Source organism: Aulonocara sp. 'chitande type north' Nkhata Bay, linkage group LG20, assembly GCF_057382095.1.
Source record: "Aulonocara sp. 'chitande type north' Nkhata Bay isolate Kocher_YH1m ecotype deep benthic linkage group LG20, A_spYH_male_GT1.1, whole genome shotgun sequence".
In the NCBI taxonomy this organism is placed as follows: Eukaryota; Metazoa; Chordata; class Actinopteri; order Cichliformes; family Cichlidae; genus Aulonocara; species Aulonocara sp. 'chitande type north' Nkhata Bay.
This window is the reverse complement of record NC_141363.1, coordinates 1,385,941-1,641,418: the sequence shown is the minus strand read 5'-3', so window position 1 is coordinate 1,641,418 and position 255,478 is coordinate 1,385,941. Positions and strand designations below refer to the sequence as shown.

Below are 255,478 nucleotides of genomic sequence, written 5' to 3'. Positions count from 1 at the left end.
AAGTAGTCCCCACTGGCCCTCTAAAGTGTGACTGTGCATGTGTACAGTATGTGTGTGTCACAAAGTGTGCAGTTTCCCCTCTGGTGGCAGGAGAAACAGATAGACAGTAATAGGTATTAAGGACACAGAAATCAGGCGGCGGAGAAACCTGGTAGTAAAACTCTACACTCGCACAAACACTTAGTGAGACAAAGTACAACTGAAGTTCTGGTGGTGGTGTGTACTTTATATTGGAGTGAGCATACAAGTGTGTGCGAGATGTAATCGAGGTGATGATGTATGGCTGCACACATGGATGACAGGGTAATTGATCCATAGTGGGGGTGTGATTGTGCACGTGTGCACGTGGGGAGGCCTGCTGCCAGTCATATATCATTTCACCCAGTGAGCTAATCTGTTACGCTGACAAAGAGTTCAGATTACTGATCTGCTCTCCTTTCTGGTCACCCTCCTGAACCTTCAACACTCCTCTCCCCTCCTTTTATTTCCTCGCCTCTTTTTAACTTTTGTTTTTATCGCTCATTCTTTAATCCTCCCCTTGTATGCTAGCTTCTTAATTCTCATTCTCCCTCTGTCTCTTTGTTCCTCTCTCTTCTTCTCTCTTGCTCGCTAAAGTAACACGGGTGAATCACGGGGAACCTGGAAAGCCCAACCATGGGATTTGTCTTCTGTACTGCGTTCTGGCAGCATAGTTAAACTCAGCATGTGGTTGTTCACAGAATACTCGCTTTCCTTTACATATCACATGACAGCCTTGAAGTTGCATGTTGTGAGTGTACAAGGCATGAAACATGCGAGCACACACATACACAGTCACGTGGACATGATAATCGAGCAGCTCCAAACAGTCTAATCGTATTCATTTGTCATACTTTTCCTTCTATCAGCTCAGTGAAACAGCTGAAAAGAAGACAAATCCTGCAGGACCAGCAGATAATCCTCGCAGACATGAGGCGTTTGCCACATGGCTCTGTACTGCTCATAATCATCAGAGCAATAATTATAGTCGGCAGTGTCCCGTTTGGCACTTATCACTTGTAAGACCTCACAGTAAAGAAAATGTATTTTTTTTACGATGATTTTAAAGACGATTTTATTGTTCATAAGCTGTTTGTCTCTCTGCTTCTCAACGTCCTGCGTATGTCTGTGGCTTGCAGCCTTCAGCTAATTGGGTCCAGCAGAAGAAGTGGATCTTTAGAGTATTTATAATTCATAACAGTGTACAATTCAAAAAAGTATAGTTAAAAAATGGTCATTTAATGCGATAAACCTACAGAGAATTATTTCCTGAAGCCATAGGTTGCCTGTTTCCAACAGCTTTGACCGGCCTGCAGCTTTGGTTTCCTTTCACTGCAGCTCAGCACCAAACTGCAGATAAAAGAGCAACTGTCTGGTGAGCAAAGTGAAGCTTTTATTTGCCAAGGAACCAAATCATGAGAGCAACCTGAGTTATCTTTTTTTTTAATCGACATTTCTGCGTGTGCTCTGACCTTTGCTCTTCTTTAGATCTTTTTTCAGCCTCTGTGTGTTTAGCTACTCCACCCGTGTGTAGCTGTCCTCCCTTTGAGTGTTTTTAGTTTGTTTCCCCCTCTCTGCCACGTCGACTTGTATCATGGGTCATTACACTCGTCTATTACTGTAAGTCTTCCTGCGCACTGCCTGTTTTGCTGCTTTTATTTGTGTTTTATTTGTTTGTAGTTTCAAGTCTGTTTATTTTAAACTCTCTTCCTTTGTCCTCTGTGTCCACCTACAGATCATTACAGATGTTTCCTCTGGATTTGGTAAAGACCAGTATAAAAGTACGACATTTTCCACAATGATACAAACACAACTCCTAATGTGAATGATACTATCGCTCTTTAGTGGACAAACAAGCAATTAATGGTTGGCTCTGTCAAGTTAAAAGCATCTGATATGATGCTAGTTAATATAAAATGTGGCTAAAAGAAAGTTCAAAGGAATGATGGAACAGGTTACTCCATGCATGGCTGTAGCTTATTTAAGTTGACCAGTTTTAGGGCATCAGTGAAAGTTTGTGAAAGAAAAACACTACGGTGCATCGATCTATGTCAAGGAAGATGGTTTAACAGAATCAGATCAGACTGCTGACACCATCTGTTACATATATTCTGTCATCACAAAGTGGATTACATCTTATGCATCTATAAAGTTCACTTCTTTACAGTAAAATGAAGGTTAAAGCTTTATGTTTCTACTTCTGTGCAAGATTCAAAGCCCTGCCAGATGACTCTTACTACCACTACTGAGTGCTGAGTGCATCCTTCATATGGAATAAACACTCATGCACATACACAAAATTGTCTTCTGTGTTGCACTGGCAGGCAGTCATGCCAGCATTAGCATATGAAAGACAGCAGCTGGAAGGTGTCTCTGTCGCAGTTGTTCTTACTTGCTGTGGTATCTATTTTGATGGCTGTTTTTCTGTGTTCTTGCTGTCCCTCCTTAGGTCCATCACTCATACTCTTCCTTTCCTCCAAAGATGACTTTCCACAGTCCCACATGAGCGTAATCTCCATAGAGCATATTTGCATTATTTCTGGACACTCCAAATATGCCGTTTTGTCTGCACAAAAAAATCGAGTTATGCTGACTTTCAGGAATCTTCCTGTAATCCAGAAATCTGTGCATTCAAACTGAAAATGCTGAAGAATCTTTTTTCCACCCGTTTTTTTCTTACCCCTAGCAGCGCTTTTACATCTCAGAAAACTAAGAATTGTAGCGTAAAAAAGTTTCAGCAAATCACTTATCACAGACAGAGCTGCCCTCAGCAGAGGAGCCTTTATCTCAGAGAGCAGCGGGGCGCATCTTACTAACTCAACCCTTTCTCCTCTTGTCTGTTACGCTCGTTCACTCAAAGGTGTAAATGTTCAAACAGACTAATTCCTTCAAAGCTATGAAGAGCATGAAAGACCAGTCTCCACCCTCATTCCTAATTGATGGCCTCACATCGCAGCATGAACGCTGGATAAGTCTAGCTCATTAGCGGTAACTACACTACAGTTAGCTCCATTAAAATTACATTACAGACATTCTAGACACACCTTATTCTGATCCCCTTTCACTCTGCTTCATTCACTTAAAATGTCATTTACAGTAGATGTGCAATGTGAGTGAGCAGAATGAGCTTATTTCACTAAGAGCAGAAGAATAACCTCATTGTTATTCATAGGCTACAGCATCTTTCTGTAATAAATACAGTTAAAAACACCATAAATACAAACAAGAATGTTTTTTAATTCCATTCATTTGTCTTTATGAATATGCAATCCACTTATTAGAGTAATTGTCCTTAGAGGGTGTGGGGTTAGTGGGGTTAATTAAAAAAACAGCCACTAATGTGAAATCACCGTGTGATACTCACACTTTATTATCACCTCCAGCTCTCCTCCACACGGCTCTTTTTCCATCAGGCATTTTTTTCAACTCACGTTCGCTGACCATTCAGGCCATACAGTGCTGTTGCTCATATTGTGCTTTTCTCCTGGGAAAGCCAGTAAATGCTAGCATGTGACCTCAGGCAGTTTCTGAACCCCAGCCTTTAGATCAACATGACATGATGAATGACAACATTTCACTGATGTTATGGCAGCACCTGGAGATCCTCCCTGTAGAGCTGCAGGATGCTGCATCAGAAAAGGACACCTGTGATGCTGGCCTGTGCTCTTTCCACTGCATTTCTTGCTGCAGCGGGCAAAAATGTAAAGGAGACAAAAAGAAATGGACAGCTATCAGTGAACGAGAGCCTAATAGAGGCTGAATATGAATCACGGCTGAATTTTGCATTTACATGGAATTGAAACCTTGACTGAAGGTTAGAGAGATTTTAACAAGTTTATTCACATCCAAAAGCAAAGGATTGAAAAGAATGAAAAAAAATGAATTATTGAAATGACAAAGAAGCTGCTTTGCAAGATTTTAAATGCAGGAACCATGAAGTCTAGATGTTTTTTTAATCAAATCTTTTTTTCAATGGAAATATTAAACTAAAGTACATGTTCAGCTAAACTGAACAGATGGTTTTGTTTGAGGCGCTCAGATCTCTGAGAAGCTTTATCACACTGAAAGTCACAAGTGAAAAATGGTTGTGCACTTGGGAAGATTGAGAAGATTGTGTACTTTTTGATGTATAAATTTGCAAATCAAGAGCAGGCATGGTAGTTTATTGCTGGAGACCCAAGTGCAGGGCTAGATTGCAACACACAGAGTGGCTAATCTGCACAGCCAAGCTTTGAATAGGCACACGCTCTGAAGGGCTGAAAAGGCTGTAATGAAGTTTGGACCCAAAGGCAGATACAATGGACAACTGTTTCTTCTCAGGCGTCTCAGGAAAGGAATCTTAATGAACAAAGCTGTACTGATCCAAGAGCACAGATAGCTGGAGATATATGTAAGAACTGGATTAATATGAGGAGGGAAAAGAACATAAGCAACAACATGGAAGCCAGTTGACCACTATGAGGCAGAAGACAACCTGGCAAAGAGTAGAAGCTTGAGCTGGTCTTAAATACCGGTCGGTGTTTGCTCTCTGATGATCTGCAGGTGAGGCGAGACTAGAGTGAGAAACCTAGACCCAAGGGACAGGATGGAAAAATACACCACAACCTGACACTCAACCTGAACCATGACACAAATATACACACAGCAAGTGTGTCCTTATAACTGCGTCACTTCAAAACATTCAATTTATATGTGCCTGTATATTTGCTCCTATAAAAACATTAGTAACACACACATTATTAATTTTGAGCCTCATTTCCATTGCCTGTCGAACACACCTTCTCCTTTTAGCTCAGGTTTTGGTCTCCACCAAGTCTTGGAAAGCATCTATCTCTGAAATACAGGAAGTTCGGAAACTCATTAATCGTCTTGCTAAAATAGCTCTTTTATTTTTTCTGAAGGCCAGTAGAAGAATTATGAGAAAATAATGCACTTAAGATACAACAATGCAAATAAATCATTTGGACAATCTTTCTATGGTATCATCACTACAAATGGCATCTGGTTCATTACCTGTAGATTCAGCCACTCTTATATTTATTACAATTACTGATGCAGCTTTTCATACATGGATTTCATGGATAGACTCTTTCTGTTGTAGCCTGGAATCAGTGAAAGTGCTGATTTGGTTTGGTTTGCCTTCTGCTAGCTATCTACTCCTATTATCTCCAACTAGATGATGTCAAAGGACTAAGAAACCACAATCCATAATAAAATCCAGTTTTATACATATGCTGTAACCTTTCCATGTTCCAGACTTTGATAAGCACAACAAACAGATCATTGTATTTCTAGGGAGGGAATAAAGAGAGCTGTGGCATCACTTGATGTTGTTTTCTCTTCTGTTCTGGTGCTGGTAGCATGCAGGGACAGTTTGTCCTCTACAGAAGTAAAACAGCATTCATTTCTGTGTCCTTAAACAGAAGGCTCTTTGACGGATGAGCCAGATCTGGAGTAGTTTGATGTTTTCTAAGAATGAGCATAAAAAAGACGTTAGTCCACATTCTGTTTCCAACATGCAGTTTGCAATCATTCATTTTTAACCAATCTCCTTTTGCCTTAATCGGGTATTTTATTTTTTGGCCACATGCCATCAGGTAAGTAGTAACAATAATGAATACAACATGATATAACTGTACTTTTAAAGTTACAGTGTGTAAAATCTCACTGCTAGATTGCAGATTACAATCAGCTGAATTCAGTTTTTTTACCCCTCACAATTCAAGTCCATAATCCTTCAGTGGCCAATCATGTCTTAAACATGAACTCTAGACTGTACCTTGACTGGCCAGCATGTTCATTCTACTGTTTGTGTAAAAAACCCAAAAATAAACATAATAATTTATGCACACTATAAGAAAAAATTAACGTGTCAATTAAATATTTTGCATTATTTCATGTTTTTTATCGCTTAAACAACAAAAGGACTCACACTTCATCTGAGTTCATCCAGATACCAGACAGTTGCCTTTTGCTGTCTGGACAGTCTGTCAGTCCACTGTTTACGCCGTGCCCAGTGAGAAACTTGAACATCTATCGCCACATTTCTACGGCTCTGTAGCATTCAAACAGTCAAGTCGAGAAGACAATGCCTGGTCATTGCTCTGCATTAAGGCTTATTTAGTAAATCTCAAATACACAGCAGAGGCAGGACAGATCAAAAGTTTGACAGTTTCATAACTCATAACTCAACTTAAGTTGGTGTTAAATCCAGAGAAATCCAAGTTCATGTTATTCTCAAATGGCAAAGAGTTGTTAGCTACGTCTCCTAAGATTAAAACAATTCAAGGATCTGAAATTGAAATGGTCACATCTTACAAGTATCTAGGGATCATTATAGATCAGAATTTGTCATTTAGGACTCACATTCAAAGGCTTGTGTCGAAGTTAAAACTAAAACTAGGTTACTTTTTTAGAAACCAATCCTGTTTCTCCCTCCAAGTGAGAAAACATTTGATTCGTGCAACCTTTTTACCTTTATTGGATTATGGTGACCTGCTTTTTATGAATGCACCTGCCCACTACCTAAAGAGCTTGGATACTGTGTACCATTGTGCTTTACGTTTTATTACTGGCTATGGAAATCATGTACATCATTGTTCTTTGTATGCTGCTGCTAAATGTCCATCTTTGCATATTCGCAGACTCTCCCATTGGTTGATCTTTATCTATAAATCTCTCCTTGGGCTGGTTCCATCTTATTTATGTGTTTATATGTGTAAAAACCACAACCAATACAACCTTCGCTCGAACAAAATCATACAACTGATTGTCCCAAAAATCAGAACAGAATTGGGGAAAAGGGCTTTTATATACGCTGCCCCTGCTTCCTGGAATAATCTGCAGAAGGAACTGAAATGATCAGAATTGGTTACCTTGGGAGAGTTTAAGTCTGTTTTAAAGGAACGAGAGAATAACTCTTTTACTCAGTGTGATTGTTTTTAATGTACTCTTAATTTGATCTGTTATTGTATATTTTACACATGTTTGTATGGGATATTGTATTTGTTTTAAATGTTATATACCTATGTGGTATGTGACTTTTGTTGCCATGATGCCAGGTCTCTCTTGGAAATGAGATTTTTACCTGGATAAATAAGGGATAAAAAAAAAAAAAAAAAGTTTGACAGTTTCCTAAACTGTTTGCTGTCATCTTGGATTGTTTAGTCAGGGTTGGTGGGGCTGCTCCCACTTTCTGAGTTGTCGATCCTAATTAAAAGAAATTGAAAATTCTGAAATTCCAAAAATGCAAACTGGGAATTCAGAAAATCTGACTGCTGACTTAATCTGGAACAACCTAAATTTAGTTGGGGGAGAGCTGTAAAATCTTATGAAAGAGGTGCGATATGAATCAGTGAGTCAATGAAGTTCACTTTAGCTTGATGACAGCATACTGAGGTGAGTTGTTGAACTTTTCTGCTGTCAGCCTCTGTTAGTGAAACTTTCTTAGAAGATATTGTTGGACTTGGATACTTAGCAAATAAACTTTTATATGAAGTGAGGATGTCATCAAACTGTTTATCAGATGGAAAGCATGATTTTTTTGGACAATTGAGCTTAACATAGCGTTATCTTATAAATAACTAGTGTTGTTATTGTTTAGCTGGCATTTTGTTCGCTATTCCGACACAGGAGGGTCGTACGTCTGCGAGACTTGACACGAGGAAGAACCGGATAACGTTTTATTCAGAGGTTGTCTCTTTCCTGACGTTTTTGCTTCATTGTTGAAGGAGACTCAAACATAAAACATGTTTCCTCATACTTTATCTTGATTCTGCAGCTGCATAAATAAGTTACATTTTTGCCTCCACAACATGTGAACAAGTTCTCTCCTCCACCTTTGGCGTAGTATGTATGTGGCAGGGTGGTGGGACACCGTTACAGTCTCCACAAACCGGCGCCTGATCCTATGTATTTTTAATGGATTAATTCATAGTTTATGAGAATCCATCAGTTTAATGGAAGATGTAATTACATACAAATTAATGTATATTTATGACTACAGTATTTTTTTCCCATTAATCCAACTCCAAATGATTTACTGTACCTTTAAGTTAATTTGGTCAACCAGTAATCAACAAGTGTTTTCATTACAGTAAATACACTACTGAGAAACGTTCAGTAACATTGCAGTTGTGTTTCTGACTACCTGGTAAATCTAATGTATTCACCCTTTGGCTTTCTGTTTGACCTCAACTAATTCCCAACGATAATACTAAGCCCTTCTGTTGCTACAGCAAATGCTTTGATATCTTTATCACCTGGTTGTTATCTGTGTGTCTTCCATTTATATCTGGGCAAGTAGGTTGCAGCGGCTTTTAAGCCCCTTTTTTGTTGAGAATACCTAACTGATGTGTCTGAAAACAATATTATTAGAGCCATCAGAGTAAACAACTGGTTCAAACTCACTCTAAATCCCTGTAGGAGAACTGTGCAATTATTTAATAATTTTCTGTAGGTGCCTAATTGTCTCTGGATTGATGTTTTGATAGATTGCTAACATAAAACTGTGGATAATTGCTGCCTTACCTCTATCAACCATGATAAGGATGACACAAAACAATGACATGTTTGAGTTTAGGAATTAGGCGACACCATTTTTGGAAGCACCCCGGCTCCTCTAGAAAAAGGGTGTGACTCAGTGTGATGAGCCTTTAATTTATCGGATACCCATGTGTGGATGGGAGTCAGTTATCCCATACATGTGTGATGATATGCACACCAGCTGGAAAGCTCTCGCAGTGCAACAAGAGATGATGCAACGAGACTCGTTTCCATGACTTTTTAAAATATTCAGTGATCAAGGTGGAGATTATGTCACAACTTTATGAGCCATTCTGGCCCTCACAGTGCCTGTGAAATCCCAAACACACATACATTTGAAGAAAGGTTGCTTTTAAAACTACAGAGGATCAGTAATGTGGAAAACAGAAATTATGTCTGAGAGATGTCTTAGCTTCATTCTTGATAAATAAAAAAACCTTAGGAAAACTCCTCTCCTGTCATTTGCCTAGTTTACACTTGTATTCGGTCTCTCAGCTTCCCTCATCTGAGCAGCAGGCCGTGGGGTCATGTTTACACAATGACATACAGGCGATATAAAGCAACAGCCACTCATAATCCAAAAGCTTTCCAGCAAAAATAGTGCCCATAAAAATCTGGGATTATGTTGTTTTGCACTACCGGTTCAGGGACAGGAAATCTCGTGCTCCTTCTCTCAATCTTTTTTAATCCTCTCTAGTTCTCAGTTGTTTTTTTGTCTTTCTCTCTCACAGCCTTATTCTCCCTCTTTCCTCCTCTAAATCTCATAAACAGCTTTAGTTCTTATCAGGATGGGATCAGACAGAAAGGGCTCAATTTGGAGGTTGAAGAGAAAAGTTTTCTGCAGATGCATATATATATATATATATATATATATATATATATATACGTGTATTATTGTTCCAGAATGTTCTTCCACTTGAATTGAAAAGTATTAAAAGATATTGTGCCCATAACCCATCGTTGGATTTAACACCCTGGTACACTGTGGCCCTGTGTATATAAGCTGGATTAGAGGGTCTGACACAAACACAAGCAGGGACGCGCCCCTTTGGCTTTACATATTTGAGCAGCACAGCTGGATATCTGGCCCAAGTGAAATAGGATAAAACTTCTATTGTCTCCTCAATTCCTCGTTTTTATGTTGCGCTGCTCTCATCCCCGTAAATCCTTACAAGAGGGTGGCAATCTTTTTTAACCCCTCCCAACAAGGAGTTTGTCCGTCCTGGATGCACGTTCGCACAGGTTTAAATTGCCTGATAGTCACACAACATCCCATTCATACAGATGTGTTCTGCAGGGACATCACTGTGCAAAGCACGACCACTGAAACAATCTAGTCTGTTTGTGTACGCCGCCAGTGGGGCTACACTGAATTCATTCATCCATCTCAGCCCCCGCTCTTCCACCTGCTCACCCCTCTTCTCTCTGACCTCCTCATTTCCCCCTGATGACAAGATCTGCTAATGATTAATGATAAGCTGCGCAGACCATTGGTTGCAATTTGGGAGCATTTTATATGAGAGGCAGCAGGGGGAATTTTTACCCACTCTTTCTGGGTTCCCAGCAGTGTCTTTTACTCAACTGACTCCAGCTTACTGAGGAAAAGACACCAGAGGGAGCCAAGATAAAAGACACTTTAGAGAGGAAAGAACCAGCGAGCCCACATTCACTGCTACTAATAGCAGTATTTTGAAGAAAAGTCAGCTCTAAGCAGGAGTAGGAGGAGGCAGACGAGATCGGTGGTTAAAAATGTCATCTTACAGAGAAATACAATCCCTTTCTGTCGAATCTGGCCCAGTTTAAAAATCCTAAAGTTATCTTCTGAAGGCTTAACTGAACAGGAAAAGTAGGCAGTGGTGGTTCACAGGTTGTCAGTGCAGTTAAATGTAATTCTAATCTCCACATATACATATACATATACATATACATATACATATATATATATATATATATATATATATATATATATATGTATATGTATATGTATATGTGTGCGTGTGTGTGTGTGTGGCTATATATACACATATGTATATATATATATATATATATACACATATACATATGTGTGTGTGTGTGTGTGTGTGTGTGTGTGTGTGTGTGTGTGTGTGTGTGTGTGTGTGTGTGTGTGTGTAATGTTAAGCAATCATGAAGAGAAAAATCCATACCGAAGGGCTCAGTTTAATATCTAAATGTTGGAATTGAAGGCCCTCTGGTGGTCAGACCTGTATACACTATTCACTGTTGATGCCATATAGATTTAAAAAAAAGGATCAAATCATAGATGCATGATAAAGTTATTTCATGATAAAGTGTTTTGTTCCACTGAGAGTCTGATAAAGCACATAAAGGATAAAATGTCTTCATAAATATGCACCCAATATTTCCTTTTATTATTGATGTGTCACGTGTATATTCTGATTACTCTGATCAGGTTTTTGGTCTCAAACACTGTGAACAATGTTTGTTTAAATTCCATAGTGAGTCATTTTCACAAATCTGGTTTTGTCTGATCAGAATTGCGAAAAACGAAAATATTTGGTTTATTATCACAAGACACAGTTCAAGTTGTAATGTGCTGCCCCCCTCCCCTCACAGCATTTCTGATAAGCATAGACCAAGATGCGGGCTCACTTTTTCTTCTATCACCATGTCAGGTGGTTGTTTTATGAGATCAGTGGCAGCCAAGCAAAACCATAAAAAGTCGCATCAAACTAGAGCTGATGAAATTCCCGTCTGTCTTTTGTCATCGGTGTGCCTCACTGCTCCGTCTAACACACTGATATACATGCCTGTTGCGCCACGTCTCTAACACCACTGGGTGTCAGTGTGTCCTCACATTTCAGCAGCCATAGAGCCGAAAGGGTGAAGCGAGGACGTCTAGCTGAGCTCCACTCTCATGAGTAAACTTCCCCAGGGACATGTTGGGTGACTCAGTAGTTCACAGCAGCCTCAAGCTTGTTCCCTTGTTTTCTGTGTTCACTGATCCGTGCTGCCCCGCGTGGGAAAAAGATGAGAGATGCCAAGTTTTTGGCTTCACAGAGATTTTCATTGACTTTCAATGTCGTGTCCTGGGGTGAAGGTACTGTATAACCACGATACTGGATTATCTAAGCTTTGATAAATTGATAAAAGAGGCAGTTTAAACAATATCACACAAGCTAATCTCTTAAAATTGCTTTAATAAAAGAGACATGCAAGTAGAAACAAAAAGAAACAAAAAGATATAATCAGAAGCTCTAAAGGTTAAAAAAAAAACCCTCTTACACGCCTACATTTTTATCTGTTTTGTTGGTGCATCAACTTTGTTGATGGCGACTTATTCTTTCTATAATTTTGTATGTCACACACACAGGATACTGCACTGCTCCATGATTTAGTTTTTAGTTTCAAAATATGAGAAAAGTTATACTGCCCAGCATTTATTTGACAGAGCCAAGGACTCTGGAAACATTAGATCATCTTTAATTGCTTTCTTTTTAATAGCAACAAAGTATGAAAAATTATAGCGTGAGAATAATGTGAGCATTTGAAAAGTGGTAAAAGAATCTGCATTACATTTCAGCTCAGTGTTTGGCTATGTTCTCTTCCACTTTAATGTTTGGTTTCATAATTTTCTGTCGTGTCGGCAGCTTAAAACCCAATGAACACTATCTGCTTAGCACACAGATAGCTACAGATTTTCATAGCTTTTAATAAATATGGGATTATTATCACTTTGACCTTCAGCTCAGTCTATTGACCTTACAGGAGACATCAGAGGTCAAATGTGATGTAATTTTTTTAATCTTCAAATGATTCTATTTACATGTGGACATCACACACCACACTTGTAAGAATCATAGCTTCTAACTGTCAATTTTTGACCAATAAATCACTGAGCTGACCGTGAAGACCAGGGTGAATGCAAATTAAATTTGAACATGAGCCCGCTCTACACCCCTACACGGTTTTATCAGAATTCATTCAAAACCCTTTGAGCTCTATTTTGCTTGTAGAAATAATTATAATTATACCTCAGTTTTATATGTGATCATGGCCTTACTGTTAAAGTATTCAACAAGTTACTTTTGCAAATATACATATTTTTAATCATTTGTTCTGACAACTGTATTTATAACATACCTTTTACACTTAGTTCACTTTTCATTTCTCTTATTTCTAAAATCCACTGAATCCAGTCTGGAAGTACATTATGTTTGTGCTTTGTACATCACAGTGCAGTATTAGCATAAACTAAATCATAAAAATTGTACGCGCATAGTTTAATAAATAGCCTTTGGTTGGTTTATTTATTTTCCAGTAATTTATTTATAGTTCTTATAGTTTTCTCCTGCAGCATAAACATTGGATTAGTGTTTGTTTTCTATGCATTTCCCCAAACCTGCATACAGCAGGTAATGTATGGGGCTATTAGGGAACAATTTTACTTCATGGTTCTTTTGTTGCTGTGATTCCACTATAGTCACCATCTAATTAAAACTATGTTTCTTACTGTTTGTATTGACATCATATGAACATACAGGAAATGGAACATGAGGATTGTAAATATAAGGTTACTTTTGAACTATTACAAGTAAGGTCGAACTTGCATAAACACATTATAGTTTGGATCCAAATATCACAGCACATTTGACCTTTGATCTACATTTCACATCTACATTTCTTTCAAGTTGACCCCAGAATGCGTTACTTTTACTGTACTATAAACTTTTGCACATATGCAAAATACCATACTGTTCACATAAAAGTATACTGGTCAGAGAGTGAGCTGCCTTGGCGAACGTAAAGAGTGCTTCTTCTTGTTTTTAAAACATGTTTTGTCTTTTTTTTCTCGTTTTTCTTCAGTGTTTTCTGTTTTTCTGCAAAATCGTCGGCTACACTGCCAATCACCTGTGTCCTTTTCATTTAATTCAAATCTTTGCTGTCATATTTTGATTTTTATGGGCACATCGCTGTGAATTACGACTGAACAAAATCTCACAACGTCATAAAATTATTATCACAACCAGATGTTTCCCTCACGAGCTGCTAGAGAGCGAGAAGCAACAGCCACTGCATTTACATTCACCAGGTGGACACTAACATCGCCCCAAATGAATCCAAGCGAATAACAGCATGTCTGCTCATATCGCACCAGCAGATTTACCTTCATCTGATGATATTTCACTGTTATGTTTGAAGCACGGTCCAGCTGGTGGTTAACACAGACTATAAAACTGTATAACGGTGATGTGCTAGCACTGATTAATCTACTATCGGCACTGTTCTGTATGAGTTTACATCTTACAGTTTGCTTCTTCATGCAACATTACAAAGTGTAATTTCATTTAACATTCAAACAGTTCATGACTTGTGTAACTTAGTTCTTGCTGGTACAAGAAAGACTGAAATCTGCATGTAACCTATGGAAGCTGGCTCACGACCCAGAGGGTCAAGTAGACGGTGATGCAACTGTAATAACATAAGACGTGTAATTATCAGTGTCATGACAGCATTTTTGGCCAAATTAATGACCTTTAGTGACAATGTATGAGCTAACTATTAGTACTGTGGTTAGATTTTCCCCTCTGTGTCATTCAGACTGAGCAACAATCTATGCTGGTGATACTGGACACTGCAGATGAAGCTCAGCTCAGGCTTGTTGTTTTATTGTCTGACACAAGATGTGTGTCTTGACTGTTCATCACAAACACACACACAAAAGCAGAAGTTTTCCTTTGGCTTTTCTTTCACTCCCTTTCCAATCCAAATTTATTTAACGCACATTTAAAGACGACACGTTGGAATCACACACACACACACACACACACACACACACACACACACACACACCAGCCTAACATGTGGAGGTAACTCACATGTGGAGATTTACACCAGTGTAAAGGGCATTAAGATTACCATTAAGTGTCTGACACACTCTGGGATCATTGCTCAGAATGTCCTTTAATGTAATTGTTTTTACTTTTTTCTGTATTTTGGTCAGACTCAGCAGTGGCATTAAATCCTAGAAACACCAATTATAATCCATACCACTGAACAGTGATTATTTCGGGTCCATAACAACAACGAATACTCAATATTTATTTTATTGCAGCCAGCAGACCCTGCCGGTGTTTAGAGAACAGAGTTTTTATAGCCTTGTTGTTAATGTTGACATGTTTTATTTGAGTTGCTGCTAGTTCTTTTTTCTCTCTTTCTTTTCCTTTTTTTGTTTTTTTGCTGTCACATTTAAAAAATGAAGAAGTGCTTCTAGATGCAGATGTCAAAATTCTGTCACGCCTCTGAAGCTTGTCGATGTTGTGACTTTGGCTCTCAGTTGTTAAATGGAGGGTCAGCTATCACGATTAATCCAAAGAAATATGCCTCATGATCTACTGCAAACTATAAAGCTTCTTTCTGTTTTATGGAGCAGTTCATAGTCTGGCAGGGGTATAAAGGTATTTTAAATGTCCAAACTGAGCTCTGTCAAAGCGAATTAACAACACGAACTCACACTAAATAAAAGATCTGAGCAAATTTAGTCACCAGTCAAATGACTTGACTTTAAGTTTTAAAACTGCAAATCTTTGATTCCTTTAGATCCTACCAGACTTTGGGTGTGCCTATTCAAAAAAAAAAAAAAAAAAAAAAAAGGGGGGGGGGGGGGGGGTGCTCTCAGCACTAGACTGCTGCGTCCAAAGCACCATCATCTCAAAAGACATTACGCTACAAGATGAACCATTTAGCAAGGGTCATAATAGCAGTTTGTGGAGAAACAGCTGGAGGCAAACATGTAAATCTGTTTGCAGCTTTCCTTTTACAAACTGTGGCTCCATCTCAAATACTCATCTTCCTCATGTAATCACACATCAGCCAGCAGCAGCAACAACCTACAGAAATAGCATCAGTACTCTGTGGCACGGGGAGGTGCCAATGTGTACCGTTATATTTGAAACTACAGTATGTGGGTATTACCATGGAAACTGCAGAGAGCCGTCCAGATTACATACTGCATCTTGTTGAGGCTTGTGGTTCCAACGTTTCAACAACTAAGACTTTGTTTTTTACACTAATGCACCAGAAATTTGCTTCCAGCTATTTCTCTTTGGGTACCATTAAACTCCCTAATGTGACTTTTAAAGAACTGTTATGATATGATTGTGAGTGCTCATAATAGGCTATTGTGGCTTAATAATGCTCATACTGTAGGTGAAATGTTCACCCTACCCCGGAGCTCGTGCTGTGTTTTCACAGCGTACTGCACCCTGGGGTGAATGAACTTGCGAGGGAATGGCATGTTAAAAAGCTTAAATCCCTCTTGTGTGATTTCCTGTTGCACTGTGGGAGAAAATAACTTGGGTCAAAGTCCATTTTCTTAGACTGCACCAGAGGGGACAGAATAATAATGACAGCAGATTAAAATGAAGACTTAATATATCCATAAAAAACAAACGAGAAAACAAAATCTTTACATAAATGATGTCATTATTCTTTAACCGTAAAGGGGAGGGCCAATTTAACGGTTAAATCCGGTCAGCCAATAGCGTGCAGGCGGTGGCACCCGAAAACACTGTGCGATGTTTAAGTGCAGTTAGACTTTTTTAAGCTCAGCATTGGGAGAAGAATGCAGTGTCTCACTCTCTGCCGAAAGTGTCTTATTTTCGCCAAAGGGATGCAGGAGTTTTTGTTTTTGTTTTGTTTTTTGCAGTAAGGTAAAGTGATGAGAACCACTAATACAGCTTGCATCACTGCTTGTTCACATCTGAAAATAGGGGCAGCCACATTGAGTATTATGTTGCATGGAGTGACACATTGTATAAGATTTGGCTTTTGCCTGCATTGCCAAATGGTGTAGTTTGTAAATTTATAAGAATTTTATATTGCATCTTCATTCCAGTGCAAAAATTGCAAACATTTTAGAATCTCTGATGTGAGAATTTCATGCTGTTCTTTACCATCTACTAAATAAAAGAAGAAACAATGGAAATGGCATTTCTACTGTCTTACACACAGCACTGTGGAAAGCTGTTTCCACCAGAAGCGTTCCTGTTTGTTTGTTTGTTTGTTTGTTTGTTTGTTTGTTTGTCTGTCAATCAATCAATCAATCAATCAATCAGTCAATCAATCAAGGCTTTATTCGCCACGTGCAGGTTGCCCTGCAGTGAAATAGAATCCCCCCCGACTTTACACACACACAACACAGACATCACATGGGGATACAGGTCGGAGATCGGTAGCTTTACAGAAAAAACACTGAAATATACACTACAATGGGAAAGTTCAAGAGGAAAAAAAGAGACCTCTGCTTATGCTGGGCTCCTGGGAGGACAGGAAACATTCGCGCTACCATTCCAGCGCGGGCTCAGACCCGCCGAGTTCCCAGGAGGGAACAAGCATCGAAGGCGTTTGGAAAGGGAGGGGGGATGAGTGTGTGCATATCAGTGTATATGTATGTGTGTGCGTGTTTGTTTGTTTGTTTGTTTTGCCACCCATAAGTCAAAATTTCAAGTCATTAATTCAAAGTTTCTACCTTATAACTCCAAATTTCAATTTGCTCTTCCCATTCGTCTTATTTTCTCAGAACCTTGAGTTAGACAGTCGATTTTGTGACAAATTTGTGATAATTATACATAATTATGATAGTTATAGCTTGCTTTTGTTTTTCAAGTGGCGAAAACAAGCTTGTTGACAAAATAGCAGGTAGTCGAAACACTCCTGAACCTGAAACCAAAAGAACTTTGAGTCTCCGAGCGGTCTTTGAATGCACCTGAGAGGGAGGGTCTAGTCAGTTATCTGTAGGCTGCTTCTCGGCCGTTCACTCTGATTACGGCTCCTCAGGAAAAAGGGCGACCACAGGAGGGGAAACACGGAGCTCTTCGCTACTTTGAGAGGATACGTCTGAGAGAGGTAAGGAAATAAATGCTTCTATACTTACGCTTACTCGGCTGGAGCTCCGAGAGCCGTGTAGAGTGAATAAAGCGCTTGAGACTAAAAGGAAAAGTAGTTAAGAAGCACCGCTTCGAGTGGAGAGATAACCTTAGTCATTTAAGATTCCAGCAGCACCTCGGTGAGTTGAAACCTGTTACTTGTTTAGAAGTTTTCCAGCAGTCTTTAAGGTTATTATTGTTCGTTTATTCGTATTATTATGTTTAAAATGGGGCAAAGGAGAAGGACACACGGAGGGCACACCTGTTTGTTTTTCTCCAACCATATCCTAAAGAAGATGTTGTTGTTGCCTTTCTACCCACTCGATACTTGCGCAATTGAACTAAATGGACTTTAACTGTGGAGCCTTAGAGCCCGTCTTTAATTGCTGTGAGAAAGTTCTTTCTGTTTGAGAACCTGTTTGTCCAGTAAGCTGGAACAAAATGTTTTTTTGTTTTTTCTTTATTTCTTTTAGGCAGGAATACTCGGAAAGCTCAATTATTCGAATACATGATACCGACTGTGTGGCTTTTAAAAATGTAATTATTAATATTTGGTGACAGAAGTCTGTCCTTTTCACCTGAACTAAAATAAAAAAAACCCAAAAGACTACATTCGTCTGTCCCGAAGAAATTCCTCTCTGGCAGTCACCACACCCTTGTTGTGCTGCTCGGCTTCTGTAGCGCAGACCCTCACATCTCAACAGCGACTTGTTCCCTTGTCTTGGCATGTTCACCATAACAAAACTGCACTGCCGGTATTTGGGTCTGCGCCAGAGTCAAATCTGCAAAACTCTGCTATTCTTCAACTCAGCTGCTCCCATCTTTCGAGGCTGACGCGCACACTCAGGATGTTGCACGTGAAGAGTCCTCGAAAACGGGTCTTCTCGGTTTGTCCACTGCGCGCGCGTGTGTGATTGCAACGTCAATATTTTTGTGGAAGAATGATGTAATATATATATATGCATTTTTTTTGTAGCAGAACTGCTGACCCAGCAGGTAGTGGACAGAAGTGAAAGTGTTGCCCAGTGTAACAAGCAAAACAAAATCAGTGCAGGGAAATGTAAAGGAAATCCCCGATCTGAGGTATTAAAGGATGTGGCCGTGTGACGAGATGTAATCCACAGTGTTAGGGCTGAGAAAGTAGGGATATTGTTGTAGACCATGGAGTGGATATACTATTGAATGCACACGGGAAAGAGTACACACACACACACACACTCAGAATCCATACAGATATTATGAAGTTAAAACATAGCATTAATTAATGCATTGCAAGGTTTTCCGATAATGCGCTGGATAAACATGATAACCCAGATTACACATATTTCTTACTGTTTATATTGCATCATTAATCACAGCAAAGATTCCACAAAGAGTTTAAGCAGTGTAAATATAATAACCAGCTACAAAGGCAGTAAAGGCATCCTTAGCGGTATTTTCATTACTGATTAAGCTGAGAGTTATTTTCTTGATTAATCGTTTGGTCTGTAAAATGTTGCATGCAAAGAGCCATGTTGATGCTTATTGTTTTTGCTTGAATGAGGATGATAAATCAAACTTAGCTGCTAATTAATTTTCTGTCGATCGACTGGTTACCCAATCCACTTATTAATCAGAAGCATAGACAGTGTAAAAGAGGGATATCGCTTCTGGGTTTGAGAAGTGCCTTGAACTGTCTTTTTTTGGGGGGGGGGGGTTCATAGTGAGCAGGAGAGACTTTCGGTTGTATAGACATCTATGGGAAATAAGTCCTCGGCTCCCTTCACATGTGACCTCAGTTAGCACTTTTCTTATCTTTATGGTCTTGGTTGCTAGTTTCATTTTATACTGAATAAAAAAATGGGTTGGATAATATGGTCGTTATTAGAGTCGCAAGTGAGGATTAGTCGCAAATCATTAGCCAATGAGAAAATTTCCCATTTCCTCCAGTTGCTCATCAGTTTTGTTTACGGCAGAAAAGCTCGACTTGAGGGGGAGTAAAAAACAAATGGACAACTACACGTCCATTAGGCCTTAACTATTACTGGAACAGGCCTTGTTCTGTGTATAGGATTTAAGTTGTCCTAAAATACTCACAGAGGACTGTATTTCCTCTAAAAATAAGACGTTGTCTCCAACTGATGGAACTGCCAAAGATCCATTTATTATTTATTTTTTTTAGTATGTGACCTTTTCTCGTCTTTTTCCAGTATTGAGGCCAGACAGACAGCTGAATAGCTTTGTAGGTCATGAAAGCTTTCATGAAAGACTAATGTGGATCAAAAGCTGCATGTATGCCTTTATAGCCAGAGGTCCTTTCACCCTGGTGTTTGCACCTCGTTTTGTTCCTCTTGACATTTGACTGACCCGCTCTGCTGTATTTTTACTTTTCAACGATTGATTGCGGCCACCTAACCTTTAGGAAGCACACTACTAGCACTCGATAAAAACGTAAAACACAACGATTTAGGAAGTTGGTGCTAAAAAATGGGAGGGTTTGTTTAGATTTGAGTGCTGAGATTTGATCTTTTTTCCTTTCTATGGGGAGTTCGAAGGTTGTTAAAACCATAGGTGTTTATCAGCTGATGTGCTTATAGATCTTCAAAGTATTAGAATGGACCACCTTCCAATAGTAGCGATTTCCAAGAAAGCCAGTCTTCCTGGAAACGGATCAAACTGGAGCTTGTTTTACACGCTGATGAAGCACACATGTTTTTCAGTTTTCTAGTCATTTGTCTGCAATCGACAAGCATGGCTGCATGGAAGATTGCATCCGTTGGATGTGGGGTGTACCACACATGGGCAGCATGCAGACAAAAAAAGAGAAAAAAAAAGTCTGGGAGTGTTTCCTGTTTGGATCTTGGGGTTTGAGGTTTCAGGAAGCCTTAAAAGGATAATGTAAACATTTTTTTTCTCCTGACAGACTTCAGAAGTACTGCTCTCTCAGACTCTTGTAGCCTGTTCCATGTTGAGTCAAGATTCCCTTTGGGAAATTGCTTGGATCGACACTGTATTTGCTCCAGCAGAACGTTTGGCTGCTCTTTGGTAAATGCTTTCAGTTGGTGTCACCAGTTATCAGTTCTGATTTCTGCTGGTTTTTCCCCGTCTTTTGTAGTACTGACTGCATTAAAAAAGCCATTTTAAAGAAGTCCTCTTTACACTGCATTGCCAAAAAAATATAGACTAATCTTGAAAATCAATAATGAACATAATTGTTCTTTGCAACCCTCCGTTTATATTCTTTCAATCCTAATAGTTGTGCAATTGGCGCTTCAGTTTTTAGCCTAATTGGACTGCAGCTATTAACTGGATACATCTTTTCAGACAGTGTAAAAACATGTTTTTGATTATTCTTGTCAGCATCTAAAGATCATGCCTTTGTAGTTGGTTTGTAGTTCTTTTCGCCTTCAATTACTTCCAACTGTTGATGGCTAAACCTAATAAGATTTGATGAGCCATTTCAGAGGATTCAGTGCTACATTCGATAAAATGCACTCGCTTCACAGGCTGACAGGACAGATGAGAGACACAGTTGGAGGATTGACTCCATACAGGCTGTGCACATGTGTGTCAGCTTTCGTTTTCAGATTTCATTTGTGCTGCGTGTGTGAATCAGAAAGAAGCAGGGATGCGGCGCCCTAAGGATATGCAACATTAGCTCCCTGATGGTGACATCACACTGCAACACAGAGGGAGAACGCGAGGGATGAGATGAGGGCTGATTGAGAACAAGAGCCTGGAGGAGGATGGGTAGAAAAGAGGAGCTAAAAGAGCAAACAGAGTTAGGAACAGGGTGCAATCAAGTCGGCTCCTTCACCACGCCGAGCTGGTGCGTGTCTGTGCATATGCACACTTTATAATCTTGGAAAGCGAAAATGCATTCCTCATTTCTATCCAAGTCCTGATTAGCTATTTTCCCAAGACAGCCCATGACTAATTCAAAGATTTGTTTATTTTATACTCATGGAATATTAATCAAAGGCCTCGTTGCTGCACTTTAATGCTTTTAAGTTTCTCCATATCGTTTGCTGCTGCAGCAACTCGTGTTCTAGTTTTGACCACAGTGCTTCGCTTTCCTCCCTCCAGCTTTCTGACTTTTGTTTGTACTGCAACCAAGAGGCGGGTGAAGGGATGATTCTGTGTGAGATTTCTCTCTTTCGTCCTCTGCTCTCAGCCGAGTTGTGTGCACGGTGATAAATTGGGTTGGGTGAGTCTCAATGGCTCTGTCCTATTTTGGGCTCCAGCTAGGTTCTCTGACTTTAGCTCCTTCCCTGGCCTGGATCTTGAGCAGTCACTTCTGCTCTTAAGTTTGATTCAACCTTGAAAATGTTAGCTTGGCTGACCAGTATATTAGGATATACTCTAGAGATAAACATCTAAGTAGCTTGGAAGGAAAGTGACTCAACGTGAAGACATTTTACCTCTAATACAAGATGCTCCTTCAGTTCAGAACTGAGAGGGGAAAATGTCTTTACAAAACTTAAAGAAGTCCAGTCAGTTTCTTTCCTAGCTCTTACTACCATGACCTGGATGACTGACGAACTACATGGATTCGAGGGATAAAAGTTCTGGGGCTGCCTTCACATTTTACCAAGAGGAAGTACTCATCCTGGAAACCCGTGCCATAAAGTGGCACATGTTTTTGTGCTGATGTTAAGAATGGTTTAGATGGTCTGCCCCTTCACGGCTGAGTTGCTGTTGTTCCTTAACACTTCCACTTTGCAATAAAATCACTCGCAGTCGATCGTGGAATATCAAGGTGGGAAGAATTTTCACAATCTGAGTTGTTGAAACAGTGGCATCCTGTTAAACCACTCAAATTTAGTGAGCTCATTATAATGATGTGTTCTTGCAGATTGCATGGCTAGGTGCTTGGTGAATGTGAATGTTGGGTATTACAGGTGGGTTTGTTTTAACAAAGCAATTCATCAAAGCAGATTAATGAAAAAAGAAAATATCCAGTCTGAAATTGCCAGTTGTGATACTGAAAGTGCTTTTAAGACACAGTTCAAAATATCAGCTGTATTTAGACTACCAATAATTTAGACTTTGTTTGTTAGTGCTTTGGTTTATAATCAGTATTTGATTGATAGATTAGTTGATTGGCAAAAAATAATGTAAATGTTTTTTAATGACAATGTTTAAGGAAATTTAAGAAAAATGCTGATCAGCGTTATGCATGGCCCCACTTAGGGATTGGTAATTAATCGACTTTCATTTTCGAGTTGTTGTTTATGAGAACAGGTTAATTGACTTAATTATTATGGTAAATGGCCTGTATTTGTATAGCGCTTTACACAACCAGTCATCCACACATTCACACTGGTGATGGCAGCTACATTGTAGCCACAGCCACCCTGGGGCGCACTGACAGAGGCGAGGCTGCCGGACACTGGCGCCACCGGGCCCTCTGACCACCACCAGTAGGCAACGGGTGAAGTGTCTTTCCCTAGGACACAACGACCGAGACTGTCCGAGCCGGGACTCGAACCGGCAACCTTCCGATTACAAGACAAACTCCCAACTCTTGAGCCACGATCGCCTGGTTTTGGAATGTAGCTGTAGTTTTGTGATGTGCTTTGAATCCTGTTTGTACTTTTCCTTAATCTGTGATTTATAGTACCAAAAATGTTGTTTGTTTGCATATGGGTTTCCACAAAGACAGTGCACAGAAAGATGACTATGCAACTTCACCAGGAATGGGAGAAGCACAAAAACCCTATTAAAGATTAAAAATATATTTAAAAATGTAAAAAATAAAATGATGATAATAATAATAATAATAATAATAATAATAATAATAATAATACAGCTTGAAAAAATGTAGACAGTGGCTGCAGCAGACACTTCTGATTGTTTTTAACTCTTCGTAATGTTATAACGTCACACTTCTCGACAGCTAGTTGACAATCCAATGGCAGCATAAACAGGAGTAGCCACAGACTGGTTGTACCTAGAGCTGGGCGATAGAACGATAACGATATGTATCGCGATATAACTTTTACTCGATAGAGAAATTAAGCTATCGCGATAGACTTCGCCGCTCTTGTCCTCTTAAAAAAAAAAAAAAAAGGTCAGCCAATCCAAATTAAGTAGCGCAGAGCCGAACCAATCACAGCCGCAGCGTCACGTCGCGTGACTTGTTACGTACAGCACAAGTGCCAAGCCACACGTGTGTTTGTTTGGGAAGCAGCCAGCGGGTAATGGAGGAAATGAGTGTGCCGACTAGAAAAATCAACCGAGCGTGACCGAAGAGAAAACAGATGATGGTTCCAACGCCGGAGAGATTGTCGAACGGAAGAGCCATAGAAGCTCCGTAGTGTGAAGGTATTTCGGCTATTTCAAGTCTGACAAAAAACAGAGTAGCGTGCACTGTAAATTGTGCCGAAAACAAGTCTGGAAATACAATAAACTGGTGCATGCGTCACACTGCGCCACGTTATTGTTTCGGTGAAATGAATTTCTACAATACTGTTAATTCTGCTCTCTGCAGTGTTTAAATGCTTACATATACACACAGTTACTGTCCCTCCACACATACGACTCTGTTCTGCTTCTATGCCCCAGCTTTGTTTACTTTTTCCCACCGAGGCTTCTAGACTTCTGATTGGCCAACATTTCTGCACGGTTAGGAATCTAGCGCCACCTGCTGCTTTGGCATGTTCATAGCAGCGTTTTCCTTCATTTCTGCCTTTATGTGTGGACGGGATTATTTTTCAAAACGAAAACGGAAAATCTCCGTTTTCAAAAATACCCGTGTACGTGTGGACGTAGCCTCAGTCTCTGACTGGAAGCGCTAATTCGTCATTCGGCTTTTGTCAGACTAAAGTAACTGTTAAAACTGTTTGAAAAGCTCAGCTATACAACAAGGAGAGATTGAGAATTTCCTTTTAGTTCTCAGTTTATTTGATATTGACAAAAGTTAGTCAGTTTTGTCTGTTCTTCTGTAAAACAAACTAAGATTTATTTTTAGAATTAATATTTTGTTTCTAAGTGGAATTGACAGTTTAGTCTGTTTCATTTGTTCTATTTTGAAACTTAAACGCTTTAGCGGCTGCCTTTTGTGTAGTTTGTAATATTTGCCTTTATTTATCTGAAAAAGTCTCATGTTCCTTAAGTACATCTACCCTGTTGAACTTATTATGGGAAATAAATATTTAAATAAAAACAAGCTGCTTATTATTTCACATTTTACTTGTGAGCAACGGCACATTTAAATCTTACAAATATAGTTATTTGGCTTATATCGTGATAGATATCGTTATCGCCTGAAATGAAAAAAACATATCGTGATATGAAAAAATCTCATATCGCCCAGCTCTAGTTGTACCACATACTTTGTACACTGTCTCCATCGATGGCATACACTCCCTGCAGGTAGACGGATAGTCCCCGATCGCTTTCGCACTGAAACTTAGTTTTGCTGTCTCTGTCATTTTTTACTTCAGCTCACATTAATTTCATGTTTACATTTCAGACATCACACAATTAATTAATCAACCAATTAATCAAGAAAGTAATCCTCAGATTGACTTGAAAAACATCAATGATCCTAGAAAATGTGTTTGTTTGTTTTCTGGCAGACAGAAAGTCAGCGATGCTGTAGAGGGATGTTGTGTGTTCAGAAGAAAAGGGTGAGGGGTGTTGAAAGTAGGTGAGAGATTCCTCATGGCTTATGTATTCCCACATTTTTACACAGTCAGACAGGGCTGTGTGTGAGCGCTTAGTGACCCGACATTAATCATCGCATGGAATGCACTTTGCAGCTTTGGCCAACCACTGTGTCAGATTGTGAACTGCTAATACCCAGTTAATATTTTTCTTTAACAGCTGTTTGTTCATACATCACCTGGAAGTGTACAGTCAGTTTACAGCTAGCACGGGTGCGCTGTGCTGCTTCCCATGGAAAAGGAAAATATGGGAGATGAATCTGGTCACACGGAGGACTTGCTGACGAGTAAAATGATGATTTTATGATCAACTAATTCTATATTTTTTCCCACCTTTGGTCAGATGCTGGTAGTCTCTTTAAGTGAAGATGAGAGATTGAGTATCGTCTCCCTACCTCTGAACAACAGGAAGTTCAGACACTCAGATAATTTAAATTTTTCTGTTTGCACTCAGAACAAGTATGTTTCTGCCCTTTTCCTGCTTCTGCGTCAGACCTGATGGAAAATGGGATTGTTGGTACAGATCTTCAGTCATATTCTCAGATTTGTCCTGAATCACCCCGGTTTTGCCTGTTTGGGCCTGTGTACTCTCTGGGTCTTCAGTCTGAGTTGTGATCTAGTATTTTGGAAGACATCCGGCAGGCGACACGACTAACAGGAATGTACAAGGCACGATAATCCCTGTGGCATGTTTCTGAGGGGGAGGTGAACGTGTGCATTCCTCACGTCCTCTGCTTGAGGTATTGGTGACACATTAAATGTGATTAATGTATTTTATCTTCAACAGTTTAACTGTCAAGATAACTGCTGTATAGCTTAAACTGTGCAGCCCACATCTCTAAACTTCAGACCTAACGAAGCCTGAAATATAAAACTTATAAGAAGCAAAACTGCTGTCTCCGGGTGACTTTTTCCTCAGTATGTTGTCTATACGAACTTGCTGTTGTATTATTAAGTTAACATACATCTTCAAACTTGGAGATATTATTTTTCTGTTGCGCCCACACTGGGCATCTCCTCTAGAGATGCCCAGCAGAGGACGAGGATGGAGAGTGGGGGTGGGGTTGCATAAGTCGGAAGAGTTTATTGAAGTAGAGATGCAAACGCTGCCGCAGTTTTACAAAAGAAACTTTTATGTAATAGCACCAGTCTATGTCGATATAACTGATATTGTCTTAGACTTTACTCTTTCAAAAATCCATTGTAAGAATGCATGCTGACGTGTCATCCAGCACTAATCACTGTCCAGTAAAGTTAAAGCCCTTCGTTGTTTTTTGGCTACATTGGCAGAGTGAATGAATTTGCTCAAATGAATCAGAAGCTGCATATACACAGGTGATGAGCATTACATGGACGTTAAAGTGGTTTATGATGATTTTTGTAATGTGTTTTGTAGAACACAGAAATGTTCGTTGTGGCAAGAATAAAATATCGATGTTCAAATAGTCGTCATTTAAAAGTCGAAGCTCCTCTGGAAACAAAAGCTTTTTTTAAACCCATATCAGCTCTGATGGTGTTGAACTCCGCAGTACCAATTATGCAAAACAGCTGCCTGTTAACAAAAATCTAAATGCAGCTTCACAGTTGCTTCACCCACTCACAGCGCTGTGCTTTTCAACAGCACAGCAGGGTGTTATACAGCAGCTGGCACGCTCGAGACATCAAGAGAAGGAAATTGAAATCCACTGGGCCATCTATGCCTCTTTTCCACTTGCACCTACTCGGCTCTGCTCTACTGTACTCTGTCCTTTTCCATTGCAGTTGAGCACCACATCAATGTGGGTGGGATCATTACAGTAACACGGCCCAAAAAAATCCTGTGATGTCATTTGTATGCAACACAAAACAAACAATGGATGACATGGAGGTGATGGTAACGTCTGCACCTCATCATTGAAGCAGTGTTTGCCTAGTTCCAAAAATGGCAGGTTTGAGACTTGTGAAGGAGTGGTCAATCGGTGGCATGCGGTCTGCTGATGTCTCATTTTCAGCTCGACTCAGCTTAATTGAAACCTGGTCCCAGGTACTACCACCAAATGGAAAACCCCCAAAACAGTGACACTGAGCCAAGCCTGGTAGGTGTTATTGGAAGAGAAGCTGTTTAAAGGTTTGGGTGAGCTGGTCAGAAGATGATTACCATCTTTTGGTGCAGAATGATGAGCTAAATTAATTCCTTCTAAAAGGTTTTTTGCTTTCGCACTGAAAGCTGTGATCAGAAATATCTCTGCTGTCTTTCAGAATGCTTGTTTGCCCTCTTGTTTTGTTGGCTGCCACTGTCTTCAGTTCAATAACTTACAACTTTGCATTGCATTATATTTAGTGTTGTCCTCACTGTTTCACAACAAATAATCTAGCTTTGTAGATTTGGAGCCATTTGGAAGTTGTTGTAATAGATTTATTGATGAGATTCATGCAGTTCATTAAATAATTGAGATTGTGAGCCAAATAAAATAATATAAAACATTAAATCACCCTCCTCTGCTGTACATGATAGCAAATCAAATGAGGTACTATGTGTAGGGTTGTTTGAGTGCCTTGAGTTTGTGATTAGAGGTCAGTCCATACGTCACGAAGAGGAAGATTGTTTTAAATATATTTATTTTTTAGTCTTAGTCCTTCTCCTGGTGTTTCATGACAATTTTTGTGTTTTGTTTTTTTTACCCCCACCACCTGAAGTGAACAAGACTGGCTAATGTGTTACCCCTGCAGATATGAGTCACAACCTGCCAGCGAGGAGAAACGAGGGAGAAAACGGCATCTGTGCTGCTTGTGTGGGAAATGAGAACTTTGTCCTTTGCTACTCCACGCAGGGCAAATATTATGCAAGAACCGCTCGTTCATCCTAAGACACGTGCGAACACGCACGTTGATATGACCTGTTTGAGGCTCGTGTGCTTAGGCCGTCGCTGCATGTGCGCTATGGCTCATCACTCAGGATATGTTGTCATTCTTCTTCAGCTCGGCCTTCGGCTCTGTGCTTGTTCAGCAGTGATCGTAGTACCACAGAGCTTGCTACAGTGCAGTTATTCACAAGTGCATTTCAACATACACTGGTCACATGTTTTGTAAACGTGATATATGAAGAGCGCCTTGACTGGAATTTTCTCAAATATGACCGTAAAGTTTACTTGGACCCAAAGCTTAACAGTTGATGTTTGTGTTTAAGGTGCAAGGCCACTGTGACATCACATGGATCCCATTCTTGTAAATGTGACACACCCAAGGCACGCTTACTGATTTTTGAACATGGCCTAACATGTCACAATAAAACTGTAGGAGGTTGAGGGTGGGATTTCTTGCAATTGCTTTTTATGAGGTTAATGTTGTGGTTTTATATCATTGTAGTTTGTTAAGTGTTTTAAATGCAGCCACGTGTACATTCAAAGCTACAAGCAGCACAACAAGTAACCTAACATGCTTAACTATGGGAGGCCTTTGTGCAGTGATCAGCATGGACAATGTTACTACTGTAATACAAAATGGTTGTTTGCTCCGTTTCCAGTAAAGCTTATTGAAAATGACCCAGTGGAAGAAACTCGGTGAGGAAGAATGATGGTAAATAACAAAACTGGTGAAGTCCCACAAGCTTCACTTCTTCCTCTCCAGTTGCTCTCATGTTGTTCTTACCAGGAAGTCACTTAAAGGAGTCTAAAAGATAAACGAGAAAGATGATTGATAATAGCAGAGGCAATGCTTGGCGGTTATTTAAATGTGTAAGGATGACATAAATCACTTTTTAGGGTGAGATGAATTGATCAGAGTTCCTTTTCTTACCTCCTGAAAGAAGCCTCGGTTCACTACTTATCTCTGAGAAGACTCCCCCTGTGGTCAATCTGGTTATTAGTGTTTACTTACTGTTGTATTAGTTCATTGATTTGCTTTTGATCTTGCATAATACATGAGAAAAAATGCAGATCTTATATGTGTGAATATTTTATAACCGTGTATGGTATGAATATTGTATGAAGGTTTTAAGTGAATTGTTTCTATCCGCAATCTAAGGGTAATGGAACACACCGGTATGTAACTCTTATTTAGGGAACGAGCGCTCGTAGTGCCTGCTCCTGTCGTTGTCCTGGCACAGTATGCACACACAGACACATTAATGCAAAGTAAAGGGGCCATTATCCCCAGTAAGCACCATTTGCTGCCACTGTCACAGTGGGGAGCCTGCTCTGAGTGCCACGATCATCAATATGCCGCATTATTTTATCACAGCACAAACTCTGCAGGACTAGCCCCATTTTGTGAAGCTTTCTGGGGCTGCGCTGTAGCTCCAAGTCACGTGTGCATGTGTTTCTGGATGAGTTTGTGTGTCTTTCCTCTGGCAGTGACAGTATGATGTATGGGGGAGCAGCAGCCTGCTATCAGAGAGAACAGGTGGCTCTCTCAAGAGACAAACTGACAACACACTGTCCTGATTTAATGTGTAGAAGAAAAAAGAAGACGGAACGATCGTCTTTATTCTCGTGGTAAAAATTAGTAGCTGTTATTCCCACGAGGGGAGGAGAATGACTGAGGCCCACAACATGATGGAGGCTTGTTCAGGGTCAGTGGTTCATTGTAAGTAGGCTTTCAGAAGCTACTAGAAAATATTAGCTTCAGCTTTTATGAAGGTTTAGAGTCCACGGCGACACGGCGCTCCACCCACAGAACATTTTTAAGGAAACAACTTTTTTTATCTTTATTATTCTATTTTCAATGATATGAGTATTTGATAGGACTTTTGATTAGTGGTGATGAGTCACTGGCTTTTCCACTCAGGCTTTTCCTGGTGGCACTCATGTGAAAGATAATGAGAGGTGTGGCATTTAAGTCTGTGGAAACATCCTGCAACAGGAAGATGGCGGTAAAAGTAAAGAACTTCAACGGAAAGTAATTTGCAGAAATAATCAGCAGAGTATTAATTAACACTCCCAGACGCACACAAACACACACACTCTTGTCGTTAAGCTTTAAAAACCCAGAGGCATTTCAAGATGGCTGCCAAGCGCCCAGACCTGTTTCACAAAGGACTGGGGCGTCATGCCTCTGATACTGGGATGCTGGCATGCCATGTGAAAGCATGCACTGTAGTGGCGTTATGCTGTTTTTGTTTGGTATGAATGAGCAAAGGCAACATAAACGGGTCTTTTTAGCCACACAGACCACCATTTCTGTCTGAAAGAGGCTTAAACGTGTGCTCAGGTGTATTTGTGCTTATTAATCACCACGAGTTTTCATTTCTACCTGTGTGTGCCGTATCCCTCGTTTGGTCATTTGGGAGTAGAGGAAACGAGCCCAGAGATATTCTCACCTTTCAAGTAGCAAAACAGTTGTTTAACAAAACTTCCACCGAGTCCAAAGGTCATCCTGTCAGTTTGGCCTCCTGAGGGAAATGTCTGACTCGTTACTGCTAAACTGTGTTCACCAGGTACTATAAATTATATTTGGTGTCGACTAAGTCGAATTCATTCAATTTTTACCAGCAAAAAATAAATAAACAAATCGTGCTGCAGGTCATAAAACAGAAACAATCAGCAGATCTGGTTCTTTATTGGTTCATCATCTCAAGTGACTACTTTAAATAATTGGGAGATATTACTACATCTTTCATCAGTTATTACTTAAAGTGTGTGTGTGTGTGTGTGTGTGTGTGTGTGTGTGTGTGTGTGTGTGTGTGTGTGTGTGTGTGTGTGTGTGTGAGAGTGTGTGTGTGAGAGTGTGTGTGTGAGAGTGTGAGATTGCAGAGGTTTTGATCCTAATCTTGGTCCAGGTAGTTTGAGGCTGGTGGAAGCTGAAGCTGCTGGCAGGCAGCCAGTGTGTTGTCCCATCTCCGGCTGCCTTCCCTCCATTATTGTCAGCCCGTGGGAGATGGCTATTGATCTGTGTGTGTGTGTGTCCCCCTCTTGGTCTCTGACTAGCCACATTTCACTCAAATCTATGCCTTTCAGGGATATGAGAGAAGAGAAATGTGTGCAGCATCGAGGTGTCAGACCAAACCAGTGTGAGCTGTATATCACTTGGCCACAGGGATGTAGAAGTGACATGTTAAAGATCATTATGATTGTGGCACAGAGGTCATGAGTGTACAGCAGCATGTAGAGCGCAGGCGATGCAGGCAAGCTGGCGTCAGTATTTTGTGCTGTACTGTACTCTTTACAACTCTTTATATAAATCCATCTGAGATCACATCCCTGCACATCTGTTCTCCTTTACCTTTGTGTTTGGTGATTTGTGAGACAGTCTGTGGCTCCCTTCCCTGTTTGAAAGCACTTGATTCTCACCAGTTCACTAATCATCACAAACATGTTTACTAATCAAACTGTTGTGTTTTGTAGATGGCTGCAATCAGAAAGAAGCTGGTGATAGTTGGGGATGGTGCGTGTGGGAAAACCTGCCTGCTTATTGTCTTCAGTAAGGACCAGTTCCCAGAGGTCTACGTCCCCACTGTGTTTGAGAACTACATCGCTGACATTGAAGTTGATACCAAACAGGTACGTTGTAGAATATATATGTACTGGAAGTGCTGGATATACAAGTCTGGCCCAAGTCTTCAGTCAGAAAGACTGCTGCAGTCCAGGAGTCTAGTTCACCGTCTTTAATGAAGCTTCACAGAAGAACTGGTTACAGCAGGGCTTGCCAGGATAAATCCAACTGTGATGCAGCCAGATATGCACTTCTAATTGTGGCAGATGCAGTATAGGTGACTATAAGCATGGTTGTCTGGAAACAGAAACAGGTAATACTATAATTAGCAGGGTCAAAGATAACTAAGCAACAATCAGAACACATCATCTACTCAGACACAGCAATATTTTACAATGTCCACTAGGGGTCGCCGTAAGACCCGAAGTTAGCTAAATAGCGCAAATCTTCCCAGTTGCTAGTACTAAGGCACAAATGTGGCAAGCTAACAGCAGCTAAACTAAACAATAAACAACAGAAAAATCCTTTAACCGCGGGATGTAATCATTGGAGGAGATTCTGGCCACTGGTATTAACTTAGTGCAAATTAATTAAATAATTAAATAAACCTACTAACGTGATATCTGTGTACCGGGGCATAACTTTAGCTTTAACATGCACGAACAACTATAACTATTTTCATACCAGTTAACCTGTCAAAAGTATTAACACTTACAGTTTCATTGACGCACACGGAATCGCACAAACTGCGGGGAATTTGCACATACGTCGTATTTGAAATATCGGTTTTCAGTTTGAAGACTATGAATAATTTAAACTATTGAAATTGAAGTAATAGTTTGACCTTTGTGTATTTGTAACAACTTCACTTAAAGAGGTTCAAGTTTCCATTTGACATTTATTTTTTGTTTGGAAAAGTAATAAAAGCTTCTTCCTTTTTTGTTTTTTGACTCAGTGGCTCTCAGCCATTTATTTGTGATTCTTACAAAACATCAGCATCTATTTGGAGCTCCTTGTCACTGTTTAAGACATTTGTTAGGTTTTAGTATTTCCCCTCCAAGTTTCTCCTGTGGTGCCATTTAAACAGTAGTTAGGTTGTTTCTGAAAAGTAGAACAAATAAGAGTCCAAAAAAACGAGTTTGCAGATTGTTTATCGTGTGCTTTGGGTACTAATGTTCTCTGTGAACCTTCAGTTATTAAATGAAGAAAATGAAAGTATAAGGATATACTTTTGTAATAAAGGAGCAAAGACTGACTACACTGTGTATGTATTGATAATATTAATAGGAGACATTTTATATTAGAGGTATTACTCCTACTCTCACTACTTTTGCTTATATAATATTTACACAAGTGCAGAATCTAAGAGCAAATTTGAGCTGTTTCTTGGAACAGGCAGGTTTATGTGACACTCTTTGACTCTGTTGATTGTGGACCACATCCCATCAAGATTGATGGCAATAAGTGCCTGCTCTGAGAGAATATTTGTGCTATTTCATTGTTATAAAGCCGCAGATCTCCAGCTAGCAACAGGAAATGGATCAGTGCCACCTTCCTGTGCAAGGTCGGGACCCCTCTCCTAATACATCATGACTAATGTCCCGTTTCCTGTTCCTTTTTCCTGTGCTGTAAAATTGGGGATCAGCTGGTTTTTACTTCAGTAGGTTGAATGTGATGGAAGAATTTAAAATGTAACAACTTTATTTGATGCAGTGAAATATTTTATAACACACTGTTTGACCTTATATTACGTTACAGTTAACATTACTAAGAAAAAAAGATTTCTCTTGGGAACCTGACTCCTGAGAGACATCTACTGGTAATAGAAGCAAAGGGCAGCTGACTGAGGTTCTTCCTGGTGTGAAATAGCTTATTTTACAACAGTTTACGTGTTATATCTCATTAAATATTGAAAATACCCTTCCTGTGGTAGACTGTAAGTGCGGTGTCTGGGCAATCTTGGTAAGAAGCTTGTGAGCCAACAAGAAACATGTGAGATGTAAGAAAAGCCCAGAAGAATTGTTGAGGTACTGTTGCACTCTGGACTACAATCAAGATGTTCTCCAGCTGTGATTAGTAGTAAAAATACTGCAAATGAAATCAGCAGAAGAATAAAATGCATAAATAATGCAGTTTAATCCTCAGTTTAGTTTTGACTTTAAAAAAGCCATAATTTCCTCATGAAGTGACATTTCTAGGCTTGTGTGTACTAAACATTCCTATGTAGTTCCTTGTGGTTGCATTGTAACTAGAGCTACAGCTCATGCTGACCTCTCGCAAATGATTTTTGCAAGCGTTTTCTTTTATCTGGAGCAAGCGAGGCGCTGAGGGATTTCTAACAGCTTGATTAACAGCTGAGATCCTGTGGGAACCACCTCCACCTCTGCAGACTTGCTGTTTAGGCCCGATAGTGGAGGATTGAGTTGTTCTCAGTTATGTTCCTCCCTCTGTCCAATGGGATTTCTTTTGTCTGTAATCTGTTTTTGTATTTTAATGGTAGCAAGTGTGTGCTCTGTGTTGGAGCTGCTTGCTTCATATGTTTTGTTCTTTGTCTTCCTCTCTCTCAGGTGGAGTTGGCATTGTGGGATACAGCAGGTCAGGAAGACTATGACAGATTGAGGCCTCTCTCCTACCCTGACACAGACGTAATCCTCATGTGTTTCTCCATAGACAGTCCTGACAGTTTAGGTAAGGCGGCGGTGAAAGTGTGTTTTAGTTCATTGCTGTGCCCCAGTTAAGATATTTTTCTGAAATCAACAAGCAAAGTCTCCGAGTTCCTGAGACAGTGTTGTATTATTCTTTTGTAAGATTACTTCACAACAAAGGTCACCTGGCAGGGAAATGTTCCAGATTTTATCTGCTCATGGGGCTACATCTTCTTACAAAGGGTTTTCCCACATATTTCATTGGTATCGTAACCTGCTGTTGAAATTCCATCTTCCACTGTCATGGAAAAGTCATGACTTGACTGGTTGAACTGCATTACGATGCATTAATATGTAGGCACACACGAGATTACAGTCGCTCCTCCAATGAACTTTAGGAATGAAGTCTGGGCATCAGCTGACCTTTGTAGCTTTGATTGCTATGGTAGACATGACGGACTGGAGAGGGTTCACCAGGAACATGCAGTTACTATGGATGAGATGCAGGAAACTTTTTGGGCGCAGCTTTTAAATGCAGTTTCCTCTACCACCTCAGCATCTCCTCAAAATCTCAGCAGGGAACTTCTTTTATAGTCCTTAGGTGTTAAGCAAAGCTTAGCAGAGCGTCACGGTCTCTGGGCTTGGTTAGATATGTGGAGCAACCGGTAGTGTGGGATGCTTGTGTTTACTTTTGTTGTGTTGTCAGTCCTTTAACATTGCCATGGCCACAGAGAAGACAAAAGTCACGAAGTACTATAAATGTCTTTTAGAAGAGCGAAAATAAGGGTTGTAACTTAGCATTACAGCCATTCTTTGCTTTCCTCATCCATGCTTTAGGATATTCCTACTCTAACACAAAATGTAATCTCTGTTCAGAGAGAAATCGCTTGTTTTGTCGACTGTGTGTGACACTAGCTCTCAGTGACCTCTTGGTATTTTTTTTTGTGCACAGTCACAAGGGAAACTAGTGACTGTCCTTACAGGAGGAAAAAGGTCTGGTGCAAAACTAATGCTCTGATTTTCATATATGGAGTTTTTCTTTATTCTTTTAGAGAACATTCCTGAGAAATGGACACCTGAAGTGAAGCACTTTTGTCCCAATGTCCCAATCATCCTCGTGGGCAACAAGAAGGACCTTAGGAATGATGAACACACACGCAGAGAGCTCGCCAAGATGAAACAGGTCTTGTATTTGGGGGGGTTTTGGTTTTTGTGTTAAAGGAAACACATCCTCTCAGTAGATAAATGTCCACGCACAACCACTGAAATTTTAACTGGCTTTCTATATATGACACCCAGGAACCAGTAAAGCCTGAAGAGGGCAGAGACATGGCCAACCGCATCAGTGCCTTTGGCTACCTGGAGTGTTCAGCCAAGACCAAGGACGGAGTGCGGGACGTGTTTGAGATGGCGACCAGAGCGGCACTGCAGGTGCGCAAGCGTAAGAAGAGGGGTGGCTGCCAGATTCTGTGAACAGCCAGAGTGTTGGCCACAGCACCTGAGGGAGGACTAGCCCCTCCCCGACACACAGAGCAAACCTAGCGAAACCTTAAATCAATGGCTTCCATGGACTTCACAGACGCAGATGTGCCGCCGGCAAATATGAAAGACTGACACACCTGTTTAAAAGCAAAACAAATCAGCCGTCTTTTTTTAAAGCAGCCTCCTCTGCAGCTCACTCTGTTATTGCTTCTTTCCTGTTTGTTCTCTACCAGAACACAAGCTTGTTTGAAGGACCAACCCGCTTACTTTACTTTTATATGTATGTTTGTATTTATGTGCATATACTTTATAAATGTCATGCATTGGGCACTGTTATGTTTGTTTACAGAGAAGGGTTTTGTGGACTTTCTCTCACAGCTATGAGCTGCACACAGCTTTACTTCTGTTTTCCTCTGCTTCTCTTCAACCTGTGTGTGCCACTTAGTCTCCTTTTATACATCAGCTTCAGTCCTGATTCCTTTTTTGTCAGACAATTTATTTTAGACCCCGAAAGTTCTATTTCACCAAGTGCTGTGTCAGCAGAGTGCTGTTTTCCACAGCTTTCTCTTCTGACACAAAGGACTAAATTTACAGCCTGTTCACACTTCATTAATCCACTGAAACCTACATAAAGTAATGCAGGAGCGACTGTATGGAGAGGCTTCGGCCTGCACCTCGGTCTCTGTCTTTCTCCATGGCGATGGCTTAAACTGGCACTGCAGACAGTGGTCTATTGTCTTGGACACAATATGTGCAGTCGTGCTCACACTGGCTCTGGCAGACGTCATTACAGCTTCCCCCCGATGAGCCCTGCATCCTGCCTGTACTGTTTGAGGTCCAGTATACAGTCATCTCACAATACTGTGTACTGGACTCACTGTGGATGAATGCACACAATATACAGCCATATTAATATTATATAACATCAGCCTAGTCTGTGTGTAAAAGTAGCTGACAACTAGATTAGCAGCTCAAACATCATTGCGTGGTGTACAGGAGCCCTTAGTCACTGTATGGTCGTTCTTTGAGTTGTGAACAGGCAAAAACCAGAGTAACAGTGATGTCTTTTGGCCCTAAGCTAGAACCGTAAAGATGAAGAGATTTTACACCAATGTGACAAAACTGTAAAACAGAATTTGAATTAAAAAAAAAAAAACATATTGGGGAATGAAACGCCAGAGTTTACGCATGTGTCTCCTTCAGAGCCAAAATAAAGAAGTACAGGGCAAAGGCTGTATGCACTCCTGCTCAGAAAGAGCCCAGATCAAATTGTTTGTGTATTACATCGTACAAATATTCATCTTGCCACAATAACAAAAGCAAGACGTTCTTCCACTTGGAGTGGGTGTGGGCTAATGTCTGGCCAGTGGCTCTGTCTTAAATGTCACAACGAAATTTGAGAAAAGGTTGATTGAAGCTGCTTTACAAACAGGAGCAGGAAGTTTTGAATGTCTGAAACATGACAAACATGTTAATAAAGTATTTTTGAAATACTACTTTGGTTTGGTTTTGGAGATGGTTTTAATACATTTACATCTCAATAACTGTTTACTCTTATTTATTACAACTGACTTCTATAAGTAAATCAGCATTTAACTTTCTTTTGGCATCCCCTTGGTATAATATTTAAAATGAGAATTAAAGAGACCTCAGACTTACAAGTAAAAAAACAACAAAACAAAATTGGTAGGTTTGAACATTCAAGTGACCTCGTGTGTTGTCATCTTAGATTTATTTAAATAATTTGATTTAAAATGAACCTTACAATTACTCCATTGATAAGAAAATGAATAAAATTGCTGTTTGGTAACTGTAATTAAGAAATACATTGAAAGTCTCATACATGGGCAGGCAACACTATGTACACTATGACATGTACATTTCAGTTATTTAACAACCAGTTAATACTTAAGCACAGATTGATTTAAAACTGTAAATTCAAGTAATTTGCTCCTTCGCAAAGTCAGGCGTGGTCCCGAACTGCTCCTTTTGGATTCTATTGATGATCAGATGACACAGAAGAATCCTTGCATATAAAGTGCACGTTTATAAAGCACACTCGGTCCTATGCACAGACTGCTTCATCTGTTCTCCTAGTGCTGGAAAAGTGCACTTCTGAGCTGCTTGAGGAACTTTTCAGTCTCAAGATTTATTGTCACCATGTAATTGTGAGAAGTTGCTGGTGTTAGTGGTGCAGTTCCCTGAGACAACATAGTTGCTTTAAACACAAAACAGTTATGTCTATCATTGTCTTTGGTCAAGATTATCTAGTAAAATATACTTTGGTTATTCTCTCTTGTTTTGGACATTTGATATAGCAAAGTGTTCATTTAGGACAGTTTGATGGTGCTGAAATGAATTCCTCTGAACAGCTTTTGGGGCTCTCCTTTGGCTCACATGTCATTCCTCCACTCAGGGTCCAGCTGCTGCTGAATGACACTCTCTGCAGTCTCAACTGGTGAGAAAAGCAAAATTCAAGGTGGAGAATTTTAACATGTTCATATGAGGAAGGTTTTTATGAAAGAATTACCCTCAGTTTCATATGTTTTTACTCAGTGGCACAATTATTGTAATTAGCCTTTGTTTGCTACCTGTGGGCTCAATTGAGATGTAAAGTGCTTGAAGTCGAGCTACCACATATTCATCCTCCTCTGCCTGAGTGAATCCAGTGTAACCTCCTTCATCTCTGCAGTACTGGATGAAGCTGCAGGCGAACAGAGAAAGAGTGAACAAGAAAGTCAGCACAGATCACTCGTTCAAATTTAAAGCTGAGTTTAAAATTTAACGTTTGCTGAAAGCGGAAGTAGGAGTGTGTCACGTGCCGGGCCCAGGTGGAATCTGTTTCCAAAATTCTGGGGTTTCCCACCACAATCAGCAGGGCTTTAGCTCGAGTCACAGCCACATTAAATCTCTGGACAACAAAAGAACGTGTCACAATAATCTGTAAATGCAGGCTCTTCATTTTGTGTGTCTGTGTATGGGATTGCGTTATTTACCTTCTCGTTTTTGACAAAGCCCAGGTTGAACTTTTTGTCCATCTCTGTGTAATCGGGGCTGCTTCGAACTGTAGACACCAAAATCACTCTCCTCTCCTGGCCCTGGAACTCCTCCACTGAACCAACCTGACACACACACACAAATATGCATTTCTGACACACTTGCTACTCTGTGTTTTGAAGTCTTTTACTCTCCAACATTTAGTTACCTTAAGGTTTTCCATACTCATAAATTGAAATTCTTTTTCCAGACCAATTTTTTCCAGTGCCTTGCGGATTTTCTGCACCTGTGTGACACAAAGAAAAACATAACCACTAACCACACCTTTAAATCTGCATCTTATCCACGTGTGTTCATTTGTAGTTATAGCAAAGGTTTGTAACCACTACATAAAAAAAATGTAATCACACCTGCTTCCTGTAGGGGGCGATGATGCCTATGTCTCGGGGTGCAATCTTTGCCACGCCCTTCTTGCCTTGTGCCTGCAGCAGTTTCCGCACATAGTCCATCAGCACCTCCACTTCAGCTACATTGAAGAAAGAAGGACTGCTGGCCTCACGTTTGTCAATGCCAGTCACCCCATGGAAGATCACTGGGAAGTTCTGAAAGACATCAATTTTGAATTGGTGAAACTTTTAACTACCTCACTGCTCTGAGTAGTTGCAGCAAAGCTTTTGTTGCTTTGATTTCCAAAAGCAGTAGAAGAAGACTGGATGTGTAAATTAATTATGTGGAGATATCATCTGAATTTCAGGAGCGGGACCACTCCTCCTTCACGCCCCCTCCGGCCTCAGGCTATAAAAGCCCCCCTTCACCAATACCTGCTGTTCTCATTTTCATGCCCCCCCCCCCCCATTTTCTCTCTCTTCTCCTCTTTTCCTTTCATTCATTTCTCGTTAGTACCTGGGGATCTGCCCGGCCCGGGGCAAGTTACTTTGAAAAAGTAATTAATTATAGTTACTAGTTACTTCTTCAAAAAAAGTAACTGAGTTACAATATTCTAAAAGTAATTAATTACTTGAAAAGTAACTATTGCGTTACTTTAAAAAAAAAAGTTTAACCCTCTGGGGTCCAGGGTATAATTGTCCATTTTTAACTACTTTTGATGTTTCCTCCACATCTCACCTTTAAAAACTATTTACTTGTTTGGTCTCATCCTTTTCAGCACAACCTCACGTGTCTGAATCTACAGTCATGTTTTCATTTTTTACAGACTGTATTAACACAATTGATCTAAAATCAGACAAAAAAAACTAAATCCGAGGAGAAAAGGTTATATTTTTTACTGTAACAACCACAAACATGTTTAATGAATCATATTTCATAATGTTAAATGCAAATATAAATTGTCAATTTTAAAATCCTATGCACAAGTTTTGCAAACAACAAAGTTATTTGCATCCATTTACCTTTTACCTTGATTTTTTTAAATAACCATTTCAAACTATTTACAGAACAATCAGCTGTTCTTCAATAAGATGCCACAAATTATTTGTGCCACTGCAAAAACATCATTTCTGTCCACTATAAAGGAAACATCACAGCCTGATACCTGCAGCTCTGACAGCAGCAGGTGTATCACTGCTGTTTCTACCTGGAGACAGCAGTCGCCTCATTGTTCTGACACACAACACAAAACTATCCACAACACACTAACTACACAAGACAGCACATTAACTACACACTCCAAACACGCTAAACGTCACAAATCTCTCACGTCTCAAAACTCGCTCGCTCTCTTTTTCTACTCCTAAAACTTCCCCTGTTAGGGGGGGGCATAAGAAGAGAGTGCTTGCTAGCGCTGTCCTTACGTGACGACACTATTGAGGAATAAACAGGCATATATCTTGTTTATCATGACTCTGGTTTTAAGTGGCCTATCAACACAATTTAAAAACTGGTATATGTCACCTTGTTGCTTTGTCTTTAAGTGGTCATGTGATTGGCTTACCATGACTACTTTATTCTTGCTCAGTCAAACAGCAGCACTCAGGTGTTGTGATTATCGTCCGCGGGAGCGCGCAGCTGCTTAAAGCTGCAGCATCCAGATTACTTACAGCTGAATACAGCTTCAACCGTCTGTTTGTTGAAAAATAGTAACGGACCGCGTTTCCTTGTTAGTAACTGTAACGGCATTGTAACAATCCGGTTGTTCAGTCTGACGTCACTAGCCGTGTCTGGGTCTAAACTCCGCTGCAGGTCCATATATCAAACGATCACTATGGCATTACTGAGAGTTGAAAAACTGTCTAAAGTCTTTCATCTTTAATAAAATGATCAGCGTTCTGCTCTACCAGGTGTAACAATTGAGTTTAACATCCAGGCATCCGTGAAAACGGAATTTATGACATTTAACGGAGTTAGAAGTTAGCAGGGAGTTAGCTCGCTAGCTTCTATCTAAATACAATATAGCATGTCCTGACTGCGGGGTTTTGGAAACAAATTCAAACGTACAGCTCTGCTATTACTTCCAACATAAATGAAGACAGAAACTAAACAGCAGTGACGTTTGTAGGGTTACTGAAGTTGGGCTAGCTGGTATATAATGATGTGCTACGTGACCGCTAGCGACACAGCTATGTTAGCATAATATAAACAAGCTAACTTTTTTCCACTCGATAAAAGTTAACGTGAGTGTTCTCGGTGGTCAGGAACAAATGTAATCGCATGGCAGGATGCTGTAAAAGGACCAAACTTCAGCCAGGAGAACAACTGAGATAATCCATCCACAATACGAGGTTAGTCATTCATATACTGCTGCATGGGCTGGGCTGTAGTTACATCCTAAGGTTTTAAAAACTGAGCTTAAATAAATGATTAGCGGTAATAAAAGCCGAGGGAGGTCAACGGTGATCACTGACTGTTTTAGGAGCTTTTTGAGATTAAATAAAAGAAAATACAAAACATTAAACATGTTAACAACACAAAAGCCACATTAAACGCAGACTACTTTAGACCCGGAAGTAGGATTCGTCGCGTCATCACTGAACAACCGGATAGGAATAGTAATTAGTTAGATTACTTGTTACTGAAAAAAGTAACGCCGTTATTCCCATCACTGGTCGCCAGTCCCCTTCGAGGCCTTCCCCAAACCGCAGCACCAGTTCACACTTCCTCATCCCTCATCGCCCATCATTACAGAGGATGTGGTCCCAGCTAGTGAATTGTACATACACTGCACAGTGCACACTTGTTAAAAGAAGAATCACTACCTTTTTTGGTAGCTCTTCCCAGTTGCAGTAGAAGTTTCGTGCGTACTCATCTGCACAAGCCTGCAGCTCCCCGTCATAGAAAAGCTCATTGGGAATTTTGAGAATGGCAGGATGAGACCTGAAAGAAAAATGCACATTGTTGCAAATCAAGCAAATCAAGTTTTTGTCACCGAGCATCCTTAGACTCTCTTCTAGCACACCTGTAGTTACGCAGCAGCTTGGTAACAAAATGTTTGCTGAACACACCATCAGCGTTCTTCTGGTACAGAGAGAAGTTATTCATCAGCCGCTCCAAGAGGGACACTCCTGTAGACAGCACAGAGTTTTTAAAACCAAATGTCAGTTTGCTACACACAGGGAAACAGTTCCGGGCAGTATCCATCCATTCATTCATCTTTTTTTTTTTTAACCACTTGTCCAAGCCAGGGCTGAAGGCTATCCAGGGGTCGCCACAGTAGCTCATCTGCCTCCATCTCACTACATCCATGAATCTTCTTTGTGGCCTTCCTCTTTTCTTTTTGCCCGTTCAGTCCACATTCAACATCTTGTGTCCAGCATATCTACTTTCCCTCCTCTGCACATGTCCAAACCATCTCTGCTCAACCTAAGCTGTCCCTCTGATGTACTCATTTCTAATCCCGTTTATTCTGGTCACTCTCAAAGAAAATTTTAATATGTCAAGCTCAGCAAGCAAGAAGGAGATCAGAGCCAATCCTTGATGTAATCCCACACCCTTTACTCCACACCTCACCACTGTCTCGCTGTCCTCATGCACCACTCTCACATATTTCTCTGCCACTCTTGACTTCTTCATGCAGTACCACAGCTCCTTTGTTGGCACTCTATCATCTGCTTTCTTTAGATCCACAAAGACACAGTGCAACATCTTCTGACCTTTTCTGTACTTCTCCATCAACACACTCAAAACAAATGTTACATCTGGAATACTCTTTCTCAGCACCTTGTGGCCAATTCAGAATCCCCAAAAACACGCACGTCCTTGGACTGTGGGAGGAGGAAAAATACTATGTAGCCTTATTTCTCTGTATTACAGTAGATTTGTGCGCAAGGCAACATAAGTGTTCTTACGTCTGTACTTACCCATGCCGTATTTCAGAGCATAAGGAGATCTAAGAATGGGGCCAAGCTGCTTGGGGTCTCCAGCCAGAACAACCTGACCAGCCGTTGCATCAAGCAACCCTTTGGTCCCACAAAATAACAAAAATCAATCATCATATAAATCAAATTTAGTACAGCTCTAGAAAGGAAAACTCTTTGTTGTTTATACCTGCCAATGGTATTATACACTCAGTCTCCACAGCATGTCCAGCCTCATCAATAAACACATGAGTGAAATGTTCTGCTGGAATGTCACCTGAGACGAATCTGCACAGATCAACAAATCTTTACATGGCACAAAGTCATATTTGCCACGTTCATCTGTCATGTTTAATGTTGTGTTAATGTTATAGACAGTGTCATGCAGATATGACTGCAGTGTGAGTCATTCACTACCTTCCGGCAGTAAACAGGGTGGTGACCATGATCTTATACGTCATCAGCTCTTCTTTAGCAGGGAAAATGTAACACTCCCCAACCAGGTTAGAGCATTCCTGTAAAGTGCCATCGTATCATAAACCTCAGTGAGACTTAATACAATAGCATCAAGCACTAGAACGCACATCAACACTGTGGTTAAGAAATGAGTGAGTGAGTCCTCATTCAGTGTGTCATGCATGAACATTACAGTCATGAAGTGCATTTCACATATAGTAGATACTTAAATGTAAACTACTGAATGAAAGTTTGCTCTAATATCACAGGTGAATGAAAGGTAATGCAGAGTTAGTTTCTTGATAAACTGCATCTCCATTAAAAAAGAAAAACAAATCATTTTCATTAAATGAACTCCCAGCACTGACCATTAGTTCATCAGGAACAAGTTTTGGGTCCCAGCTGCTGGCATACATGCGATATACTTTACGCTTGTCCACATGCTCCAGAATCCTCTTGCAAAGCAGATCAGCAGCACTGTTGGTTGGAGTGCATGCCAGAATGTAGCAGTTAGCTTGTGTCTTCTCTATCTGCTTGATGGCCTCCACCACAGTCACTGTTTTTCCTGAATAGAACAGGAAACATAAAAACGGCATCAGCTGAGTTGCATTTTCAGACTTATGATAAGTTCCTTCTATAGCAGCTCAAAAGCAGAGGGGTAGCAATCTTTGGGACCCAGTACCAGTTCCAGGTGGACCAAAAATCAGGTAGGGGGCAGGTTTGGATGAGCCAGCTACAATGTGTTGTACTGCCTGATATTGCTCTGGATTTTTCTCCAGCTGCCTATCAAACAGCCTGTTGATGGAAAAATAAATGGAAAAAAAGGAATAATTTTAGAGCTGAATCACATGCCTGAATCACTCCTGTCATTTCAGGATGATTTATACATTTTAAGTGTATACAGAGAACCAAAATTTCAGCCTCGGCTGAGTAGTGCAGCACTGATGATCATCCATTATTTATTTACATGTAGGGAAAAAGGATAACACATGCACTGTGTATTAAAAAAAGTATGTGATCAGTCCACTAGAGTTTCTAACCTGAGATTGGGAAGGTCCTTTGGCTGAAAGGACATGTTGGGTTCAGCAGGAAACAACACGCTTTCCAGTCTATATGAAGAAGCCAGTTCTGCCGCTCTGTGCTGGAGACGCAGAGTCAGGCGGGTTATAGTGAACTCAACACTGAACTTCATACCTTCTACAAAGCGGCTGACCAACCTGTAAAGAAATTCACAAAACCTAAGATGCCACAAATATCACTTTACTAGAAATGTATTAATCTCCCTTGATTTGTACTTTTATAATGCTAAACAGTCATCATCTTACTGGGAGCTGAAACCCAGTTTAACACTGTCCAGGTGCACACTGTGGACGTAGCCACAGTACTTGACCCCTGGTTCTCCAACAGGATACACCAGCAGCTTATCTCCTCGGAGCACAGAGGGACGGTTCTCAGCCACACCAGGCACCTGGGAAAAGGGACAAGAGCTATCTGTCACAAGGATAACCGTGATGACACAAACATGAGCTGAATGTGTCCCACAAGCTGCCACAAGCAGTCAAGGTTGTGTAGAGGTCCTTGTCATTTTTAGGAACCGACATGAAAAACAAGCTTAACATATGAATGGGTCAGTGAAGAATGACCATATTTAGGTATGTAGTATGTTTTGTATGAGTTTGATATGGGTTTAAATGAATGACCTTCATAACTGAGGGGTATTTTTCAGTGTTAATTTTTATAACTCTTCATGAAATGAATGAAACCTTCAGTTATATGCTCACTAACAACTTGCTTATTTCTTTAATTTTTCAGGTGTTGTACTGTTCTTTCTCACCATATTACATATAGCACTAAGAGAGGCTGAGCTGTTAGTTGGTCTTATACATTTTTATAATTGAACTAATGGTAACAACTAAATGTGATCAGAATCATATGTCTGACATATCTGATACATTTACCTCCAGAACAAGAAGCTTCTTGTTCGTTTTGTCTTTAGTCATGGTAGCATGTCCTCTGTCAGTATTGGGGATGTTGTATCTCTTGATGTCCACCTCCATCTGAAGCTCCTCCAGATACAGCAGCACCTGGAACCTCTCTGTGTAGTTCTCCCAGTTCAAGGGACTCTCCAGTATGGCTCTTTGAGACACACCACATGAAAAACAGATGACATTGTATACTGCAAATCATATCACAGAAGCTGAGTTGAGATTAGAGGATCTCAGTAGATCACATCAATTTCTTAATTGCTGATCATTGCTGTTTGTCACCAAGATTACACAAAAACTACCAAGCTTGAATTTTATGAAAAATTGAGCCATATCACACACAAATTTAGGACAATCTCAGGAGAATGAGATGACGTGTTTTCCACAGTCGCCCTTTCTCACATATAGCAAACAGCAGTGTCTTTTAGAAGGATTGTCACTACTGGAAATACTGGATATGCAGGGCAAACTAGACGACATGCCCACTTTCTAGTGGTAAAAGCACCTGCTCCTTTCCCACAATGTGGAAGACCAACTAACATCCCATCCAGCTGGGAAGGACATCCACATACATTTACGATCGATAACACACAGAAAAGTTGTGTAAAACTGCTTTGGTGGAGAGGTGTTCAAAAAAAAAGAAGAAGACTAAATTAGTTTTAGTGCAGAATGGAATTGAAATAACATTGCCTTGGTGTATGTTCTTCCACTGCCCCTCTAGTTAATCTATGTTTTTGTCCTATTGTCTCAAAAGAGATCATTGTTAAATATCATAAAAGATGTCACCAGATTAGTGAAATCAGAAGACACTGACAACAAACTGATAACACTGCAATTTTTAAAACACTTTAACCTCATAAAAAACTAATGGAAAATAAACATGAGTGAGGCAAACTACCATTTAACATTTACCACAATCTCAAGGCTCTTTCTTACCTTTTAGCATTGAATGATGAGTACTTCAGTGATGTAAGGAGGTTACGGATGTATGATGGTACTCGATACTCTTTCAGCTTAACCACGTATTTTAGATGTATTAATGCCAGCCTTAAGGAGACAAATAAAGGTGTAGTATTATAAAAGAGACAGAAAATGTATTTTTGTACATTTACAGAGTACGTTTAACAGCTAAATAAAGCGTAGTACCCTTCAGGTGGCATCCCATCCACAGTCATGCAATCAACCTCAGGAGTCCAGGCGGGGATGGAGCGAGGTTTGTAGGGGGCTGTAGGTGCTAGCTCCAGTCCCAAGGAAGTTACACACTCAGCCTCAATAAAGCGCACAATGTAAAATGCAGCAGAGGATGGCTGCAGGTCTGGTTTGAATTCAAAGGCGAGTGTAGCTGGATAGAAACCAACCAAGCTGAAGCGGAAGACAGCCTGGATTTTATAGCTGTCACCTGAAACCCGGATGTTGAGTGCATTAATGGTCAAATTCAACCTGTAATCTGTGAGTCAAATGTGAGTCAAACGAGCTAGCTTATCTGTGATGCTCGCGTCACCTGGTTTTAGTGTCAGGGGGTTCTGTTTGGTCACTTTCTGCTCGTCAACCAGCGACAAGCACTTGAGCCAGTGTAGAGGTGTGTAGTAGGTGAAATACACAGTTTCTGTTCCAGTGTTCTTCACATGCAGGGTTATCTCACTCTGTTAGCAAAACACATCATTTTGTAAAGTTTTTCCTTTGTTTGTTTGTAAGCACATGTATATATCGGGGAACATTGCAATCTGATGGCTTAAATACCTCAAAGGTCTCTTCCACACGTAAGTGAAGTTTTCCATTCTCAAACGAACGTTCGGATGTGATGCTGATCCCATTTTTGTCAGATATGAAGTGGGTTCTGTAGGTGGGAGAAGATCAGAGGCATTGATTCACTGTTTTACTGCAGGGGTTCAGGCCACTTCTTTCACGTTTGCCTTTCTTTTCTAGCTGCATGCAGAAGTAATACAGGCAGCAGAGGCGGATGCTCTGAGTGAGTGACAGAGGTTAATGGACTGAAGTAGCCACACTCGCACCTCCATGTTCTGCATACATGCCTGGCCTGTTTGCCACAGCACATGAGTTGTGTTTTCCCATGTTTCACATTTCATTTACTCATTAAACAAAAACATTCCTAATGGTTTGCCTTAAAAATAAAAAGCATGTTCACACTGTGAGTTGCATTGTGCCAGGTTACCTCTCTGACTTGAGTTTGTTCATCAGGAGACTGGCCGTTTTCCTCCGGTATCTTACTCCTGTCTCTGCCTCATCTGCAGAGGCTGCTGTCTGTCCCATCCCCGGACTGGCTGCTCCATTCTGGGCAGGCGTCGGTTTACGGTCTCTCTGCCACTGCCACTGGTCCACGTAAAGAGCTTTGACCTGTGTGGATCATCACTTCATGTCAGTTTTATTTTAGGATTTAGAAAAAGAAAAACCACTGTCACGTTTCTGGCTTTATTTATCTGAGCTTATAAAGTTGCAACCAAGAAAGAGAATGAGCGTCGTCTTAAGAAACTCTGAAGTATTTTCTTCAGACAACAGGATGTATTTTTGAGGAAGTGACAGCATCCTGTCCTTACGTGAACTCTGATTCCTTAACTCACTTTGACTTCAAATTTTTAAACTGATTCCTGTGGACAGTTTAAGAATATTAAGTCCTATAAAATGTTGTCCTATAAAAAAAAAAAGCTATTTTATTTTAACCATTAATAACACAATTAATGATCCTCCTATTAACAAATACAAAAAAAGAAGAAGAAGAGCAAGCTGAACCAGTTTTGTTTTAGACAATAATAATACCTTAATGTCTTTTAGAACCTGTTTGGCTTTTTACTATGAGGTGAGGTCAAACATGCTGAAAACAAGGAAACAGTTGCCCTCTGTCAATAGCAAACTAGGGTAAGAATATTTACTGTAAATATGAACTTTGCTTCCACTTGCACCTCCTCTAACACTGAAGTTAGAATACATGAGGTGTACAGTAGATGGCACATCATGATTTAAAACTCACAATACCAATTTCAAAAGCCCATTTCAATAAATTTCTCTGATGTAACATTTATGTTGCTAAAAGAACAGATTGCAGCTCTACCTTTGTGCTGGGATAACCTTTATTAAGTACTCATGGCTCAAAGCACACTCCCTCCAAATAAATCATCACTTTGATTTCAACTGTTACACGTGTGTGAAGTTCATGATGGTCTCTTAGATGGTTTTAGTGCTATCCTGCTGATAAAATCCTTCCAAAGGCACGAAAACAGCTAAAAAGTGCTCAAAATGCTGAACGGATGGACGGACGGACAGACAGACACAATAATACACAGAAAACCCCAACAATCAGACGACCCCTTGTGAGCAAGCAAGAGCCAAGCAACGGGGAGGGATATGAGATAAGATATGAGATAAGATATGAACACTCATATATATCAACATATAACAGGTTGAGAATAGCTTTACTCTTTGACCTCCTCTGTGATAACCAAGAAGTTTGCCTTTTTACATAAAAAAAAATAAGCCTGCATAGCCCAGATTTAACTCTGTGGCATTCTCAGGTATGAAAATGGAAGGGCAGATAACTGTTTTATTGGTACGGTTATATTAAAATACAAAAGTTATTCTGGAAAAGTCACAGAAGGAAATTACCAAAATGATAAACACTGTCAGAGAAACTACGACTACTATCAATGACCTGTATTATATCTGTAAAAACATCACAATTTGGAAAAAATTGTTTCATTTATTCATTTTATTGTCAAATGTTGACAACATAAAACCTTGAAAACCAAATAAAAATATGTTCACTATTGTGCACTGGAGAAACAGGAAGTAACAGCTAACAATGAAGTCTTTGCTGATGCCTAAGTGGTATATATGCCTCACAGTCACTGTAAAAACATTTGCATAATGTCAGTGGATTAGCTGTATCCTGACGCTTGATGTAAACACAATTAAGGAATAGATATTCCAAATAAAGCCCTGTTCTTCTTTATACTGTATGTTAGGGAAAATGTTCTAAAACACTTCTTCAGTAAAGACTCAGAGAAGAGAAACACACAGAACTTCTTGCTAGCAAGGGCAGCCTCCACTCTAAGAGACTCCAGTGTGTGTGTGTGTGTGTGTGTGTGTGTGTGTGTGTGTGTGTGTGTGTGTGTGTGTGTGTGTGTGTTGATCAAAGGGTCATATAACATGAAAGCACAAAATGTACATCCTTGGTCATAAAGAGGGTAGTCTCCCCCACCCTAGATGGCACGGTGAGGAAGTCCAGCAGTTAAAGCACTTAGACTAAAACAGACATAGCTACGTTAAAACAATAAAACAAGGTACGACCTCTCCCACGCTCCCAGGATGTGGGGGTGAACCAAGCCTGCTAAAAATCACACATCCTGTCACTACCAAATAACTACAAACAGCATCCTACCATAAGCAAACTTATATCACTAAAAGATTATACTGACTACTAAATACAATTTTCCATTGACACTGTAGCACTGACTCTAAGGGAACATCAGTGTGGCACGTGATCACCAACTCAACACCAGCACCGCACCTACCTCAATCCACGAGCTGCCATCTGGACTTTACCCAACAATGACTAAAGGCTAAGATTCATTTCATTGGGCTATAATCAGCCTCCAGTATTTTGTTTTTGTTTTTGTTTCATCAGATAAACATTATTTACCTGTATGATTAACTGATTTTAAATTTAAATGTTTCACTTGAAGTTGTATCACTGAGAGATTCTAAAAAAATATCAGACATGCCTTGTTATCTCAACTACAAGACTGAGTGATGTGCTTAAATAAAATGTGAAAATGTAAGTTTTATGGTAAAAAATCAATCAATCAATCAATCAATCAATCAATCATTGAAATCAGTAATTGTTAAGAAACACATGTACCGTTAGAGATTCTGGTATAACAGATAATGAAAGAGGAGTAGTGCATACCTTGGAGTTGAAACGAATAGTGTCTCTTTGTCTTGTTATTTTGTTGGACACTTTCAGGGCATACAGGACTGACCCAAAGTTTGGATCTTTGGCCTCTGGATTCCTGAAGTGTTTACAAAGAATATCATTGGTAACAAAGTAAGTTCACTTTTCAAGTGGCAGAAAATATCAAATGCAACATTTCTATTAGCTCAACAAACATCAGCAAGAACACAAACTGTGCGCAGTCTGCCGCACAGTGTTGCTAACGAAAGGTCCAGCTGCTTTACTGCTGCTTTTTCAGGGAGAGAATTCTAACTTTAGTCAGAGATGGAGAAAATTGTAAGACAGACAGGAGACAAAAGGAAAAAGAGGGGTTATGTGTAAAGGGAAGGACTGCACAGTGATTTCTGATACAGATTTAAAGATTAATGTCGTCATTTTCAATCACATCTGTGTATGACCTGTAAAATTTATACCAATGCTGTTTGTTTAGGAAATGGAAAAAAGCCGAGATAGGTTGTGAAACATCTGCTGACATCTTGTTCAATTCATTTCTGTAAATCCACAAAGAGCAGCAGGTTAGCCGATCATAAAATTGTGAGTTATCATTCTTTTCCCCACTAAACGACAACAACTGATCTTAGGGCTTCCATACCAGCCGAATTCCACTTTAACCTCTGATTGTACTCAAGGCAAAGTCACCCTCCACAATGTAGACATCAGAAGAAAAATTTATATATATAAATTTGTTTGTTTTGCTGGTATCCTACATAACAGACTGATTTCAGTCTTATATTAATTTGGCACAAGGTTCAGTTGCACAAAAATTGGTGGTAGAATTCCCTCAAGGACCTACTTTTTTACGTTCTCACTTTGAGTACATTTCAGAGCCTGCACTTTTTGGCTTTTACTTCAAGAAGTCGATTCAGTACTTCAACTTTTACTGCAGTTTTTGGTTATGGATACTTTTATAAATAACAGTGATCAAGAACCCACCTCATCCGGAACTCATTGTTGTAAATGTCTCTCAGCTGAATCCTGTCTGTGATGGATACTCGATTAGTCTCCTTCAAAAACTCGAAGAACTCGAGTCCAATTTTGCAGCGGATAGATAACTTCACATTAACCATGATCAATAGTTGATATTATCAGAGTATATCCTAAATCGTCCGTGCCGATCGTCTAAATGCGGATGTAACGCATCAACGCACAGCTTGTGTTTATTTCATATAGCAATACCCTAAGACTGGGCTTTAGCTTTCCATTCCTTGACCGCCCGCATGGGCGGAGCACCTCTATGCTATCTGCTGCGTACTGAAACAGTCATGCTCGGAGACTAAAAGCAGGCACACCCAGAGAGTCAGTCAGGCCGGAGAAATGAAACTTAACGCGCTGAGATGCAAAATCACCTGAGAGCATCTGCAAACAAAACATAACAGCGCAATAAAGCGATGCCATAGGACGAGGCAGTCTCTGCCACGTCACTATTAATTGCGTGACTGTTATCTCGCTCTGATATCTGTTGAAACCACGTACTGGTTGTAATGGCACGAGACAAGCTGAGTTACCTTCCTTGAACTTCTTTCCTTGAATCAAAATGGGTCAACACAACGCCCATAATTAAATTTGTCTTAATTTGTTTTTGTTTTATTATTGACTCAAAAATAGAAAAAGAAACATAATGAATGGTATGGCTGTAGCATGCATTGAGCTTTATGACTTAAAACACGACTTATACTCTGGCCCATCATCCCACTCCTAAAGTGGGATCAAGGACAGAAAGGAAGACAGATATATATTCGCTTAAAATGATATGCAAAACATTGCCATTAGGTGGTAATAACAAGCCGCCTGTTTATCAAAGCCATGGAAATTCAATAACAGCGACGAACATGCTCGCAAACAGGCCTCGACCTGTAATCTGACATATCGGGCATTTGCCCTGTGGCCCGACCCACTTGTGGCTGCGCACCGGCCCTGCAAACACTGACAACACTGACAGCAGCCCATTGGGTTATTTTCTGTTCTGAAACGGGATTGTCCAATCAAGTCTCCTAACGCAACCGGCCCCTCCCCTGCGCGCTCGTGCACGTTGTAGAACAGATATAAGTGCGGAAGAAGCGGTCCCAGGAGATGAGAGACAAATAAAAACGACAAAATAAACGTGTTGTTATGTCTTTCGATGAAAACACAAATAAGCAGTTTGATGCCGTTAATGAGGTGTCTGAATGCATGTCAGTGCTAAAACAGGGCTCCTCTGCCTGAGTAAGAGTTCACTCTGAGTCTGACAAACTGAGTTGAAATGCTGAGCATGCGCCGAGTATTGTTTATAGTACGTTCAGTTAAGACTTTTTAAATTATACATGCATGACTTTTTTTTTAAGTAAGGCCCTAAGTCGTCAAGGTTTCCGCCAGAGAAACCATGATTTTTTAGCTTTGACACCACAGTCTGTATGAGTCACATCACACACAGAACAAGATGTTCAGTGTTGCTTTACACGAGTCTAAACAAAGAACCACATTCTGGTTGTATTCCTCAATCTCTGTTGTCAGCAGAAACCATTTGTCTTACAGAAAAAACAGGATACTTAGACTCTTCCTCATTTTTTGACATAGTTTAATTTTACACTACATACACTTCACACAGAGATACTTATCTGCAAAAAAGAAGGAAACAAGTTGTGTGATTCAGTACACAGTTGTGTGGAATAAAAACTCTCATCAAGCCACTTCCTGTGTTAAGAGGACTGTTCTATATTGATTTGATTGTTTATGCCTATTTAGCTTGATAAATAGTGTTTTTAAGTGTTCATTGAGCATTAACACCTGTTAGCTCAGCCAATTAATAATCATTATTAATCATTACTCTGAAAAATAAAAGGTAAACCCTTTTTTACATTACATAATGCGTTTGAGTGTTTGAAAAAACTGAACCAGGTACAAAGCGAGTACCAACAGCCCTGTAACTCTTCTACTTCTGGTAATAGGGCAAAGAGAGACTTCTTGAAAAACAAAAAGAGGACACAAAGAAAGAGATAGAGCCCCTTAAAGGCCAAAGTGCAGCCTTTACACACCAGTGGAAACTTTAATCGACTGCAAATGAAATTAAAAGGGGAAACCTTGAAAATGAAACCTTGGACAAGATAAAGATAAAACAGAATACACAACCCTACTGACTCTGTGCGCTCTTTCCCCTCTCTGGTGTTGTGTAGGAGGCAGGCAGGTGTGTGAGGCACAGAGACAGCTCACACCTGTTGGCATTCAGCTAACTGTTTAAAAAGACTTGGAAGCTAACATTTTCTCTCTAATCTCTCCAGCAGGCAGCGCGTTGTTTGTTTAGTTTTGAGTTTCTTTTTTTAGTTTTAATTAATTAATTAATTAAATGTTCTTCAAAGCTTCTTGGGATGTGTGAGCTTCTGTTGGCAAAATCTGATAGAAACTGAGGTTCACACAAACGGGTTGTCTTTATGAGTTTCAGTAATCTCTGCAAAAGGGTCAAACAACAATGCAAACTGTATGACAGGAATCTGCATGCTTTGTGACCTTGTCTTTATAGAGACAAGTTTTCCATCTTCCATGGTCACACGATACAGCCAAAACATTGCTTATCAGAAGCAATGTCCTTGTGCATGGACATGTGGCATATTTGAAAGATTACATGGACACAGAATATAACAACAGGGTCAGCTTGACAACTTGTCTTAAAACCTTCCTTTTGTTTTGTCTTGGCTTTGAGGTGGTTCATGAGACAAGGAATAAGAGTTTTATTAAGCCACAAAGAAAAGTTCAAACAACTGATGGGTTCTCAATCAGAACCTGTCCCCTTGGGGCATGTGTTGGGCAAGAGCAGAGGTTTGCAGACTCACACTTTACACAGTCCTGTTGGGAAATGTAGGGCCCAGATGTGCCCAGTGGGGTTGCCCATGATGTGGGTTGACTGTGGACTGCCCACACTAAGCAAAGCAGAGAGGGGGCCACAATGGGGGCTCATGTAGGCCTGCAGTAAACTAACAATATGCCAACACTGTAGGTTTCGGGCACTATTTGGGCCCCACCTAACAGCACAGGGCCAGATGTGCCCCACATATCCAGTAATGGGGCCTATAGTGGGCTGCCCACCTAAGCCCGATGGTGCTGGGTCCATATGTGCCCTATGGTACATTACCATAACCAACTGGTTTGCAGTTCATACAAAGAATCCAAAGAAAAGCTACTTTCAGCTGCTTCCTTCACATGGGGTCACCAGAGCAAGTAGCACCAAATCTTTGTTGTATCACATTTGATTCCTGCTAAAACAACCTCCAAAGGATTTGTGCATCCTCATAACCTCAAACTGGGAGTATTTTACGTATTAGATAAATATGTAAACCCTTTTTTATAAATACCCTTACCCCCAAAAAAAGAAACAAACTCAAGTCTTATCAAACAAGTCGGCATGTTTTAGAAAATGGAATAGGGCCTGATAACTTTAACTGAGGGTTTCAATCAGTCGCCTTTTCTGCGCCTTATATTTCTAAGAGTGTAAAAAAATATGTTCTATGTTATACGATTTTCACATTCCCCTGTGTGGTGCTTCCCTATTATATATACAAATATAATTTAAAAAAATGTAAAAAATACAACAAATTAAATAGAAACCGCAAACCCCAAAATGCACGAGATTAGGAATTAAAAAAATATTTCATATGAATTCAAATGCAGAGCTTAAAGTGTTCTGCTTCTACTTATTCTTCTTCTGACTGCTACCTTCAGGGTCGGTACAGCAGATGTCTCTGTCTCACCTTAGCATGTAACAGAACAGGCCTCTACTATTAGACCTTTACTACATCAAGTCTTTTCTCCGTCTTCTTCTTTTTTTCTCCTGCCTGTCAGCTCCATATTCACCATGTTTATTATATCCACTATCCCTCCTCTGCGCATGTCACAATCAGCCTTGGCTTTCTAACTTCATCTCCACACAGCTCAACCTGACTCTCTCTGATATATTTCTAACCCTGCCCACCCTGCTCACACCAAACAAGTCTTAGTATCTTCCACTCTGCCACCTTCAGCTTCACCTCCTGTCTTTGTTAGTGTCACTCTCTCCACACCATGCATCACAGCAGATCTTACTACCATCATGTGAATCTTCCCTTTCACTCTTGTTGCCATCCTTTTGTTACATATCAAGCCTGACACTAGTCTCCATCCTGCCTGCACTCTCTTCTTCACTCCCTTGTGCATTCTCCAGTGCTTTGAATAGTTGACCCCAGGTATTTAAACTCATCCATTCTTGATCTCTACACCTTGCGTCTTCACTGTGACAGTGTATGTGGTCTTGTTTCATCCCTCTTCTCTCCAAATCATTGCTCCACTTCTCCAGGCTCTTCTCCCTCCCCCTCCTGTTCTCAGTATAGCTCACAATGTTGTCAGCAAACATCAGTTTATTGAGACTTGCCTGACCTCAGGAGTCAACCCATCCATCACCATTGCAAACAAGAAGAGGCACTGATCGTTCATGTAATACCACCCTGTTAGGAAAATATATTTTATGTTTTATTTGCTGTGTATTTTGTCTTATGCATTTAATAACGAGGCCACCTTTCAGTTATAAACTGTGCCAGAGGTCATTAGGTTCTTTACCCAGACTGAAACTATGCAGAGCAGGAAGCTTTGTGCAGAGTTGCAGAGAACATTGCCTGTTGTTATGTATTGGTTGTTTATTCTCAGCACATCAAAACTGAATCAGGACAACCCCCACCTCAAAGCCATTTATCATTCCCACTGCACGTATCACTACTGTCTCACTGTCCTCATACTTGTCCTGCACCACCCTCACATACAGAACCACAGCTACTCTCTTGGCACCATCCTCTGTTTTCCATAGATCTTTAAAGACACACTGCAACTCCACACATTGCATCTGTGGTGTTTTCTGTTAGCATGAAGCCAAACTGCTGCTCACTGATTGTCACTTCTCTTCTTAACGTACCTTCATCAACTCATTCCTATAACTTCATGGTATGGCTCAGCAGCTTTGTCCCTCTGTAGCTACTACAGCTCTGCACTTAACCTTTGCTATTAAAATCAGCACCAGTGCACTTCTAGATTTTTCAGCATTTTCATTCATTTTTATTCAATTTACATATGAACTTTACACAATAACTTACAATAAAACAGTTAAATTAGGTGAGCTATTGTCTGGTAGATGTGTTTATGTGATGTGATTTAAAAAAAAAAAAAAAAAGCGATGACACCTAATTAGTCTTCAAAAAAAGACGACCAGTTAGCACTTTAGTTGTAGTGTTGCTGTGGGTTCACATGGTGGTGCAGTTTGCTCACCTAAAACAAAGCACATGTACTCAAGGGTCCCACAGAAACCCTGAGGTCAATGTGTGTCAGGCTTGAAGTGTGTTTGCTTTGGTCTTATACACACAGAAGTGCAGACCCACAATAAACTACTATTACCTTTTTGTTTTTTTTACTTTTTGCTGATTTAGGTTTAAAGTAATTAACTTAAGCAATTAAATAAGAATGACAATAGGATGCCCGCATGAGTGGTAGAAAATAGAAGAATACTTAGATTTCCATTTTTGACACCAAAACGTCAGATTTACATCAACATAAAATCCAAATAATCATAATAAATAAAGTAGATGTGTTAGAGGTGTTTGGCTGACACACGTGAACCTCGAAGGAGGGAGATGAGAACATTTGCACATTTGTGAAAAACAGCACAGAAAGTTCACAGAATACTCAGTGATATCATCTTTATTTAAGGCTCTTATCATGATTTAACCCATTAAATGCTGAAGCAACAGTTCAATAGTAACACCCCCCCCCCCCCTTTTTTTTTCTCTTGCTGTTTCTATAAATCAAATTTCCATTTGAACGTTTTTATTTTATTTTTAGTTTTAAAATTATTTTTTGTTGTTCACACAAATAATGAAATACATTTCTAATTTGTCTGTTTATCTAGATATTAATAGATTTAAGTCAAATTTATTTATAAAGAACATTTAAACAAAGCTTTCACTGACTACCTATACACAAATGTGCATGTAATTATGTAAAACATGGACACGGAATTAAGAGGCCATCGGCAATAAGCAAATGAATAACAACTACAACAACCACCAGAGGACAGCAGGAGACAGAGTTACAGAGGTAACAGCAAACAGGAGATAAGTGGGATAGAAAGGACAGAGAATAAAGATGAGTTTTGAGCCTATAGTCTCAAAAGCAGAGATGAAGGGCACTCCTTTTGTGTTAAGCTGTAGCCAATTTCACAAACGTGGTGCAGCAGCTGCAAAGGTCTGTCACCGTTTCGTTTGAGGCCTGACCTTAGGACATGTAAGAGATTTATGCCAGTAAATCTGAGAGACCTGGGAGCTGAACATAAACAAACGACACTAGTGATATAAACTGGGGTCTGTCCATTACGAGCCTTAAAAGCAATCAGTAAACTCTTAAGCTGAAAATGGACAGGAAGTTGGGCCAGGACTAGAGTGTAGTACACATGTGTTTCATATATGTGGATCCCTTGTATTAGATTCATGTTTCCGTTGAGAAAGAATACCATAAAAAGATAAAGGTGAGTGGTATATTTACAGTAGACGAGGCCTTATAAGTAATAGATTTCATTCAAGAAATGGATTTTTTTAAAATTGATCCTGTTTGCTGTGTGGACAAAGTGTGTTTGTGTTTTTTGTTTGTGACTCTATCCAAAATACAAAGGATTTGTTTAAACCTCTTCACTGGGGCACTAAGTCTCAGCAATAAGTCTGAGGTACACCTTGGCTCCAAAGGGTATGTGAAGTCTGTCGAAAGGAAAGCTGTACCCCGAGAGATCGCACACACCAAATGATCCAGTGCAGAGATTTCTGGTACAAAGGGACCAATTCTGACAAAGAAGAGTTTGAAAAGACAAACACAAAATGAAGAACTGCAGAATGAGCATAAAGACAGGGAATAAAAATACAATCAACCAGAGGAGAGTGTAGCAAAAATCTAATAAAGAAAATGAAATTTAATAAAGAAAAGAGAAACATTTGGTACAACTACAAATACCTGAAAGAAGAGAAGAAAAAAGAAACCATAAAAAAATTGGAGGGTGAGGAAGAGCAAAAAACAGAAAAAAGGGGGGAAAAGACTGATGAGAAATGTCTGAAAAGATATTTCATGACCTTCAGTGAGATATCATATGGTATATATCAGTATAGGCTGACTTGCTATTGGCTCTTCCTGTATAAATCAGCTGTTAAGTAAAAGACTTTTCTCTTTGTGCTTTGATATGAAAAACAAAACAAATATCAATGCTACTTGATGTTAGATAGTTGTGGAAGGCATTTTAGTACAGTAACCTGTCATGTTCAAGAAACCAGTTTGAAATGATTTGAGCTTTGTGACGTGGGTAGACTGTAATTATCAAAGGATAGACATCATCAGCAACAGTACTCAGGTAGCCTGTGACATTTTAACAATGCTCAGTTGACACAGGGAGGCTAAAGGTGTGCCAAGAACGTAGTTCTAATCTTATGTATCTATCCACTTCTGTTGTCCCGTTTTGGTGAGCCTGTGTGAACTATAGCCTTGATTTCCAGGAGTGGCAGCTGGTGTGGTCTTCTGCTGCTGTAGCTTCAAGATTCTACATGTTGCACATTCAGAGATGCTCTTCTGCATACCTTAGTTGTAAAGAGTGATTATTAAATTTACTGTTTCCATTCTATCACCTCGAAGCAGTCTGCCCGTTCTCTTCAGACCTCATTTTTACACAGAAAACTGCTGTTTATTGGATATATATTTTAGGACCATTATCTATAAACCCTAGAGATGGTTCTCTTGGGAAATCTCAATAGATCAGCAGTTTCTTAAATATTCTGACCAGACCTTCTGACATCAACAACCATGCCACAATCAAAGTCACTTAAAAATGACTTTTGTTCAGTTGATGCTCAGTTTAACTTCAGCAGGCTGTCCTGAGGATGTGTACTGGTCTTAAGCGACTTGGGGTCCTGCTTTGTGATTGGCTGATTAGGTTTTTCCATGATGAGTAGCTGAACATATGTACCTGATAAAGATGTAGGTGAGTGCATGCCAATATGATTGCACAAGTTAGCACTTAAGTTATTTGGCATTTCTATTTTATATGAATTTTCTAGCAATAATGCTATTATTAGCACCTTAGCTGTAACCTGGGTAAGCTATATAAATCTGACAATAGTTAGCTTGTACAGCTGGTAAAGTAACTAATAAAAACAGCTAGCTAAGCTACCACCTAGCTCAACCACAGGAGTTCAGATTATCAGTATTTTATATGTTGGTATTTTCTACAGCTGTGTAAAAAAAGCTAGCAATTAAACTGTGATACAAGACGAGCTAATGTTACAGAACATTAGCCAGGAGAAAAATGATTATAGAAAACACCTTTGGTGTAGTAGTCCACCATAAATTCCCACATAAAACACTATACCGGTGCATGTAATGCAGGCTACTGTGCACCCCAGCTGGTAGGAAATGACTTTGATAAGGCAGAGCTCATAAGTTTCATACATTCAAACTTTGGCCACTTTGCTCTGTATAAGGGACACACTGTTGACTTTCTCTAATATTCAGCATCCATATTTCTGATAAATGTAAGTATACAGTTAAAACAAACTGTAGATTATTTATGTGCAGGGCAACCTGCCTGTGACAAATAAAGCTTTGATTGATTGATGTGTTTTTGATGTTTTGAAGTGTTTAAAGTTGTTGTATTAAGCTTGCATGTACTTGCATGTAGAGTATTTCTGCAGTGCTCAGTGATCATAGAATGAGGGTCTTGTAAAATGTCAAATTTAAATGTTTTGTTGTGGTATATTTATTGTATTTTTTAAGTTCAACGATTTTTTTAAGCTATTAGATTTCTTGCAGTGCTGTGCAAAAGTCTCAAGCCACCCCTCATTCCTTTATACTTCTATAGGAAAATTGGAAACTGATCCTGTGATTTATTTTGAAAGTGAATATTTGGTGTGACCACCTTTATTCTTTAATACAGCTTGAAGTAGACTTCAGGTATAGTTTATAGGTTTTTTGGAGAAGGACATTCAAAGCTGTTCTTTGGATACTGGCTGACTTTTATCATGTCTTCTGTCACGATGTTCATACTTTGCTTCAATAATTGTTTTTTCCATGCTCTTGGAAGACCAATCCATGACTGGGTGCATCCCACTGTGTTTTTCTATCTATGTGTACTTTTACTTCATTGGCAACATGTTTGGGATCATCGCCAACCATCAGACACACTTTATAGTGTCTGATGGTTGATTCATGCAATACTTTGACCTGTGAAAATCGTCAGGTCTGAAATGTCCGAAGGAAACCTGGAGAACTACTGCTCGAGACCACTATGGCAAATGGACTGGTATTTATATGGCATTTTAAAAAATGGAATTCAAAGCACTTTTTACTACAAGTTTCATTCAGGATATCACCCATGTGTTTGGTAGAATGAGGTGCTTTTGTATTAAAATAAATTACATTGAAGGCACAGAAAATATCACATGAATTGGAAATTGTTAAACCTGTCAAATCCATTTAGATGTCTCTTAAGGTCGGATGTTAAAACACAAGCAGAAGGAGGATCTGATGATCAGTGATTACTATTCTAGATTTAGCTTGTGGTTCTGTTTTTCAGGATTTTGAGCCTAAGGTAGCAGAACAAGAAGGGCTATTGATGAACCCTCACCACACAGACTATAATGTTATTCCCTACCCCAAGACGGGCTAAGAACAACTAAACTAAGAGCAAAACTCTGAAAGTTGGTGCATTTAGAAAAAAGCAGAACAGAGATGAACTGAGTTCAATAAACCTGAGCTTTACAGTATGCTCATTAGGGTTAGGTAAGCTTTTCTGGAAGATGTCGAGTTTGGTGGTTTATAAGAATTATTTGGTGTGTGTGTTTGTAAGTGTGTGCAAGCGTAGGAGGTGTCTACTGATGACACCAAAGGATTAGTGGAACAGGGGGGTCGGCTTTGTTTGACACAATCTTCTGAGCATCCCGACGTGTTTGTTTACTCTGATCAGTGTTTGTGTTGTGCACGCATCTGTCGTGTGTTTCTGTCAGCCTCCTATCCATCTACTTGACTACGTCTGTGACTGTGTTTGAAGCCAAATTCTGTAACAATGGCTCCGCCTTCCAGGCTGTCTTACTGTACCGTCTGACATCCATGTTCACCATCTTCCTGCCCGGTCAGCCGTGACCCCACATGAGCCAGACGCCCAGACAGCAGGACCTGTACATGTTTCTGCTGTGCGTGTTGGAGGGAAACAGTGCCCCAGATAGCAGCGTGCATGTGTAAATGTTTATCAGTCGACATGTCAGCGCATTGTGTGTTTGTGTGCGTGTGTGTCAATGACCCAGAGAGACAGCAGGGCCAAGAAATGACTTAAATGGCCACAGCTGCATTTCCATGGCAACAGGGTGTTTTAATAGAGGAACATTATGGGCTAGAGCGCAGGGTAATGACCGCTTTGGCTGTCGGAATGCCTTGATCTTATCACCATGGCAAGAGGGGATGCTCCCACTTTCTGATGGTCTAATAGCCCCGGCTCTAATAGACAGGCAGACTGGGCCACTGGGGTCACCCGGAAACACAGACCTTCCCAAAACACTCACAAACCAGTAATGCTGCTTGACTTTGTCCGTCATTTGTTCTATATCTGGTTTAAGCGTCTACCTATTACAACGCTGTCTTCCTGAGAAATAGGCTGCATTTTGCAAGCGTATTTGTGATGGAAATGTAATCAAAAGGCGTTTCTTCCAGCAGACGAGAGGACGAAACAAGGGGATGGATGAGGAGAGAGCAGGAGATAAGAGCTTTGCTGAAAACCTGTTTGTAGAAGAATGTCCTGTCACTGTTTTGGCACACACACACACACAAACACACTCATACTTGCTAACCCTCCCGAATCTCACACAGCTCGGCCGAGTATATACACGGACAAATCCCATAAGTCCATTTGAATACCACGACGGTCGTCTTCTAATCTGTTTGTTTGAAGCTTGTGATGAATCTACAGTTTTTCAGCGGACCCAGCACAGGCCTAATATCCACACTTATTTGTTCATGTTAAGGGTTGAGTTATTTCTCCACACAATTGGTTGGATGCCAGCAATGGAGTGTGTGTGTGTGTGTGTGTGTGTGTGTGTGTGTGTGTGTGTGTGTGTGTGAGAGAGAGAGAGAGAGAATGTGGCTCTTTATCTCACTCAATGAGTGAGTGGAGGTTGGTTGTAAGGCCATCTGTCCCTCTCAGACACCTAATCTGTCTCTGTCACTGTGCGCACACACACTTAAATGCTTGTACGTACCTATATAAATGAAATATCCTCTGCAGTGATGCTGCCTTTATTAGATGCACCATCGCTGGACTATATGGTGCTACTCAGACCATAAATGACTATACAAACTAACACAAGTAAGCAGTTTTTCATTTGAATTTTGTTGTAATCAAATGAAAGTCTCTGTCCTTCATACTCTCAGACAGACGGTGCTCAGGGTGAGAGCTGTGCTTCTGCTGAAGTGTCCCATTGAGTTTGGTGAAGTGGACTTATCTCCTACCATCCCCTCTCGCATCACACTCACTACTGGATCCAGACAGGGCTGAGTGCCACACTGATCCTGCCCTCCTCACACCAGAGAGGCCTCTTTCTTCTGGGCTCGGTCCCACACTCAGACCCCCTCAACCTACCGCCGTCCTTACAGTTGTCGGAGTGCTGCATATCGCTAAAGGTAATGATCATGTGTGTGTGTGAGGACTGGACAGTCGATGGTTGTGATAATGATGTCTGGAGATGCCAGATGATACTGTTTTTTTTCCTGACATGACAGTATACACACAGGGCCTGAGAGAGGCACGAAGGATCCTTGGTGCTATAGAAACCGGCCTTAGCAATCTATGCAGACTTTAGCAGATAACATTTATCAGACTATCTGAACATGGTCTGCTCTAAGATTCCCAACCAGGCCTCCAGTGCTTGCTTCTTGGGTAATTGCACACGTGGCATGCAGATTCCACTCATATTTGCAAAACAGATTGATTCATTTACACCAATTTTGCATTTTGGATTTTCATATTAATCACATAATAGGATTTGGATGTGCTGTGTCTGTGATTTTATTGGCCCCTTTCTTCTTACATATTGAGAAAGAGAAAGGGAAAGAGATTCAGTCAGTTCTAAAACCATCATATCCTACAGAAAATATGTGGCTCAAACAGATTTGATAACATACAGTAAATGCCACAAAAATGCTCTTTATGCCATCCAGGATCCCTCTGATCTCTAATTTGTAAAATAAAATGTCAATCTTAAAAAAATAGAGGTCATATAAAGACTTGTAATGTACTTTCCTTTTAATCTTCCTCACTCTTGACTTGGTCTCCCTCTTTTCTTCCTGTCTAGCAGTTCCATCTTCAACATCCTTGACTAATATACCCACTATCCCTGTTCTGCCCATATCCAAACCATCTCAGCTTTATCTTTCTCTCTTTGTCTCCAAACTGCTCAATCCTTTCCAATCGGGTCACTCCCAATAGAAATTTTAGCATTTTCAGCTCAGGCTCATGTCCTTTTGTTGGTGCCAATATCTCCAAAGTACGTAATTGAAGATCTCAGTACCTTCTGTCCTTGTGTCACAAATCCCCTCTGATACTTGTCTCCACTATTTCCACCCTGTCTGTCTCTCATTTTTACCTTTCTTGCGCTCTGTCCATTGACCCCAGGAAATGAAACTCATCCACCTTCACTTCCTCTGTTCTTTCCGTCTTCGCTCTCTTTCACCTGCTCCCTAATCTGACTACAGTTCATAATGTCATCTGCAAACATCACAGGATGCTCTTGCCTGACCTCATCTGTCACCATGTCAAACAAGGTGGGGCTCTGATCAGATCACTGATGTAATCCCACCCCCACCTTGAACCCATCTGTCACTCCTACTGCATACATCACCCCTGTCTCTCTGTCCTCATACATGTCCTGCACATACTTCTGTCCCACTCCTGGCAGTACCACAGCTCCTCTTTTGGCTCCCTATTATATGCTTTCTCTAGATCCACAAAGACAGAGTGCGACTCCTCCTTACCTTCTTTGTACGTCTCCATAAACACTCTCAAAGCAAGCATCACATCTCCAGTGCTATTTCTCAGCATGAAGCCACACTGCTACACGCTGATCGTCTGATTCATCGTCACCTCTCTCCCTAACTACCAGTAAACTTTTCCTCCAGGAAAAGTTTCTCAGGCTTCCTCTCACTCAGAGATTGTGTTAAACAACCTGGTTATTTAACCTAAGCATGAAAAATATTCTTACAAACAGCAGTGCGGGAGGTCCTTGCTCACAGGACAGACAAAAATAGCTGTTTGAAATACTGCAACTGTCCACCTTCACTCACCCCCCACACGCACACAGACTACAGTATATACAAACACTAAACCTCACATGTCAAATTAAACAAAGAAGATAAAAATTACTAAATTTAATAACAAATGGTATTTAATCTCATGACTTAATTTGTGTAAATCTCCACATGTGAAAAGGCTAACCTGGTTATAGAAAGTTACACAGCCCAGACAAAACAGCCTGGTTCAATGTAACCAAAGCAAGTTGTGTGTGCACAGTTTAGACAAACATGATTGTTCTGTCACCATGTAACCGTATTCTGTTTAAATAGATTTTCCCTGAGAAAGTTACTCTTTAGTGCCCCCTTTTGGCATGACCTGGTGTAACGTGCTCAAATCCGTCTCTGTTCTATGATGTCATCAGAAAGCGCATGTTATTGTTTGGGGAAAGGACTTCTCCCGTTCTCCCGTCCGCTGCTGTAGTGGCATTTGTCTCCCTTAAGACGGTCTTTAAGGGCATTGTCGGTATGTAATTCTGTTCCATCTTTACTAATGAACAATCTACTTGAAGAAATGTGATTGCAGTGTTTGCTTAATAGAAACGTTTGTAAAGAGGGAATTAGCTAACGCTTTCGGCTAAACAAGTCATTGTACTGTTATTGTGTATTTCTCCTCATCTATGGTTTCTAAGAGCATTTCATGTCATGTTGTTTCTCAGTTTTACCCTACTTCAACTGGCCTAAGTAAAGGGAGTGAAGTCAAACCCTCTTGTCTGCGTGGTCATTTTGAAGAGGAGTTTAGTCTGAATGTCGACTCTAGCAAGGCGTTAGAGGCAGAGGACATTACAGTAAAACGACAGCCTCTCAAAGACCAGTCTCGTGGGGAACTGGACAGCAATTAGAGCTATCCTCCGGAAACAGCTCAGATGTAGGAAGAAATCCAATCGACAGCAACATGTCGCAGAGAACCAGCGCATCAATGAAAACCAGATCTAATATATCTGGCTCCTCCAGGCATACCAGGAGCTCAGCTGCAAGTAAGGCAGCCGCTGCACAAGCACGAGCAGAAGCTGAGGCGGCTAAGGCTGAAGCAGCATTTGTGGATAAAGAGAACGATCTGAAACTGCAGCAAGCGGAACTGGAAGCTTCTATGCAGCTTCGAAAAATACGTCTTGAAGCGTCATTAGATAAAGTACGCATGGAAAAAAGGGCTGCAGCTGCAGAAGCAAAAGCAGAAGTTTTGGAGGCTGCAGCGATCCAAGGTGATGGCGAGGGTCTTAGTGAGATAGATGTTCCTGCTGACGACCCAGTAACGCGCACAAGAGAATATGTGAAGGGTGCCTCACACGGCAGCCAAACCACGCCCATTCTAGAAACCTCCAATGATAACACGGAGACGAAACTCCTTCAGCATTCACCGACCATAGACTCCTACTCCAAGATCTTTACGCCAGGATCTGATGTACATTTTCGACCAAGCCTCAAGCCAGTTGCGACACCACACATCCAAACCCAAACCACACCCATAATAGCAAATCTAAAGGATCATTTCCCAGGCAAAGCTGATCAAAGTGAGACCTACACCCCTAAACAAGAACCAACGGTCAATTATGCACGACAGCCTCTGGACAGCGGCTACACCGGCGCGGCGTATATCACAACCCCAGACAACTCCGGTCACCCACATGAGACCACATGCCGGGAAAGGGGCCCACTGTACACTCCACTAGAAATGGAGCAGAACATGTCAGACCTTGTTAGATTTATGGCTCGACGTGAACTGGTGACTACAGGGCTCCTTCACTTCAACGACCGTCCCGAATGCTACAGAGCCTGGAAAGCATCGTTTATGAATGCCATCAGAGGTCTCAACCTCTCACCAAGTGAGCAGCTTGACCTCCTCGTGAAATGGCTAGGTAAGGACTCAGCTGAACATGCCAGACGAATACGATCCGTGTATGCGAACCAACCAGCTAACGGACTCAGAGCTATGTGGGACAGGCTTAATGAGTGCTACGGTGCACCAGAGGTCATCGAGGGTGCCTTTTTGAAAAGATTAGACAACTTTCCCAAGATTCCAAACAGAGATGGTCGTAAACTAAGAGAGCTGGGAGACTTGCTGTCGGAGATACAGGCTGCCAAAGAAGATGGTGACTTGCTTGGGCTTAGTTATCTGGATACCCCTCGTGGTGTTACCCCTGTCGTCCAGAAGCTGCCATTTTATCTCCAGGAAAAATGGCTTTCTTTAGGCTTTAAGTACAAAGAAGATCGCGGGGCTCCCTATCCCCCATTCGGTTTCTTTGTAGACTTTGTGTGTCGGGAAGCACGGATGCGCAACGACCCTGGCCTCACACAGACAGCATACAGTAGTGAGTTATTAGGCAGTAAGCAATCGTCTAAAGCCGAAGGTCACAAAGCTGTGGCAGTTTTTAAAACGAGGGTCTCGCCGGATCCTCGGCCCCTTTTCAACGGTACAAGGACTGCATCGTTTCGCACCCAATCTGGAAGCGAGTCATCCACTAGAGATGATCCAGCAGAGCGCTGCCCGCTACACAACAAACCCCACCCCTTACCCAGGTGTCGCGGGTTTAGAGAGAAGCCAATGGAAGAAAGGAAAGCACTCTTAAAAAGGTACGGAATATGTTACAGGTGCTGCAGAGCCACACATTTGGCAAGGAATTGTGAAGACGACATCTCCTGCTCAGAGTGTGGAAGCAAGAGCCACATTGCAGCCCTCCACCCTGGATCTGCCCCATGGTCCACCAACACAGCACATTCCGCACCAGATCAGGGCGGGGAGGGAAATTCCAACCTGAATGAAGGTGATGTTTCCACAGCATGTACTGAGGTCTGCGGAAATTATTCCGCAGGGCGTTCCTGCTCAAAAATATGTCTGACCAGGGTGTACCCAACCGACTGCCCTGAAGCTGCAGTTACGGTATACACAATATTAGATGATCAGAGCAACAGATCACTTGCACGTACCGAGTTTTTCGACCTATTCAACATTGCAGGGCCTCCTTCACCATACACTTTGAAGACATGTGCCGGAACACAAGAGACAGAAGGCAGACAAGCACGTGGCTTTGTGATCGAACCCATTAACGGGAGTGTCACACTCTCTTTGCCGTCACTGATTGAATGCAACGAGATCCCAAATAACCGCGCAGAAATACCAACACCAGAGGTAGCATTAAACCACAGTCATTTGAAGGCCCTTGCAAAACACATTCCAAAGCTGGACTCCCAAGCTTCCATCCTGCTCTTGTTAGGCAGAGATATCATCAGAGTTCATAAGGTCAGAAGACAAGTGAATGGCCCACAAAACGCACCCTATGCCCAGAAGTTGGATCTGGGTTGGGTTATTGTAGGAGATGTGTGCATTGGAGATGTCCACAGACCTACGGTTATCAGCTCTTGCTACACTAACGTACTGAAAAATGGACGTCCTTCTCTCTTTCAGCCATGCCCAAACGATTACTATGTAAAAGAGAAGTATAGTAGTGGTAGCTCCCCTTCATTTCCCCTAACATGCAAACATCTCCCTGCTAGTGAGAAATGGGCCACCTTAGACTGTAATGTGTTCCAGACAACAAAGGACGACGACAAAGAAGCTCCTTCAATCGAGGACGGACAGTTCATCCACATCATGGAGCAAGAGGTCTATAAGGACCAAGAAAACAGGTGGGTGGCTCCCCTGCCTTTCAGATCTCTACGACCAAAGCTCCCTCATAACCACGAGCAAGCACTTGAACGTCTCAAATCTCTACAGCGGTCCTTCAGAAGGAAGCCTAAAATGAAGGAAGAGTTTGTCTCGTTCATGGCAAAGATCTTTCAGAATGGGCACGCTGAAGAAGCCCCACCTCTGAAGCCTAATGAGGAGCATTGGTACCTACCTTGTTTTGGGGTTTACCATCCCAAGAAGCCCTCCCAAATAAGAGTCGTCTTCGACTCCAGTGCCCAGCACAAAGGTTTGTCTCTGAACCAAGTACTCCTAACGGGACCAGACCTCAACAACACCCTGGTAGGAGTCCTCCTTCGGTTTCGGAAAGAACAGATCGCCTTCACTGTGGACGTGCAACAGATGTTTCATTGTTTCAAGGTGCGTCCTGAAGACCGGAACTTCCTCAGGTTCCTCTGGTTTAAAGAGAACAACCCAGAGAAAGAGATTATGGAGTTCCGTATGAACGTGCACGTCTTTGGAAATAGTCCTTCACCGGCTGTGGCTATCTACTGTCTTAGACGTGCAGCACAGGAAGGCCGGAAGGAGTATGGGGAGGACGTAGAACAGTTTGTCACTCGTGACTTTTACGTAGATGACGGGTTAAAGTCCTTGCCCACAACAGACGCAGCTATCGACCTGCTCAAAAGAACTCAAAAAATGCTGGCTCGCTCTAACCTTAGGCTGCATAAGCTGGCTTCGAACAGCAAGGAGGTCATGAAGGCCTTTCCCAGTGAAGATCATGCCACAGACCTGAAAGATTTGGACCTTACTGCTGACACTCTACCAATGCAGCGTAGCCTTGGGCTGTACTGGGACTTGGATTCAGACTGTTTTACTTACCGCGTCCAGGACGAGAGAAAGGCATTCACTCAACGAGGAGTTCTCTCAACGGTGAACAGCCTGTACGATCCTCTAGGATTCGTCTCCCCCGTGACAATTCAAGGGAAACTGCTGCTTCGAGAACTGGCCTCACAATCTTCAGATTGGGACACCCCATTACCAGCAGAAAAGGAAAAGGTGTGGGAAAGTTGGAGAGATTCTCTGCAGGAGTTAAGACATCTGAGGATCCCCCGACCATACTCAAACATGTCACCATCTACTGTCAAGTTAACAGAACTCTGTGTCTTCTCAGATGCCTCAGAGAAAGCAGTAGCTGCCGTTGCCTACTTGAAGACTGTGGATGCAGATGGGGGATGCTGCACTAGATTGGTTGCAAGTAAAGCCAAACTGGCCCCACGTCCAGAGCATACTATACCTCGGTTGGAGCTTTGTGCAGCAGTCATGGCAGTAACTCTGTCTGAGGTCATCACCTCCGAAATAGACATTGTATTTGACGCAGTCACCTACTACACAGACAGTAAGGTGGTGCTCGGATATATCTACAATGAGAAGAGAAGGTTTTATGTATACGTGAGCAACCGAGTCCAGAGGATCAGACGAAGCACTACGCCACAGCAGTGGCGATATGTCTGCTCAGAAGACAACCCCGCAGACATCGCCTCACGGTCTATCACAGCAGACCACCTTGAGAACACAATATGGTTCTCTGGACCGGCATTCTTGTCTCGACTTGAAGGGGCGTCACCGGTGGTACAGAGGTTTGACCTTTTGGAACCAGATCAAGACAGTGAAATCAGGCCTCAAGTCACAACACTGTCGGTCACTGTCCTCAAACATCTCGGCTCTGGGCGGTTCAATCGCTTCTCATGCTGGGGTTCCCTCATAAGGGCTCTTGGTACCCTTATTCACATTGTTCAGAGCTTCAAAAAAGGAACGGAGTGTGTCGCTCAGAAATGTGAGGGTTGGCACCAGTGCAGCACACCCCCAACCAGGGATATTCTTGAACAGAGTAAGCTAGTCATTATCAAAGCAGTTCAACAAGAGGTCTATAGGAAAGAACTGGAGTGTCTTGCATCAAACGCCAACATTCCCAAGAGCAGCCCACTCGTTGCCCTGGATCCTTTCATTGACTCAGACGGGCTGTTAAGGATCGGGGGTCGCCTCATTGAGGCAAAAATAGGATTCCACGAGAAACGGCCACTGGTTCTGCCTGGACGGCATCACGTAACCACTCTCATAGTGCGTCACCTTCATGAGCAGGTACGTCACCAAGGACGTCTTTTCACTGAAGGGGCTGTCCGAGCTGCAGGTTACTGGATCGTTGGTGGCAGGAGATGCATTAATAGACTCGTTTTCGAGTGTGTCACTTGTCGAAGGCTGAGAGGGAGGTGTGAAGTCCAAAAGATGGCAGACTTGCCACCTGACAGGCTCAGCATGGAACCACCCTTTAGCAACGTCGGCATTGATGTGTTCGGGCCCTGGTCTGTATCAGCCCGTCGCACGAGAGGAGGCCACGCCGAAAGTAAGAGGTGGGCTGTCCTCTTTACCTGTCTGTGTGTCAGAGCTATACACATTGAGGTAATTGAGTCATTGGATGCCTCCAGTTTCATAAACTCATTCAGAAGGTTTATGGCGATTCGAGGACCTTTGAAAAGCATACGCTCCGACCAGGGTACTAATTTCACCAGAGCTTGCAAGGATATGGGGATTCCCTCGAATCTTGATGGGAAACACATGGAGAGGTTTCTGTCAGAACACGGATGTACGTGGACCTTCAACACACCACATTCCTCTCATATGGGAGGAGCGTGGGAAAGGATGATCGGCATCACACGTCGTATCCTGGACTCGATGCTTCTTCAGATGGGCTCCTCCAAACTCACGCATGAGGTACTCACAACATTCATGGCTGAGGTCTCGGCCATAGTGAACAGTCGACCATTGGTGCCCGTGTCAAATGATCCTACAGATCCTTTCATTCTTACACCGGCTTCATTGCTTACTCAGAAAGTAGGTCCATGCCCAGTACCAGAAGGAGATTTTGGACATAAAGACCTATTGAAGCAACAGTGGCGCAGGGTCCAAAGCTTGTCTAACACATTTTGGGACAGGTGGCGGAAACAGTATCTGTCAACACTACAGTGTCGAACAAAGTGGACTTCTGACCGGCCAAACCTTAAGCAAGGAAGTGTGGTGCTTCTTAAGGACAGTCAGTGTAGCAGGAACGACTGGCCCTTAGGTATCATCGTCGATGTGTATCCCAGTAAAGACGGAAGGGTGCGCAAAGTGCAAGTGAAGGTCATTAAGAAAGAGGGACCAAAGCTTTACGTCCGACCCGTGAATGAGATGATCTTGCTCATTCCTCCAGATGACTGAAATGTGTTTGACCTTGTCATATTAATAGGTGAAACCTGCTGAGTTTCAGACGGGGAGTGTTCTGTCACCATGTAACCGTATTCTGTTTAAATAGATTTTCCCTGAGAAAGTTACTCTTTAGTGCCCCCTTTTGGCATGACCTGGTGTAACGTGCTCAAATCCGTCTCTGTTCTATGATGTCATCAGAAAGCGCATGTTATTGTTTGGGGAAAGGACTTCTCCCGTTCTCCCGTCCGCTGCTGTAGTGGCATTTGTCTCCCTTAAGACGGTCTTTAAGGGCATTGTCGGTATGTAATTCTGTTCCATCTTTACTAATGAACAATCTACTTGAAGAAATGTGATTGCAGTGTTTGCTTAATAGAAACGTTTGTAAAGAGGGAATTAGCTAACGCTTTCGGCTAAACAAGTCATTGTACTGTTATTGTGTATTTCTCCTCATCTATGGTTTCTAAGAGCATTTCATGTCATGTTGTTTCTCAGTTTTACCCTACTTCAACTGGCCTAAGTAAAGGGAGTGAAGTCAAACCCTCTTGTCTGCGTGGTCATTTTGAAGAGGAGTTTAGTCTGAATGTCGACTCTAGCAAGGCGTTAGAGGCAGAGGACATTACAATGATAGTGCTGTCGAAACATGAAAAAATATTTTATTATTTGGTTAAAAAAAAGATTGTTAGTAATGTAGTCTGCTGTCAAATGTTGCTTAAGAATATAAATAAGCTGAGACAGGTTGTCGAACTGAAGAAGATTTGATCCGTCCATACACTTACTGACCTCTTTATTAGGTACAGCTTCAGGGTGGACGGCCTTTTGGCTTCAGAACCGTCTCGATTCTTCTTTGCATAGATTCAACAGGGCGCTGATTTTGGTCCACATTGACATAACAGCATCAAGCAGTTGCTGCAAACTTGTCAGCTGGTCATCCATGATGCAAACTCCCATTTAACCTCATCTCAAAAGTGCTGTTTTGGACAGTCACCAGCTCTCAGTTCAATAACTCAGTGTCCTGAACTCACTGACATGTTCAACAAACCAGTGTGAGATTATTTGAGCTTCTATCCTGCTAGAAGGAGTCGTTAGAAGATAGGTACACTGTAGTCATATAGGGATAGACATAGTCAGGTAACATTACTCGGGTAGGCTTAAACAATGTTCAGGTGGTAATATGGGGCCAAATTGTGGCAAGAAAACATCCCCTTATGGAATATCCCCCATGTGGTTTAGCTCATCTGATGTAGGATCGATGTGCTGTTCATTCAGAGATGCTCTTTTCCATACTTTGGAAGTGGTTATTTGAGTTACTCTCGCCTTTTAATCAATTGAAAGTAGTCCATTCACCTCTGACCTCTGGCATCAACAAAGACTTTTCACCCAGAGAACTGCTGCTCACTTTTTTTTGGACCTCTCTGTAAACCCTAGAGTCAGGTAGAGATGGATAGAGATGTGAAAATCCCAGTAGATCAGCATTTTGTGAAATACTCAGACCAGCACATCTAGCACCAACAACAATTCAAAGTCACTTAAATCACTTTTCTTCCTAATTTTGACAGTGAGTTTGAACTTTAGCTTTTCATCTTGACCATGTCTTCATGCCTAAATGTGCTAAGTTGCTGCCATGTGGTTGGCTCATTAAATATTTGCATTAAAAACGGGTACCTAATGAAATCGGTATTAGCACTAACATCTGAAGCAGGAAGAGCTGCACCTACACCACACAACTGTTCTAACTTTGCTGCACAATATGCAGTTTTGCAGGTGTGTGGTGCTTTGTTAACTCCCCACCAGCGCTGGTTCTAACTTTTCAGTCTTTGCTTGCTGCACAGGTTATGCAAACAGTGTCTGGTAGTGTTTCCCACCACTGAAAGCAATTTTTCCACTCGCAGTCTTAAAACAAGTTTTAATGTTAAGACTAGTAACTTTGAAGTGGCTGGTTGGTGAGGTTTTATGAGTTTTAAACTATGCCATGCAAGCTATTTTAAGCCATTAAACTAAACTCAGTTAGTCTAAGAGACTAACTGAGTTTAGAAAATGCATATTAATTATACGGGCTTTAAGCATTTTGTTTTTCATCCAGCTCACAGCAAATTAGCATACAGTAGCTCCCAAAACATCCCACTGGTTTGGTTTTGGGTTTTTTGAATAATGCTCAGATCGTATGTTGGAGCATGTCATTATTCAGAATGGATGAACATGGTTTCATGCCATAAACGTTAGTGTTTTGTTTTTATGATACATACAGAATGTTACTTTTAGGAAATTGTTTTTATGTCATTTTCATCCACATCTGAATTTAAAGAAACTATGCCTTGAATTAAATTATGTCTTTGAAGTAACCTGGCATTCTTTTCATTAAATCCAGTTGTAAGAAGCATTTACTCTATGCATAGTTAATTTATCAGTTTTTATTTTAAAGCATGGCTGCATGCCTCACTTTCTTCCTTCTGGTTGATTGTCTGACACTGTATTTATTTGTCAAAATGCATTAGGCAATTTGTTGATTGACTGGCACTATAGAGTAGGAAATGTTAAGGTCTCACTCTCCCTTTCTCTGTTGAAACGATAGTGGTATATTGCAGCAGCTGGATATTCACATGGGGGGTAATTATGCGTTCACATTCTCCCAAACATTTCAAAGGCAAAGCCCTCTCAACATCACCTTTCACTTATACTGTGCAGTGCCATCAGACTGCATGTCCTTGGTGCTGTTGTTGTATGCGTTTTGGCTCTCTGTGTGGTAAACAGCTGTTGGTGTGTGCTTTAGTGCCTGATAAACACATTAGACTGTTGTTTACTCTCCTCTAAACTATCCCAGTTCAAACACTTGATAGATTTGGATCTCTTAGCCAGTAATGAAGATGTGAGTGCGCTTTATCTTAGCATTGTACAAAATCACGCTACCCTCTCGTGTTTAACACGTGCATGCATAAAAGTCATGTGCAGTTAACATCTATGCCTCTATGTTGCCAGAATGGAAAACGTTTCTGATATGTCTCAAATAATTTTCCAGCTTGCAGCTTTCTTTACCGTAATATCGAGGCGTCCATCATGCAGATGCCATAAATTCAATTCTATGACCCAGTTTTAGTGTTTGCATATAGCACATGTGTTTGAATAGAGCATCTGGTGATTTAGTGAACTTGCATGCTGCTGCACAGGTTTTGCAACTGTGAAACATATATGGAGGATAAGACGAAATGTTCTTTTAGATAATTTATCAGTTGCATGTAACACTGTGGGCATGGGTCTGGGCATGGGTCTGTGCATGAACAATGTATATACAACACATTCATAAGTTCCATGTGTTATGCATGATGTATACTAACTATAGTGCTGCTGGCTGCCCCTACACTCTCTGCACGAGAGGAACAGTTTTCCATTCTGAGATGGATCAAAACAATGTCAGTAGTTGGCTGTAGTTACTGGAGAGAGATGTAGACACAATGGAGTATTGCCAAAAGAAGGTGTGGTGTGCCCCTGGGTGCAATTTAAAATACCACCACTCTTTCAGGCACTGGGGCACCAGTCACAACACAAAGCTTCTATTTTCCACCTAAACCTTTATCTGCAATAATGCAGGTTGTTGCACTGCGTTATGATGTCATCTTTTCCACACTGCTTTAGTTTTGAGTTGTGTTTTTTTTTAAATGTCCAAATAAACCACGAATGTTAATTTAGAACAACATTAAACTGATTCACTGTTTAGCAGTAAAACTACATCCTCTGATTTTCATTAATGTCAAATTATGAACAGTAACTTTAAAACCTCTCATCTGCTGCTGTGGTTCAGGATGAAATGCTAGATATATGAGATCAGGCTCCAGGTTTGGTCCGGCAGCATTAGGATTGAAGCTGGGTTAAGCTCGCGTGAAAGCTCTATTATACTTGATTGAATTATCTCCTTACACAGAGTGGGAGGCCAGAGCATAAACAAGTCACTCCGAACAGGCAGAGGGACAGATGAGTTTCCGTCAGTTGTTTTTGTTAGGCCAGCACTTTATTGTAAAACTGAAATGATATTGTTCCTGTGGCAGCTCTATGTAAATGTTTTGTGTGCAGTATTCCTCCATTTCATGCCGAGCGCTTGCTCTGTTTACCACTGTTTACTGAGCGATAGGGGCTACTGTACCGTGTCCTTGCTCCTGATCAACTGTCTCAATGTGGGTAGAAGGTGAAATCACGACAGGCGAAGCAGGGAGGCTTGCTGCTTCTGCAAATGGCTGTAGATGGAAAAGTAAAACAGACATGAAGCTAAAGATAATGTCAGGTTTCTGTAATTGTGTGTCTGGACCGACTTCTGTGCCAATGCAAATTTACAGAGCGTTTGGGGAAAGAACACTGGATAAATGTGCACCTCCGAACACAAACAACAGCCTCCCACATTCCACATGGAGAGTGTTTGTTTGTGCGGTCAGAGTTTGGGATCCGTCACATGGCTGAAACTGTGTGTGTCTTCAGTGGTTTGTGTTTTTGAAGGTGAGGACGATTGGAGACTGACAGAGGGATGTTGACTCCAGTGACTCGACACATCTACACCACTCTCAGCATCAACAAACACACAGTTGTGAACGTGTTTGAGTACAGGTATACACTCCAGTGGATGCTTTTACTTTCTTGCCTCTTAACATTGTTATTGAGATCTTTTAAAACAGAGGTGTCCAACGTAAGGCCCAGGGGCCAGAATGGGCCCAGCAAAAACTCCAATCTCACCCACATGGACATTGATATTACACCAAAGTGATTAAGTAACATATAATCAATTAAATGAGGCGGAAAGTCATGTTTTTCCACTTTTGGCTATATAAATTTGTTTTTCACAATTCCACAGTAAAATAAATAAATAAATAGGAATTTTTCTGTGAATTAACAGAAACTTTTTATAATCACAGGACAGTAATTTCAGTCCTACTAACAAATGTTTCTCAGCTCAACCACGACATTGCACGATAAAGCATTTCTTTATCATGTAGAAAAGCTGGGATTATTGAAATTTCACTTCTTTTTATGAAAATTAGAAATCCCAGAGATTAAATGTGCAGTTAAACTACTTTACCTCAACAAAAAAGGGACTTTTACTAAGATCAGATTGGACGGTTTGTAACACTGGTAACACTAGATATTGTTCCCACTTCCAGAAGTCTGAGGAACAAGGATAGCTTTGTGGCACATCACATGCTAATTAGAAGCCGTGATTGTGTGTGCGCTCCAGGATCTATCTGTCAATGCCACTCAGGTAGCCATGCTATCACTGTTAGTGTCAGCATCAGTGTGAGTCAGCTGGTATCACTCATTGGTATCTGTATCTGTGAGGCCTACACCCTGACCCTGTATCTCTCCCATTTCCCACACCTCTGTCTTGCTTGTGTATTGTCAGCCTAAACCCCAGATTTCCTGGTATGTTGGTGGAATTTCGGCTATTTTTCCAGGTCACTGTTGTTTGTGCCTTGCGAGGTGTGTCTGTAAATCCCCACACAGGGAGGGAGATAAACACACTCTCACTGTCACACACATATACAAACCTCGTCACATTGCAGCCCACACCTTGTACGGTGAAGAATTCACCGTGACTAACTCTCTAACTGTCTGACTCCGGCTCAGCACTGAGCTCTCGCCTGTGTATTCTTCAAGCCAACACTAAGCTTGACTTCTGGCCCAGCAGTCAGGAGTTAAATCACGAATATATTAGTGATGACAAATTGATGATGAACCAGGTCAAACAAGCTTTCTGCTCTGGAAAATTCCTTTAGGTCCACTGACATATGCTTGTATGCGTCAGTTGGAGCAAATTGCAAAAGCAAGGGAAATATTGCATCTACAACAGTATGTGTGAATGAAAAAGTTTAGAGGAAAGGTTTTTTTGCCAGAATTGATTTGGCAAGCCTCTCAGACCAGTGTGTTGACTATAGTTTTGGCGTTGCACTGCTGTACCACAATGCTTTGCAGTCACTCAGCTACATGAGCGGCTGAGCAAAGGCAGCAGTTAGTGAAAAACTGGACAATTTGGGGGTTGGAGGGCAGTTGCAGTGGATCTCAGCAGATAAATCTTTAATGTCATAATCCCTTTTTCCACTTAAAGCACACATCAATTCATACTCGTGCTTTTTTCCTCCCTTTCTGTCTTTACACTCCTCAGGCAGGTCTCAGGAGGTCACGTAAATATTAGTTTGAGCTCCCTAACAAATCTGCACCTCCTGCTGCTCCCAAAGGCCCTCCAATCCAACAGTGTTTCTGCAAAGCTACACCGTGTAATACCTAATGGCTGACACCCACCACATCAAATAGAGGCAGAGCAAAAGAATAAAAGATGAGTGAAGGAGTTGACAAGAGTGAGCAGCTCACTGCAGGCCAGATTTAAATCCAGCAAAGCAGGTGTTCTCCTGAATAGCTTTACCTCATTGCTGGCCAGCCTGAGGAGAGCTTAGCTACATGAGCAAGCTCTTAATGTTTAGGAGGTGTCAACAGGCAGCAAATCGCTGCTGGTCATTCACAGTGCCAGAGCTTTTCTGTTAATACGCCTAAACTTTATGACCCCCGACCTTACTAGACTCACGTTAAACCTGAAAACAGGTCCTTCTGGCCTTGAGGCGTAAACTCATCCCACTGCACACACACACAAACACTTGTATGTTGCGATGCATTGGTCATGATCGGTGAGTGACACAGTAGGAAGGACCGCCAACACGCTGAGGGTTTTACCAGACAGGTGATAGGGTAGTTCAGGGAGCAGTGATGGGGTGCTATACAAGCGTGCAGGTACGTACATGTGAATATGTGTGCAAAACAGATCGCATGGCCGACACCCAGACCACCCCCAAGGTGGATCTCCGGCTAGATTCCCACCAACAGGACGCCTGTATCGGAGGTGGTCGAGGGAGGGGGGAGGTGGATGGAGGGCGGTCAAAGAGATGTGCCACACGGGGCGGGTAATGATGATGAATTGTGAGGAGCATAGTTTGGCTCAGATTAGGATCTGCTGATAAACATGCCCGCCAGCTCTCTGGGTAACCTTATACATTTCTTTCTCTCCTAAATCTACCAGTTTAAGTCAGCGTCTTCCTCCCCACTGTCATTAAAATCTCTCTTCCAGTGTAAGCTTAAGTTCTGCCTATGTACCTCTAGCATGAGTGTTCACGGATTTATATGTAACCGGAGTTCATTCTCTATTCTCAGAGTTGTTGTCATTTGGCTCCCAGAGCTCAGACTGACACGCATTACAGCCGGGGCATAAGGTTTATCAATCTTTTTAACTGTCAGTACTGAGACACAGGAGGAGTTTAGAGAGCAAGACAGAGAAAATATAGAGCAAGTGTTTAAAATGAAAAAACACTCAAAAATTTTGAAAATGTGAAAAAAAAAAACTGTAAAAAAAAAAGCGAGAGAGAGAAAAATCCAAAGACACTTACAGCAGCATTTTTCATTATACCAGTTTGAACGCTCTCCGCTTTTTAAAGAGAAAATGCAGAAAATTCAGCTCCATCTGAGCAGCGCTTGTACCTTGTGACTTTACCACAAAGCTCCTCTCAAAGCAGTGATCCAAGTCAGGCTACTTGGCCTTACGGGATTAACGGATAACTTTGATTTACTACAGCCTAGATTTTATGTTACAGCTTTGGCCATTGTTTGTATTGATTTTGATAATAGCCCACTAAGTTAATTGCTGAGAACTGGAAACATGGCAAGCGCTGCTACAACAGGGGAAAAGGGGGGGCTTCTTTATTTGGAAGTCAGAACACGCTGGCACACCTGTAATGTCAGTAATCATGAAATAATTCCTCGCTGTACTGGAAAACCAACCACCTCCAAAAACTTTCCTCGAGATGAGCGGTGCAGTCTCTAAAATGTGACGGATCTTTGTCCTACTTTTGGTTTGTTTACTTTGGCTATTCTGCATCTTACTGTTTGTGTTAGTTAAGCTACCCAATTAAAAAAAATCCTAAATGCAGCAGTTAATTTAGTGAGTAATCCTAACCTACTGTGCCAGTAACCAAACAGGAAAGGATCTAAGCTGACCAAGAAAATGATGTATCCTTTAAACCCTCTGTGTTGTTTGATGCTTTATTTGTCCCCTCAGTTAGTACAGCCTCCCTCTTCTCTTCCTGCTGCCTGCCAGCAGCAAAGAGTAATGGTTTGCCTGTCATACTCTTGAACTGGAATGCTCCCAGCCTGGCATCCAGGACACAGATAGACTCTGCCACCGGACGCTGGCACTAGAATAGTCTCAGTGACTGGAATGGCTTGATAAAATTACCCTAAGGGACAATAAAGCTTATCTTATCTAATGATATTGGCCTCCCATGGCTATTAAAAGACCACTGTGGTCTCCAGACCACAGCCTGCAGATGCAGAGAGCCCAGAGATGATCTCTCCGGGCTGAGGAGAAGAACGGATGGTTTCTGAAACAGCTTCAGGTATTACAACCTTGCATCAAAAAATTGTAATAAGACAAATTTTAGCTGTGGTGAAGAAGCAGCAGTTCAAAGCTTTATCTGTCAGGTCTTTTTGTTCTTGTATGTGATATCCCGTACATCTTATCGGGAGTCTCTGGACTCTCTAATATAACTGAGACTGAACTGGACAGAGTCTGGGGAGCTGAGGGGGCTGAAGCAAAGAAGATTGCTGGAAAAGTATTCCCTTTGATAAGCCGGCCAAGAAGCCTTTGATTAAATGTGGTCCCAGCAGGAGCCCACACTAGGTCCTCTGTGGCACAACCATGTCCAATCACCAGCTATCAACAGCCCCGGGTAATTACAGCCATCTAGTCATTAGCCTGGGACCCACCTGGAATTCCACATAGCGCAGGGTGGGATAGGGCCAGCAGGGGTTGGGGTTTAAGCTGGGCCTTTAATCAAACACTTCCCTCCCCTTGACTGATATCACACACCCTCCCCAACCCACACAGAATCAGCCTTTGTACTGACATAGATTGTATTATTAGTGCTCCATTGTGTGTGTGTGTGTGTGTGTGTGTGTGTGTGTGTGTGTGTGTGTGTGTGTGTGTGTGTGTGTGTGTGTGTGTGTGTGTGTTATGCACGTTATGACAGCATGTAATGTTTACAGACTGGCTCTGCAGCCTCAATATGCTCATCTGAACAAAAAACCAGGATTCCAGTGTCAGACTAATGCACCATATATTTCATATGAACATCTGCTTAGATAAGGCAATATACACAATGTTATACAAGCAAGATGAAGAGCAAAGAAGTGAAATCTGTCTGATGTTATGGTTTGGTGTGACTGAACAGCCATCAAGGCCTCGGTTTTCTTCATCTTCTTCTCAGCAGCAAGCTGAAAACTGGAGCACACCAGATAATCACAGTAATGGGAGTGCTCTTCTCTCTCCTTTTGTCAGCCAATGTAGTGCAGCGTCTTCCTCGAAAGAGAAACCAAACAGCACTTTACAGCTTAAATAAATCGCTTTAAACAGCTTTTTTTCCTTCTTCTTCTGTTTTTTTGTTTTCGCAGTCGCATTCAAAGTTCCAATAACACAATGTCTGTGTCTCCGTCGTCTGTTAGTCCTCTGTTTGGACTGCTTGGCCGCACACAGCCAAACTTACACTCAGATGTCCACTCAAATTGCACTTACCAAGTCCAACCTAGTATTCTTTTTTTCGTTTTCTTTTTTAGGTAAAAGTGTGTTTCCCCCAAAACGAAGCAACGTTATGTGAGTATATGATGTTGTTGTAATAATACTGGATATGTCTGAAGGCTCAGTTAATGTCAAAATTCGTCTTTAAAGCATCATGAAAGCAGCAAACCATTTCAACCCAACAACTGAGTCTTCAGTGAAAGCCTAACCCACCTGAACCCCAAAGGTGGTATCACTGTTCATCTGATCCCAGCAGTTCAGTCTCAGGGCCTTTCACAAACAGGGGCTAATGGGTATTAATTCATATTGACGGGTACTGAATTCTAGTGCTTTCACAGAGACGGGGAGAAAAGCCATGCATTGAGTCGAGGTTGCGGGAAAGGGGAAGGCGGAGATCCAGAGCACTTTTGGACAAACTTTCCCAGAATGCCGTGTTCCACAGGATATCCTGCACAGGGGAAAGGGGCGGGGTTGCTTTGCAGGGAGCGTAGGGGGCGTGTCCTCAGGTCTGGTCCAGCCATTCAGCTCGTTTGGGAGCCTTGCACGTGTGTATGTCTACAGCTTCCTCACAGTCCTTACACTCCACAGAGCAGCACCACTTGAACTTGCACTCGCACTTGGTGATTTGCTTGACTCTCGTGGTGTCGTAGCCACGCCCACAGCACATGACCTCACAGCCGTCTGTGCCGCGCGATGTCTTATTGCAGACCCGTCCGGCTGTGCCCAGGGAACCTGCAACAGAATGGCAAAACAGAATTTACTGGTCCCGTTTCACTTCTCTGCTACTTACTCAGCTCTAAACACAAGGCTGATATCGATAGAGTCACGCTGATGATTTACAGGTCTCAACTTGTGCATAAAATACCATACACTAAAAGTGTTCTGAATTATTTAGATTGATCATAATTCAGTCATCCTTATCTACACTCTTTTTTGTCTTCCCCTCCTATTTTCATATCTGAAATTCATCTGGTCGCAACATGGCTGCATTTACGCATTGGCTCCTTTTGTTAGTAGCTGTCAGCAAAAGTAAAACTTAATTTCCTAAAAAGTTAAGACATTGTGTATGTTTTTTTAATGAATACATAATTTAGAGCTTATAAAATATATATATATATATATATAAAAGAATGTTGCAGGTTTTTGAGTAACATAGGCTGCTGTCCAAATTAAGTCTTTTTCAGGCAATGACTTGCTTATTTCAGGAAGACAACAGCAAACCACATCCTGCATGTATTACTGCAGCACGGCCCCACCAGGCTGCCTGCAGTGCAGAAAACATTCAGCGCATTATAAAATGATGCAAAGGAGGCCTTGATATCTAACAAGAATGGGAAAACATTTTAGATCTGCAGCAGTCTGCTTAGCTCCCAAACATTTACAGTGTTGCTAGAAGAAGAGGTGAAATAACACAGTGGTAAACATGACTCTTATCCAGGTTGTTTTTAAATATATTGCAAACATAAAATTAAACCTTTAGCATCTTGGGGTTTTTTTTGGTTTTTTTAAAAAAAGAGACATTTCTCAAGCACACACAGTTTAGCACACCCAGCAGCCCTCTCGCCAGATACTTTCCATCAGGTGGCAAGACATAACGAGACCGAGACAACGGGGAAAAACATTAGGAAGAGCATGTAGCAGTTAGGTCACGTCTCCCGATGGCTGACCAATCACCTGCCAAAGCAAACTGTCTTTGGGAAGTATAAAGAGGATGAAAATTGTGCCATAGAAGGTATGAAGTGATTCTGGCACAAGGATAAACATGGAGGCAAGCAGGTAACGTCAGCCCTGCAGGAGCACACCTGGATCCAATGTGTTGAACATCTGATAAATATCTTTGTCTTGTTTTTCAAGCAACCAAAATCTTTATTAGAAACGTGGCTGCGCAACAAAGAGGCAGAGCTGCATGTCTGAATTATAAAACAAAAATGAAATACAATAAGATATGATCAGAAGATAGGTACTCTGGCTGCTAAAAACAGAAATATGTAAGTACAACAATTTACTTTTTTTAAAAATTCACCATCTTTAAGTACGTCCCATAAACACGTTTATCTTTGCCTTTGCAATCACTGTAATACAAATAATAATCTTTTTTTAAATTTCTGCAACAGAAGTCAGAGGTTTGATCAGTGCAACGTGTTGGCCAATAGTGAATGTATCGTAGCGTTGCCGTTTCATATCGTCTGTGTCTTATGTGAAAGTCACCCCAAACGAGATTAGCGCTCATGTTTGGTGTGAGAAGCTCCCTGTTTGAACTGCTACCTATCACAACAAGCTGCCCGTAGAACAACAAACCCACACACACAACTATGCGGTGTTGGTAGAGTGGCCTATAGTTACACTGCCTTTCCCAAGCCACTGCTCCCTTTGAAGCCACCCTATGTGTGTGTATGGGTGTGTGTGTGCGGGTTAAATGGACAGTGGAGCGTGACAGACAGACAGGCTCTCACACTCTGAGGCCCACTTTGGCCTCCAGCTATGCTTAGTTCAGACAGACAGAGAGGGAGAGAGACTGTGACAGACAGAAATTAAATTAGCTGCTTGTGTCCCTAGGCTGTGGATTCCACTGGGAAGGTGAGAAAGAGGGGGAGGACAGATGAGGGGCAAAGGAAAAGGCAGACAAAGGGAGCAAGGGTGAGGGAGAACTGGGAAGAGCTTCTCGGTGATGCGGGCATTGATGTCAGTGCCCCAAAAACTGTCTGATAGTAATGCATCCATCAAAGAGCCAATCAGAAACGGACATAAATGATCAGGTGCATTGTGCAAAGGTTGATGAAGACATCCCTGGACCATGGGGTCATGTGTATATGTGTGTGTGCGTTGACAGAGACTGACAGAGGTCAGGTGGTCACGGCCGTCAACGGCTGTTTCCCCAGGGTACAAGGATATTAGCTTCCACAGACATCACACAGGCTGTGTTATCTGACTACCATTACACACACACACACACGGACACACACAAACACACTAGTCATGCATGAGTATACACACAGCATACACATAACACCACTAAAACATAACACAGTCGGGGCAATCCATCAACATCCATGAGAAAATGCTTCCCCGTCTTTCAGTTCTGCCGTCTTACCTGCTGCTTTGTCCTGCAGGCAGTAATCCGGGGAGCTCTCAAAGTACACCAGGTCATTTTTGGTAGGCTTCCTGAAGTCCTTGTTAGCTACAGTGAGACCTGTCCCATCTTGATTCATCATCACCTCGATAGCCCCGTTGTATTTTCTCCTCAGGTAGTCACCCGTCTTCCTGAAGTCTGACATAGCATTCCAGCATGTCCGTAGCGTACAAGAGCCGCTCACTCCGTGACATTTACACTCCAGCTTCATGAAGCGCTTCACCGCCTAAGTGAAGGAGATTTTGCAAATTCTCAGAATGCAGCACCACTGCAGGATTTTTTATTTTTATTTTCTTTTATGCAAATTATGACATATTTCCTCATTAAATGCACCTCTTACTACACCCAATGTCTTGTGGGTAGTTTTAGCTTTGTTAGCTCAGATTTTGAGTTAATTAGCTTGTTTTTTACTGAATTTCCCAACGTCACTGCCATCAGCAAATTACCATGGGGCTGGATGCCATTTCCAGAAAGAGATGTTCTACTGAATTTTGTAATGAATCCGATTCACATCGGATTAGAATTAAAGACAACACCGTTTTCATCTCTGCCTAGATGGTTTCTACGGTGGCCCTGAGAGGTCAACCACACTGCAATTTAAGAAAAAAACAGCAAAAACACACAAAACACAATGGAAGTGTTTTTGAGAGACATTAATGTGACGAAACAGCTGCAGAAGTGACAAAAACCAAAACATGTGAAGGATCGCACTGAGACAGAATGTTTGGAGTAGTGAGGGAGAAAAAGAAATGCAGGGTAACGTGTGTTTTATTCACTAGACTCTAATAAGACTGTGTGTAAATGTTATACAATTATTGATTTGTTGTTGTGCTCTTCCAGATTATATAAGATGTCAAAATCTTAATCTGGAACACCCCCACCAACCCTAAGTCCCAACAGTCCAAGTGAATGTAAACAGTACTAAAACTCTAAAACTTGCAACTGTTGTGTATTTGTGAGTTGCTAAATAAGCCATACACAGAGCACTGACCAGGCTCTATGCATGAAGGTGCTGCAGCCGTGCTTTTAAGTGGAAAAGAGCAAATATGCTGCATTGCTGGCTGTACATGACTGGTTCTATCCTGCTAATAACCAAAACAAATCCTGTTTTCACTTTTAAGACTTTACCACGGGGCGCTCGTGGCTCAAGAGTTGGGAGTTTGCCTTGTAATCGGAAGGTTGCCGGTTCGAGCCCCGGCTCGTTCAGTCTCGGTCGTTGTGTCCTTGGGCAAGACGCTTCACCTATCGCCTACTGGTGTTGGCCAGAAGGGCCGATGGCGCGATATGGCAGCCTCGCCTCTGTCAGTCTGCTCCAGGGCAGCTGTGGCTACAACTGTAGCTGCCTCCACCAGTGTGTGAATGTGTGTGTGCTTTGGGGTCCCTAGGGGGGACTAGTAAAAGCTCTATACAAATACAGGCCATTTACCATTAGCGCTGTAACGCGCTAACTCGGGAGTGAAGTCACTCCTGAATTCTGACATGCAAGTTCTGAGTTCCCTCTTTGGGTTGTTTTTGTGAGATTTTTTTTCCATTGTGTTTTATTGAACTTTAATATGTTTATTTGTGCTTTTGCAGCATTTTTCTATTTTGCTCCTGTTTTCTTAATCAGCAGTGTTTTTAACCTTTCAGGGCCACCATAGTTTTCACATGTAGATTCAGTAACAATGTAACTGTGAAAGCCACTGATGATTATCCAGTTCGCGAATATAAAACTGAAAGTGTCTGTTTGCTTTTAAATGTTGTTAAATGTACGCTTGAAACATCCACATCAGGGGTTCCTTATGTTCAGTGTGTCTCAATGCATAGCAGTCACACACTTACTGTTCTGCCACAGCGGTTGTTGTGTAGGTTCATGAGTGCCCGAGCATCTCGGACCGTTCTCTCTTTGGCATCTATGAAGGTTTTGGAAAATTTTATCCCGTAGTTGATGTTATCGCTACAGCCACCCCAGTCAAATTCTCCTCTATCGTCTTTATCTCGTCCGCGTTTGTGTGGGTCGCAGTTGCACGTCCTCAGCTCCCCCTGGCTGCAGGCTCGAGTGAGCGCGTAGACTACTCCTGCTGAGGAGATGGCATAGACGAATGCTGCTTCACGGCTGCCTGAGAGTAAAAGCAGAAAAGCCAAATGAGAAACAGAGGTTAGATGGGGGTAGAGGTTAGAATAACATAATCCGTTTCTGAATACGGAAACTGCAGTTACTCATATCATGCCATGCAATAGATTCTCTGAGTTCCAAAGACTTTGCAGCCCACATGTTATCATGCATACACAAATATACATAATGCTATGACAGGGCCTAGGTATGAGGACACTGAAGGTGCAGCTGACAGGGCATATCAGGCTTGAAGTAGAGTATACACCAGCTCTGTTTAAATATTATCATGGAAATAATCCTAGCTGTGGGGCTCTCCTCTGCTCACATAAATTGTTTGAATACAGACACAGTGATACCCCATTAATCAGCGCCAGGGTGATGTCATGACAGCATTATCTACCATTGCTCTGCTCATCTGTTCTTTTCTGGTCTCTTTCGTTCTTTAGAATATGACTCATCTTTTGTTTGGCCAAAGACACAGAGAGAATTAGATATAGTGTTTGGTCACAGTTGCTTTTTGCAGCACCTCCGGGAATGAACAATCCAAAAAACATGGCAGCAAGAGGCAAGGAGCTTCTTCATTTTTAGACAGTTTATCGACGGGATAAAAACCATTTTTATTTGGTGTCTCTGTGCTCAAAGTTCAAAGCAAACGGGAGAACCTGAAGTGAAACTGAAATGAGGTCGTTAATCTCTATTTTTAAAACTGGCTGCTAGTGAATTTCACAAGCAATAACTTGGCTATTTGGTCTGTCAGTTTGCCCAGGTCAGGATATTTAAACAGAAATTAGCCATGAAAGTCGATAAAGATAAAAGCCCTAATGATTTCACAATCTCGCCCTGAGAAAACAAGTGGCATTTAACAGAAATCCAAAAATCATTAGTTGGATGGACTCAGTGAGCATCATCTTAGAACATTCAGCTCCTGGAAGTATAAACCGTAATTGAGACATTTGCATTTTGATCCAACGCACTCAGGCTAGAAAAGCGCTCAGGTTTATTTCTCATGTTCATGTTTGATTTGCACTTCATATCTTTAGCTGAACCACCGCGTGCGCCCTCCTTTTAAAGATGCTTGCATTTGTCTGATAACCTGGAAGAAGCTAGGATACAGTAATGCTGACTGCATTCATCAGAAGCGCTTTTGCATTTCAAGCTTTTAGCACCTAGCTGCATTAGTGAAGCGAGACCTTCTTCTCAAAATGTGTCAAAGGATTAAGTTTCACGAAATGAAAATACCAGCACTTTAGCTAACTAAGGGTGGGACACTTCACATTCACCCTGCTCCTGAAGAGTTTGTGCGATCCAACCTGCATGCTCTGTATTCACTGGAGTGTCCCATTTCGTCTGTGAGGAGATGGGGGCAGTGGGGGTGGGGCGGGGTTGTATGTGGGAGAGGGCTGGGGAGGGCACTGCTGGTCATCTTTCAAACCTGCGATGTTTGTCTGACAGTGAGAATATCTCTCTAAATATTTACATCTACATTACTGTTTATTCCTCTCCACCCCACACACACATGCAGCCTTTATCTCCATATCTGCTACTTTTTGTTCCATGCATCATCAGCCCCCACACATGCTTGGGATAGCAGTAGCAGGCCACGGAAAGTCAGTGATGTCAGAAACCGAGTTCGCAGATCATTACATGGAGAAACCTTTGGAATGCAAGCATGCTGATCCACACAGGTATGCACACATGGGTATTCACAGACGCGGACTAAAGCTTTCTTGGCTGCTGCCTCAAAGCACACTGTGCGCTCTCTATCTTGCGTGCTGCACAATATCGTTTATTACTTAGTAAATACTGATATCTATGACTAGCTAGTTTATTGTGATGGTGCTTTGTTTTCTCTATTATTATGTTGCTCTTTGTTGTTTGCTGTCTCCTCTGTTTGTTTTTTTTGTTTGTTTTTTTTTCTCCATACAGGTGACCCAGGAGTTCTTTTTTTTTTTCCCTCTCTTCCCCCCCTTCTCACCGTCTCTTCTCCCCTTTGGTTTTCTTTCTTTCTCTCCCCCTCTTTCTCTCATTCATTCCCCCTGTCCTATTTATAAAAAAAAAAAAAAAAAAAAAAAATGACAAAGGATGAACTGAAGCTCTGCCATCACGTAATGTCGCATACTGCTGTTTCTGATGTCATTTAAAAAAAAAGAAAAAAAAAAAAAGAAACCGAGTTCGCGGAGACAAACAACCTGCGCCCCGACACAACAGTGAGCAGCTGCTAATGGAGGATTTCCTTCTATGCAACAAAGTGAAACAAAAAGCATAATCCATGCATATAATTTGAAGGATTAGCATCACAGTGACACTCCTTGTACCTGTACCCATGCTACATTCAGATTGCAACAATAGTCATTTAGTGCTGAGAAAGCATTTGGGAAAGAAAATAATTATGAATAACGTATCATTTAATCTTCAATGCTAAATCACCAGGTGATTGTTCTCACTTGTAAAGGTCTTCAAGAGGATGAATTACACATCCGCTGCCTTAGAAAAATATGTATGGGACTGTGCCTGTGTGTATGCATGACTGTGCAGCAAAGTTGAAATTTCTGGCAGGGGCTGAAAAACCAAATGACGACAATTCCACGTCTTGATGTGTGTGTGTGTTTATTGATGAGGCATAAGCATTACAACAGTCCATTACTGACTGTAAACACGGCGTACTAGCATACGTAAAGTAGGAAAAGCAAGAGAGAACAAAGAGAAGTGAAAGAAAAGGAAGAAAAACTGAACGAGAAAGGTGAAAATGAGGATTCCCATAGTCACAGTCAGAGCTTGGCTTCACCCTCCATTCCCTCTGGCATCACATTTACTTTCCACACACACGCAGACTTACTCCTCAGCAGGACACGTCCAAAGACAGTGTGGTCACGGTCCAGTGTGCTGCAGTTCCATCGATGGTGTCTGAACTGGTGCTGGCACTCTCTGATCCACTCTTTGGTTCCCTCCCCAATTGCCTGCATGATGTCAGGGTGGCGTTGGCAAAGCTGCCGCTGCTTGTTCACCAGGCCGGGGATGTTGTCACAGATTACACGGGCACCGAGTGCGCCGATATACCTACGATAAACAAACAAACACATTTAGAGCTATTTCAAACTGAATCCACCATCCCCTGGCCATGCGTACTCAAAAATCAGCAGGCAAGAGCGATTGATTATATATTGTAACTGATTGCTAAACCCTGGTGCCCTTATGAGAACATGTAGGCACAAGTGGAAAAACGCACCTATAGGTGGTGAGCAGCAGTTCCAGTCCTCTGTAAGTCAGAGTTCACTACACTTAACAGTTTAAGGTTTGCGAGTAGGAGGGGAGTGGAAACCATTTACTCCGCTCTCCAAATAAATAAGCACTTAACCTCTCCCCACAAGACCTGTGTGTGTACGTGTGTTTAAATGTTTCCCAAAGACATAGTTGAAATCATGCTGTCACAAATCAGAGCAGGACGTCTGGGGCCTCCAATAACCCTGTCAAACTAAGAACCCATTTACTCACTTTATTCCTCTCTGTCCTCTGCCTGATTGCTCTCATCTTGCTCACTGTTCCCCTGCATGCCTCTTGCAGTCTCTCTCCCTCGCCATAATAAAACAGACTTTTACAATGTCCTATCAAGATAAATGGTGCATTGAGATTGCCCAGAATAAACTCTAATTGTGATAGGCCTCTCGGTGTGTGTGCGTGAGCGCGAGACCTCTTGCAGCTTCGTAGTCACAAGGCTTTGGCGGTTCAGTGAGGAGAGGCCAGGGAGCCTGTAGCTGTGTGGCCATGTTTTATGAGGCCGGGCAAGAGGATGGAGACTGGAGACTCTACACTCCCCAGAGAGGGATTAGAGGGGAGGGAAAAAGAACAGAGTGCTCATCAAAGGAAAGTGCCAGAGCAGCAATTCACACTTAATTTTCTCTCTTCGCTCTCGCCCTCTTTCTGAGAGTAAGGAGGACTTGTGGATTTTATAGGATAGTAAATCATTATCCACAGGTCTAAAACAACTTGCTGCACTGTGGGTCACCAGAGGAAGACGACTGGGAGACATGGTGACACCGAGCTGGGCTCTGATTTTAAATGACACAGACAGAACTTGTAACTAATGCAAAAGAAAAAGAAAACTGACCAAGTAAATATGAAATTACTTTTCTTTTCTGTTACATATAAGGAACCCAAGTTAAACTTCTGATAGAGGCACGCACAAAGGATGAATGTCAGCAACACACACTCACATCTCTGTTTTATCGTCCCCTCCCAATTAATACAGCAAAGTCTTCATTTCGGATGAACATATACAGCAATTTTATTAAATCGAACATATTATTTTGCTCATTTCTGAAGTGGCTACAACAGCCCGTAACATTTTTGCTCCCACCCTAAGGTGGTACAGCTCCTGATCTGTCCATGTCACCACTCAGCAGCCATCCACCAAAAACAAACAAACAAATAAATCTATGAATAAATATAAGGAACAGTTAGAGGAAGCAGTATATCTCCTACACACTGAATCCCACCCAAAGTCAGTAATGCCAAGTCAAAGCCTCTACCCATAACTGCTTTCAATCTACACAAACTATTAGGCATTCCATCATCGCTACGCCTGCCCACACACAGACACTTCTCCTGTAAACACACTCACAGGCATGGACATTTTCACTTATGTTAGTGCGCAGGCACTGAGATATTTTTTAACCCGTTCGCCTACGCTCCGCGCGGCTGGTTTGGGTGGTGTTTTAGTGAAGTCATGTGTGTTTGTGAGTGGTACCTGGTGAATTAATGACTGCTGTGCCTCGTCCAATGCGGGCTCCAGCTGAGCCGAACACGCGCTCAGCCAACAGCGCCGACATAAATTACGTTTATCGCTCTATTATTATTCCAGCACACCGACACGAAGAAAAGGCATTTTAGAAGTTTGAACCTTACTCATGAACTCATACGATTTTCTTTTTCTTACTTTAACGTCCTGTCGTGCTCTTTGCTCATTTTCGAGTCAGTTGGAATTAAATTGGACGATGACAGAAAAGCGCATTAAGAGTTTTTCTTTACACTCACTACCTCGTAAAATCAGTCGTGAGCGCAATCTGTGGTGGCAGATATGCGACTATTACAACCCAGCACATTTAGATTCTGCATAAAATTTTCTAAACAAAAAAAGAAAAGAAAGGGAAAAAGAGATTATTAAAATGTTGCCATCAGTTCCGATGAGAGAAGCACTGTCAGCTGTGCAGTGCGTCCGCGATAATAAATTAACTGATCCAAACCCTCATAACCGCCTTTTCTGTTCGCTGCTGGAAAATTAGCTGGAATGAAGGTTTTTGGGGTTTTTTGTTTCTTTTTTGCTTTCGGAAAAAAAGCGATTAAAATAATCTTCATAAGTTACAGTTGATCTCGCTTTGGATCCCTGAACAGTTTTCTAGGGAAAGAAAATAGAGCTGAGTTAAAGCTTCAGTTTCGTTAGAATAATCCGTTATATTTTGTGGGCATTTGTATTATTTAAAATCGTTATGCTGAATTATCATTAGCGTAATAATGATGATGATGTAGTAAATAAATCAGTGTAGCAGGTAGGCCAGTATGTGTGATGGATGCAGACTCACCACCATGAGGAGTCCACCCGAGGCGTCACAAGCAGCAGCAACAACAGACACGCGCAATAAATCCTCGAACTGGCACCGGCGTTCTGGCATGAAGAAGATCGGGGTGAGAGTCTAGCTCCCGCCGGCGAACCACAGCGCTGAATCTGAGCTGCACGGAGACTGGGAATCCTGTTTAACCCCAACATGACTTTTCCTCACTTTTTTTTTTTTTTTAGCCCAAATGTACCAAAAAAGACCACAAAAAAAATCAAATCTCAGAAGAAACTCCAAACTTCACTTGATATTGTGAGGTGTGAGAGTAGCCGTGCAGCAGGGAGGCCTCATTATCCAATGTTTGGCTTCATGGAGCGCGGCTGTCAGCAAAGAGAGGAGCGCGTTGTCGGTGCCATGTGCGCACCAGACTCTCCACTGAGAGCTTCTGGATGCCAACTGGAGGTTTACCTGGAGAGGCGAGCAACAAGTGTCGGTAGTTAGTTCCCGCACAGACACTTATCCTTGTTTTCGTTTCCTTTGTTTGTTTTGTTTTTAACTTGGTTCAGGGGCAAAAGTAGGGTCCGAATCAGCGCTGGAGCCAAGTGTTTTCAGACGAGAGACTGCGGTTCTGTCGGCTGTGTGCTGGGTCGGATGCTAGCACCGGATCTCTCCTTTATTAGTGCACGGTGGACAGTGTCCGAGCTGAGAGAGAGGGGGGAGAGAGAGAAAGAGAGAGAGACATGAGGGAGGGTTCGCGCTGATAGCTCCTCTCGCTCATTGGGCAGAAGAAGGGGTTACAGAGTTTGACGAGGAAAGAGATATTAAAAAGGATGGAGAAAGGTGCGCGCGTGTGTGTGCGTACGTGTTGGGTGGAGGGGTGGTGATGATGCTGAGGTGGAGAGGGTCCTATTGTGCGCCGTTGATCCGTAACCACAGACAGAAATGATTATAACTAATGATTTGTTTTACAACCCTGTAAAATCAGATAATTCAATCCTAAAAATATTTTACTTTTTATTAAAGGAGTTTTCGATTTTAAAGACTATTTTTTTAAATGTTTTTCTATATATTTAAAAAAAAACACACATATTGTGTGCCAGTCATTAATAATTTTAGTGACCCAGTATTGTGCTGTTTCTTCTGTATCCTGTTGCTTATTATGCTGTTCCTGCCCTTTTCAAAAACTTCATTTTGAAAGATCGATCATAAAAGAGACTAAAATAAACCTCCAGCCCAGAAAAACGTTTATCAGATATTGTTATAAATTACAATGATTTGTAGGCTGATAAATAAATAAAGTAGTTCAGTGAGAGAAGTCATTATACATATTATTATATTACGCCTAAATATTTATGAAATCTGCTCCACTTAAAGCCGAGCAGAAGGAGAAAAACAGGGAATGTGCGATTAGAAGAACAGAGCCAAATCGTCCAGTGGAACAGCACTACGGCTTAAATACGAACCACATGTGTAAGTCAGAGAGTGCTGAGGCAGCGCTGGATACACACACACACACACACACACACACACACACACACACACACACACACACACACACACACACACACACACACTGTGTCTGGAGTTTACCACTCTCACCTTCATCCCCATGTTTGTTTGTGCGTTCGTGTTGTCTTCAGGTTTTGGCCGTTGTCCTGTCATCCTCTCAAATCACTCCTGACAGATAAAAAGACCTCGGAAGCATCCAGAGATCTTTCACAAGCTCAAGAACCACTTCTTGACTTTTTGACATGCACAAATTCAGTTTTCATCAGCCGGAGCTGAACATTTGTAGGCCTCTGACGTTGGAAAATAGGAATACCGCAGTTGCTTCAGCTGACCCCATTAATTCTAGCAAACGCGTAAACAAATCGGGAAAAATCCCTGTCGGAATTGAAACTATTAGAATTAGCAATAGCTGCTGCAAAGTGTTACTTCTTCAAAAGCTTGAGAAAACAGTTCCCCGTGTTTATGCCAAAGCTGGTGTTAAAGCTAAGCTACTTTTGTAGACATTTGTATTTCTGCTTAGAGCTGGCCAGACAGGCAGCTACTGTCTTTGTTTTCAGAGAGAAGCACATGCACGACCAGACAGAGCAGAGTGGGTACAGGTTTGCGAGAGGCCGCGAGGTGAGGCAAAGAAGCTAAGCTCTGGAGAATATTTGTGCACTGCAGTTTAGCTCACAATTTTCTGCAAAATCAAAAGGTATTAGGGAAGCACAAACATGGCTGAGTTATGCTTTCCCTCCTGGGGCTGGAGCTGGAACAGACTTTCTCCCTCTCTTTCCCTCTCCCAGCCTGTGAACTTGACCCCAGCTTTCTCTTCATAAACAATAACAGAGTCAAGTGCCTCCTTGTCAGTTGGAAGAAAAGTTTGCCCTGATGTACGGGGTCCAATCTGGCAACCATCTCCTCAGAAGAGAAGTACTGAAGGGGGGTTGCTTTGTTTAAACGCTGAGGTGAAAGGGGGATAAAGGTGAGATTTACAGAGGCTGAAGGTTAGGACTAATCTAGTTAAATTATATTTCGATAAATTGTAATTGCTTGGGATTAATTTCTGATGGAAAAGTTGCTGCTGGAAAAAGGACTGGCTCGAATGGGAGACCTAGAGGCATGCAGTGAAGCTGGAAGAGGTATGTTGTTGGATGCCACCAGCCAGGCAGCCCAGGGATGAGCTCAGCGTGTATTCCCATCCCCTGGCAGGCTGCAGGAGGGAGAACAGCCTGTCGTCAGGCTTGGCAGATTCCCATTCTGATGGGACAGGTGGAAGAGAGACAAAGACGTACGGAAAAGCTGAGACATCTTCCAGACTGATACCAAGAACTCCATTCGAAACAGTGAAGTGACTCATTTGCTACAAGTCCAATTTTTTAATCATCTTGTCTAGATAAGTTTTTTGATTAGACATCTTTGTTGTCTGCGCGTTACACACGTGTTACAGTATTTGGAATGAATCCGTTTTGTGATTTTCAGGGTTTGGTTGGGTTTAGGCACAAAAGCAGCCTAATCAAGTGTTGTTAAAGAGCATAGTTTGAATTTGATTTTGAAGACATCTGATTTGGGTTAAAATGACGTCTTCACTAAGGTTTGGAGGCCGTTATCTTCATGGCTACAGTAATAAATACTTGGATAAAGTTAGGGATTAACCATCGTCATGTTGACTGTTAAATTGAAATGAGGAACAAGCAGCAGTCTTCTCTGTTTGTTGATCCATTCACGCACGCCAGCCTCTTCTCCACACAAGAACGTCACCTCACTTCCTCCTTTGCTCCCAGTAAAATTTGTACAGACGCATAACGGCACTCGCTGATGCGTTTAAAGACAATTTCCTTGTTTGCCTTCTCATAAAGCACTTTGAATACGTTATAACCTGATTTCCCATCCAGAGAGCATCGTCCATGCTTCACGGAAAAGAGTTAGAAAAGAATATCCATGACCTTTGGGGATCTCAACATGTACTTCTGTTGTTTCATTTATTACAGACAATTGAACTGTGAACTACACAGTGATCCTCTTTCCTCTTCTAGCATAGCTTTTGAACAATCACCATCTCACGCAACTTGCTATTGGATCCTGTCAACGGGACATCGTAGCCTCTCCATTGGCTGAGTTGTCGCTCTATAGGCTGAGTTTTATTCAAATGGACCATATTGTTCAGCTCAGAGTGCATGAAGCTTCTGTTTATAATCATAATACTGATCATTTTAGATTATTTTACTGGAACTTGTCTTAATTTCTTGTAAAGTAAAGTAATGTAAAGTAGGCATGGTGATAAGATGAACTAGCCTAGTTACCTGAGTAAACAACAATCATCCTGAAATCCTTTAGCATTATATATAGATCTAATGAAAGGTCAGAATACTACCCACACTCTAAAAATATACAGTCCTAAAGGGACGGACAAATCACAAAGTGTGTGTGCACGTTGGCACACATGCATGCAAGCCACCCGGAGAACTAGATCTGAGTCTTGTAAATTTAGATCTGTGGACAAAGATGAAGTACCTTGAACAAACACAGCTTCACTGGAACTCCAGAAGCTTCTGAAATGTCTGGCCAGCGCTCAAAGAAGGTGTCAGAACTTATTTTGAACCACTTCACCCCTTGGTGCAAACTGTGCAATATTAGACATGTCCATTGAGAGAAAAATTGTGTTTGCACGGGTGTAAAAACTTTGCATGCACGCACATATCCGTAACTGCTACTCTGTGCACCCTCGTGTTACATCATGGTTGGCCCCTAAGCTCTGCATACTTGTATACTTGTGAGCTTTTCCTTCTTTATCCTCAGGACAGCCTGTCATTAATAGATTTTATAGCTGCCATGAACACTCGTAAGTGTCCATAGATGTGCTTGTGATAACTCTATAATAGAACGTTTGCTGGGTCGCTGGAGGATGCCGTCATGCTAAACAGGTCCGAAGCATGCACTCACATAAACATGTACAGAAAAGAGAGCAGGTGACACAGATGACATCAAAGAGATGCCCAGGTCTGCATGGCCTCTTTGATGTTTAATACATCTCAGGCCCTTCTTTGGAAAAAACAGGTATGCCCCGGGCAATGCAAAGACTGATACGCACAGAAAAACACACAGCGATCAACTTGCTGCCTAGATACCGCGTTTCTATTCGCAACGTTTACTTTTTAAAGAGTCAGATGTTTGAAAATGATCTCATTTGAAATTTACCTTAATAAATGTTGGCCAGCTTTACAGCACACACAGAGTCCTTGTTCCATCTGAGTGACTCTGACTTTGTGCTGAGTAGTTTCCTGTTTTAGTGAGAAACCGTCTGCGTGACGTACGCTGCAGGTCATAGGCAGCTGGTCACATGGTGGCTGGCTGAGGTAGCACAATGAAGAGTGAATCAGTGAATTGAACACTTGTGCAGTGGATATTGTTACTGAAAGAAGAATGTAGCAGTTTGTGATTTTCATTTATTATTTTGAAGTTTAAGAAATCTGCCATTCTGGGTCCAAAAAAAGGAAAACCCAGGTACGTTGTAATAAGGCTTTTGCATAGTTGTGTACGGGTAGATGATTGTAGGGATATGCAGATGACAGCTAAATTATCAGTTTTTCATAAGCATTTCATATAAGCTTGATTAATTAATAAAACATGGTTTCTGCAATAACACTTTCTGAATATTCCCTTTTTTCTAATACATCTATTAGTGGAATCATGACAACTGATATTGATGATAACTATTACTTCACCCTAAACTATCAGTAAAGCATTCATGATAATATAGTTTTAAAAACCTGCTTGCTTTCATGTCTGTTCCCCTGTTCGTGTCCATCCTCTCATTATGCTGTGTATTTAAGTTTTCCTCTGTTGTCATCTCGTCGTCATTGCCTCCTCGATTGTGCCCTGTTTGCTCTGTTATGTCATCAGTTCTAGTTTTCAGTTTAGGTGGCTTTTCTTGTCATTTTTTATTTTATTTCCTGAGCTATAAAGCTGCTCAAGTTCTGTTAAGCCTCTCTGTCAAGTCCTTTTGGGACTACACCGTCTCAAGACAGTATTCAGCAGCAACAGGTGGATATACGGTGGCCCAGAGAGGCCAAACAGACTGCAACTTAAGGAAACACCAGGAATAAGAAAAACGCTGCAAAAGCACACAAAACACAACGGAAATAGGGAAAAACAGATTTCCAAAAGCACAAGGGAAGTGTTTCTGGTATTTCTGTTGTCGTTTCTCCTATTTCCATTGTGTTTGTGTGCAGCGTTTTTCTTATTGCACTGCCTTTGATATAACCAATGTTGGGAAATTTTGCATGATTTGTCTGAATGGGTGATTGTAGATTGAAGTGTATATCACTCCTAGCTCTGGCTAAGACTGAAAGAAAGAGCCATTCACTGGTTAATAGGTGTCTAAGATGACTATTTCTCTCATACTTTGGTATAAAGTGAAAATACAGATTAAATGAGAGCTGTATTAGACCTACAGCAAATTCACAAGTTGAAAAGAATCATGACTGAAAGTGACATTTAATATCATTCTGTTCCTGCCATTTAATTTAAGAACTTCATGAAATAACGATACTCTGCCTTTACAAACACTGGGGAAAGATTTGTTCTAAAGAGCTGGATTTGAGCGTGGTAGTGGAATACCACGTAATACAAGTCTAGAAATTCCATGATCAGCTGTAAGTGGTCTTATTGGAGAATAGAAACAGTTATTAACCACAGCAGCTCAGCTGCAGAGCAGACTGTATACATTTCCAAACCTCCTGTGGCATCAACATCAGCACAAAAACTGTGCACAGGGAGCTTCATGGCATGAGTTTCATTACTCGTCTCTGTCATATTTAAAGCTGTTGCTTCGTCTGAGAAAAGGGGGAAAAACCTGAATGGAGGTTTAATAATCATGTGCATATTTCTGCCTTGATTACTGTATATAACAAGTAACTCTGATCTGGATTAGGTTCACTAAGCCTCCCTGGTGTTTTAGTCTCATAAGTCTTACCTTAAAAACTCCTTCTACACGTAGAAAGCTATAAGCTGAGGGGAGTTGGTGTGTGCTACATCAGTTGTGCTTTTCGAGGTCATTCCAGCAGATTCCATGATGAATTAAGAGCCGTTCATTCTGCTCAGACCAGTTTAAAAAAATGGATCCTAGAGAGTTTAATCCCCCAACTCACACCACAGTACATACAGGAATCAATGTTCTTAATAGAGCATGAATGTGTACATAATCCATGCATGTAATATGTAGTATTTCAAAATATTTGAATATGTACATGCAAGCTAGCGTTTTCCTCTTCTCCTTTCAATTGTTCTTGACGGTGAGGTATTTTTATACTCATGTTGAAAAAAGTCACAATATGAATGTTCTGGACATTCGTTTCTTTAAAATTGATAATTAAACAGAATAAAACACATGAATGTGTTCCCTTCTCTGGATTTAACTCCTTAATGAGCTCTTTGTGACCTGTGATGGAGTCTCTGTGAATTTTCTGTGATCCATCAAAATGTGTGATTGGTTTTCATTTTTGTGTTGAAGGTTGTACAGGTTGCCTGGTATTTTAGGTTGAATTCTTGAGTGGAGGCCATCATGGCCCTTTGGCACACGGATATGTGGCGAGGGCTCTGAGTTGTAGGAGAGGTCCCTCCACGCCCTGAGTGATGAGAGCAGGGTTTAACCGGCTGCAGGTGTGCTCAAGACAGGCGGGTTGGGCCTTTGAAGTGGAAGCCAACTGGGACCCCAGCCCATCTCTGACCAGCAGCCAGAACAGACACATTCGCTTTCAATTAACACTCTCCCTTCTTTCCCAATCCCTGCTTTTTATGCTTTGTGCACATTTTTTTGTGCTAATATATGTTCAATAAAAAAGAGCATGAAAGTTGTGGTGGGGTCGTGTTCATGATTCAAGTAAATACTTATTCCTACTGAGCTGACGAAGGCAGTAATCTGCCTATGTGCATTCAGCTCTTGCTTCACCTCGTGAAGCTCAGGGCCAGGTTGGATGTCCAGAGGACTGCGAGTTCTCTGACACCCTGAACCCTCAGTCATCTTTATACAATGAAATCATGTTTCTCTGGTCACACTCACACCCTGTCTTCTAAATGAAATGCATCCCATATTTAGTGCTTCTACAAAACGGAAAAAGCTATACTAACCCTGCTACTTAAGAAGAAGAGTATAGCAAATGCTGTTGTGGCTTATAAGCTGTTTTCACGAAGCATACATGCTTACATGCCCCTCTCATTACAAAGAGTGAAAAGTGAAATAAATGGCTGTTTCGATGGTAAGTTCCCTATAGGCAGCTACATCTGGCTCCTGTTAGTCACAAGCGTATAAAAAAATGCGGTTAAGTCCCAGGCATTCTGTATTACAGACACACACACTGGGAGGTAAGAGTCCAGCATGGTGGTCACCCCCAGTACTCCCAGTCTATGCAAACCCAGCAGACAACAAGGGGCTCAGACAGAGACTAGTATTGCTGCATAAACAGTAACAATAACCCATATACAGCCTGTGTATGAAATATTAAACCCCCATATATTTGTACCTGCCGGCTTCTGCTGATATGTCTGCATGAGAGTCGGTGTCAATAATTGAAAAACGCAGCTCTGTCTGTAGAAGCAATAATGGACAAAACCACAGCAAAAGACTTAGAATGCAAAAGTGACTTTGTGGGAAGACACAGTCGCGCTCTACGCTGTGTTTGTTTGGGAGAGGGTTTGTGTGTGTGTGTTCCCAAAGCTCGAGCACCTACCCACAATGCAATTTGACCACCAACAGTTCAGGCTCAGTTTCCTGTGTGCTGTGTTTCTCGCAGCTAATGTCGCCTCAGGCAGAGAAAAGCAGACAACAGAGGTCTTGCACGCTTTCCTGACACGCTCAGCAAGTTCTCAGGTTTGACACCGTTTTGTTTGCAGTCGCATACGAGCTTTTTCAAGTTTCTCTGTGAGGGTTTTGTCATATCCATCCATTTTCTTCTGCTTATCCTATCAGGATCACAGAGAGGCTGGAGCTTCCCCCAGCTGCAGTAGGGTGAGAGACGGGGTCCATCTTAGACATGTCGCCATTCCTTAGCTTGTAACATTAACATCAGTTAATTAACGGGTTTGTATTTTGAATTAAAAATGTACTTTTAGCTGCTCCTGTTGCAAAACCCATAAAAGTTTTTGATTCTTAACTATTGAACAGATAAAGGAAGCTAAAATGTTTCACCATATACTCAAGTATAATGATAATAACTTTACTTAGACGCCCACGCCTGGTGAACTTTGGATTACAAGCCTGTAAAATGAATGAATATGAAAGCATGCCACCATTCAAAAGAAGAATGCAAAGATGATCAACAGGATGTAACAGATGTAAACATACAGTCACAGACAAGCAAGTGAACTCAAGACAGACTACCTCTACATCCCAGAAGTCCAAACAAGTCTGTGTACACTTGGTGACACATTGCCGTGCGATGCTTCAGTACAATTGTGACTCACTGATCAGTCCTCGTTATCACAGCCGCTGATAGAGAAACTACTGACACAGACTTGAAGCATGTGCCGGGGTGTATAATGAGCATCTGATTGTGTAAGTGTAATGTTGACAAAATCATTAGCAAGAAATGCTTATCCCTTGACAAGTCAGACTCAGAAGCAGCTGGAAAATGGTGATGTTTATAAGGTTTTTCATCTTTTCACCCCATTAGAGACTGAACTTTGATTTTTATGTGTAGTGCAAGTATTCTGGTAGTCTCTAAATGTTACTAACGTCAAAGCCAGCTAATCTTGAGCCAGCAGGCCTGTCTGAATAACTCAGAAGCCCTGGGAGTCTGTCTCTATCCTTTAACCTCCTGCTGCTTTAAATCCTGGACAAAACAGTTCTATTGATGTGATTTCAAATTAAGTGGGTTCTCCTAACAACTTTTGCATTAACGATATTGAAATTCGATGCCGGAGTAATGTCACCACTATGTTCTGACACAAACAAACCTGTTCAAAGCTGTTAAATAAGAGAACTGGTCATCATCAGAAGTGTGCACATCTTTGGGTCTTGACAGTCCTGCTGCTGCTGGCATTATCTAAAGACTCACACTGCCCTGCAAGGAATAGCGACAACAGTGTGCTAGCCTCATAAATTAGCCTTCGTGCATGCCAAGCTGATGTAAACAAACTGTAAGAGACCACCGGCATCAAAATCAAAACTTTTTTCTTCTTGGTAAAGAGCAGCGGCCTTCACGCCATATTTTAACAATAGATGTGTTGTGGCTACCTGAAGCAGTCCAGTAAAAGCTGGCATTTGTCCTGGACTGTCAGAGTGAAATGTTGCCCTTATGTCAGCTCTCAGTAAACTCTCTGACTGTGATGGACGGGCCCTCTCGTGGTCTCCTGAGATCTAACACACTGTAAGATACACTGAGGCTTAGATCAGCCTCTGGAGTGCTTTAAAATCCTGGAAGCATCTCCTGGCTTCTTGCTGCCAGGTTTCAGTAAATGGTGAAGTTCAGAGAGTTTGACGCCTGGTTGAAAAGTACTTCAGGCAGCAGTGGAAGAAATACTCATATCTTTACATGAGAAAAAGTAGCTATTTGGTGTACTACTTAAGCAAGGGTACTAATTAAGAAGAGGGATGTGACAGTTTTAGGTTAGCATTAACACCTATGTATTATTGGGGGGGGGTTATGTCTCTGAGTGGTAGAGAGGGAGCTATTGTTTACTGTATTGTCAGAGATTCCCAATCTAAGGTTTTATTTGTTGACTTTATATTTTTAAAAATGTGAATGACTTTAATGCATTACTAACAGTTTTTATCCCTGATACATGTCATGGGCCCTGAATCTTTTTCCTTGAAATGGCCATAAAGCCAAAACTCAAACTGAGAAACAAATTAAATGAAAGTACAAATAGCAGTGCTTACGTAAATAAACTTTCCATCAGTGAAGATTGGAAGGTTGTTGGTTTCTTTTGGTTCTTGGCTTACTTACATTTTGGAATTAGACTGAATTCTGGCTTGTGTCCCGCACTGTTGTTCCTTTGAATCCTGTCAGTCTGTCCATCCAACGGGTGGGTCAGTTCAGAAAGTTCCAACAAAAACTGGTCATCTGGCAAAATAAGTGGAACCCAACTCAACTTTTGTTTCAACGCAACACAACCTCAACGAACCTAGACTGATGCTGGCCAATCACATACAGATAATAGCTGGTAGATTGTGCTATAACGTCAATAGTCTGCTACAATGTGAATTTCCAACATTAACCTCATGATTACAACAGAGAAAGAAACAAAGAAAGATGCTGGTGTAACAACCATTATTCAATTCAATTTTATTTAAATAGTGTCAAATCACAATAACAGGTGCTTTCTATTGTAAAGTAAAGACAATAATACAGAGAAAACACCAACATTCAAATGACCACCTATGAGCAAGCACTTGGTGACAGTGGGAAGGAAAAACTCAATTTTAGCAGGAAGAAACCTCAGGGAGAAAATTATGCAGTGAGTTTTCTGGGATTTTTTATTCTTTCCTTGTAGCAGCATACTGCCACAAGTGCAGCCTTGTGTGTCGTTTTACTCCAGGCCTTTAGCCTTGCATGAACTGCTGTCACTGCAAATACTTAAGCCCTTGATCCACTGGGATTCTTCCAGTTCACATCTGAACTCCACTACCAACTGTGGTCATCATTCATCAATGTTTCTGTGCATGACTGTGTAACCTTGTGCTTCTAAGCCAACTCCATGGTCCTCTTTGTTGGTTATCTGTCGCTCTAATGTTTCATCAGTTCGCTCTCTCAATGAGTTTCCTTCACTGTAACATTCTTGTTTTTCCACCCCAAGTCCTTAACTTGGCAATGAAACTTGTGCCTGACACAAACTCATCTTTCTGAAGAAAAAAAAGGTAATCCAGAAAGCGTCCAATTAGATCACAGAGCAATAGATCCATCCATCAGTTTGTTTCCGCTGCTTATCTAGGTCTGGATTGCATGGACAGCAAGATGCCCAGAGCTGCCCAGAGGAACTGGTGGAGGTCACTGGCAGGAGGCCAGTGACCTCCACCAGTTCCTCTGGGCAGAGAGTGAGGTGTTACCAAGCTAGCTGAGATGCATGATCTCTCCGGTGTGTCTTTCCCAGGGTCTCCACTAATTTGGATATGCCTACAACACCTCACAGAGTCTACCTGATCAGATGCCTAAACCACCTTAACTGGGTCTTTTCAATATGAGAGTCCTTCTCACTCTAGTGGAGAACCCCAACAAAATTTGGAGGATGATTGTTTCCACAACTTGTATCCAACATCTCATTCTTTAAGTCACTATCAGCAGCTCGTGGCCGTAGGTGAGTGAGTCTTCCAACAGAAGACTATAGTAAATCAACAGCTTTGCTTTCAGGTTCAGGTCTCTCTTAATCATGCCAGTCTGCTACAATATCTGAATAATATCTGTCAACAATATCTGCCAATCTTCTGCCCCCTTCTTCCCTCACTTGTGATATACATGAATTACTCAAAACTCTGCTCCTTTCCAACTGTGAACCATGAGGTCAGACTTGGAAGTGCAAAATGTTCCTCCAGCTGCTTTGCATTTGGCTGCACATTGCCCTAGTACAAGCTGAAGGTCATTGTTCAGTGAAGAACCACATTGTCAGAAGAACAACATCACTCCAAAATTCAAAGACTCAGGCTACCAAAACCAGTACCCTATTATATACTCAGTACATTAGCCTATGCAGTCCAAAAACTTATGAACAAAAGCCCTGGCGAAGTAACTTACTGCCCAATACTTTATAATCCTCAAACACCCCCTACAAGTCCAAGGAAGACATGTAGAAAGTTTTGTAAACACCCATGCACCCTCAAATATCCTCAAGAGAGGTCCGGTGTTCCATGACCAAGAAGGAAACCACATTGTTCGTCCAGAATCTGAGGTTGATCTCAAAGATGGACTCTTCTCTCCAGTAGTCTGCACTTCCCAAGGGAGCCGAGTGTGATATCCCTAAATCTGAAATACACCTCCAAAAGCCAATTTATGGGTAGGGGGACACCCACCCCAGTTTGAAGGGCACAGTCCGCAACATCCATGCAGTGTTGCAGATGCATGTCAACCCAAGAACATCCAGAGCTTTAAAGGATTAGGTGGAGCTGATCATTCCAAGGGGTAAAATCACTGGAGAGCAAACTCTGCCTCCTCTCCAGAGGGTGCTGGGGCTGAGGGTTGTTTTTCTATAGACTTCTATAAAACTAGAAGGCATTTTAGAACCAGAAGAATTGCATTCATCTTTAATACTGTCTATGGCGGTGGGCTGTTATCTGTTTTTTTGCCTCAGATCTTTTGCTGAGGCACCAACTGCACCTAAACCAAAACGTTTTATGTCGTTAGAATGAGGCTGACATGGACATTTATTTTATGTGTTATATGTGAGAATGTCCATTCTGACTCACCCCAGTATTTACAGGAGTTCATCTGTAAAACCACTTTTGCAAATTATAAGCGCAGGTGTTTCTTGGAATATCAGTTCTGAAACTACCAGATAACTTCTTAAAGGGGGCATTGCTTCATCTACTAAGATTGAGCATCAAGATAGTTTTTTGCAGGCTGATAGAGATAGACTACAACAGAATTTGCATGACGTAGCATGAACATTAAATTAAAGGTCTTTTAAATCAAACAGACTGCCTTATCAGTCTCTGCATGGGATTTAAAACAGACGCTGTAGCAGAGAGAAACACATGTCCACGTTAAGCAGTTTCACTGATCAAGCTGATATGAGCTATGAGAACCGAGCTGGAACGTATCCCCTCCTAGAGGTGCTGCTGCAACCTGTCAGGAACCATACTTACTCAGTCTTTTCATGTTGTCATTAAAACTATCAATGTGTGATGCTGCTTTCATGAAGAAGGTAACTAGCAATGATCAGACAACATGTAATTTGTTGGGATGTGGATGTTTTGGAAACAGATGATATAAATTGTTTTGCATTTCTTTGGTTTTGCGATCTGTGTTGGGACCATCTCTGCTAAGAGAAGAATGAAGAAGAAAGAAATCGAAAGCAAAGAGCAGAGGAGTGACTGATTGCAGGGCACACAACCAAATGGGAACCAGAGACTGTGAGTTGTCAGCGCTGCTACAGATTTATAGTTTACCTGCTACCCTGGGATCTGCCACACATACACCTGGTCAGAACAGAACAAAAGAGGGGGGGGAGATGTGAAAAGGTTTGTGCACGGAGTCAGAGGTCAAACGGTGTGATAGGATTAGTAATAGATGCCTACAAAGATGATAAGAGATGGAGAGGGCTGGCTCTGGGGCAAAAACAGCAACTTCAGCTGGGTCTTATTTAGATCAGCCTTTTGTACTCTGGAGCCGTGTGCGCCCGCCTGTGCATCTGCCCTCCGCATGTTGGACAGCACTGGGTGGGTTTTTCTGCCTTTTCTGCCCTTTACTCACACACTGCCCTATTTCTTTCTCCAGAGTGTAAGAGCTGAAACTGTCTTTTCAAGGAGGGTATTTATTCTTTTTTTCTGATTTAAAAATGACTTAAATCAGTTAATGATGACTTCCTATTGAATTTGATTCTGAAATTAAAACCGATAGTGAAATAAAGGTATAATAATGCATAATATGGGACAAAGATATTAGAAGCACCCTGTTCAATTAGTTAGAGTTATAGACTCTGAAGGCTGATCCTGAACATCAGGAAGGCAAAAGTTATCCAGCATCTGCAACAAGCTCATTTCCCCTTTCATTATTAAAGTTTCGTCACAGCTTAAACTAAAGAAATACTGAGTCATTGAAGGAAAACTCACAAAAAAGTGTTTAAGAGGCGAAATATTAACCAAACTGGGCATTCTCAAAGCAACACTTTCCATTTGCTGAACAGGACAAATATTTGGATTTCCAACCTACAGCAGATGCATCACAACTCTTGAGTACCACACAAACATGCAAACATACTCAACTACTTAGTGTTGGATTGGATCTCTAGAAAGCCTTTACTGTCCTTGTTCTCTGCGAAATACAACAAATTTAGGAGTGCAACTCCCAAATGGTGCATTAAAGCACCAGCAACTGTGAAACACTAACAATAACTTCCCATGTCTAATCAACACACACACACACACACAACATATCCTGCTGATATTCTGCTGGTCGCATCACAGCCCTCGGGTTTGAAGACTTAAAGCTCTGATCTTATTAATGTGGTCTGGCTCGCCACAGGCAGCTTGTGGACAGCAGTATATGAAACCACTGAGTGTAACTGACAGACACAGATGACAGAACATGCCCAGTCTACAAGTTAACACACCGCAGAGCTCCTAACTGTTACTTTGACTCAGGTCTGGTCTGAATTAGATCCTCTCATCCCTTCTGCAGACCGCATCCCTGATTTAACCCCAACACCTGGATAAACCTCAACTGGTCATTTCTGAATCCCAGAATCGGTGCCTTTTTATTGGCTTGTTGGTCAGCTGGTCTCTGCTCTTTATCTCTTCTATGCTCTCTTATATTCATCACTGAGTTAAGTTAAGAGGAGATGCAAATGGGCATATCCCACCTGTACAGAGTTAGCTCTTGGGGGGCCTGCAGACAAGACTTTTCTTGAACACATCTGCAAAATCTTTATGGATATGTCAAATAAATTTTTAACATTCAACCCACTTAAAGACTGCTAAATGGTTGCTCATATTAATTGTGACCAACGTTTCTAACAAAGAGATCAGGTCATCTAAGACGCACAGCTTTGACTATGCGCTAACAGCTTGCTCACCCATTTGGTGTTTAAGTCAAGTCAAGTTTATTTATAGAGCACATTTAAAAACAACCAAGGCTGACCAAAGTGCTGTACAGTAAATACAGATAAAAATACAATAGAACACAATTTCGTAAAACACCTCGCTGATCAAATAAAAATAAATAAACAAATAAATTAAACCTTTCTAAAAGCCAATGAAAAGAGGTGAGTTTTAAGAGCAGTTTTAAAAGTTTCTAGGCTTTTGGAGAATCTGACGTGAGGAGGTAAACCTTCTGTTTGTGAAGGGCAGCCAATTAGAAGAAGGATGGGTTAAAGGGAGAGCATTTTTCAAATTGTGGGTCAACTGAGGACCTCTACCAAGTCCCAATTTAAGATAAATAGGAATTACTGTGAACTCTGAATCATTCAGAGCTGTTCTAATAGAGTCCAGGAATAAAAAAAGAAAAAGAATGGCGCACCTTTTAAAGACCGACTGATCTGACTACGTAATGTTTTATCTACAGGGAATGGTGGAAGTATAATGCATAAAAGCTATGGCAAGACAAGAACAGGTGGCAGGTGTATGTGTGTTTGTGTGTGTGGTCAGATCTTGGCAGTCAGTCACTGGTGGTGAGATATGAGGCTTAACTGGCTTTATCTTAGATGGTACTGAAAGGCCACACTGGCTGCCAGACGTTATGAAGGTATAACTGCTTGAGAAGAAGTATATCCAGATGTGTGCTGGTGTGCACGCTAATGGCCCTCAGTTACTCTCAGATTAGCGAACACACCACCCACCCACACACACACACACACACACACACACACACACACACACACACACACACACACACACACATACACACACACACACACACAGCCCAGCAAACAAACACATAAAAGTACTGTCAAAAGAATCTCCTCAGGCTCCCTCACAGGAAGGCCCCATTAAAGTGTGTGCATTGATTAGAAAAAAAAAAGTCTGCCCTGTGGCTCCCGATAGCCATCTCCTCCCCTCATTGGGTTTCTACTCAAGCTGCAAGCTGGGCAGCTCCAAGTCTATAACTGCACCCCCCAGGGGGAAACACTATAATGGAGTTAAGGAACCTCTTTAAGCTCCAGATAAAGAAAATGTACCCATACTTAATGCCAGATTCCCCATGTTGCTTGTGGGCACATATATATTAGCATGCTGTGTTTTAAATGTGTTTAGTAATGGGAAAAATGGACAAGTAGAGGGATTCATGTGCATTCAAACAACAGAGAGTAAGAGTCTCTCATAAAACATTAAGGTGTAACTCAGCTGGTCTTAGAGAAACACAAATCTGAAAATTCATGTCCTTTTTATACACAGACTAATCTTGCATTAAGTAAAGGGGGAGGTGTCAGTCAGTTAAAAGAACTTCCCATCCTGAAGACAGAAAAAGTGTTGAATCATTATTAGCATTTCCTCTATGCTGCCAAAGACTGCCATAAACCATTCACTTCCTGATGGCACAATTATTAATGTTGGTAATAAGTAGCATAGGTAACATTTTCAGAGGAGCCTGACTTTAATGAGCAGCCTCACTCGCATCTGCCACACAAGCAATACTATGTCTTACATGGGAATTCGACTGAGAGCCTGTCTTTCCCCTTGCAGTTGAAGCAATCTCATCATGACGTTATAATGTAGATAGATGGCTCTGACCTGGCAGACTATGCTCCATAACTGCTAATGGAAGAGAAAAGCAATATTTTACTTCTTGTGCAATTCTGCTGGCAGTCAGTCTGAATTACAAGGCTGTGGACCAAGACCGCCTTTGCTTTGTATTGATCTGTCCGAAAGCAGCACATCTAAGACAGTGAGAGAAACAGCGTACCAGATATGCATCATGTTAGTGGCAAAACAATGTCTCTCACCCTTTCACCAGCTCTCTTGAACCTATAATTTCAGTGGCTCTAATCAGCCATAGGATCAGCCTTGATCTCCACTTGACCTGGAAACCTTAATAAATTGCACTCTTTGATTGACACCACATTTGTACACTATACTTTTTCCCAGTGGCCCAATAAGTTTGTGGCTTATCTTTTTTTTTTTTGACTTATCATTTTTGAGCACAGTCACAGTGTGGAGGAGTCATGAGATTTCCTTTAGCATAGCTAGACTTTCCCATGCGTGAACAAGCATGGGAACCACTTAGTATAAAGTTCTGTCTTCACACTGAGCTAACATTTTAAAATCTGATCCTATTGTCAATGTTTCTCAATAGGAACAACAAACAGGCCAGAGGGAGCAAAACTAGCTCCGGTTAAACACTCAGCGACGGCAGTGTGTGCAGCAGTCCCTCTCCCTGTGAGGGATAAACACTGTGTCGTGGCCCGATCTGTTTACGAGTTCGCCTCTGGCCGGCCAGGGTCGCAGAGGTTTTGTGTGTGTGTGTGTGTGTGTGTGTGTGTGTGTGTGTGTGTGTGTGTGTGTGTGTGTGTGTGAGAGAGTGTTGGGGAATGTGTGATAGAGGGATTACAGGCGAGCTAGCCGTCGCTTTCATGAGGAAAAAAACAAACACAAGCAGAATGCTAGACCTGCTCCATGCATAGCGTTTATGGTTGGGAAATTAAGTTTTGGGGCTTGGCAGACTCATTCTCTCATCAATGCACAGTGTTGATGAGCTTCAGTCTAGGATGACCAGACAGAACAAATAAAATGTGGGGCAAAAAGTAACCTGTGTACACCCACTGTGGGGGGTTGTTGCTAATAATCAGAGGTTAACAAATAAGTTAACAAATAAACACACATACACAAACAATGCAGGTGTTCTCTTGTTCTCTGGAGACCATCTATCCTCTGTTTCCTTTGTTCTGATTTTCTCTTTTATCTCTTCTTTCCCGGCAGATTTGTCTTTTTTTGTTCACCTGTCATATTCCACCTTTTCCCTGAATGACGCATGTTGAACCCCTCGGAGAGGCGAGCCGAAGTCGTACCAGCCCTCCTGGCAGTGCTCAGCTCTGGCTCCTGATTTTGCAGCTGTTCCCTGGAACCCAACTCGAAGCCGGTTTTACCGCCCTTCTAGGGAACGTGGAGCGGCCTGGGATACATGCTTCTGAACTTACCCACAGGGATGTTTCACAAGAGGCCAGCTGGGAAGTCAGTGGGAGCCAATAGGAAGGTGAGGGGGGTTGAAGGAGAGGGTCAATACCAGAATCCGAAGAGAGTTAAGAGAAAGAATTGGAATGGGTAACGGATGGAGAAAGATTAAAGAAGCTTTGCTTCTGGTTCTGGTTTGTGTGTGAGAAAACCAGAAAAGATGGTGAGTTAGATGACGCACTTTTGATTTTGTTGTCATAAATGTATAATGACAGCTTCATTTTTTCACGTTTTTAAGCCATTTCATAAGCATGCAACAGTCAGCAGGACAACAGCTCACTTCAGAATGCAACCAGAACTTTTCATATGTATCTCCTCTCACTGCGGTGGGATGGGGCAGGGTGTCACCTCTGAGCAAGAAGGTCCTCGGTTCAAACTCACTGGCACACTGGAGCCCTTCAGTGTGGACTTTACATGCTCGCCACTATGTAAGTGCCCCAACATGGGGTAACTTTTATATGCTTTCACCATGACTTTTACCTCTACAGTAAAAAAAAAAGTGTACTATAAGCACAATGAAATGAACTGGCCTTTTGTATTCAGTGAAACAAAGCATTTTTTTTCCCTTTCTTTGACTCTGAATTCATGCAGACAGGGTTTATGCACAATTTAAAAAAACATCACATTGCAACAAACTGAAACTAAAGTACATTCAGCTGGTCAATAAAGAGGGCACGGTTCTACAATGTGGCCCATACTGTACTGATCACAGCTGTGTTATATTGCTGGTGAGAGAGCGACCCCTACTGGAAAGTTATGTCTTTACAATTTTCAAACATTCTGAGTTGCTTTGGTGCAATTCTCAAATTCTGTGCATCATCCTACTGTTATGACAATTGTGAAATATCAATGATTTGGGGGGGGTTAATCAATCCAATTTTTTATGACTTAACCAATCAACTTTTTCCTTAATGGTATGACCTCATTGTTTTGTATTTCTGACCGATTAGTAGTATTAAAAATTCAAATGTTTTGGTCCTCCCAGGGACACCAGTGCATGGGCGTAACTTTGTGCTGAACATTGGGGTGAACAACTTTCTGAGATGTGAACTTCAGAAATGTGCCAGACATACAGTCCTGTGAAAAAAATCTATTTGCATGTTTATATTTGCCATAGTCATTTCCAATTATGATAACTCCATTCTGTAAATACTCCAGTTATCTTTGTCTAATGTTAAAATTTGCCTGATGATCTGAAGCATGTAATATTGACATTATTTTATTAACTTAAAAAAGTAATAAAAACTATTTCATTGTAATCATTTGAAGTATATGAGCAGGTGATATTTGCAGGTAACACATGATTGCTTGGGTTTTTGCCCACCTGCAATACCTTCATGGCCCACGAGGGCGCGTAAAGGGGCCTACATTTCGGCTATCGCTGAAACAGCCAACATAAATATACTTCAGTGCGGTAGGGGGCGGAACATAGCAGTTGCCTTTCATCCGCCACTACACACAAAGAAGAAGAAGAAGCCGCACTAACAGAAAGCGAAGAAGAAAGCGATCACTGTAAGGTGTTTGTTTTCGTGTCATCACTGGTAATCTGCCATCTTTATTTCTTTTAGATTATTGGAATAGCAGATGCCAACTTTTATGCATTTATATGAGGTAAGTTGGACATTTGTGAGCTATAGGCACCAACTGACTATCGCTCGTATAATGTAGAATAGTTAAATTCAGGTCCTGTGGACTTGCACGATAGCTACCTGATGCTAGTTATCGTTCTAACGTTACTGGGGCGTGTTAATGTGCGTGCTAGCTAAAACAGTGCTATCTATCAGTAGTAGCATTGGCGACGCTTAGTTGAATGTCCCTGACCTGTTGGTGATTGTTGTCAACAGTCAGCTTTGTAACATTGCAGTAATAACAGTATGGTTGCTTAAATCTAATGGACTTGCAGTGTGTCCTTAAAAAGAATCATGCAAAGGTTGTATCCAGCAAAGCGCTGACACAGAGCCTGAGAGAGGTGCAGTAAGTGTCCACATCCATCTATAAAACACGGTGAGGGTTCGGTAATGGTTTTGTGCGGCATTTGAGACACGATGTGTTGTGAGTTTCTCAAAATTGAAGGAAATATAAATGCAAAAAAGTACAGTCAGATTTAGATCCATCGTGCGCTATCATGTTGAAAGGATCTGATTCACAACAGCTTCATTTTTCTGAATTGCAATGATCCCAAACACACTGCAAGGCACTAAAAGCATACCTGAATGGAAAAACACACAAGTATTCTGAAAAGCAGCCAACATCCAGAGAAGAGCTTTAAATGTCCTGTAAGAAACCTGGACAAATGTTCCTGAAAAAGTAAAGAAATGAGAAAAGCTTGGCTAACAGACTTCGAGCTATGTTGAAGAATAAAGATGGTCGTGTCATGTGACCTTACAAAGCTGTTTATTGTCTTAAATGAATGTATGAACATAACATGTGGTAAACTTTTCTTTCTTATTATTTTATCCAGTGATGGAGCCCGATTACCCTCCAGAAACACTACATACTGAAAGTGATCATGATAGCGTTTGCAACACCTCCTGGGTCTCTGTGTGTCCCCGAGGCCTCTGGAAGGTCCACCAAAAGCGACTAAACAGTCAGCAGACAGCTTCTGATCTAGCAGGTGTAACACGTATGATACTCATTTGTTCCTTGTTATAATGAATGAGTTTTCTTTACTCCAGCTAACAAATATTTCTTTGTATCTTACAGCAATTTCATCAAATAATTGTCCAAGGTTGGGTTCGCTGTGTAGAGTCCAAGTGCGTCTCAAAGCTAACAATGATGAAGCAGAGAATGTAGCATGTGAAAAAACAGGTGAGAAGCTGCCAGCCCAGCCTGATCCGTTCACCGCTGAACTTACTGAATCTGGTACCACACCCTTTGTGAGGTGTAAAGACTCTGTGCTGCAGGTCCCACTGGGTGACTGGACAACACTGAGGCTAGGGGATGGTCAGTGTGATATCACAGAGGCGTGTTTGGAGGGAATGAGAGCTGGGGAGAAGTGTGAGGTAAGATTTAACTGAGTATTGAAGTCTTTGTTTCAGTATTCTGTTTTTTGATGGATGAGGCAGAAAAAATAAATGTAAACTTCATGAAATAAGAAAAGCTTAAAGTGTATTTGGTGTCACAGAAACAGGAGTATTTGAAAACTTTCTTTACAGTTTGTATTCTGTACTATATGCATTCTGGGATATCTGTCTCCAAGTCCACTGTATCAAGTCTGGGATCAATCTTAGCTTGCAGTAAATGATAACCAATCAGACGTCAGGGTCAGTTGACGAGCCGCAGTGATGATTTAAATTGTTTCTTGATTCCCTGCAGCAAAGGAGCCATGAAAAAATGAATTAAATAGACAAATAATTAAATATGTGTAAAATAAAATTAATTGATATTTTAATAAATTGAAATTTAATTAATTATTTCAGCATTAATTAATTTGTGACACATTTGCCCCTTATTGATAGATGTATTTAATTTCTTTAATTTTGGCACTGCTTGACCTCCACAGTGTTTCTTATTTATTTATTTATTCCACACTTGGTCAACAGTTTGCACAGTTAGTTCTTTCAGACAAACCAACCACACTTTCTATCAGTAAAGCACTGCAACCACGTGTGAAAAGCAGCAGGAAGAAGAAAATATTCTTATTAAACCCTGCTGCCTATCTACAATCCAACTTATATTGCAAGTGGGCACCAAAAGTCAAGGAACAAACTAACATTAACATTTATCTCCGGTCCTAACAACACATTTCCAATCAGAATATACCAGAATAATATATATATAAAATAAACGAGGCAAAAAAATAATGGATCCTTTTTCAATTAACTCCAATTTCATTCACATTCTTCATATTGAGTTATCGTTTTAGACATGTAACACTTTTTAAAACAATATAAATTTATACAACTCTTTAAATTATAATGAAGAGACTTCCACAGTCGTATACTCCTAATCGTTGGACTCAATAATCTTTGTGTTGTCCTAGCTAGCTGATGCTTAAAGTAAAATTTCCTTCTGTTGTCTTCTCCCCCCGAACACCTTAAAAATACTCTTTGTAACTTAAATTAATATCTCCAATTTCTCAAATTGATCTCTAATTTCTGGCTGACCATCATTTGATAGCTCATCCTAAAACACACATTTCTCTCAACCTGTGTAAATACTGTTTTGTTTAAATGATCTTTCCCTTCATCTTTCTTGATGAAATCGTGATGGCTAAATGACCGATGCTCTGTCGTGTTTATCCTTGGTTTTGTTTTTAACTGTCAACCGTGTAAAGATGAAAGGTCTTAACATTGTATTTTGCTACCCAGATACAGCTTTCTCCTTTGGAAACTGGACCAGATGCTGCTGTTCCCCACCCCTCAGATGAAAGCCTTCCCTTTTTTGCCACAGTGGAATTGCAAGCTTTCACACCAGGCAAGGAAGCCTGGGAGATGTCTCCTGGTGAAAAATGGGAATGGGTCAAGTCACACAAGGACACGGGCGGAGTGAGATTCAGGAGCGAGGATTTGTGGGGGGCCGCGGACAGCTACAGCAAGGCCATGAAACTAGTCATCACTTTTTGTAATCACGTTAGAGATGTGGCGAAAAAGGGATGGGAGTATGAAGCTGAGGAGCAGAGAGAAGCAACTCTGGAAACACTTGATCCTTCAGCTGAAGAACTCAACAAAATGAAAGCTGACCTCCACTCCAACTTGTCCCTGTGCCAGCTAAAACTGAACCAACCAGAGCGGGCTAAGGCCAATGCTGCTAAAGCCACTCAGCTGGAACCCGGCTGTGCCAAAGCCTGGTACCGGCTGGGGAAAGCATGCCAGATTGTGAATGAATTGGAAGAGGCCAAACAGGCATTTAGGAAACTGCTGGAGCTGCAGCCAGAAATGCCTGCTGCTCTGAAAGCGCTTAAAGATATTGCAAGTAGAGAGAAAGCAACAAATGCACAGCTGGGACTGAGACTAAGCAAAATGTTCAGCTCAAGATAAAATATCAGTAGAGAGAAATGTGTGTTCTCATGATTCCCCATTAAATGTAAGTGCATTAACAACCACTGCCTCGATCTAAAATAAAGCCACTGTGATGTTGATTCATGTTTCTCCTCCAACTCTGTTCTTCCTTTCTTGTGAGAGATGCACGAAGGTAGAAATCACACGTCAGAAGGTTTATTTGGAATTGTAGTTGCAGGAGAAAGAGACAAATGACACCATGACAACATTTCTTTGTAGCCTATCTTTTATATTATGGTCTACATCAATTCCCTCATTGCCCCCTTTTTTTTTTTTTTTTCCGCTTTAAAAATGCATGGATAACAACAATAATTATACTTTAGCATTATAATATAATTTTGATACAAATCCTCCTTCACACCGGTAGATTAACCACGCTAACATAAGAAATGATTTTGGTAGTTACCAGTGCTGAACCAACCAGAGCGGGCTAAGGCCAATGCTGCTAAAGCCACTCAGCTGGAACCCGGCTGTGCCAAAGCCTGGTACCGGCTGGGGAAAGCATGCCAGGGCAGCTATGGCAGAAATCCTACACTGGGTGGTGGTCTAATTTTTTGTTTTATTTCTTGTAAAAGAAAAACCAGTGTTGCCAACTTAGCGACTTTGTCGCTATATTTAGCGAGTTTTCAGGCCCCTTAGCAACTTTTTTTTCTAAAAAGCGACTAGTGACAAATCTGGCGACTTTTTCTGGTGTTATTGGAGACTTGTTTATGACGACTTTTTGACGTGAAAGAGTGTGTTGCTCTTACTCTGAACAAGCAGCGGTGCTGCCGTGGGCACCTCACCCGTGCTAAAGCGCTCACGGGCGGAGGACAGTCCTCCCCCAGCTGCAGGAGATGTTCACACCTATGCGTCCAAACTGCAAATGAATCGCGCATGAGCGAAGCCGCTGCTCCGCACTGAGCAGTCAGTTCTTATTTTACTGTTATGCTGTTTTGTGGATCACAAGGTTTAAAACTACTTATAAACACACACACAAAGTAACTCCACCAGAGTGCCTGTTTCGGGTCACTTTTGCCGGTCCAAGACCGCGGTAAAGTGAGCCGTCATTTGTGAGCCGCGGTCAAGCCAGCCGCCTCCTATCCGCCGCATAAATTTCCTTGCGCTTTTACACCAGTCTTTACGGTAGCGCCTTTTCGCCTTTCGACTGAAAGCCTAGACTCGCGCGCACACACACAAATTACAATGGAACAGCCCAATACAGCCATCGTGACAGTCTGGTTGCATATTCAAAAATTCATTAAAAATCATTCTTAAAAGTTGATGCCAAGCTTTCAACACAATCCTCTTCTCGGACACCTACTTTACCTCTGGGCCAGGTTTTACCCAGATTTACTGTAATATTACTCAGAAATCACAGTAAACTCATATTCAGTGCAATACAGTCAATACACTACAATTATGTTTATTTCAAAAATTCATTAAAAGTCATCCTGAGTAGTTGATGTCCAACTTTCAACACATCCCTCCTCTGGGACACCTACTGTACCTGTGTGCCAGGTTTCATCCAGATTTACTGTAGAATTCCTCAGAAATTAAAGGAAACTTGTATCCAATGCAGTCAGCCAATACAATATAATTATGTCAATTTTCAAAAATTCATGAAAAATCATCCTGAGTAGTTGATGTCCAACTTTCAACACATCCCTCCTCTGGGACACCTACTGTACCTGTGTGCCAGGTTTCAGCCAGATTCACTGTAAAATTCCTCAGAAATTAAAGGACATTTATATGCAATTCAATACAGCCAATACACTACAATTATGGAAATTTCAAAAATTCATTAAAAATCACCCATAATAGTTGAGGTCCAACTTTCAACACTTTCTTACTCTGGGCGTCCTACCGTACCTCTGGGCCAAGTTACATCTCAATTCACTGTAATCTTTATCAAAAATTGAAAGAACGATTATATGTCAATGCTGGATGTGTGTCCTTTCAAAGTGACACTAAATAACAGAACTCAGGCACATCAGGGAATAATCCAAAAGGCGGATTTATTAAACAAAAACAACATACAAAATATCTCTAACCCATACTACATAACCTAAAAAGAAACAAAGGGACACTTAGAAGCACAAGGAAACAATACTGAAAGGGCAAGAGACACAGTCCAAACATAATCCACAACTAAAACGCCAGAAGAACAAGTCATCCCACATAGCAGACGGGTCTTGCCTGGATCTGGTGTCAAGCCGGCACTGCTGGCTGACTTCTGGCATGGTAAGATGGCACTGTTTATGTGATGGCATGCCACATTTGGCCTGATTGGGTGAATGTGACATGTTGTATAGAGCACTTTGAGTAATATGGGTGAGTAAAAAAGCGCTGTATAAGAATCAGTCCATTCACTGTCTGAACAGAGTTTCGTCATGTTACTTTTGCACTATTATGTTCCAGCACATGTTGTTATTACATGGCTTACATGGCTAAGGTACACATTAGGCTGACATCTGGGGCCAGAGCTGAAACTTGGCCCAGACGTACAGCAGGTTTCCCGGAGGAGGGATGTGTTGAAAGTTGGACCTCAACTACTATGGATGATTTTTAATGAATTTCTGACATTTCCATAATTGTAGTGTATTGGCTGTATTGAATTGCATATAAATGTCCTTTAATTTTTGAGGAATTTTACAGTGAATCTGGCTGAAACTTGGCACACAGGTACAGTAGGTGTCCCAGAGGAGGGATGTGTTGAAAGTTGTACCTCAACTACTCAGGATGATTTTTCATGAATTTTTGAAAATTGAGAGAATCCTATTGTATTGACTCTATTAGATTGAATACAAGTTTCCTTTAATTTCTGAGGAATTCTACAGTACATCTGGCTGAAACTTGGCACACAGGTACAGTAGGTGTCCCAGAGGAGGGGTGTGTTCTGAGCCCCCTGCTGTACTCTTTGTACACATATGACTGTGTGGCCACTACCAGCTCCACCACCATCATCAAGTTTGCTGACGACACCGTCGTGGTGGGCCTGATCTCTGATAACAACGAGACGGCCTACCTGAAGGAGATTAGGAATCTGGAGAACTGGTGCCAGAGGAACAACCTCCTTCTAAACGTCAGTAAGACAAAGGAGCTGATAGTGGACTTCAGCACTAAGCAGGAGAGGAACTACCAGACCCCCGTCATCAACGAGTGCCCAGTGGAGAGAGTGGACAGCTTCAAATACCTCGGAGTTCACATCACGCAGGACCTGTCATGGTCCTGTCACATCAACACCGTGGTGAAAAAGGCCCGACAGCGTCTCTACCACCTCAGACGCTTGAGAGACTTCCAACTGCCCTCCAAGGTGCTCAGGAACTTTTACTCCTGCACCATAGAGAGCATCCTGGCGGGAAACATCTTAACCTGGTTCGGGAACAGCACCATGCAGGACAGACGAGCTCTACAGAGGGTTGTGCGGTCAGCTGAGCGCACCATCCGCTCCGAGCTCCCTGACCTGCACTCAATCTACAGCAGGCGGTGCTGGACCAAGGCCAGGAAGATGGTGAAGGACCTCAGCCATCCCAACAACAGACTGTTCTCTCTGCTGAGGTCAGGAAAGCGATTCCGCTCCCTGAAGACCAACACAGAGAGACTGAGGAGGAGCTTCTTCCCGCAGGCGATACGGTCTCTCAATCACACCACCACACAGTACTGACCCACACATATGGTTCTTACACACACACTGGACATTCTGGACATTGTTTTCACTTCATTACTTAAATCACGCTGCTGTTATTGTGTATATATTTATTTATATTTCTTCATACATTCTTATATAGTTCTATATTGTGTATTTTGTTGTACAGTTATTTTATTTTCAACTTTAATTTATATATTTTATCTTATTCTTTCCCAGTTAAATTTACCCTTCATTCTAATTTGTGTTGTACAGTTATTTCATTTTTAACCTTAATTTATATTTTATTCCTTCCTAGTTAAATTTACCCTTTTTAATTTTTCATATTTATTTCCTATCTTATTCATAGCCTTTTCCTTTTTTGTTTTCTTTAGGTCACGAGCAGTTGTCCAAGCATTTCACTACATATCGTACTGTGTATGACTGTGTACGTGACAAATAAAATTTGAATTTGAATTTGAATTTGAAAGTTGGACCTCAACTACTCAGGATGATTTTTAAAGAATTTCTGAAATTTCCATAATTGTAGTGTATTGGCTGTATTGCATTGAATACAAGTACCCTTTAATTTTTGAGGAATTTTACAGTGAATCTGGCTGAAACCTGGCACACAGGTACAGTAGGTGTCCCGGAGGAGGAATCTGTTGAAAGTTGGACATCAACTACTCAGGATGATTTTTAATGAATTTCTGACATTTCCATAATTGTATTGACTGTATCGGGCTGTTTCATTGTAATTTGTGTGCGCGCATGTGCGTGCGACTGTTCGCGCGAGTGCACGTGTGCGCGGGTATAGGCTTTCAATCGGCACATAAAGCGAAAAGGCGCTACCGTAAAGACTGGTGTAAAAGCGCAAGGAAATTTATGCGGCGGATAGGAGACGGCTGGCTTGACCGCGGCTCACAAATGACGGCTCACTTTACCGCGGTGGTCCAAGCCCGGGTAAAGGAGCAGGGTTGGAATTGTGACATTAAAAAACAATAATTGCTAAAATAAATTTAATTTGTAGTTATAAATAAATTCTAACTGCATTTAATACGTTTTTTGCTCACTTTATGTCTCTTCCACGATGTTATTTCTCTCTCCAACAGTTATATTAGCATGACCCATTATGCAAATTAGGCGATGACGTCATTTAGCGACTTCTAGCGACTTTTAGGACAGCCAATAGCGATTTTCCTTACTGAGGAGTTGGCAACACTGAGAAAAACTTCCGTGTGAACTTTGACAAGACTGTGGATTGCACAACACTGGTCACTACATTCTTCATTTCCGGTTAATACTTGTACAGCTGCTGTTATTGTGTGTGTGTATATATATATATTTATTTATATTTCTTCATACATTCTTATATAGTTCTATATTGTGTATTTTGTTGTACAGTTATTTTATTTTCAACTTTAATTTATATATTTTATCTTATTCTTTCCCAGTTAAATTTACCCTTCATTCTAATTTGTGTTGTACAGTTGTTTCATTTTTAACCTTAATTTATATTTTATTCCCTCCTAGTTAAATTTACCCTTTTTAATTTTTCATATTTATTTCCTATCTTATTCATAGCCTTTTCCTTTTTTGTTTTCTTTAGGTCACGAGCAGTTGTCCAAGCATTTCACTACATATCGTACTGTGTATGACTGTGTACGTGACAAATAAAATTTGAATTTGACCCTAAACAGCCTCGACACAGTTTGCAGCACATTTCAGGCTAATAGATTCACATTTTTAAGGTATTTTTACTGCTGTCAAATGTAAAATTAGGTCACATTTGACACAAACCGTGTGTGAAGGGTTAAAACGGTAAAACGTTCTTGTACGTTTTACTCCCCGCCGGGTGGAAAGCCGACACACCCAAATACACGGTTGCATCAAAATGCCGAAACCCGGGATCGAACCAGGGACCTTTAGATCTTCAGTCTAACGCTCTCCCAACTGAGCTATTTCGGCACACGGTGTTGAAGGTTACCAGGGTCTACAAACTTTTAAATTGGCTACAAGGCAAAAAAAGATGTTTTCATTCCTGATGCGTGATTAGTTTGAGAAGAGCTTAGCCTGTCTTAACTCGTCGAGTTTAATACGTGACGTGATTTAGCCCCTCAGTTGTATGGTTCCGTTTCACCCACGTGAATATACTCAAACCTACATTATGCATTCTCGTTAAGTAGAACGTGGACTTATTTCAGCTTGGTTTTAATTATCTTCCGAGTTCAGAGGCGAATGCCTTTAAATAAGTAAATCGCTGCAGTCACATGTGAAGTCAGTTTGGTTCAAACGTGCATAAGCCCCAAATGTTAATTATGAGCTGGAAATGGTGTAATCCACTAAAGTCTATAATGTTGGCCACGTGACAAAGAAATAATACAGACAATTCCATGTGAAAAAATTAGAAATTTAAAGTTTTTGTCAAAATGTTCGCAAAGACATTGTGTGGTGGACCACTAGAGGGCTCCACTCACACCCAGTGTAAAGAAAGTCTGTTGCTGTGTTTTGGAGCGAAACGTAGTCAGTTCTGTTGTGATGAGGAATAAAGCAGGAGTTAGAATCGAGAGCTCTCGTGTCGTCTGTGTTTACCTCCACAATAGCATTTCTAAACATACTAATTACATTAAGAAAGATAATTATTTCAGGGTAAAAAAAATACTGGGATCAACTTTTTTACCCATCTAGCCACAACACAAACCACTGCTGAGCAATGATGTGTTTTAACTTTGTTAACGTCAAAGCTTGTAAAATCAAGTTAAAACTGAGGGTTATCTTCCAGTTTACATACGTTATAAAAACCTAAGCAAGGTTTTGAGCTGCCACTTGAGAAAGCATCGGTTTAAATGTGAGAAAAGCAATCGTTGATGCTTACAAAGTGTTCACTGCGTTTCCAAGTGCTGGGCAGCAGGTTGACTGATCTGCATGGAGAGTAATTTGTGTGGATGGAGCTCAGATGGATGCTCTCCAAGATAAAGACAATGCTGGATACCTCCCACGCAGTCCATGACATGCTGGCTGGTCACAGGAGCATGTTCATTGAGAGACTGAGATTACCAAAAAGCACCACTGAACCACACAGGAAATGATTCCTGTCCGTGGCCATCTCCCTGTACAACTCCTCCAGCTAATACACTGTAAACTGCAAATCGATCAAATATGAAGGAGGTTGGGATGGCTACAAGAAATGACTCCAGCAAAAAGGATACACAGTTCACTGTTAGCATCAGAGCAGGCTAATAATTTTCATACTGGTAATTTTTGGTTCATGTGAAATCTCTTCTTCTTCTGTGGTTCACACCACCCTCACCCTCATAGAGCAGAAACATTCCTACATCCGTATGCTCTTCGTGGACTTCTCATCTGCTTTCAACACAATGATCCTACAGACACTTGTTGATAAATGACTGACTCTTGGACTGAGCTCTACAGGGACACCTGTATCATGAAGGACCCCACTCACCCAGCACACTCACGCTTATTTTGCTCTTCTCAGAAAAGAAGTTGCCAAGTAAAAAAAAAAGAAAAAAAATCAAGGAACTATTACTTTATCAATATGAATGTCAGCAAAGTCTCATAATGACAGAGATGTAATGTTGCAGTATTAAATGCCCCCCCTCCCATACACGCACACACTCAGTTCTTCTTATTCTTCTGAGACTTTGTGCTGTCCGTTTGCCTCTGGGCTGCTGACAGATGTTTCCATGCATCCAAAATGAGCGCCAGCGGTATGACGATCCACAGGGTGTTCATAAACACAAAGTAGAACCAGAAGTAGATTGGATGTCCCAGCTCGCTGTGGGCGTAGCCATCTCTGTGCTCTGTGAAGAAGTAGAGTACCGCTCCATATGCCTGGCCTGAGTCAGATTACGTGAGAAGACAAAATAAAGCTACAATTAAGCAACAATTTATTTCCACCTGAGGTTGGCATGAAGATAGCTTCTGTCCCGTCTTACCTACTGAAATGATGAGCTGCAGGAGAAATCTGTAGGGCTTATTGGTTAAAAAGGCATAAACAGCCCAAAAGCTGAATGGACCCCACAACCAAGCAGTCACAGTCTCCATACAAACAGTAAAGTTATCAGCACTAGAGAGAAAAGAAACATCAATCGCAACTTTTTAAAATCATTTTTATGCACAAAATTGAGAGCAGAAATGAGCTTACATTGCATATCGACTGTCTCCCTTGCAGTACTCTTTCCCTGTGAGAGAAAAACATAAAACACATTGACCAGATTTTACACACACGCACACACACACGACAGGTAGGTTATGCATTTTTCTAAACACATGTTCTCCGTTAGTACTCACACAGCTGTGACAGAAAGCGCTGATCTCCTGGAATTATATCATAATATAGCGAGAACCAGCCCTCGATTACACAATGGATGAAGCCACAAACAGCAAACCAGCACACAGCCAGGCGCCTCCATGCGCCCAGGCTGCTGGTGGCCTGGCCGGTGATCAGCCAGGTCACCAGCATAAACAGCCCAGACACAGAAAACAGAAACACCAGAATCTCTGACATCGACCGATCGTTGGCCACATAAGTGGGAATTGAAAGGTCCCGAGGCCAGTAAGGGTGATGAGATGCTTCAGAGGAGTCCATTATCTGTTTGAATACAGAAACATAATCAGCACTAGACTTAAAAGTGTAGAGTTAAACATTCTCTGTATTACATTATATTACATTCTGTTCTAGTTAATTCACAGAGTTAAAAGTGTAGCGTTTTATGTGAGAAGTTCATCGGTGTGCTTTTATCCTTACCGTAGATGCCACCAAATGGGTGTTCAGCTCCACAGGTAATTTGACCTAATACACAGCAGGTCAAAGATTCACTGCTATCTAACATACACGCGCACATAAACTCAAACGAGGAACTCCGTGCCTGGGGGACGTTACCCGTGGATCACAACAGCCAATCAAACATCTTTAAGCATAGAGCTATTGCACATGAGATCTACTGGCTCACTGATTGGCTCTTCCTCTCGGAACATGGACGTTGTCTATGACATCTACCAATGAAAAGGGATCAGCCCTCTTTTTCAAGGCGAAAGTCATACAATGTTTTAGGGTAGGGTAGAAAATGGCCTTCAATCGGTAGATGCTCCATCTGATAATGATTTAGTAAGGAAATATTTACAGTTAACCTTTCACTCGCATGGACTGAAAATGACGAGAAACAAAATGTAGCTGAAGTAAAGCCCTCTTAAATATACAAACCTAACGTGGAGTGCACCCATGTGATTTCCGATGATCATTTGGTCTAAATAGGTTAAAGGAAAGACTTGTAATTACCCTAAAAACCTTACATTTTTACTTTAAAGTATACGAAACAAAATTTGCTCTTTACGGTATAGTAAGAAAAGAGTCGTCCCAAGCCGTGCCAGGGTTTTATCCCTGCCGTGACCCGGATTCGAACCGGGGTTGCTGCGGCCACAACGCAGAGTACTAACCACTATACGATCACGGCGCGCTACTGGGAGACATGCTCAACAGTGAAGCAGAAGCGTATATGTAACTGTGTGAGCTGCGTCGTCGAAGAGTGGTTTGACGTCTCGCGGCAGACGACTGCTGTTTAAAGTGACGTTGTGACCGTGTGCGGATCTGCTTTCCGTTAAAAATAGTTTAATTAATTAATATTCTAATGTGAGTCCTGCATAAATAGTTTCTTTTTTAATACTGAGAGTCGTTTTCATCTTAGCTGAAGTTTTTTTAAGCTGTTTTTTTTAATCAGTTCTTCAGATGGTACCTGTCAAAGCTACAAAAAGGAGGAACAGTAGTAAATATTAAATGTCACTTAAATACTAAATATATGTACAAATAAGTCACAGTTCCATATATATCCTTCATCTATAGATATGTAGTCAGGGCCGTTATTGCTCCCATATGGTCTAGCGGTTAGGATTCCTGGTTTTCACCCAGGCGGCCCGGGTTCGACTCCCGGTATGGGAACTTCGTTTTTTTTTTTTTTTATGTTGGTTTTATGGTTTTATCAAATTTGGAACAAAATGTTTTTTATTCATACTTTAATGAGATTCGACAATTTACTTAATGACTTAGAAAGTCAGTGACTGTAAAACAGCAACAAAAAATTATGGGAAGGGTAATCTTAACAATATCTCAATATTATTGCTTTCGTACAGCGTTTCTTCGAGTCCATTTCCATAACAGTACATAGGATTCCAGGACTCATAAATGATTCAAAGTCACACTTCACAAAGTGTATTAGCGATATGTTTGGTATTAGTATTTTCTGTACGTTTGATATATGAACACGTGATGTATACCACGTGGTTACGTGTCACGTGACGGTACACGGAAGCACTCAACAGATTCTGTTCGGTTTTCTCAAACGTTGTACATCAAAATAGCGGTAAAGACTACCCGCGAAGGAGGCTTAAATTGGCGCAGAGAGTGAGTATGGGTGTATCAGAATCAGAGGAATCTTCTTTGTTACTGGACGAAAAGCTGCTTCGTTTCATGGAGCAGCTGGAGTTACTGGAGGAGAAGCGAGCCACTTTCAACTCTCTCATAGAGCAGGTACCTGTAGTGTCCTTGTTGATAAATAGCCAACATCAGACATTTAAGTTCAATTTTTGCTCCCTAAGAATCTGTAGGTAAAAATATAGAAAATAAATCAAAATGTATATGGCATTTTGGGCTGTAGGTGTTATATAATGGGAAATATCTTAGTGTGGTATATTAACAGACTTTAGGGCTATGTTGACTGTGTTTAAATTCCATAAAAAGCCATATAAGGATTTTCAAAAATAAATTTACGCAAAAAAGGTTTGTAATAAAAATGCTCTTTTTTTACATTCTGCCTGTATAATTTGACTTTACCATTTTCCCCTCAGGGGTGGTTTTCTATGAGCAAGGCACGATATACGATGGGAAACAAACAAGTCTCTGCACTTCAGTATGCAAGTGAGATTGAGCCACTAGTCTGTGTTCAAACTAGGTGAGGAAGCAGTAATTTTTATGAAAAACGAAAAGTCTGTTGATCACTTTAATTTGTTTAAAAGGCTCTTTTAAAACGTATATTTGTATGTAACAGGACACTGGACAATGGTGAGGTGGAATTCACCACTGAAAGATGTACACAAACGTGTCGTAAAGAGTCTGGAAAAGATCAGAGAGCTATAGAGGATATAGGACCTCAAGAAGAAGGTGATGCAGTATTAAAGATGTGTGTCGTTGATGTCTACTATTAACTCTGTTATTGATGACACTATTTGATTTACAAGGTGTCAGGAGAAGAAACAGACCAAAAAGAGAGATTGGAGAAAAAGAGGAAAGCGAGAGCACTGGTAGCGAGAAAGCTCCAGCTGGAAAACGTGACCAGAATCCTCAGCAAGACCCACTGAAGTGGTTTGGAGTTTTGGTGCCACAGTCTCTAAAACATGCACAATCATCTTTCAAGCAAGGTATGTTACATGCCAAAGGACATCTTAGTGTTATGGTTTCAGGTGAAACCTACTCTGCCTCAACTATGGATGAGATTATACTTTCAATGTCTGCAAATAGGCTAGGGTCTGCTGTCATCTGAGATGGAAATTTCATGATCGGATGGTGAGCACGAGGGTCCGTGCGAATGCAGAGAAATTACCTTATACTACACATGTGTCCCAGCTGGTTGACTTCACAGAAGTATAACAGGAACCATGTGGAGTAACATGTGACTACTTCTGGACATATATCAGATGAACCAGTCTTTGAATTTGATCCATATGTGCCAGTATTGCCATCTCAAAACAATGCAGCTAGAGAGATCGCAACCACAAACACAAAAAATAAACAAATCTACAAAACTGACGATATGCATGAATAGCTTTTAGGAAAAAAAATATGCTACAGAGAAATCAAACACAGGAAAACTGAAAAACATAAAGAGAACACGTGCAATATAATCTGCAGCACATAAAACGCCTTTTTTATTATTGTGTCTATTACCAAGACTCTAGATATGCAAACCTTAACTCATATGCATATGAATCAAGGTTTGCTTTGTGCAGCTTGTTAGATATGAATAGAGGTTTCCAGAGTCCTGTGTATACTCACAGCACGATGGCTACAGCTTCTGTTGCATAAGTAAATTTGGATATGGGCAAAGATATTTCTTGAAGGTAGGAGAAAGCTCCTGCTGTTCTGCTGCTCCACCACTCACCAATTTAATTGTTGTTTTCTGTCATTACAGTAATAGAACTGTCTGCTGAGATCGCAGCACTCCAGGCTGCAGTTTTGAGCGCCAGACAGGAGCTGAAACACAGCTTGCAAAACAAGCACACTCCAGGGGAAAGGCTCAGCAACTCAGCTGGACAAGGTAGCAGACATAATACTTCTGCTGAGTCAAAGCAGGAGGAGGCTAAAAAACAGCTTTCAGCCAAGGACAGTCAGTAGATGATGCTTCAGGGGCTCGTTAACTAAAAAGAGAGCTTCCTGGTGGAGCTGGACGAGCAGATCCCAGCAGTTCAAGCTTTCTGTGGAAATCATTGGTAATTTATTTATTTCATCTCTTTTTTTCCTTTTAATTGAGATGGATGTGTTTGTGAAAATGGTCTTATTACACATGTTGTAAAATCATAAAATGTTAGCAGAACCTGTTTAAATGTTTTCAATAAATGGCAAGCAGTGCTTTGGCATAAGGCTGCCTGTTTTTGTGTGTGTGCTGTAACTAATTACTTTATTAATTGTTAATAAAAGTGTAACTTTATTTTATCAAACACAATCCATTAATTAAAAAAAGTTCAGGGTTGGCAGCTTGTGGAAATGTTTCATAGATGTTGTTTTCATTTTGATGAAATATATTAGAAATAGTATATTCTCTGCATTTTCTTTCCAGACGTATTGCTCGTGGAGCCCAAAAATGCTGAATACTAAAATGTAAAAATATATCGAGTAATTATATACATGAAATATACAAATGAACCAACAATTTTTGAAAATGAAATCACATTAAATTAAAAAATATACCTCAATCATGCACTATTAAAAATGTCTGAACCTCTTTGTGTCTTGTATTTATAGCCTAACAACAAGTCAACACACATTTACATCCCACGTCTCCGCAAAACCTCGTTTAAAAACACACGAAAAGCTGAAAGATGTGTTTTGTTGTGTTTACTAAATATTATGGAAAGTAAAAGTCACCGTGATTTATTGTCTTTAAAATGCGCTCAGAATTTTCACACCCACCATGTTTCATATGTAAAACACGACACGATGCTATGTGCAAGTCAGTATGAGTGTTTTCTATTTATATTATTACCAAGCCAGAGACGCAGACCTAATTTACATTTTTGGGAAATGATGCTGTACATCCGGAGAAACTCTGGCTGTTATCATACCGACATGAGCATAATTGAAAACATTTGACCGAGCGCCACCACCCTCCGACGCCAGCAGTTTCACTGGGGACAGCCGAACATTACCGGGAACTACCGAAATGGGAACCGAAAGTCCCGTTTATTGTGTGTACTTCCTGGTCCAATTATAATACTCCCTATATGCCTCCGTGAAACGCAGCGCTTTGCGTCCGAACGACGGATGGGAGCGCAGAAACAACGGATGTGGCCTCAGTGTTATTATTGATGTGTCCAGACATCCGCAGCAGACTGTGCAGCCTGATCGTGTCCGATTTTGGACGTGCGAGCGACGCAACTCCTGCTCGAAATACAATTTTTCTTTTGTCTGCGCAACTGGGAACTGGGAGCAACATTTGTGATGTGTGATAAGGGACTGAGAAGTAAACACTCAGGCCTGCGCTCATGATCAGAGGCGAGGTGAGATTGATACCTCGGACTCAGATTGCCCTTGATTGCAAGTTGATTTCACTCCGGAGCGGAGGAACTGTCTGCTCCAATGGCGTCAGTTTCCAAGGTCTCTATTCTGGATTACTTTAACATTGTGTTCGAAGGGGAAAATGGGAAAATCGAGTCCAACTGTAAGGCTTGTGGCACCAGGATCCAGGCGAAACGGAGCGTCACGTCCAACTTCGTAACGCACCTTAAGGTAACCGAATAAAATTGTACATGTGGCTGTTAACATCTGGCTCATCTTGTTCTTGTCAGGAGCAGCAGAAGCAGCTGGCTCTACGACAGCTCTGGAGGATTAGCTGTAAAAACCTGACTGTACAGGCAGTCTGTTGCTTCTCTGCAAGGGGAAACAGAGTGGAGGGGAGGGATGGGGGTTACCTATACCTTATCATCTCCTGCAGAAATGTACTCAGCATGCTGTGTAGAGGTATAGAAATGAACTATAACAACCTCATGCTCCTCTGTCTCTCTCCATTCAGCGTAAGCACCAGGCTATGTATGATGACTTTGTCAAAAGGAAGGATATGAAGAGAGAGGGCTACTCCTCTGCTTCCCTGCACAGTTTCAACGCCAATGGAGGGAATACCCGCTACACACTCCCTATTAGTGCTGGAGTGGGTGGAGGAGTAGCAAGTGGAGTTGTTGGAGGAATGGGAACTCTTGAGGGAGGAGTAGGAGGAGGCTCTGGAGGAGGGGTGACCAAATTTGACAGACATGATCCACGTCAGGTGTGTTGTAGCCCGTTAGCGCTGGAGCTTGCAATGTTGCAAATGTAACAGATGATTTATTGAGACATTGCAGTAGAATCATTAGCTATTTTTAAAAAGTGCAATTTGTGGTGTTTCTTTTTAAACTACAGGTTCTGATTTCTGAGGCTATAGCTAAGATGATCGTGCGTGATCTCCAGCCAGTGTCCATAGTGGAAAATCAAGGCTTCAGAGAGTTGCTTCAGCTCCTGGAGCCACGTTACACCCCTGAGCCCCAGCATTACATCCAAAGCCAACTTCTTCCAGCCTACGCCTACCAGGCCCAGCTGGCCACCCGTCAGGCCTTGGCCTCAGCACACGCCCTTAGCCTCAGCCTGGATCTCTGGGGAGGATTATCTGGAGTCACTTCAGGGTAAGGAGGTAAAACAAGCCAGAAACTACAAAATGGGAACTTGGTTTGAATCCCTTTACTGAAGACTCCACTTCTCTCTCTCTATAGGTACCTTGGTGTCACCTGCCATTTTCTTACATCTGAGTGGCAAATGCGCTCAGCTCTCCTGGCGTGCCTTCCACTGACTGGTGGCAGCTCTGGGAATCGCATACTTTCCGAATTTGATGAAGTATGTCACTCTCATGGCGTGTCAGGCAGAGCATTTCGTGTTGTGGCAGACCCTCTCCTGCCGACGAGAACAAGCGGAAAGCCATGCTGCCTTCCCGGTTTTCTGCTTTCACCTCCTCTCGGTAACGGCCAAGATGGAAATGATGAAGAAGAGGTGGACGGTAGTAACAATGTGGAGCGAGAAGAGATCAGGAATGGCCACGGCGACGCTGGAGAAGAAGGAGAATGGGAATACACATGGGAGCAGGGTTTGGGCGTTTCTCGGGTGGACTGTTTCTCTCGCTCTCTTGAACAGTGTGTCAGGGAAGGGCTGCGCTCTTGTCCACAGCTCTCGTCCACACTGGCAAAGGCAGCCTGTTTCTACAACTACATTACCTCTGCCGTCCCACCTGAGAAGCTCAGCCAAGTGTTCGATGGTCCAGGGTTGATGATGGGGGGACAAGGAAATTTCCCAGAGGCAGCACAAGACTGGGCTGCTCAGCTTAAGGCAAGTTAACGTTAGGGTTACATATTAGTAATGTCACCAAATAAACAGATTGCATCAGCTTCAAACATTTAACATGAGCAGTATGTTAAGCAGAAGGTGCACAAAGAAAGTGTGGCTAGCAAAATAAATGCATAATACCATTAATTCAAGGTTTACATTATGACACTGAGATATGACCACAGTCTTGGTTGGCATCATTAATAATCTTTATGTATTTGTCTGCTTTGATAAAGGTCCTTCGGCGGCTGCTGGACTCTGTGGATTTCCTGGAGGAGATGAGCGGTCCAGGGGAACTGGGGCTGGGTGGTACAGAGAGAGCCCTGCTGAGGGAGTTCACGGACACTCTGGAGCCCTTCACTGAGGCCTGGGATATGGTGCACGGAGACAGACAAGCAGACGCACAGACGGACAGACATGTGTCTATCAGTCTCGCTCTGCCTTGTGTTCTCGGCCTCCGCAAGCATCTGTCCGAGACGTCCACCCCCCACTGCCCCTCCCTGGTTGTGGGCCTCAGCCAGGCTGTAGAGCGTCTCCTTGCGCCTATCCTGGAGAACCCCCTCTACATCACTGCCACCACCCTGGACCCCCAGTTCAAACTTACTTGGAGCAGTAACCCTGACTGGCACAGACAAGTTATCATAGAGGAGGTATCCAAACACTCCACAGCCTCCAGCCCCGTAAATCTCAACACAGACCTTCATCCACAGTCCCACACTCCTCCTGCCCCAGCTCCATCACCGATCTCCTCACTTTCTCGGCCCTGCAAGTTGTTCTCTTTCATCAAGCAGAGACCCACGACACAGGCCAAGAGCCTAGAACAGGAATTGGCTATCTACCTACGTGAGGAACCCACAGACGAGGAGGCTTTGCATTACTGGCGACGTAAAGCTATTGACTTCCCTCTGCTTGCCCAGGTGGCCAAGAGAGCTTTTACCATACCTGTTTGTGGTACTGTGGTGGAGAGCATTTTCACTACAGCTGGACGCTTCCTGCTGCCAGAGAGAGGCTGTGTCTTACCAAAGAACCTGGAGATGCTCATCTACCTCAAAGCCAACTACAGATTATTATGGACTTAGAGCTCTTTACACTTGCAGTTAAGTAACTTCTTGGATTCTAACCTCCATACCATTCTAAGGGAACCTGAGCTAGCACCATAACATAATCCTTATACTGCACATGATTTCATATCAGATAGAACGAATCACCAAGAAGAATTTCAGAGCTGCAGCTCATTTTAATCCTCAAGATCGGTTTTCCCGGCTACAGCGGGCGTGGATGGCTGTCTGCTTCCCCTCGTAGCCTACAGACTATCGCACCACATGCTGTGGACTGAGTTTGCTGGAAGCAGATCCATACTAAAGCATTTACTTTGACATTATTTTGCCTGATCAGGGTCTCCAGACAACCACAGATCTCCCTCTTTCTCATGTATCCATCAGTCAACACTGACAAACCAACAATAACCAGCTAGTCAAGTTTTGCACACTGTAGCAACTCGTGTTTTTTTTAGCTTTAGGTTGTGATTCATTATTTCGATTTTTAAAGGAAGTCATCAACTGCTCAACAGTATGTTAATGCGGGGTTCAATCTTTGTTTTAACTATGTGTGTGTGCCTCATCACTGGGAGATGATAATAAATTAGTTTCACTTACTTTAACGCTGCGGGTGTGTGCAGTTTGCAGATGTCAGTGAATGCACATGTCCTCATGTGACACGCTGTTTGTTATATACGGTGGACCCCCGACTTACGAAATGAATTTGTTCCAGAAGGTCTTTCGTAAGCCAAAATTCTTCGTATTTATTTTGAAGAAGACATGGATTGTGCTTCATGTGTATCATTTTGACCCTTATTTATATCGTCCTCTGTCAATCCTTCAGAGGAGAGGTGAATTTCATTTCATTTTTATTATCAGCACCCCCCCCCCCCCCCCCCCACCCTCCTTTTTTCAATTTCATGTGAACTTTGAGGAAGTGAAATGGGTTTGACCCTGTGTCTGTCACAGAAGACTAGCAAGGAATGACTGTTTGTGCCACGACAAAGATTTTTCTTTGTTGAACTTCACATAGATATTTTGAAATAATTTTGCAGAGCATCCTTACGAAGGAAAACAGGGAATAAAGTAGTGTGTGTTAGCCTTTTTTTGCTTTCTTACTCTGGGCTGGGCCTGCAGGGAGGCTGGGTAATTGCAATAATTCCATTACAGTTAAATTTGAGTCAGCAGGCAGGCAGCAGTCACATCCTGCACCCCCTCCCTCTTCCCTTATCACAGGCAACAAGCCTCACAAAATCTTATTTCTAAAGACCTGAGAAATAAATGTCAGGACTGCATGCAGCTACTGTACATTTGTTCTATAATACCACATTAAAGGGATGAAGCGTTTCAGTGCCTCAATTAAGGAGCTGTGATCAATAAAGTGACCATAAACAACAGCATCAGTCAGTCTGAAGATGAACCCCTGATAGTGCTCTCACAAGGCTTACATCTATTTATTATTATTACCTGCAAAAAAAAGAGAAAAAAACCCAGTGTAACAGTTTTTGTTTTTGAAAATCAATGTGCTAATCTGTGGGCGATACAAAGAGATCCCCCTCATAGATCATAATTATCAAAGATTGCTGTGATCTTAATGGTTATCACCCCGGGACGTCTCTGGATTTAGATATGGAACTAGATATCTGTGTGGACGTGCCACTGTGTTCATCTTTGAAGCGCGTGTTTTCCCAGCTTTCCATGGGTGTGTTGTTGTTGTTCTTTGTTAGTATATGTGGAGCAGCTTGAGGCACCCACCTGCCCCTCCCCAGCTGTGACAGCTCATCCATTTGAGTTAGACGACTGGGCTGGGATGCAGCCCTGTTGGTAATTGCCTCTGAAATGAATTACTTGGCAGACAGTGAGACCGGGGGAGGGGGAGGAAATTGTAATTGAACTGCCCCCTCACTCCCTCCCTGGTCCTTATACCTCAAGTTATTACATCTGCAGTGCAGAAGGACATTTTCCATCCGCACACAGACACACAAAATGCTCACACCCTTACAAAACCAATTCTTCCCTCTCCCCTGCACGATGGCCTCAGCAAAGCACCATATTGATGCAGGGTGATTTCATAGATTGATTGTTCACGGGCACATGCACACTAGGCCACTGCACACTCTCGCACTCTTATTCACAGCACAGAGACAAACCCTCTTTTACACACTGAGTTTGCATTTGCTTGTGCTGCTCTGCTCCAAATACTCTCCTATTTGAGGTGCCCTTTAGCTGGCCTTCCTAATGCCTAATGGGCTGCAGGACATCGGAGTTGGCACAAACAGAAGCGGTGTTTAGTATCTTGAAAGCCCTGGTTACCCCGTACACACAGACACGCACACTCAGCCAAGCAGTGTTATTAATAACCTGCCTGTTGCTGGCCTGCTGACAGTTAGAAAGCCTGATGGATTGAAAAGCACTCGTGCTTGAGGCGGCACATTTGTGCACGCTGTTTGGTTTGTCTTTCATTTTTTGGACATTGCCTAAATTATGGAAGAAATTTAAGGCTCGTCTTGTCCCTTTCACCACACGCACACACTGGCAGTCAGTCATGTTTGGTCATTTGGCCTTTTAATAGCCAGGCCACTGTAGGCAGGGGACTTAGTTAACTGAGCCACCTACCCCCTACCCTGGTCAGATATGCACATGTTTTGACTCCAACCTTAGCACACAATAGGTGCTATTTCTGTAATGCACTAGGGTCATGACTCCACTTATACCCTCCACCCCTCCCCATCTGTCTCTCTCTCTCCTTTTCACCCCTGCTCTTCATCCGACACCGTCACCTACTTGCACAGAATCATGGCGGACAGAAACAGCCGGTTCAGCGTCAAGAAGAAAGAAAAGAAGGCGGAAAGCAAAACGAATAGTGAGAAGGACAAAGAAAAGGAAAAGGTGAACGAGAATACGGCAAAAAAGCCAGAAAAACCCCAGAAGAAACCAGAGAAGGTCCCTGAGCAGCCAAAGACAGATGAAGAGAAGAGGAATGGGGAAAGTGAGGGGGCAGCAGGCGCAGACGCAAAAAGCAGTGATGAAAATGGGGAGTTTCAGCCTATAGAACTGCCTCCGTTTGAGATCGTCACAGGGTGGGTAAAATTTACTGCGTATGCCATAAAGGAGTTCAAAACAGTGTGTCCCACTAACCTGTTTTAGTCTTTAACACAAGCATGTTTTATCTTATAGATGAAGTCCTTTCTATGTATAAGTCATATTGTTCTAAAGTGCATGTTCTTTACTTGATTTCAATGAGACAGGAAACTGGTGACTTGCACATGCTGTTATTAGCGTAGTGGTAAGAATAGGGATGAGTCACGAAGTGAACACTGAAGCCGGCCCCAGATATATCCCCCTGCCTAGCATCTGTTTCCCGTATCTGTCCTATGACTATGTGCTGTCAAAGCAAAGCGCCATCAACATTATATGAGATCTATTTTGTGTGATCCATCTGGCTCTCCTTGTGCAGTAGAACAGTAGATTATTAAGTCCGGGCAGGTGGAGTTGGCTGGTATAGGTTCTTTAGGCCATAACGTTCAGTCGTTGGCTCTTTATTTTTCATTTTATTTATTACTTTAGTTTGGATCATCACAAAATGAGCAACCCATGCTTAGGCAAGCAAGTGCACGTCTGCCCACCTGGAAAGTCATTTGTGACTTTTTCTCACATTGCACTGTCATGAACCACAATGAGAGGTGACAGAGGACAAACCTTTTGACCCTGATAATGAGAGCAGTTTCTGCCAGTAAACCACTTCCTTTTAGATTCACTCACAAGGCAAAAGGGCGTCTTTGTTAAAACTCACACTTTTACTCTACCAGGGAACAGATGAGCCCATTCTACTTCAAGTTTCAGTTCAGGAATGTGGAGTACTCATCAGGGAGGAACAAAACCCTCCTGTGTTTCAGAGTGGATACAGCAGGAGGCAGCGCAGAGCCTCTGAAAGGTTACATGGAGGACGAACATGCCACCGCTCACGCTGAGGTGGCCTTCTTTGAACAGGTAATGCCATTGTGCCCAAATGTGAACTCTAGTTTTCTCATTTCTAACTTCATAATACAAACTAGACTCAAACCTCGACTCCCACATCTGTAGGTGCTCCCTAATGCCTCTCTAGAGTGTGATGTCACATGGTATGTATCATCTAGTCCCTGTGTGGCCTGTGCAGCCAAGTTGGCCAGCATCCTCCAGCAGCGCAAAAAGATGCGTCTTTGTATATTCTGTTCCCGTCTCTTCGAGTGGGAGGAGCCAGAGATAGTTGAAGGGCTTAAGGGCCTGGTGAGAGCCGGCTGCAAACTGCGAATGATGAAGCCGTCTGACTTCCTGCATGTGTGGGAAACGTACGTGGAGAAGGAGGATCAGAGCTTTACACCCTGGGAGGATTGTCAGGAGAACTACAACTACTATATGGAAAAACTGGCAGATATCCTCAAGTAGATGTGAGTCAGTGTGTGTGTTGTGCATGCAGTGAGCCACCATGCTGTTTTTGGTTCATCACAGGTTTATTTATAGATGGTAACTTGGTTTTCCATGTGGATTCTGTCCTCTTTCTTGTCACTGCTACAGATGCACGGACCTCCCCACCGACTGATCCACAAATCGCACTACTTGTGAAATTCCCACTGGCTGAATGCGTGCTTCTTGCAGTCACACGGTGCAGAATGTTGTTAGTTTATGCACTCTTGGCAACATTTTATACTTTTTATTAACACAATTCATGTGGAAACTTAAAATGCTTGAATTTTTACATAAATACATCAACTAATCAACATCCAAGTGGTTAGAAAACGAAGCAAGAAGCAAAGAACAAAAGTGACATTCATCGTTACGGTAAAAATAAAGTTTGGACAACACCACAGCCTGTGTTACATCTGCTGACATCTGCTGCTTGCTCGGAGAACTGAAGATCTAACTGAAGAACAACGAATAAATTCTCCTCCACGTCATCGTACATGTAAAATATATACAGCAACTCAAAATGAACAGTGGTTATAAATGATGTTCAGCTCATAAATAATGTTTTTTCTATTTAACAGTGCCTTAAAATCCAAATTCATTCAAACAATGTGAATTAAACGATGCATAAATCCTCAACAGTTTTGTGCTGTTTGGAAATGTGTGTATAAAATATCTGTTCATGCATATTTTATCATATGTTTATTTTTTTCAGTAGCTGGTTTTTTAAAACTATCTCGCCCTGAAGAGTTTCCAGCTGTCGGGCCATGACAGAGTACGTCTAAAACGAAAACCTTTCACATCAATTGTAATGATCTTCAGCTGAGTTTCAGATGTCCTGTGACTGCCACATCACTAGATCGCACAAAGATGTTGTTTTCTGGTGTGCACTGACCATTAAAGCCTCACAGAGCTGAAGTACGTCTGCTGACTCATTGATAGGCCTGTTGTTGATGCAAAGACTTCGTCATTCATTTTAGAAAAGAACTCAGCCCACCGTTGGTTTCTGTTGTTTCCTGGTTGTCAGTCGTTGCAGCTAAAGACCAGGTTTGTGGAAAAACAGAGAAATTGTGTTTTATGTTTTAGAAACGCTGACACAGGATCATCATCATCATCACCGCAGATTAAAAAAATAAGCGCATTAGCAAAGTGCATTTGTGATTTAAACTTTATTACCTTGGTCCTCCTGCTTGGTTATTGGTAAGGGTGTTGTTTCACTGCAGACTGTGCCATTCTCCTCCTCTTCTTCTGTTCAGACGGATTAAGAAAGAAAAGAATCAGCATCTTTTACGACAGCTGAGCGCTTATTTAAGTATGTCAATCAAATCTTCTTTGCTTACAGCGATTTTCTTACTTTTCAGTTTCAGACTTACTGCAAAATATGACATTTAAAGGAAGTATTTTGTTTCTCCCAAGGAAGTGATGTATTCTCAGTTTCCTCATATTACATAGTTACAAAAGCAGCAGATGAATCAATCATGATAACGACTTCTTCGAAAAAGGACTTATGTGCTCACTCATTACGAGATTTATTTATTTTTACCTTTAGCTGGTGCATTCAGAGAGGCATCAGTGATGTACTCAACCAGTGGACACGGCACATCTGCAGTAAGAGGAATAAAGAAGTTAAATACAGGAAGTCACACCTAAACTTTTATGTGCAAGTCGGTAGTTTCCCAGCCTTTCTTTTTTTTTTTGTTTTTTGTGGCGGCCTCTATCTACAGCATACTTGGAAAGGGCGACCAAAACCACGTCACTGACATGGTGCTAACTTACCAGTTATCTTTAGCTCGGCCATTGTCGGAAACAGGTTGACCTCTTCCATTTTGTCATCACGACCATCTGTGTGAAAATTAACAGCTCAAGTTTTTGTGATACTTGTATTGATTTGGACATTTATATAAGTTGGGTGTCACCTTAATACTGTGCTGATTTTGGATTCCATTAACCCTTTAAGATAATAGTTTATCTTTAGCTACAAAATGATTCACTAACTTACTGGTACGTAGTCTGTTTAATAATGTCGAGTGGGAGAGATGCCCAAGAAAGACACTTTGAGAGCAGTGCGAGGGTAAAAGTGCAGGCTGAATAGATAAAATTTCTGCACCTGTCCAACCAAATGCAGCTGCAGATTTAGGTGCAAATCGTTTTTCTAAAGGTTTTTTATTTCACTCTTCAGTTTGCCCACTTTCATTCATTCTAAAAGTTATGATGTTGGTTCTTACAGAGTTTTAGAATTTGCACAGTCAAAAAGATAAGAAAGCATACTTGGTTTGCGGAAGACTCTCAGGGCCACGCATCCTATCAAGACCGCAGCGATACCAAAGACGATGCAGCCAGAGATGGAAAGAAGCACCCGCCTCTTTAACACTAAACATTAAAACAAAACAAAGCACAAGATTAATGACAGAATATTATTTTGAGAGAAGATTCATAACTAGCAGAGCTCAGTTGTACTTACGAAGGTTCTTGGTCTTGAAGGAGTCACTGGATTTTGAGTATAAGGGTCTCTCATCAGCATGTGCACAGCAGGTGTAAGTACTCTGGTCGGGGTCATTGCTGGGAGTTACTGTATGTGTCACATTGAATGAATCGATTCGTTCCCCCTCTTTGAACCTATTAAAATTCAGTTTATTGAAAATCTGCATTACTGCTGAATTTTCCTAAAGAGCAGAATCTACACAGGGCACTAATAATTATGAACATTGTTATATTACCATGTGTAATGCATCCAGTTGTGCGTGCTCTCCTTTACTTCACATTTTAGACTCAAGCTATCAGTGGAGAAGACGTCTGACCAGCCAGTTAGCAGGACTATAGAAGCCTTTGGGCGCTCTGTAATAAACGCAACCAAGAAGTGAATAACAAACATTCAAAACCAGAAGAATGAAAGGAGGAAATCAAAAAACGTACCTTCAACGTCGAGCTTTATTTTGTTGTCTGAATCGAAGACCTTTCCTCTTTTAACTTTGCAGTTATATGAACCAGAGTCTTTTGTTGCCACAGAAGTGATGTTGTGTTTGCTTCCAAATAAGTCTAACTTGCTGCCATCTTTGTACCACAGATACGTCCATCCAGAGGAAACATTAACGTGACAGTTAAAGGACACTGAGTCCTCAGAGTGCATCAAATTATGTGCCGGATTCTGCTCCAGTGTGACTGTCGGTGCATCTGAGGGTTGATAAGAATCAACAATAAGAGTTGTACAAGAGCACTGAAATACAAGTCAGACGGCGTACCTGATCTAAAGGTAAGACGACCATTAACTAGTCTGCACTGCTTTAAATATCCATTTTCATAACGAGAACACTTCTCTGCCAGGATGAAAAAACTTTTTTATTTGAGGTAGTTACAGAGTTACACGATGATGCTGCTCCATCCCTATGATGCTACAGTAAACACAACAACATTTTTAATGTACTTTTTAGTGTGTAAATACAATAATAACTTTACTAGACTTTATGTGAATTAACCGCTGACTTCCTGAAGACTTTATCACCTTTGCATTGAATGAGGTTAACATGAGTGTTTGTGTTTTTATGGCTTCCCTAATTTTCAAGCCAACCTTCCCCCTCTGGTGTGAACATTGCATTTGTAAACGGGTCAACACTCTCACAGTCTAACTGTTAGCAGGAGAGTCAACAGCCTTACATTTGCAATCTTTTAAACATTTTTAACATTTTAAAACAGCAAAACAAAGAAGTAGTGTCTGAGTGTTTATCTTTAGACAGAAGCAACTGAAGTGTTCATGAAAAAGGTTCTGAAATGAAAGCAGGAACAAAGCTGCTGGACTACAAACAGATATTCTGAAGAAGAGTCAATAGAAACTTACCTTGCACTTTAAGTTGTTTAGCTTCACTTGAATCAGTGATGAAGGCTGGATTTTGACCTCTTGCTGCTTTGCATGTATACGATCCCTGATCTGCTGTTCCCCTAATTTGAACTATAAGTTTGTCTGATGATCCAGTAACCTTACTGCCATCTTTGTACCACAGGTAGGTCCATTCAGACTGGACACTGATGGCACAGCTGAAGGTGACCGCTTCTCCAGCAAACATCACATCGTAGTTTGGATCTCGTGTCAGTGTGAGAGTGGGTTTCTCAGCTGAGGGGATATGAACATGACAATCAAAAATTATGCAGTATTTAATGTGGACATTGTGACGTGCCTCAAACAATCACTCTTGTATTTTAATATAATATTTGATATGTTTTATACCTGAACTTGAAAAAGTTCCTTTGTAAAAATACACAAAAGCGTTTGTGATGTTGTGTAAATTTCTAAAACTCACCACACAGTGAGAGAAACTTCAGAACAGTTTTTATAAATGGAAGCAGAAACAAACCTGCTAGACTACAAATAAATATTCTGAAGAAGAGTTTATATAAACATACCTTGCACATTTGTAAATGAGTTATCACTGTCATTCTCTAACTGTTAGCAGGAGAGTCAACAGCCTTACAATTGCAACATTTTAAACCTTTACTTTAAAATTACAGCTAACACAGCAAAACTGAAAAAGACAAGTTTCAATGAAGAACCGTGTCAAAAATCAGAAGAAGAAAACAAATCTCACCATAGACATGAAGATTTAGTGGAGAACCTTTGGTGCTGTAGACGTCCCTGCTCTTCAGTTTTCCTGAGCAGCTGTAGCTTCCCCCGTCTGAGGTTGAAGCAGAGGTGATGGAAAGATTTCTGCCCTTATCTGAATTATAATGCTGGACCTCAGTGCCATCTCTGTAAAACGCGTATGTCCAGTCAGCGCTGTCCTTCTGCATCTCACAGATCATATCTACACTCTCAGTGGGGAACACATCTGGCCATTTGGTTACTAGCTTCAGAGTTGGAACAGGAATTTCTAAAAAATAAAATATAAGAGACTTGTTAATCATTTTACAAATCATTAGATTTTCTCTGTTTTGATTCTCCCCATAATAATACCCCAAAGTATCTCAAATCACATGATTTCAAAGAGTCTTTCTTTAGCTCACCAGAGATTTGTACGGTCCGCTGGTCACTGAATTCTGTGTTGAATCCTGTTTTGCCTCTTTTGGCCTTGCACTTATAAACTCCCCCGTTTAACAAAGAGAGTCCTTTCATTTTTAAACTGTTGCTGTTGTTGGAAATTGATGCTTTATCTTTGTACCAGTCATAGCTCCATCCATCTGAGTTTTCAACTTTGCATTCAAAGGACACGTTTTCTCCAACGTAAAGCTTTTCAGCGTCTGGCTGTTGAGTTATTGTAGGCTTCGGCTTGTTTTCTGAACAGACAAAGAGGAAGTAGTGTCTTTTTAATTTTAGACAGAAGCAACTGAAGTGTTCATGAAAAAGGTTCTGAAATGAAAGCAGGAACAAAGCTGCTGGACTACAAACAGATACTCTGAAGAAGAGTCAATAGAAACTTACGTTGCACTTTAAGTTGTTTAGCTCCACTTGAATCAATGATGAAGGCTGGATTTTGACCTCTTGTTGCTTTGCATGTATACGATCCCTGATCTGCTGTTCCCCTAATTTGAACTATAAGTTTGTCTGATGATCCAGTAACCTTACTGCCATCTTTGTACCACAGGTACGTCCATTCAGACTGGACACTGATGGCACAGCTGAAGGTGACCGCTTCTCCAGCAAACATCACATCGTATTCTGGATCTCGTGTCAGTGTGAGAGTGGGTTTCTCAGCTGAGGGGATATGAACATGACAATCAAACATATGTGGGAGCTAATGTGTAGCTAGTGATGTGCCTCAAACAATCACTCTTGTATTTTAATATAATATTTGATATGTTTTATACCTGAACTTGAAAAAGTTCCTTTGTAAAAATACACAAAAGCATTTGTGATGTTGTGTAAATTTCTAAAACTCACCACACAGTGAGAGAAACTTCAGAAGAGTTTTTATAAATGGAAGCAGAAACAAACCTGCTAGACTACAAATAAATATTCTGAAGAAGAGTTTATATAAACATACCTTGCACATTTGTAAATGAGTTATCACTGTCATTCTCTAACTGTTAGCAGGAGAGTCAACAGCCTTACAATTGCAACATTTTAAACCTTTACTTTAAAATTACAGCTAACACAGCAAAACTGAAAAAGACAAGTTTCAATGAAGAACCGTGTCAAAAATCAGAAGAAGAAAACAAATCTCACCATAGACATGAAGATTTAGTGGAGAACCTTTGGTGCTGTAGACGTCCCTGCTCTTCAGTTTTCCTGAGCAGCTGTAGCTTCCCCCGTCTGAGGTTGAAGCAGAGGTGATGGAAAGATTTCTGCCCTTATCTGAATTATAATGCTGGACCTCAGTGACATCTCTGTAAAACGCGTATGTCCAGTCAGCGCTGTCCGTCTGCATCTCACAGATCATATTTACACTCTCAGTGGGGAACACATCTGGCCATTTGGTTACTAGCTTCAGAGTTGGAACAGGAATTTCTAAAAAATAAAATATAAGAGACTTGTTAATCATTTTACAAATCATTAGATTTTCTCTGTTTTGATTCTCACCATAATAATACCCCAAAGTATCTCAAATCACAAAAGCGTTTGTGATGTTGTGTAAATTTCTAAAACTCACCACACTGGGAGAGAAACTTCAGAACTGGTTTGGCTGGTGACAGCCCTGTTCTGGATTTTTCCACTACACTTATATTTTCCTATATGACCAGCTGAAGCAGAGCCTCATTCACATCTAAAGACACAGTACCATCAGCGTGGACCTGCGTCCCATCTCTCTAACATGTATACATCCAGTCACAGGCGCCCTGCCCCATCCCACACTTGAACTTCACACTCTCGGTAGGGAACACATGTGCCCACTTGAGTGTGTCTGTTGAAGTTGGAACTGGAATCTCTGACGAAAGCAGACGCATTAACCATTTAACATAGCATGCTTTTACAGTTGCAGCTAGCAATGATTTCTATTATTTAGTGTGTAAAACAGGATGTGTCCTTTTACACAAATGATCTTATTCTTTCCCTCACAGCTCCACCTATGTTCTAACACCCTGACGGCTTTTGAGGCATCCCTCTGTGCTTTATGCTACGCCACAACATCCTGTTTCGACAGACGATGCAGAAAATAACGGAAGGAAGATGCTCTCAAAATGCTGTTTCACGGAGTCAAAGAAGTTTTGAGGTTTTAATAACAGTATGGACAACGCAAAATATGACCTGCTTATACACAAGATTAGCATTTTGCATATTCACAATACCAACTGCTTATTTACAACAATAATTTTACTTGTGTTCACCTACTGTTGTGGTGAGGTTTGAGAAAACTGATAAGAATCTCATGTTCGTCTGTGAGGTATATATGAAGCAACGCAGAGGGCCAAAACAGACTGTTTGGCTCTGTCCACAGTGACAGAATCACCCTGTTAGCCTGTCGTACTCTTATTACTTTGTTATTTCTTAAACTGTTAATGCAAGTTAAAGTAATGCCATGCACATGCAAGAAAACTCACCGCTAACTTGGATCATAACCTCGCTGCTGAATCCAGAGTTCACTCCCCTAGATGTAAGGTGAGCTTTGCAGGTATATGATCCTTTATGCGTCTGACGGACTGGGTTGATTTTTAATGATGATCCGTCCCCATTAATGATCTCAACTGGGTTAATTTGGAGCTGCTGCTTATTTCTGTGCCATGTAAACGTCCAGCCAGGGGTGCTGCTGACAACGTGACAGCGAAATTCCACCGCCTCACCTTCAAACACATCTTTCCAGGCAGTCTGAAGCTGCAGACCTGGTGTTGGTGGGTCTGTAACACAAAAAAAGAGAACTTTTAACTGCAGGTTAAAAGAGTATCAGTAAGAAAGCCAAATTGCTATGTACATCATCCAAGTACTATACATGCATCCAAAGTTACACACAGCCTCATGTAAATAAACATGAATGTTGTAGTTTATGTACTGGTGGCACAGTGGATACTTACCAATAACTTTAAGAGTTGTGCTCTCACTTAAATGTGTAAGAAACTGATCTCTTTTGCCTTGGCAATAATACTGTCCACTGTTTTGAGTCATTACAGAATTTATGGTATACGTATTAACTCCTGAAATCTGGTGTTGATCATTGTGCCACAGGTACTCCCATCCAGACGACACATCAACACTGCAGGTCAAAGTGATGGATTCGCCGGGGAACATCTCGCCAAAGTCTGAATCTCGTGCAAGTGTGGGCTTGGGTGTGCTTGCTGCTCAGGACACAGAAAGAAAAGGGCATGCTTCAGCAGTCTACACTCTCTCTATAAACACAGCACAAATATTGCAACGAACCTTACCATAAACTGTAATTTCGACAGGTCCACTTTCTTTAGTTTGACTGGGCTTCTTTTTGCCCTCAACCACACAGGTGTAATTTCCAGAATCTTGTGTTGATGACGCTGTGATTGTAAGCACTGACTTATCTGGGGACGGAGACAGATTTGGACCAGAACCTAGAGGGCTTCCATCTTTCTTCCATGTGATGATCAGCTCCGAGCTGCTAGTGGCTTTACATTCTAGCACTACTTTCTCAGAAGAGAAGACGTCTGACCAGGAGGACGTTCGCTCCAGAACTGGTACCGGAGGCTCTGAAAATTGATTAAAAAAAGTAAAAGAATGGGAATGAATGAGGGTTTACACTCCTAAAAGAAAAACAACTGGGAGTTTAGATTCCATTCGTATATCCAGAATCTGAGCAAAACCCCCCTAATGATGGCTACAGACGTAATATAAAAATATCAGTAAATCTAAAAGAATAATCACAAACGAAGTACACAGAGGAGCATCTGTGAATGTAGAACGCAGTAAAAGCTGAAGTAGATGTGAGCACAAAAACACCAGATGCTAATCGTGTCAGGTAAGAACAGGAAACCAAAGTTACCAAAACTTGACAATTAAAGACCGGAAAAAACATTTTGATTGGTTAGATTTCTGTAATGACACAACCTCAGAATTGTTGCGTTGAATGGGGTGTTTTATGGGTCAGTAGGAAGTCTTTAGATACTCTACAGCATCAATCAGACATCACCTAAAAAGCTTACTCAAGTAGCCCGTTGTTGCTGGCCCTGCCCATTCCTTTACTGATAAATTGTACCCATCTATTCAACAGGACGGCATGCCAAAGCTCAAACACTCGCGCTGTATTCTTGAACACAACGAAGTGTTCACTGAATTCAGATCTGACTAGATGTCAGTGAAATACGTCACCTATCGGATGTGGTTAAATAAAACAAATCCATCATGCAGGTACTGCTGCCCACTAATGTGCAGGCTGTGCATGATGCTCGGCATGCCAGTTAAGGTAGCTCTGAAGCCAAAAACGAGCCCGACATGTTAGCGGCACAGTGCAAGTGGCGTTTGACGAGTACATATGATCAAAAAAACTGAGGTCATAATCTCACCAAAAGGAGGAGGTGCTGTCGATTCACTTTCTCTATAACTGTAGGTGGTTGCTGGATGAAGAAGAGAAAAGATGTGGAGAGCAAAGTTTAGATTTTAAAAAAACAAGGTTTGAGTCATATCCACAATGTAAAGGTGAGACTTCATAAAAACACTGGTAACAGTTAAATCAGAGCTCCAATCTCAAACTGCGATGCCTAATTCTTTTTTTAGTAGACATGAATGATTGAAATGAATACATTTTTCACAACTTTTAAGAACTTTTAGTTTGACAAAACAATGACTTAAAAACACTTCTCATGTAGAAAAAGGAGGAAAACATCCTTTGTGTCCTACATACAAAACAATTACACAATACATCCACTCTCAATACTGTCAAGTGAAACCTACGGCATGATGACAGGAGACTATTGAGATTAGGCTGGCGTGAGGTAATACGGACACATGAGTTTATAAGTGTGTGTATCTAGTTGTAGGAACTTTCAGACTCATGACAATAAAGTACTTCATGTTCCTCTTGTTAAATTTACCCAAGTTCTACTTCCTAAACATTGCTCTTGCTCGACTCAGACTCAGCCATGTAGGCATTCAGTGCATAAATGTTGGTTTAAGAGACACTTTATGATCTTAACAGTTAACTTCTGTACTGAATCTGGTGTTTTTGCTCAACATGAAAATGTTTTAAAAAATCTTTTTCCAAAAGTCATCTTCAACTTCTAAAACAGTGCAATCTGCTCAAATGTGTGAAAATCTGCTCTCGGCATGAAAGACAGTTTTTCCTACCATCGTTATCCTCAGAAGCACAAACAGCAACCGCATCTGTCAAAGAACCAAACAATGTTCAGTTGCATTAAGATTTGCATGTAAGTGAAAATATTCTTTATAAACTACAGAATTGAACATAAACGCTTAAAAACTTACATATTACACTGAAGACCTTGAACAGCCACATTTTCCATTGAGCTGCACGTGTAGCACATGTAGAGACTGGGTGTCTCAGTTGACTCATTTATCTGCTTCGCTGTGACATTCAGTAAAGGAAATAGAGCGCAGTTGCAGTATAAATGGGCGTATGTGACAGCTTCATTTCTGAACTCACCTCAGGACAGCAGCTTTCCTGTCGCTCTCTGACAACTGCCTTTTTTTGTTAAGGCAACAGGAAATGTGTTGGTGAACCACACTCAGATGTTTGTTGTTGATACAAAGTTGAACTGCTGATTTGTGTGAAATAAAAGGAGGGTTTAGGGAATTGAAAGAATGTGCAAGATGCTAAACTGTTGACAAAGCTCGATATTGTGCTCAATTTGACGATTTTAGACCTAAAGTCGTCTATGACTTAGCCAGCATGTCGTAGCTGGGATATTTCATTGTGCAGAAAAAAACTAAACAAAAGAAATAATTTTTAAAAACTACCAACATCAACAAATGCATTCCTAAAATCAAAGTTATCCTTTTACTATGGTGCAGGCCATTTGGAAACTGTAGCTGAGGCGTGATTTGAGGGGATGAACGGAAACTGCAGGTTATTTAAATTATACTTTTTTTATAAACTTATATGAAACTAGCGTCTAACCACAAACTGTGACTTCCTTTTGTCTTCAGCTGAAAGTTGCTCTCGAAAAACAAGAAAGGAAATTTCTTAACAGTTTCATTTTGACTGAAAACACCTTTTAGAGCACACATGTAACTACATTATATGTAATATTCAAAACAGCCTTAACGAGCACATCAGTTTTAATTATTACGTGTCGAATGAATCTTTCTCTCTCTGGTGACTTCCTGTAAGGCTGGGTGTTTTGCACCGAGATGCATCACATTTCAGTTCCTGTGTAAGCGAGGACTTCACTCACCCTACTCACCACAAGGTGTCTGTATAACACAGAAAATCCCGTTATGTCATGTCAAACTAAAATAAACCTCGGTTCATATCAAACCTGGGAATAACAACCATAACCTATCTTTAAAAAAACATTTGTATATATCAGTCTTTTGATTTATCCAGTTTATTAGAGCCTGATTATAATGATTAAATTTCACCAGGCCATGTATACTCGGTGGCCACTTCATTAGTTACACCTTGCTAGTACAAAGTACTTGGACTGCTCTTTTGCTTGCAGAACATCGTCAGTTCTTCATGATACAGATGATATAAGATGCACTGTTGCACTATATAAATAAAACTGAACAGAATTTAATTCGATTGAATTGAATGTGGACGAGAAATCGAGATAAATCACACCTGCCACCATTTTTTGCACTCTTCCAGCGTCAGTTTTGGTGTTTGCATTTGTGTAGCCTCACTGTTCTCTTATCACCCTACATGAGTGACTTCCAGTCTGGTCTTCTGCTGCTTCTGCATCAAGTTGTGCATTCAGAGCTCTTCTGCACACCTTGGTTGTAATCAGCGGTTCTTTGAGTTAGTGTTGCTCTGATATCAGCTCAAAGCATTCTGTTGATTCTCCCCTGACTTATAGCATCAATATTTTCTGTTTTTCAGACGATACCATCAAACCCTAGAGATGATTGTGTGGAAAAGTCCCAGAAGACCAGCAGTTTCTGAAATAGCCAGACCAGCCTGTCTGACACCAACAACCATGCCATGTTCAAAAATACTTAATTGAGCTTCTTTCTGATGCTGAGTTTGAACTTCTGCTTTGAAGATAGTGGATTATGGCAGCAGATATTATACAGACTGAGTTGCAGCCATGTGATGGGCAGTTGAACAGGTGTAGCCAGTGAAGTGGCTGCTGAGTATATATGTTTCTATTAGGGGGGGGGGGGGGACTGCATGATTTGTCTAAAGTAGTATTTAGTGAATCATATGTTTTGGAGTAGTTTTATTTTGGTATTGATGTTATTACTACTACTAATAATAACAATAATAACAAACAATAATAAACAGGCACTTACAGGTACTGTTATCGGTGGCTTGAACCACATACAACAACCTCGGCTCTGTTTAAAACCGCAGTTTAGCGGTTGTTAGTGTGTAGTTGACATCAAAAGTTACCGGTGCTGTTGTGTCGCTTCTGACACCATTAATACGTCAGCAAACATCTTTTTTTTTTTAAGTTACATAATGTAAAACTTACGTTGTCGTTAACGTTACTGTCACACACAATGATGCATTCACGGGTCGGTTTCACTTCCAGAGCGCACAGTCTCCTTCCTGTCTTCTAAACTGGGATTTCCGTAGTTTTTCTTTTCCCAAACTTTACTACTTCCCAGTGTTGCCAACTTAGCGACTTTGTCGCTATATTTAGCGAGTTTTCAGGCCACCTTAGCGACTTTTTTTCTGAAACGCGACTAGCGACAAATCTGGCGACTTTTTCTGGCGTTATTAGAGACTTATTTATGACGACTTTACTCTCAATAAGCAGCGGGTGCTGCGGTGGGCACCTCGCCCGTGCCAAAGCGCTCACAGGCCGCTATCAGGGCAGGGCTCCCGCACTGACTGTAACGCAGTCAGTTCTTCTTTTACTGTTATGCTGTTTTGTGGACCACAAAGTTTAAAACCACACACACACACACACACACACACAAAGTAACTCCCCCAGAGCGCCTGTTTCGGGTCACTTTTGCCGGTCCAAGCCCGGGTAAAGGAGCAGGGTTGGAATTGTGACATTAAAAAAAACAATAATTGCTAAAAGAAATTTAATTTGTAGTTCTAAATAAACTCTAAATGCATTTAGGACGTTTTTTACTGACTTTATGTCTCTTCCACGATGTCATTTCTCTCTCCAACAACATAGGTTACAATTACATTAGCATGACCAATTATGCAAATTAGGCGATGACATCATTTAGCGACTTCTAGCGACTTTTAGGCCAATAGCGATTTTCCTTACTGAGGAGTTGGCAACACTGCTACTTCCAACATCGCAAACATCGTGCAAACAGCGATGAGTAACTGGACTGTTCCTGTCATCAATGTGTAAACAGGCTAAACAAAAGATGCTTCCAGATGTATGTACAGTTTCGTTTGACATTTTCCCCCCAACAGGACCTCAGGTGATTCTGGCAAAGACAAAAATGGGCAGAGTCGTGGTATTTCCCTTGTTTGTCTTAAGGTCTCGCCAATCCTGGAAGCTGTGCTGTGCATCTGGACTGCATACATCAGGTCCCGTTCAGTTAAACTGTTTCATTATTAATAAAAGATAATGTACAGTCACTCACTGTTCCTGATGAAACACCGGTGCAGTGTCAATAATATTACAAATATTAATACTAGTAACGCTAATAACTGTTTGAAAACTGAATCATGAAGTGGTGCTTTTTTTCTTTCTGGGGATTTTCGAGAAAACATTTCAAACTTAAATGTTTTTTTCACAGAGGCAATGGTGGGGAACTCTTCAAAGAGTGTACAGTTGAATAAGATAGCTCGGCAGATAGTATTTCATTTCAACATTATTGTTTTTTAGAAAACAATAGATGTTGTACAACATTAGCTTCAAAGACAATCTTGTGTTTGGTGGCAGAAGTTGAGGGGCTAACAGAGAGAAACAGACATGTGCCTGCAGCCAACATCGAACCACCAGTTAACCTGACATACGTACAGGTAGGTCCATATATATTTGGACACTTTTTACCTGTATACTTAAACATATTCCAATTATTGATACATAATGGACATGGACATAATATGCAGACTCAGCTTTCATTCAAGCGTATCCACATTCAAATTGGATGAAGTGTTTAGGAGTACAGGTCCTTAACATGCACCGCCCTCTTTTTAAAGGGACCAAAAGTAATTGGACAATTGATTTAAAGGCTATTTGATGGGCTCATTGTTTCATTACTAATGAAGCAGATAAAATGACTGGAGTTGATTTGAGCTGTGGTGCTCGAATTTGGAAGATATTGCTATGAACAGCATGCGGTCAAAGCAGCTCTCCATGCAGGTGAAACGAGCCTGCTTAAGCTGCAAAAACTGGAAAAAAAAACCTCATCTGAGACTTTGCTGCAGTGTTAGGATTGGCAAAATCTACAGTTTGGTACATCCTGAGAAAGAAAGCATTGGTGAGGTCAGCAACGTAAAAAGATCTGGATGTCCAAGGAAGACAACAGTGGTGGAGAATCTTTTCCATGGTGATGAAAAATCCTATCACATCAGCCAACCAAGTGAACAACACTCTCCAGGAGGTAGGTGTACCAGTAACCAACCATGAAAGTAAATACAGAGTTCACTGCAAGGTTCAAGCCACTCATAAGCCCCAAGAATAGAAAAGCTGGATTGGACTTTGCTAAAAAACAAACAAAAAAACAAAACATCAAAAAAGCCAGCACAGGTCTGGAAAAATATTCTTTCGAGATGAAACCAAGATCAACGTCTCTCAGAATGATGGCAAGATGGCAAAATTATGAGACAGCTCATGATCCAATGCATTCCACATCATCTGTAAAACACAGCGGGGCGGTGTGATGGCTTGGCCATGCATGGCTGCCAGTGTCATTGGGGCACTAGTGTTTGTTTGTTTGTCTGTGTTCAGAGACAAATTGAGCTCAAATTGAGCTAAATGCAGTCAGAGTGATTGGGCAGCATCATAATACAGATGGACAACGACCCAAAACATGCAGCCAAAGCAACACAGTTTATTAAAGCAAAGAAATGGAATATTCTTGAACTGCCAAATCAGTCACCTGACCGTAACAAACTGAGCTTTTAACTTGCTGAAGACTAAACTTCTCCACACAAACAGCAACTGAAAGGCCTGGCAGAGCATTAACAGGAGGAAACTCTTTTATGCAATCTTTTTGTTCAACCCACTGAATTAAAGCTGAAGGCCTGCACTTCAACTGCATCTGAATTGTTGCATTTAAAATTCATTGTGGTAAGGTACAGAAGCAAAATTAGAAAAAGTTGTCTGTGTCCAAATATTAATGGACATAACTGTATGTTTGGACTGTGAGAGGAAGCCTGGAAACCCACTAAGTCACAGGAACAGGAACTTAACGAAGGCTAGAAACATCTTATTGAGAAACAACAGTACTCACCACTACGCCACCAGTAACCAGAATTTCATCAAAATGCCAGAGAACCAGTCTACAAAGGCTGTTTCATTAAATGATAGCAACTTGAACTCTCATTATTGAAATCCTATGAATCTCTTAATAACTGTAGATAACTCTAATAGCATATGGGACACTGTATTATAAGCATCTTTAAATTTATGTTTTTAAAAAGAAAATCACATAACATATAATAAAATATAACCTTTATTTAACATCCCTACAGGCATCGCATCTCCCAGGATTTACTGTTTCATTGAGCAGTACATGTACCTTATATATACTTACTATAACAAACAGAAAAAACATGGTAAATATAGCTTTACATACATGTCACCAACTGAAATAACATACAACGTTTGGCAAACGGGGATGGGCTGGATCTTCCATGCATGCTGGAGGGAGAGTCAGGGTGTCTGATTTGAAATAGACATGGAGATGTTGGTATGGTGTTCTGCCCATTTCTTCATTATGTACACACTGCCGCACAGCCAACTTGCACCTTCTCAAACACTCTGGAAGAAATAAGAGGGATTTATAAGGTTTGCACACACGCAGTCATATTTCCACAGAGGATATAAAATTGGCATATTGTGCATTAATTTAATGAATTATTTTACCGGTAACTGAATGATGTACACACACACACACACACACACACACACACACACACACACACACTCTTACCTTAAAACATAAGACCTGGACTTCTGCTGGTCCTCTAAAGCCAAAGAAAGGTGGAAAGATAATTAAAGGAAGAAGACATTAAATGGAATCATGAGATATTGGTAATCACTTTAATCAGAAACATTCTGACAGAAAGCTTGACCGTTCGTTTAAGGTCTTGCTGTCTTGTAGGTCTGGGTGTGTCCTTATGTGTGAGATTGCTTAAGTGCGTATTTTCCATCAGGGATTATCTGCCTCAGTTTCTGCTCTCTTAGCCCATTCTCCCCTCTTCTCACAGCACTCGGCCTGTTGACTCATGGTAATGTGAAGAGTTTGGCTGTGTGTCAGATCATCTGGAGTCATTTATAGAAGCTGTCGAGTGCCGCACTGACATCACCCCTATCTCTCGCCCAATGGCCAATCCTGCCTAATCCTTCTTTCTCCCCATGCGGGGCCATCCCATGTAAGGCTGAGCTGTATGGGATCACATACTGACACCTTGTAGAGACTTATAAGCAGGATCACGTCATTTATAGGGCACAGTTTACACTTGGCCTGAAAACGCTTTTTCAGTAATCTGATCACAAGCTGTACATAAATACAGGTGTGAACCCATCCAAACACACTGGAGTTGCATTCGGAGTAGAAAGGTATGTGACCCCATTTACGTAACAGCATGATGTGAAGACACTTGTGTCCCTGACCACACTCAAGGTCAAGTTTGAAGTGTGTATGTATCATGGCAACTATTTTATTCCCTCAAGTCAAACAACTAAGAAGGACACTGAAACTGTTCAAAGTGCAAAAATAATGCACAATGGTTGTTCTCCTATATTGCATATTACAAAATGTAATTGGAGCTGAACAGCAACATTCAATCACAAGTGGTTATTTTTAAATATAATCAGTTAGAGTTTCGTCAGGATCCCTACACTCTGAGAAGATTTTGTTTGCTGTGACTGCTTTCTGGAACCTCTCCATGGAAAGCACATAGCAGAAAGAGCAACACCATCACAGCAGGTATCAAGAGATTTGACACTGATGAAGTTAGATACAGCATAAAAAGAAAGTGGGTTGCAAAGCTGCTTGCAGGTGAGCATGAAACTTTAGGCAGGCTAAAGCAACATAAATAGAGCGTTCTGTTTGAAATTTAACAACAGGCTGTGTACAAAAATAACAGAGTGAGTTATCAACGGATGTGAATCTGCTGATGTGTCAGATCTTAATAGTTAAAAGGAAATTTTTAGCACTCCCTGTGAAATTCTACACCACTGGAGTAATTAAAACACCAAAACACAAATGTGGCAGTCTAAGAGTGAGGATATAAATAGCATAATAAAAGCAGTGAAAACATCAGATTTGGTATTTCTATTTAGCCATCATTAATCCTCGCCACATTACCACATCTAAAAGCAGGGCTTGCAATGTACAAAATGCACAGAGGATAAAGGCTGAGAGGAGACATGAGGAGGGAAGAGGAGAGCAAGAGCGGCGTTGCTTTTAAACTGATGAGTTTGTCACTGCAGCTCATGGCTGGTCAGTGGCTCTGCAGGTTTTATCAGTCTGTCCCATTTCATCTCCAATGACAACTGAGCCAGTAAACTGGGTTTGCCAGTGAAAGCTTTAATAACAAATACTTTGTCATAGTGATGTTGCATAGCATACAGGGAGAGGCCATCATCATCATCGTTTATTTATACAGCACTTTAAAAAGAATATATATACAATATCAGGGGACTTCAATCATGCCTCTTTGGACTCCACACTGCCCACCTTCACCCAGTATGTGACCTGCTCAACCAGAGACAATAAAACACTGGACTTACTGTATGCCAATGCTGAAGAGGCATACAGTTCATCACCTCTCCCTCCACTGGGCAAATCTGACCACAACCTGGTGCACCTTGTCCCTGTGTATGAGCCCTTAGTGCGCAGGGTGCCACCAGCCACCCGCACAGTGCAGAGATGGTCAGAGGAGAGCGAGGAGGCTCTTAAGGATTGTTTTGAGTCGACTGTGTGGGAGGTGATCTGTGACGACCATGGAGAGGACATCGACAGCCTTACTACATGCATTACTGACTATATTAATTTCTGTGTGGATAACACCGTACCTACCAGGACTGTACGGTGTTTCTCCAACAACAAACCTTGGATTACCCCAGAAATTAAAGCTGTCCTCAAGCAGAAGAGGAGGGCCTTCAAATCCAGAGACAAAGAGGAGTTGAAAAGGGTGCAGAGAGAGTTGAGGGGACTGATAAGGAATGGGAAGGACAGCTACAGGCAGAAGATGGAGAACCAGCTTCAGCAAAACAACGTTGGTGAAGTCTGGAGAGGCCTCAGAACCATCTCAGGCCACAAACAGCAGAACTCTCTGCCTGGGAGGGATGTGAGGTGGGCAAATGAACTGAATCATTTCTTCAACAGATTTGATTCAACCATGAGACAGTCTACAACATCGGCTGCAGACTCACCCACCCCCACTGCTGCTGCTCCACCTCAGACACTTCACACCTCCTCTATTCACCCTGCTCACTCCCCCCCACCCCCAACAACAGCATCCAATACACACTCAACACAAGGCTCTGTGATGGAGCACCTCTTCAACCTGAGCCTGAGGTTGGGAAGAGTCCCACAGCTCTGGAAAACCTCCTGTGTTGTACCAGTGCCAAAGACTTCACGCCCCAAGGACCTCAACAGCTACAGGCCGGTGGCTCTGACATCCCACCTGATGAAGACCCTGGAGCGGTTGGTCCTGGCTCAGCTTCGGCGCCTAACAAGCTCATCACTGGACCCACTTCAGTTTGCCTACCAGCCTGGCATTGGTGCGGATGATGCCGTCATTCACCTCCTACATCGTTCCCTCGCTCACCTGGAGACCGCTGGAAGCACTGTGAGAATCATGTTCTTTGATTTCTCCAGTGCCTTCAACACTATTCTTCCCTCGGTTCTGAAGGACAAGCTGGAGAACTCTGGAGTGGACCATCACCTCACTACCTGGATTTTGGACTACCTCACCGACCGACCACAGTATGTGAGGACTCAGGGCTGTGTGTCGGACAGGGTCGTCTGCAGTACGGGGGCCCCACAGGGAACGGTTCTGGCTCCGTTCCTCTTCACCATCTACACTGCAGACTTCTCCCACAATTCCACCCAGTGCTTCCTGCAGAAGTTCTCTGATGACTCTGCAATAGTCGGCCTCATCACTGATGGGGACGACAAGGAGTACAGAGGACTGACTCAAGACTTTGTGGACTGGTGCCAGCTGAACTACCTCCAGATCAACGCCAGTAAAACCAAGGAGCTGGTGGTAGACTTCCGCAGGCACAAGCATTCTCCACTGCAACCACTGAACATCCAGGGTATGGACATTGAGGCTGTGGACAGCTACAGGTAACCTTGGTGTTCATCTGAACAACAGACTGGACTGGACTCATAACTCAGACGCCCTCTACAGGAAAGGGCAGAGCAGGCTGTACCTGCTGCGGAGACTCAGGTCGTTTGGGGTGGAGGGCCCACTCCTGAAGACCTTCTATGACTCTGTTGTGGCTTCTGCTATCTTTTATGGTGTGGTCTGCTGGGGCGGCAGCATCTCTGCTGGGGACAGGAAGAGACTGAACAGGGTGATCCGAAGGGCCAGCTCTGTTCTAGGATGCCCTCTGGACCCAGTGGAGGTGGTGAGTGACAGGAGAACGGCGGCTAAGCTGTCATCCCTGATGGACAACGTCTCCCACCCCATGCAGCAGACTGTGACAGCACTGAGCAGCTCCTTCAGTGGGAGACTGCGGCACCCACGGTGTGGGACGGAGAGATTTCGCAGGTCTTTCCTCCCCACTGCTGTCAGACTCCATAATAAAGACTTTAACTGATCAAGCACACACATCCATACATATGCAATAATACTAAGTGCAATAATCCTTTCTGTCATCGTTGTATTTTTACTCAGTTGTATATAACATTCGTATTCTATTTTTATCTTATTGTATATTTTTATTCTATTTTATTCTACTGTATATAGTATATTATTTTATTCTATTCTGTACAGCTGTGTACTGTATTTATTCTTATTGTATTCTAATTTTTGCGTCATAACTTTTGCACTGTCCACTTCCTGCTGTGACAAAACAAATTTCCCACGTGTGGGACTAATAAAGGTTATCTTATCTTATCTTATATATATAACAATAAATATAAATATAGGAATAAAATAGCAAAAATCAGACATAGCAATAAAATTAATAAAAATGCCAGTTACCCACAGAGTTAAAAGCCAGGGAATAAAAATAGGTTTTTAATCTGGACTTAAAAACTGGCACTGATGTAGTCTGTCTAATAAGGAGAGGAAGGCTTTTCCAAAGCATCGGAGCCGCAACAGAGAACGCTCGGTCTCCTCCAAGTTTCAGCCGTGACTTTGGGACAGAAAGCAACAGTTGCTGACCGAAGCGCAGGAATGGGGACATGTGGCTTCAACAAGTCAGACAAACAAACAGGTGCCAGACCATTTAGAGATTTAAAAACCAATAAAAGAACTTTAAAATGGATCCTAAATTCCATTGGAAGCCAATGTAGAGGCCAAGACCGGAGTGATGTGGTCGAATTTCCTTCTGCCAGTTAAAAATCGTGCCGTGGCATTTTGCACTAGTTGCAAGCGTGAGTGGGATGTGTCTAAGTAGCATGACTGCCAGGAAGCAGAATATTGGATTGGAACATGATGAGCTAAAATGATGATCCATATCAAAATCATCCATTTTATCTGGCAGTGGTTTTATTTTTATGGCCAAGTGGTACCACAAGAACTTACAGTACAGGCCACCTACAGAGAAATAGGGAGACACCTCGAAGAGTAAACAAAGCAATAAAAACAAACTGAAACAAAACAGTACAGGTAGATGCAGAGCACAGGGGAAAGCTGTCTGCTTGTTTACAGATGGATGTTCACAGTGTCCTATGTTACTAAGGTATTTACAGTGAGGGTTTAGGCAAGTGAACAGAGGTAAGTTGCTAATGAACTTACCTCTAGAAGTTTAGATAATAGTTTATTTCCCCTTCTCAGCATCTGGAAGAATGACCTCTGTTTAGGAAAAAAAAGTGTAGCTGTGGTTAAAAAAACTTCTGCTTTTCAAATTGATGTAAATGTCTTTTTATAGTTACAATAATTCACAACAGCTTAGGGAGAAAATATTGAAGAGTAAATGTAGAAATATTTCCCCATTTGATCAACAGTAGATACATACGTTTGACCTCGAGCTTGCAGGAGACAGTGGCCTCTCCCTGGGCATTTTTAGCTCTGCAGGTGTACACACCACCATCAAAGCTGCAGGGCTTTCGGATCTCGAGGGAGCAAATGCCCTGGTTGGAGATCTGACGATACTTGGGGTCGTCACCAATGACCATTTGATTCTTCAACCACTCGATCTTAGGCTGAGATGAAAGAAAAATGTACAAAATAAATTAACTTTACCACAAAATTACCAAGACTGATGTTAATGAAAATCAACATCTTGCATGAATTATCATGATAACAGCAGCTGGGATGTACAAGGTTGATCTCTTCTGCAACATGAGAATTCATCGGACACATTCAGGAACCAATCTGTAAAGACACGATGACTAATAGAGACACGTGAAAAAGTGTGTGACAGTTTTGGCCATGAAGCATGGTTAAGGTAGTCAGTTGGTCTACCACTTCCAAGCTGAATACTCAACAACTATTCGAAAGATTGCCACGAAATATCAAGATCAGGTTATGTTTGTAAGTTAATTAAATAAGTTAATTAAAGACATCCAGGTTCTGTGCACCTCGGTTTATTTCAGATTTCCCCAAGACTAGACGAACCTCCCAAATATACACATTGGTCACACTGTCATAGTGTATATTTGAACATGCTGATTTCGATGTTAGCTCTTTAACCTATGTAAAGCCTTAGAGAACTGTTGGCATGGCAACGGACTTGGTCACCAGAAAAATGGTTAAATGGCGAAACAGGGAAAATGCAAAGAAATCCAGTAATTTCTACAGGTTAAAGGTTGATTTGCAGACCAATTCTGTTTTGACTGAATGTGTCCTGTGTGACAAAACACAACTGGCGTCTCAGTAAAGCCTAATAAACCCCTGCCAATAGTCAGTGAATGTTACCGTTTCAAACTGGTCTTTAAATCTCTTAATCCTGGCAAAACTGACATTTGTGGTCCGCCTCTGTAGCTTCACCGATGTGTTTTTTTCCACTTCAGTTTTACATTTCTTACTTTAAACTGTCGTGGTTTTTCTTTCCTGTCTGCTTGGTACAGAGTGAGCTATTTAAACTTGTTCTGCAGCTGTGGTCTGTTTGGGCGGCAAAAATAGTGCTTTCTGTGTTACAAACACATCTTCAATCACCCATGAAAGGAGAACAATCTATACTTCTTATCACTGTCTCTTTTTCTGTCCGCCCTTCTTATCACGCATCTCTCACCCCCTTAATGCAGTCCCCTACTCTATGTGACAGCTCTTTATCAGAGACAACAGGACAAGCTATCACACTACTGAGCATGCCTTTGTACTGGACCTCTCCACACTGAACTCCATGCCAGGGAAGAGGAGGTGGCTCGATAAACACATGCTATAAAACACTTCAAGCCCACTTACAGGAGTATAAGAGATTTCAATTTACAGTGATTATGTAAAGATGTGAAGTTAAAGTATCGGTCATACAGCGGTTAAGTAGATGACCAGGTGTACCCTGCCCCCGCCCTATGCCCAGTGGGATAGGCTGGATAAGCAGAGGACGACAGATTGTTGGACGCATGGTTAAGCAGACATACAGATGATACAACTACTTGGAGAAATCTTTTTACACCACAGGGAAAGGCAAGAAAGACCTATTTGGCAAGGACAGCTCTCAGTCTGTAGATACTAACTTGAAGGAAAATTGCTTTCTCATTATTCTCAGCTACAGACTTTGTCTGTGATAAGTTTCACTGTCCCAAACTGTGGCATACTGTCATAAAACGACTAATAAATACTAAACGCTGCAAAAAAGAACAAACACAAAGCTACAAACAAATTACCCATCAATCCCTGTTTTCTTCATTGTCTAACGTCAGCTTTTGTGCCGTGCTGTACCAAATTTGTTAGCTCTGTCTCATCTACACCGGCACGCACAGGGCAACTAACTGCTGCTGTCCTGGGGAAAAGCCAAGGACAGCTAGGACGAATAATCAACCACTTAATCTGCCTGCATCTGTCAGACAACTGTAAAGATAAGTTTAACCCAAGCAGTTGCTGCCAAACAGTGAGATACATTCTGAAAATCCCCATAAACATACCAGTGGAAGCCCTCCCTGAACTCCAGAGTGCATCCTTTTTTAACTGTGGCACTAATATCATATTTAAAGTGCATTTGTGAGGTTTTCTGGTGAGAATAAGACCGCTTCAGTTCAAAAAGGAACATTTGCTATGTTTGTGTAACATGGAAAGTCCCCCAAATCTCAATAGGCCAGTTCTATTTATAACCAGCAGATGCTTCCATGTGTCCTCCTAGCTTTGTACCTTTAGTGTGAGCATGAGCTCTAAATATCCAGTCAACTGTTAGGATACCACCACGATACCAACTGATAAGATCTAGTATCAATAAATTGTTGTATAGACACTGCTGTTTATATAAGATGTTGGTGTTTTGGATGTTTTTGTTGTTAAAAATGTGAGCTCTAATATTAAACCACTGTCATAATAGTTCCCTAAAATCTAAGGCGTCTAATTACAAATGTTTTAAGAAGACAAACTATCATAAAATACTAAGCAAACATTCAGACAAGAAAAAAATATGAATGAAACCTTTTTGACATCTGTAAATGAGAGTAATGCACGTCTAACCTTAGGACTCCCACGAACAGAGCACAGCAGCTTGGTGGTGTATCCCACGGTGGCGGCTCTGTCGTTGAGGGCCGTGGTGAACTTTGGAGCCTCGTTGAAGTCATGCTCCGGGTACTCAGGAGGTTTGTAGACAATACCTGTAAAGGAAGCAGCGTTAAGCTTTTATGAGCCAGATATAGTGCAGATCCTCTTTTTTACTGCATTATGTTTAAAAGTGGAACTACTACACACATTTGCTTAAAGAATAAAACACACTGTAACACAACTATGGTAATCATCTTAATGATTTCACAGCCTATTTAAATTTATTTCAGTAATAGCAGAGCACTTGCCAAGAGAGCTATCCACTTATGTTTAAAGCAGTGCCAAGGCCATTCCCACTCCTCAAGTCTCCACTTCAGATTCTTGCAACTAACCACAGCTCAATAAAATCTAAGTATCCATTCGTACTGCAGCCGTGCCACTAAAACTTTATGCAACAGAAACAAACTGATGTGAGACAAATGAAAGTACTGTGTGCATTCAGGGGGTCACCTGTCTTCTGGATGGTGGCCACTTCCTTTGTGACAGTGCTCTTCTCGCTCATGCCCACTTTGTTTTCAGCAAACACTCTAAAGGAATACGAGTTGCCCATGACAAGGTCTGAGATGGTGGCACTTAACCTGTGATAGTGCTCCAGCACCGTGAACCATTCCTGCGTGAGACAGCAGACAGTCGGATCAGACGTGTGAAATGATAGCAAGACTGGTCCTTACTGGACTGAATTCATCTCTATTCATTTCGTGTAGATTATTTCAATTTTCAAGTATACTCAGTATACTTACACATGTAATATGTGAAGTCCCTTCAAGGCCCTGCCTACACTCACACACAATTTAAACATTTATTTAATCATAAATGGCCATCGTGGCTCAAGAGTTGGGAGTTCGCCTTGTAATCGGAAGGTTGCCGGTTTGAGCCCCGGCTCGGACAGTCTCGGTCGTTGTGTCCTTGGGCGAGACACTTCACCCGTTGCCTACTGGTGGTGGTCAGAGGGCCCGGTGGCGCCAGTGTCCGGCAGCCTCGCCTCTGTCAGTGCGCCCCAGGGTGGCTGTGGCTACAATGTAGCTGCCATCACCAGTGTGTGACTGTGTGTGTGAATGGGTGGATGACTGGATATGTAAAGCGCTTTGGGGTCCTTAGGGACTAGTAAGGCGCTATATAAATACAGGCCATTTACCATACCAGGTCACAGTGGCTGCTTTGTTGTGTAAGTTCTAATCCTGCTCGTTGTAAAACAAATACGACTCCAGCTGAAAAATGTCTTTGTTTCACTAACACACTTCAACAAAGACCATTTTCACAAACATTCTGGTTAGTGCATTTCTGTAAATGGAACATTTATGCCTCGTTCCAGCTGCCTGGATGTCAGAAATTGAAAAAGCATTTGTTTTGGTTTTAGCAAGGTTGAGTCTTTCATGCATCACTACCAATACAGCACAATACCTGTGCTTTTGCTCTGAAAAGCACCGCTGCAGCACATCCCCGAATAGTGGCTGCTCTGCAAATGTCTTATTAGCAAATCACAAATACACAACAGGGGCTGTACAAATGAAAAGATTTAGATATCCACTACTGGTTACATTCACTGCCGCCATCTTTGATTGTTAACTCCTGCTCTGAATTTCCGAGTTGGAAATCCCAGTTGAGGAGACAATCCAGATGAAACTGTTATTGGGAACTTGTTAATTCCGACTTCAGAGTTAATCTGAAATTCACCAATAATACAGAACCTTTATAAAACAGACCAATATGCTGCAGTAAGGCTTCACTCTGACTGCATCATATTGAATGAAACACTGAAAACCGAGTTAAATGCACATAAATGCACATCTTTCTGTGTCGTGTTAAAGATGCCAACACCTGTGGGGCAACTCGACCTCAAACTATGAATAAAAAGTGATGCTCTGGGTTTGTGAGATTCATGTCAACATTACTGATCTGGTGTAACAGATGGGTTTTGTGCAGTTTGAGTAAATCTCTACTATACCCCAGTCTTCTTGTCAGCTTTCTGGACAGTGTATCCAGTGATGTCTGTGTTGCCATTATCCTTGGGTGGAGTCCACTCCAGAGCAGCATTGAAGCCCCAGGCATCCACCAGCTTTATACTAGCAGGAGGACCAGGGCGCTCTGATGAAACACATTACTGTAAGTATCACGGTATTACAATCATAATGAGAAAACCATCTATTTAAACTGTATGTATTTTAAGCAGTAGCTGGCACAAGGCTCAAGCACTCTGGCATCTTTGTCAGAGATGTCATTTATGTTGGCTAATACCCAGAGAAAGTCACAAGTCTAGAAACAAGGAAGTCAACACGTCAGCTGCAAAGCCAGTTGAGCAGATTTAACAGGAAGGCCTCGCGTGAATCAACAGTTTGACACGCTCACATATTCCTTTGTGTAAATGAGATTGTTTTATGTCTCATGTGTCACTCACCCACAATCTGAAGGGTAATTGTGCCTTTATCTTCAAAGCTATCCACTTTTAGGGTCATCTCATAAACACCAGAGTCCTCCCTCTGAGCGCTGCGGATGAACAGGATGCTGTCCTTGTCACTGTTCCTGATATTGACCTTCTTGGTATCCACAGGCTGACCATCTTTCAGCCAGGACACTGCAGGTTTAGGCTTTCCCTAAGGAGTTGAAAACGAGAACGGTTAAAAGCAAAATAAACCGAAGTGTTCAAAAATGTATCTGTCAGCCTTTTATGTTTCCTCACTGACTAATGCAGTGAACGTGCACACTAGCCCGCTTACAAGAAACGGGATGACGAGGTTGATCTGCTCTCCGACTTTCTTGACATAGCGGGACCTGAGAGCCCGAGGCAAGCGGATCTTGGGACGGTCTGCAAAGTCAAATCAAGCATGTTTACTTTTCACCTCGTCCGTCTTCTACAGTCTGACTGAGCAGATTTGCTGCTGATTTACTGAACAGTTAACATTACATGCTAACAGCATAAAGCACGGTGTATACACATCCTGTCAGACTCTTTAAAGTGTGGTCACACATGCATATAATGGCAGGTCAACAAGATCTAAATAGAGCAGCTACTGCTGCTGCAAAGTCTACAAGAACATGATTGAACAGGCTAAAATTAACCCACAACAGTTTTAACAATGCAAATTCATGACAGAAAAATAGTCATAACAGCCGAGAAGCTGACAGTCTATTTAACTTTAGAAAGAGCAATGACTATAAAGTGGAAAATGCACTGTTAGCAGGACAAAACAAACTAATTTGAAACAGCGATGTGTGCGAAACGCATACAATTAAAAACTAACTTGATCATCAAAGATTTTTTAAAGCGTCAGCTCGTCGCACTTTCACTTCAGTTTTTCAACGTAAAACATTTCCTTAAAAACATAATAAACAAGCTAACATGAAATCTTTTCCATACTGATGCAAGTAGACCTGATACATCGTCACACTCAAGCCACCGTTTAAGTGCTTATGCCTCATGACCCAGTTTTGCAGGACCAAACAAAACAAAAAATGAGGTGAAATCTAAACAAAGGTTGTGTGTGCTTAAAGAAAAGTGCAGTATCTGGGCAGGGAGAGCTGAACAAGTAAACCAGCAGCTCCTAAAATAGCTTTAGTGACAAGAAAGACTGAACCCTGAAAGCACAGCCCTCATGTCGTGCCCAAAGGAACCACAAATACATGTCAACGCTTTCAGCTGAGCAGTGGTTGCGATATCACGTCTGCAGACGACTGCAGCAACTCCTGATGTGAATTAAAATCAAACAGGTGAAGTTGCATCGCAGACATCTAGCTGGGCTCTGTTGGATGGTTTCCTTCACGCCAAGTGCTAAGTATCAGGAACAGCATCTCTCACATGTTTCTGCATAAGCAGCAAATGTCTGAAAAGCTCTCTGGGCTTAGAGGATAAATAAAACCACCAGGCTCCTGCCCTCCCTCACCTCATTCACCCCCCCCCCCTACAGCCTGCTTCTCCTAATCCACTCAAACTACCCTCCCATTGGGCACCACATCCACTTCCATCTTCTTCTAGCTATAAGAGTGTTTACATCTTCTCCTTCTGATGCACTAAATCTAACCTGATATCTTGCCTTCCTGTTCTTACATTTGTCACCGTATCATTGCTTCTCAGGATGGGATCTTGCTTCTGGAACAACCATTTCCCAAGTAGATCAGGGCTGCCTCCAGATTTGGCTCAAACACTAATCCTTGCTAATCAGCACACTTCCCAGCAATGCCCCGAAGTGTTGCAGGCATTGTGGCATCCAGCAGCCTGTAAGTCCCCCCTGCAAGGAATCTATAATCTGCCATTGTCTCCGGATAAAATGTCTTTGTAGGGGGCTTTCAGCATATGTAGGTCAGCATGTCTTCCTCTAAAGCTTAAACCTGTGGATGGGTGTCTGGTCCGGACAGCTTGTGACTGACACACAGCTGAATTTAACCTCAACAAGCCATACAGAATCCAACAATTAGGCTCATGTTTCACCAAATACGCCTAGAGACAGTAAGCTGTGGGTAACTGGGGCATGTCAACTCAGGTCGGCACTACGTCAGTGTGTGGGTTCAGAATCAGAACTACGGAAAATAAACCAACTGTGGTTTAAACCACAGAAAAAGTACTGTGAGCGAAGTGTGGTGACAAGAGAGTCTCTGTGTATTCTGGAGCTGTACTTCTCAGTACAAAGCACACCACAATAGTGAAGCAACAGTTAAAGTGAGGAATTTTACAAAGGTCATAATAACCATCAGCCAGATTCTTGCATTTTTAACAAGAACGCATTGGTCAAAGGGGAAAGAATAGTCGTTGATGCAATCGTAAGCAAAAAGGCTGCATCCATTATTAGTTATATAGTACTAGGCAGTCTCTTTTTGTGCTTGGAGTCAAATGCTTTAACACGTTTCCCATGGTAGTCATGCTAATATAACAATCTTAGGGCAAGCATGTTAATATTTGCTAATGAGCCTATTTGGGCGTGGTGCAAACGCCTACTTACTTCTAGCTATAACCGTGTTTGGCCTTTTTTTGAGTAAACTGTGACCCAGTGATAAGTAAATGAAAGACTGTTTCACACACACAGTTCATGAATGAATGTACCAAACTGTATCGGCAATACAGTACTGTGCAAAAATCTCGAGTCAGCCTTCAGTTTGCTTTCTTGAGCAATAATTATCGAGTCTTTCAAAGATTTAGAAAGACACAAAAAGTAACACAAAGGTCAAAGATAACACAGTTTGATAGACATAAAATTGTATTTTTGCACCAACAAGGTGATTTATGGAGAGCAACCTCTCACGATACCTTAGTAAGATTTTGATCCATCACACATTAGTATCTGTAAAACATCTCTGGCAGCACTGCCAGTAATGTAAAAGCATTCCTGGATAGAAAAACAGACAGTGGAACACTTTCAGTCATGGACTCAACCTCAACATGACTGAAGCAGTGTGTGATCAACTTGACTCAGAGCAGAACAAAAGGCAGCCAACGTCCAAAGAACAGCTGGATGTCCTTCAAGAAGCCTGGATTCCTGAATAGTACTCACAGAAATTACACGAACGTTCGCCTAACAGAGTTTAGGCTGCGTTGAAGAATAAAGGTGCTGATAGCAAATACTGACTTTTAACCTTGTTAGAATTGTGCAAACTCTGTTTTTGCTTTATATGCAGTGTTTACATGTATGTGTGGATATTTCAGTAAAATGCTGCAGCTAATTCCCATTTTCCTAGCAAATTGCAAAGAAACAAGGGGCGGCTTTTGTACATTACTGTATATTAAGTGATATTATAGTCTGGACCAAAGCTGCAAACTGATTCAAAGTGATTTAGTGCAATTTAGTTTTATATTTATTCAGTTATATTTAGTTTAGTTATATATTTTCATGGATGTATAAAATGACAGGAACATTCTGTAAATTGAAAGTGTACCAACCAGCAGTCTTGACTGAAGATGTGCGTACATGCAAATGAAAGCATGACTTACAGCTAATGAAAGCTCTTGTCAGCACCTTTGGGATTTATGTGCTTGCATCTGTGCAATCCATCTGAGGCACCAGCAGTTAATACCACCTCTACCTCACTGGTTGTAACATGAGTATTTTAAGGATAGGTCATAAGTTACAACTATGTTAGAGCTCCTGATAAAGAGTTGGAGACAGTCATTTTACCAGGTGGCTGCACAGCAACGGAGAGCTTCGTAGTAAGGTTCTGGTGCGGGACGTCTTGTGCAGAGATGAACAGCATATTCTCTGTGTTAATTCTCACTATGAAATAGAAATTCTCATTGTACTGTGCAAGCAAGCTTTGCGTGGTTCCTTCTCCAAACAGAATAATGTCACGGGAGCTTAGCAACAAAGGTTTGAAGAAACCTTTTAGGAATTATGAGACGTTTTTAGAGTTGGTTTGACACTTTCTACGAAGACTAACTTGTAAGTGTGTTATGTGATTTTAGACTGTTTTTTAAAAAAAAGCTGTCCAAAAAAAGACAACTTTGCTGGAAGCTGCCTGATAGTGAGGTGCAATAATGACTCACCAACAACCTCGCGGATTGGCACAGGATCAGCGAGTGTTCCAGGTTCGCTGCGGCCACCGGGGTTTACAGCCACCACGCGCACGCGCAGCAAATCACCTGCTTTCAGATTTTTGATGCAGTATCGGTTAGCTGCAGTCAGCTCCTCGTTAGCTACAACCCAGTCTGTTGCTGTTGGGAAACCAAGGATCTGTGTTAGTGAGAGGCTTTCAGGGTCATTATTCCATAAAAGAATGCAAACTATCCGCTTTTTCTCCTGATGGTTTTTTATTTATTGCAATTTTCCTGAATGTTAAAAACCCCTCAATTAAACTTAACTGGTTTATCACCTGTTGACACCAGTTTACAAACAACCTGCCCATAAGAAGTATACTTTGGCTACCGTGACGAAATCTCAGAAGGCATGCCGTCATCTGAGCAAATGAGTGCTTCTAAAAGTGGTGTCGGGAGATACAGCGACAGCCGGTAAACTGATGCCTGCCGTATACGGCCCGGACCCAGCAATGAGTATATTTGCCCTCTGACACGCTGGGGACAGGTGCAAGCAAACACTCTCACATACATGTGACACACATATGCAGACTTACTTCCATCCTTGCAGTACTCGATGGCGTATCCATCCAGGCCCGAGTCTCCGATGGTCTCTGGTGTCTTCCACTTAATGGTGAGACTGGAGTCGTTAACATCATCCACAGACACGTCCAAAGGAGCACTGGTGGGGACTGTGAGAGGTTTAGTGCAGTGAAGCTTGATAAAGCATTCTTAATATAGACAAAACAGTTAAAAGTACACACATAATGGGAAAATTAGCAAGATACTTTACATTCTAATGCATAAATATGTGGAGCTGCAACTCAGTTATTTTTATTGATAATTATTATGGAAGATTTTTGTCATTTTCACAATGAAGCATTAGAAAAACAGTCAAACAATATGTTGATACAAGATCTGATTTAAAGCCAAATTCATTTATCATTTCCAGCTTTTTAAATAAGAGGATCTCTTTCTTTAATTTCTTTACATACAAGATAAAAGTGAATATAATTGTTTTAGGAGATTAATGCTACATCTGACACACATCAGGATCAGATGTTAGTGTTACCTGCAGGAGGTGGTGGTGTGGGGGCCTTAGGTGGCTCCTCGACTACAGCAGGCTCCACTGGAGCAGCTAGCAAGAAAAAGGAGAATATTTACATTTTTATAAGCAAATACAAGAAAAAAAACCTGGTACTTATCCACAGTATTTTTTCTATACAGCAGCATTCAACGATGCAAATGTCCAAACCTTTGAAAAAAAACTATTTTACTGCAGAGAAAAAGGCATCAGGAAGTTACCTTCTCACAGATTGGGAAAGTCATGATGGGAAGCACTTATTTGTAATAACGATAATGTTTACCGTCTGCCGGAGCATCTGCAGCAGGAGCAGCAGCAGCATCTTCAGCGGCAGGAGCTGTAGCTAGCATTAAAACGCCGTTAGGGAAGCCAGTTAGATACGAACAATTTGACATTATTAATGCAGGTAATTGAACGTTTTTTGGCATTTTGATAAACTTACAGTGATGTGAAAAAGAAAGTTTTCACAGAACCTTTTGTGAAAACTAAATGTGTGTCATATTACAGGACCACCTTTAGAAGTGATAACTTGAAGGAATCCTTGACTATCAGTGTCTTGTGGAGGACTTTTTGCCCACTCTTCTTTACACTGCTTCAGTTCATTGAGACTTGCACTTGAATTTCCCAGAGGAACCCACCCGAGGGATTAATAAAGTTTTATCTTATCTCTGGGTTTTTTTATGCACAGCTCTCTTAAGCTCCTGTCCAGCATTTCATTCGTGCGAAGGTCAGGACTTTGAGTGGACCATTGCAACATCTCGATTCTTTTGCATGCTGTGTTTGTCATAACGCACAGCACCACATTTGGGGAAAAACAACAGCATCTCCACACCAAGTCTTGTGGGTTTTTTTAGATGCTACTTAGCAAGCCTAAGATGAGCTGCCAAGTTCTTATAAGAGAGAAGAGGCTTTCTTTTCGCAACCCTTCCAAACAAGCCTAATTGTACTGTCATGAACTTTAACATTTAATATGTTAATGTGTTGTTTGGAATTTATCTAAGAATTGCACAGTCTGACCTTGGGGTGAATTTGGCATCCACTCGTGAGACGATTCTCGCATTGTGTTAACACAAGCATCTGAATGCTCCACACCAGTCAGCTGCCAAAACTGCTGCTTTTATAGAGGTGCTCAGACTTGCGAATGATCAGTTAACCAGCATTTGATTACCAGAAACCTGCTGCTCTTTACCCTCTTCATTCCTTTGGAAACTGTTCTTTCCAAACAAGTGCACAGAGTCCCACAAAAGCTTTTTTTCACATCACTGTATACTCTACTGAGCAAGCAGCAGGAAAGAGCAGTGTGGGTACAGCTGTGTTAGAACAAACAGGTGACCAGATGTCCACAAACAAAAACCTCAGCAGTTAAGAAAGGCGGAAGATGAACACACAAACACATTTACAGACAGAAACACAAGAAGTGCACAGTGGAACACAAACACATGTTGCATATCAGCTTGCATATCTCTTTTTCCGAGGTCGTCATTTAGGAACGTGGTGGGTAGCCGAAAACGTAATATGGTGACGATTTGTCACCTAGCGTAAAATGTTACGCTTTGGGAGTGAGAACGGGTTGGCATATGTGTGGAGACAGCCTGTGGTGTAAGTTTACTCTTAGTAGCTGTTCAATCTCCTCTGTCTTCTGTCATATTGCCATCAGTTAAGGTTAAGGGTCATGTGTCGAGGTTTAAAGCCAAAAACACATTGAACCAATTCTTCATTTTATTAGAGTATTGATACAAGAGGGTAACTTGTGATCCAGCTTTCGTTTCAGTCTGCAAAAAGGCTTCAAGCGCTGGTGTTTACAGTTAATGTGTGGTCAACTTGGGGTAAATTACTGAACAGGAGTAGAAGCATGAGAGATTTGTTTTTAAAGAAATGTGTTGTACTTTGCTTATGTAGCACACACTGTAGTTTACAGTGTTCAAGTTTCAGATTGTAAAGTAAAATTTAAAACACTACACAATGTTTTGCAAATCCTTTCAACACTAAATTATATTTAAAATAGTACAAAGACAACATATTAAATGTAAAAAAATAAGAAATCCGTTTGCTTTTTGAAAAAAATGTTCGTGTAACTTGTTGGAGGGACATCTCCCAACTAATAAGGCTCTCCACAAAAATGCCACCATGCCAACAAATTCAAGTCGCATGCAAAACAAAATGCAAGATCTAGAAATTCAGCTGCGTTTTCTTAGCTCAGACACATTTAGGTCTTTTATCTGTGACCTGACAAACTGAGATTAGAGGGTTTTGTTTTTAAAATGATGAGTATTTTTAAAATTTACTCAGATTTAGAGCAACAAATGTTGCCATTCAGATGACATCATTTTCAGGGAAAGCCTTGCTTATGTCGGCAACACATTCTCCACATATTACAGCAGCATAGCTCTGTATTAAAGGGTCCCAAACGGCCATGCCAGCAGTCCACACCTGTCACCTACTTAAAACATATGAAAGAAAAAATATGACAAAGGAATGCTGAACTGTGGAACAGCTGAAATCTTACAGCAAGTAAGAATGGAAACCATATGGCTTGTAAAACCATTAAAACTAGAGCAACTGGTCTTCTCAGTTCCCTGTCACTTATAGAGAGAGCTGCTTAAAAGGGAAGGTTTCTGCTCTAAATCGGTATGCTTGGTCTCGTTCAGGTTTTTCTTTTAAGTTTTCCTGGAATTCACATCCCAACTTTGTGGAAAGGGGAGAGTGGGGGTGTTGCACGTGTACTCGGATCCACTGCTAGTACAGGCAGTAAATTATGGCAGCCTTGCTCAAAGTAAGTACTTGTAAAAAATAATGACAATTGTACTGTTACTACTCACTTGATACAATTAGGAAGCACTTTGTTGCACTGCATTCACTTTAGTTTTGATCACTGGCTTTAGGATGCTTCAAAGCTGTCTGATGCAACAAAAGCGTAGAACTTCCTAACTTGGGGGAGAAAATGTCTGCTTATATTCTTAATTAAATCAAACACTGTTAAACACGAGAGCTACCCACGCATAGTCACGGTTAGTAATATTAGCTTGCAACTCTACTCCGTTCCCAAGAGTCTATCGAGATACCGGGAGCGCTTCCTTCAGCAGCGGGGGTGTCTTCTGCTGGAGGGGCGGCAGCTGCTTCTGCCTCGGCTGGAGGAGCTTCAGCAGGTGCGGCCTCGGCAGGTGGAGCCTCCACGGGTGGAACGGGCTCAGGTGCCTTCTCCGCAGCCTTCTTGACTGGTGACTTCTTGATAGGTGCAGGTTTGGCCGGCATCTTGCTGGCGGACGCGAACTCCTCGGGATGAGGCGGTGGAAGAGTCTTAGGTAACATATATACTGAGGGCTGGTGGGCTGCTCCACCCATTCCCATGACTTCTACACCCGCCTACCCACTTAAGCCACATCTTCTATGGGAAGACTGAAGGTAAAGAAATATAAGGAGAAAAAAAGTTGTGTACCTTTAACTCAGGTAACACACCTGTCGATAATTAAACTGATAATTAAGAAACCATCAAATACGGTCCTTCAACTTAATTGAGTAGTGGCCCATTAGCACCCCCTAGTGGATTATAAAGAAACACGTAAAAAACAGGTAGTGATGTGATGAATGGCATGACTTTATTGTAACAACTGCTCAATGTTAGACATATGGGATTTAATGTGGTTATAGAGACATGCCATACAACCTTTACCGAGCCCACTTTTAAGCCAAGTGCTCCTTCCTGCTGGAGGAAGACAATACAACCACAGAGGACGCTCATTTTCTGCATACGCGGGCCCAACTTTCTCTTAGATCCCTTAAGTGATTGTTGTCGCAGACGCAGTGACTATTTACAGTGTTTACAATAGTGATGTAATGTACAAAAGAGGAAAAACAAAACATCTTTACAAATATTTGCATAAGAAAAAACACAAAAACCCCCACGTCTGCTCTTAAAAACAATGTGAAAAAGAGGAAGATATCCAGTTATTTAAAAATCCCTCCCGTGATAAGGTTTAAGTGCGGTAGGTCCAATGAAAGGAAACTTTGGGAACACACCAGGGATACATGCATCAACATCACATCTCTAGGCTTGCATCTGTTCTCACGCAGCTTCCCATTTCTCAGGCAACTCCCCAATGACGACAAGACCTTCAAGCTTAAGTTGAAGATGGTGTCAAATCGTGCAAAGCAGCCTAGTCATGATACACATTCGCATTAACTGCAGTTTACTGACACACACATCATCTTAACTTACAGCTTATCACATAACTGCCTGTCAAAGGCTCCAAATATATCGATAACCCACTCGAAACCCAAATTTGGGCATTAAAGTGATGACATGGAAGTGACATCAGAGTAGGTCAGTGGAACTAGTTATGTTCCCTCTAGATCGAGGCCTCTGTGTGGTAGATCAAAGCAGCTTTTTAGGCCAAATTGTGTTTCAGGCACAGATAGACTTAGGCATCGTGCCTCTACTTTACAGCAGTAGAGGAACATGTGGGCAGAGTATGGCAGTCTGAGGTACTTCAGGGTCAAGCTAAGGGGTTTAAGAGTATCCCAGCAACCTACAGTTCCCTCCTCTTACACCGCTCTTTATACTTTCTCACTTTATCTCAGTTAACAGTCAAGATGTGAGCAATAAATACTGTCATCTACTACCTCTAGCATATTTCATGTGCAAACCAATGAAGAAACAAAACGGGAGGAAGTCACATTTAAATATTAATCAGTCTTTTCTGACGGTAACTCAAACCATGTGAGAAAAGGAAACTGACAATTAGCAGAAAGTCACGTTTTAATCAAAAGATGGAAGGAAAGAGGAAGGAAAATGTTATGGCTATTTTTTGCTAAAGTTTTCTGCTTCTGCTTCAGGGATGATGACACGGGTGATAAACGTCGGCATACGGGCGATCACTGAAGATGACTCGGTACAAAAAATCCTACAAAATCAAGACTTTGAGAGCTGTGTCGTCAGCTATTACAAGAGAAGTCTGTGTTTTAAAACTGATATCTAAATACAGAGTATACGCAAGCATAGCCAGAAACGGTGCTCAATAAACAAGCAGGTCGTGGGTGTTTTTTTTCTTCAATTTTTTTCTCTCTCTGTGTTTATAATTCAGTACATTGACTTCCTGTGGTTATAATATCAGCATAACACTGGTTACCGAGTCCACGTATGATGACATTCTCTTTACAGACTCAACCCAAAATGAAATCATCACTCGTTTCAGTTTTCACCTCATGCACGTTGCTCTTTGCAGCTTCGCAGTTCTGTTTATTCGATAAATGACAAAATAGCAGAACTGAAAAGAAGAAAACATTCAAGGCCTTTTTCATAGTTGTGTTTTTGAGTGTGCGTTATGTTCTACCAAGCACCTTTAGTGAGACTGAAAGTGCACCATGAACAGAAGAGAGGCAGGAATCAATAGATGCTGCCATCTGGAGGATTTACTAGTGAACTGCATGATTTGGCCAAGCCGATCCCCCCATTTGATACACAGTCACTGACTCGGCCTCCTAAAATCCAATTATTACAAGTAAAAAAATAAAGTGCATTTTGGCTGTAGTCAAGTGCTGGTCCTACTTTTTGGGGAGTGATCAGACTGTTTTTCTGTAGTCTGCATTCCTGAAATGACGCATGTGCCTCCAAAATAAACCTATAAGCACCAATAGTTGTTGTGAGGGTTGCGGCAGTAAAAAACAAAAAAACAAAACAAAGGGAACAAATATTCAACGGGGTTATAGGTAATATTTTGTTTTATACTATTTTGGTCACCATGCACTTGCAGATTCAACAACAGCCCATCTGATACCAGCTGAGAGCAGAAGGGAGAAAAGACACCATCTTTCCCCGCCGTGATCATCGCAGCTTCCTGTCAAAGCGGTTTCATCATCTTTCCCATGTTCAGATATCCGGGAGGAGCAAACCCATTGTCCACTGTCCATAATCCTCCTACTCCCTCTCTCTGTAGATTCTTTACATTAGCTTTGTAACTGCTCACTGAGCACACATTAAAGTTCATCTTGGAGTCTTTAAATTCTCATTTGAACTGCATTTGTGAGAGCCGCGCTGTAGAGTCGACAGTTCCTTAGCTTTATCGACAGTCTACTCAGAGTGTAGCCTGCAGAGTGGGATCAAGACTGCCTTCCCTCTCTGGAGACTCTATGCAGTTGGCCGACTCCTGGAGCTTCAGCAGCATGGCCATCTGTGGAGCAGGAGGAGACACAGAAGAAGAGTTAGCCACAGAGAAGATTGCTACATGTGTAGCAATCTTCTCTGTTATTAAGTTATTCTAGATTAAGTTATTCTATGTTTAATCCAATAACTGCTCTGCCAGCGTTTTTGACTGTCTTGTAATCAGGCTCTCCTTTCTTATGTGTTTCTAATGCTAAAGATATATTTTCTGTGTCAGAATAAAAGGACTCAGTTGAGGAAACAATCGCAGGAAATTCAGTACATTTATTGAGAATTTAGTACTGATAGACAGTTTTAAACATTCCTGTGAGTATGGAGCACGATGGCCCAGTTACAGTGAGCTGCTAGATGAGGTGTTGCAGGCTCTACACCAGGGGTCCCCAATCCCAGTCCACGAGGGCCGGTGTCCCTGCAGGTTTTAGATCTCACCCGGGGTCAACACACCTGCATCACATGATTAGTTCATTCCCAGGCCTCTGGAGAACTTTGAGAAGGTAATTTATCCATTTAAATCAGCTGTGATGGATCAAAGACACATCTAAAACCTGCAGGGACACCGGCCCTCGTGGACTGGGATCGGGGACCCCTGCTCTACACTCTTCACACCTTTCGCAACATGAACTTTTTTTGCACCATGGTCAATTAATTCAATTAATTGACAGTCTTATTGAAACAATGTCAATTTGTTTGTATTCCCGGCAATATTCTCCACTCTCAGCAAATCAAAATGGACTAAAGCACATCTAGGCACAAAAACTAGAAAAATTTGCATTTCCTACGAAAATGCTGTGTGGGTGCCTTAACGCTGAAGATGTCGGCTGAAAAAAGCTGAAAAAGTTGAAAAAACAACAACAAAGCATTTCCCTGAGCAGGATTCAAACCTTTTGGTTTCAAGGCGGCGACTCACCTCACTCCGCCAAACTCATTCTCACAAAGAAGAGGTGGAGAGACTGACAATTCTGGTGAAATTAGCAGAAGCTGCTTAGAATTGTGCTGATAAGAGGTGAAAAGGCTAAAAGTTTTGCAGAAAAGAGTTCAATCAGCAGAATTTCTGCTGAAAAGAGGTTTTTGCTGAAAACAGCTGAAAAAGCTGAAAAGTGGTGAAAAAACTTAAAATTGTGCTGAAAAGGGGTGAAAAAGTTTAACTGTTAACTGAAAGAAATTTTGCCATAAGCGGGATTTGAACCCGGGCCTCCCAGTCTGAGAACGGACGCTTATCTCACTGAGCTAAAACACAGGTCAACCCGGCGAGGAAAATCAGTGAGGCCACTGATAATGTGGCAGAAATGGGCAAAAAATATTGCAAAAAAAATTCAATATCTCAAAAAGTATAGAAGTTATGAGCACCAAAAGTCAAAGCACCCATTAGCAGAAACAGCAGAATTTTTTAAAGTTTGAACGGAGAAAATCGGCTGAAAACTGAGGGAGTAGTTAACGTCCAAAAAACGTACGGAAGCAACTTGCAGAATAAAGAAACAGGATCTCAATAGTGTGGATGCCTATGGCATCCACACAATCACTCACCAGTGGGTCTGACTCCAGTGTGCTGGGTGGAGGTGTGTCTTTAGGAGGCTTCTTCTCCTCACTGAGTGGACCTATGCTAGGAGGAGGTAGGTGAAAGAGCCTGGACTGATCCTGCTGTGCGTTGGGCCAGGGGAGGGTGCCTCTCACCCACTCGACCGGATCCTCCCATACTGATTTATGCCCATGGACCTGACAGGAAGACAAGTCCATAGTGAAAACAGTGTTGTTATAGAGGGGGTTATTGTTTGTTCCACTACTGTTATATTTTGGAAATGTGTGCATGTTCACCTTAATGCCATCTTTGGCTCCTTCCTGCAAGTACGGTATGATCGAGTGGTTCCACAAGTCAATGAACCACTGCCTGAACTCCGCCACTGACACTGGGCATGACAGGAAAAAGCAGGGACCTGGAGGAGGCAGGGTTTTTTGTTAACAGGTCTTTATCATAACAACTCTCTCCCAAGTATCCAAGTCGGACTTTGCTCACTCTGTCTGCTAATATCTCACCTATGAGGAAGTCTGAAGTGCTGTGTTTCTCCAGGAAGGCGTGCAGATGGTACCAGAGCTGAGGGATCCAGTCGAGAACCTGGAGGAGCTCCTGGTGGCGTGCCAAGTCCTGCTCCTGGTCCTGGTAAGCCTCTACAGCTTTACGGTGCAAGTACCTCAGCAGAAACCCATTTGCTGGTTCTACGTTGTTGGAGAACATCACCATCCTGTGGCCACATGCAAGAAACACTTACTTTCTGCGTAAGAGTTAAACAGGGTCACGGAGTATGCTTCATCCAGTCCTCTGCCTACCTGAAGCTCAGGTGCAGCCCATGGTTAGACGTCATTTTCACAGGTTGATTGGTCGTTCCAATTATGTACGGACTGAAACAGCAACAGAGAAAATCTTGTTACTCTTCGATTAAACAAATCTTATTGAATTCTTTGGTGAAACAGAGTAATTCTCAGTCATTTACCATTTGTGATACTTGCAGGTGAGCGCTCCATTAACAAGCTCAGTGATGGCCGCTGAATCGCTAATATCATCGATGATAACGACCAGGGGAAGTTCCCCTCCACACTCTCTGTCAATCTGATTTGCTAGATCTGACAAATACAACTGCAGCTCCTGTTAAAAGGTGAATACATATTTTCATACTTGCTTGTGAAAGAATAAGAAACAAAAAAACCCACCAAAAATCCTTAATCAGGTTTTACCTTCTGTGATTGACGGTGCATGTTGAAGGTGATAGCAGGGCTGCGACCCAGGAGACCGGGCTCGTGGCCGGCTTCAGTCGAGTCAGTGCGGCTGCGCTGCAGGAGGTAGTGGGCCAGACGCTGAGCTAGGTAAGTCTTTCCTGTCCCGCTGGGCCCAGACAGAACAAGGCGCCTGTGCTTCATCAGCAGGCTGATATAGTGCAGCATCATGGGCTTAGGAATCAGGGTCTCAAACACCAGTGAGTCAACACATTTTTCCCGGAGACCTGAAGAGTTTCAGACACAGAGGGGAGGATGAGCAAGACGATGTATGTAGCATTTATGAATAACTAAACTGTCTAATTTTATACTAGATCCAGTACTTAAATTACATCAGTTGGTCTAGGTCTCGGGGGGCTTAACCAACATGAAAATAGTCATTTTAGCCCCCCCAACCTAACAATAGAAGAGGAGCTTTTTTCTGTCAAAGCAGGAACCACAGTGAAGGTTTGGGTTGCCAAACCCTGGCCCAGATAAACCATCACATGCTTTCATTACATTCCCAAAGTCCTGCTTTTGTCTTGTGGCTATTTAATAGCACTCTGGCATCCACGACCCTCGAGCCAACCATTTTCATTTACAAAATAGGCCTCAGATTACACTCAAAATATGTGTAAGATTCCTGGAGACTAGCACCATGTAAAAGTTAAAAAGCTGCATGTAATTCATTTAAGAAAATAGACGTCAATAAGAGTTTTGAATACAGCGTTTCAAAGCAAAACAAACTGTTTTCAGCTCCATTTTTATTCATATAGTCCAAATATTGCAACAACTTTTACCTCGAGCTGCTTTGTATTCAAAGATAACAATACAAATAAACCCAAACAATCAAAAAACTCCATGTGAAGCAAGCACGAGCACAGGAAAAACTCTGACCACTCCACTCCAGCCAACTCTGGGAGGGGCAGCCATCCGCTGGTGAGAGGGGGGGGGGGGAGACAGGACATGGAAAAAAAAATGCACTGAATGCACTTATATCTGCTAACCTTTCAAGGTGACAAAAATACGAGCGGGACCATTGCCAAGACATCGATAAGGTGAGCCTTGGGGTTTGTCCCCCCCAATCACCCTCAGCCTGCCCTGGGTAAACTGGTACATGTGCAGGGAGTCACTGGTCAGACCCAAGCTGGCTGTCGGGTCCACTTGACTTAAATAATCCTAAACAAAGAACAAATATATCACAGTTAAAAGTTTACGGTTGAGCAAACAAATCGCAGTCGGGCTACTGAACCACAAATGTCCACTCAATAAAAAAGGAGACCAGATTTACAAGACTTACTTTGAAGGTCTCGGCTATGAGGGAGTCCAGACAAGGCCAGTCAGTCCTCGCATTAATCAGCACTGAGCCAAGGTAGTACTCCTGCTGCTGTTTGTCCTACAGAGAAGAACCAGACGCTTAATTTCCAGAGTGTCCAGTTAAAGCTCTTGACATTATCGGACATTGTGAGTAATAAAAGTGTTCCACGTCTACCTCTGTTTGGTCTCCGATACGGACCAGCAGACGTGCACACACTTCTTCACGCTGAGAAGACACGCTCAGCGTGTCACCTTGAGACGCTTCTGCAAGAGAGGAGGAAATGAGGAGGAGATGCACGCTGCACTTCTTTATGAGGTAAACATTGTTTTAAGGCTTTGTTAGTCTCTGACCTGGATCTTTACAATCATTCAGACTAAGGCTGAAGGATTTGGTGAGGGACATGCTCATTGGCTGCCTCAGAGAGGGCCCCAGGAGGGACGCCAGGCCTGAAGGCTGGGATGTGGAGGAGGTGGGGCCAGAGGCAGGGAGGTGATGCTGGGTTCCTGTTTTTAAATTGACATTTTCTGCCTTCAGGTTCTCCACCGTCGACTGAAACATGAGCATAAAGCTTTAAATTGTAATAACAGCTTTGCAGGTAACTGAACAAAGACACGTGCAGTAGGCAAAACAAACCTGCATGTTTTTCATGGCTTCTCGGAGCTGCTCAAGCTGATGTGCAGAGTCTAAGGCTTCAAGTCGAATATCTGTCAGTTCCCTCTCTTTCACCCAGAGCTCTGAGCGCAACTCTGATACGGCGCTTTCCTCGCCGTCTCCCTCTTCTGTACTTTCCATGATCCTGGAAAAAGCCAAGGAGCCCTTATAAGAAATTTTCATAGACGAAAACTGCACTGCTGAGCTGTGCGGTGGAGTAGGTGTTGTGTACTCACACAGAGGAGGTGGCTGAAGCTGAGGTTTTCAGGGAAGGCAGCATGCCGTCTCCTCCTTCTCCCCCTTCATGAGGCATCTTGGGAGAGTTAGGAGCTGAGGAGTCGGGGGTGGCAATTTCCTCAATGTCAGAGTATGTTTTGGAGCCTTTCTTAATGCTGAATGCTTTGTTGAAGGAGCTCCTCAGCTACATAGAAACAGAAGAAATAAACCGATATAAAACAGTCAAACGATGACTTCACATGACTGCATTCATAACTGGAAAGAAAAAAAAGAGGGAATAGTTAGAACTGTTAATGTGACACATGCTAAGTACAAAGAGTATAAAAAATAAAGGAATAGTTTGTCATTTTTCACTGCAGATAAAAGCCAAAACCCCCAATCTGTCAAGTATAGTTTCATTTTATATAGAATGAATAAACGAGATATCATCATGTGCATTTGTAAATCTCACAGAGCAGAATATTTGTACCTTTGTTTTAAACCAAGCAGCTGGTGTTAATCAAAAACAAAGAGCCTTCCCCAAAATGACAAACTACCGCTTTGAACTTTCAGTCGTTTTCTGCACTGAGTCCAAGCTCCAATCCGTTTTCTGCACTTAGATTTAGCAGCTGGTTTAGTGAGGGTTACATGGTAAAAGAAAAAGTCATGTATTCTCTTACACAGGGACAAAATACAGGATAAAGTATGATGTAGCAGGGGAGAAACATAACTGAAAGATGCGTTAAATAAACTCGATTAAGCCTGAGCGCTTCGCTTCTTACGGAACATCATTTCTGCTGCCAGCCGCTCTAACCGAATTACGGCCATCTATTCAAATTAAATGGTCACATGAGGCAGCCAATCAGCAGTGTGGGAGGCCAATCAGCAGAGATGGAGGGTACTCGAGGACTGTGCTGCACTTTTAGATGGTCCATCATGCTGTATGACAGGAAATTAATAGAGGTTTTATAGAAACACAGTGACTGAACTCACCTCGAAGACCTAAAAGAGCAGAATAGCACAACACAAAGGAGGGAAAGACTGGTCATACTTCATCCACGCTGCTTTGTCATTTTCATTAAGGAGAACAGACACAGACCATGCAGTGAGAATAACATAAAGCCTCGCAAACAGCTCTTACCCAGCTCTTTTTCTTCTTCTTCTTAGCATCTTGGTCCTTCAAGCTGCCCACGCTGGACATGCTGGTCAAACTGTTCAGACTGGAGATGCTCTCACAGGAGTTCTGACGTCTGATACACAGATCTGGAAAAAAATAAAGAGAGAAAATATTGAATAAAAGTGCTGTGGAGTGAGCGAGAGATAAAAGGATAACCTGAATAGTTTACAGACCTTTGCTGTTATCTGGGTTGTTTAAGGCTCCGTGTATGACAGCCTGGGCTTCTTCATTCCTGGTCTTCAGAGCATCAATGGTCTCCCGGAGCTCCATCAGCTCAGAGTCCTGCACAAACATTAAATAAATGGTTTGAGCAACACTTGTTTGTATCTGATTTGAAAATCGAGCCGAGCGATAGCTTGTACTCGTCTAGTTATCATCCAAAAAATGCTGCATTTTCATTTTACTGTTTTTTATAACTGGGGATTTTGTGCTGTAATAAATGAAAAAGGTTTTTATTTAAAAGTCATGAATACTTTCATTAAATAACTGAATATGTTATTTATGTAGTGGGAGTGGAGCTTTTAGTAATGCACTTCAACTCAAACCAATGCAAAGTGAAAAGTTCAAAAAGACAAGAACAACAGTGCCGCTCATTGTCTGCTAAAATCGATGCCACTCCACTCTAAATAGAGCCGCCTGGCCCATCTCCTCAAGGTTAAAGAGTCTGTGCTTTGGGCTGAACTGCACAGGTCAGTGCACTGGCACAAACAACAAAGACCTTTCCTGGAGTGGTCTAGACAGGGCTTTCAGAGGGAGCAGCAAGGCATGAAGCACTGAGAAAGACTCTGCACACGCATGCTCACACTAAACAGCTCAGGCACCGATCGATTCTTTTACACCAAAACACACAAAGGCAGAAGAATGCAGGAATGCGATGTTTACTTTAGGTGCACATGCAAACTGTTTGAGTCTTTCTTATCATTCAGCCTTTAGAGATTTTTAACACACTGATCCTCCTCCTTTCACACCGAGCCACCCTGCAGGACTGCAGCCAGGGGCCTCTAACCTAGATTCAGCTCCCACTGCAGGATTCGATCAAAGTCACCTCCGTATTAGCTCTTAGCCGAGTGCTCATGAGAAATTTGCGGTGGTGAAACGCAGCTGGAGCTCAGGTTTTTGTTTGTTTGTGCTTGAAAGCGGGGCTGGGATGTTACCTTCTGTTCGTGGCTTAGCGACAGGCTCTGCAGCCGCGCTGTCATCAGTGCCAAACTTTGCTCAAAGGCGGCCACCAGGTTTGCCTGTTTAGAAAAGACGAGAGACAAAAACAACAATTTAGATTAAACTCAATTTTTCTCTATATCAGGACATCAACGTGTAGATGAACTGGTATTTATTTATTGGCCGATTCGACAGAGCATCGTTTAAAGCAGACATTACGCATAGAGGGACAGATTGAATGGATTTTGTCTGACCCTTTATCCCTGCATAAGAAGTGCTAAAAGGCTGAATGAGGCACAAAGGCTGAACAGGATGTCGTCTGTGCAAAATCCCCCTCCTCCCTAATCTCCTCACACACACCCAGTTTAGCCCAGAGGAGGGAGAGAAAATTACTTTCTATTCTCCTTTACAGAATGTATTAACACAGTAAAATAATGGATTCAGCCCAGTCATTAATCCAGCACATAATCATGCTGTGTGTCGCGCATCTGTTCTGCACATTCACTGCCCTCACATGAGAAGGTCAAACAATGTGAAAAAAAGGGGGGGTGTGCACACGCACTGATTGATGTCTCCTGCATGAAGCGGTGCATAATTCCTGCATTTTATTGCCGCAATCAGACGCATTGAAAATGCTGACTGGATAGTTATATTGAAACAAGGGAGGAGGAGGAGCGAGGCACATGTGTACGTGTGCGTAGTGAAGCTAAGTGGCTTTTTAGAGGGGAAGATTAGCATTACTTAGACTCAGCAAAGATAAGAAACATCCTGAAAGTGCAGAGAGATGATCTATGACCGACATGACACAGGTTCTCTCTCTGTTCGCTTTTCTATAAAGGGTCAATTACTTGAGTAGTGTGATATGCAAAAAGGAAGTCTCGCAATAAAAAAAAAAAAAGCTTAACATGCTTTGTGCAAAGCAGCATCGACAGAAAGTGCATACGTTTGACGTGAGCTGTGTCGTTAAGTTAGAAACCTTCTCCTGCGATGACTCCAGCTCTCTTCTCAGCTTGCGGATTTGCTGTGAATAAAAGCAGGAATGTTCCAATTATAAGACGGCCGAGGCCACTAAACCGGACATTATGCAAGTGAGTGGATGGTGCAGATGACGACTGACAGGCTTGTTCTCCCACAGACAACAAGGATGAGAGTGGATGGGAAAGGGGGAAAAAACCAGCTGAGTAGAAAGAGCTGGGCAGAAAACACTTACCTCTCCCTGGATCCTTTCCTCAGCCTTGGACAGCATAGGGGATAAGAGTAAAGATGTTAGCAAAGACACAGACGAGAGGAGTGGGGCCTAATAAGGTACAGGCTGCAGTTTCAAGTGTTTAAAGCGTGAAATAAGAGGAAAGTGTCATTGCACCAACATACATCCACACATACAGCATACGCTGAGCTGTAGCTACCTGAGTCTGCATGCTGCCCAAACTCACCGAAGAGTAGCTTGATGAGTTGGAGGCCAAGGAGAGTACAGAGCCATGAACTGAGCATAAATAAGAGTAACACACACACACAGAAAAACAAATCCATTAGAGTTGAGATGAAGTCAAACAGATCCTACTTATCAGATGACAAAAACGTTCAGAAAAAATCACCATCTTCATTCGACTCCCTGTCCCTGAAGGATCCGGAGCGAACCATTCCCATGCTGCGGGGACGTTCAGCCAGTGACACCGTGCTGCCCAGAGGCGATGCCCCGTACAGCTCCATAGAGGCATCGTGTGTCGGGATGCTGTTGGATCGAGTCATCCTCGGCGGGCCGCCCACCGGGCTCGGCACTGTTATAAGAAATAGAGTTACCAATGCTCTGCAATACACATCAAACAAATGTATGCGTGTCAGCATTTATCATTTGCCATCATAGTGTGTGTGCTTGTGTATCTACGCACCCATGCTGGTCTTTGAGGTTCGGGGCAGGGAGGTGGGTGACGACAGCAGTGGAAGAGCGAGCGAGTCGGTCATACTGAGAATAGTATGAGAGTGCCTCCTCTCTCCTTTCTCCTTCCCATCCTCCTCGATCTGGGAGGCACTGCTGAAACTACAGTTTAATGGACCAAGTCAGTGTTGGCAGTGGTAAAAGTCAGCTGAATATCTCGACGACCAAAACACACAAAATGCTCCTGGCAGGGCTCATTGAGAGGGAAATGAGCAGCAGGAATGATGTTTCATAGAGCTGTGGGCAAGATCCACATAATCTGCCACACAAAGGGCATCTTATCAATCAATCTCTGTGTTTGTGCGTGCAATTTGAACAAAAAACACACATTTAAAGTTTGTGTGTGGAACTACTTACCTTAAACCTTTCTTTGGCAGCGTGTTTCTGTCTCTCTGAGAGCTGTGGAGATTAAACAGTGTCATTAATTAATCACTAGTGCAGGGAGTTATTAGAGTCTCAAGCACAGACAGCAGGCACAAAGAAACGCAGTAAGACTGGAAGATGGGCAGCGTCAGCTAGTAATTATGACTTCAGTCAGTAGGGCTAGTACAACACTGATAACAGCCCTGCAGTAATAACAGCCCAGCAAGCCTCAGCATATCTCTCTCTGCTTTAGTGTGTGTCTGTGTGTGTGCACTGTTTGCTTTATTTGTTGGCTGAGTTTAAGAAAAACACATTTTTATCCTTCTCATTAAGAAAGGGGACAAATTATCAGGCAGACTTTAGGGCTCTAAATTTGTCATATTCAACATCGCATTCAGAACGATTCGTTTTAGAGCTAATGTTGTGTTGTTCTCATATCCACACAGGGCTCCTGCAGAGAGGGCTAGTTAAAAACTCATCATCACCATCAGCACTCATCATCCAGGATGATTAAGCAAGCATTGCTAAATATTTTCAATATTTTTAAGGATCTCCTCGTCATGTTGTTCTTGGTTTTTATAAATGCCCGTTGTCTGTATGACATCTACCTGGTTGCTCGATTCTGGGGGGAAACTGCAGATTATCAAAGCTCTTCCACATCCCTTCTGCTTTCCTGAGCAGTGAATAAAGTTTGTGCACTTCCTCAACTGACCAAAAGGTGGAGCTACTCGGTTGCCCTCTATTTAAACCCTGGGATAGACTCGGCTGAATATGCAGTGTGTGCAGCATTATGGATCGTATTTGAGTAGAACTGAACTGACCTGTCTGTGGGAGTCAGTGAGACTTTACTTCCGGGTGTCCAGCTAGAGGGCTGGCCGCTGTCATCGTGTCTATCTTTGACTCGGGACTCTAAGGTGGTGTAGCCTCTCGTCAAATTCTCCCCCCCTTTATACTCCTCTCTCTCCTGGGGCTCTGGGGCCAGGCTCATCTGAAGTGGCAGAGACTCCAAGCTACGATGCAGCCCAGACATCCGAGGGTAGAGCAGGGGAGAGGTTCTCCCTTCATTGCTTTCTACCCCGAGGGAAGTGACCTGCCTGGGACCCAAACCTATGCCAGAACTGGAAAAGCAGGCTGAAGAGTTCACATTTAGTACAGGGGCAGGGCTGGGGGTCAGGCAAGAACTAGTGGAGTTGCCTGCTGAACCAGAGAGGTCTTGAAGCTTAGAGTAAGGAGGAATCTTAGGAGGCAAAGTGTCCCGAACCTCAGTGTCCAGGCTGTTTGAGTTCAGCTTGTCAAGCTGAGCCATCGATGGAGGCTTTGCCAGGCTACGCACTCCAGACAACCTGAAGACAGAGAAAGACAATGTTGAAGCAAGTGTGTATTTTAGATGTGATCGTCTGTTTATGTGGAAATGGAAGCTAATGAGTTTTGATACCTGTGTGTGCTGGGAGATGGGAGATCCATGCCCTTGCTGCTGCTGGGGGGCCTCAGCCCTTGTACTTTCCCTCCGTTCTCTGATGGGGTCTGAGCAGGACTTCCCTTCATTGACCCTCCCCCACACTCAGAGTCAGAAACCACAGCTTTAGCTTTGGCTCTCTCCTTCTCCTTCTCTCTGTCTGTTTGATTGACAGGACTGGGGATGCCACGTCCTCCTGGTTTACTCAGTCCTGTTCCAGAACCGTGTCCAGAGCCCGGCTCTTTGAGCCTTGAGCCCTGTGATGCTGCGACGGAGGGTTTGATGAGTCCAGAGCCGGTGTCCATGGTGGTGCTCACCGGGCGAGCTGAGCTCGGCCGTGTTAAAGTCAGGGTGCTCGTTTTTGCGGGGCGGGGCAGAGAGCGGTACTGCAGAGACGTTCTGGCATTTGGAGACAGGAAACCACTCTGATCGCTGCTCGAAACATCGAGACTTGTCTTTCGTCCTCCACCACCAGCACCTGGCTTCACAGGGATACCTGACGTTTTGGGAATTTTCCCTACAGTTGCAGAACCGCTGGGTATGCCGCTGCTAACTGCACTTGTTACACTGGGCGGACTTGAGTTGTTTGTGCTATTACTGGTAGCTGCTGCTGGTTTCTTGAAGCCAAAGTTTCCACCAGTGGAGGGCCTGACCAGGCCGGATGGAGGTTTACGCTGCTCAGCAGCTCCGGTGCCATTTCGATGGTCTTTACCAGCATCAGAGGAGGAGCGCTGAAGACTTGAAGTCTTCACTGCTAAACGGGACTTATCCATGGGCTTCCCATCAGACTTCACGGTACCTAAAGCAGAAAAGAAAAAACCCTGATGAGCAGCTTGAACAGAGTTAAGTAGTGTGAAATGATGACTGAAACTAAGCACGCCACATTAGGAGACAATATCTTATCTACACACCTACGATGTCTGACTGTCAGCTGATAAAAATAAATCCCTGTCTGAGCAAGGAGACAGTTTGTAGACCAGACTCACAGCCAGCTTAACCCTCACATGTGCTGTTATCAGGCAGTTACTCCTCTTTTCCATCCTGATGAACTGAAAAAGTTTCCTTCTTCCAGCAAGTTTTTTAAGCTTTCCAGTCAGTGAACAGTGACGTCACAGCTGTAGAGTGGCAAAATGAACACGTGCAGCATGGTTGTTCACGTTCATGAAGCATGTCTGCAGGCACTAAACTGCATCAAACAGCCAACACGACTGAATTTCCCCCATGTTGGAGGCTCACTGGGGAAAGGTGAGGCAACTTAGTGAAACAGGGTCCCCCATTTGAACACGTCCCAGTTGGCAAATTAAACGGACTTGTTTGGAAGTTATTAAGAGAATAAAAGTCTATTACACATGTGCACTGCATGCACCACCCACACAAGTCCGCACTACCAACACTCTCTTAATGTGCATCTGATGGGAGTAGTTATGTGAGGTTTATATACAAGGCATTAACAGAGTCAAAGAACCGCTGTTGAATGAGACCTACCGGCATGCTGCCTGGGGACATCTGGAGACACTTAAGAGTATTTATAAACCCGCAAAAGACAGACAGACACACACACACACACACACACACACACACACACACACTTGCAGTTCTTAGTGATTGGATCTCGCAGAAAGCACTGGGTTATTTCATATAAGTGAAAATTGGGTTTACATGTCAAATCAAAAGCTCAATCCTTTGTGTCACCGCATCGTAGCCTGTTCCATGAACACTGGGCTGAAGAAACACACACTGTTGGCATTGAGACACACCGACAAAACTCAGGCAATTGTATTAATTGTGACACAAATGAAGCCTGATTTACCGACACGGGCTTGTAGAGACAGTGAAGCTCACGGCTTCACACGGTAAGCGCGTAGGAGAGGTGATGAATCACTGCGTTTCTCAGCACAAGAGGCCAACATGTCTGAAGATATGGAGATGTGAGCACAACGCTCAAATTCAGAGCGACTGGCAGACAGAGAAACCTTTTTCAATAAATCATCAAAAACTGGCTTCTCTGGCTCTTAAAGGAAAGTGGCTCACGTGTAAATGCTCCTTCTTCTGCTGAATGCCACTTTGGTAAAGGGGAAAGATTGTATCTATGCTGCGCTCGCTACGTATGGAAACCCACCCTAATACTCTTATTTGTCAATAATACCAGTCTCCCGGGACTCACCACTTTTTTTTGCAAGACTTGAAAAATCTGCTGAAATCATCTCTCATCAGTCATAACACCGAGACCATGTGTGGCCACGTATATGTTGTTGTTAAGACACAGTATCAGTAGTTATTTGTGTGTGCGTAAGAGGCTGGCGAACGTTAGCTGTAGTTTGTCTCCTGTGACAGAGGGAAAAAGACATACAACCTGTCCACAGCTCAGCGATAACATAATGACGAACACTTGAAAATATGCAGTGTGCTCAGACTTTAAAAAAAATCATTTTGCTTACTGTGAGATCCTGGTACACCATAACTCACAAGGACAACAGAGAAGATGCCCTTTGTGAGCGAACCGAGGCTCCAGGGCTCCACTAATAAAGTCTTCATTTCTATATCAGTCATGCGGAGACAATTCACAACTTCATCTGTGAGCACTTCACAGTTTCAACGCACCGTCTTATTTTTAGAGATGACACAGTAAAGGAGATGTTTACTTTCTGAGAAGTAGCTCCTGCAAAAGTGCAATATGAGAGAACGGGAGCGAACAGAGCACATGTGATATGACGTCAGTTTTATGGATAACACGGGTAGGTCACTGACAAATTGTAGGTCAAATTAGACCCTCTCTGAACTATTTGCTTACAACTGTCTCATACAAATAATCAGCAGCTGAAATGACACTTAAAATGATCTTTAGCTGCTGTTTTATCTTCTGCACTTACTAAAAGTATGGTCTGTGCTGTACACAGACACATGGAGGAGACAGAGATAGTATGGAAGTGCATCACACTGCTCATCCCAACATGCTGTCGCTTCTTCAGAGTCACACACTCTGCGTCTCCTACAATTCCACAAAAATGCAGACGCATAACAAACGGGGCGCACACACCGTGACGCACAGCACCCTCCTAGCCTCAGCGATAGACTGCGCTCTGTGAAACTCTAAGAATGACTGCTTCTCATGTGACTAAACCCCGGAGCTTCTCCGCACACCGACAAGCAACAACAAACTTTTTTTTTCCCAAATCTGTTTTTGTTCGACTTCACCGCCTGATTTATTACAGCCTCACACTCGGTGGCGCATCGAGCAGATAGCAGATTCATACTGCTGACATCGATAACAATAACAGCCTGGCACAAAGATCACAGGCGAGTTCAACACATCTGTCATTTCAACAGCTGGCAGTGCAAACGCACCACCGTTCCACAGAAACAGGACTGTTTACACAGACCCCTGGCTATCTGGACTGGCACATAACACCGCAACTAATATCCTGCTGTTTCGGTTGTCTATATGTGTGCAAGTCTGTGCGTGTGCATGCGTGTGCATACATAAACAACACACAGATGGTGTGCCCAAAAGGCAGCTGCACAATCCCTACCATTGTGCTCTTTCTGTGCGAGTGTGTGTTAAGTGTGATGGGTGACAGTCTTTAAGGCTGGCACAATCTCAGTCATGGCTGCACTCACAGCACACATTATTAGAAGCACACGCGCTCTTATAAAGGCCCTTATTTTAGCACTATAAATTATCTCTGTTCAACACAAAAATAACGCTTGGCTAGGAAGAAGCTATAGGAAGAAAAACACTGCTGGTCAGTGTGTGGTGTGTGTGTTAGTCACTGGCTGGCAGGCAGCAAGGGTGTGGGTGGTGATGGGTGTTTGATACATGGCACCACTTTCTAAAGGCCCGGAGGGTGGGCTGCAGCTGTGGATGAAAGTGTGTGACAGAAACAGAGTGTGTCTGTGACTGTGTGAGTGAGAGAGAGAAAGGACTATTTAAAGACAGCCTGAGAGACGTGTCAGGTTAAGAAACATTTCAAGTAAAACTATATGTTCTAGACTTTTCACACACAGTATTTGTGTTTTGCCACTCACCTGCCACTTTCAGCCCAGTTTGAGAGGTGTGTGTGATTGGGGAAGTGACTCCCACAGGTGGGTTTCTTCCTTTCTTCAACACATTTCCTTGACCCAGGGTTTGAGGTTTTCTCAGCTCACCCTTCCCACCTTCCGGCCCCTCCCCTTGCGGCCGGGTTTTCTTCCATTTATTAGCGGATTCGGACTTGAGGCTTCCTGTATCGTAGATGCTGCTGCCCTGGCTCTTGCGGCTGGGTTTGTTATCATCGGAGTCCCAGGACAGACCGCTCTCCACTAGAGATCTCTTCTCTGCATCTGTACGCATCTAGAGTAGAGAAGAGACAGACGCATGCTTTGAGACACTGCGTCAAAAAAAGTCTGGATAGCCAGCACGTGCAGTCTGACCAACAGAACACGTACACAGCAATTACTTTCCCTATCTAGCAGGTTTGAGTCATTTGCGCTGCCAATTTTACGCTTCTGAGGCTCATCTATGAGCGTTTTGATCGTCTGAAAGCTGGTTTGGAAAAGAAATATATATAAAAAACCCACATTTGCATCATGTCACACTTTTAAATATGAAAAAAATAAGAGACAACAACATGGTTTTAAATGTAAAGACAGTAAAATGAAAAAATAGATCCCACAAAATAGAGTAAAGATGCCTCACAAGCTAAATCTATTCAGAAAACTGCACATGGATAATTGGCCCCAATGCATGGCCTGTCGTGCTTTTTACATGTAACTGTCATGTTTCTGGTCTTCAGATATGTACCACGGCCCTGCAGCTTTCTAGCAGTCAGACTGGATATTAAACTCACACGGTTCTCTACCCTAAAGCCTGTGTAGTGTCCATTTGAGCCTATGTGTAAAGAACTGATGATAGAAAAATCTGCTGTGTGTGGAATCATATCAAGCTACACTTTCACATTTTAACTATTATATGCATTTTGGCAGTTGTTACATGTTTTTAGGTAGTTTTGGTGGACAATGTAACACATAACACACGCCTGGAGGCAACTGTTGTTATGATTTGGTGCTGTGTAATAAATATGAATAAAACTGAAGAGTAAGTTAAACATTAAACCCAAGTTGACACCAGTTTTAAAGAACCTTACTCCTTTACCTAGCCCTTCAGACTAAACCTCCTCTTGCAACTACTGTGAAAAATAGGCTTGGTACACTGGAGTGAAGGACCTCTTAGAAGGTGCATTACTGGTTGCAAAAAGGAGAAATGTGACGTTCAGACAGATCCACACACTCCGCCTCATCTTAAAGCCCTTTGAGCAGACAGTGCACAACTCTGTCAACCCATCGACATATGGATGTCTCGTCCCCTCCGTCTAAATCCTATTGTAAGCTCTGTTTAAAAACTTCAAAAGGAGAAGTGGACTGAGACGGCTGGAACAGAAACTGCTAAAAACAAAAACCCCAAAACATATCTACACAAAGAAAGTAGACAACACTGCGTAACTATGAGAATGTCAAATGTCAAACTAAAGGACACGTGGAAATCAGGCCGTTGTAAAACCAAGGTCTATTGTGTGTGAAGGTTTATGACAACAGCACTTTTTACAGATTATTCTCCCGCTGCAGGAGGTCGCCAGTTGCACAACGGATTAGAAAGTGTGTTTCTGTGAGAGAGAGTGTGTTTGGGACATTGCACCTGATTCTCATGAGGACTCATGCTGAATTCCATTTTTTATTAAAACCAATAGACCCCATGGGCAGGTTTGCATGACACGAGGAGGAGCTCGGCCTGACTGTGTGTTGTATACACACACGTGTGTATCCTGTTTGAAAGACCTCGCTGATAAAACACTGTCATTTCCTCACACACATTCCTTGTTTATTGAAAGATGGGGTAGTGCGGGTGAGATACACATCTGGTCAGATAGCTGTGACCAAATGATTAACAGACAAACAGGCAGACAGTGAGGCAGACAGGAGCATGCACAAATACACAAAGGCATGAGGAAAAACTGCATTAACTTGAGGTCTTGTTCCAGGTTTTTCTACTACCTACATATAATACAGCCTAACTCTGCACAGTCTCTCTTTGTGCCCCCTTTCCTAGATTATCTTTCTCTACCGCCCCCATGCCTCTGCTCAGGATGTTATACAATATGTAGGAGGGAGATGAGGGATGGATTTGCCTTTGTCTTTAAGGAAATTAAAAACAACAGCAACAAACAAGGACAGGATGCAGTGATGGAGAGGAGACAGGGAGACAGAGAAATGGGACACAAAGACCAAGAGAAACGCATCAGCTGAGAATGCAGAGAAGGCACGGAGCATGTGCATTATACAATGTGGGGTGCATGACGATGGGTGATGGCTGGTTGCCATGGTAATGATGCCATGGGGTGTAATGGTTGCTATGACTCTTGCAATTAGGCGTGGAGGGAGGCGCCCCGGTTCTTCCGCCTCGCTGGCCCGGATGCAGGACTGCAGATGGCCCTGCTTGTATGTGTGTGTATGTGCAGATGGCTTCGCTTTAGACCTGTCCTACAGTATATGGGTAAAGACAAAGCCTCTGCTCTCAGCATCCCTGCACTTTGGTTGCTATGGTTACACTGATTCCCTCTGTCTCGCTCGCTGTCTCGCTCCCTCTAAAAACCCACCACTTCAGTCACATAAACCACACTGCGGAGGTGTGACCTAAATCAGACACTCGGGGACACACACACACACACACACACACACACACACACACACACACACACACAGACAGAGTTGGAACCCATATAGCTACAGATGGATCTTGACGAACTCAGCCAGGCTGTAAACAGGATTTTAAGCAGAGGTCATTGGTCCCAAATGCTTCCATCACCGCAATAAATTCTAAGGACTGCAGCAAACATACAGCATATAAATGCATAGCGTGAACAACCACGATCACTCACAACAGTTACTTCTACCTCCAAGCTGAATATACCACTGAACTAAGCCACAACTACAGAATCGGCTCGATCCAGTGGATTTAAAATCGTAGCTAGCAATGAGCATCTTACTATTTTAGCTCATAATTTGAGTACAATACTTAAAAGATTTTTAGAATACCTAAAATTATTACAGATTAGTACACTAGCTAGTTGTTGGTTAGCCTAAAAGAAAGGACACATTTAATAGGTTGTCTTTTTCCACCCAAAATGAATTTGACACTCCTCCACTAGTTGAACATGTTCCTAATGTATCTGAAAAATTCAGCTTTTAACAAGTGAGCACTTCTTAAGCTCAAACATTTCTGAAAATATACACATCTTCATATATATGTAATGAAAAGAGAGACGCCACGGAGCAGTGCAGTGAGTTTGCGGCAAACTTTGATTGCTGCAGATGTGACAGATATTATGGGCGTGTGCAGAATAACTAATCAGGCTTTGTCTGTGATGCCAGGGTCCTGCTGCCTGCATGTGTGTGTGTGTGTGTGTGTGTGTGTGTCTCCTCTGTACACTGACAAAGTGTGTGCATTCAATACCTTTGTGGATTAACAGCTTAATCAATACTACTGTAATCAGTGCACGCACTTCTTATCCGTCTGTGTCAAACAGTTGCGCGTCTCTATTTTGTGTGTTTGTGTGTCACTCACCACAATGCTTGAGTTTCTGCGGGAGCCAATGGGAGTGGTAGGAAGAGAGTTGAGAGTGGGACTTGTGTTGAACTCTTCAGAGCTCAGGTTGTCTGAACCGTCACTCAGTCCACTGCTGATGGAGCTGCTCTCATCCCAACTAAAAGAGATCATGACAAGGAAAATATGTCAGCTAACATTAATGTGTAAAGTAATTCCCTTCTTAAATGCTTAAAATAAAAAGAGAAGAGGATCTGGATTTCCTAGTGTACAGCAACAGTAAACAAAAGTAATATAAAAACTGTTTTAAAGACAATATTTGCAGACACTTTGAAAATAGCTCCAGTAAAGGATTCAATAGTTTTTACATGAAATAACCGTATGAAGCCATATGTAATAAGAGAGAAAAATGAACCCTGTATCTTCTAAATATATATAATAAACATCAATTTTGTAATGTTAAAACAGACGGGGTTTATTTCTACTGTCTTGCACTTTAAAATATGCGTCACTTTTCTTTTTTACCACAAGTTGTCCTGACATTTTTAGGTGACTTTCATTCTAAACGAGCACAGCTGCTGTGTCAGTTAAGAAGTGCTTGTGAACAGTGTGATAAAGGAGCCCATCATTTAAAGACACCATCATCTGTGATCAAAGGTGTGATCATTTCATCATCGTTACAAAAGCTTTTCTTTATTAAGTGCAAGTCTGTGACTGTGCTACAATAACTAGGTTAAACGCTGCGCTCCTATTTTTGTTTCACAAATGTGGGCTGGTCTCCTTCACCTGGTCAGCCAGAGTTTAAGTCCCCGAGGCATCAAGCCTCCACTTTTATCAAAGTGTCCTTGATCAAGATAGCAAACCATTCCAAGTCTGTGCGGTGGTTTACCGTCTGCCCCTGTAGGGCCAATCATGTATCACACATTCAACAGAAAGAAAGCAATCTGTGTCAGTTCACTGGTATCGCCTTGAATCCATTTATCGCATCAACTACCAAAGCTCCATCAGCTCGGTTACCACCTGAGGTTGGGCTCATTCAGCTCTGTGTCTCTTAATTTGTCTTTTGATTAAATGTTCAGAGCGACAGAAACCTTATTTAGAGCACCGTCTGCTCTAAATACCCAACTTTTGCACTGAAACATTTGGCAAACTGAAATCTGGAGCACTCGTCATCACATCATCTCAACCCACACACACAAAAATAGCACTGAAGAAGATGCATGCACCCACGAGTGCATACAGGACTGCATCAGAAATATGAAGTCCCCTGTCAGAAATCTACCTCGCTGTCTCTTTTCCCAGTGAAAAGCCTTCCTGTGTGACAGAGAGGTTGTGGGTGGTTCTTGCTTTATTTAGGTCTAATAAAAAAAATCCACAAACATCCAACTTTAAAGTTATTTCAACTTCAGATAATGCTGACACTATGAGTTTCACGTACGTGAGATACAATTGAATCGGCAGCTTATAGATTCATGTGCTCGTATACATGAATAGGCCATGTTTAGGAAGTATACGGGTTCGATTTTTCCTCTTATTAAGGTCAATAAGTAAGACTGATGTCATGTAATAACGTAAAACAAGTTAAGTGGGCAGTGATGGGCTAACAAGGACAGATATAACGGGGTGCAGGGGGTGGTGTAGGCAAAGGAAGCGGTATGATCCTTCCAGTTGGGTGCCTGTATGGGTCACACTGTACCCTCAGGGAGATGGTGGTGGGGGTGAGAGGGAGTGGGGCAAAATGGAAAGCCCTCCCCGTCTGGCCCGTGGATATCTTGGATACAAAGAAAAGCAGATCAGATTTTCCAGTGAGAGTGGCTGTCATGCTGCTGTCTATATGCCGCTGTAAGATTAAGGGCAAGTTTAAGATTGAGTCAGACACATCCAGAGATCTGACCGATACTTTGTGGCTCGATGGGAAACGCAGCAAAAGCAAAGCAAATGTTACTGTTAAGAAAACAGAAAGAAAGAAACAACAATGCACTGATGGATTTTGGTGCATTTTCACATTTAAAAGCATTTTATGGCACTTATATGGTGTATTTCTAATTTTAGTGACAACTCCAAGTATTCCACTTCACCTGTTCACACATATTCAAACAGCACTTCATTCTATGCACTTAAGTGCTTTATCTATATTGCATCCACCCCCACGGCCAACTGAGAATCACCAAATAATCTAACAGCTCAGAACGTGGGAGGAGGCCGGGGGAAAGCATGCAGGCAGAAAACCAGCCTGAGAATCTGCTTGCTGTGAGGCAAATCAGGCAACCCTGTGCCACCCAGGACGTCTAATTTTGATTCAGATGTTATTTGAGATGAATTTGTACAGAGATTGTATATATTCTTCCTTTTTTTAAATAATAAGAAAAAAATAAAACTTATTGGACTATCAAACTGCCAAATTTTGCACAAAAATTTATGTTTCCCTTTGCACAAGACAACATTTAAAAAAAAGTGGAATAGTCTTCCAGATGTTAGCCACAGACCTTTGCGCTCTCCTCGTTGTGGACTGCACGCAGGCCAAGCCACGCTGTTGTACAAATTTCAACTCATCTGACAACAGAAAAGTTTTCCACTTAGCCACAGTCCATTTTGAAACAGCTTTGGTGCTTGTGGATTTGGCATTTGTGGATTGCACGGCAGACTGTATTCACAGTGATTTCTGGAAGTGCTCCTGAGGCCATACACTGACTTTCAGCCCTGTCCCTTGCCTGCAGCGATTTCTCCAGATTCTCTGATTCTTTAATGATATTATGTACCGTAGATGAGATATTCAGTCTTCTGTAAGAACACATAGTTTACTCTTGGCCCATCTTTGCTTCTGAGGAACTCTGCCTCTCTAAGGTCTTTTTATAACCAGTCATGTTACTGACTTGCTGCGAATTAACTGCAAAATGTTCCTCCAGGAAATCAAGGTATTAAAAAAAGCTCACTGCTGAAACGCAAACATTTTTAGATAGACAGCTGTGGTTAACCATCTGTAGCTCTCGGGAAACGCTAGGCTGTCCTTCATATCCCATTATTCGCTTCAAGCTATCGGCTTGTCCACCAGCGCTTCACTGAAAGATAACACACCTCTATGGTGAATAATTCAGACGTGCCAGAAAACAGAACAAACACAGCCAGTGCTGGGTTTGGTGTCACTCAGCTGACAGATATGGAAATACAAACCCACAGAAAAGCGAGGCAAGGTCAGAGGTTGAACTTTACCAAAAGCATTCATTAAATGCACTATATGCAGTGTAGAAGTAAATAAAATTTGAAGCTGATGATTTAATTTAAAAAAGAAGAAGTTTTATCTTGATTGTGGAAAGTTACAAGCTGCTGAAAAATGAAACTTTCAACTCTATAACAGATATTAACAGAGACTCTCTACTGAAAGCTTTTCTTTACGATGCCAAAAATAAAAGACACACACACATACATACCTACCTATATCTATCTCTAGTTATAGATATGAAACATTTTTTTTATTTCCAAGTCAAAACTTCTAAGTAGCTGCACCTCTCTCTCTTTTTAAAAGTTCAATGTAATGAAACCTGAACTTGAAAAGAGCGGTCTGAAATACAAAGACACTCCAAGAGAAGCGGGTAAAGTGGCGTGTGCAGAGAGAAGAAAGAACTGAAAGGACACGTATAAAAGACAGGGCCTTTAGTGGAAAGAGAAGAGCTGTTAATGCTTAAAACTTCCTCAGCTTCTCAGGACATGATGCACTCAGTGAAGAGGATCATCTCACACTCATAATCTTTCCTCCCTCCGCCTTATCTTTGTACATTCACCATCAGCAGCTGCAGAGACTGAGGGATATTAGCACCCCCTTCATTTACATCAACACTTTTACAGATTAGTGCTGAGCAGGAAGCGCTGCTTTAGTCATGCCACTTGCCTGTAACGGCTCTTTTTATTTTAATTATCTGTTAACTACAGTTAACTATGTTCCTCTCGCAAGCAAGGTAACACTAGAAATGTTACAATTTCCACCAATATGTAACAAATGATAACTCTTAGTATGCTTATATAAAACCGAATGAATGCACGGTGTCATAAAATGCAAAAATGGCGATGTCTCGCCTATTACGCTAAAGAAATTTGGTTTTTTGTGACTTCCAAACTGATCCCAGGCTTCAAGAACACAGCTGGTGGGAAGCACAGTGGTCAAGATATTGAACAATGGTATCCTGCAACAGTAACACTGTGAGCAAAATGAATATCAATGCTGATTCAATTAGGCTGCAATAAATGTCTATTAAGTTGAGTTGTGCTTGATTAAGCTCCTTCTTCACCTCCACCTGACAATTTGAGTCATGTGCAAGCCAAAGCACCGGGCAGAGTAACGACTACATCACATGGACACGCTGTGCACGTCCTCTCGAGCCAGCTGTGGTTTCCTGCTGTACTCACCCTGACAGGAGAAGCCACAGTGAGGCAACTCTGCAGCCTGTGGTCTGTCCAGAGAAATGTTATCATCTTCTGTAAAGCGAGAACTTTTCAAGCATTTACAGTCATTTAAATGGTTTGGATATTTGTCTGTCATGTGCTGCATAAATAAAAGTCATGGTGGTCACTGTAAACAACATCCTCCTTTCACAGAAACATGATTTCTTTGTGCCTCGTTTTCTGCATAGATGACCGGCACACCCACACAAACACTAAGCCTCACAAGCTATCAAGAGAATAGCTGAATAGTTGCTGCTGAGTTAAATAGCCAGCTTTTATTAAGAGGCTTCTGCATCCCCCCTCCCACACACACACCCACCCTTGAACCCCTCTATTCAGACTATGGAGCTAATTGCTCTCATCTCTATGTGAATGGTCTTTTTTGCCGCTCCTTATAAGAGCTTTGCACTCTCTTCCCCTGGTCTCATCTCCTGTCCCACTCATTTGTCCGCTATCTTGAGTGAGAGGAGGAGGAAAAAAAGTCAGTGAGACAAATGTAGAGACAAAGCAGCTTTGGCTGTTTTTAAGAGCAGTGCTTGCTGGGAGTTGAAGTCCCGACAGAGCCAACAGAAATGGTGCGATGTTAAGGTTTTCATCTCGATAAATATTTGCTGATCCTGTGTCGGGAGCAGCTAAACTTTAATTTTTGACTTTGCTGCTTTGTCTGCAGTAGTTCAGATGCACCAAAGCAAACAGCAAGTCGACAACAAAATGCCGTTATCTAATTACACTGCAACAAAAGCAGACATTACACTGAAGAAGCAACATGAAATTATTATGAATGCTTCGTACTGTCAATGTAGCCGATAAATAAAAAGCAGCGAGGCCCATTGGGAGCTGGAGGGAAGTGTCTAACAAACCAGCCGGACCACATTTTAGCAGATAAGATAAGGAGACAGGAATCAGTTGGAAGGTGTCAGCTTGGGAAAAGAACACAAAAATGACTCAAGAGCTTATGACTAATATAACACAGATGCAGTTTGAATATAATGGTTCAACTTTTTGTTCCCTCATGGGGTTAAACACGTCTTATCCAGGGTGATATTTGCACACTGTCTCCACCGCTTGTGTAAATGCATGGAAAATGTTTCTGCAGTCCCTCGGTGGACTGGAACTTTCCATTCCTATTAAAAATGAACAGAGTCACATGTCAAAACCCAAAATGGCTAAATCAGACCTGTTCTTGGTCAAAGTGATGCATTTTCAGACAAATGGAAAGTGGGGCACTGCCAGACTGGCACTGGGCAGTCAGCTAAGAAACCAGAGGGGGCAAGCATGAAAGGGCTGTTGAAGGCATTACATTCTCTAAAGTTTAAATATGTGAGGCTATGACTGATGAGCGATGGTAACTGGGCGTGATGCTTTGCCCGTGCGTCTCTCTCAGAGTTGGAAGATACAGGTCAGATCAGCCTGAAGAGCAGGAGCAGCAGGTGTAGGTTCATAAAGTTAGACAGACAAAAGCTGACGAGAAAAAGAAAAGGATTAACCCAAAAGAGAACAAGCTATTCATCATTAGCAGCTCACTGTCTGCTGTGGCATCCGGTACAGTTTGTGTCTGTACAAGTTAAACAGGACATGTTAAACCCAACTGACTGTTTTCGCACAAATACCCACAATCAAACTAGTATAAACACATACCCACACACACTGCCGCAAAACACAATGACTCACTTCCAGAAAAACCAGCATGACTGGCCCCACCCAGTGTCAGTGTATCAGCGTTTCATATCTCGAGCGTAGCTACGGTGGCTCTGACCGTGTGAGAAAGAAATCTTAAATGATGGATGGAAGATTCAAGTGTGAGAAATTTTGCAATAAAAATCAGGCTGACTGCATGCATGACCTGCCACCAAAGATGTGACGCTGGGAATCTACCTGATAAGAGGAAAAAAGGAAGACTGTGGTTGCTGTGCACAGATGGCCTACAATATGTGTCCCTGGACCACTTCAGCAGCTTATCACCAGGAAACAAGCGCGCGCGCGCGCGCACACACACACACACACACACACACACACACACACACACACCTGTGAAGTACCTTATTGGAACAAAGCATATCATAGCCCGGCAGTACAATAATAATTTTCCAACAGAAATAGTTTTAAAAAGCACAGACTGAGAGCACAGATTCATCTTGGCTGGCTTAACCTTTAAAACACTCGACGGACTACAAAGGTTCCTAACATGCTGCGTTTGCCATCGGATAATCCATCACTGCAGCACCATATAGGGCCATAAAGACTTCGCTCTGCAGGCGAGGCTCTTACTATAGCCTGACAGCTTCAAGATCCTCTGACACATAAAGCCATACAGATTTAGCATGGTGTGAATATCCACTCATTACAGACATGCTGTAGCTTCACATTACCAATAATTCTACTCAAGATGCAGTCTTACTGGTTATTGCACTAGTTACCTTTATTAATGATAAGCCATCTGCTGCATTCTGGAGTCATGCTATGTTCTTATAAAAGAAGCCCTACATGCCACGTGATGTCCTGACATTACCTCGTACCTATAAATAAAATGCCTCTGCCATTTTTTAACAATGTCATGTTGTTGTCTGGGAGTTGAGGCACTTGTAAAGTAATTAACAATAAATCTGTCATTAAAAGTGGCTTTTAATTAGCTGCTGAGTGCAGGTTCTCCGTTGTGTTGTAGTGTTAAACACTCACAGTAAGTCACTGACAAGACCCAATTAAAAACTAGATTGTGCAAGCAGCCCGTCTTTGGCTAAATACTGAATAGAGAAAGTAAGTCTCCAGTATTATTTATCATTTCCTCTTTGTCCTGTTTTCATGATGTGGAGTGGCATACTGTGTGTGTGATAGCTGCTTGGACACACGCATCCACATAGACAAAGAAACTGCAGTATCTGGGCTTTAAAGGGGATTACAGAACAGGCTGGAGTTAATGAGCTCATAATTACTGCTAATTCCATGCACCACCAGGATCAGAGCAAGCCAGAGGTCCCAGCTAAAGGTACACATATATATCTCTATCTATCTATATGTGTGTGACCATGGAAAGAAATAGGAGGTCACATCCCTAAATGGCCAATGCAGAAGAGGAATCCTTTTATGCCTTTGACAGGCATAAAGCTGACAGCAATGGCCAAAGGGGTTAGGACACACACACACACACACACACACACACACACACACACACCCACCCCCCCCCCCCCCTAACTGACTGGAGCTTGAACTAGCTGTCAGATGTGCGTGGTGGTAGCCAGTAAAGTCTCTGATCTACTGAGGGTTGAACAAAGACAGCCTGGGTGTGTGTTACTGTCTCAAGGTGTGTCTGTGTATAAAAGATTATTGAGCTACATCAACATTTTACAGTCAGAAAGGATTTTATCAGGATTTATTCCGTTTGTTTCTTTGTCGTTTGGATTAGAAAGTTATGAAGGTGGAATGTTATAGGGTGTGACTCGACTTAGAAGTAATCCCTGGACTTGATCCAGATCTGAATCTCGATGTGTGTATTTTTGGAAGCATTCTTTAACATTTTAATATAAAGCAAATTGATCCAGAGATTCAATCCATGGATGGTTTGGAGAGATTTTTGAGCGTTGGCAAAGGCAGGCACTCTCAGACTGCTATTGTTTTTCCTTGCAAAGATGAGGGACACATTCTACAAATGCTTGGATGTTCTGGATGGAAAAGGCTCGGGAAAAGCGATTGGAAGCATCAGAAATCCTTCCCCATGAATTTTTATTTTCTTTTTTTCCCTGAGTGTAGGGAGGTGGAGATGGATGGACAGAAACAGTTTAAAAAAGGGGGAACTGCTTCAGCAAAATCCTCCTCAGACAGCAAATGTATCTCTGCATCTCGTCTGTCCTTATGACCTCCCCAGAATGGATAAAGTTTTCTCAGAGTTCAACACACTGCATTTGAGAGTTGAGCTGGCTCTGCACTTTTTCAGCCCTGGTGAAATAAAACAGGACATTTGAAACAGTAGATAGCTTCAACCTTCATATACGGCTAAGAAGAATAAAAAAAAAAAATCGTGTGACTGCTCATGTTGAAACCGACAGGGTCATCTTGAGCTCCTCGTGCTATCAGCCCCAAAAAGGAAAAGAGTAGGAGCTAGGAGAAGTGTGAAGATGATTCCTTGAAAGGCAAGAGATCAACTATTGTCTGTCATCTCCTTAGTCGTCCTACACAGGGTTAAAAAAGGAACATTACTGGACCTGCGTCTGAAAAAAGTGGCTTTAGGGATTTGAATGCAGTGCAGATAAAAACAGTGCACTGACTAATTGAAACATATTTCATATAACTGCTCAGCAAGAATGGGGGGAAGTTTAAACAACTTCTCCCCAAAGTGTTCTTGTGTTCCTCATGTAGAGAGCGGAACAAAACGGGTCAGAGAGTGTTTAGTAAAAGAATATTGAACGCGAGCTTTCTTTTGACCAAATAACCTCTGACCGTCCTTCTCTTCTTCACAAGACAACAGGAAGCAAAAGAGGGACAGCACTCCTGGGATAAGGTGGCCTTTTAAATCACCTTCATAAGTAGTTCAGTCTGGGGTGCAGTGTGGAGCACTTCCCAGCCCCAACTGAATGGCTGAGAACCAGGGAGGAGCTCATAAGGGGAACCCCAGCACGCAGAGGCCCAGGACAGGGGTTGGATCCTGGGGTAGAATTACCTCAGGCCTCCCTCCAGACATGTCAGCTGACTTAACGGCTGTGAAATAACGGCGCACGGGGATGTTTTGGTTTGAAATAGGGGGACTAGTGAAAGAGCGGAAGGGAAGGCAACGGAGGAAGAGAAGGAGAGGGTGGTACTACTTTTGAATGAAGCACGCTTCCTACAGGTTACTCTTAACTTGAAGCAGCTGTGCAAAAGATGGTGCCACAGACATGAGCAGAAAGCACAAACACATACATGCAAAAGCATTTCCACTGGCAACTGCCCTCTGATCAACGGAAAATATTGTCAAGTAACACAGCATGGAGGAACTTAAACCAGGCAACAGACAAGAAGAAGAGCTAAAACAACTCAAACCTGCCAAAAACAAAAGCACTGACAACAAACACTGAAATATGATACCTGCTAACCGTTGGTTCTGGGAAGGGACAACACTGCACAAACAGTGATAGCAACTGAGAAACCGCATAGTGAAAGTTTGGTATTCATTTACAGAAAGGGTGATAAGATCAAATGTCTGCAGCGCTACCTGTTAAAACTATCCTGCTACAATGTCAGGACTGAGGAAAAGTCTCGAGCCACCCGTCATTTCTTTACATTGTGCTGGAAAAATGGAAGAAGGCTGTAGTGATTTACTGAAATGTGTAAACTTGCATAGAGAAACAGCAGCGTTTGTACATTTCTAACAAGCTTTAGAGCCAGTGTTTATTCTTCAACACAGTATGAAATCTCTTGGGCAGGCTTCCTTGTCCCTTCTCGTCAGTTCTCCAGGCTTCTTGAAGAACATTCAAAGCTCTTCTTTGGACATTGGCCGCCTTCTGTTTCATTCTCTGTCGAGATGATCCCACACTGCTTCAACAGCGTGAGCACTGGGAAGTTCAATCCATGACTGATAGCGTTCCTCTTTCCAGATGGTGTCGTATGGTGGATCAAAATCTGATGGTATGTTTCTATCAATTTTTCAAGATCTCCACTGGGGTTCATAGATAGCTACAGACACTCACTGTTGCACCTCTCTCCTGACCTCCTCTCTGCATACTGATGTGGATATGAACTAAAACTATCAGATGTGGTTTCATCCCTTTATAAGCCCTGTTACCTCTGATTTTCAGTCCAGTTTTTGTACTTTGGCACACCTCAGCCTTTTCTCCCAGTTGACCTTCTTGAAGAATGGGTTTTTGACAGCCACACTTCCACTGAGATCATTTCTAATGAGGCTTTGCGATACTGTTCTTCTACTGTAGATATTGTTGAGCCTGCCATTTCTTCTTTTGTCCTCCACTTGTCCAGTTTCCTCAGAGGTTTTATGCACACACTACATACCATGCCAAGATATGTCTGTCCAAGAGCTGTCTGTGTAGAGATGTGTAGACACAAAACTGGTTCATCTCTTGGGTTACGAGCATCATTTATGACTGATCAATTCATAGGCCAGTCTTAACTTGCTTATCAAATAAAGCAACATGCCTCTGAAAATGTCTGGTATAAGGACTGGACTGAAAATGAGTGACAAAGCGGCTAATGTCAAAGAAAACAACTTAAACAAGCATGAAGAATTATTGCTGCAATGAGACGGGGTTCAAGATGTTTGAAAAGTCACACATATGTAGGAACTACGATGTCAGCGTGATATGAGTCTGTGTTCAAGTGAAAAAGGATTGTGTCTCAACAGGGTTACCAATGCCTCAGCCAGAACAATTGGTACAGATTTCCAAGTAAATTTTCAGAGGGCCTCTACACAAGAAGCAATCCTATTTAAAATATATTCTTCCTCCTCTGCCTACATTGTCCTGGGTCGTCAGATAAAGGATGAAGCTCTCTTCAAGCTTTTCAGTTAATTCGATAACTGAAACATTAACTGAAAATGGACAGAGAGAAAGAAAGGGAGCAAAAAGTGAATCAAATATGGTTCATAACACAAAGAAACTACATAACCAACAGAACACCACTGAGCACCTGCTGGAGGTCGTGCAGACACCACCTGAACAAAAAAGGAAAAGAATGAAAGGTCCATTGACTCGAGGAGAGATGCTTTCTCACTTCTGCTGCCTGATATAAAACAGACACCTATTAACACACACACACACACACACACACACACACACACACACACACACACACACACGCTGTTAAGGGGACAGACCTGTCATTGTAAAACCTGTCTGGAAAAAAAGTTGGGACATTGTTTGAAAAGTCAAGAAGCAAAACTTTATGATTAACAGATTATTTAACCCCGTCTTTAATGGAAATAAGACCAAGTCTAGCACTGAAACCTTATTTTGAACTTCCTGCCAGCAAAAAAAAAGGGTGATGTTTACCAGTGTGCTGAACTATTTCTTCTTCAGTAACAATTGTGGTAATTTCAGTAACAAAATACTTCCTCATTGTTTGACATATGATTGCAGATTTCGACTTGATAGGGGGAGGATGGTGGTGTGATGGTTGGCACTGAGGTGTCACTGGGGTTTTTAATGTTTTCTGGATAGATTTGTTAGGCAACAGGTCTACATTACACTTGGATACAGTGCAGCTTCAACCCATATGGTCTTTCTACAAACTTGCAGCATCCTGCTGTACTTAAATTTTAGACTGTCACAACTTCTTTAAGAATTAGCTTGTGTGTGCATTTCTAGTGCTCTTGTTTGTGTACTTGCATGTGTGAACACATGTGGCAGTGACCAGCGAGCCTAAGGGCGCACCCTGCAGGAGCCCACGCCTATCACCTGCTGTCAACTTATAGCACACACACTCCGGTCATGCCACTTAAAGCTGTTACAGTGAATTTGGGAGGCATTCCTTGCCCCGCGGGCCACTCAAAACACACACTTCACATTCCAACGAGTGTATTCTGGGGTCCCACTCCCTAATCATTCAACATATGCAGACGCACATATGCATACCACAGCACGAGTGCGCAGACATACACAGGGATAAAATGACAGTTCCAGAGGTTTCATTAAAACTGTAATTTGCAGCCTGAAGTTCCAGTGCAAGCCAGAGGAACCACCTAACTTTCCACTGAACTCAGAAAAACCCCTGGAAGTTTCAAAATAAGACACTGTGGTTTTTACTCTTCATTATCAGGCAGAAGCGGCATGTGTGCATGTGTTGTCTGGCTATAGGTTCTTCTTTGGCTTTGAAGTAACAGAGGAACTCACTAAACCACAGGAGGGACCACCTCGAGAAAATACAAGGTCTGGTCGTGAACACTGGCTCCCGTGTGTATAATAAAAAAAAAGCGTATGTGGATGTCTTACAAGCACAGGTTACAAGCATCTGTTGTTTCGCTCACAGGTCTTTCTAATGACCTGGTAGGCAGGGACAGTAAACTAATTTGCACATCACGAGTCAGTGGTTGCACGAAAAGACTCAGGTCATGTGTTTTTCTTCTCCTCCATCCGTGCCCCAGGATTTGAAACCACTGCAAATTAGGCCGGTGACTCCGCGAACAGTGAAGAAACGTTCCTTGATGTTTAAAGTGCCACTGGTTTGTCTGGTTGAATAAGAAGGCCTATATGTGCTCAGAAGGAGAGATTTAAATATTTTGACCAACTCTGTAAATGGAGACACCCTAAGAAAACAATACGTTTGACATGGATGGACCTGTTTGTGTGTTTAACAGTGTTAAGTTCTGTTCATACACTATGATTCACGAGGGTGTAAGGCAGCTGTCGCATCCCAGTCATCCAGTTTTGAGTCAGCAAAGCGCGTTTCCAAAACAACTTAATCCATCTTGCGTTGAGTCCCTAAATCCAGCACAATCACAAAGAAATTGTTTGTGTGGAATGGAAACGGGGCTGTTTGAAAGCAAAAGTCGCAAACTTCCTATAGTTGTGTGTGATATAGCATAAATGCTCTTGATAGGAACAGAAATGAAATAAGAGCCTGAGCGATTTATCACCGTCCCAATATTATCGTCCGGCATTAGCTAGTTACAGACTTTCAGTATCGGCTTTTATATCAGCAGACAAATGAAAACTGAAAAAATAAAGAAGAATAGGAAAAAAACACCTTACAATATTGTCACGAGTGCTGACATTGCACACTCTGTCCATCACAAGGCTCTCAGCAACTTTCCTGTTGACAGCATGTGTTTAGACACATACACAACAACAGCTGACCCAAGTAAGTCAGGCAGAACGTAAATGAGTAAATAAACAGCTCCACATGGCAAATTTTAGATTAACTTATTTATGCTTCGTATGTTTGAAGAAAAAAATAAAGATGTCGGCCAACATATGGGACTTTTTAAACTCACCAAATATTACTGTTAGACTTCAAAATCCTGTATCAGTTAGGCTCTGCTATAGGAATTTGAAATATGAAAGTTGAAGGGCACCAACAATGTCAGCAGAAACGTGCAAAGCGATAAAGGTATTCAGGATTTCCATCAGCACGGTAACTTTGCAGTTCTCCTCCTGCCTGTGGCTGTGATCGAAATCTTTACAGATATCATTTTTAATTACTACATCGTACCTCTAAGGTGTAGATCACACTTGGTTTCAGAAATAGAGACAGAAGCAGACGTCAGGGACATGAGGTTGTTCTTAGTACACTACTGTTTAGTGTACTTGGACTGCAGATTGAGGAAGCAAGCACGAATCAGTTCCCTTGTTATGTGGTTGCTGTCTGTACAAGTCTACACGGGGTTTACTTCATAGAGCCCAACATAGCACCTCTGATGAAGGTATTTATGTCAGTCAGATCCCAACGCACGCACAGATGTGGAAAGTGTAACACTGAGTCAATGAAGCAGTTGGGACTCTTAACTCTGAAAGCCCAGTTATATGTGCTGCTTAGCCAGTGACTACCCCACTGCAGCTAACTGACATCAGCTATGGCAAGAGCCTGATCTGCATCACAGTGACATATGTTCCATTTTTATTTGATTATAAGAAACTGGGAAGATTTCAGAGTGATGCACACTAAAGAGTGACATCACTAGTATGGGAATGAGTTATTTGGCTGAGTTTGAGAACCAGCAGGTGAGACGTGCTGAGAAGGCTATTTGTATAGTTTTCAGATGACACCACATTCAAAAACACACAAAGTGACACTAAGTTGATGTTGGCTTGACTACAATGTGACTAACAGAGTTGAGCAAATCTTTGTGTTGGCCAGAAGTGGTCGGCTAATGGCGCATGTTTAATGTTTGTCCACACACACACACACACGCTGGTGCCCACACCCTGGCATATACATACTTGGACTCACACTCTCACTACCACCGTCTCTGGCATCGATCATACAGTTTGGTGATTGCCTGAAAGCTTTAAGTGTGTTCCTGTCAGTTTCTATGTATTTGTAGGTTTATCATTCTTTTGACAGCCAGTCTGTTTAAGCCTGCGTGCCCAAGTCAAACACACTGACTCAACCCACTAGATGGTCCGGTGGGACAGTGTGTGTGTGTCTGTTATGTGTGCAACTAAAGTCACTCTAATGCTCTAATGGGTTTACATAAAGGTTCAATAGAAGCTCTGGGGGTCAACTGACCAAAAAGAGCAAAGTCGACCTCCATTTACACCCCCCCCCCCCCACCCCACCACCACGCACAGCCACACAAGTAGAATCAATACCATCAGAGCATCTTGGCAAATGTGTCTGTGAATCAAGTCAACTTCAGAGTCGTTGTCGCTTTTTCAATAAGAGCATCTCTCTCCACATTTCTTTCTTCACCATTAACAGCCTGCAGCTATCAAGTGGCCTATATTAGCCCACACATTCAGACATAGTCTAAGAGAATTCTCACATGGTGTGGGCATAAAGATGATATGGAGGGGGCTTGCTGATTTTCACCCAATCACAGAAGATACACCGAGAACGCTTCAGCTGAGAATGTAGGTCAGCTGTTCTGTAGAATGCGGTCCAGTCCCGCAGCGGATCAATATGAACACACCCACTCACATCACAGGCTACCTGCCACTGATGAGTGACTGAGCCACAGAACACCGTCAAGCAGATGTCATCGCATCCACATCCACAATGAAACAACAGACCGCAAAATACAGACACTTAAGGCCAACACGCACTTCACGCGCGCGCGCAGTTATGCTGCATTCACATCCACTCTTCAGCGCTGTAATTAGATGTTCTCCTCAGATATGGATTCAGGCTGCAGAGTCTGCTGCTTGAAATCAGTTGGTCTACGAGCAGCAACAATAAAAGGCAGTGCTGATTCAACATATGGCTTTGCGCATTGAGGTCTGCCTATAAACGGCATGGCAAAGAGGCAGCTCCATCTATACGGGGATCAAAGCCCTTTCTTTACTAGGTGTCTGACTGATACATACCATCCCAGAACAGCCCCGGCGCAATCTATTCAGCACACTCAAACGTGCCACCACGCAGCTGTTGGACTTTTATCAATGAGACATGCTGCCGATTTTTACGCACAGGCTCCGCCGGAGCCTCTGCAGCACTTTTGCGACGACCGAGCACCGCCAGTTTGTGTCATTAACGAAGAAACACAACCGCACACGTGTGTGTCAATTAGCTTCTTATCCGGCATCCCCACTAGTCACATGCAGGTTCTATTCTCATTTATTACCTTGACAGAAAGTGCATTGTCCTCCCTGCGCGCTGCGGAGCCGGGAGCTGCAGCATTTTGCCGTGTAGCACGCGTCCGCTCATTCTACAACCGTCCAGCTTTCAAGCCGCTTTGTTCCCGTTAAACATATCCCGCTGCCAGAGCTCTGAGGCCAAAGAGAATCCACCCGGTGCTTTCCGCAGCTCTGATAACCAGGGAACCGCCTGTAAGAGTCAGCAGCGTTGACTGACTGACCCACTCCCGCAGTGCTTCCACTCACAGACACACACACTCCCCCTCATGGAGGGAGGGAGGCACGGAAGGCAGGCAACACACCCAATTCCTCCTCCTCCGGCCCGTTTCACTGATCGCGACCAGCTGCGCGTTTTCCAAAAAAGCGCAGAGGTTTAAACACGCACTGAGCCGTGGGACAACCACGGAGCCATCAAATTCTCCGAAGCCACACGTCGAAGACGTTTCCACACTCTTCAAAACTCTAATCGGCGCACAATACACAAACCCCTGACTCCGGTCTAGCAGCAAGTCTCTGCTCCACTGAACTGAATTTGTTTTCGTCTTCTAACAGCAAATGTCGGTGGAAAAAGTCTTTACCTTCAGTACCGGTGACACAAAATAAAAATTTCCACTACACTGCACTGAGCTGCTGGACTCTCTAACAGTATTTACCAGATTTCTTCCCAGCTGAAAGCACATGGTCTTATGCTTTGGGGTATGATTTTGTAGGCTACTTCCAATGAAAACCCCAGAATTGTATTTTAAATCCTGATGCACTAATGTAGGATTGACTTAGTACCTCTTGGCAACCCACTTAGCTGTAACACATATTTTATTGATGCGTTATAGAACATCAGTTGCCTGGGGTATGTGTGTCTTCGACAGCAGAGTTTGGTTTGACAGCTCTTTGGCTTTCTTTATTTCTTCTTTTTTTTTTCTTTACATGATCAAAAAGACACTGGCTCTGGCTCTGAGGCCAAAGACTATGTTTCTATTGTAGCACTGTGTGTTTTTGCTATTGGAGACTTTCAGAGCAATAGACTTGTATTGTGTATCCACTCCCCTCACAACATCCAGTGGTGTTTAAACACTTTAAGTACTGAGTGGACCCCAGTGAATAGATCTGTCTGTCTGCTGTTCAATAAGTGAAAGAAGAGCAAAAGGAGAGAGACAGTCAGAGGAGGGGGAAATGAAGGCAATTAACAGTGTCATTTCAGTAAAATCAGGACACTGAAAATGTGTGAGAGGCAAAGAAAGAAAGGCGAGAGTCAGAAATAAAGAGGAAAATCCCAACACAGGGATAAAGAGAGAGCGGGAGAAAGCAAGAGCTCATTAACACCCTGTTTTTAAGTGCAGCAGGAACAACGACAGGATTCTTCAGGGCCCTGCTCGCCCGTCCCATGCAGGGCCAGGTGGGCACACAGCGCTGGTGTGTGTTGCAGAATGTGACTGGCACATTGGCATGCTGGACCGCAGGTGTGTGAAGCCGCTGCCATCGTCGTTGCCTAGCGTTACTAATATAGAGAAAGGAAAACAGTTGCTATGTGCGCACACACGCACACACACAAAAGCACAACACTACTCCCACATTCAGCATTAGCTTTTATTTATGTCAGCTCTCAGAAGGGTTACTTGGACAGCTCTCAGTGTCCGTCTGGCCAGCTTTTACTCCAACCACTGACTCATGTCCAGACATGCCCTCTGTCTCCCCCTGTTTATTTGCCTTTACTCATCAAAGACAGTCACTCTGTCTCTTTTTTCCTTTTTTTTTTTCTTACTGCTACCCCCCTTTCACCCACCACCTAAGAGCACAGTGCTTGTTTTCAAGTTTTCAAGACCCTGTGTGTCTGTGTTGGTGCAGGAAAACCTGTGTAATTAGGTAGTGATGTAACTATGTAATGACAGTGTACAGACAGGGTCATCCATACGACCCTGGGAACTGGTCACTCCCCTCCTGATGAAAGAGACAACAGACCTGGGAAAACTCACCCCCCTTATCAGCGCAGGAACACACACGGACATGGTGTGTATCCATGAGCTGGGCTGTTGTATGTTTCCATGTGGAAACAGCAATGTAATGAATATAAACACACTTTTTAAATCCCTCACAGACTTTGATCATACTGAAAAACTAAGTTTTCTTATATTACACAGAGCTTTCTCTTTTACCTTGTTTCAGTTTCAGTTGTCTGCTTTCTCACTCCTACCTGGTTTTATGTTTCTCTTCCTGTCTGCACTCAAAAACACATCTATATGTAATTATTTCCTAGCCAGCTTCCTTTTAAATGCCGAGTGTCATTTTGAATATCTCTAGCATGCGTTTAATTTAACAGCACTGAGTTGTTCTCAGTGAACTTCTTACAATGAACTAAGAGGCCTAAAGCCCCTTTCAAGCATGACATACAGTAGACAACATAACTGGCTCCATCATCCCTTAAAAGTGACTTCCTGCTCTTATTTAGACACGGGGCACATTTACACCTACAGTGATGGAGAGGTCCATTGTATGGTCGTGATTTTTGGCATATGCACAAAATACTGGTTGTACTTGTGGCATTGTTGCCTCCACTGATGATTAACCATGTATTAGAATGTGTCGTTTCTCCCATTTTTACTAAGAGTGGTGATTTTTTGTGATATTTTGTGTGTTTATGCTGCATGTCTGACGTATAACGTTAAGTACAGCTGCCTGTTGCCACCCCATGCACGTAAGCTTACATGCTCAAAATGCACCGTACGGCAAATTGGCAAAAGATTTGTTGAGATTAAAGAAAGATGGAAGAGACACAGAGTGCAACTGTAAGCCTGTGCATGCCTCGCTACTAAGGTAATGCATGCAATACAGACTGGTACCGCGATGAAAGTGATGTAAAAAGTTTCGAGATCTGACCTAGCAAGACTGTTGTAGCAACTCTTCCTGGAAAGTAGTGAGCATCCAGGATGCTCACTGGGACCTGACAGACAAGCTCAGACAGCGTTAGATGTGAAGTGGGAAACCTTCAGTTTGAAATACAATCTCACCACGACGTCCATGAGCAGCGGTTTAAGAGCTTTTGATTTTTAAACTCTTTTATAAGTTTAACAATACAACAATACAACAATACACGAAGTTTGTTGACTGTGAGATGTGTAAAAATGATTCTGAAATGTGATATTTGAACTGGTCTCTGAAACATTTAGTTTGTACTGAGACTGCGTGCTACTTTGTGTGGATGTAGCTTAAGAGTGGTGCAGTATTCCTGCAGTCTGCAGTGTTTTCCAACATGGTCATAGACTAAGTCCTATATACTATTTATATTTAGACATATTAGACAAATTAATAACCAATACTTTTTATACCAACCTGCAAAAAGTCTGTAAACTGGTTAGAACTCCATTATGATGCACTCACAGTTACCACAGAGTGCATTTCTTGTGCTTAACTTTTGGACCTTCCATGTCAAAGAACCTCATTAGGCACCTGCTTGGAGAGGATGCTATTCCTGACTTCAAAGATGCTTTCCCTCTTAAGAGACAAAAAAAAAGAAAAAAGAAAACGAGGTGGGGAAGAAAAAAAAATCCAAAAGAATTCAAACGCAGCTCGAAACATTTGTGCAGCCAGTTTAGCCCGAGTCTGCTAATGAGGGTATGTTCAGTACCAGGAGAAGTGGTGCGTGCTTGAAAAGAGATTAAGACACAGTGTAATGAAGTGAACAGGAAGGGAAAATGATGGCAGGAGGGCAAAAAGAAAAGTGTGTGACTAACGTGGAAACAGCCCCAGAGAATAACACGGTAGGAGTCAATGGGAGGGAAGCAAGGCTAATTCTTATGCGCATTACCAACCCCCGTCACACCCTGCTGTTACACTTCCACGACTGGGCTTTACTGCATATATTGCAAGTATGCGTGAGAGTGAGACTGCACTTGTAGCGCAGGTCTGAGACCGAAAAGCTCTCAATAAGCTTAACCGTGCATTTTCATTTACCCCCAATAGATGAACCCAGCGTGCTCTTTACAGGCTCTGTGGATGTGAAGGGAGGACATGAATGAGTTAGATAAAGGTTAGCAAGAGGGTGTGTGTGTGTGTGTGTGTGTGTGTGTGTGTGTGTGTGGATGGAGGGGATCGGGGGGGTTACTGTGGGAACCAATCTTCTCAGGAATGAACCTGACAATTTCCTCAAACATTTTTTATTTTAAATAACAGAAACCACTCATTTGGAAGTTACGAAAGGGGAACAACATTTCACAACAAGCTGTTTAAAGTTTCCGATGTCTCATGTTTATTACTGCCATTCCAGATTTAATGAAAGTGAATGGATTTTTTTCCATATGCTGCTTACAGCATTAAAAAAACCAACAAGTTTCAAGCAAAAACAAAATTCTGCTGTTATTTCTGTTTCCATAAACAGTATCCTTGTCACTTCCTTCTTACTGTGATGTTCCACAGAATATACCACCAACAGCTGAGGGCAAAATGGAAACAGCAGCAGGAACAACAGAAAGTCTACAGGACCAGCTATACTAACTATAAGCTTAACTGGCAAGACTCTGCATAGCAGACAAAAGTGGCCGACCAGCTGCTGTTGATCCTAAAAATCAGTTTACATGTTCCTGCTGAACTCATCACAAGACTTCAGAAAAAGAAAAGACACAAGAAACATCTGCTAGTTATTATTGTGATAATACAAAGAGAAATGATTCTGAATAATTACTGCTGGTCACTTAACACGACATTTCAATGCAGTGAGCACCATCGTCTCCAATGTGTTGGGGTTGAGCAATATGTTTTCTATTAAAATTGTTGCCAAAAAGTCCGATATATTGGCGGGTTAAGTGGTTTAAAGTCGGCTGCTGTTGTTTTAGTATCATGTTCACTGTTTTCAGGTCACTTGCCTCTTTTCATCTCTTCTGTAGGCCGAGTGCGACTACGTCATAAGAAAAAAAGTGAATTTCAAACACCTCCAGGAAGAGTGGCGTTCATCTCTTTCCTTAAAGGAAATGGAGTGGAGTTGGTCAATGGGTGAAGCTGTGACACTTTGACCTCTGTAAGTTAAGAAGCCGAATGACTCGCGCACAAACTGTTCTCGTCATTCGCTTATACTGTTGTCATGGTAATGCATCCCTCTGAACTATGCGGGGGTCCTGCACACTCACACAGACCCCCTTATCCTTGCAGTCTGCTGACCAAGTCCTTCACTCCTCTTTTGCTTTTCTGAACCCTGCCATAAGAGGAAGCCAAGGATTAGGAGGGACTTTGCCATCGCATCTCCATAGGGGTTTACCAAGCCTCAGCGTGGGGGGGTGGGGGGTCCAGGCAACAGTAGCTCCGACAGTGGTTTTTGGAGTTTGCTTGGGTGGAGGGTCGAAAAAGGGAAGTTTCACAGCATGGCTGAAAAGTATCTAGATGCACCTTGTTTTTTCTTTGAGTCACTGACTTTCCCAAAGTTTTTTTCTCTCAGGGAGAACGTGAGAATAATCTGTCTGGGCGATGTAAGAGTAGCTCCCAAGATCCGATCCAGAACATGTGCTTGTTGCTCAACAGTATGTTTCACAATAATGAAATAGCAAGTAGCCAAACTAAACATATCCATAGAGACCAGCAGGAGTCCAGCCTAGCTGAACATTAACACCAGCATATGTGTGTAATTGTACGTGGAGATGAGTAAATGTGTGAGAACAGAAAAGGAGAAAGTGGTGAGAAAAAAGGGTCAAAGCAAATACTTTGAGTACCGGTTAAACTGAACTGAGAGAAATGTTCATTCATTCAGTTTGTGCTTTGTTTGTTTAGTCTTAAAGGAAACAATGTCGCATAATGCAGGGCAATAAAAAGGTTAATGATAAAACCGTGAGGCTCACACAGCCTCAGCAAACACACAAGAGTACAACATGAGTTAAGGGCATTGTTTGCATCGAAATAGGAGGAGTCAGGGGGGTTTCTAGGCCTGCAAATCCCTCATGAAGCCCCATATGTTACTCTCCGCTAATTCTTTTAATGTGTTTGCGGGTTGGTGTCTGTCTCTTTCTATGTGTGCATATGATTAGATGTGTGGGTGGATGCTTATCTGTCCCATATTAACAGACAAACAGATTAATGTCATTATTGTTTGTCAGCAACCTCCCGCTGTTAGAGCTGGAGGTGGTTACATCACCCCTTAGAAAAATAGTCCGACAGATGCACAATGCAGCTAAATGCAAATTCAGCTAGATGTGAGTTAAATCGAATTATCCTGTACAGTAAAGTGCGGCTGTTGTGGTTAGAAATCTCCATACGACTCTGTTGATCTATCCTAAAGCAAAATGGCTGCGATTAATTAATAGATGGTGTTTTTGGCCGTCTCTGTGTGTGTTCTCCGTGGGAGTTCTCGCTAGTGTTTGGCCGCACGTGCTGGAACAAAAGAAAGTCCCCTCCATAATGACAGAAAAAGTAATTGATTACACGCCACGCTGAGCAAACAGAGCCAAAGGAGCATGGCACAGAGGCAGAGAGGCCGAGAGAGAGAAGTAGGTGGTGTAAGACAGCGCACCCCGCCAACCTCCTCAGACACACCTCAATCTGCCTCTCATCAACTTTTCATGTGAATCTGCCTCCGACACACAACACCATACTAAAGTATAGGTGCACAAATACACACATCTGTGCCCTGTAACGTTCTCATACTGTATGAGATACACATCTTATTGGTGTTATGGACAGATATGGGCAAATAGAAGACAGCATTTACTGATCTGCAGGCGATATTTGTCAATTCTGTGACGACTAAATGTTCATAAAATATGCAAACAGGCTTAGATTTCTTTGTTTCTCTGAAAAACAAAAAACAGTCTGATCTTTTCTTTTACAAAACAGACTGAAACATTCACTGTTGGCATCAGCTGTCGGTCAAAATGTCCGTCAGCATCAGCCTAAATATGTTGCATCCCCAGTTCCTAATTCCTTAGCCAATAATTTATGTAAACTATGAAAAGCAAACAGGCAGCAAAAATCGTGGGAGACACTGCCAACATTTCCAACAAGCATCAAGTCGACATTCAGAATTTCTTGACACTTTCACTATCGACTCACGGCTGTTCAGCTTAAAGTCCTTCAGTCTTAAGTTTTCACACATACTTCAGCACAATTAACAGAATATCAACAAGTAATTAAAATATTATATTTATGCAAACGTGACTTAACTTCACTGCAATAAACACTACAACTGCATCATCTTTAAAACTCAAGAGAAGGCCTCAAAACTTGCCTTAAAAGCCATTCAGGTCTCTTTTCTTTAGATTCTTCTGACCATACATGCGTCTCACCTTTAACATCCTAACACGGGAGAGATGTGAACACAACTGTGCTCATGCTCAGAAGGGAAAAACCCCTCAAAAAACCATTGAATTTAATGTGTTTTCTCCACGTTTCTCCCACTATATTTCATTTTAATCACAGCTGAAGTTCTAACAACATTTAGAGTGGAGCAGAGTGCTGTGCTGATTTTGGGAGGGGTTTGTAATTGGACCTCAGTGTGAGTCACAGTGTAAAAGTTCGGGGTCTCAGCAATAAGGAAGACCTACATGGCTGAGAGTGAATTAGTAACCAGGTCAAAACCAGATGCAAGAAAAAGAATTCATGAATCAAAAGGTTCAGGATGTGTCTATCTTCATGCTAATACATGTATATGTGACACGTACGTTTTTGGCCAGTAGATGGAGTTGGTGACCAACAAATTTAAGCTGCAATAACATTCATACCTACTCAAAGTACACATGTAGAGGAGTTTGGAGTACATCCCAGTAACACAGGAGATAAGGATCAGAGGCAATGATAAGGTCTATTGAATTACACTAAATTAATAATGCTTTAGATTTAACTTTACCTCTAAAGTGTCTGTGAGGCCAAACATTTAGTCGCCGTCACAAGGCTAAAGTAACCAGTGATGATCTCAAAGCCTATTCCAGGCCTCGCTGGTTTTCAAAACACATTACTTCTCTATTAAAACATTCCTGTTTGTGTTTCACTTCTCTGTAGCTGAAGTGACAGAGAAGCCAGCTCACTGCTGTTGCTTTAGAAAGCACGTGGCACTAAATCAAAGCACTCAGACAGAAATGCTTCAGGGAGCTTAGAGTGTGTGCGTGCGTGTGTGTGCGCGTGCGTGTGTGCGTGCGTGTGTGTGCGCGTGCGTGCGTGCGTGCGTGCGTGCGTGTGTGCATGTCTGTCCTGCTCCACGATGTTTTCATAATTCAGACATTTAGTGCACTGAGCCAGCCTGTCTCGCAGTGTAACCATGGAGACTATGCGTTTACTAATGGGAGGTCGCTTCCACCCAGAAGCTAAAGTGTCTGCACCCAGCAGGGTGGAAAACAGCGCACACTCAACCAGTTGTTAACACGTGAATTTGCGCATGTAGGCCAATTATCACCACAATTAACGCTGTCCATCACAACAATGTGATGCTCAGACACAGGCGCGCTCATTACAGTCACACTGGTCATGCACGTATAGTCACATGCACACACAAACTAGAACTAGTCTGAGCACAATATCTTAGCTCCAGCTCAAATATTTTCAAATACTTAGTACAGAATCGACCCCATTGCTCTTTGTGGTGTTGGTGCCTCTCTGCACACCGGACTGTTTGCACTGTGATGAATATGTAATGATATTTTTTTATGCCTTTAAATGGCAACTTACCTTTGAATATAAAATCTATGAGAGCAGAAAACAAAAAGCTGTTTTTCCTTTAATTTAAAAATGGCACAAACTCTCAAGTTTATATTATTGTCCAACTGTATTTTTACTTAAATGAATTAAAGTAAAAATCAAATAATGAATGCTTCCCGTGGCTGTATATATGCAAACATGCTATTGATCTGCATTTTCGTTTATATTTGTGCAGGTTACACAAAGTAAATCACTGCAACAATTGAACAAATCTGAATGACGCGTACATGAGTGGGAGTCCAGGGGAAATACTGGGAGGGGGACTTGGCTCCAGATGTAAGTAGAGGCCCAGGCTTGAAAAGCACAGGAAACAGATAACTGAGTGACGGGATCATGACTCAGCGTGTGTGCGTGAGTACATGGGGTCTGTGCTCAGCCACGTATAGTCACGGTAAACTTAGTATGTGCATGTGACTCATGTGAGCCATGATGAGTCCAGCGGTGAGTCACATGGTCATCTGTACATGTTTAAGGACAAAAATGAGAATGTTGTGAAAGAATTTTGTTTGCTTCTGTTTCACTTTCATTTTAAAGAACAAAGAGATGAGAAATACAAAATCCAAACAATGCATAATGCATAAGGGGAAATCCTGTGTATTATATACAGGAGGAGATATGTAGTGCGACCTCTGTATGACAGGGTGGTGTCTGCATGTATAATGGATAAGTATGTGTAATAACTTATGGGCTAAGAGGGAGAAATGGAGCACTGGGGCTCTCAAAGCTCAAAGGGTGGAGGGACCAGCACAGAACAAGACAATTCTGCCCTCTAGTGGTAAAATATATATATTAGGTGTGTAGTTTAAAACCGCAGCAAGCAAACACCTGTGTATTACACAGGTTACAGTATAACGGAGCATTAGGCACGACCAGACAAGACTTCTTGGGTCATGTAAAAGTTATTTGAAAAAAAAGAAGATGAAGATGAACATTTCAGGGCTTCATCCCCTCTGTAGGACTCGGTAATACCACTGGGTGTTTATTTACGCAGTTATAGAAGCACATTTAAACATGGTCACCAGAACACGTACAGAATCGCACACAGAAAAACTGCTGAAACGTTTTGATAACTTTTGTTTTAAGAAGCTTTTTTCTTTAAGTTTGACTCTTACCAACATCCATCGGATTCCAATTCAGGACAATACAAATTAACCAACCGTAAAAAATAAAATAAAGCTTAGTTAATCTCCAGAACCGAAATCTCACAAATCTTAACCTACATTTGGACAATAAGTTAGAGCCTATGTGTCAGCACTACCTTTACCCCCTTGCTAGAAACCAGTGTTTAGCCCAGCTTTAAAGTTTAGAGGATCAACCCTGAATCATTACTATTGTATTTCTGTCTTTCACAGTTCTATGTTAAACAGAAGGCACAAACAAAAAGGCTGTTTTTCCCTTTATGTTTGCCTCAGTATGAGTTTGTGAGCCTACTCTGTCACCGCTGTCACCTCTGTTTCTCAATCTTTTTCCTTTAGTCTGCCAACTATTGTTGCTCCTCTTTTAGCCTCCTAACACAAAACACAACATAAACCTGTACAACCACTAATCAGCCATGACCAGATCCCCAGTAACGCAATAAAGGGATGTGAACTGTGTCGCAACTGATTTCCTGGTGACTGGCGGTGCATTTTTGCAGTTACTATGGAGATGTCAAAGTGTGGCCAGGACAAGCTCTTTTTAAAAAAAAAAAAGGTTTAGTTGGACAAGCTCTGCAGGTTACACCCACACTGCCAGACTCACAGTTTATAAGATAATGTGTTTTTGTTCACGGTGCTTAGAGCTGGCCAGTGAAATGCGACGCCGCGTCTACAGTTGAGTTAAAACTGTTGTGTCATATCTGCTCATAGTGGGGCAAGAGCTGCAAGTTGTCCAAAACTAACCGAGAAAGTCCAGAGAACACAGCTTAGGTCATTCTTTAGCAAATCCTCGAAACTTGATTTCTTCTGTTGGTGAATTGTTGGGCGTCTTGTAATTCTGCACGACTGGTAATGGCGTCACCAGGTAACGATCGCCAGGATGGTCACTCCTATGACCCGTCCATCTAATTCGAAGAACTACTCGAGTTCATGGAGGAACAACACGCAATCTTGTCAGTAATTATATCAGCGCAAAAATCCGAAAGCACTCTCATTAACCTCGATCTGACTGGGATTATTTCACTCTGGTCTAATTGTCTGGCTGATAACAAACGAACATAGCGACCCTCCTCTTATAAACTGCTCAGTATTTGCTGCCACAGAAACACGGGGAACAGCCAGCTGTGGTCTCTAAGGGGTTTTGTCTCACATCATAAATACTCTTTTTTTGTCGAGCTCTATTAGAAAAGAGAAACAAAGTTTCGACTGCGTGGACCTCCCCGGGTTAAAGCTGCTACACGACACAACAAACATGCTGATGAACAGTTCTGGAGCTCATGTTTTGTTCTATGATGTGACCTCACCACAAAATTTAATCATTTCTTCCAAGAAATCCATGGCTACTTCAAAACAAAAACTATTCTGGCCATGACGAGCTCTGGCTGCGCTCTCATTGGCTAGGCAGGTTTAGTGACCAGCTTTCCAAAGACATTTGCATTCCAGCTTTGCCAGCAGGTTCTGGTGAGCCAGCGTCGTTAAGGGTCCTGCACATGGAAACCTGCTGGTGAAGCCAGTGGGCCTGCAGCTGAATGACAGGATGATCTCTGTGAGGGGCTCCATAATGCTGACATCATTTTCGGACTTTGCCTCAGGGCTGCTTTCTGACTATAGCAGAGCCAACTGCACGAGGGGGGCTACAGCTGACAATGTCATGGCAGGCATTATGAAAGAGGGCTTGTGATTCATTGCAGATGGGCTCATCAAGACTTTGTTGTGCTGGCAAACCACTAACTCCACTTCTGTCTGTGGCTCTAGGATTGTAACAACTGGCAGGTGGCAGGATTCACCTCACAAGAAATGGTAAGACCATTAATGTGGCCTGTTTTCTTAGTTAGCTTTCCATGTGCTGTCCACATAAAAGAATAACTTACCCATTGCCCAGATCATCAATATCATCATCTTCGTCATCATCTTCATTTGGGCTCTTCCCGCCGAGGTCACTGTCGCTGAGGTAATCTCCCTTCAGGAGGGTCGGGTTGGAGTCGTCCAGGGATTCGATAAGGTGGATACGAGATGCGTGGCTGATCCTGAGGGGCACTTCTGAGTGGGCGTTACCCGTGGACGGAGCATCACCAGCTTGGAGACGAGGGCTAGCTTGACCCTGACGCCATGACAGCGGAGAGGAACGATTTGACAGACTGGAAACTGAGAAGGCAGCGGCTTCATCGCTGTCGTAGCACATAGTCCCCTCTGCACAGCTGTGGAAAGACAAACAAAAAGACCGTTTTTAGGTGATGAAAATAATTATTCACAGCTACATTTTTAACAGACAGGAAATGAATATCTGCGTTTCATTTCCTCTTCGATTTCAATCAATCTCTCCCCACCCTGTATCCTCCTCTCTCAGTGGAACATCACGATTTAAAAAGCATGCACGAGCTGAGATGTGCATGTTTGCATATATGTACACATGCAAGCTATATGTGAGGTGCATGTGTTTTCACATTCCTTTGTGTTGCTCTATGCTCCACGTAAATACATGCCTACTTTATGCAGGCATATATTTGTATAAATGTGTACAAAGTGCATAAATGTCCTGTTCCAAGCCAGCGCAGCACATCGACGCTTAGTGTCTGCACTGACAGTGATGAGAATTAGCATATTAAAAGTTGCTAGCGCTCAAACTGTGTGGCAGCACATGCATTTGCTTGCTACATTAAAATTAATCCTCTCTGCATGATACAGAACAAAGCGGAACCAGCCAATAATAAAGACAGTTTTAAAAGTGCTAATGTTAAACAGGCAGAAAGGAAGTGGAGCCGTGCCCACTCAGATTTTCACAGGCTTTCTGTTTATGTTTATTCAGTATATCAAGTAAAATATGTGTAAAGAAAACAATTTGCTTGCTCACTAATCCGCTTGTTGTATTCATATAAATGTTCCCTCCTAAGTACCCTTTATTCACCGGATATGCGACATCACGCTCACACGTGAATCTTCCATTTTTGGCACAACAGGGAGAGATTCAACGTTATTACCGTGAAATAAAAATATGAATGGCAAAGGAAATGTATTCCAGCAGGGAAGCATCTGCTGATTTACTTTACATGAAGGGAGACTCCCACTGAGGGACACAGATAGGACACATAGCAGGAGACTCATGGACAGGCGGACGGAAGCTCTCAAGGACAAAGTGTGGGGATATGGCGAACTCAACTAGAACCCAGCCCAGGAAACAGAGGAAGCACCGGTGCAATTAATCAGCGCATCATTGCTCGTCTTCTTGTGTGTGTAGATGTGAGTCGTGAGTGTGCATTGGAAGGGTTTGCTTTGAAGCCAGCTTTGAGCTAATCCTGCTTCTCTCCCATTTCAACCAACTCAAAGAGAGCAAAGAGGAGGTGGGAAATTACACACTAACTTACTCACAATACCGATCTTGATCTCAGAGCCTTCATGCAACCAGCTCACCCCAAAACACACAACAACCCGCCCATCCTACCTGTTACTATTTTTTACTCTGACCTGCTATTTTTCTTTTCCTTTGCTTTGGAAACCGGTTTGTCTGCATGCAGTTTGTTCCAAATTAATACTTTTCTCAGTAATCAAAAATGATGTTGTTACTTCACCTGCACAATGAGCCTTTTCCCGGCATCTGTGCTACTATCAGTTATTTTCAGTTCATGTGAAGAGAGGAGAAACAACCCTGACACTGCTGACCTGTGGCTGAGCTGCACGCCTCTCAGGCTGGTCATGGTTTCCTCCAGGTTCTGTCGAAGGTCCAGAACATTCTGCACCGTCCTTTTCCTCTGGGACTCTGGGTCTGCAGGGGGTACACACACGTGAGTGATCTTAACCACAAAAAATTGTCATGCTGCAACTTAAAAACGTCCATGTGCGTTTGAACAGGAGCTTAATGAATACAGATGCACAATAAAATATTAATTGAAACCCAATCAGTGAAGTTTTTCTATATTAGAAATGCTTGCAGTAGACTGCATAGGCTAATAATCACCCAGTGGCAATATCTAGGATTGCATGCAATAATGAAAACAAAGCCAGAAAAAACTCTACAACTATGGACTTAAATGGTGAAACTAGAAGGACTCCCAGATAAGAGAATGCAGAGTAAGCAGGTTTATTTTTCCCCAGATGGTAGTGGAGCAAAATTAATTAAATATGATGCAGACAGACGAAACAACAGGAGGCCTTTAAACCCACACAGCTCTAACACAGTGCCCTGGTGTTTGCTTATTTCATAGTGCCTCCTTGCCCTCTACTTTGTCACTGCCAGAATAAATCAAAAGCCTTTTACACTTCAACCCATCAAGGGACATACTGACATTTGTCTCACCCCTTCCTAATATGCTATAATCTACTGAGATTACGCCACGTGGCGTCATGCTGAGTGGTGTAGCTACACTGCTGTTTCACACATGTGTACATGTACCGTATGTGTTTATGTGTGAGTGTGATTGCAGATAAAACTGGATGAAAATTCTTAATAAATCAATGCAGATATCCAGTATTTATGCTTAGGAATTTACTACTAATTAATTGAACCTAATTTTACTCAAATGTGTCAAACTGCTTCCACTTTTACTCCATGTAGCCAGAAACAAAGACGCCTCACTGGCTTTGACCCCTGCTCTCTCCGACTCCCTGACATGTTTTTGTGCCGAATGAGGAGAAGGTAATAAAAGTGTTATGGTGGCAGATATGGGGCACTCAGTTCACCCCGAGGTTCAGTTCAATAGACCATTAGAACTGACCAGCTGGCTCCTAAGCACGCACAGCACATGAGGGATAACATCAGATCAGTACATCCATCACTGTCACAGAGTCGTTCTGGCCGAGCAAATACGTGATATCTACGCTTCACGTGTTCATGTTTACATATACATTTTGTTGCAATATATTTAAAGTTGCTTATATTACTGTAGTAGTAGCTTCTTTTTCAGCTGGACTGTTGCATTAAAATTTACAGCAAACGGGGCCTAGCTGCTGAAAATAGCCACACACGTACACACAGACAGCAGGCACTCCTAGGAATCAGTCCAGCTGGTTAGTGAGGAGGTGACGGGGTGGAGAGGTCATGCCAATGAGTGAGGGGGGGCTAATTATTAACTGCCACTCTCAACAACAGCTGCTGAATGAACACGTACATTTGTACGTTGCGTCTCGTCACGTGCAAACACACTGAGACACAGTGAGGAAAACGTCAGAGCAGATTTATGAAGCTGGATTGATTTTGCTTTTTCCTATACAGGACGGCCACATAGACAATTGATTGGAAGGGCCCTGGGGACGGGCAGCTCAATGTGGAATCATTGAGATGCAAACCTTTGCGGCTCACATTCACATACACACACCGACACACTGGGAATGTTTAATCACAAAAATAGTCCGGCTTTGTTATGTGGGAGCACTCGTGTGAAAGGAAATCCGAGCTGTAAGAAGACACTTTTTATCCTCAAAATGTTCGTTTTAGGTAATGCGGTCATACAAAAGGTTTAGCAGGAACAAAGAAGCCTGAACACATGCAAACACATGCGCACGCACACACACAGACACAAACACACAACTGCAGGCTTTAATTGGGCGATTTTAATTACCTTAAATGGGAGCTTTGTTTAACATTGGCGTCAAATTGATTGGATACGGTCTGTGTTATCGTGTGTATGTGTGAGTGTGCGCGTGTGTGTGACTTCCTGTCCTGCCTCTGCCCTGGCCTCGGTGGTCCCAGCTGGCGTGTGGGGGGGACGTAGAGGCAGTAGCGTTAAGGGAATTAGGGATGCAAATATCCCTGTCAGGGCTGGCTGCTCCCCAGGGCTGCAGATGAGTTACACTGATTTGGTTTACACTGAGTGCGTGCGGATCCACCTGCCTCTTCTCGACACACTCGTGAACACGCTCCTGCTCTGAAGAGCTGGCCGAGGCACCTTTCATAACGGCCCACTCAGACGCTTGAAATGAGAGTCAGCGAGTCTGAGCGAGACTGTTGTTGTAAGTGCACACACAGGCCAGTATCTCCATCTTAATGCGACTCTGCTCCCAGTCAGAGACACAAAACAAACTGACAGACTTCAAAGCAGCTTTGGTACGAAGGAGGAAAGTGAGCAGGCGTTTTATTTTTGGAAGCCATACTCTGCCTACTGCACCACAACAAGAGGACAGATGGTAAGGCAACACAAATGTACATCGATACGCAAAAAAGCCCCCTTTTTTAGTTTTTTTTGTCCCGTTGAGTGTGGTCAGGTCAAAGCTTGTTAAAATTAATTTCTGCCCTTTGATTTGTCAGATTTGTTCAGGAGCCACGTTCCTGACCCTTAAAAGCAGCAAAGCCAGATGTTTACACGGTCCTCAGGGCTTCAAGTGGTTTGGATGGAGACTGCTTTCAGCTGCACACAAATATTCAGTGGGTCTGTAGAGCCGTGTACGTAGGACCGACTCAAAATGAATCGCAGTGCCTGTCTTTACTTCTAATGATAGAGACCGACACTCAGTGCAACAGTGACTCATTTATGGGTTTTCTTTAATAGATTTATAACCGCAGCGGAGGACGAGGAAGGAGCTGGTGGGTGAATCCATTTCAATTTTTTGTCTTTTTGATTATATTTTATGAGAATCACAAAGGTGAAAAACAAAAATGTCGCTAGCTTGAAAAGAAGAGCAGGAGGTAGGAGTGCCGCAGTGATTATTTGACGGGCAGCAGATGCAGTGAGTGAGAAAAGTGAGGAAAAAACTGCCGTCCACTTGGTTTTCTCTCTTGAGTGACTTGACTCCCCTCTCCATTAGAAACAAACAAACTCCCCACAGATACACTAATGGCTCCGTCCTTGCAGGAGTGCTCTGCTATTTTCTGTGTGAGTATGTTTGTGTGGCAACATCCCATCCTTCTTTGAAAGTGTGCTTCTGTGTCGTGGCTGTAAAATGAGGGTTTGTGTATCTGCTGGCACACGAGTGTGAGAGTGTGTGTGTCGTCACCAGTGAAGGGATTCACTTTTGTGGAATATGAATGAAGGTTAGAGTAATGACTACCATTTCTATTCTTTCCTCCTTCCCTCCGGAGTTCATCTGTCTCTGTCCTGTGCACGTGTGTGCACACATGTTACAGCCACGATAACCTTCCTCAGGCCACGAAACGCTTGTCCCGGGATATATTGGTGTGGTTGAGCGTCACTGGTTTTACACTATAAAATATCTGTACTTACAGCAATGTGTGTACTTCCAGTGGTGGCTTTATGCCCATTTGTGTGCTGCAAAGACAATCATTATAGCATTCCTGACAAGTGACATGCAGAAATACGACAAACAGGATGCAAATAAAACCTGTGAAATTTTTTTAGATTTAGGGCATGCTTGCAAAACATGTGAAACAGGTGTGTAAGAACTTTTCAATCTAATGAGACGGTCATTTATTTTGTATTTTGTTCCCCCTCCTGTTTATTTTTTTGTGAGCTCCGACTCCACTCAGCCTAACGTTACAGCCCTCGGCTGACCCCAGACGGTTTGCAAAACAGGAAGGATTACAACATTCAGCCATTCCTGCACATCTGGACAGGACGGACAAACACATGCTAAATCACACAAATGTGCTTTCATGCATTCATACACACACACACACACACACAGGCATTTATCTGCTTCACTGGGATGTTGCAACAGGATATTAGAGTCCTTGAAGATCAAGTCTGATATGTGACATGAATGGTTAATGAGTTTGTCAAATCTCAATGTGGCATCTGTGCGAACAAAATTTGAGCAGCTTTCTGACTCAAGTGTTGTAACTGATGCACCACAGTACAACAAGTGTGTCAGTACACATTTGTGTAAAGAACGGGGAAAATCCTGAGAGTCAGTCGGCAGCAGTTCAATAAGCTGACTGAGAAATCCACTTAAAAAAAGTCAGAAATCCATAAGCAGGTGAAGCTTCCAGAAGAAGGGCGGAGGGGATGATTAAAACGCACGCCTGCAACGGCAGAAAAGTTTGGACATGATGGCTGAAAATCCACGGATTTTATGTTAAACCCTCCAAACTTCTGTCTTCCATCCTGTCCACCAAAACCTGGCTCTCTTAATGTTGACCCAAACACACAAACACACTTGGCATATTTTCTTAACCACTGCACTATCTGCTTAAAAAGTCGCCACCCTATCCGCTTAGAGAGGAAGATGAGGAAGCTCTAAGCAACTTCAGAGAACTTCAGAGAATCTCACCTCTGATTAAAGTTTAAAACACAAAGACGAGGGACAGCGTGTGTATTCCTCTGTGCTGAGCTAGTAAACATGTCTGACTTGCTGTGAGTGTGTGAGGTGCTTTAAAAGTGACGTAGAAACCTCACATATAAACACACACGGTGTTCAGATGAGGCTAAAAAAAATCAGCTACAATCATCTAGGTCGACGTGTGCATTTGTGTGTGAAGCATAAAAGAAGCCAAATCTAGAAGTTATCTTAGCAGGATCTCTTCAGCTTTTGCTTTTATGTCGCACACATTCAAGCAAGCACCCAACAACATATTTATGCACATGCTAAATAATCTAGGCAGCGTGCCAGGGCGGCCCATAATGCATGGCAGTGTTTGGGTGGATTTCTGTTTGACAGAGTTGTTTCCTGTTAAACTTTATTTTTATGTGTGCTTAAAGCCAGCTGCTGCACATGTGACACAGACAGTCGGCACTCTGTGTGCAATCCCCCGCACGGTTAATGAGGCGATCGCTGAAACAGTAGAACAGATGACATGTAAGTATCTCCAATAAAATGTTCCAAAAAGCAACACATGAAGTGCACACATGCACACAAATCAAATGATGTTTTGAAGCAAACGAAAGCCAAATAAACCCCAGAGATGGAGGACGGTGATCGCAGTTTGTGTAACGCTGCAAAATATCCAACAACTGACAAACTTTGTATTCCTCAGCTCTAACTGCATGTATTTACAGGACATTTGGGGCTTCAAGCTTTTTTTTCTTCGCTCTCCCACCCAGTTTTTCTTCTGTATTCTCAGCTCTGTTTGTGCCGAGACCGTACAAAATTCAATTTCCAGTTCAAGCCTGTCGATGTCCAAACTCCCAGAGGAATCAGAGATCTATAAATCTAGACTAGATGTTTTTGAATGTTACCATACCTGACTGTCAGAAGTGCTAAAGTGTTTAAAAGCTAACCAACTAATGATTTATGGTTAGTTTGACATGAACTCTGACATATTCAGCTAAACAAATATAGTGGAGGTTCCCCTTGTTAGTTTTGCTTTAGCCTAGATTACTCACTGGTGCAAGCTAAATGCAATACTGTCGCAACACTCTGCATGTGCGTGTGTGTGTGTGTGTGTGTGTGTGTGTGTGTGTGTAGCTGACACTACTTCCTTAAAGCAGCTAGAACATGCCAGGAGCTGTGACAGGAACAATGGGCACTTTTATCTGAGACTTTTCACAAGAGGAAAACATAAACAGAATAAAAATAGATGAGTACTAAGTATTTCTCATCACAAGGCAAAATGCATTAACTCTCCCTCTGCCTTTATCTTCTGCTCTCTGTCTTTCTCACACACACACACACACACACACACACACACACACACACACACACACACACACACACACACACACACACACACACACACACACACACACACACACACACACACACACACACACACACACGAATGAAAGAATTCTATATTTTAAGTTAAGTTTGAGCACAAGTGCTCCAATTTGATCAATGAGCACTTAAATCTTTAACAACACAAGTTAAACAAAATACACCCCTGCCACTGTCAGCATGGTACATTACAAATGATATAATGGCATCACTGCAATAACTTACTTGTTTTTAAGTGATAGGCAGTGTGTCTGTGTGTTGTTGTGCAACAGCAAATGAGACAAAAACAAAGTGAGTACTAATATGATTTAGAGGAGGACGGCAGGAAGCAGACAGCACTAATGCAATGGCTCCTGCATTAGGTCTTTAGACGCTAACCACAGAGCACTGAAAACATGCGCACACACCAAATGAGAATAAATGCATAATCATATAAGAACCTATATGCAGAAACATCCCTTTCCTCTGTGAATACTCGCTGTCACATTAAAAAGATGTCCTCTGTCCTCCTGCTGAAACACTGGTACCACAAATATCCTCCCTGCTGTCTGACTTGTGACAGAACACTGCTGCCCGTCAACTCGCATCAGAGTTGAAAAAGAGGAGGAGAAAGCGAGAGATTTGGACAGATGCTTTATTCCTCACTTTCCTTGGGCATTTGTGTTTGTTTGCTTCGTTGCCACCTCCTCAACGGGAGGACTACTGCCCTGAATCCTTCAGTCAGCAAAGCCCGGGGTGTAACCAGCAATCCGACCGCACCCGCATGACATTAACGACTCAGCATTGCCATCACAATGGAGGAACTGATTATGAAAAATAGCCTGCCGCAGCCGAACGGATGAATACGGCAGAGTATAGACAGGAGAGCGTATCTGGAATATGCATGTGTGAGCATGTGCAAGCTTTGCTCTGACACTTTTTCCTGCAGCGCTTTTAAGTTCTCTTGAAGGCTTGTGTGCTCGTTTGGGTTTGTGTGTCTTCCATTTCAGGCTTTGTCGACTTCTCTGTAGGGTTTATTGTTCCTCAGACAGCTGATGAGCACACAAAGAGGAACCATCAACCACACAAACTTGCCCACACACTCATACACAAGAGAATGCCAAACTAAAATTAAATCACACCAGTAGTTAAGGCCGCATTAATGAGCATCCATGTGTCACCGAGTCACGTTAAGTTCCCTTCTGCTGAGTCTTCGTGCTCGGCCAAAATCAAGACCACACAGCATCTTCACTCTTCTAACCTACATTTATATTCCCTATCCCATCCGAAAAGTAAAACTCCCCCAAATCTCTAACCAAACAGATGCCCTGAGGGCTTTAATCTTTAATTCATTTTAGTCTTTATAGCTGGTCTTTTCTAGGGTGATAGATCTGCGATTAGTGGAACGGGGTTGAATCTTCTCATTATCTTTATGCGAGGTTTAATCCGGATGCTTGGTTCTTGTCTTAGGCTGGGTTCTCTGTGGCTGTGCCTACCCCATGCTGGGAAAGGCCACTGCTTTAGGGGCTTACCCTCTCACACACACCTCATTATGGGTGCTGGATGGGACCGGGAGGTGTCATTAGTGGCAGACATCTGAGGTTCAGTGCGTTGGATTACTCTGGCGACCTATGCTGCTCAGTGCCGCTCAGATCGATACATTTCACTGAAAGTAATGTTTATAATTCTCAACTTGCGTGTCAAACTTTCATTTTAATGCTATTAACAAGATATCATATAATACAAGCTGCATTTGGGGGGAATTAACTCTACAAGTCCAGAGCTGCTGTCCGTGGACACGCAAGTCAAGTAATTCTCTAAATCCAATTAGTGTAAAGCGCTTCATCACTCAGTGGTTAAACATGTATGTCCGATTACAGAAAAACAGATGATGCGAACAGTAATCCCAAATCACCTCACAAGATAAACATAAAAGCCAAACCTTGAAATATCCGGATTGTTTTTTCCTCTTTCTTTTGGCGTGTGGGAGGGGTTTACCCCTTTCAAGCACACAGCTGATGGTCTTGGGTTACACATCCTCATTATAGTTCAATGGCATCTTCATTATCTTTACCTGTTACTGTAGGCTCATCTCAAAAGGACAGCGTCTCAGTGCATGTGGTCTGATGTCATGTAAAATGACATGCACAAGACACAAGCACATATTTTACTCGCAGTAGCTCAAAGCTAGCACATAGCTTCCATAACAACAAGGCCTTGACCAAATTAAGGTTCATTTATCAATTCGTAATACGGTACACTACAGGGATCCATCAGGCTCGTGTCTTCAGGACGTGGAAAAGCAGAAGGTGAGACTGTATATAGGAAGAAGAGTGGATATCTGGGAATGATCCACTGAACATCCATAATCTATCTTCCATGACAGAGCACACGGAGCAGAAACCAATTAGCCAAGCATCCCATCGGAAATGGAGAAGCAGATACGATAAAGGATGAGCCCACAGCTGCAAGCTACAGGGCAAGTTACAATTAACCTCTCCCTAACACACATACAAGCACAACACACACACACACACATTTCCATGAGTATGCACACAAAGCTACCCTACATACTTGCCCATTTCAGTAATAAACCTCTGGCAGGTAAGAAGAGACCGTAATGACCCAAAGCTACACTGCATTCAGTCATTTCAATCTCAGATAGAAATATAGGTCATCGCCTATTACTATTATTTTCCTTCAGGGTGTCTCTTTCTTTCATTTGTCTCACTCCATGAATCACATTATACCCTTTCCATTTTTTTTGTCGCTAATCTCCATCATTACCAGGTTTTCCTGTCATCCTCCTTTTCTCTTTTTATCTCCCTCCTCCCTACCTGGCTGCCTCAGTGTAGGTGTGGCCAGCAACATCACAACAAGGAACAAGGTCACACACAGATGATACAAACAACACACACACACCATGTACAGTAGATACACACACAGGGCTGCTGGGGCAAGGTCAAACATGCTGCGATTTGGGGCCGTGCTGCAGGATGCAGGCTTGTGTAGAGTGAAAGAGAGTGGAGCAAAGATAAAGGTTTGATGATGAGCAGAAAATGACTTCCTTGCATCAAGCGAGATATTACGACCTACTGCACTCCTCTTCTCATCTCACCTGTTCTCTGATGCTATCTGGTACTCCTAGAGGGATGGAAAGAGAAGGAGCAATAGAGAAATGCTCTCGAGTTTGTGTGTGTGTGAATGAATAATGGATGAAAGGTGCAGATTCAAACTCTGTTTTGACCTATTAATCACAAACTCAGTCACCATCGTCACGGCACACCCACAGCAGCAAGAACTTGGAATATATAATGTGTCCCAGCGCTGCCATGGACAATCTGAGCACACGTGTGACCGCGCGGATGCTCGAACGCTACCTGCCCATGCCGCCACCCACTCACTTTCCCCTTACTCCTCATGCACGTTGCCCCCGGTAACAGGGGGATGGGGTGGGGGTGGATAGTGACCATCTGTCAGTGGCCCGGAGATCAATGAAACTAGAGGGGGTGAGGGGGTCGAGGGAGCGAAGGAGTGGTGCGAGGCTAAATAGGTGGCCCACTGTGACCGGAGCCTGGCTCAATATGCGGCCGTTTTATTTACAGACTGAAGGACAACACTCCCACCAGTCCCACTCGCACGGCCTTTATTAACGACTGACCGATTTTGGCAGGCCGGCAGAAAGATGCCGTTTACATACAGTGATGCAGTAGCCAATACATACGCTTGCTGGTGTTAAAATGTGCTGCTAATTTTAGAATACGTTCCCATGCTATCGAGGTTGCTGCAATAGAGATGTAAACATACACAGAGATCAGGGAATAATGGTGCATTAATGTAAATCTAGCACACTGTGGCAGTGGGTCAAATGAGAGGAGGCAACACTGCAGCGTATGTTGACTAATTTATCAACAACACAACAATGTCAGCCCGGGGAATGCTTACTCCAGCTTCTTTGTAGGAGCACACACTGCTTGTACACATGCACATATACACACACGTACAGACACAAATGCATACGGCACAAGATTGATTTGGCACATTTGAACCAAGCTTGTGTAACTGTTTACAGTGTTGTCAACAGGGGGAAATTCACCACTTTCAGATCAAGGGCTGTCACTATTTTATAGTGAAAAGCACTAAAATAAAACAGCACAGACACACTCAAATACACATACACAGTGTAGTGTGCTGCAATAGAGACTGGACTCATTTAAAATGCACTGTTGATGCTGGTGCTAGAGCCAGAGCTGGAGGAAAAGGTTTGGGTGTGGAAAGGAGAGAAGAGCAGAGATATTCAGTGTGTAGAGTCACAATGCTTCACCGTTTGTTTCTGTGTTTCAGTTTCCACTAAAACAGTAATTAACCTCACATCTTTGCAGCCAATTGTAAGTGAGAACAAATAACCCAAAGTAACCAAAAAACTGGGACAGAAATCACAGACTCACCCAGTATTTGGCTGAACAGCAGTTGTTCCAGGTCTCCCAAGACTGTAACCACTAACTCTGGATCCACCTTTAAAAAGCTCTTATCGTCCTCACCCTCCATCCCCTTCCTCTCTTTCTTTTCCTCCGCTGACAGAGCCGCAGGTTTGGATTTCTCCCCTAGTTTCTTGCCATTAGTTCCAGTAGTCCCAGCTCCATTGGAGTTTGCTTTGGTTGGGTGATCAGCTGGGTCTGTATCTGCATTCTGGGCTGTCTCAGAGGCCTTGCTAATTGGCTTGACCTCAGCATAAGGTCCCCGTGGTTTGCCAGGTGCAGGGATTCGACTTGGCTTGCCTATATTAGAAGTCACAGAAGGGGAGCAGAAAGACTTTGGCTTCCCCTGAAAGAGAGACTGTTCTGACTTTGAAAGTGTCCGGGACAGTGGTGGTCTCCCACCACCAGCTTGACCTGCCTTACTCTGCCCCGCTTTGTTGGTCACAGTGCCAGGACGGCTCGTGTCATCATTCCACCTGGTAGACTGGTACAGGTGCAGCTTCTTCTCAGCATCGGTGAGCACAGACAAGTTGCTGAGTGAACGCTGTTTGCGAAGCCCGGACTGACTGGGGATTGGAATGGGGATAGATCCGGAGGTGGGCCGGTAGACCTTGAGCTCTGACCCAGAGGGACGCACAGGCCCCTGGGGCAGAGCAGAGGGCTTGGCGGGTGGTTTCCTTGATGCCATGGCCTGGGATGAAGTATCCTGGCAGGGGACAGCAGCAGACCTGAGGTCCAGCTCTCTGGGCTTAGCCGTCATGCTAATGTTAGCCACATTAGCCTCCAGCATCCCTCCTGCAGAGACCCAAGCAACAGCATCAATGATACACTCTGACACAGACACAAGCGAAAAACACTGAAAGACATGGAGGAAGGAAGGGGAAGCCAAAAAACAAGACAAAGACTGTCTGGTCTGCACTCCCTCTTCACTCCAGGGTCAAGACAGCCAGACTCCCCGTAGTGAGAGACTGTGGCTTCACCCCTCTATTGCAAATGATGAGTGGGTTAGCAGAGTGACAGCCTTACTCACTGCTGGTAATCCATGGATCTGCAGATCTGCGTCCAGCGCCTAAATCCACTCCCTCACAGCATGTCTGCAGCTCCCGGAGCCGCACAGATGACAATAGTGCTGCCAGAATAAAGCACAGCACTGACCAGCGTCTCTCTCCGTGTCCCCCTCTGCTCCTCTCTCCCTTGCTCTGCGCTCCCTCCTGTTCGCCAGGCACGCAGCAGCCGACTGACAAGAGAAACGGTCGCAGCAGCGACGTCCCCCACCTCCTTTTTTCTCTCCTCCCTCTAACTCGCCTTCACTCTCTGCCTTGCTCACTCTACCCCCGCTGCCTCATTCACCCTCCCTCTCCTTCTTCCTCCCCTTTCCATCCTTCTTTCCTTCTTCTTGTCTCTCTCTCTCCTCCCACTCGCTGATTCACTGCCTCTCTCTCTCAAGCACACGCCGCATACGCTGCGTTATGCTGCACACCAGTGAGTGCAAACACAAGGGCTTGACGACAAATTACCAGCATTTCCCATAAACTCAGCTTTTTGCTGTTCCTGTTTTGTAATAAAAGATTTCTTTTCATGAGGGAGGGATGCTCTGAATGCGAACGCTGAATTCTACTGTCCCCATCCATTTATATTTAGGCCCAGTTATTTAATAACTTCAATGCTTTTGAAGTTATTAAATAATTTTGAATCAAAACATGCCCCACCACCCCAAAGAAACACACACACTGTTCCAACCCCTCAGCAATTATTCATAATCACATTAACTGCTCTATTCATCCATTCATATTTAGATTTCCTTACGTGCCCTGATCACCAGAGGCCCACCCGTGATTAAGCTGATTTAAATTATCTGGGGAAAAAAAGCCATGACTGCAGGATCAGCCAAGGAGACGAGGATATGCATTTGTCAGTGCTTAATACACAACAACACAGGCCACTAAACACGCTTCAATTAGTAGCTAAAAGACCCCAAATGGTCATCATATAGCTAAACGCCCCCTCCCCACCGGCCACATATCACCACACCACTCCATCGCTCTTTCCTCATTTCCCTTTATTCCTTTCCTTGTTTCCAGCATCACCCCCTCCCTGCCTTCTAGTTAAATCAGATGCACACGCAATTAAGTTTTCAGGGTACAGATTCATCACATTCGAAATCCATCCGACGATACCTCAGTGTTTAAAGCGAGCGCACATGAGCCTGCGTGGCTAAAGTGAATGGATGTTGACGTCTTTGTTTTTGTCCGTCTTCCCGTGCGTGTGTGAGTGTGTGAGTGTGTGCGTGGGCTTTTCTCTATGAGTGTGTCACATCGATGAGACAGGCCCAGAGAAGCCGAAGCTCCGGTCCTGGGCCTTGGGTTGCTCTTGCACGTTTAGCTATGTCACTTGATTGCGGTAGACATGGCATTTCAATCAAAGAAGGACCAAGAAGAGCTTCTTCTTCCTCATCCACCTTATCATTTTATTGTTTAGCAGTTATCATCGTCATGCCTGTCACTGTTCACTTCAAACACCTGCAGAATCTATTCTCCTGATTTCTCGTAACACACAGGACTTGCTTGAGATCTGATAATACAGCACAGTGATGTATTTGTTTTAATTCCCCATTACAGGTAATAATGACAGCAGGTTATAAAACGAACTTCAAGTCCATCATAACCCATTAACAATCAATATAGCTGTTTGCGCCATCATTTATTTTTGCGTTGTAATGCATCCTGTCTGAAAACTGGTTCTCAGAGTGGAGTGTTTAGGGTCTGGGCGTATTACCATTACTGTATGTCGATTTTCTGTAATATGCAGGCAGTAGTGCCTGCAGCTATGACGTTATCAGGCCTCAAACTGCTGGGAGCAGTATTCAAACAAGCAGGCCGTTTTCTGTTACATTTGCATAAATCAGTTGACACTAAACCCGAATGGAAACAAGCAACGTCCTGTTTGCACACTTTCCAAACTCAGTATTAGAGAGGCGCTTTAAATAACGGCTCGTTTTTTATCAGTAACCAAACTGGCGCCAGCCGAACCTAAAAGTGACGATGACAGGCTCTTAGTGTGCGTGCTCGCCCTTAGCCTAAAAACTATTTGGCCTTGAATGTGTGTGTGTGTGTGTGTGTAATACAGTAGCTGAGTACATACAAAAATACAGACGCTCTATGGATGTTTTATTGTGAAAAAGCTATAGCCATCAATTAGAGGCAGCAAACTTTAATAAAGGGCCAATGTTGAGGTGGTTATGCCACACTGAAGCCAGAGGTGCCTGGAGACAGTTATGGGGGCTCTGGGGGCAGGTAGCAGGCCAGCAGTGCGAATGAGGAGTGTAATTTAAGGCTAATAGGTGCTGTACGTCAGCTCTTATACCTCCCTGATGAGGGATTAAGGTTAGTGAGTGACCACATACAAGGCAGGTCTGTGGTGTACAGATGCGTGTGGTGCAGATACGCGTCATTGCTCTTGAAAGCATATACATGCAGGTAAAGTGTTGGCAGCACACAGCCACTTGTTTGTTCCAGTGCTGGTCTCTCTGGCTCCACAGTCTAATCACCTTTATATGGCTGATGTAAACATGCTGTATATTCTCTCCCTCTACACACACACACACACACACACACACACACACACACACACACACACACACACACACACACACACAGTCTGTGCACCCTGACTAACTGACCTGAGCAATCTGGCCTGACATCAAAGACACTGGCAGTTTCAGAGTGTGATGAGTGCCAGTGTTCAGCAGTAGGCTACACATTCAGCACGGAGCAGACTCGTAGTATGATGTGTGTGTGTGTGTGTGTGTGTGTGTGTGTGTGGTCGCGTATGTGGAGGCAGGCAGACGGAGGCTGACCACAGTGTCTGAACCCTTGGGAAACTTCTTATGACATCAGGCAAACAGTTTAATTCCAATATAAAGAGACTTTTAAGCAAAGTTAAGCAAAGGCAAGAGAGACAAGTACGAATAACGTGTGAAGAGTGAAAGGATGGTTTGAAAGCAGGGTGAAACAGAAGCAGAAAGAGAGGCAGACAGACACAGACAGAAGGAAACTGGCTCAGTGCTTTGCATGAATATACTTGGCCTAGCATCTCTAAACAGATCCGCCACTACTCTGATGGAGGAGTCATGTGAAGCAGCCAGTAGGACACGCTTACTCACAGACACTGTGTACCACATTATATTCATGTTTACAAACTTGCACAACATTTCCACCTTTAAAGGAAAAATACTGCGAAGAGGAAAGATCTGCAGATCTAGGTGCAACTGCATGTAACGCGGACCCCTAAACTTGTAGAGGAACAGTTCCCATTCAGGCTAAGCAGATGGCATGTGTTCTCACTTCTCACGCACTCCCTCTAGGTTCCTCTTGTTTTGAGTTTGTTTTCACGAGTAAAAATAAAAGTTGCTATGAAGATGAGGCATGCAACAACGGAGTGAGGACGTGAGAAGAAAATGATGAAGTGTGATTGAGAATAGAAGATGCAGAAAAACGGAGCAAGTCAAAACAAGGGGAGACCCGAGAGCATCAAAGAAGCCTAGCAGATGATATTAGTGGGGGAAAAGTAAAAAAAACAGTCAAGTTATAGCCCAGAAAGCAAGTCAATGAAGAAAGTGAGAAGAGGAGGAAGAGGACGGGTGAGGAAGGATCTCTGTGTGTTTGCCAGAGAAGCAAAGGAAGTCTGTAAGACAGAGAGGGGATATCCTGCTTCGCTGCCTCGCCACTCCTGCTACATTTGCTTTTGTCCGCTAACACACCAACGCGTGGGGTCCACAGGACACACAGAAGAATACCAGACCATGACACACTTCTCCACGAGGGACAGCTCATACTCACACACATGCTGGTACAGCGCAAACACAATGACATGGCTATTAATGTCCTGTTTACACACAAAACACTGAAACGGCAATCTGACTGATACATACAGTGTGTGGCTTCCTAGCGGAATTGCGTGAATGAGGGAGCGAGTTGTTCACAATGACACCTCTTTAGTGGTCTTATCGAGCGCTGATGATGCACAGCATGAGTCACTGGCCTGAGCATTTGGGAAATTCAGCTATCAGTGACAATAATGTGAGTGCATCAGTCAGCTAATCCAGCGAAAACACCACCAGAGCGAATGCCAGACGTTGGTCAAATCTCCCGCTAAACCAACTAAAATGCAGGGAATATTTGCAGGATGTGAAAAGGGAGAATTTGTGTGTTTTAAAAGGTATAACTCTTTGTAGACGCTCCCTCATACATGCCCCAATGTTGACATTATCAGCACATTTCCCAGGAGTATCCCATAATGATCTGCTCCTGAGTGTGGTTGCCTAGCTACAGCGTGGTGTGCAAGCAATAGTGGATCATCATGCGTATAAATGTAGACGAACAGTAGTATTTGCCAAAAATAAATAAATAACATTAATTTGAAACCTCCTAAAGCTACAGTGTGTGTTTATATGCTGGTATGTGCGTGTTTTTTGATTCCCGGTGGGTTATTAATTAGATGTACTTGTGACTTCATTCCTGTGTCCGTGGGCGTGTGCTCCAACATAGACAGGTTACACGCATGAGTGACTTAACTTGACTCCCTCGGCTAGGAGTCACCCCACAGGTCAAGAAGCATCTTGCGTATGCACTCATTCACCCGTTCCTCAATTCACTCTTCTCCCTCCATTCTCTCCTCCTTCATCTCCAGCTCTGTAATGCAGCTGTGCATTATTGTGTTCCCTCTTCATTGTGAGGAAATGACCCTGGGAGGGAGCAGACAACAGGAGGTGGCTACTCTGACATAAACTGAAGACTGGGTTGTTTTTCTGGATTTTAAAAATATTGGAAATATCACTTGACTGAATGCGACCAGTTATTTTGTTGCTATTGGCAACGGTAACTCAAAACACATGCCTTTGACCTGCAGTGGCTCTCAGGGATCAGTCCTTGGCTTCTTATCTGCTGACCTCTACATGCTTCCCTTAAAAACCCTAACTCCATATAACCCGTTGCTACTGATTCTGAGTCAAACTCTTGGGCACATTTCACTGAGACCATTTCTGGTGAGGTTTTAGTGAACAGTAGACGGGTCTATTGAAGGCCCTACGCCAGGTGCTCGATTCCTATTTTTAAAGGAAATGATTTTCATATCCTGTTCATGTAAGACAGATGATGTTCATTTTGATTTTTTGAAGATGTAGCATTGCATCATGTATTAACTGACTATTACAAGTTTACCAGTCATGTAATAGCAAGAAAAAAAACAACATTTTATTATTTTATCATCTTAAAATCACAACCAGACTTAAGTCCATCCATCCATTCGCTTCCGCTTATCCTTTTCATGGTCGCGGGGGGCGCTGGAGCCTATCCCAGCTGTCATAGGGCGAGAGGCGGGGTACATCCTGGACAGGTCGCCAGTCTGTCGCAGGGCTAACACATAGGGACAGACAACCATTCACACTCACATTCACTCGCACATTCACATCTAGTGGCAATTTGGATTATCCAATTAACCTATCCCCACAAGCTGCATGTCTTTGGACGGTGGGAGGAAGCCGGAGTACCCGGAGAGAACCCACGCAAACACGGGGAGAACATGCAAACTCCACACAGAAAGACCCCGGCCTGATGGTGGAATTGAACTCAGGATCTTCTTGCTGTGCGGCAACAGTGCTCACCACCGTGCCACCGTGCACGACTTAAGTCCTCTTTGACAAAATGGTTTATGTCTGGTAAAACGGAATATTGTAATAGATGGCATCCTTAAAAGACAGTTCACACCAAAAGGACCATATTACTGTAGTTCTTATGTCTCTACATTTGTTGCCCTAAGTCACTAAATTCATTTTAAGATTTTTATGACTTACTTACAAAACCATACATGGAGCTTTCCCTAATTATATTAACCTCCTGGGACCTGCGTCCACATATGTGGACATCACATTTTGGGTTATTCAGACCAAAATACTAAATTTTGTTCTACAAGGGCCTGATATCCACTTACAAGGACATTATACTGCTACTGTTCTATCAAAATTTTAAATGAATATCCTCATATGTGGCTCTTATTTTTTTTTAAAAACAAAAATAAGGTAAAAAAAAATCTGGTAATTCTTTGTTTTTACATTCATCGGGCCCCAATGTGCCCAAATATCAAAGAGAAATTAAAAATGCTGCCGAGGAAGAGTTCGGGTCTTAGGAGGCTAATGCTATGCTAAAGCAATTTAACACTTTAAGACCTCTTAGATCAATGGGAACTGTATGGTAGTGGTGCTTAGTGCGAAGTCAAAACAAGGAGAAGTGGCATTTAGTCTTCAGCGTAGCGTCTTAACCCTCTCCAGGCAGGCGTTGCCGATTTGCAACAGTTAAAAACTAACAACCTGATCACCCCACATACATATTTTATGAGATTTTTTTATTCAGAAGTACCACTGCAGGACTTGGTTGTGCATTAGCAACAAAAAGTTTAATTTGAGCCTGAGAGGGATAAACCAACTGCCTATTGCACAACAACTACTCCAAGAGATATGTTGAAACTGGAGGCTTTTATCATTATACCCCAACAGTGAACAACAGACATCTTGAAAGTTCAAGGTTTGGGTCAAATATAAAGTAAGGCATGACATTAAACCATAAATAGTGATTGCTGCCTCACTGCAGGCGATGAGCACGGAGATAATCTAGTCCATTCTTATGTCTGATCATCTTCCTAAAGCTACTAAACCACTCATCACTATCCAACGCCAACTCGGCATATGTCTCCCCGATTAGATTGGCCAAAGAGGATTACGCACTGTCTAGTAGATGCAGTCAGGTTTACCAAAATGCTATTCGCTTGACTGTCCAGGGGCATTAAAGGCATGGCAAGCATGACATCTATAAACAGTAAGTTGATTTCAAACCTTCATTACTAAAGATTTCCCTGTTTCTAGCTTAAAATGAAAGGCACTGAGAGGTTTTTAACATCTACTTTGCTAAATGAGATAATCCCAAACTGAGGTAAAAAAGAAAAACGCTGACCTGCAGGAGGGTAAATAAAGATATACCATAGGGCTGTGCGATATGACCAGAATCTCATATCCCGATATAAGACATCTATCGTCCGATAACGATATAAATCACAAAAATGCAACATTTTCTGTAAATTCTGTGAATCTCGGGCAGCTCGACTTGCGTGAAGTGTTTCCAGCTGGGCGTCCTGTAGCTGGAGTCGAGTGTTTTAACCGATGCATGAAACGATACATTTTTAGACATAAGTTAGGGCTGCTCAATTAATCAAATTTTAATCACGATTACGATCTGGGCTTTCAACGATCATTAAAAATGACTGAGCCGATTATTAGCCCCTCCCTCATGCTTTACTCTCGCCCTGCTCCGTGTGGCAAATCGAGCGCACCTCTCTGCATTTCGAACATACCTCACAACAATGAAGAGGACCCGAGGGAAGCTCGGAAAGCTCAGCAGAAGTTATTTGGAGAGGAGAGTGACTGCTGTTGGTTAAAAAGAGGTAAAAAAAACTTCAGTGGTGTGGAAACATTATGGGTTCAGTCAGACGTGGATCAAGTAGACACAGTGTGTAAACTTTGCTACGGTGTCGTAGCTGCACCACAGAGCAACACTGCAAAGTTCACTAAACATAGATGTTTACATTTTTCATTGATTTCTTATATTGCAAACATTTGCACTGTTATCAGTATTTGCACACTGTTTTATATTATTTTTTAAAGTCATTATTCAACACATTGTTAACCCTTTAAAGCCGGTCAGAGCAGCACGCTCCGTTTTGTGTGACTATTTTTAAATCCCTGTAGAACCTGAACCGTGTAAGCTAGCGCAATAATTTGTTTTGCATATGAAACCAGAGGAGTTGTACTTACATCTGATGTCATCAGCTTGTCCTCGGTCACGGTTTCCTTCCCCATAAAGCTTTGCAAAAATTGCATAAAAGGCGCTTGCAGCAACAAAAACATAATACTCCAGAAACACGCTTTGGCGATCCGATCAGCTGTTCGTAACACTTCCCACATTGACACAGACGTCACCCTAACTATGCATGTCCGCCATTTCCTGCCCAAAACCGGAAGTGACGTCATTTCGCGGAAAATGTAGTTTTTTACTTGTAGGCCTTAAAAGCCTATACTGGTGTTTTTATAAGTCATGTTTGACTTTTCTGAATAGTTGCTGGGATGCTTAAAACTCGAGTAGCACTGCTGGAAATAGTTTATTTTGATGCACCTGCTGTTTTCTTTGCAAATTTGCATCATAGGATTGTTTTTTGTTTTTCCTGCAGTATATAAAAATTGCTGTATCTCCAAAATAAAACTATGAAGACACTCAAAATAAATTTCCTGTTGTTGTAAACTATTTTTTGCAACTTTTTTGTATTTAAAGTTTTGAGGGATAAGCCTCTTAAATTTCTCCAAGTAGAAATATATGTAAAAAAAAACAAAAATGATTTTCAATTTTTTTGTAGTTTATTGCACTTTTTTGCAATTAATGTAATTGCTATGGACTTAATGCATACATATTTTTAAAATATGGGCTATAACAGTTGTATTGATGTATAGTAACTTGAAATGCTCCCACAAATGGCACTACAGCATGTAAACATATAATATAAGCTCTGGCGGACTTGGTTCTATGGTAGGTCTTAAAGGGTTAAATAAATATCGTCAAATAATCGAGATCTCAATTTCAGTGAAAATAATTGTGATTATCATTTTTGCCATAATCGAGCAGCCCTAACATAAGTTGTAACGGCCGCCGTTTTCTTTGTGAGTATTTATTACTGCTGCGGGGAAAAGCCTGTTCTAACGTTTGAGTCTAAGGTTTATTTTTTTGCTTCTCATCCGTAAATAATCTGCTCTTTCACGTGATTCAGTTTATTTTGAAAAGTCTCAACAGGATCTTGAGCTTTATTGTGAAAGGTTTATGTGGAACGTAAAGAAGCGGACACGCGATGGTGTTACCGTCGTTGTTGCTAACGACAACCCATAAAAACAGGCGCTTGTCCGTCCGTAGTGTGGTGATATTAAATATAAGAGAAAGAGAGAACTTTAAGAAATGAATATAGCCACTACAGTGACCATCAAAACCATGAAAACATATTGCCGTAAACAGTTTATTTTGCGACACCACGAAACAAACGATAGCGTAAAATGAAACGATAGACGTTTTTATATCGTCATCCGATATATATCGTTATATCGAACAGCCCTAATATACCATATTTGTTTATGCAAGCTTATATGTTGATATGTTGATTCTTAAATTATAGCCATGTATTTTAAAATTAGCCAGTCATACCTCGATTTCTTTTTTGTTTCCTACATGTACTGGTGTCTGTGGTCTGTGTGGGATGATGTGTGATGTTTTATATCCTTCACTATATGAATGGTGTTTGTAGGTGTCTGTACAGTGTGTGTGTGTGTGTGTGTGTGTGTGTGTGTGTGTGTGTGTGTGTGTGTGTGTGTGTGTGTGTGTGTGTGTACTTGAGACTGGGACATTTTGTCCATTGGGAATTTTAGGACAAAATATTGCAGGGATGAAAAATGATACACAACCCACGTCACATTTATCTTTCAAAAGCCATCTGTGCACTGTCACTTGTGCATACATCAGCACACATACACACACAGCCTCGGATAAAAGCCCATTCTCAGATACACCTCTCTAGAGAGTAATAGGGTCAGGAGTTCTGGGGTCTAATTGAAAGAGCACATGGTCCTACAATCACATTAAACGTTCAGATCTTCATTAGGGTATCAGTTAAAAGATGTAAGAGCGGATCGCGTTTCCCTGATTCAATCTAACGCATATAGAGAATATTACATTTAAGGAGATCGACTCTCGCCACAAAGAGCAGCCAGTCCCACATCAAATAACTGGGCTTTATCGTGTTTGCTCACCACCAGGAGTTTGTAAAAATTTAACCAACATTTAATAATCTGTCTTTTCATCTCAGTGCACACACTTATTGTTTATTCTCTGTCCTCCTTACACAAAATGAAATTCATCAACCCACTGACCTCATTGGTCTTCTCCTTTCATCTCTCACTCCTCTCCCTCCTTCCTTCCCTACAAACTTTGCTTTCCACCCCGTTTCCCTCCCTTCCTCCACTTGCTAAATTACAGTTATTACAGTGCCAGCCCACCATCCATGTAAATGCAGCTTCAGAGGAGTCAAAGATGCTTTGGTTCTGTTTCTAACGCCTGCTAGGCACCAATTAAAAGGCCAAAACTAGCCCCAAGACAGCAAGAGGCCCTTAAAGACTAGGGCTGGTCCACCACCAGTTCCCATCCCCCTTTTCCACAACCAGATGGTTAAAGGTTTTATAAAGGTTTCATTTGCAAATAACTCTATTCTTGTGACACAATGTATGTTCAAACTCAAACTACTGCCTTGAGCTTGTAGTTCTGTGCCAAGCAGCCAAGTTGTACTTTACAGCTATCTGTAGAGATGCATGCGCTGCAAGAAATGAAGGCATCCAGCATTTAGCTAATGTAGGCTGTCTGTCTGTTGCTTGCCGAGTATCCATGTGTATTTACTCTGGGTGAGTCTAGAGGACGCCGTAAATATTTGTGAAAGGACTCCAATCCAAGTTGATGAGTCAGTGAAGCTCGCTTCTGTTCGATGGCAGCAATACTGAGGTGACTTGTTGTTTTCTGTTGTTAAGTGTTGCTATTAGCCTCTGATAGCTACTGTTAGCCTCTGTTAGCTGCTGTTAGCCACTCTTAGGCTACGTTCACACTGCAGGTCTTAATGCTCAATTCCGATTTTTTGATCAAATCCGATTTTTTTGTCTGCTCGTTCACACTACAAATAAAATGCGACAGCAAACGCTCTCTAGTGTGAACGCTCAAAGCGGCCCGCATGCGCAAAAGAAGATGTCACACACAACGCGCTCTGTTTAGACCCAGAGCAACAGTATTGTTTGACTGATGGCCCTTAATATAAAGACTTCGGTCTTCACGTTTCCCAATTTTTGCTTTAAGTTATTTTGTTATTTACATAATAATGTAAATAACCTAATAATGATCCTTATTGCCGTTTAAGAGAGGAGCGCTGCTTCAAAGGATAGCTGTAGATTTCTGTCAGAATCTGCAGATTATACAGTACAAATAAAATGTTTATGTTGTCTTCCCAACAGTTTCACTGACATCTACACTGGATGGCCAGGAAGCGTTCGCGATGTCTTCTCGGGCGCTTCTCTGGCGCTGATAATTGGCTTCAGTCTTGTGTCGGTGACGTAAAAGGCGGATTTAATGCGACTTGACCGTTCAAACAGCAGTCGCTTTCTAAAACATCGGATATGTATCGGATTCAGTACCACATACGAAAGTGACCCAGATCGGATTTGAAAATATCGGACTTGCACTGTCATAGCATGATCGGATATGGGTCGCATAGGGTCAAAAAATCGGATTTGATGCGCTTTCGCCTGCAGTGTGAACGTAGCCTTAGTGAAATATTCTTGGTGGATCACTGTGACACTCAGAATGTAATCAAAACTGCTTTCACAGGGAAACTGTGATTTTTAGGACACTTAAGACTAATTGACATATTGTTAGCTTACAGCCAGCTGTTATTGTTGTTTAGCCAATATTTAGTCAGCTGTCCAGACAAGGCAAAAATATTGGGAATAAATAAGCATGTTTGTGCACTTTTGTGCATTAGAGCTCTAACTTCAGTTCAGTTAATGAGGCTTGGGGTAAGGAGGAAGAGGTTGAGAGATACCAGTCGCATCTTTGCTTTGCATTTTCATTTCCTTCATATCTTGAGCCTGAAGGTGTAGACACTGATTAGATTTTGCCTCCACAGCACGCAAACGCCTACAAGTAATCTTCTCCTCTGCCTTTGCTCTACTATCTATGTGGCCAGTCTCAAGCTGCATAAATAAAACATGAGTAAGGAGAACAGCGATCTCCATGTCAGCCACTGTGTTCAAGATGGCGGGTCAGCATGGCGGTTTGCACAAACCAGTACCCACTCCTGACCATTTTTTATGGATTAACTCTAAGTGTATAAGAAAGGCTCAGATTTATGAATTCAATATTCTTTCTTTTTCCACTAATTAATGACTGACTGTACCTTTACAGGTTTAAGTTATTAATTAATTGACACTGTGCTATATTGTCCCTGAACGTAGACATTACATATAGAAACAGCTGTAATTCACCTAATATATGGCACAGTGTGATGCATATGTAAACCCAGTATAACTATTTCGGACTACACTGTGCATATTTTAACATACATATAATAACTAAAAAGCAGTTGATCTTCTTTCCGTTTAACTGACACCACATCAAAAGGAATGATTCACTAAGCCACTGAAAAAGTCATTTCTCAGAAGCACGTTGACATTCTTGGGCTCAGACTGACCACTACAATGCGTAACTATAGCCGTGCGTACAGAGCAAACCATTACTCAAAAGCCACAGGATCAGGACAGGGATGGGGTCATGCTGGGACTGTGGCTTTTTAGGTCAACGAAATCTGAAAAGAGGAACTGTGAGAGGGAAGAATGGGTTCGAACTCTACAACAGCTCTTGGATGAATATGAAATCAATGTGCATATAATGCTGCCTGGCAGCAAGTTAAGAAGTGCCCCATTTCATCCCATTACTGACCCACATCACCAGTGTCAGCATCCTTCATCCTAACATCCTGAGCACATCTCTTCATCCAGGGACTACGGTACTCAGCAGAACCCCAGGCACACAGAAAACTACACCACCTAACTTCAGACATGGCTCCTGACGACTGATGAATTGCAGCGTGACAGACATACATTTGGACAAAGACTGGTTGTCCCTTTCACTGAGTCTATTCAGGTTCTACAATGAGAGGTCAGCCACTGGCTTGTTGTGTCTGACGCCACTTATGACTCTGTCGCAGTAAACGTCTGGCTGCCAGAAAGTACACATCACTCGTACCTGCCAGAAGTGCTCTTGGCATCTTGGTGCCCTAATATTAACGAGGCAGAAAAAACTGGACCAAATTTTGTTTAGCTAAGGGAAGGGAGAAAGGAGAGGAGATGTGTGTTACTGCTGTGTGAGTCTAACCTGGTGTCAGGTCATCACAGCAGACTTCTATGGATCCAGATGAGCAGTCACTCAGTTCGTCCACAGAAAATTCACTCACTTGTGCCTGCAGCCTGTCAACACATCACAAACACAGCCATCACACATCTGTTACTGAACATGCAAATCATATCCTTTACAATCAAATGCATAACCTGCTGTGTATGACAGTAGAAGAAGAGAGGCGATGACCATCTCAATTATTTCCACAAAAGCAAATCATATAAACAGAAAAATGCTGAAACAGTTATGTGCAAAGAACTGTGTATAATCCTGTCATTAATAAAGAAAAAAGAAACTTCAAATGTTTTATTAAATGTAGATTTTGTACACTGTGCTTCTAGTAACATAAAAAACTGTGTGCATGGGAGTATACGGTGTCAGCCCAGGGGCTACAAGAAGACACTTTAACAATCAGCTCTGCTCCAGAAAATCTCCAAGTGTGTGTGTGGCAGGAAAAGATACTGAGGCCTCTGTGGCAGGTCTTTAGTGTCCTGAGGATGACTTCTATGTGTAAAGAAAATGATCACATGATAATTACAGGGGGGGTCAGTGGTAAAGGACTCATAATGGAAGGCTTTATAACTCTTGCTTCAGTTGTGCTTGTGTGATGAAAGACCCCTTACCTGTGACTGAAGGGAGCCACAGCAGCCATGTTGACTCTGGGTATGTGTGTCTCTTCAGATGTTGCCTCCCGATCCTGTGTATCAACAACCTGCTTGGATGTTACTGGCATGGTAAATGTGATAGCTGGCAGCGGTAAGGGAAGAGGAGAGGAAGCTGGACTGCTATCCTCAGGAGTTCCCATTTCCTCATCTGATTGGCTGCCAGAGTCACTATGATCTCTGATGGTGTGCTGGTTTGAGTAAAGAAGAGTGGGCCGAATGTTACAGTTGCTGAGTATGACAGATTTGGCTGGATGGTTTTTTGGAGGCTCTTCCTTCCTTCCTGGTATCGCATCAGCCGTTGCTTGGGTTACAATGTTTGAATTGTCTCCTCTGCTAAAACTGAGCGGTGGACGTAGGTTGCCGGCTCCATACGCTTGATTCTTATTTGCAAAGGTGCTTCTGTTGCGATTGCCATCCTGGGGTAATTGGGAGAGGATTTGCGATTTTCCCAGGTCTAGCGTGTCTTTGGAGTGTGGCGGATGTACTCGGCGCTGGGTCAGCGGGCTGCTGTAGGCAGATCTTGACACCTGGGGAATTGGAAGAGCTCCGGTTCGCTGGAAGAGCTGACTTTTAAGGCAGGCATCTCTCAGGGCATCTGTGGAGGAAGGCCCAGGGATACTGGAGTTTCTTGGACAAAGTGACGGGGAGTGTGCAGGTGTGTTCGCTGGCGTGTGCTTAGGGGTCTGTTTCGAGGGCTTGGGCAGGTCACTCGCCCGGCGGCGTGGTTCTGTTTTAGGAGAGGAAGGCAGAAGACTGCGAGGGAGGGGTATTCCTGATGAGGGAGGCCCACGGGGAACTGACTTCACGTTGACCCCCCCACTCATTGTGACCTAAATCAAAAGACATAAAGACAACAAAAAGTTAAAAAGTTAGGTGAGTGCATGTTCACAATAGCATGAGATCATTAAAACCCTTCCCAAAGGGTTTGGTTATACATTAAGAGTCAGTGTTAAAGTTCTACTAATCTAATCAGGCTGAGAATTTGCTTTTCCTTTCACAGAGCTGTGCAATGTGAGCCAAGTACATATGACAAAATGAGTCATGGTAAACCACGAGGTGAACTTATTTTCAGCGGAGCATGGAGTTTCTAAGAAATCAGATTTGCCTGCTAGGAGTTAAAAACACAAAACCAGCTTTTTACACATGCACACACACACACACGTGCCAGCTTTTTATACGCTTGTAGATCCTTATGTTCTTGAAAAACAAATACTGAAAATGAACTCCAATACAACATCACACTTACCCCGGCACAATGCATACATATAACAGTTTCAGAGGAGGCACAGGATGTTGCTCACCTTATTTGCTTTGACTGTCCTTGGTTTTCTTACTCTCTTCTGTGTCAGAATGACAGAAACCCTCCAAGAACTACGAAATCCTGCTTGAGCTTTGTGAGCCCGCCTATGCTAATTCTGATCAAGTGAAACGTTTCATATAATTTTGCTGCTTCGTGCTGCTCTGCTGGGAGGGGAAAGGGAGGCAGTGAGTTTGGGAGAAAGGCAGGGAGGGAGGGCAAAAAAGGCGGAAAAAACGTCAAGTGCACGTACAGCTGCTTTTTAACGTAAGTGTCGGCCAACAACATGGCAGGAGCTCAATTCCTCTAATATGTAGACATTCTCAAGACGGCCTGCTGAAGTTAGATAGGTGATTTAAGCGGCTGTAAGTGAATGTGGCGTGACTCTCGGTGCCAGCCGGGCTGGTCTGAGCATTTCAAAACTGCTGCTCAACTAGGACTACGGTTTACAAGAGAATTGTCCAAAAAAAGAAAAATATACAGTGAGCAGCAGGAAAAAAAGCTTTGTTAATAGCAGAGGTCATAGAGAGTGCTTTGAGTTGGTAGGAAGGCAACAGTAGCTGAAATAACCACTCGTTACAACTAAGGTAAGCAGAAGAGCATCTTTGAATGTGAGATGCTAGTGAAACCCTGAAGCAGATGGCTACCGCAGCAGAAGACCACACTGGTGGCCACTCCCATCAGCTACATACAGGAACGTGAGGCAACAACTTGCACATACATTCCAAGATTGGAGTATAGAAGATTAAATATATGATGTCTAGTCTGATAAGTCTCTAAGATTCAGATGGTAGAGTCCGAATTTGGCATACTCAGCATGAGAGCATGTGTATTATAATTACACACACACAAACGCAGACATACTTAGAAATATACTAGAGATTTAATGCTTAACCCTACTTGCCCCGTCTTAAAAAAGCAAAACTTTTGCTGCCAGAAGACTTTGTGGGAAGCTGTCTTTAGTGAAGCACTGATGTATCAAATTAAGCCGTCAAAGTCACAAGGATAAAGTGCTGGATTATTTGACAGTGCATCTAATCACAGCATTGCACACAGTGTCATGTGGATCACTCAGACACACATTTCCAGCAGTCTGAGAAAAGCAGGAGAAAGAGTGACTGCTTGAGCTTGAAACTCCGATGAAGAAAAAGGACGGATTCTCTGCAGGAGGCCTTCCTTCCACCTACTTATAGAATCAGACATACTAAGACAAGCAACTAAGAGCTGTGCAGCATTTTGATTGATGCTAATGTAGGCCTGCGCAGCAGCGTACAGCTGCAGTGATGCAGCAGTAGGTAAACAGAGACAGATGTGATCATCCATCCTCCTTTTCCCCTATTACTCCCTACAAATTCCTCCCCCTCCTCATTGTCTGTTTCTGTATGTCTTCCTCACACACTCCATCTCTTGGGAGGTCCAGACAGAAAATGAGCATCAGAATTTCTTTCTGTCTGCTGTAGGTCCTGCTAGGATTTCCAGGAGCACAGGTGTGGGCTGACTCGATGTCTATCTGTATGAAAATTGGATTTTCCCTTGGGGATATGCCGGGGTCACACCAACACTTCTGCAGGCTGTATAAGAACATACAGGGGCTCAGCTGCTGATGGTGATGTGTGTGTGTTTGTGTGTGTGTGTGTATTCATATCTTTGTGGGGACTTAAAAAGGGGAAGTTTACTATACTTATGAGGACCAAAATCCTGGTCCCTACAAGTTTGAAGGCATTTTTCCACAGTCAAAATGTGGTTTAGTGTCAGGGTTACAATAAGGTTATGGTTAGGTTTAGAGTAAGGTTTAGGCATTCATTTTTCAGGGTTAGGTTTATTGGGCGGGGCTAGGGAAAGCAGGCTGTGTGTGTGTGTGTGTGTGTGTGTGTGTGTAAAAGAAGGAAATACAAATAAGGTGACTGAAACCAACAGCTGTAAGTTATGGGAAAATAATCTAGTTTAGTTTGATTTCTTTCAGTTATGTTATTATAGGATAGTTTGCAGTACAAACGTCTTACATGTGTTGGATACATTGTATTTGTCATGTGTTCAGACTTACAGGCTTCAAAGTTTGTTCTGTATCATCCTGTCACATAAAAAACTTTACAATACACCGTCTGTTGGCTCCTTTCACTGTACGTCTAACTCCATGTGATGTCTGTGTCTAAAGGAATGAGTTTGGTCTAAGAAGCGTTTTTATTTTTACTGTTTGAGGCACGTGCAAACGCAAAAACATGAAGCCATGTTTATATTGCTGCTCATTAGTTTGACAGTTAGCGCTTCATTAGCATCAGAATCAGCTTCATTGTACATATTTGTAAAGCTTCACCTTAGTTTAATATTTCATAGTATTTGCAAACAGCACTTTAATAGCTAAAAACATAATTACATATCTTATTGTGTGACAAAATAGTTGAACAATCAATCACTTTTGATTTGAATTTAAATCATAAATCAGTCTGCCATCACTATCAGTCACTGTGTCTTTAGTTCTGCAGACCCGGGCCTCGGGGCTGACATCATGATTTAGCTTTCATACTTAAACCAGCTGAAATAAATAAAACCCTTTTCCCTGAGGTTTTGAAGGACATCATCGTGTTTGTACACTGACGCAAACACAGCACAGAAGCCTACAGAGAAACTGGGGTTTTGCTACAGATCAGTGTAGTTATTGTGTGGGTTACTGCATGGACCGACTACGGTCTCTCCTTCACTCTGCTAGGGTGGTGCTGACATCTACTGGGTACTGTCTGCAACTGCAGGAGCACAGCGTCTCATTCATTACAGTCCCGTATTATCATTAATTATAGCTGCGAGGTGAATTATGCAGGCTTATTAATAGCATCTTTTACACTTATCAGAAACATCAGCCATATCAGGTTTATCTCCTGAAGGACAGAAGAACAAGGATAGCGTTGCAGCCAGCATTATGCTACATGTTAACAGTGTAATTTAATAACATTACACTGATTTCGCTCAGCTTTCCCATGGCGGCCTGTGGCTGACCTGAGTTACTCTATATCTTATGAGAAAAGCGTGTATATCCTCTCTCACAGACATGCACACTCACCCTCGTGATGAACACCCTCTGACTCATCACAAAATCAATACATGAGTTGGTAACACAGGCCTCTCTGTCTGTGAAGGGCATCAGCAGTGCCTGTGTGTCACACAGGCTGGAAACTACAGTACATTGAATTAATCACCTCCACTATGACAGCAGCCAGAACAACAGCAGTAAAGTCCTGCCGTGGAGCAGAGAAGCTAGTGACACCCAGTGGTACAACAAATTCCTGGGAAGGCAGTTTTCTTAAAAGAAAGTCATCATAAGATAAACGTGGCAATATTTTTAGCTCAAAAAGAACATACGAGTCAATTTCAAGGCTCTGCTGTGTCGCACGAAAGTCTTACCTGTCAGTGCGCCGTTGGGCTAAGCAGACGGAGCCGGCCAGAAGCAGGTCACACTTCTCTGACGTCCCAGGAACAATGGGCTGTTTTTTCCTGGATCACAGTTGCATCCTCACCACTGCTCTCCCATTGGTTCACAGCTCCTCACCATTCACCAAGACAGGAAGCTTGAACAAACAGGAATGACACATTCAGCCAATCAGGGGCCTCTCTTTCGAGGTGACTCATTTTCAAAGTGACTTTCTTTGATTCTAACCTTTCGCCAAAAGGAAAAAAAAAGTCATTTGGCACATAGATTCAAAGAACACAGTCACGTATCTGCGACCTCAGAGGGCATTACACTAACCTAGATTCATTTTCTGGAGGCTTACTCTAAACAGCAAGCTCTCGTTGTAAAGTATCGTGTTTGACACTCTGGGGAACAGCTTTCGTCCCCATTATAAAACAAAAGAAACACACCATCATTATGTGACGGCGTAAACAGGGTTAAGCTCACACACTGTGAGTACTACCTGGACCACACGCACATACACACAAGAACTGAAGAGTGTTTATGTTATCATGACTCATTTGACCAAAATGGAAATGTATTTGGCATGAAGTTACCCAAAATGACACATAATGTGTCACCATCAGAAATCCCACAACACAGCACAAAGTCATCTCCAAACCTCGAGTCTCCAAATTGCACTGGGACAGTAAAGTAAATGAGCCTCGCCTGGTGTGATAAAATGGGTTGTGTGAGTATTTAATGTACTGAGGATAGCTGCTGTACTCCTTTAAATAAAAAAAGATCTTTGTCTAACACGTCCTCTGCACATGCTCTTATTATAGAAGCCAGGGTACAAACACACGCACCCACAAAGTAAACAGGAGAAAATATAACCCGACTACTGGCAATATAAATATCACCATGGGAGCAGCAGTTTGCCTCCATTCTTCTCAATATCAACCAAATGTACCACACGCTACAATATGTATACCACACATGCTTTACTGAGTCATACATCCAAGCTGCTGACTCAGGTCAACTGCCAATCATTTCATCCTGTAGATACTGCTGCTCTCTTTCTTTTCGTCTTCACTGGCCCATCTTTTCTCTCTTATTTTTCTAACTGTCACAGCACCATGAACATAGTCCTCGTATTAGAGTTTAGTAACTCTGCGCTTTTAGAATCAACAGGAAATATATTCAACAAGAGACACAGATTCATCAGGAAACAAGACAAAAATGTACTTAGAATTAGAGAAGGATCTGAAATATTAACTAGCTAAAGTAAACACGAGCCTTCACTCACCTGCCTCAGTCTCCAGTTGGAGTCGGATCTGTATGCTGCAGAGTGTGGCTGGCTCAATCCCTGCCTCAGCTCCTTTCTACTTTTTCTGGCTGGCCTCTGAGCTGCAAGCATGTGTGTGTGTGTGTTTGTGTGTCCGTCATTCTACTCCCCTATCACGTCATGCCGCTCTGCTGCTGCCGCAGTACGCCTGCAGCCGTATCCCCATCTCCTTTTTTCCTCCCCTCATCCCGGTCTCTCTCCCCCTGTCTGTCTATGATGCTCTCTCTCAATAATGGACCTGTTGGCTTCGTTCCCTCCCTCCCTCTCCCTGAGTGAAATATAAGCCCAGCTAGCAAAGACCCGGCTGGTCCATTAGCTGGATGAGTGCGGTTTGTGTGTCTGTGCGAGCGCAATCACGGCTGCCTCTATAGTGTGAGTAATACATGGTAATTAAGCAGATGTAGCCACAAATGTGAGAAGCCTAAACCCATCATCTGGCTTTCTAGACCTAATTGGTGGTCATGGAAATCAGGATGACAGGAAAAAAAAAAAAAAGTGCCACCTTAATGACAGATTTTCTGACGACAAATGAGAATGTGCACGTCACTATAAACACACATAATCACACAAACGGGCACACACATAGACACACATCCGCCCTCTGTATCTGTTTATATATCAGTGTGCATGCCTGAATGAACCGGCATCGTGAAGGAGGGCAGCTCATCCATCACTCCTCTAATTTGTCCCACGCTTCTAATGAAAAGAGGGGAGGCGAGACAGAGTGAGAGATAAGTGATGCAAACGAAGGCGAGGAAAGAAGAGCAGGAGGAGGTGTGATGGAGAAAGAAGCATGTGCAGAGTAAACCCTTTCCTCGCATCTTTTCCCAGGTGACACACTCGGAGTAACATTACAAAAACATCCCAGATACCTGACCTTGAGCTTGTCTTCCAAACTTTTCAATACTCATAAACTATGAGGACTATAAAGATCTCATCAGACATTAGGAGGTCTACTTGAATTAAACAATCACATCGACAGAGAGACAAATGCGGTTAAATCACTGCTGTTTTATGTCATTTTACTGCTGGGCAACATCTCTCTGGTCATCTTTACAATTTATTCACAAACTCTTATGAATTTATCAAAAAAAGCACTTCTTATTGTGATAATTCTACGTTTGTTACCTTTTGTAATCATCGGCCACATTTGTGCCTCTCTCTGCATCTCTGCTCATATTTCTGCTGTGCTGGCCAAGAGTTCGAGCCACTATTATAAGAGCCAGTGCTGCATATTTAATGAAGACTGTGACATGCAACAAATTCAGAATCCCATCCTTCCCTTTTACAAAGTAGCTTATGGATCAGCTTCAGTTATTGGTTACGTCTTAAGAGTTTCTAAGTATGGGTGAGACTTTGGGGTCTGTTAGGTTGTTTATAGTCTTGTTTTGGCAGGAAAATACAACCTGAGCCTTCTATGGCTGATCACATATTGATCAAGAATTGGCTCTGCATGCTGAGAGATGCATAAACAATGAAAACCAAGCACAATAACTGGATGTTTGCTATTAGAACACATGCATACTGCACACATCCCCCCTCCCTCCTACTACAGGCACATACTACAGCATTCCCTTCATGCTTTCGACCACAATCACTTTACTGCTGACCTCCAAATACTCACTTTAATGCCACGGTTGCTCCTTTGCTTTCCAGCTACAGAGAGAAAAGATTAAAGTGTGCGAAACTTCTCCAACAAAGTCAGCCAAAAGCAGAAAAAAACAAACACATGATCTGTTGCTTTGTCTCATCGTGAAACGGGAAGTGACTTGTGACTGAGGATTATGGGTAGGAGTGTGCAGCCATCTGCATTGATGCATGTGTGCCTGCATATGTGTGTGTGTGTGTGTGTGTGTGTGTGATGGGTGTTTGGGTGGGGGTTAATGTCACGGCTAATCTTCTGACGTTCCCCAAGGCATGTATCTCCCCTCCCCGAGAGACAGACCCTGACAGACGCTGTTATGACAATGAGACACTTGTGTCACTGTCACCCTGAGGGGCATACGGTGGGGTGGAAGGGGGGCCCCGCTCTAACATGTTGACCCCGTGCTGTCTGGAACACGGAGCCTCAGATGGGCAGCTTGACCGAGACAAATGAAATTAAGAAAAACAAAAGAAGGAAGGAAGCACAAACAAAAAACAGAGCTATTGCAGCTGAGGGGAAGTTCATAGTTCTCTGTGAAAGTGTACACAGCATCTAATTAGAACAGTGCTTCAGCATCTGAGCTTGTTCCTACTGGATTTATGACTCTGCTTTGTCTGAATGTATGATTGCCACTAGATGGTGGCAGAGTATCATCTTCATATTACAGTATGTTAGTTTGAGACCAGCAAGTTCAAGCAAAGTCTAACCGGTGGAAAAGCTGTAAATCACAACGCCAGAAGGTTTAGTGAAGGTACAGAATCAAGGCAGACCTGCTAATATTATGTTTTATTGTTAAATATGGTAATAAATATGACATGCATTACCTATATTTTATTATTATTTATTTAATGTCTCAAGAAAAAATAAGAAGCTCTGAAATACTTAAATAAAAAAGGAGGTGCTGTAAAAATGAAAGCTAAATCATTACACTGATCACTGCAGTTACACAGTCTGCATATAAAAACTGGGCTTTCCCTCTGGGTCTACAAAATGAAACCAAGAATGAAGTGCCTAAAACCTTTCTAATATCCAACCACTTTTTTGGTTTTACACTAAATCTGTACGAGAAAGTTTCTACTGATCACTCGATCTGTGATCTCACTGAACAAATTCGGCACGTTATAGCTTTTGTCTCCATGTTATTCTTCCCCTTACAATATAAGGAACCTTGAAGTGACTGAGGCTGCACAACACAACAAACAAGAAGGCTGTTCTTTCACTACATGACAGACAACGATCAGTGGATGTTGCAACATTACTGCAACCTTCAAAGTCTTAGGTTAGATACAACAACATCATGCACACACTTTCCAGAAGTCACAGCTCTGCAGATCGCTGA

The 255,478-nt window shown here is 42.2% G+C and overlaps 10 protein-coding genes and 3 non-coding genes across 23 annotated transcripts; 6 read left to right on the top strand and 7 right to left on the bottom strand.

Moving 5' to 3' along the window:
* The first annotated feature begins 17,308 nt into the window (after nt 1-17,308).
* LOC147304765 (rho-related GTP-binding protein RhoA-D) lies at nt 17,309-37,148 on the top strand. Its single transcript, XM_086278701.1, has 5 exons — nt 17,309-17,448; nt 31,438-31,593; nt 34,093-34,213; nt 35,223-35,353; nt 35,470-37,148. The coding sequence occupies exons 2-5, from the start codon at nt 31,438-31,440 to the stop codon at nt 35,641-35,643; spliced, it is 582 nt and encodes a 193-aa protein (XP_086134827.1). The 5' UTR covers nt 17,309-17,448; the 3' UTR covers nt 35,644-37,148.
* Nucleotides 36,568-51,688, bottom strand: LOC147304764 (putative RNA helicase mov-10-B.2). Its single transcript, XM_086278700.1, has 23 exons — nt 51,300-51,688; nt 50,322-50,424; nt 47,574-47,755; nt 47,141-47,237; nt 46,902-47,043; nt 46,547-46,799; nt 46,337-46,447; nt 45,374-45,551; nt 44,741-44,883; nt 44,456-44,632; nt 44,098-44,210; nt 43,784-43,980; nt 43,377-43,474; nt 43,150-43,247; nt 42,963-43,061; nt 42,062-42,167; nt 41,862-41,979; nt 39,060-39,251; nt 38,858-38,935; nt 38,649-38,774; nt 38,475-38,563; nt 38,244-38,356; nt 36,568-38,107 (listed from the first exon to the last, which is right to left on the bottom strand). The coding sequence occupies exons 1-23, from the start codon at nt 51,431-51,433 to the stop codon at nt 38,046-38,048; spliced, it is 3,009 nt and encodes a 1,002-aa protein (XP_086134826.1). The 5' UTR covers nt 51,434-51,688; the 3' UTR covers nt 36,568-38,045.
* Nucleotides 51,689-80,719: 29,031 nt separating this feature from the next.
* wnt2bb (wingless-type MMTV integration site family, member 2Bb) lies at nt 80,720-92,617 on the bottom strand. Its single transcript, XM_086276873.1, has 5 exons — nt 91,977-92,617; nt 89,237-89,457; nt 86,127-86,404; nt 84,267-84,531; nt 80,720-81,907 (listed from the first exon to the last, which is right to left on the bottom strand). The coding sequence occupies exons 1-5, from the start codon at nt 92,159-92,161 to the stop codon at nt 81,678-81,680; spliced, it is 1,179 nt and encodes a 392-aa protein (XP_086132999.1). The 5' UTR covers nt 92,162-92,617; the 3' UTR covers nt 80,720-81,677.
* A 19,088-nt stretch (nt 92,618-111,705) lies between these two features.
* On the top strand, nt 111,706-115,754 carry fkbpl (FKBP prolyl isomerase like). Of its 2 annotated transcripts, none has more exons than XM_086278609.1 (4): nt 111,706-111,861; nt 112,712-112,864; nt 112,954-113,252; nt 114,561-115,754. In XM_086278609.1, exons 2-4 carry the CDS (start codon nt 112,714-112,716, stop codon nt 115,227-115,229), a joined length of 1,119 nt encoding a protein of 372 aa, XP_086134735.1. In that variant the 5' UTR covers nt 111,706-111,861; nt 112,712-112,713; the 3' UTR covers nt 115,230-115,754. The 2 variants fall into 2 exon arrangements, with proteins under 2 accessions (XP_086134735.1, XP_086134734.1); XM_086278608.1 differs by having other exon boundaries at nt 112,712-112,873.
* Nucleotides 115,755-120,752: 4,998 nt separating this feature from the next.
* Nucleotides 120,753-120,825, bottom strand: trnaf-gaa (transfer RNA phenylalanine (anticodon GAA)). Its single transcript has one exon. It is a non-coding gene; the product is annotated as a tRNA-Phe (tRNA).
* Nucleotides 120,826-121,146: 321 nt separating this feature from the next.
* ebp (EBP cholestenol delta-isomerase) lies at nt 121,147-123,766 on the bottom strand. Its single transcript, XM_086277408.1, has 5 exons — nt 123,626-123,766; nt 123,169-123,469; nt 123,023-123,059; nt 122,814-122,944; nt 121,147-122,714 (listed from the first exon to the last, which is right to left on the bottom strand). Exons 2-5 carry the CDS (start codon nt 123,464-123,466, stop codon nt 122,494-122,496), a joined length of 687 nt encoding a protein of 228 aa, XP_086133534.1. The 5' UTR covers nt 123,467-123,469; nt 123,626-123,766; the 3' UTR covers nt 121,147-122,493.
* Nucleotides 123,767-124,259: 493 nt separating this feature from the next.
* trnah-gug (transfer RNA histidin (anticodon GUG)) lies at nt 124,260-124,331 on the bottom strand. Its single transcript has one exon. It is a non-coding gene; the product is annotated as a tRNA-His (tRNA).
* A 410-nt stretch (nt 124,332-124,741) lies between these two features.
* Nucleotides 124,742-124,813, top strand: trnae-uuc (transfer RNA glutamic acid (anticodon UUC)). Its single transcript has one exon. It is a non-coding gene; the product is annotated as a tRNA-Glu (tRNA).
* A 337-nt stretch (nt 124,814-125,150) lies between these two features.
* vma22 (vacuolar ATPase assembly factor VMA22) lies at nt 125,151-127,862 on the top strand. The gene is made up of 5 exons (XM_086277270.1): nt 125,151-125,401; nt 125,719-125,822; nt 125,919-126,031; nt 126,109-126,288; nt 127,059-127,862. Exons 1-5 carry the CDS (start codon nt 125,282-125,284, stop codon nt 127,259-127,261), a joined length of 720 nt encoding a protein of 239 aa, XP_086133396.1. The 5' UTR covers nt 125,151-125,281; the 3' UTR covers nt 127,262-127,862.
* Nucleotides 127,863-128,221: 359 nt separating this feature from the next.
* Nucleotides 128,222-134,150, top strand: LOC147304756 (zinc finger BED domain-containing protein 4). The gene is made up of 5 exons (XM_086276943.1): nt 128,222-128,872; nt 129,156-129,404; nt 129,536-129,795; nt 129,883-130,489; nt 130,723-134,150. Exons 1-5 carry the CDS (start codon nt 128,723-128,725, stop codon nt 131,563-131,565), a joined length of 2,109 nt encoding a protein of 702 aa, XP_086133069.1. The 5' UTR covers nt 128,222-128,722; the 3' UTR covers nt 131,566-134,150.
* A 127-nt stretch (nt 134,151-134,277) lies between these two features.
* Nucleotides 134,278-137,068, top strand: apobec2b (apolipoprotein B mRNA editing enzyme, catalytic polypeptide-like 2b). Its single transcript, XM_086276944.1, has 4 exons — nt 134,278-134,603; nt 135,333-135,513; nt 135,607-135,950; nt 136,078-137,068. The coding sequence occupies exons 1-3, from the start codon at nt 134,320-134,322 to the stop codon at nt 135,946-135,948; spliced, it is 807 nt and encodes a 268-aa protein (XP_086133070.1). The 5' UTR covers nt 134,278-134,319; the 3' UTR covers nt 135,949-135,950; nt 136,078-137,068.
* On the bottom strand, nt 136,007-170,896 carry LOC147304754 (cell adhesion molecule CEACAM5). 5 transcript variants are annotated; one of them, XM_086276939.1, is made up of 20 exons: nt 152,045-154,523; nt 146,270-151,872; nt 146,132-146,167; nt 145,351-145,401; nt 144,247-144,537; nt 143,899-144,159; nt 143,431-143,724; nt 142,118-142,399; nt 141,374-141,646; nt 140,959-141,228; nt 140,544-140,825; nt 139,799-140,071; nt 138,880-139,137; nt 138,684-138,801; nt 138,428-138,582; nt 138,235-138,336; nt 137,743-137,808; nt 137,510-137,569; nt 137,143-137,214; nt 136,007-137,002 (listed from the first exon to the last, which is right to left on the bottom strand). In XM_086276939.1, exons 2-20 carry the CDS (start codon nt 146,355-146,357, stop codon nt 136,938-136,940), a joined length of 3,297 nt encoding a protein of 1,098 aa, XP_086133065.1. In that variant the 5' UTR covers nt 146,358-151,872; nt 152,045-154,523; the 3' UTR covers nt 136,007-136,937. The 5 variants fall into 5 exon arrangements, 3 of the variants coding, with proteins under 3 accessions (XP_086133065.1, XP_086133067.1, XP_086133068.1); XM_086276941.1 differs by lacking the exon at nt 142,118-142,399; XM_086276942.1 differs by lacking the exons at nt 140,544-140,825; nt 140,959-141,228 and having other exon boundaries at nt 152,045-154,524.
* A 216-nt stretch (nt 170,897-171,112) lies between these two features.
* Nucleotides 171,113-251,305, bottom strand: nav1a (neuron navigator 1a). 6 transcript variants are annotated; one of them, XM_086276933.1, is made up of 32 exons: nt 251,161-251,305; nt 246,426-247,297; nt 245,782-245,873; nt 231,701-232,525; nt 221,391-221,493; nt 219,605-219,931; nt 192,308-192,446; nt 188,737-189,040; nt 184,690-185,509; nt 184,076-184,597; nt 183,249-183,290; nt 182,845-182,993; nt 182,551-182,733; nt 182,362-182,438; nt 182,166-182,189; nt 181,899-181,976; nt 180,952-181,035; nt 179,971-180,079; nt 179,762-179,883; nt 178,641-178,825; nt 178,387-178,549; nt 178,104-178,302; nt 177,928-178,016; nt 177,736-177,831; nt 177,443-177,614; nt 176,418-176,683; nt 176,177-176,328; nt 176,013-176,084; nt 175,722-175,927; nt 175,503-175,621; nt 175,215-175,403; nt 171,113-173,700 (listed from the first exon to the last, which is right to left on the bottom strand). In XM_086276933.1, exons 2-32 carry the CDS (start codon nt 247,289-247,291, stop codon nt 173,605-173,607), a joined length of 6,870 nt encoding a protein of 2,289 aa, XP_086133059.1. In that variant the 5' UTR covers nt 247,292-247,297; nt 251,161-251,305; the 3' UTR covers nt 171,113-173,604. The 6 variants fall into 6 exon arrangements, with proteins under 6 accessions (XP_086133059.1, XP_086133061.1, XP_086133060.1 ...); XM_086276935.1 differs by having other exon boundaries at nt 182,389-182,438; XM_086276934.1 differs by lacking the exon at nt 182,166-182,189.
* Between the last annotated feature and the right edge of the window lie 4,173 nt (nt 251,306-255,478).

Coding starts and splice junctions, on each gene's coding strand:
- LOC147304765 (XM_086278701.1), top strand. CDS start 31,438: ATGGCTGCAATCAGAAAGAAGCTGGTGATAGTTGGGGATGGTGCGTGT. Junction 34,214..35,222: donor AGACAGTCCTGACAGTTTAG/GTAAGGCGGCGG, acceptor TTATTCTTTTAG/AGAACATTCCTGAGAAATGG. Junction 35,354..35,469: donor AGCTCGCCAAGATGAAACAG/GTCTTGTATTTG, acceptor TATGACACCCAG/GAACCAGTAAAGCCTGAAGA.
- LOC147304764 (XM_086278700.1), bottom strand. CDS start 51,433: ATGGTTAATGTGAAGTTATCTATCCGCTGCAAAATTGGACTCGAGTTC. Junction 43,248..43,376: donor ACCCTGTTTACTGCCGGAAG/GTAGTGAATGAC, acceptor TGATCTGTGCAG/ATTCGTCTCAGGTGACATTC. Junction 38,936..39,059: donor TCGCCCCCTACAGGAAGCAG/GTGTGATTACAT, acceptor TGTGTCACACAG/GTGCAGAAAATCCGCAAGGC.
- wnt2bb (XM_086276873.1), bottom strand. CDS start 92,161: ATGTTGGGGTTAAACAGGATTCCCAGTCTCCGTGCAGCTCAGATTCAG. Junction 86,405..89,236: donor TGGACGTGTCCTGCTGAGGA/GTAAGTCTGCGT, acceptor TTTTACTCTCAG/GCAGCCGTGAAGCAGCATTC. Junction 84,532..86,126: donor ACAACCGCTGTGGCAGAACA/GTAAGTGTGTGA, acceptor TCCTTCACTTAG/GCGGTGAAGCGCTTCATGAA.
- fkbpl (XM_086278608.1), top strand. CDS start 112,714: ATGGAGCCCGATTACCCTCCAGAAACACTACATACTGAAAGTGATCAT. Junction 112,874..112,953: donor TGATCTAGCAGGTGTAACAC/GTATGATACTCA, acceptor TGTATCTTACAG/CAATTTCATCAAATAATTGT. Junction 113,253..114,560: donor GAGCTGGGGAGAAGTGTGAG/GTAAGATTTAAC, acceptor TTTGCTACCCAG/ATACAGCTTTCTCCTTTGGA.
- ebp (XM_086277408.1), bottom strand. CDS start 123,466: ATGGACTCCTCTGAAGCATCTCATCACCCTTACTGGCCTCGGGACCTT. Junction 123,060..123,168: donor GCGCTTTCTGTCACAGCTGT/GTGAGTACTAAC, acceptor TTTCTCTCACAG/GGAAAGAGTACTGCAAGGGA. Junction 122,715..122,813: donor GCAGCTCATCATTTCAGTAG/GTAAGACGGGAC, acceptor AATCTGACTCAG/GCCAGGCATATGGAGCGGTA.
- vma22 (XM_086277270.1), top strand. CDS start 125,282: ATGGGTGTATCAGAATCAGAGGAATCTTCTTTGTTACTGGACGAAAAG. Junction 125,823..125,918: donor CTAGTCTGTGTTCAAACTAG/GTGAGGAAGCAG, acceptor TGTATGTAACAG/GACACTGGACAATGGTGAGG. Junction 126,289..127,058: donor ACAATCATCTTTCAAGCAAG/GTATGTTACATG, acceptor CTGTCATTACAG/TAATAGAACTGTCTGCTGAG.
- LOC147304756 (XM_086276943.1), top strand. CDS start 128,723: ATGGCGTCAGTTTCCAAGGTCTCTATTCTGGATTACTTTAACATTGTG. Junction 128,873..129,155: donor ACTTCGTAACGCACCTTAAG/GTAACCGAATAA, acceptor CTCTCCATTCAG/CGTAAGCACCAGGCTATGTA. Junction 130,490..130,722: donor ACTGGGCTGCTCAGCTTAAG/GCAAGTTAACGT, acceptor GCTTTGATAAAG/GTCCTTCGGCGGCTGCTGGA.
- apobec2b (XM_086276944.1), top strand. CDS start 134,320: ATGGCGGACAGAAACAGCCGGTTCAGCGTCAAGAAGAAAGAAAAGAAG. Junction 134,604..135,332: donor CCGTTTGAGATCGTCACAGG/GTGGGTAAAATT, acceptor TTACTCTACCAG/GGAACAGATGAGCCCATTCT. Junction 135,514..135,606: donor AGGTGGCCTTCTTTGAACAG/GTAATGCCATTG, acceptor CCACATCTGTAG/GTGCTCCCTAATGCCTCTCT.
- LOC147304754 (XM_086276939.1), bottom strand. CDS start 146,357: ATGAGTCAACTGAGACACCCAGTCTCTACATGTGCTACACGTGCAGCT. Junction 138,583..138,683: donor AACTGGATGCATTACACATG/GTAATATAACAA, acceptor GAATTTTAATAG/GTTCAAAGAGGGGGAACGAA. Junction 137,809..138,234: donor GAGAGTCTTCCGCAAACCAA/GTATGCTTTCTT, acceptor ATTTTCACACAG/ATGGTCGTGATGACAAAATG.
- nav1a (XM_086276933.1), bottom strand. CDS start 247,291: ATGAGTGGGGGGGTCAACGTGAAGTCAGTTCCCCGTGGGCCTCCCTCA. Junction 182,734..182,844: donor AACCTCAAAGACCAGCATGG/GTGCGTAGATAC, acceptor TTCTTATAACAG/TGCCGAGCCCGGTGGGCGGC. Junction 178,550..178,640: donor GCTTCAGCCACCTCCTCTGT/GTGAGTACACAA, acceptor GGCTTTTTCCAG/GATCATGGAAAGTACAGAAG.